The sequence below is a fragment of the Carettochelys insculpta genome, chromosome 1 (genome assembly GCF_033958435.1).
Source record: "Carettochelys insculpta isolate YL-2023 chromosome 1, ASM3395843v1, whole genome shotgun sequence".
Taxonomy (NCBI): domain Eukaryota; kingdom Metazoa; phylum Chordata; order Testudines; family Carettochelyidae; genus Carettochelys; species Carettochelys insculpta.
The window spans coordinates 123,767,664-124,056,021 of record NC_134137.1 but is presented as its reverse complement, the minus strand read 5'-3'; the positions used below and the strand labels follow the sequence as shown (position 1 = coordinate 124,056,021).

The 288,358-nt window shown below is 45.4% G+C and overlaps 2 protein-coding genes across 3 annotated transcripts; one reads left to right on the top strand and one right to left on the bottom strand.

Moving 5' to 3' along the window:
* Nucleotides 1-48,920: 48,920 nt before the first annotated feature.
* LOC142006585 (parapinopsin-like) lies at nt 48,921-175,300 on the top strand. Its single transcript, XM_074983253.1, has 5 exons — nt 48,921-48,998; nt 63,010-63,768; nt 110,649-110,974; nt 149,574-149,807; nt 174,511-175,300. Exons 2-5 carry the CDS (start codon nt 63,423-63,425, stop codon nt 174,751-174,753), a joined length of 1,149 nt encoding a protein of 382 aa, XP_074839354.1. The 5' UTR covers nt 48,921-48,998; nt 63,010-63,422; the 3' UTR covers nt 174,754-175,300.
* Nucleotides 169,037-246,938, bottom strand: ST6GAL2 (ST6 beta-galactoside alpha-2,6-sialyltransferase 2). Of its 2 annotated transcripts, XM_074983251.1 has the most exons (6): nt 246,720-246,938; nt 200,278-201,280; nt 194,593-194,690; nt 189,939-190,040; nt 188,742-188,916; nt 169,037-170,889 (listed from the first exon to the last, which is right to left on the bottom strand). In XM_074983251.1, the coding sequence occupies exons 2-6, from the start codon at nt 201,221-201,223 to the stop codon at nt 170,621-170,623; spliced, it is 1,590 nt and encodes a 529-aa protein (XP_074839352.1). In that variant the 5' UTR covers nt 201,224-201,280; nt 246,720-246,938; the 3' UTR covers nt 169,037-170,620. The 2 variants fall into 2 exon arrangements, with proteins under 2 accessions (XP_074839352.1, XP_074839353.1); XM_074983252.1 differs by lacking the exon at nt 189,939-190,040.
* Between the last annotated feature and the right edge of the window lie 41,420 nt (nt 246,939-288,358).

The window sequence follows — 288,358 nt, the reverse complement described above, 5'->3', positions numbered from 1 at the left end:
ATCCAGGGATGCCAAAAAACAGTGTTTTTCATTTTAGTGCACATTTTTTGACTGTGAGAAAGTACAGTTGGTAAGTTTCACCACAACCCTGTCTGCTTCCTCTTAATTTGGGGGTACTCTGCAGCCCCAGGACAATAGGGGCTAGCATGCCTAGTGCTCACAGAGCTCCAGGGTTATAATTCTACCTATTACACAGACCTCGCAAAGGGGGAGCACAGGAGAGAATCCTTATGCCACTCCTCACATCCACAGCAAAGACTCCAGTTTTGATTTCACAAAGTTCCATCTACTGCTAAAGTAGTAGTCCCAAAATACCAGGTAAATTGTGTAGCCTGCATGAAGATGGGAGGTCCGTCTAAAAGTGCTCTCCACCGTATGTGCCACTCCACACTTCTGCAATGTACCACTCCAGAGTTCCACAAATAATTTCTTGGGAAGAAACGATTTCTCTGAAATTGATTTGGTGAGTGAACAGGCCATGGAAACAAATTTATTTAGATATCAGGCAACCCATAAGAGCTCTAAGTGTTACCCTGTGGCATCAGTCCTCAATTCAGTATTTCTCTGGACCTTTGACCACCACTGGTGGCTGATTACAATTTGCCAACATTTTCAGGACAGGAACCCAGATGTCATCCCCGTGTATCAGAAGGCTTCATCCGTCAGTTTTCTTCATCTCATTTGATATAGTTTAAGGCAAAATATGTGCTGTAATGAATGCATCCCCGACACTAGTTCCGTTAATCAAACAAATAAGCAAACATACACAAACAATCCCTAGCAGATATTTATTTCACATTGGGAAATAAATTGGGATAAATAAATAAATTGGGATACTCAGCCTGTATCCTGTCATGTTGCATCAATTTATGTCGGTCTGCAAGACACTAAAACAGCATGAGACAGGATTTGAGCTACCTTGATGGAAATTGATGACTCCTACTTTAAAGCAAAAAAGCCTACTTTTTACCGGGTCTAGCTGCAAGCTGAAGTCAGTGAGCTGAAGTAAACAGCCACCTTGTCTCTTTGAATATTTTAAGCATACTTTGGCACAATCCTAAACCAACCCTTTAAGTTGGCTAGATCTGTTTTCCACATGGCCTCACATTTTCATAACACTTTTAATTCTTTTTATGAGTGACCTCTATAACAGCCTCTTTCCTACATAGTTCTGAATTAATTTATCCTTTTATCTTTATGATCCATGATGTGCACGTCCTCAATTCCCTTGTATTAGTCATATTCATTTATATTAATGTATATTTCGAAAAATACTGCATGTTTCTAGCAGAATAATAATCTCTTCATATCGGATCTGACACATTTCAGGCAAATGAGCAACCCCACTCCAAAATCTTTAATTCTGGCATTTTCAAAATGAAACATGTCAATTTTTCAATTTAAAATTAGTATGTTTAACTAATTAGTATGTTTATAAAAATGCAAATACAAATATTTTAAAGTGTTTAAATTGAAACAAAACATTGGTTCAATTCGAAATCTGCATGATTTGACTCATATCTTTTAGTTTCTTGAGCAACCCAAAATTATTTGTTTTTTTATTTTTTAGACTTGCTATAAAATCAGTTCTTCATACAGCTCTACTTACTTCACAGAAATAAAGCATGCAGCCCAATTAACCACCCAACAATTTAAGAGGCTTTACAAAAGAAAACTTAGCTCCCAAATTGGATATTGCTTTTTTACATCATTTTATTTTTCCCGGCTAGAGATGTCAAAACAATGAGGAGTCCTGTGGCACCTGAAAGACTAACAAATTTATTTGGGCGTAAACTTTCATGGTCTGGAGCCCACTTTGCCGGGTGCATTAAATGGAGACTTCAGTTTGTCAGGGATATATAAATATACATGCACATTTCCAACAGTTGATAAGGAAGTGAGAATACCAAAAGAGAAAATATTATTTTTTAGTGAGCTAGCCATTCCCAGTCTCTATTCAGACCCAGTCTCACAGTGTAAAAATTGCATATGAATTCCAGCTCTGCGGTTTTACACTGAAGTCTGGTTTGGGAATTTTTTTGATGACGTTTGGCAACTTTCAAGTCAGTTACTGAGTGTCCATGGAAACTGAAGTGTTTTCTTAGGCCTGGTCTACACTAGGGATCAAAGTCAATCCCAGATATGCAATTCTAGCCACGCCATTTGCATAACTAGAATCAATGTATCAGGATCGACTTTCTTCCCTGGTGTAGATCAGGGATCTTTGGGCTCATGCCAATGTCCCTTACTCTACGCACCAGACAGGAGTACCAGGGTTGACAACCAAGCCCAGAGAGATTGATTTTGCTGTGTCTTCACACATACAGCAAAATCAATTCCCAGAAGATCGATCGTGGGACACCGACCCCCCGCTACCAAAATTATAGACATACCCTTACTGATTTTTGAATGCTACATTTCTTGCTGTCTGATTGGTGTCCATTTATTCTTTTTCATAGAGACAGTCCAGTTTAGCCATCCTTGCTTGTGTACATATTCCTGCAAACTGACATTTCCATTTCATGCATCTGACAAAGGGAGTTGCAGCACATGAAGACTTACACCCAAATAATTCTGTTAGTCTTTAAGGTACCACAGGACTGTTAGTCTTTAAGGTACCTCATTGCTTTTGCTGAAATAGACTAGCACGGCTATCCTGCTGAATACAGAGATATCAAAAACTTTTATCTTTTAGAATAACTTCTGTCAACACTTGTGGCACTGTCAGAGGTCCCAGTCTTTTTCATGAGAGAAAAGATTAATGGTATTCCTTGAATTTTGCCTTGGATGGGAACGACTTGTATCTCAGTCTCTGATGTGGTCAAATGCTTGGCTGCATGTGTGTGTTCTCCCTACATGCTGCCCCAGCTCTGCACAGAGTTGGCACCTCAGACCTTGGGCTAATTGTCCAATGACTGCAACATCTGTTAAGGTACTAAAGCACCCAGCCATGTTGATGAAGCATGATAATAACACCTGGCATACTTTATGAGGATACTAAGACATGGATGCCCAGGATAATGGATGCAGCTTAGTCAGTGGCCCCATAAGCTAGCCAAAGATACTTCCTCATCTTTATACCCTGCTGTAAAGAAAGTCATACTGACCTTATCTTTTAAGAGGGGCCAGTGTGTTTCAGTTAGCCTCAAGGAATGTTTTTGTACTATCCTTGATATTGGGATGTGCTGGTATTACCTGATAATGGAATGAGTTTGCAGGAGTATTCTGTACTTACTACTTTTGAGAAATGTGTAACTTTGTAATATCAGCCCTGTACTTGCCAGATTCTTTGAGCAAGTCCTACATCATACCAGGCCTCTGATACAAGGCTCAGACTCTCTTCCTGTCTTCCTTCCATGCACCAGATACATGGTTTTTGGATGTCCCAATTATTTTTTCCAGGGCTGTAGGCTCCACAGGTTGCAGCACTTTACATTGACCAGAAATATGCCTTCATGGGTGGACACAGAGATTTGAGGAGTTACAGATGGCAAGTAACTAATTTTTAAAAGATCTGTCCTGGGTAGCTTTAATAGCTATGCCCTGTCCAAATCAACCTTTTTCTTAAGTACTTCTGCCTATTTCTCCTTAGTTATTCTCCTCTATTTCACTATGCAGAAGACCCCTGAGTCCTTGAACTGTGTCTTCAAGCTGGAAGGTAAGGGTCTGGGGATTTTATTACCTGATGCCACGGCTGGCAACAGACTTTGACGGGCCCTCGGCAATGGCAGGGGGAGCTCAGTTCTGTCCTCGTCCCCTCCCACCCCCAGTGAACGGGAAGCTGTTGTGTGGAAGAGGCATAGCTCCTGAAGGCTGCCAACCACCTCCAATCCCAGCCCTCAGTGGTGTTGAGAACATGCCATGCAGGGCTCAACTGGCATTTTAAAGGGCCCAGGACTCCATCCACTGTTACTAATATGGTAGCAGGGATGGCAGATGGGAGCCCTCCCACTCCACTGTGGCCCAGCCTAAGCCTCCACCAGAGGTAGAGTCATCTGCCACTGGGGTCACTGGGAATCCAAACTACAATATGCTGACTCAGCTGTCCCTGGGTCATTTCCAAATTCCCTTTCAGGGCATACCTCACTGGGCAGCAGGTTAGGTTCTTCTGTGTCTGGGTAGAGCAGGATATTCATCCCAGTTTGTGGCAACTCCTCAGTGAGGGCCCAGTAGTCCACGCCAGTCTTCAACCTCTTGCAGGGCTGAGTCAACCTCCCAGCTTGAGAGTGCAGGACCAATATCTGACTCCTCCCATGGCTGAGGCTCACCTGAGCTCCTGGGCTCAGCTTTTATGGCTTCCAGTGAGGTGACAGGCAGGTGTGAGGCTCTGCCCACCATGGCTGCCAAGGAGGACTGGAGCCACAACAAGGCAGCCCAGCTCCCTGAGGTCCCTGGTGGGCTGGGATCCTGTGTGTCTGGGCTCCTGGAGGGAGGAGGGGAAGAAAGGAAGGTTGAAGAAGGGGGGGGCCTGGTGGCAGAAGGGGTGTAGATTCAGGGCAGAAGGAGCAGGGCTGGAGCTTGGCTTCCCTAACTGTGCCCTCACCTGCCGCCCATAAGGTAGTTCTTCCCCTATGGTCTTTTTACAGATGCTAAGTGCACAGCTTCCCCTATCTGTGGATTCAATCTCCAAATTGAACAGGTACTGATGGATTCCCCCAGATGCATTAAATAATCATTTTAAGGTAGAGAAATGGCTCCTTCTGACTTAGCAGGTAATTCTGCCTGTCACTAACGCATTGTTCTGTCACTCTTCAGCTTCTGCTGAAGAAGGTCTTGGAGGAAGTTAAACCTCCAACCTAGGCTTTCACCCTGAATATGCTTTGTAGTTACATACTGGCTAGTCCAGTTTCCTGTCATTTTCAAGTGCACTTTTTCTCTGTCTCCTTTTACTTCTAGGAATTGAGTCCTAGCTGTTACTTTTACTAAAACCCTGCTGTCTTTAGTGACCTTGAAACTACATCGTGTCCCCTTTCACACCAAACATTACAATAGTCAAGACAAGTGCCTTGCGTGTTGAATAGTACCAGAGAGGCGGCCGTGTTAATCTGTGTTCTATCAAAACAAAAAAGCAGTCATGTAGCACTTCAAAGACTAACAAATTAATTTATTAGGCTAGACCTATTTCTTCAGATCTATAGCCTTACCAGAATAGACTCAATATATAAAGCACTGAAGTCCAAAAGTTGTTGTCAAGGTTGACAAATCAGGAAAATTGTTAGCATTGTTGACAAATCAGTTAGAAGAGCAGAGAGTGTGGGGTGTGGAGTAGGGAAAGCAAGGGAAGTAAGTGTTACATTAAAAATCAAAGTATGTAAAAATCCTTATAATGGGTCAGGTAATTGCTGTCCCTGTTCAAACCACATGTTAATGTGGCAAATTTGAATATGAATGTTAGTTCTGAACATTCTCTCTGTAGATGGTTGCTAAAGTCTCTTTTCTGCAGAACACAAACTCTAAGGTCTATAACAGAATGGCCCACTCCATTAACGTGCTGGCTGACAGGTTTGTGCATTTGGAGATTTGTGATGTCTGCTCTATGTCCATTCATTCATTGGCAAAGAGTGTTTGCAGACTGCCCTATATACAAAGTGTGTGGGCATTGCTGGCACATGATGGCATATATGATGTTAGATGAGGAACAGGAGAATGTGCCCATGATTCTGTAATTAATATGGTTAGGTCCAGTGATAGTATCTCCACAACAGATATGTGGACAAAGCTGGCAACGGGGATTGTTGCAAGGAAAAGTTCCAGGATTAGTATAAATGTGGTATAACCTGTGGTTGCTAGTACAGAGGCTCTCTACACTAATATTCTACATGAAGATGGACTACAAGCGATCAGAAATACCATCCCTGATGTTACCACAGCCAACTGGTATCTGACCCATGTGACTTTGTTCTCACACACAATTATTTCTGATTTGGGGACAAATTATACCTCCAGATTAGTGGCACTGCTATGGGCACTCGTGTGGCCCCACAATATGCTAATATATTTATGGCTGACTTGAAAGGATTCCTCAGCTCTTGTCTCCTATTACGTCTCCTTTACTTATGATACATCAATGACATCTTTATCCCTTGGACCCATGGTAAAGAGCCCCTAGAAGAATTCCACAGAGACTTTAACAATCTGCACCCCACCATCAACTTCAGCCTTGACCTCTCCACACAAGAGACACATTTCCTGGACACTGCACTACAAATCACTGATGGCCAGATCAATACCACTCTCTGCTGGAAACCTACTGACTGCTACACTTACCTATATGCTTCTAGCTTCCATCCTACATACACCACATGGTCCATTGTTTACATCCTGAGATACAATCACATCTACTCTGATCCTACTGACAGAGATCGAAAACTACAAGATCTCTACCAAATATTCATCAGCCTTAATCACCCACTGAGAGAAGAAAAAAACAAAACAAATTGAAAGGGCCAAATGAATACCCAGAAACCAAGTACTCCAAGATAGTCCCAAAAAAACTAATAACAGAACATCTCTTGTCATTACCTACAGCCCCCAACTCAAACCACTGGAATGCATCATTAAAGACCTACAACCTATTCTAAATCATGATGCCAGGCTCCAGAAGGCCCTAGGTGACAGGCCTGTTCCCTCCTGTAGACAACCTCCCAACCTTATGAGGATTCTCACTAGCAACCACAGGCTATGCCATAATATTAATCCTGGAACTCTTCCTTGCAACAAACTCTGTTGCCAACTTTTTCCACATACCCATTCAGTTGATACCATCACTAGACCTAACCATGTTAATTACAGAATCTTAGACACATTCTCTTGTTCCACAACTGACATAATCTATGCCATCATGTGCCATCAATGTCCACACACTATGTGTATAGGGCAGACTGAAACACTCTTCACCAAAGAATGAACGGACATAGAGCAGACATCAAAAACTGCTAAATACACAACCCTGTGTCAGCCAGCACTTTATTGGAGTGGGCCATTCTATTAAATACCTGAGAGTTTGTGTTCTGCAGGAAAGAGACTTTAACAACCATCTACAGAGAGAATGTTTGGAACTAACATTCGTATTCAAAGTCGACACATTAACATGTAGTTTGAACAGGAACAGCAATTACCTGACCCATTATAAGGACTCTTTCACATACTTAGACTTTTAATGTAACACTTACTTCCCCTCCCTTTCCCACCTCACACCCCACTCTCTCTGCTCTTCTAACTGATTTGCCAACACTGATCATTTTTCTGATTTGTCAACCTTGACAACAATTTTTGGACTTCCATGCTTTATATATTTAGTCTGTCCTGGTAACCCTATAGATCTGAAGAAGTGGGTCTGTCCCATGAAAGCTCATCACCTATTAAATTATTTTGTTAGTCTTTAAAGTGCTACTTGACCACTTTTTTGTTTTAGTAGTCAAGACAGAGAAGGATCAAGCCTCCTTTTTTGTGAGTGGGAAAACATCAAATGCCTTTGTTTTATGTATGCATTTTCTGCTCTGTTTACACCATTCTGTCCCGGAGCCCCACTTCTCCAAGACAAGCACATACTCCTTCTCTAGTAACAACATGTTCAATTGAAATCCAAGGTCAAAGCAATTCCAGTTAAGACAGTTAAAATTGTTCCTCATTACTCATTTCCCAGTTTTAACTTGTCCGGCCATGTCTACATTTCAGTCTGCTTTACTGTCCATGAAGGTTTAATGAATCACACAACTGTCTAACTGTGCAGCAGTGCAACTCAAATAAACTCTGCATAATAATGGTTACTAAAATATTGGATTTGTTATGTTGCATCCTAGCCATTTGACTCTGGAGAGCACCTTCCATTTAGCACTATGGCCTCCATTACTGATGCTTCTTTCTATATTTGGGAAAAGAACCAGCTGCAGAGTGACTTCACTTGCAGTCTTCCCAGTCCCTCGTGTTGTCAGATATTTGGCTGTGTGTGTGTTCTTCCCGCATGCTCTCCCAGCTCTGCACAGGTAGCGGAGTTAGTAGGCTACAATCAAACAACCCAATAAATCTACAGACTCAACTCATATTGAAGGAACGGGGTCAGGTTTATAGTCAATGAAGCATGGTCAAAATGCCCCAGCTCAATGATTACAGATACACTAAAACATGCATGCCTGTTGCAATGGACTAGCTTAGTTAATGGTGGGTCTTTCCATTATCTCTTATGCCAAATACAGCATCTTTATACACAGATACAAACAAGCTCCGCCTTATGCCTGATGTATCCAGGTACCACTCTCTAACATATTTGGGTGCCACTTTATACATCAAAACATCTCTATCCATCATGCTGTCACCCTGACCTGACCTCATCTTTTTGATGGGTCAGTGTGTTCCTGTTATCTCAGGGGAATGTGTTTGATATGGGCTATGTCTACACGAGACTGATCTGTCAACAGTAAATCCCCAGAATGCGGCACTTTTGTTGACAGACTTCTGCTGTTCCCCCATGAGGCAGAATGCCTTTCTCCGCAGACTCTGTTGACAGGAGGGCAGCATGGATACTCCGAGGTGGGGGGGCAGGGGGCTTCTGTCGACAGATAAATCCTCCATGGCTCCAGGCAGCTGCCCCCGGGAGATGCCCTGTCCACTGCAATCACAGCTGTATCCTCCCTGCCCCCAGCCATACCTAAAGCTGCAGGGAGACCCGGAAACCCCGTGCCAGGAAGCTGAGAGCGGGGAAGCAGCACAGCAACACCCCACTTCTCCCCATGCTCCACAGCCACTCGTTTTGCCTGAGGTGAATGACATGGCATTGAGCCAGCCATCTGCAATCTCCTGGGGCCCACCAGGGAGCCACAGGAGAGGTCCCAGGAGTACCACATCCCCGGCACAAAATGGCAGGTCCCCTCTTGGACTGAGATAGAGATCGGGGACCTCCTCAGTCTTAGGGCTGAGGATGACATTCTGCTGGACCCCTCAGTGAAAAGGAGCAAGATCCTGATGTACGCCTAGCTAGCCACCAGCCTTGTGGATGGGGCCACCATACCCACACCATGGAGCAGGTGCAGGAGAAAATAAAAGAGTCCTGCAGGAGTACACACAGGCCTGGGACAATCGCATTTGTATTGTGGATGCTCCGCTAGCTTTGTCAACAAAACGCTGGTTTTGGCAACAAAACTCTCTCGTGTAGACATGGCCATGGTGTTCTGATAGCACCTTTTTGGAATGCAATTGCATGAGTGCTCTGTGTTTACCAACATTTAGGAATATGTGTTTTTGTGAGCCCTTTACTTGCTAAGTTCTGCGAGCAGGGACTGCCTCTTGCTCACAGCTTCACTTTGCTTTATATCAGACAAGTTTTGACTATTTTATCCCAGGCCTTAGGCCTCACACCAGGCCTCTGGTACAAGGCCTTATGTTTCAGGCCCTCTTCCTATTACACTGTTTCACCACCTGGTGATTATCAAACACGGGCCCACAAATAGCTATAAAGGGTGAATTTCTTGTAGGCTTGGCATTTGATGGAAACAGTGGTGATTTTTATTATTTAGAGGCGAAAGCTTCAGGTTAGAATACTTCACACTCTGGCTGTGAATGACATTCCGACTGAAGAATAGTACCTAAATGTATTCAGGGAAACTCGGGGCTGGATCTTCAACTAGAATAACAACTTTGGTTTATGCTAGCTGAAAATGTAGTCTATATGACTTTCAAACCCTTTCTCTGGGGGAGGAGACACCCCTTCACTACAAGTGGTTTTGTGGGAAGAAGGACAACACTTAGGCTGGAATGAAACCAACCTCAAAATCACCCGCACCACTTTAACTTGCCAATATAAAGATATTAGAACTACCCTTTTAAAATAAACAGAGTTGTTAAAAAGTAAATGTCAGGTTAAAGATGAGATCTATAAATCTAAGTACATACAAGGTTGCTTTGCTTTTTTGTGGTATTTTACTGGTGGGTTTGACCCTCTATTTGTTTATATGAAAGAAATGAGTCTTTAGAAGAACTTGAAAAGCTTATTCTGTTAGAAGGAGATTTTTACCTCTGCATGCAGCTCAAGTGCCTTCAGGCAGGGTGCTTCAAATCAAATCAGTAGAAACTAAAGAGCATATGTGAACGCAACAGCTGTGCAACTCACGTCAGCAGTGTCACATGATGAGGACATCATCATCCTTATAGGATGTCTTGTAGGCAAGGCTTGCTGGGAGCTGGATTGACTGACTAAATTCTGATCTAGGAAGGAGCTGTAGCATAGAATCATTCTATGATTCTATGCCCACCCTGAAGAGAGTTGGCAATTTTTCAAAGGAACATTATTAAAGGCCCAAAAGCAAGCTATTCCATAGTGTAGGGAAGATAGGAAGTATGGCAAAAGACCACCTTGGCTTAACCAGGAAATCTTGCATGATCACAAAACAAAAAAAAGTCTCATAAAAATGGAAACTAGGACAAATTGCCAAGAATGAATATAAGCAAACAATACAGATATGTAGGGGCAAGATTAGAAAGAGCAAATCATGCCAAACTAGTCCAACAGCTTTCTTTGATAGGACAACAAGTCTTGCGGATAAGGGAGAAGCAGTGGATGTGGCATACCTAGACTTTAGTAAGGCATTTGATATGGTATCACATAATCTTCTTATCAAGAAACTAGGCAAATACAACTTAGATGGGGCTACTATAAGGTGGGTGCATAACTGGCTGGACAAGTGTCCTCAGAGGGTAGTTATTAATGGTTTGCAATCATTCTGGAGGGGCATAACAAGTGGGGTTACGCAGGGGCCAGTTTTGGGAGTGGTTATGTTTAATATCTTCATCAATGATTTAGGTGTTGGCACAGAGAATATGCTAAGTAAATCTGAAGATGATACCAAGCTGGGAGGGGCTGCAAGTGCTTTGGAGGATAGGGTAATGATTCAAAATGATCTGGACAAATTGGAGAAATGGTCTGAGGTAAATAGGATAAAGTTTAATAAGGACAAATCCAAAGTACTCCACTGAGGAAAGAACAATCAGTTTCACACATGCAAAATTCTGTAGGTATATGAGGCCAGGTGTCTGGGAATTTGAAGGCATTCGCTCATTGTCTTTTGACTACCTTAAAATTAGTTGTCAAGGTTCACTGTCATTTAAAATCTTTCTTGTGGAAGATAGATTCCAGGTCAGTGAGTTTAATACGGCTCCTAGAACTTTATAATGTAAATTGGAATTTTGGATCTTAGAACATGTTGTGGGGAAGGAAAGACATACACCTGCATTATCCTTCTTGTGTGTAAACTAGGAGGACATACAGCAGCAAAGGATAAGCGGGGGTCTTGGAAAATGTGGGGAGGGAGGGAAAGACCTTCACCCTTGTGTGCAAATAGCACAGTATCAGCAACATAAAAGTCAGGTATTGGAAAATGAGCAGGGAGGGACAGGATGACAGCTATGTCATGATCCCCAGCTATCACTCTGTTCATAGCCAGGGGGAGGTGTTGAATTGCTAGGGTACTGCATGAGGTGGGGGAATTAGCATTATGCCCGGGGGGAGGCGGGAGGGTCATGGCAGCAGAATTATGCTGTTGCTTGCGGGAAAGCCTTAGTAAGTAAATGCACTCATTGTTCTGAGCCACCAGAGTCCACATGATGTTGTTCTGCTCACCAAGAACAAGCAAAAGATGGGCTGTGGACTCCTGGTCCTGTCTATCTTCAGTCCACCTATCTCTAGTCATTTAGTTAGTGCTGTTCACAAGGTCCTTGAGGAAGTCCTCTCTGGACTCCTTCCTATGTCTCCTTAAATTGGCCAGCGGACTGCCAAGGTTGTCAGAGAGATATCTGATGAGCAGCAGCTGATCCTGAATTGTGATGGTCCTCTTGTGCACTGTGTGTGGATGTTTCTTCTGTCAGCTCCAGGCTGGACTGCTGTGAGCTACTTTCCTCCTGTGAAATGAACATCTCCTGAATCTCTGATTCTGAGGTCCAGGGAGCTTTAAGGTTACTTGGATTCAATGGGTTACCTGTTGAAGTGATCTTCCTGGTTCAGTCAGTGGCTCTTCACCTCTTAGATGAGCTGCCACAACTGCCAATCACTTGTTGCTGTGTTAAAATAAAAGAACAAGACCTTGCATTACTTGAAACCTGAGAACTCATGTAGGCTGGATTAAGGGATATATGAAAACAATCATCTTGCAAGCTGAGAGCTGCAAAGCAGTCTAGATAATTTAATGGTGGAATTATGAAAACCAGAGACACCATCATGAACTTGAAATGATACTGAATTCATTGAGATATTTAAGGTCCAGAATAAGATACCAGTACCAGGTCTGCCACCCCAAAGAAACAGTGCAACCCCGCTTGTCTGACCAACCTCAGGACCAGCTCCCAGAGGATCACAACACTGAGGTAGGTTGATAGTGAAAAGAATCCTGAGTTTTATTACCAAAGGTTGAGGTGAAATGGACAGTGGGTGAAGATGGAGGAACCAGAAGGGTTATGTGATCCCTTCCCCTCTCACCTCCTGGAGCTCAGATCTCAAGCAGCCAGGACTTTGGCAAGTGGCCTGGAAGAGCATGGAGCCCTCCCACCAATGGTTATACGCCCTTTGAGGGCAGAGATGGCTTTTGTTCTGTGTGGTCAACCCCTGACACTGAGCTGTGTCCTTGATCCTCTGACACAACTACAACATTAGCAAGTGCATTGTCTGTAATTCAGCCTCATTCCAGCTTTCGGCTTTGTGGTGTCTAACCAGACTCCCAGCACAGCTAGACAAACAGGTGGTGAAAGGCCCAATCCCCAGCTGCATTTACACCTACATTATAAGCTCTGCAGGGCCGGGATCACTCCCTGGTACTGGGGGCACTGCAGGGGGTCAGTGATGTACAAGACCAGGAGCTGGTATGATTTAAACACCACTGACTTTGATGCAGCAGCTTCATGCTCCAGACTCAGGCTGCAAGCAAATGAACGGCAGAGGGCTCAGGGCTGGCAGTGCTGCTGGTGCTCAGATCCCAGCGTTTGTGGGAGAAGGCACTTGCAAGCTCCAAAAGCAGCAAATTCAGCAAGTGTGTCAGTAGTCGCTGTCCTGCCCAGCGCAGCCACTTAGGAATTTCTGGTAACATCATCCATTGAATTTAGACACTTGACTCTAAAATTCCCAGGTGTCTTCAACACAGGCTAAAGGAGACTCTCCAGTTGTTGGTTCCGGTCTGAGGTCTGGGACACACAGCCAAGCATTTCCAACTGCATCCTGTAGAGGGCAGTGGGCAGCTAAGATCTGCTTCAGTGGTCCTGGAAAAACACTCAGGTCACATCTACACTTGCAAGTTCTTCCAGACTAGCAGGGACTCTTCTGGGAAAACATGTGGAGTGTCCACACACAAAATGCACTCTTCTGAATTCCTTGTGGAAGAAAGCAGCTCCTCTTGTGGAGGCCCTATTCTGCTCCTGAACCAGGAGGAGCAACTTCTTCCAGAAGAAAGTGTGTATAGACACCCTCTGGCTCCTTCTTTAAGTGAGCTGTCCACCATGGCACCAGTCAGCTGGAGCACAGAGACAACTCCCGCTGCCCCCTGGCTGAGACAGCCACCTCCTGCCTAGCCCATGGTCCCCAACCTTACCTCTCTATGCTCCCAGCCCCCTCCATGCCCTGATGAGGACCCTGCACCCAGCGCAGGAGGGGCTCCTGTGGCTGCCAAGGATCACGGACCTCCACCCCTTCCTGGAATAATGCCCCCCTGGCCATGTCCCTCCCCCACATCCAGGTTGAGAGCCCTCTCTTCTAAACGCCCCCCATGAATAGTTACCCCCCTCATGTATATAGATAGTTGAAATCAGTTTTATATTTCCACAAAACACACTGTTATGGCTTTGCTTATTGCTTAAGTAAAGGTTAACGTTTGCAACACCCTTTTGATCCCCATTGGGGTGGATGAGTGGGAAGGGCCTGCGTGGAGTGCCTGGGTGAAGGTCATTCTGGCCCATGGGCAAAAGCCTCCTGGAGGACCTCCAGGACCCAGAGTCTGTTGAGGTGGACCTGTTGGTTGGGGGCTATGGCCAGCTGCTCAAATCCAGGGCCAGTGTTGGCCATCCAGCTGGGGGTGGGGAGATCTCCTCCCTGGCCTTGATCAGGTTGTGGAGGACACAGCAGGACCCCATGACCTGGGAAACGTTCTGCACTCCAACGTAGAGGTGTCAAGAGGCACCTAAATCTTGCCTTCAAGTGGCTGAAAGTGTACTCTGGGTAGCATGCTTGAGTGATCCACCCATTGAAGACCTCCTGGGACAGGACGAGGTGGCCTGTGTACGGCCATGAGCCAGGGCTGCAGGGGGTAGGCTGGGTTGCTCACCATGCAAAGGGGCATGGTGTCATTCCCCAATGGCGCACTGTCAGTGGGGGATGTAAGTCCTGGCCTCCATCCTCTGGTACAGGACAGAGTTCCTGAAGACACAAACATAGTGTGCAAGGCCTGGCCAACCCACATAAATGTTCATGAAGCAGCCACGATGGTCCACCATGGCCTGGAGTATGATGGAATGGTATCCCTTCCTGTTCACACAGCAGCTGGCACTATGGTCCAGGGCCCTGATGGTGATATGCATCCCGCTGATCTCCCTGAAGCAATGGAAAAGCTGAGGGCAGCAAACCCCATGACGGCCACATCCAGGTCCCCGACATGCAAGAGCCTCTGGAGTAGCACTCACGACCTGCAGGGAACAGAGAGCAGGTTCCCCGCCCAAGCCCTCTGGGTAGGGGGGTTGTGTACAGTTGGGGTGTCATGGTTCCCCTCGGGCTGGGTTTCCTCAATCCCCTCGCACCCCTGGTCCCAGCCCCCAGGGTTCCCCTTGCCTGGCAGACTCCTCCCCACTCTCCCTGCTGGGCCAGCAAGCAGCAAATGCCTCATCTCAAGGATGACAGCCTTGCTGGTGGACTTGCTCACTCCAGACTGCTGTCCAACAGAGGAGTAGCAGTCCAAGGTGGCGAATTTCCAAATGGCAATGGCCATGCACTTCTCCACTGAGAGGGCTGGGTGTCCTGGTGTTGGAGGACAGGGGCAAGCCACCTGCAGAGCTCCATGAAGGTGTCCCTCTTCATTCTGAAGTTCTGCAGCCAGTGCACATTGTCCCACTTGGTCAGGACCCCCCACTCCCACCAGTCAGTTTGTGGGATGGATCCCGACATACTGAATGGCCCTGGGTGGTGGGTCATGGCTGGGGCCGTAGTGGGAGATGCCCCAGGGGCCAGGTCTCCAGCACCTCAGGAGATGGAGGATGGCTACCAGCAGGCAGGCCAGGGTGCTCCGGTGGGTCTGAAGCTGTTGTGGGTCCATGGCTCTCGCAAGCAAGGGTTGGAACCAGGCACAGGCTTGGCTTTGCTGTAAACAGCTTGGCAGGCCTCAGCAGCATGTATAGGAAGGGGCTGTTTGGGAGGGGTCCTTTAAGGCATGGCATGGACGGCGCTCCCAGAAAAGCTTTCTGGCCACGTGACCCCATCAGTGGCATTTCCTGGCCCATTCTTTCGAAAGAGCACACGTGGCTGTGTGAACGCGCTCTTCTAAAAGAATGAAGAGCTCTTTTGGTCTGCTTTTGATGTGTACGAACAGTCTTCCGGAAGACTATGTTTCAGAAGAGATTTTCCAGAGGCTCATCTTCTGGAAGATGGATGTAGTGTAGACACAGCCACATTGACAGTGAACATTGTGTCCTAGTGTTCAGAGCTCAGGACTTAAACAGATCAGGAGCCAGGCACTGGGGCAAGCCAGACTTAAGGGTATGTTGTGACAGAGATAACAGCTACATTAAATAGCAGCCCTACCAGTAGCACACTCTGAAGAGCTTTTAATCTATTGGCTGTGTGCCATGTAATGTTTTTCTTTCTAGATTTTTAATAAAAAAGCCTCACAGAAGCTGAAGGGTATTACATCAACACGATTTCCTTTACCAATTGAACTTGCAACCTCACCAACAAAGGTATCAACAGTCTGACAGGATCTATTTCCATGAACCTATGTTTCCAGGACATGCCAGGGTCCCTCTGTGAAGTCACCACAACCCCACCACTGTCCTCCAATAGGCTGAGGTTCTGCAACAGGCCTTTGTGATGTCATTGCTATCCCACCCTTGCATGACAGTTGTCCTGACCCTGGCCAGCGGCTCTGGATGTTTGAGTGACTTCCCTCTAGATCATCCCCCTTAAAGGTAGCTGAGTCTGAGGGTCAAGCTGGCTGCACAGTAAAGCCCCAGAGGCTGCTCCCTATGCCCCACTCAGGTTTTCATTAACTGGCAGACTTTAATGCCAGAAGGGACTCGTAGCTCATCGAATATGATGCCTGCATATCCAAGCGCTCCTGCATATCACCGGTAGCTAAGTTTTTCTCCATGCACACCCCAGAAAGATATCGAATCTTCATTGAAAGACATCAAGAAATGGAAAATCCATCACTTCCTTTGGCAGTTTGTTCCAATGATGAATCATCCTCACTGTGAAATATTTGTGCTTTATTTCTAATATCAAGTTGTCTGTTTTCACTTTCCAGCCACTGGCCTTGTTCTGCAATATTGAACAGCTCTTTAACACCTGACATTTTCTCTCCAGGAAGTGTTAGTGAGAGAGTTCCATGGTCACCCCACGGGAGAGAGACAGCTGGTGAAAATAAGTCCCTAGGCAGCAACATTCCAGGAAGGGACCCTACAGGGAGGGGAATTGGACTACAGTTACGGGCGATTGACATGATTCTTTCACTAACTTGTGCTTTGATCCTGCATTGAGTGCTTGCTTTGATTCTGTAGCAATAACATGAATGGTCATGTCCGTGTGAAGATGCCAGACAAGACATCGGCATATTACAGACGAGATTTCACCGCTTTACACTTCGGTGTGGATGACTGCACTCTTCAAACGACTTGTTGTTTATAGATAAAATGTTCTGCAAACTGCGCACGGACACTCTTGGTAACTCCCAGATTGTTTGTTCATTCATCTGGTCATTTATTGGTCATTGATTATACTCATTCCCTTACTGTCTGCTCCTATTCTTTCCTCTGCCTATCAGCTCTCTATATAACCACTCATAACTTGATGCTTGTCAGTGCATTCTGAAAATCAACCAAGTTCAGAATCACTCCGCCAGCTAGTTGTAATAAACCTTTGTTGCTTCACACACAGTATCCAGACTTTATTCCAACAGCATTCTGCTTCCAAAGACGGAATGTAGTGTAGACATAGCTTCTGAGTCTCAATGCTGATTGGCCAAACAGCTGGTTGTTGACAGGCAAGAATTAGGTCCTTTTGTTGTGTCTTTTAAGACCAGACAAATAAGTCACAATCATGTATTCGATCATGTGGCTTCTCTCCAGATACTGTCTCTGTGCAGTTGCTGATTCTCTCGAATGGGCCAGTCCTCCGCAAATACTCACAGTATAATGACTATGAACAACTGTTGGTCTATAACTCCTTTCTGACCAATCAACAAGTCCAAAGGGACTGGCTGGGCTCATGCCATCAGCCTTGCAGGGGAAGGATGGGTGAAGCAGTGACATCACAAAGGCCTGTTGCAGGACCTCAGCCTATTGGGAAAAGGAGGTGGTGACCTCACAGAGAGACCCTGACATCAGCCAGACAGGACAGAGGTGCAAAGCTGCAGCAACCTCAGAGACACCCAACTTTCTGCTTTGTGTGAAACCCTCACAAAGAGGTAGGACTGTAACTGCTCTGAGACTGATCCCCCTGGTTGTGACCTGGGCCATCCTCTGGGACAGTTGCTGAGACCTCACAGCCTTCCGCTTCTCAGAGTCTCGATGCTGATTGGCTAAGCAGGGCAGCTATTGACAGGGAGGAGACGTTTCCTCAATCTCTCAGCTGTGATCCATGGCTGTCTCTTCCCTTGAAGGCCCTGGACAAGGTCTTGTCTGACTTCAAGCAAGCCATGCTGGGAACCCACTGGCAATGGCCCCCAGACAAGCTCGAATATATCTTGGAGGTGAGCACAGTCAGGAAGGGCAGAGCATAGATGTTGTTTGGTCCTGCCAAGAGGGCAAGGAGCTGGACTTGATGACCTCCTGAAGTCCCTTCCACTTCTAGTGTTCTATGATTCTAGTCTTGATTTAGCACCTGGGAGAACTGGAAAGCAGAGACTGGAAATCCATTTGTCATTCTGTCCCCCCCAGTGGGCCATCCGACGTCAGGGCAGTGCTATGTTGGGCCCTTCCTCCTTCAGGGGCAGGCCAGGACACGGAGCCCTAGCAGGCCACAGGTGGGCAGTCGGTGGTGGCACATGGCACAGAACCCTGCCTGGATGATGGCAGTCAGCCACTGGCAACATGGTCACAGAGCTTCGGCCAGCCACAGGTGGGCAGACAGCAGTGGCATGGGGCTTGGAATTCTGCTCAGACATAGGCAGGCAGTCACTGGTGACCATGAGTGCAGAGCAGCAGCCAGTCATGGGTGTGCAGCCTCTGGTGGCCATGGGTGCCAGTCCTTGGTCAACCTCAGACAGGCAGCCACTGCCCAGTGGTGGGCAGTCATCAGTGGCACAGGATGTGAAGCAGCAGCCAGCCCCAGGCAAACAGCCACCAGGGTGAAGCCACAGATGGCCCTGAGCTGGCAGCCACCAGCCGTCATGGGGGTGCAGCTGATGCTGGCCGTGGACAGGCAGCCATCAGCAGCGATGGGTGCCAAGCCCCAGCCCACCTCAGGCAGGTAGCTGCTGGTGGCCAGAGGTGTGGAGCCCCAGCTGGATGACAGCGGGCAGTGGCTGGCAACACAGGTGCTTCAGCTGGCCATGGGTGGGCAGACAGCACGTAGCCTGCACTGAGCTTAATTTAGCTGTAGTATATGGTCTAGCTTAGACATTAAGAAACCATAAAAGTGTGGCTAACTGAGGCCTTGAAGGATCTATGCCCATCTATCTTTCCTGTCAGCAGTAACGCAAGGGGCCTGCCCGTTAAACAGGGCATGAGAGGGGAAGCTTGGGCAAAATAACTTTCCGTATGTAAATTTAAGGTCAGGTTAGTCATGGGGTGTCATATCAGTCTGTGCCATCTAAAAATACCTCTCTGTCATCAAAATATGCCCAAACTTTTCCTCACTTAAAGGAAATAACATAAGATCATCACATAAATTCAGGTAAAAGGGCCCGAGTGGAAATTTCCCTTCAAGCTTTTTCTTGGAACAACAAGATGGATGGAATAAGGTCATCAAAAACATGGGAGTCTCAGCAGGTATTCAAGATTCGATGAGGTCAGACCCTAATTTAGTCAACATGAAGGAAAAGAGTATAAAAACAGAAGGTAGTGTAGAAGAATGCTCAATGTGACGTGTGTTAAGCTGTGCCAGACGGATCCGCACGAGCGGGGTGCCTATCACCCCAACTCTCTCTCTCTCTCTTCTTTGTTATTTCCTACTCTTGCTACTTCCTAGAATGCTCTGCTAACTTCCTCCTTTTCTGAACCACCGCAATAACTCCTTTCTGACAGGTGGAAGCAAGTTGGTCTCAGCTTCTAAAGAGCTTAAAAGGAGTCAGTGAGTATTGCATCCTGTTTACCCAGCATAAGTTTAAACCATAAGTGCAGTTAGTAAAACAATAGGTATTGTTTAGAAATATTGTTAAGTAAGATCTTTTTATTGTAATCCAAGTGCTAACCATGATATATATATAATATATATATAATATGTAATTTAAAGACTAGCAAAATGGTTTATTAGGTGAGCTTTCGTCGGACAGACCCACTTCTTCAGACCATAGCCAGACCAGAACAGACTCAATATTTAAGACACAGAGAACCAAAAACAGTAAGCAAGGAGGACAAATCAGAAAAAGATAATCAAGGTGAGCAAATCAGAGAGTGGAGGGGTGGGGGGGGAAGGTCAAGAATTAGATTGAGCCAAGTATGCAGACAAGCCCCTATAGTGACTCAGAAAGTTCCCATCACTATTTAAACCATGTGTTAATGTGCCGAATTTGAATATAAAAGCCAGCTTGGCCGTTTCTCTTTCCAAAACGGTGCGATAATTCTTCTTCAGTAACACACATACCTTTAGGTCATTGACAGAATGCCCCATTCTATTAAAATGTTGACTAACTGGTTTGTGGATCTGGAGTGTTTTGATGTCTGTTTTGTGCCCATTGATCCTTTGTCTAAGGGAGTTAGAAGTCTGTCCAATATACAAAGCATCTGGGCATTGTTGGCACACGATGTCATATATGATGTTAGTAGAGGAGCATGAGAAAGTGCCTGTGATTCTGTGAGTAACCTGGTTAGGTCCAGTGATGGTATTTCCAGAGAAGATATGTGGACAAAGCTGGCAGCGGGCTTTGTTGCATGGAAAGGTTCCAAGACCGGTATTCCTGGGGTATAGACTGTGGCTGTTAGTGAGGATCCTCATGAGGTTGGGAGGTTGTCTGTGGGAGAGAACAGGCATGTCACCCAGGGCCTTCTGGAGTGTGGCATCCTGATTAAGGATAGGTTGTAGGTCTTTAATAATATTTATTAATATATTATATTAAATTTATTTATAGTTTGTATATATAATATATATTATATATTAAATTTATTTATTCATAAAATTAACTTATTAAATATATTAATATTTAATAATTGTAGTATGTATTGGTTAAGTGCTGCATATATACCATTGTGCTGTTAAAGAAACAAACCATAAGTGCTGCTAACATCATTGTCTGTGTACTTACTGGGAATCCTGAAAACTCACCTCCGGCCTGAGGTTCAGCCTCAGACTTTACTGTTAACTCAGGGGAGGTGCGAACCTATAATCTTCAGATTTAAGTCAGATTGGCGAGCCTTCCCCAATTTATATATCCATACATCTTGCTCCCTTTCACCCAGGTCAACAAGCACTGGCACAGGATGCAGGGGCAGCTGCTGGTGACAAGGGGGCAGAATGTCAGCTGGCCATGGGTGGGCAAATGGCAATGGCATGGGGCTTGGAATCCCAGTCAGCTACGGGCGGACAGCCACTGGTGGCAAGTAGCACAGAGCCACCAGTGACCGGGGCACCTACTTCCAAGTGGCCCCAGGCAGGCTGCCGCTGGTGGCCAGGTGCACAGAATCCCGACTGGCCATGGGTTGGATGCTGGTGGCAGCATGTGATGTGGAACCCTGGATGGCCACTGGTGGGCAACTGGTGGCCAGGAGCATGGAGCACCAAGGCAGCCACTGGTGGCATGTTGCACGGAGACCCAGCTAGTCACAGATGGGCAGCCAGTGGTGGAATGAACCCTGGAAACCGTGGGTGGGCAGCCATTGGTGGCAAGTGGCATGGAGCCACCCGTGGCCATGGGTGTGGAGTCCCAGGCAGTGCCAGGGGTTAGCCACCGGCTCAGGGGCATGAAGCCCCCGCCAGCCCTCAGGGGGGCATCTGCATGCAGAATGTATTGCAGTGCCCTGGTTGGCCGTGGGCAGGCAGCCGCCAGCAGCAACGGTGCTGAGCTCTGGTGAGCTCCGGGCGTGCAGCCACTGGCAGCCTGGTGCGCAGAGCCCCAGCGGGTCTGGGGCGCAGAGTCCCAGTTGGGTGCGTAGCTGGCAGCAGAGTGCAGCTTGGAATCCCAGTTGGCCACAGGCAGGGGGAGCTGGTCCTGGTCCTGATTGGGCAGTCATTGTCAGAAATGGGTGTGGAGCCCTGGATGGCCCCTGGCAGACAGCCGCCAGTGGCCAGGGCTGTGGAGCCCCTGCCAGCCCCCCGTGGGCAGCTGATGGCCACATGTGGTACAGTCCCCAGATAGGATGTTGAGTCCGTGTTGGCCCTGGAGAAGCAGTCGCCAGTGGCACACTCTGTGCAGCCCTGGACACTCAGGGGTGCAAAGTCTCGGTTGGCCCTGGGCAGACAGCTGGCAGCAGTATGGGGTTTGGAATCCCGGCTCGCCTTGTGTGGGAAGCTGCCAGCTACAAATGGGAGAGCCGCTGACCTGGCTACCACCTTTCATGGAGGTGCATTAACTACAGTGACAGGAGAGCTCTTTCCTGCCACGATAGCGCATCTCCAAAAAAATGCTGAAGTGGCACGTCTGCACCCATGCAGCACTTTAAAGTGTAGACACGTCCCCAGTGCATCACAGCTAAATGCAAGGCGGTGCCGATTGTTTGGCAGAAGCAGTGAGTGCATATTTCATTTAAAGGTGAAGTGGCCTGCTAAAAATTGTATCTCACCCATCCTCTTTCTCTAGGAACCGGGGACTGACATGGCCACACGAAGGCTATACCAGAACAGCGGCTACAGACCAGTGAGCATTTTTCAGTGGTATGTGTATGAAATTCTGTCTAGAAAGAGGGTGGACACCTGGACCAAACGAAAGGTAATTGAAAATATGCTAAACTTCCTATTTCTCTACTCGCTGAAAGGAAGAAGAGGGAAATGGTCTTGGTAGTAAGAGCTGAGACTCAAAAGAGAGGAGTTTTAAGTTTGAGGCGTCCAGGCTTTGCTATCCAAATCTGAGAGAAGGGTCCCTGCTCTTTTCACAGCCACTGCAGCACTTATTTATCTACGCTGCAATTACGCACTATGACTTCCTTATGCCACCTGGCTTGGGCTCTCAATCTGCAGCATGAGCTCTGGGCCCCACCCATTTCACAGGGTTCTTAAGCAGCCGGAGCCCAAGTATCTTCACTGCCTGAGCCAACCGGCACAGGCCAGTGACAAATGTCTTATTTGCGGCATGAACATTATGCACAACACAATTTACCAGACAGGACTCTTATTTTAAGCTCCAGAACTCAGGAGATGCATCTCTATATGGCATTATGCAGAGAGGGGGACCCTGTCACCCCAACACACCTCAGGCAACTGCCTGTGAGCTGTCTCTCTAACAATGTCGGGTACCTTCCCATATGAAATCTATGGCTACTGGTACAGATTTTTAGCATTTTCATTGTACCTCAGCACTAGTTTTCACTTACTAAGGTTAACTTGAGTAGTTGCTTACATCTGTGGCACCTCCTTATCTATTCACACTTTGGCCCCTACTGTTTTTCATAGTTTAGAGAGAGAACATTGTGACACAGTTTGGGAAGTCTGAGGCTATGCAAATTATATTAAGCTGTCTAATGGTGGTTGAAATCCCCTTGATTGCTGCTGTCTTTTGTACATCAGTCAATCTTTTCTAAATTTTGCCCAGCTCAAGATTATGGGATTCTGATGTTTGTTTCTTTTCTTTGACCTAACATTAAGATGCATTCCATTATTTGATATTTAGGCAACTAATTTTGATTTCCATTATTAGGGCTAAGTGCTTCTCCCCCCATCCTTCTGCAAATCAAAGTTCATAAGCAAAGGGCTGTCTGTTCTGCATGGACATGGAAAAACCCCAGGATTTATTTTACATGAGAGCCTTTGCCAAGTAGCTGTAGCCAAAACTTTCCTTCCTCAGATTGATACAGAGTATGAGGGGTATCAGAAAACTGATGCCCTTCCACTCCTATAGAGCTCCTTTTCAATGGTGTATTTTTACAATCTGGAAACTCTTAAAAATCATTTGACATAAAATGTACTTTAGAAATGTAACGTAATTCTTATACTCGCCAGAGTGAGGTCACCTGTGAAAATAATCGGAGGGTTTTAATGTAATCCCCAGTGAATACTTATCTGTATCACAAAGCCATTCGACAGTTGGACACAATTGGCAATTTTTCTGCAGGTGGGGGTTCTGGACTGGCACTGCGAAGATCCAGTTATGATTATGATTGTCAGAATGTTATGAAGGAAGCTACACAAATTGTGCTTGTAGTGTACTTTTTAGCAACCATATTCACACAAAAGCATTAGAGAACAGGTCTGATTTATTTATAGAAAATTCATCTTATTAAAGATGTGACATAAATGTACAACTCTAATTGAGTTGAGCACGCACAAACTTCCTATAATGTTAATGAAATTATTGGGAATAATCCCATAGCCAGAGAGGTAGAAATATAATCTCCTCTTAATCAGATGAGATGCAAAGGTCAGTTCAGTCCTAAAGGCCTTCACCAAAATATCTCCTGCAGTAATTGACACTAGCTGCAATTTGCTAGCTGAATAACATGAACCTTTCACTTTTAATTGGACATGCACAACTGCTTGGTGATGTGTTCCTCTTGCAGAGTCCAGGAGAAAGCAATTGCTCTTCATTATAAATGCATGTCTTCTTCTCAAAGCTGCTAATGTTTGGGCAAAATCTTCAGTGATTTACATGATGGTCTAAGAAAGTCAGAAGGTGCACGGAGTCAGGAAATGGGTGCAAACAGCAAAGTAATTAAACTAATTTCACTCTGTGGCACACAATTATCACTGCTATGAGAGATGCCATGATAACCAATTTTGTTACATGGATCAAATCAAGCAGGAACGAAAGGTGTAGTGGGTTCCAACCACCCACTGTTCTACTTTTAATTGTAAACCCTTTTAGCTACACATGAACTTTTGAATCTCCTGTTCAGTTTTCCGCTGTAGCTCGCAGGCTATTCAGAGAAGTACGAGTGTCTCCCTGAATTCTTCATAGAGACTGCCCTAGTGAAACACTACAAAGTCATGGGAACCAGAACAACTTCTGCATGGAGCAGATTCTTCTTCAGGATGCTGGACACATTCGACCAGGTTTGGGCAATATTCTGGGCCACACTATGAATTTTGGTACTGGTTGCGGGCCAGATGTGCCCCCTCCCCCCAGAAGGGGTGGGACCTTGGACAGAAGGGTTCGGGCTGGGGGCTACAGAGAGAAACAAAGGGTGTGTGAGTATGATAGAGAAACACTTTAGCTATGTCTACACTAAAGTGAACTGTCGACAGACGTTACTGTCGGAAAACTTCTGTTGACAGACTGCGGCTACACATGAAAGCAGATTGCTCTGTTGACAGAGAGTGACTGGACTGCCCAGCTGCTCACTTGACAGAACAGCCAACTGGAAGCACAGCAGACAGGGCTTGCTCGGTGACCCGGAAACTTTGCCTGTCGACAGAGAGCCCCCCCGGAACGTCCACGTGGCTTTTTTGTCAACAGATGGTGTCGAAAAAGGTGTCCTGCCTTGTGGGAGAGAGGCAGAAGGCTGTCGACAAAAGTGATGTGTTCTGTCGAAATATTGTCAACAGAATGCACTTTACTGTGGATGCTCCGCCAATTTGGCAGACAAAACTGGGGTTTTGTCAACAAAATTCTGTATTGTAGACATAGCTTTTGTGTGTGACAAACTTTGTGACACAGATTGAATGTGTGCACAGTGTATATGTGACAGTAACTGTGTGTGTGGCACAGACTGGGTCTGTTTGACAGGGACACACAGTGTGTGTGCTGGTTGCTGCTGAGTAAGTTTCTGCGAGAAGCCGCCCTCTGTCTCTTTAAGGGAAATCTGTCCTACTCATCGTCCCCTCTGTCCCTGTTCTGCACTCCTGAGCAAGTCACTTACCAACCACCCTTCAGGCTGGAGCAGCTCCACTGTGTGTCTCCCTCTCCCCAATCCCTGCTCTGCAGAAATCGGGTAAGGGGCAGGGGAACACCCTGACTTCAGCACTAACCCCTGCCTATGCCCCCGTCTCCCTCAGCACAGCTAGCAGGAGAATCCCAGGAGCAGCTCAGCTGCAGAAGGAACAAGGTGGAGGAGGGGCACCTGAAAACATAGTGCTGGCTGAAAGTATGAACGTTCTGCTAATCAGCTGTGTGGGCTGGAAAGCAATGCTTGGCAAGCCAGATCTGGCCCCTGGGGCTGATTTTGCCCACTACTGCAATAGATTCTCAAATTAACTTCTGTGAGTAACACAGTGTGCATGGAAGTTAATTTATTTCATTGTTGTTTTTGGTGACAAGTATCAGAGAGGCAGCCATGTTGGTCTGTATCTTCAAAAGCAACAAGAAGTCCTACAGCACCTTATAGACTAACAGATATTTTGAAGCACAAGCTTTGGTGAACAAAGACCTGCTTCGTCAGAAGCATGAGTTGGGGTGGGGGGTGTTTCAGAGGAGGATTTAAAGAGGGGGTCTCAATAAAGGGGAGGGCCAGGGCTGACAAGGTCTACTCTGTCTGGGTGGATATGGCCCACTATCAGCAGTTAATGTGTAGTTGTGAACATCAAGAGCGGGAAAAACAAGTCAGTTCAGCAAGCAGGAATGTGACCCCTTGTTAGATGCTAATGTGGAGGTGTGAACATCAAGCGCAAAGAAACTACTTTTGTAATGGGCCAACCGCTCCCAGTCTCTGTTCAATCCTTGGTTGATGGAGTCAAATTTGCAAATGAATTGTAGCTCTGAAATTTCTCTTTCCATTTTATTTTTGAAATATCTTTGTTTTAGGACTGCTACTTTTAAATCTGTTACTGAGTGCCCAGGGAGACTGAAGTGATCTCCTACAGGTTTTTGTATGTTACCGTTCCTGATGTCTGATTTATGTCCATTTATTCTGTTACATAGAGATTGTCCAATTTGGCCAATGTAAATTGCAGTGGGGCATTGCTGGCATATGATGGCATATATTATATTACTAGATGTGCAGGTGAAAGAGCCCCTGATGGTATGGTTGATGTTAGCTCCTGTGATGATATCGCTGGTGTAGACCATTGCTCCTCGTTCTGTCATCTGCCACCACTGAGAACAGCCTCTCTCCATCCTCTTTGGAAACCCCCTTCAGGTAGCTGAAGGCTGCTATCAAATCCCCAACCCCCAACCCAAGGGTCTTCTCTTCTGTAGACTATATAATAAGCCAAAATCCCTCAGCCTCCCCTGATAAGTCATGTGTCCCAAACCCCTAATCATTTTTCCTGCCTTCCACTAGATTCTCTCCAATGCATCCATATCCCTTCTGTGATGGGAGGCTCAGAATTGGATGGAATACTCAGATGTGGCCTCACCAGTGTTGAACAAAGGGGATAATCACTCCCCTAGATCTGCTCGCAATCCTCCTACTAATGCCCATAGCATGCTGTTAGCCTTCTTGGCTACAAGGGCACACTGTTGGCTCATATCCAGCATCTCATCCACTGTAATCCCCTGGTCCTTTTCTGCAGAACTGCAGCCTGTTGCAGTGCTTGAGATTCCTCCCCCATAAGTGCAGGATGCTGCACTTGTCCTTACTAAACATCATCAGATTTCTTTGGCTCAATCTCCAATTTGTCTAGGTCTCCCTGGACCCTATCCCTACCCTCCAGCATATCAACTTCTCCCACTAGTTTAACGTTATCTGCAAATTTGCTGAGGGTGCAATCCATCCCCTCACCCAGGTCATTAATAAAGATGTTGAACAAACCCGGCCTCACAACAGACCCTTGGGGTACTCTGCTTGATACTGGCTGCCAACCAGACATAGAGCTGTTGATCACTACCCACTGAACCCAATGATCTAGCCAGCTTTCTATCCACTTACAGTTCATTTATGCAATTCATACTTCTTTAACTTGCTGGAAAGGGTACTGTGGGAGACCGTATGACAAGCTTGCTAAAGTCAGGGTACATTACATATATTATGGCAGCAGGTCTTGCAGGACCATCAGGATTCCAGTTCTGCTGCAGGGCTCTACACTAGTCCTAAGCAGGACTCTATTAGAAAGGAACAGTGATCCCATCCAGTTGTACTGCCTATTTGTTAAAGCTTCAGCGAGCCATGCCAAACAATGCTGGAGACTGACAGCTTGCAGAGATATAACGGATGATCAAAGAGGAAAAGTTCAGTCTGCTCACTGTAAATACACAAGACCTGGCCCACATTCTGATGGGGGTCAGAACATGGGGGAGAACATATTGGGATTAACAGCCTGGCAGTCCTTTGAAAGAGCAATGCATGTTCCTCCCCACCTCACAAAACACACACATAAAGCCAGCTCTGCAGAGAAGGACAGAGGGCCACGCACATTTTCTACCTGGCTGTCCCTTGTTTTTTTGACAGACTACCACAAACAGCACTTCCCTTCCCAGTGGAAATTGTTGCTGTCGCCTGCAGAGGCACAAGGTGCCATGCATTCTTTCTCTCGCACACCTGTGCAGGACTGATCAGGCACAAATCAATAGGAAACACACTCCACGCTGAGAACGAGTTTCAAACATGCTCACTGATTGTAGGTACCCCACTTGAGAGCCAGGTTCTCATTTTCAGAAGTGGTGAGTTCAATGAAAGTAATAAGCTCAGAGCTCTGAAAGTCAGTGCTAGGAATTTTGTGCAGACATTCAAAATATTGGATAGCTTGAAAAACTCAAACCATAAAATAATATAGACATGACAACTTTTAATCTCTCCAGAGCCTCTGGATTTGGTTCTATTGTTTCTAGAACTTCCTTAAAGCAGCCTACATGCTTTAAAATTAAATATCAACTCAATAATTCTGTCTCACAGGTAAGATGCCATTTAATTCAGTGGGGTCACTCAGAATTTGGATAAATGTAAATGAAAGGCTGTAGTACCTGAGGCTATGTCTACATGACAACCTAAACTCGAAATAAACTGCACAAATTGTGCAGCTTTTTTCAAGTGTAGTTTGAAATAGGCTATTTCAGCATTTGGCACTGTCTAAACAGCACCAAATGTCAAGATAATATGCAACTTTCAGACATCTCTTACTTCTCTTGCAACGACTACTAGCTTATTTCGATCACAGTTTGAAATAGGCTATTTTGGCATGTGGCCGTTTCAAAGACAGATTCGCTATTTTGGGATACCAAGGTATCCCGAAATAGATCTGCCGTGTAGACATCGTCTGATTGCCCTATCTAGACTGAGAACCTAATTATCTCATGTCTGGCTGTGAAGCCAAAGGCTGGGGCCCTTAGTTTCATTTACACAGTTCTAATGGCTCTGGAAACACTACTGGCACTGAATACCAAAAAACAGTTCAGTAGGTTTCTACCAAGGGACTTAACTTGCACAAGTGAACGTTGTGAAGGTCCACAGAGGAAATAGCTCTCCTTATCTTCACCTCCATTGTTGAACTGTGCAGCTTTGAAGACTTCCAGCTCAATTTCATTTCATCCGCCCTGTGCAGAGAAGTTCTGATGTCACCAGTACCCACTGACGTGGGGGCTGTTATCTCCACTGGTCTCTCTTTGCCCTGAATAGACTTGGAAAGGATACATGGGGCTATGCCCATTTCATGATGTGTATATCCTGGACCAAACAAAATTTTTATAGGTAAATTTTTAATTAGTACAATAAAGAATTAGATTATAGCTAATCAAGAGTTTAATGATTAGCTGTATTTAAAATTTGAAATGTTAGAACTGGATGCAAAAGGGGGTCAGCTGTTTTTAAGCACCAAGAAATGGTTTCACTGGCTGTGTCTACATGAGCCCCAAACTTCAAAATGGCCACGCAAATGGCCATTTCGAAATTTAGTAATGAAGCACTGAAATGCATATTCAGCGCTTCATTAGCATGCGGGCGGCCGCGGCACTTCGAAGTCCCCTTATTCCAATGAGCTGATGGGACACTGAGCTAAATAGGAGGATCGGAAAAGCGGCCTCAACTCTGTCCAGACTCAGCAAGAGAGTGTGGAATAACAACAACCTGTACACTCACACCAAAATGCAAGTCTACAGAGCCTGCATCCTCAGCACCCTCCTTTATGGCAGCGAGACTTGGACCCTGTATGCCCGCCAGGAAAAGAGGCTGAACGTCTTTCACTTGCGTTGCCTCAGGCGCATCCTTGGAATATCATGGAAGGACAGAGTGACCAGCACCGCCGTCCTCGAGCAAGCTGGAATCCCAACCATGCACAGCCTCCTCAGGCAGCGTAGGCTCCGCTGGCTTGGCCACGTCCACAGGATGAATGATGGAAGGATTCCAAAAGACATCCTGTATGGTGAGCTAGCCTCTGGCAAAAGACCTCCCGGACGCCCCCAGTTGCGCTACAAAGATGTCTGCAAGAGAGACCTCAGAGAGGTAGACATCGAGCTGGACAACTGGGAAGAGCTAGCAGACGACCGCAGCAGATGGAGGCAGGGGTTACACAAGGGCCTTCAGAAGGGTGAGATGAGGATCAGACAGCTAGCAGAGGAGAAGCGAGCGCACAGAAAGCACACTAAGGACTTGCCAGACACCCACCACATCTGCAAGAGATGCAGCAAGGACTGTCACTCTCGTGTGGGTCTTCATAGTCACCGTAGACGCTGTAAATGAAGTCCTCAATTGAAATTATAAAGGGCGCGATCCATAGTCTATGCAGACTGAAGGATGCCTACTACTACTTAAAATTGGAGTTTTCACCCCCTCTAATTACACTGATAAACTTCAGAATATAAACTAGCTTACAGTAGGCTTTTTGAGCCAGATACACAGTAGCATCAACAAAATATGATCTCTTAATAACCCACTTAAGTTAAGGGACAGTCACAACAGAATTTAAAATTAAGTGTCAATATTATTAAGGTTTTCACATTGCTCAGTGGATCAGTAAGAGCCTGCTAATGAGTTTACACTGAGCCACGTGGGAGGACTTTAATATTTTGGTATCCTAGTCATTTATTTCATAAAGTGCTGTTTAAGAACAAGGCTGCATTTTGGTATGCACATACCTCAGCATTTATCACTTTCAAAACCGAACATATTTTCTATCCTTCAAAATAAAGTTAAAATATAATGTATTTAGTAGTGTCAGCTACACCAAGTTGACCTTTCATGAAGACATTTGCAAGATTGTGAGAATTCCCTCACACCCACTACAGCTGAGAAGTCAGTACATGTGTATAAGCAGCACTGCACAAGTCAGCTAGGGATGTATTTGTAGATATTTAGGTATCTAAAGATACAGATATAGATAGGCATCGAGTTGGACTTTCAAAAGTAGACACTTCACTCTTTAACATCAGTGGGAGTTAAGCACTTTTCTGGGAATTTTCAAAAGTACCTACCTGTATTGTGTGTCTATATACCTGTAAAAATCTCTCCCGTATTCTGCCTCAGTTTCTCCATTTAACATGACAATGATATTTACCTACCTCATATTGGTGTTGAGAGTTCATATTTGTAAAACTCTCTGAAAGCGAAAAAATCCCTTCCAAAATCCCAGTTTTTAGTAGGAACACGCCCACTGCCACACACATTTCAGATTTGTCAGTTTCCCTCCACATCTTTTCTGCTCCCCCTCCCCCACTTTTTTTTAACCCTGTCTGGCAATTAACTAAATTGAGTTTTCAGAATATCAAGTCCAGCTGACATTCATTATAACAATAAATTGACAGAGACATGATCAAAGTAAGTCTGAAATCACTCAAAAGTTCCCTATTCACATAAAAGGTAGGCAATTTCAGTAAAGTTTCATGAGAAAAAGCACATTCATGGGATAATCATTATTCTTAATCCCCTAATATAAACTGTGGTATAACAAGAATTATGATGAAAGCCTGAAAAGCACAATTAGAATTGCAGGTTGTGCTTCATCTTGGAGAGTTTGAACAATTGCATCTTGTGCACAGTTTTATGGCATGCCTAGCAGTGCCAAATGGAATGCTGCCATCTTTTGGTTTAGTTAGATACAGATCTGTTGAAGATTTTTCCTTTCTTTCGAAGGCAGACAACTGTTCTGGATAACAGAAACACAATTTTTTTGCAATTCTCAGGTTGTGTTGCTTGAGCATCATTCCTATCCCCTAACAATGGGTATTATTATTTTCCTTGAAACTCTCTTTCTCACCTCCACTCTTTTTAATCCATTCAAGCAATGAGAAAAGCAGCAATGCATTTTTTACCACCTTTAAGAAAGAAGTTCCAATTTAACGGACTCATTTGGGATCCAATATAAATTCCCACAACTCCACTGATTTCAGCATAGTTGAATCAGTTGCACAAGGTTTCAGTTTTCTATTCTATTCCAGTCCTCATCACTGAAGATGTAGAATTAGAGCCTTCCAGCAATACTTTAAGCAACATGACTAACATCTTTAGCCTTGGGCTAGGGCAGCGTGGACAGAAAGGAGAATCGTGAGTAATGACAATTTACAATGGGAAGCCTCAACCAAATGTTTGGAATCAATCTCTTCAAGTTAAAACATGGCATGCATAAGACATGGTCACAAATTGAAACCAAATATTTAAGTAGAGGAGCAATGAATGCCAGTATCATGGTTGGGAGGAGGAAACAAACATACTGGATGGCTGCCAATATCAAGGAAGGTATATTGGTCAAATCCAGACCTGTTTAGTAGGGACCAAGGCCAGATTTTCAAAAGAACGTAGCCTCCTAACTTCCAATATACTCATGACAAAATACTGAGGAGTGAGCAGGTCAGAAATCAGTTAGTCCAATCATGATTACAACCCTACATATCCTTGAGAATATGGGCCCAACGGACTTATCTTCTGTTGGCTGTTCAACAAACTCTTAGTTGATGGGGAGAGCATATACCATGTGTTACTTGCCAAGGAGAGAACTGCCCGACTTCTGATTTGCTTGCTCCTCAATATTTTGGACAAGCAACAAGGTTGCCATAAAAGATTAAATGAATTGCCAGGATAGAATCTGAAGTAAATGATAGATCCCCATTTACAAAATGGTAACAGCTCTCACGCCAGCTGCATCATAGTCATTGAATGCTGCAGATTCACTTCTTTAGCTCTTTGCCTTCAAGAGATGCCAGACAGGGAGAATGGTCAGTGTTACATCACTGACACAAAGTCTCATATGCCACACTCAGATAATGTGTCACAAAGAACCAACCAACCAAAAAAAAAAAAAACCCCCAAACTCGCCATTGAAATGAACAAGCTTATAGATGCAACCATCTCTTTGGAAATTTAAAAAAAAAAAAAACAAAAAAAAACAGACTGGACAAATGCAATGAGAAAGAAGACAGCCTGGTAAACTGACCTGGAAGAAACAACATTTTATATTAGAAACGTGAGCAAAGAGAGGTGGTGTTGGTTTTCTTCAGAAGTTATTCTTTGGCACACTGAAACTGAAACCTCATATTCCCACTTTTTACATATAAAGGCCTCAGAGTGAGAGATCCAAAACTGGTGGGGCAGAGGGGCAGAAGTAAGACAAGCTCCTCAGGTCTGCCTATCCCTAAAACATTTGAAATCGAATGAGGTAACAAATGCTGCCAAGAATGAAGGGAAAATATATGATAATGACATGAACACTGAAATGTTGCTTTATATTGTCTACTGAAGAGACCAAGTCCCCTACCCCCAAAATAGAAGAAAAGAAGAAAGGGGTGGAGGGAGGAACAGATGAAGGGGTTGCAATTAAGGAAACTGACAATACACAGACATCAACTTCTGAGCCAATAGCAACAAGGTTTTACAAGGCACCAGCTGAAGTTTGTCCTAGACACTTCAAGGACTAGGACCAAATTTTGCTTAAATGCTTGTCCAAGATCGAAGGTTCATGCACAGCACTCGACAGCTTGAGAGAAACCATTTCCATTACAACTATGCTCAGTTCTGCAGTTTCACTGTGGTATAAAATCAAAAGAAAAAAGCAGTCAGGTAGCACTTTAAAGACTAACAAAATAACGTGTTAGGTGATGAGCTTTCCTAGGACAGACCCACTTCTTCACATCACAGCCTTACCAGAACAGACTCAATATATAAAGCACAGAGGTCCAAAAATTGTTATCAGGGTTGACAAATAAGAAAAATTGTTACCAAGGTTGGCAAATCAGAAGAGCAGAGGGAAGGCAGGGTGTGGGGTTTGTGGAGGGCGGAGTTAAGAGTTAGGTCAAACATCAAAGTATGTAAGAGTCCTTATAATGGGTGAGGTAATTGCTGTCCCTGTTCAAACAACTTGTTAATGTGTTAAATTTGAATATGAATGTTAGTTCTGAGCATTCTCTCTGTAGATGATTATTAAAGGGCCTTTTCAGTAGAACACAAATTCTCAGGTCTAACAGAATACCCACTCCATTAAAGTGCTGGCTGACAGGTTTGTGTATTTGGAGATTTTTGATGTCTGCTCTATGCCCATTAATTCTTTGTTGAAGAGTGTTTGCAGTTTGTCCAATATACATAATGTGTGGGCATTATTGACACATGATGGCATATATGATTTTAGTTGAGGAACAGGAAAATGTGCCTGGGATTCTGTAATTAACGTGTTTAGGTCCAGTGATGGTATCTCCAGAATAGATATGTGGACAAAGTTGGCAGTGGGGCTTGTTGCAAGGAAAAGTTCCAGGACTCTTTTACATACTTTGATGTCTGACCTAACTCTTAACTTCTCCTCCCAACCCCGCACACACTCCCTACCCCCCACTTTCAGTTCTTCTGATTTGCCAACCTTGATAGCAATTTTTGGACCTCTGTGCTTATATTGAGTCTGTTCTGGTAAGACTATGATCTGAAGAAATGGGTCTGTCCCACGAAAGCTCATCACCTAATAAATTATCTAGTTAGTCTTTAAAGTACTACCTGACTGCTTTTTTATTCTGATAGAATACAGACTAACATGGTTATCTCTCTGTGGTATAAGAGTTAATCCCTTTTCCTGTAGCCTTGGAATTTCACTGTTCCAGTTCAAAAATGCCACTTGTTATTTAAAAGTGCACTGGAGGTCACTGCTAGAAATATCACAAGTGAAATGCTGACAGAGTAAAGTAATCCAAATGGATGGAAATTTGGTTATGTTCATATATTTAAAAAAAAACAAAACCTTTTGGCATGTGTAAGAAAGTAAGTAAACAGAATGTAAAAACTTCATTAGTTGGTATGTAAATGTGAATACACACACACAAAAAACAGTAACATAGTACAACAATTTTAATGAAATGGATGAGCCTGACACCCAGCAGCCGAACATGCTGTGTCCCACTTAGGAAATTTCATGGCCTTCTCCCACTCCCCCTTTGCACACCCTGACCTAAGTAGTGCTACTGCATTGAATTATACTATTGGTTATGTGGAATATCCAGATTCATTGTACTTTCTAGGGACTTTGGAAGAAATAAAAATAGAATTTGCCCAGTTGAGTCCAACGGGAAAACTTAACTGCATAATGCTACTCCTGGCTGAACGTTTTCAGGTTTGAGGCCTGGTTTTTAACTATATGATTTATTTAAGAGTTCATTGTTGTTCATACTTGAAAGAGGTTGCCAATATTCTTCACCCACAAAGAGATGGGCATAGCTGAAGGAAGGGTTACATATCATATCATAATTAGTTTTCTGCTTTCAGCTCCTTTCTTCTTTATTTCTTTAACACCTTGTTAAAGGAAGATGACTAACCCCTCTTCTAGTTAAATGTTTGCTGTTCTTTTATGCACTGCACACCTAACAACTGTAACTCAGAAGTAGACGGGCATGCTATACTGGGAAACTTCCGTCGCTGTAAGAGCTGTCTAATAACTAAATGGGGGGGAAAAATCTATAGGATGATTTTGCATTCCCACATTTTGTAATTCAGAAGATCAGTCGTTTATCTGAAGTCAGGCTGCACTGCTGTGAGAGGGTGGTCCTATTGAGTAATGCGATGTGGGCAGGCACAAGCCCATCCACAGCTGAAAGTCTCTCCCCCAACTCAGGGAGGAGCTGAGCCCAGAACTCAACTAAGTTTGGAGACAACAGAGGCAAAAATCAGGCAGGAACAGGCCTAGGGATCACCAGGCCCAAACTAGGGAACTGGAAGAGGACACCAAAAAGAGAACCCTAGACAGTGCTCATTGCTCCCTAAAGGTATCTAGGGAGCAAACGGACGTGGCGCTGAGGCACTTTGCTCAGGTACACGAGTCGATGAAAGAATGAAAATAGGCCCCAGAGCCCCAGCAGACCCCTCAGCCAACCTTCTTTTCCTGGTGTTATAAATGGCCGTCTTGGCCATAGCTAGGAGAAGGTTGTTGAAGAGGTCTTGCAACTTTGTGGGGCTGTGGATAGGATGTGCATAAACAAACAGGTGCAGGGACAGAATTGAAACCAGAACCTTAGTAAGAGGTTCTGGAGGAGCTGGAAGAGGGGCTGCAACTGGCACACTGAAGGTATATATGAATCCCAAAAAGGAGAAGGTTGAACCAAGCCAGGTACATGCCCATGTTCATGGCTCCATGAAGGAGTCACCAACTGATATCTCAGGGGCGGGGGCAGGTGGCACAGGACGGGGTATAACACAAGCTGGCTCAGTGGGATTCCCCACCCTCCACTGCTGCTAAAAAGTCCTACCACTTGGTATCTGGTCAGGACACGAGGGCGGATAAATGAAGCACAAGTGTGTACAGGTGGTGTCTCGGCAGAGTGTGAAAATGAACCAGATAAAAAGTGCACAGCTGGCTTGGGACACAAGGAAGAGGAGACCAGGAAGCCCATCAGGGCAGGGGTCTGGTGGGCCTAGGATGAGAGGTGGATGGAAACACCCTCTCGCAGGACCCACTTGAGGTAAACCTGAGCAGCAGGGGTGTAAGGCTTCCTCCACCTCTTGCACTATGTGCTGAGGGGTTCAAAGGGCGGAGAACCCCATGCACCAGGAGAGCCACTCAACCTCCATGTCACAGTTCAGGAGTTTTCTGATCCTGGTGGCTGCAGCCAGGGCCAATCTCTGACACACCCTGGGGGACTCCATTGCCTGCACACCAAAATGATGGGTTGTGTAAGGGGGCTCTGGGAGGAGATCTAGCCCCAGGTGGTAGCCCCTGTGAATTTGGGTCTTGTAACCAGAGCCCAGGTTCAGGGGAGGTCCTGATAAAAGACCAGCAACTCAGAGAGGTCTCACAGAAGACCTCTCGGATGGAGATGAAAGAGCTTCTGGTCACACTGGAGCCCTCGGAGGCACCAGTGGGAGACAGACACCAACATGCTCCATGACGAACTATACAGCAGTCTCAGCAGGGCCTGGACCCAGGAAACATGGACCTGCATGTGCAAGCATGTCAGGCCATGTCCTCCCTCCTCCAGGGGAAGAGGGAGAACCCCACAGAGACCTAAAAAACCCACCACATCTAACTTTTGGAGATGGGCCAGGAAACTGGGGGTAAGGCACAGGCTGTTGAGCTGGTGCCAGAGCAGGGACAGGACAGGTTAGTTGAACCCTCACACTCTCCCTTATGGGGAGAGGCACCGGAGTGATCCTCTCCACCTCCACTCAGCTACTGGGCCTCTAACCTTGCCAGTTCTCTGGTGGAGATGGATGTACAGCAGGAAGATGAAAGCCACGAGTGAGCAGCAGACGACCTAATGACCTGAAGTGCAGGAGGGAGGAACCTTACCTGCCTCCTGAACATTCCCTAGCTGGGCTCCCTTACCAGCCCCATGGCCAACTGGGAGAGGCATGTGGGGGCCAACCCCTGCTGCAGAGCCCATTCCACTGGTGCCAACCTTCTGCCTCACGCTCTGGCACTGGAGACAGTGGCAGAAGGAGAAAAGCAGCCCCAGATAGGCCCAGAGAGGGAAACACAAAATCTGCCTCCAAGGTTCACGGTAAAAGGAAAATGAGGTAATCCTGGGGGCAGCAGCAACAGGGAAGGGAGAGGAAAGAAGGGTAGAGACAGCTACGGGGACAGGGATGGAAACGGGATCAGAGACATGACAGGAATTGAGGACAGGAGCGGAACACAGGGCACATATGAGATCAGAGACAGGATTGGGCCCCAGTGGCAAAGGCAGGCACCACCCCCTAAAAGAGCATGGAGGCCAAAAGGGCAGCAAGGCAAAGGGGTGCTCCCACAGTTCTGGGACCCAGACAAACCGCCCACAGTCACACCACTTGGGGCGGGGTGTACAGCTGACAACAGAAGCTGCTTCTTCATCTCAACAGCAGAATCATCCATGACCTAAGGGCTCTGTCACTCTGTGTTGGCCATCACCTGGCTGAGCTCAGCGACCTCAACCAAATTGTCCATTGTGGGTGGGCAGGTGGTCAAGCTGTGGGGCGTCACCGAAGCAAGAGCAAGGGCAGCAACCTGAGGAGAGAAAGGGAAAGGGGAGCAAATTACAACCACCCTGCCTGAGGCCGTCTAACAGGCGGGCCTCTGCTCCCGGTATTTGGGGCTCAATCTCCTCAAAAATACTTCCCTTGGCAGAAGCTGGGGCAGCAGCCAGCTTGTTGCCTACAGGGGTCTCGCATTGCCAAGGGGCAGGGAGGATGCTTATGGGAGTCTCTTCAGGAAGAATCTTGGGAGGGGAGGGGTGGTACTACCCCCACCGCTGCTAGTAACCTTGGCCAGCTCCTGTGGTTGAACATCAGCAGGAGAGGTGGCCGAAGATTCAGCACCAGCCACCTCCTTCATGGTTTTACAGGGGTTCCCTTCCTTGCTGGCCACTGGGTCTTTTCTATGGAGTAGTGTACCCAGTGCAGGACCCCTTGATGGGACACCAGAAAGGATTCCTTGAGAGTCTCCCGGCCGCACACCAGCAGTGGCACTTGGATCTGTACGTGCTGACAGGATGATAGAAATTGGTGAAGGATGGGGTTCTTACAGCCCAATGGAAGGAGGCTGAGGCCAGACAAGGGCTTCCCCAGGGTGGAGAGGAATGGCAGAAGTGCGGCATTTGGGAGGAAGTGAGGAAAATACTACACTTATGCCCAGGCCCTCCCAAGGCTCAAGGGGCACATGAACATCTCCCCATCACTAGATCTCCCGGACAATGGCTTCTAATCACCAGGAAAAAAATCACCTCCGCAAACACCTCCGTAGGCTGCCAGCATGGTCATTGGTCCCTCTGCCTATGCTACTGCCCACACATAGGCCTCCATGCGGGGCAAGGCCAAGAGGCATTACACCCTGTACTTCCTGGTGAGGGTGGGAAAGGGAAAGTTCCCAGGAATGGTATTGTGGGAGGTGGCTGGATCAGATGGCGGGGGAGTGAGCTCACAGCTATCTGGGTGTATACACTAGAGAATGAACACCTCCAGATAGTGGAAGGGACAACCAGAGAGGAAAGAGGAAGGCCATAGCCACTTGCAGGGCTGTGGGAAGAGGGAGAGCCTCTGCCACAGGCTTTGCCTTTTTCAAGGGGTGGGGGCATGCTTGCCCGTCCCCATCCCCAGGCCCTACCTGCTGGCCAAGGCAGCACTCTCAGAGGTCACAGCAGCATTGGAGTTCCGTTCTGTGCCATTGGTACCTCAACAGCAGTGATGGTGTTTGCCTGACAGTGATGGTTGTCACAGCCAGTACAGAAATGGATGGGCCAGGAGGGGGTGGCCGAGTAACCAGGGAGGGTGGGAGGTCCATCCCACCCTCAGCAACACCCGCCATGGAAGAGGATAAGGAGGAATGGGAACAACCAAGAGGGAGGGAAGCAAGAGGGGAGGAAGGAGAAAGAGAAAGGAAGGCCACCACTTCTCCCTGCTCGGATGGAAGCAGGGCACCCCCAAAAGGGGACTCAGGACACCTAGAACCACAAACTTGGGCACAAGATAGCTCCCCCCACTGCACTGGGAAAGGATGGAAGTTAAACTAGCATGTAAGAATAGTAACAGAGAGGGAGCCGTGCTAGTCTATATACTATCAAAACGAAAAAGCAGTCAAGTAGCACTTTAAAGACTAGCAAAATAATTTATTAGGTGAGCTTTCGTGGGACAGACCCACTTTTGTCCCACGAAAGCTCACCTAATAAATTATTTTGCTAGTCTTTAAAGTGCTACTTGACTGCTTTTTGTTTTGATAGCATGTAAGAATAGCATGTGACGCAGGGAGGGGAAATCAGAAGTGCTAAAAAAGGGCACATCAAGTTAAATGAAGGGGGGCAAACCACAAGGGGCAGGAAGGAAGGGAAAGGACGCACACTGCTAGCTAGGGAACGAAAACCAGGAATGGCTCTAAAGCATCCAAACTAGGGAAGGAAGGATGGGGCTAGCAGTAACGCCAGCACCATGGGACTAAGGCAGGGCAAACAAACTAACAAAGGACTCAGAAAGAAAGGGGTCCCTTAGAAAACAGCAGGGCAAATGGGAGCGAATTGAGCAGCTAGATGGGGCTGGATGGGGCAGGCAGCAAGGAGACAGGGGACAAACTGCTGCAGATGCAGAGAGCTGGTGGGCAAGACCGAGGGAAATGGAGTCCACCAGCCACATGCAGCCAGGGGAAAGAGGCACGGCCTCATTTGCTGCTGTGAAATCCAGCAGAGGGAGGAGGTGAGTAGCTGGGTCAAAGAACAGAAAATGCCCCTAGCAGGGAAAGGGGCAGGGGAGGGATTGGCAGCAGCTGTGGTAGCTGGGGTCATGAGCCATCCATCCTCCCCATGTGATGGGAAAGGTTGGGGCTCCCCACTCCCCACTCCCCATGCACTAGAAAAGGCTGGGCCCCATTCTGCCTGCCCTTTTTCATTTGCCTTTTTTTTTAAATTCATTTTAGATTTTCCTTGAAATAGTTTATTTTTCAAGACTGAACTGAATATTCACCCAGCTTTACACGACACTAGTATGATTCTTTATCTATTAATGTTTGCAAAACTCTTGGCCTTTCTATAGCACTCACCCTCAGCAGATCTCAAAGCATTATTGCTTTATCATCCAAAACTGCTGCTAATCACATCAGTGTTTGACGCTAGGTGTTACAGTTGCCTTTGAAGCGTTACAATCATGTGTGTTGTGCACAACTAAAGAATTATGAGCAGTTTCCACCTTGAGCTCAAGCCCACCATTCTCTCTCCAAACCTCTGAAAATGGGCTATGGGTACCGTTCAAATCATAGTTAAATGTGTAGTCCAAGCCAAGGAATGCACTGTAAAGAAGTATCAGAGAACCACTATCTTTCCACATGATCTTGCAAACCAAGGAGGATACAGTCCAAATCACAGGTCACAGCAGTTTCCCCAGCACTCCAGCCAGAAGAAAACCCAGACAGAGATAATCTTACATATACTGTGTGTGTCCCCTCCACTGTCACAGATCTGCCATGACAGAGGCTTCCGATTTGATAAATAGATGGACTCTCATGGCAGCAAGATGGAGATTGTTAATTGTTTAGTAAAAGGTTTTTGCAGGTGCATCCTGCTTTGAAAACTTATCCTTATGTTTCCTGTGGCTTGTTATTTAGAATTGAACCAGACCTGACTTGGTTTCATCGGACAGTAACTTTAGGGACAGGAACAGCTCACTTTTCTGCAGATGAAAGGACATTAGTGCATGTGAGTTTGGTAATTGCATATCAGCTTGCACACTGATGCACTCAGCTGAGGGGAAGGGAGGCACGTGCCTTCTGATTCACATTGGAAAAAAATGTCCCTTCAATTTTTTCCACATTTTCAGAGATGTCCCATCCATAGGACAAGTGTGGCGAGTGCCTGATGCCCCGCACTTTTGGGATCTTCACGGTGGCCGCCCCACCTGTCCTGTGGATGGGAGGAGGAGGATTACCTGGGCATGGCGCAGTCAGCAGAGGCAGGCAGCAGCAGCACCGTGTGGTGAGCGTGGAGGAGATGGGACAGAAAGGCTGTGGGGGGGAGGCAATCTCCTGTGGCTGCTGCTGCTGGCCGCTGCCCAACCCCAGCCAAGATAATCCCCATCCAGGCTGGTTGGGGAGGGGGCCAAGGTGGAGGGCAGAGTGGGGGGAAGGGGCAGGGCCTGCAGCTCAAGGGGGTGGTTGCCCGGGGCCCTATGCCTGAGGCACTGGGTGAGGGTTGTGCCAGGACCCCTCCCCCACACCTCAGAATGGCCCTGCCCATTTTGATTTGTCCCCCACAAAGTGGATACATTCAGACTCATCGTAAGGGAGCCTTGAACAGCCAAAAGCTCCTTAGGGACACCCGATTCTTTTTTAACTTACCTGCAAGGGAAATTCCAATCAGCAAGTAGTGGAAGTGGGGTACTGAGTCTGCTCTCACAGAACTGGCAGGCTTGGGTTAGGTTCCCCTGAGGCAGGCATATTGCATAGCAGCTTTGTTTCAAAACTCTGTTAGCAAAACGTTATTACTATCTGTATTGTCAGGATGACAGTCATAGAAGAATAAGGCCCCATTGTGCTAAACAAAGTTAAAAAAACAAATTCAAGCTTGTTTCAATGGTTTTTGCTTGAATCTCTGAGCTAACCTCTCTTCCCAAACTGGAAGAAACAGAGCGAGCAAAGGTTGTCTTGAGAAAGGCAGATCTCAGCCTAATTTTCGCTAGAAGGGTTTCATCTACAGATGCACACCTCAGAGTATTTTCCCCTCATAGAAGGAATTATTAAATGAACAAGTTTTTGAAAGTTAAATACATATTGTATTTTTTCTTTTTTTGCACAATATATTCTTCAGCATAGTGTAACACTTACAGATGGGAATGGTCTGCCTTACCCCCAGCCATAAAAGTTCAAACATAGACAAAATTGCACATGGAAAACATGGATAAATCTACAAATAGATTAGTGCATGCAAAATACACCTTTGAGGGCTAGATTCACAAAAGAACTTAGGCTTAGTGATGCTCAGCATAAACTGCATAACTTTTAAGTGCCCAGGAAATCATGGGAAGAACAATGGGATTTACAAAGCCTGAGTTAGGTGCTTGGAGTCCCTATGTGATGAAAGGATATAAAGAAGTGCTTTCAAATGGAATTCACAAAAGCCAGCATGCTAGGGAGAGAGCCACCTAGTCAATGAGGTACATAAGTCAGAGCTGAAGGGAGGTGCCTGCCTTCGCTTGAGATTCATGACCTAGGAGTCCCTCTACAGGAGCAGGATGGGTGTTTCTTAGGAGAATGACTTAGGTAAGTTGCTAAATCCATAGAAGTGGCAGCAGAAGGAGGTGGAAATGGTGCCCATTTTATAAGCTGTGGGCCAATATTAGAGTGCTGCCTAGGTATGTAAGAAACTCATCTTCACTTTCCCCTCCCCAACCAGAAGGGAAAAATGCTGAGGGAGACCCATCCGGCAAATCATCAGGACTCTGCCCTAAGCACTGACTTTAGGATATGCTGATATGGGACTCCCTCAGTGTCAGCTGATGGCCGGGTACGGGTGCCCAAGAGTCTGCTCCGTGGAGGCAGCCCGACTCAGCACCCAGCTTTTACTACACCTTACCACTGACCAGGCTGAATATAGCCAAACCGGCTAAGGTTCTTTGTTTGTGTTTGGCCAAGTTACAGCAACTAGGAGGAGTCAGGCTGAAGCTTAAACGTGGTTATTATTTATTACAAAGCAGAAATGAAAATCTTAATGGTTACAGAATTATATAAAGTCTTAATGGTTACAGTTGCAGGAAAAGTTAGATAAAATCTTAATGGTTACACTGTTATTGCTCTATCTGCTTAGCTACTGTAGTAGGATGATACAAATGACATGTTAATTCAAGCAAGTTATCCATTTGAGGACCAGACACCTCAGACTAGAGAGCTCTTACTATTAACTGTGCACAAAAAAAAAAAAAAAATATTTGCAGGTATAGTTCTCACCCCTGCGTCCTCTGACTCTGGCGTAGCCAAGGTCATTCACTGAATCCCTCAGGAAGAACTGTATGAGGAAGGGGTTCCCCTAGATCCTCAGGAGGCAATAACCTTACCCGACCGGCAGGACCAGGAAACTGGAGCTCAGTTAGAGTAGTCTGCCAGGCCCCTCTTTATACCCCTTGGGGCACGTAGGTTCTTCCTTGTCTCAAGGTACCAATTGTACTGGTTCGTCTTTGTGATGCCAGCGCTTACCAGGCAGTTACACTTGTAAGGACAGAGATAACTAAATTTATCTGCGAATAAATAAATCTGCGAATGGCTGGCTAAATACAAAAGCAGCTTCCCCTCCCTTGGTGTTCACACCTCCAGATCAACTGCTGGTAGTAAGCCTCACCCTTGCTGTCTGAGCTAACCTTGTTTTCCCCACCATTGCTCTGGCTTATTTATACCTGGCCCTGCAGATTTCCGAGACCAGCATCTGATGAAGTGAGTCTGTGCTCACGAAAGCTCATGCTCAAAACTTTTCTGTTAGTCTATAAGGTGCCACAGGACCCTTCGTTGCTGTTATAAATTTATAGAAATGGGGCAAACTTCCACACGGGCAGTAAAATTCCCCTCCTGGGACCAAGTGTGGGTGGATCAACTATTGATGCCAGCCAAGGGCCGCTTGAAGCCCTCGGCCGACAGCTAGGCTGTTAGCCCTCCTGTCCGTATTCTTCAGTCCAGGGTCATGCTGACATAGCACATCTGCGTTTGTGAGGCACCAACAGACAGTGCCCTCTCAACACATTCCAAGACTGTGCTGTCTCTTTGTGCTGTGTGCTCTGAGGCACCTACGAGGGGCAGGCAAGATGGAGTAGAGCCGAGGGGGGGAATTCTGTCTGGCTACACTCAGTCTCACCTGGTGAACGTTCCATTGTGGTTAAAATCTTCGGCCTGGTCTACATTGGGGATACATTTGAATTTAAGGGACTTAAGTCAATTCTATAAAGCATCAGCCCTCACCACAGGGCTCCTTAGGTTGATTTTAGGGAGCTCTAAGGTCGACTTTTGCAAACCTTTTCACCAGGAGTAATGCCAGAATTGATTTTTCAATGTCGACCTTATCCTAGTGCAGGTGGTAGCATTATTACAACTATTTTATTAGCCTCTGGAAGTCCCCCACAATGCCTCCAATCTGTCCCTTCTGTCGTCGCTTTCTCTTCTGCTGCTCTCCAGGTGAGCAGGAAGTAGGTGACAGGAAGCAGAGATCATCAGCCCGGAAAGTTTGAATTCCTTTCCCTTCCAGCCAGCGCGGCTAGCAGAGCTCAGGAGCACACTTCAGCTGCACACTTACTCCACAGGACTCAAGGCACTTCCCCACATCCCTGGGCTGGCAGGTGATTGGCCCCATGGCACATCTCCCCCATGTCCTCCCTAGGCTGGCAGGTGATCAGACCCTGCCCTAGCTCACATGTACCTGCAGTGACTTTTAATGATTCTTCCCCTGTGACCCAGTGCTGAGCAAAACTCCTGCAGCCTGCCTGTGGCTTTAAGTAATAGTGCAGGTTAAAGCGCTGCCCAGTGCTCAGTGGCATGCTCCACTCCGACAGGGGCTGCAGCACTTCTACGTTATTTTTCTTCCTGATATACAGTGAAAAGCCACCTGTTATACACAAGCACCTTGCCGTGTCTGCAAGGCAAATGTCAGCTGCAGAAGATGTTCAATCCTTCTGTTTCAATTCAATTGATTCATTCTCAGGCTTAAGAGTCCAAGAGTGGCCTTGTTGTGGACATATGTTGTTCCATAGTGACAGACAGGCATTCATTCTATCAGTATGTTCATTGTTCCAAGTAAAGATAAAAATGTTGCTAATGACAAGCTACTCAGTATTTCAACTTTACTGTCTCTCATAACCAATGTCCTTGGAAGGAGGAGAGTAAGGAATGGTTGGCCACACTCCGCTGAAGTGAGAGTTTTACATATACGGAGGAGGAAAAAGACAAGACAGGAGCTCATTGCTGAGTACTTGGACAAGGCATGCAAAAAACGTGTGCAAGCCTCCTTGGACAGACAGCACGTACAAGAATGGAGCAACAAAATGTTGGAAAATCATGCATGAATGCTGTCCCTAATAATAAAGCAGCCAGAGCTCATGCAGCCAATAACTATAGATCCCCTGTGCTAGTCATGCTCAATTTCAGACCTCCCTCCCCATATTCAGTTCCCTTCCCCTCATTGGGGCCCCAGAACAAGAGAGGGAAGGTCACAAGCACTCATGGAGTCCACTCCCACAGAATCACTGTACAGCAGAAGGCTCATGTTCCACCACATGTGAGATCATTATCCCCTAGCTTTCCCTATACCTGCCCCTCTGTCACTAGGGCCCCCTTAATAAAAACAATGTCTGTCAAAAAAGGAAAGTTTTGTTTTTTAGTTAACTTATTTCGGGGTCTATGCTTCGGAGCTGGGTGTGGTGGTACAGGGTGGCATGTGGTTTCAAAAGGGGCAAGCACATATCATGGGTGTGGGAGCAAGGTACCTGCCCACTCATTCTTAAACCTGGTTTTAAAGACATCCCTGATTTGCTTTGCATTTCTTTGCATTCTCCTGACTGCCCTTGTACCTGCCGGCTCATAATTTGTGGCCAGGAGATCTGACTCTGCCCTCCACGCTGGCATGAAGTTCTCCCCTCTGTTCGCCTCACAAATGTTATATAGAATAAAGCAGGTCCCTATGACAAGGGGAATGTTGTCTTCACTGAGATCTAAGTGGGTCAGAAGGTACCTGAACCTGACTCTTAAATGGCCAAAGGCACATTCTAACACTATTCTGCACCTGCTCAGCCTGTAGTTGACTAGCTCCTTACTGTGGTCCAGGGTTCCTGTGTATGGCTTCATGAGCCAAGGAAGCAAGGGGTAAGCAGGGTCATCAAAAATCACCATGGGCATTTCCACATCCCTAATGGTGATTTTCTGGTCTGGGAAGAAAGTACCATTCTGGAGCTTGCTAAACAGATCAGAATTCTTACAGATATGCAAGTCATGCATGTTTTCCAATCATCCCACAATTATGTCTGTGAAACCACCTTTGTGATCCACCAATGCCTGCAACACCATGTAGAAGCACCCCTTGCAGGTGGTCCAGTGCCAGGATGGGGATTTAAGTTCTATTTATGGCCCCACTGCAGTTAGGGAACCCCATGGCAGCAAAACTGTCCACTAAGTCCTGCACAGTCCCCAGAATCTTTCGCAGGAGAAGGTTATTGATTGCCTTGGCTACCTGGATGACAACAGCCCCACTGTAGAGTTGTCCACTCCAGATTGATTTCCCACTGACTGGTAGCTGTCTGGCATTGCAAACTTTCACAGAGGAATTGCCACATGCTTGTGCTTGTGAACAGTCAAAGCAGGTCTCATTCTGGTATCACAGTGCTTCAGGACAGGAGACAGCAATTCACAAAGTTCCATGGAAGTGGCATTACGCATGCAGAAGTTTTGCAGTCACTGCTGATTGTCCCATGCCTGCAAACCGATGAGGTCCCACTAGTCTGAGCTGTTTTCACAGGACCAGAACCTGCACTCCACAGTGTACAATGTATCCAGTGCTGCCACCAACTCTGCATTCCTCCTTTCTGCCTTTTGACATGTGGAAATGCCACTCTGCCTCAACGTACTCATTCTCTAGGGTCACTAAGTTCAGAAGATACTGCAGCGCAGTGTGGGAAGTCATCATAAACACTCCACAAAAGACTGAAGCATCTCTGGATCCATGTTATCTTTCTAATGGCAAGTGGCAGGCAATGCAAAAGTGACGTGAAACCTCTCTCAGTCATTTTTTTCCATCTGGTAGCAGGAAGTAAGGAAAATGCATTCTGGGATGATGACATCAGACACCCTGAACCCCTTGTGGCTACTTTTTTCCCCACAAGACACTGGCACAAAAACCCATCATGCAATGGGGCTGCAGGAACTCTGGGATAGGTGCTCACAATGCACTGCTGCCAAAGTCAAACTCACGTAATTTCATGGGGACACACTAAGTCGACTCTGTGAGTAGATGTGGACACTCAGCTTTGATGTTATAAAATCTAGCATTAAAAAGTCAACTTTAATAAATTTGACTTTATTCATAAGCATAGATATACCTTTAAGTAGCCATTGGGTCAGAGAGAGAGCGAGCACCTGACAGAATGCTCTGTAACCTGGTGGTTAGGTGGGCAGTCTCAAGGTCCAGTCCCCCTGCTCCAATTATGATTTAATTTGCCTACAGCCAATACTACTGTTTTCCCAGTGTAGACAACCATTTCCCCCTTCTCCCTGCAGGTCTATTACGTGGCAACAAGAAAGGAAGAAAAGGGAAAGCCCCTTTACTTGCTGGTCTAAATTGCTGAAGTCCAAAACCCCAGAGTTAACTCTTGTAATTATAGTTAGAGAGCTATCAGGGATTAGAAGCAAATATTGAAAATTCAGTTTCTCATCTAACTGTGAGAGATTTTAGAGACTTGCATTTGTTATCACACAAACTTGAATAAAATTGTATTGCTTTTTAATGATGCTACCGACTCTCTTTCCCAATTCAGTCATTCACAAGGAAGCTCAAAGAGCACTGTGAGGTCAAATTGGCAGCATGGGAATTGGTGGTGCTTCATTAAGGGAATAACATGAGATTCAGAAAGTCTGTTTTGGTCAATTCATCCCCCCCATCCCCCATTGAAGATACACAACTTCAGCTATGCAAATAGTGTAGCTTAAGCTGACAAACTGAGACCTACTTACCACAGCCTCTTCCATGGAGAAAAATTGGTGGCAGCTGCTCCCCGATTGCCCTTGACTCTGCCTACTCTTCTCAGGCTGCGTCTACGCTATGCAGAAGATCGACCTGCTCAGGGTTGATCTTCCAGGGTTTGATTTTGCACGTCTAGTATAGATAAAGGACATCGAACTTTCAGAGGTCACAGCTGAGGCCTGTGCTCCTCTGGAGTTGCAAGGAGTGAGGGAGTTCAGCAGGAGACACTCTCCCCCACTATGGACAACCAAGTTAGCCAAGGGCAGATATGTTGATTTTAGCTATGCAATTGCTATACCTAGAATTGCCTATCTGTGGTCTTCTGACATCGCCTAGTGTAGGTGAAGCCTTATTCTGCTGGTGTGCTGGAGCCAAGGGAAGAGCGCTGGGAAGCCGATTTAAGCTGACACGGCCAATTTCTCTATCGTGGCTGGACCGCTGCAGCCTGGCTGCACCTGTGGGGTGCACCTCTTCCCTTAAGGACAGAGTCCAGTTCTCCTCCTGCCCCTCTGGCTTCCATGTACGTTGGGAACAAGTCGCTTAGCAGCTTTCCTGGGCGGCGCTCTAGGTGTCTCAGTGCAAACCTTGAAGCCCTGGAGACTACAGGACGGTGGGGGGAAGGGGAGGGTTGGCTGCCCCAGCAGCAGGGGAGACTGAAAGGCACCGCACCGCCGAGCTACCCCAGCTGTTGCACGGGGTGGGGGGGAATAAGGCTCCCAGAGGCCCAGCCCTAGGGCGGCCCCCAGGAGCCAGGCGCTCAGGAAGGGGCAGCAGCCCCCCGGTAGCACACACATGCGCGGGCCCGGCAAGTCGGAGCGGTCTGGCGGTCACAGCTTGATCCCTGGCAGCGGCGCCTCTCGCAAAGAAGCAGCAGCTGCCCCGTCCCCCGGGGGCCGTGTGGGCCACGTGGCTGGGGGCGCGGCGCGGGGCGGGGCTGAGCCGAGCCCGCCGCCCAGTGGGCAGAGAGCGGGGCGCTGAGCGCGTCCTCATTAGCGCCCGCCAGGCGGGCTAGGGCTTGCGGGCGGCAGAGTTTGCTGGGAGCTGCTGTTGCCGCTTTCCCCGTCTCCAGCCGGGCGGCCCGCCTCGTCTCGGGACGTAAGTACCTTTCCCCGGCCGTGCCCGGCGCGGCAGGGCGAGACACCCTCCCCCCGCCCCCCCAGTCCCGGGCCGGCGGCGTGGGAGCAAGGGCAGGAGCCGGGGCCGCCGTCCTTCGGCGCCCGCCAGAGGGGGGGTGCTGGAGCCGTCTGTACAGCGGTGGTGCTGCGGCCGGGCGCCCCAGGCTGGACCCCTCCCCCCCGTGTGGTGGAAACATCGTCGAGCCAGGGGGTGCCGCACCCCTAGTTCCAGAGCCGCTGCTTAGAGGTCATGAGCTGTCAGGGTGGGGGACCCCCACTCTGTCATCTGGAAGGGCGGTTACCCCCGGAAGCTCATTTCCTAATAAATGCGTTAGTCTCTAAGGTGCCACGGGACGGCTTGTTCCTTGTGAAGCTGCAGCCCAACTCGGAGGGTGTTAGCGAGACAGCAGCAGACAGAGATCCCTGTTAGTTTGTACCCTAACAAAACAAACCCGCCGTCCTGTCGCACTTCAAAGACTAGCGCAACGATTGATTAGGTGATGAGCTTTCATGGGACAGACCCACTTTTTCAGGTCTGGGAATTCTGATGGAAGTAAACTGGCACAATGAGAATTTAACCAGGATTTCCATATCTGAAGAAGAGGGTCTGTCCCACCAGAGTTAATCACCTAATAAAATCATTTCGTTGGTCTTTAAAGTGCTTTAGTTTTGTTAGCAAGACAGTCAGTGATGTAGGGGCCCTGCTGGTGGTGACAAGCCCATTGGGTGCTGGGCATATTTCATTCACAGTTAAATTTGCACTTCCAGTTTCTTCTGCTTCACTCCTCACCGTCATTCCAAAACCTGCCTGCAACTTTCAGACGGTTGTTTTGTAATGGGCTGGGGTAGGCAACTCTCACTGAATTGCAGAGGATTACATCTCTACATCCCAGAGAAGAATCATGGTGCTGTTTTGTTTTAATCCTGACTTCTTAACAGATGTCACTGTATCTTTTTTTTTTCCCCCATGCCAGAGTAAAATTATTTTGGGGAGGGAGGAAGTCTATACATTTTTTTAAAAAGAAATTAGGTTTTGTCAGAAAGGTCTGTCCAGTGTTGTACCTTCCCCCTGCATTTGGGTGTATGCATGTATTCTGCAGATAGGTGTGAAGGAGTTGCAAGGGCAGTTTTAAGGTTCTTGGTAAAGATGCTGTCTGTTAATCAGTTGAATAGTCACTCCATTGCAGCTGGTAAATCCTACAGTAGTATCCTAGAGTGACTCCTCAATTCCAAAAAAATTGTACCTCTTCATCACTTGTTCAGTGTTCAATCTTAACTTATATTGTTTAGCAGTAGTCGGTTAGAATTGAACTACACTACTGCTTTCTTGTGATTCAAGAAGGAAAATCAAAGAATTCTGTGATGTAATTGTGACTCTTCTTTTAAAGCCTTAAAACAAACTCAGACAGTAGCTCAGAGTTTTCCTGCAAACCATTTCCCACCCTTCCATCCATTGCTTTAATATTTAAAAAAAAAAAAAAAATCCTTGACCACTTCCACAAGTAGTATATTTTCCCCTAAGTGTGGATGGTTATATAGGTTTTTGTATTTTGTAATGTGTTTTTTACTACACTGATATATAGGTAGGGTGGAGTGAAAGCAGTATATTAATTTGGTTTGCCATATGGAAACTAAAAAAAAAAAAAAAAGCAAGATCTGATCATGCTTTATTTACTGTTTCAAATTTCAAAATAAAATTTAGCCTTTTATTCAACAGATTAAGGTAAGTGGTGGTTATTTATTAATCCATCATAAATTCTGGGAATTGGTGGTTTTTCATCTTTTTAAGAGACTTTCAGAGTAGATTTTGGCTGAAATATCAAAACTGCTTTAAATGTTAAAAATATGTTGGATAAATGTATTTAGTTCCTTTTTTTGGCAATATCCCCAACAAGCCACATATATGTTATGCTGTTTTGATATGTGTCAACAGGATATTATTTTCCCAAGAGGTTTTGGACATCTGAATGTGTAGTCTACAATTTTATCAACAGTAAATTTGGGAAGTGAATTAAGGACCTCTTGCTAGCATAGTTGACAGCTTAGCGGGATAATGTACATTGAGGATACCTCACTGGAAATAAAAATAGTTTCAAAAATTATAAGCAAGCTTGATAATTTTGAAGACACAAGCTAGGCAAATTTGGGGGACCTTTAATCAATGCAAAGCAAGGATCATACTCACTCTCTTCTTTCCCACAAAATAGCTTCAGAAGAAGCTTCCAGCAGTTGTGGGAGTCCCTGCATGCTGCATTCTGTTGGCTAGTATTTAGCACCTAAAAGCTTGTAATTTTAGATAAAATTTAAAAAAACAAGGTCTGTTGAGGCTCATGGTTGACTTACTCTGAGGTCTATGCCACATCACGTGTCCAAATGTTACCGATCATTTTCAGTGTCTTCCTTCCCACCCAAAAGGCAGTTGTTAGAGACCTGGCAATGGGGTTTGAATGCTATGCGATCTATGTATTAGTGTCCTTTTTTTTTTTTTTTTTTTCCTGAAGTTAGAAAGCCACTTAGAGTTAACATGTTTTTTTAAAAAAAAAAAAATGGGATTGACTGTTCAGTTAAGAATTTGCAAATCAGAAGAGTGAAAATCCTGCTGCTCTAGGGCTTAATCCCACATCTTGGTGAAGTAAATTCTCAATGAGTACTCCAGCATCTTCAAGAAGAACTGAGCACCTGGGAGTCTGATCATATCCATATTACTCAGTTATATGCTGATAGGATAAATCTATTTATGTGATATCCTCAGTTGAAGGCCAGTAGCTTTCTTAACACTGTCATTTTTTATGTGGTTTATCTAAATCTGTAAAGAACTTTAGGCTGTGCTTTTTTTTTTTTTGGGTGGGGGGGTGTTAATATTGGAGCTATTATTGTCCAGCACAAAACTTCAGAATTTCTCCATTAGGAGGTACCCTTATGTCTGCTTGGGAACTTAAGCAAACCTGGCAGCCAAACAAAATAGAAAATGGGCTGAGTATCAGTAGACATGTCCAGTGTGTGTGAATTTAAAAAAAAAAACAAAAAAAAAAAAAACTACTTCTCTAGGAGCACATGCATGAGTCCTCTGTTTTTTACATAGGAGTTGAGTGGTGGTTTTTGTACACAGTATATGAAAAGTCAGTGGCACTTTACAATGATGATAAAAACATATCCTGGTTTATGGAGTTATTTGATGAACTGAGGTCTCTGACTTTAAGGCATATTTCTTTGTGCACCAAGGGTTTATTTATGAATTAGTAGAGGTTTTCATGTATATAAACTCACTCACATGCTTGTTATAATTTTGTAACCTAAGGCTTTGTCTGTATGTGTGCGCCAGTACAATAAAAGTGACATGGTGTTCCTTGTTTAGTTGCTATTATATTGGTACAAAAATACCTGTACTGATATAGCTTGTTTCCATGCTAGAAAAGAAATAATCTATACTGGAATACAGGTGTATTTGCACTGCAGTAGTCGATTCCATGCCACAGATTGTACTGGTATAACTATTTTGGTTTTAAATGTGCCACACCCTAATTGGAACAGTTGTAACAGTACAAAATTTTTATGTGGACCAACTTTGAAGCCAAATTCTGCATTGCAATTGATTGCATATAAACAAGGAAGAGTTGTGGGCTGACAGACTACTTTTTTCTTTTTTAAAAATCTAATATAATTTACTGTTTGAGTACTTCTCATAATTTGTCAAACTTTCAGATTACAGTGCTGGTTATTGGTTCCCCTATACTTGTAAATTCTCCTCGAATTCATTCTTGGGGCAGTGTGCCTGGTTTTTTCTCATCACTGATTTGCATCTAATAGTCCAAACTAGTTTGATTCTTTGCCTTAATGTCTCGCATTTTCTGTAGTGAGAACTTTTTTTTTTTTTTTTTTTAAAGTGACAAGTTGTAGCAATTGTCCCAGTGTGAGGTCTCAATAGAAGAGGTGTTACACAAAGCATCCCCTGTTTGGTCTATTAAGTGTTGACCTAAGAGTTGTGAAGGAACTCAACTGTGAAACTGGAGAACTACAGTCTTCCCCCGCCTTACGAGGGTAATTTGTTCCTGAAAAACTCCTCGTTAGGGTGAATTCTTGTAAGTTGAAGTGTAATTACCATTAATTTCAATGGGAAAAAATCTTATGCATTCCTGAGCTCCAAAACTAACACCCACTTACACTTACTTGGCAGAGGGCACAGCTGCGGAGAGCAGGTGGCGGCAGCCCCCTAGCTGCCTGGGGAGCAAGCGGCAGGGGCAGGGCCAGCATGGACTGTGCCTAGCATCCATGTCTCCCAGGAGCACCTGGAAGCGGCTGCCAGTTGCTGCAGCACCGAGGCGGGCTGCAGCCCAGCCCCAGGTAAAGGCTGGGCTAGGGGCTCTGGGAAGCTGTTGTCAGGCGGCAAGTGGTGCCTGAGGGACAGCTGTGCAGGGTGGGCAGAGGCAGGCCCCTAGATGCCCGAGGAGCGAGTGGCAGGGGTGGGACCAGGATGGGCTGACTTTCTCCAGCTGCAGGGTGTCCGTGTCCCACTGAGACACTCATAGACTTGAGTAAATGCCTCATAAGGCAAAGTAGTGGTCCTTAATCAAACTGCTTGTAAACTTGAATTCTCATAGCCCGAATGGGTGCATCTTGGGGTATGACTGTACTAAGAATGGTATGGAACCTGTCACTTAAATTAGGCTCTCTAACAGATAACTGGCAGATAGCTAATGTAACTTTTGTTTTTAAAAGGACACAAAGTGATCTTGGCAATTATGGGCTGTTAAACCTAACTTCAGTACCAGGTGAAACAGTTGAAACTGTAGTAAAGAATAGAATAGGAAAGTGTGGCTATGTCAACACGGCAGTTAAATAGCTGTAGCCGGCCCCTGGCAGTTCACAGGGCTTGGTCTGCAGGGCTGTTTAATTCAAGTGTAGACTTCTCAACTTAGGGTAGATACCACTTCAGGACACTCTGACATGGGTGTCAGAGCTTGGACTGCAGCCTAAGCCTGGAAGTCTAAGCAGCAGTTAAATAGCCCTGCAGCCCTGAGCTTGAGTCAGCTGGCATGGGCCAGCTGGGGAGGTTTAATTTAGTTCAGACCTACCCTTAGGTGAACTCCATATGTTGCGAATGAGTTAGCATGGGTGTTTGTGTGTGGTTTTTTTTAAAAGGAAATCATGCCTCACCAATATATCAGATTTTTTTGAAGGGTTCAACAGACATGGACAAGAGTAGATACGGGAGACTTGAACTCTAAGCCTTGGTCTACACAAGGGGGGTTATTTCAAAATAACGGGTTGTCAGTGCACACTAGGCAATTGGCTAGTTCAAAAGAACTGGGAATTATTTTGAAATACTGTAGCCCTGGTTTTGAGAGGTGTAAGTGCCTCTTGTAATAGTGCTAGAGTGTGTGGGCAAGGGCTGTTATTTCAAAGTGCCCCAATTTACGTGAGGGTTCCATTCCCATGCACCCTCAATAACTGAAATTTTATGTAGGTCGGGAGGGCCACGCTTTTTCTCCTGTGGAAGGCACATTCTGCAGCGAGGAAAACAGCAGGAGCAGCTAGAGCTGCTTTTGGAAGGCAAATCTTGGGGTTGGGGAGGGTTAAGCCTGGTGTTGGTTGGGGGCCTGGGGGGGCAGTGTTAAGCCTGGGGTGAGTTAGGGCAGCAGGAGGGTGAGGGGTAAGCTGGAGTCATGGGTGGGGTGGGGAGGGGTGTTGGAGCTAGAGCCATGCGTGGGGGTACTGTGTTGGAGTCAGGCCACATGGGGGGGGGCGGGGGGGGGGTGTTAAGCTGGAGCCAGAGCTGGGTGTAAGGGTGTGGGGTGACCCAGAGCTGTGAGCAGGGCTGCGGGGGAGTGGGATTTTGAGTTGCACTGAGCTTGCATTAATGTGTTAAGCACAACTTGCGTTGTGCATTTCGAGGGCTTACTGTAATTGTTCTCCTGGGACTTGGCACAGCTGCAGACCTGACCACTCTAGGCATGCCAGTGGCCAACTCTACTGCTCGCCCCCCTAGACCCTTAAAGGAGCTGGCCACAGGCATATGGTCTGGCTAACGGTGGCCTGCCCTGAAGCCCTGAGCTGCGACACAGGACAGTCAGAGGGACCCATGAGCAGGCCAGGGCTCCGAGCAAGCTCTTGTGGGTGCCAGAGCTGCTCCTACTGCACCTTGGGCTCTGGGACTTGGGTGAGTGCCATCCTGGACCTCAGAGGGCTCTGTGGGGAGCAGAGCACTCTCCAGCATCTCCTCGCCAGGCAGTGAAATACCGAGGTCTGTGGCTGGATTGCTGCTGGCCTGGTGGAGAAGGGGCACACCCAGCCCCTGAAGCAGAGCTGGCTCAATCAAGGAGCTGCGCTAAGGCTGTCGCAGGCTGGGAGGAGTACAGCCATGATTATGACAGTTGGATGCCATCCTGGGAGGTGGCAAGAGGTACATCACTGCCCCTCCCTGCAGCTGTGGAGTCCAGCCAGGACATGCCCAACATCCACCTCAAGGCGCCTGAGGATGAAGATGGCAAGGCAGAATGGGAGGAGGCCAGCTACTCCCCCATGCCTGCTAGCCAGGAGGTCCTGCTGATCCTGGAGCCAGTCTCCAGCTCCCAGGACATCTCTCCCCCCCCCCCCCCCCCCCGCCAGGATCCTGGTGAGGGCACTTCAGATGAGTTAGAAACCTTTCCCTGTCACCTAGAAGGCAGCTGGCCATTGGGGGCGGTGTGCATGCCTCTCGCAGCCCGCCCAGCCTGGGGCGTTGCAGAACAGGCCGGTCACCTTTCTGCATGTAGTCTGCCAGCATGCAGCAATCGGCTCCAGGTTGCTCTTTGGGGGGCGGGGGGTGGATCCTGCTGCTCCTCTCATGAGGCTCCTGCAGAGCTGTGCCTTATTCTGGCCTCCGTGTTAGGACATCTTCTGGCACCAAGTCCCCACTAAGTTGTCTGGGGTCAATGACCCACACAGTAGTGTCGTTCGTGGCCCAGGGTCAGACTGCAGTCAGGCAGCAAGCGCTCCCACTGTAGCATGGTTCTGCAGGGAAGATTGATGTCCTGCAGGGGAACCAGCTGGCAGTGGGGGAGGGAGCAGAGGAGGGGAACCTTGTGGCCCCATCCTCAGCAAGTGGTGTCTGACACTCTCTCACTCCTCCCTCAACACCTTCCCCCCCGCCCTCAGGTGGCATGGCTGGGAGTCCTCCCTGGGGGGGCATACTGCCAGTCCCAGACCTGGGGTGTGCAGGACTCGGGCAGGAGCCGAGCTTCCCAGTGCCCCCCCTCCCATGAGCAGGCCAAGGTCTGGCTGCCATGTTCCCATGCCTTCTCATCCCTGGGCAGTGGATGTCGGAAGTGCTCCCTTGGGACGTTTGTGCACCTGCTGGGCAGTGCCTGCTGTCTGAGAAACGTATGGCCGTGCCGAAAGGACATCAGCGGTGTCCAAAGCGAGATGTTTGGGGTTGGGGCTGGGTGTCCCTACGTGGAGTCTCCCGTGATGACGGCCATCATAACTTCTCTACACAGCAGGGCCTGCTGTGAGCATGGGGTGTTTCCCACCACCCAGGCCAGACACCCGCTTGCCTGGGATCCACAGTAGGAAGTGTTCCTGGAATGACCTGCTCTGGGAGCAGACAGGCTGCCTGTGGACCAGCGTGGAGGGCTGGGAGGAGGAGTGGGCAGCGGGCCGAGAGCACTGCTGGGCTGCCTGGCACCTCCTGCTGCACCAGCAGGACACTGTGGTTCAGGCTGTGGAGCGCCTGGTGTCTTGCATGGAGAGGGCCACCGGGCACGTCTCAGCCCCTCCTAGTCTCTACAGGGGGCCCTTGGGACCCCATAACACAGGGCAGTGGGACCCCCACCTGGAGGCAGGTAGTGCTTACAGCCCTGTAGCTGAGCTTCCACTGCTTCCTCTCTCCTTCCCTCTGCTGCTGTATACCCCTCCCTCCCATAAACATTCTGTTTTGTTCCCAAGTGTGTGGTGTTTGTTCTGGGGGGAAGGTGGGAAAAGAGGAAGGGAGGAACGGGGTGTGAAATGCTCACGTGGGAAAGCAGGGGCCCATTGTGAAGAGACATGGGGGAGAGTCTTGGCAGTGGCGCTGAAGAAAACTATCCATCAAGGCCTCCCTGATGAACACTGCCCCTTGGTGTGCTCTGCATGTCACCGGTGCCTGGCCCTTCATAGACCTTGTGTAGACTTTCTGCTTCTGTCTCTCGCACTGGGAGGAAGACCTCCCCCTTGCCCTCGCTTAAACTGTGGAGCAAACAGGCTGTGACTACAAAGAAGATGTTGCCCTTGAGGAGGTCCAGGTGGGTGCAGAGACCCCAGAACCTCCCCTTGAGGTGGTTGAATATGGATTCCACCACCATGTGGCACCTGCTCAGCATGGCATTGAAGTCCTCTTTGCCAGGGTCCAGACTGCCCATGTAGGACTTTATGAGCCAGGGGAGAAAAGGGTTGGGCCAGTTTGCCCCCAAGAATGATGGGCACGTTCACCTCTCCAACTCTGATGGTGCAGTGGGGGAAGAAGTTGTCAGCGTGCATCTTTTGGAAGGTGCGTGCGTCTTGAGGCTTTCCTGGCCAACCCACATTGATGTCCGTGAAGCTGCCCTTGTGGTCCACGAGGGCCTGCAGCTCCATGGAGAAATAGCCCTTGCAGCTGTTGTCGTCTGCAGCTGGTGGGCGGGGAGTAGGATGGGGATGTGCTGCCATCCCCGCTCTGCACCTGGGGAAGCCCATGGCAGCAAAGCCATCCATGATGGTGCCCATGTTTCCCAGAGTGACTGTGCACAGCAGCACCTCGTTGATGGTGTGGACAACCTGTAGGAGCAGGGTCCTGATGGTGGATGTTCCCCATGCCAAACTGGTTCCCAACAGAGTGGTAGCTGTCCAGCCTGGCTAGCTTCCACTGGGTGATGGCGACACCCTTCTGCAGGGAGATGGTGGGTGTCTTGTTTCCTGAGGGCAGGGGCAAGCCACTTGCAGAGCTCCTGGGAGGTGGCCGCCTTCATGCAAAAGTTCTGGGGCCATTGCTGCTCATCCCATCCCTGCACGATGACAGTCTCCTACCAGTTGGAGCTGGTGTCAAGCCGCCAAAAGCAGTGCTCCATGGCGTGCAGGGAATTGCGGAGACTGTGCTGCTGCAGCAGCAGCACCAGGTCCTGGGTGAGGGAGTCTGGTTAGTTCTTGTCATCCTGCTGGAGCACCAGGCAGATGGCTTGGAGGAAGCGTGCCATGCGATGCAGCACGAAGCCTGTGAGCCTAACAGTGGGCTGCAGCCACCCTGGCTCCATGCTGTGGTGCCTTCAAGGGCAACCAGAGCACAAGGCTTCATGTACCCAGTGTGTCCCCCTTTATGTCCCACGATAGGGGAGGCAGTGGTGGCATGACTTGTGAGATGGCCATTCAGAGTAGCTTCCCTGACAAAGCAGCCACTGGAAGTACCTGTCCTGGTGCCTTCCCAGGAGCGCTTTAGGGGTTCTAACCTGAAATAGCATGTCCGCACCCACACTAGAACCTATTTCAGAATTCCAGGGCTTCCCTGTAGTGTGGATGTGTTATTGCAGAATAGCTTATTTTAGAATAACAGCTCTAGAATAAGCTATTCCAGAATAACTCAGTGGTGTAGACATGCCCTAAGAAAGCTCTTGATAAAGTCCTTCACTATAGACTCTTAAACAAAGTAAGGAGTTACGGGATAAGAGGTAGAAGACTTTAATAGATCAGTAATTGTTTAAAAGCTTGGGAAACAAAATGGAGGAATACATGGCCAGGTTTCACAAAGTAGAGAGGTAGATAGTGGGGTCACCAAAGGCAGAGGTAGGGAACCTTTTTTTGGGTTGGGGGGGCCACTGACCTGTAGACCAATCAGTCTGGGGCTACACAAGTGAGAGGCAGAAAAACAAACTCCTCAGCTAAGAGTTATAGGTGGGAGGGTGCAGGAGCAGGCTGGGAATTGGAGGGATGTTCTGGGCAGGAGGGGTGCAGGAGCAGGCTGGGTGTATCTAGGTGGGAGGAAAGTTGCAGGAGAGTTTGGGGTGTGGATCTAGAAAGTGAGGTTAGGCTGGGGATGAGGGTCTGGGAGGGAGGGGGCGGGAGCAGGGTGTGGGAAGGCTATTGTGTAGGAAGGAGTGAATGGGGGTCTGGATGGGAGGGGGTGCAGGAGCTGTTGGAGAGAATTGGGGGGGGGCGTCTGGCCAGTGAAGTTGCACTCTACATTTGCAGCACCCCACTCCCTGCTACTCCCAGGCACTGTCCTCCACTGCTCTGATTGGCTGGAATTCTGGCCAATCAGAGCAGCAGTATGAAGCTTCCCGGCATGCTGAAGCTGCTGGTGCTCCCTCTTCTGTCCCCTGGTTGACAGAACAGCAGTGAGTGGCAGTGGAGCCCAGAGCCATTTCCTGGCCCCCAACTCCCAGCAGAGCCTGTGGTTTGGATTTGGATCTGTCCCGTGAGGCTCAGGTCTCTAAACCATGCCCCCTGCCACAGGCCAAACGCGATGGAGGGGAGCCCTGAGCTCCAGGGTTCAGAGCTGGCCCCCTGTGCAAAGGAGCTATACTGAGATCAATGCGGTCAACATACTTGTAAATCGCCTGTAAAAAGAAGTCAACGGGGAGATACAAAATTATTCTGGATAGTTCAATCCAAAGTGTACTGTGTGGCATTATAAAGAGGTCTCATAAAACTGGGTGGCAAGGCAACAAAATAAATGCAAAATTATGTATACTGGAAAACATTGCAACCATACATACCAAAATGATGAGGACTAAATTAGCTTTCACCTCTCAATCAGCAGTCCTTGTGGATTATTCTCCGAAAACATCTTTTCTGTGTGCAGAAGCAGTCACGCTAACAAAAATGTAAGGCACTGTTGGGAAAGGGATAGCTAGTAAGACAGAAAATATAATTCTGCTATATAAATCCATGCTATGCCCACATCTTGAATACTGCATGCAGTTGGGACTTTCCTGTCTGTAAATAATGTAGTTAAAGGATAAAAGTACAGCTTCTGTGTGAGGTGGTTGGAACTGTTCTGCTTTTTTTTAAAAAAAAAAAAAAAAAAAAAAAAAAAAACCAAAACAAAAAAAAAAAAAGGACAACTGAGTTGGGTATAATAGAGGTCTAACTGATCACAAAAAGTGTGGAAAAAGCAAATCGGGAAGTATTATTTACCCCTTCACAAACTTAAGAACCAGAAGTCAAACCATGAAATCCATAGGCAGCAGTTTTAAAACAAACAAAAGTACTACTTTACATGGGCTATTTATACACTACAGAGATCTTTCAAAAGAGTGCATCCGCACACAAAAAAGCAGATCAAAAGAGTGATCTGCTTTTTCCGAAAGAGACTGCCCACACAGTCCCCGCTCTTTCCAGAGATGGTCCAGGGATTGAAAAATCAGGCTGCATGAAGACTACCCTTTTGAAGAAGGGCCCTGTGGAGCATCTATACATTTTCTTTCTAAAGAAGTTCTTCCTGAAATGGGAGTGGAAGAACGCTTTTGAAAGGACTACTACATTCTTCTGTCTGACTTTGGCAAGAACACCTTTTGTGTGTAGACACTCCATGGGATCTTTTGAAAAAATCTTTCAGAAGAACTTGCTAAGGTAGATGCTGCCATAATGAACAACAAACCAGAGTTATTGCATGAAACAGCTAACCTGAATTTTCAGTGTAATCTCTTTAGCTGTTTTGTGCCATACCTTTCTGGTGCTGATACAATGTTCTAGCCATTACTTTTCAGAGAAACTGCTTCTTAGGAGCAATGGAAGGGATAACTTCTCATTTATGAAGAAAGATTAAATCTTTCTGTGAACATGTGGCTTCAAACAGAAATTTTTAAAAAAGGGATTACATTTTCTTTCTTGTTCAGGAAGCTAAAGATTGTGCGCACTTTTCAATTGAGAATGGAAATCTCTACCACAATAATGAAAAGTCCTGTTGCCCACAATTTGCTCAAAAAATGTTAGTCTATAAGGTGCAAAGACCCACTTTGTCAGGTGCATGTTCTGCAGCTTATATGTACCACCTGCATCTGATGTGAGATTTTTGCCCATGAAAGCTTATGCTCCCAAAAATTTTGTGTAGTCTATAAGGTGTCATAGGATTTCTTGTTGTTTTTGTGGATACAGACTAACACGGCTACCTCGCTGATACTAATCTCTACAACGTTTCTTAAACTCTTTGAGGCCGCGGAACATCAAACCATAATTTTTTTAAGCAGAACACCTGTGGAATATTTACTCGTTGATGGTACTTGCTCCTCAGTGGTAGTATTTTTCACTCACTACTGGCTTTTTTAAAAAGAAACATTGCTTCCTCATATCGATGGAAGTAATAAAGTTAAGTCAATAAATCGTGTGCCATGCATGCCTGCTGACCGACAGCATCGCTGACGTGTTGGCATAGCGCATGCGCTGCATGTTGTTGCTACTCTGCTGTATGAATAGTAGAAGAAGATAAAAGAAGAGAGGGAGCTGGCCCAATGTTAGTCAGCCTTACTCTGTTGTCAGACCACTACCACTTTTGCAAGATGTAGAAATAAAATTTTCAGTATTTTCCTTGCTGTTATTGTAAAATGGTTACTTACTGTAAAACTCTGAATGATTTTTCCAAACACTCATGGCACATCTGCAAGTTCATGGAACGCCAGTGTTCCGCGGAAGATTAGTTTAAAAAACACTGCCTTAGAACACCCTAATTTGTCCTTTTTTTTGTTCTTTTTTTAACAGAGGTCTATGTAAAATGAGAATATACACTAGTTTGTTTTCAGCAACCTGTTCCAAAAACTGTGGTTAAAGAGTTAATACCATTTTCCAGTATTATTCTTTACTTGTTTCTTTCTCTTTATATACATCTGTGGGATCAATCAGTTACAACTTAATCAAATACACTATATCCGGATATAATGAACATTTGATATACACTCGTCCCTCGTTAAATGAATACTTTACTTACGAGTACTCACTAAAACGAGGGACATACATACCTACCTTTGCTCACTAGAAGAGTGAACCCCCCCACTGATATGAGCCTCACCACTCACCCCACCACAGCCTGGCCCCGCCCCCCCCCCCCCATGGCTCCAACCCACTGCAGCCTGAAACCCTGCCGGCCTCACAGACCCAACTTGCTGAAGCCTGAACCACCCACCCTCCCCATGGAGTCAACTTGCCGCAGCCTTAACCTCCCCTCCTGCCCCCCAGACCCAACCTGCCACCAGGTCTTAACCCTCCCTTCTGCTCATGGTCCCAAACTGCCCCCTGCCTTTAGCCCTCTCCAGCCTGCCCCCAACCCAAAGTTCACTTACCTTTCAAAAGCAGAGCCAGAAAAGTACCTAAACTCACCTGGTTTATGTCAAGTTACAAGTCCTTGGAATGAATTGGAGACTTCTACATGTATTTTTATGGAAATTTAGTGTCCCTCTTACGAGTTTTCGCCTGCCAGCAGAAAGTTGGGAACTAATTGTGCTCGTATAATGAGGAATGAGTAGACATTTTTAAGTCTGTGATTGTGGAAAAAATGCTGACAAGCTGATTGGAGTCTATAACAACATCTGGTAGCCAGTGAATATGGTAGAAATGAAATGGATTTCATAGGTCTATCACACTTGTAACATGTTTTACTTTCTTTTCAGATTATTAGTAATCATGAATAGTATGGTTGCTACCCCCATGATCCCGATCAGGACTGAGACTTTGGTTTTGGGAGCTGTACAAACACAGCAGGCGAGACAATTTTTTTGCACTGGAGAACTTAAATAAAACCATATTCTTTATAAATGATTTCCTCACACTAGTCCCTGACTGGTCATTGCATCATAGATCGTTGGCAAGAAGGAAACCTTCTAGAATAGTTTTCATAAGTACAAGAAGTACTCGGACTTTGAATAACTGATTTTAGTTATACAGAGAGAAAACAAGACTGAGTTTTAACAAAAGTTCTTCTTGACAAAGGAGAACTAATAACAGACAAGGTAGTCTTCTGGTGGTAACATGAGAATAATTGCCTTAGATGTAATACTTGTTTTCTTTCCACGTAGGCAGGATGTTTGTGCCATGAAGAAATTATTTGGAACTGAAGGTTGTTACTAGAACTTGCATTCCTCTGAAGAAAGAGAGCATATTTAGGCAGCTTTTCCAGATGTTTTCTGCCTTCGGCCTAAAATAATAATCTGAAATGAAGGTACCCTGGAGACTACCAGTCTCTCTCTTCTTGTTCAGCCTACAAACTCCATAGACAAATGACTACAGAACAAGCTATGCAATAAACGTTTCTATATTCGGACACTATTTTCTGTTGTACTTAAGTCAAGAAGCAGTTAGCTGGCTGACCGAAGACAACAGGAATCGAGTGGTGATTTGCATTGTGATGGAATGATACTTCTGTAAAGTATCTGGACGATCTGGGACTAGAATGTTTGTTTAATTTTTCTGCACTCTCCAATCTGCTCTAATGTCAGAAATGAATACCAACTGGACAGCCAACCTGAGCCTTGGAGCAGCTACAGATCCTCATGAGCCAAGAACTGGACTCTCTAGAACAGGGCACACCATCGTGGCTGTTTTTCTTGGATTTATCTTGGTTTTTGGCTTCGTGAATAACTTGATTGTTCTGATACTCTTCTGCAAGTTTAAAGCCCTGCGCAACCCTGTGAACATGCTACTGCTGAACATCAGTGCCAGTGATATGCTAGTGTGCATTTCGGGCACCACGCTCAGTTTTGTATCCAACATCCATGGCAGATGGATTGGAGGGGAGTATGGGTGTATGTGGTATGGCTTTGTCAATTCCTGCTTTGGTAAGAGTCCTACGATGATTTTTTGTTTTACACTGTTATTTCTAACATGGTGGATGTGGAGTGTGTGCGTGTGCCATCAGTGTGATTAGCACAGTCAGGAAGACCAACTCTTGTAAGATGTCCAGGTTTCTAAGACCATACATACAGCAGGAGTGTGTAATCCAAAGTGGTATTTGATGTTTTTAGTCACGCTCCCATGCAGCATTATATCCCCAAATGAAACTTCCCGAGCCCCAAACTGCTGCTCTCCTGATGGTAAGCATTCGCGACAGCTACCTTCCACTGGGCAATTGTCATTTTACCACCATGAGCACCCAATAGTAAAATGTCAGTGTATAATGAAAGTGTATCTTCAGATTATCTGACACAGATTCTCAGCACTTAAACTGCCTTTTTTCCCCCTAAACATATGTCCAGATCAGCTTATCCTCTTGTTCTGCCTGTCAGCTCTGTTCTTGTGAGCCACTGATGTATTTAAATGTGCAAGGTGTCGTCTCCTCTGTGGATTATTTGGAAAGCAGGTGTGCTGTAGAGTTGAGTACTTAGTCTGCTCACACAAATATCCTTATGTTTGAGCATTGTGCTACTTAATTTCATCATGCAAACGCGCACACACCCATTGTGAGTGTGCAGAATTCAGTTGGATAGTTTTCCATTGGGGTTTAGAATATTTCTGGGGAAGCAGACAATGTGTATGGGGGATTAGATTGACTCAGATTCAGTTTGTTCTGCAACTTTGCCTACCTTACTTGCATTCTGCCCACTGCCCCCCCCACCAGCTGCTGGGACAATTTCTCACATCAATCTGGTGGGCAGCTTCAAGCAATAAATAGGAACTGTATGCCACTGGAAAGACACAATTTTTTCTACCTCGTCGAACACAGCACTGGAACCTAGACCTGGAAAGAGCTGAGATACTGGACTCTGAAATGAAGACAGTATTGTACAGAGAAAGGCTTTTTGACTTGCTTTTAGAGATGTTTACAAATTAGCTTTTAATTTCCCTTTCTGAACTCTGAAGTGATCAAAAAGGGTAGTATTTGAGCAGTTAAGCAAAGCCCTCCAAATATTTCCAAAGTAGTTTCTTTTTCCCCCCCGCCCCATGACGGGTTTGGCAGTATAGTACATGCACAATAGTATGGTATACAGGCTACAGCTGCACACAGGAGACATAAGAATTGCCATACTGGATCAGACTTATGCTATATCAACTCATACCTTCTAGTCTAGTGTTTCTTAAGTTGTGTTCTGTGGAACGCTGGTGTGCTGCAAACAATGGGCAGGTGCGCTGTGGTGTCGACACTTTTTTGATATCGCACACTGAAGGTGTATATTTTCTGTTCTTAAAACCAGATACAATGTTACGCCATTGCTGTGATACCTTATTAAATCATTTCATTTTGCTTTTGGTGTATATAGTGCTGTGTTTTTTAAATTTGTTCTGATTGATTTTTGAATACAACTTTCATAGCTGTTCTGTATTAAAAAATTGTTTCATATTCCATGATCTCAAAAAGATTAAGAAACACTGAGCTAGTCTGCTATCCTGTCCTTGGCCCATATTCAAAAAAGCACATAAACACATGCTTAAATCCATCCTATTAAAGTCTAAGCTAAGCATGTGCTTTAGTGCTTTCCGAAGTGGGGATTCAGCGCTCTATGAGAAATACCAGTTATGGAATAATCTACTTGTAGGTGTGTTTCTTTTTAATTGCATCAGGTTACTGATTGGTTTAGGCCCTGATGTCGGGGTGCTGCATGGAAAGCTAGATTTGTGATTGACAGGTGGACTGACTCTGGAGCACTGAATTCTATTGCTGGGGTCCACAGCAGATATTCCTTTGTGACTTGGGGCAAGTAATTTTTGTTTCTTGATCACGTAAGCTCTTCTGCACTTTAGTTTTGTGCACTTCATATGTATAAAGCTAAGGAGGTATACTTAATTTCTCAGCCTTTTGTCTCTGATCTAACAAAGTACTAAACCTTCATTTAGTGTAAGAAAAAAGGGCTTAATTACCCGTGTCCTGGTGTAAAAATTTGTACTACAGATGCATTCAGAAACTAAGAACAATTCTTTATTTTGGTTTTTTTGTTTGGTTGGGGGTGGGGAGATAAGTTATTTAACCAATTGAAAGAACCGGCAGAAGTCGTCTTCAATGACAGTCTGTATGTAACTGTCACATAACAGTATCAATGTGGTGTGATCAGTGCATGCAAATTCACAGAAGTAATCACGTTGTTTCATTTCTTTGGTTGTGGCTCCTCAGTCAGCTGACTAATGTCAGTAACTGCAGGCATGTTCAAGAAAAAGCCACTGACCTCCTGCTTATTGTGTGCCTGCAGTTGTATGTTCTCACAAGATGGTCCATATTTATTGACACCGTTTTTAGTGTCATTAGTGTAGAATTGTGAGCATTTCTTTATCTTCGTTAAACCTTGTCACTTCGTTATCAATATCATCATTACCAACTTGCTCTGTTTGTGGAACGCTGGAAACCATGGTTTATGGCCGAGCAAACATGAACTCTGATGACCGTTGTTTTTAGGAGCTGCACCTCTCTAGATTGTGTCAAAAGCTTCTCTGAGGAGGAAGACCACATTTCTACTGAGTCATTTTCAAGTCTGTGCTCAGACAGTAAGGAGCTCATGTTGCACTTTGGTACAAGACCAGAAAAAACGTAGTTACTGATGACCTGAATGCTAATGAAGAGGTTTTGAATTAGTTCCACCTGAACAAAATCTTAACCTATATTGGAACAATTTGGCATGAAATCACTATCATCTAATACATTGCCATCACCTGAGCCCTCACTTTCAGAGTTGCAGATTGTTCTAAGGTGACAAGCAAAATATTGTGCCACTTCCCCATCTTGCACTATGTGGCAGTGTTTCTAGATACTATCTCTTTACTTTGTGCCCCACTCTCTCGGGTCACCAAGGTCCTCCCTTTCCAGACCAGCTGTCCGTCTGCCATCTTCAACGTCCCGTGCCCCTTCCCAGAGGCTGGTAGGGGAACACAAGCTCACTGTTTAGGTTTCCAGCCCGGAGAGAGGCTCTAACAATCAGCCAAGGTAGGTATGGTCCTACCCCTTGCTGTTGTGTCTCTTGACGTCTTCCTGCCTGTCTGTCTTCCCCCTCTTTTCGGACTTTGCCAGCCTAAGCTCTCAGGAAGTGACTGTGGACTGTCCTTATAGCCACTTGCTGCTCACAGATCCCGGCTTTTATGTCGCTCTCTCCTGTTTCTGCCCATCTAAGTCCCTTCCCAATTAATGGCCTGCTCCCTCCCTTTCTTCTTCAAGTGCAGCCTGGACAGTTAAAAAGGCTACAAAAGCCAATTAACCCTGCCAGGTCTTGAGGGGTTGGAGGAGGTGGGACTGGGCACCCCATCTCAAAAGTGTTAAATCCTGTAAGGCCCTGGACACCCTCGGTTCCCACTGAAGTCAGTTGAAATCTCATAGCAGCTTGTTGGCTGGCGTTCAGACTGTAGTTTAGAGGATACTTGTTGTAAACAAGTCTGAAATGAAGCATAACCACTCTTACATTTCAGAAGCCTTAGGTCCATGTCTAGCCTAAAAACTCTCTTCCAAGTGAAGTAAACTTGACTCCCTCCTGCACTGGTGCCTGTAGTCATCAGCATGACCTCAATGAGGTTTAATGGGTGGTAGTGTCTCATTAAAAAATACACTGCTGTGTTAAACAAATGAAGGAAAACTACCCGTGGGAATGTACTCAGATGCTTACAAAACCATTATTTTTTTGCAATGCCATCTTCCTTCTGCCCTTACCAATAATAACAGCAGTAGGGGAGGATGCTCTTCTTAAAATTGCAAGAAAACAATGTTAAAAGTATCAGAGAGAGCTGTGTTAGTCTGCATCTTTGAGAACAACAACAATTCCTGTGGCACTTTGTAGAATAACAGATATTTCGGAGCATAAGCTTTTGTGGGCGAAGACCTGCTTTGTCAGATGCATGTGTCCGATCAAGCAGGCCTTAGCCATGTTAGTTTGCATCTTCGAGAACAAACACGGCTAAGACCTGCTTGATCAGACATATGCATCTGACAAAGCAGGTCTTTGCCCATGAAAGCTTGTGCTCCAAAATATGTTAGTCTGTAAGGTGCACAAGTCCAGTGCAGGTTTCTGCCTGTGCAGAGAAACAGGCAAGTCTAGGGCTTATATTAGTATGAGGGTTCTCAGTGGTGGTCTCTGTAAGCTGGGTGCTTGTATGGCTGCTCAGGAGTGATTCCAATGCCACCCAGCTGATTAGCAGAGCGCCCACAGTTGGTCTTTTATTTCTACTGGTGGTGCATGTTCGCACGTGTCTCCATGCGCATAAACTTATTCTGCACATGGATGGGAAAAATCAACACCGAGATGGAAAAGATTGGAGGGAACTCTGGTTTCTAGAACACATAATTTGGTGGCCTCAGAGCAGCCAACTCTTGCTGGTGGCCACTCTCACACTTCTTCTAAATATCATCCTCCTCCTCCTCAATAACCGTGGGCTCAGCGCCCATTGGTGTCTGATGCCTCTCTATTTCCTTTCATTGTTCTCTGTCCAGTGCAGAGTGGCTTAGTTTCTGTAGACTAGCTCTGCCCCGATGTACTATATCATCTGCCCGTTCTCTGTGGGGTCTGCCTCTCCTAGTCGAATCATCCATTATGCCGAATACCAGGGTCTTGGGGGGGGGGTGTGTGTGTGTGTGTGTGTGTGTGTGTGTTTTGGTTCGCCGTTCATTCTGCAAATATGCCCAAATATTTGTAGCTTCCATTTTATAACCTTCTGCAGCAGGTTCTCTTTCAGCTGTATCTTCCTATATAAACTCCTTTTGAACACCAATATTCTTCTCTTCAAATCTTTCGTTAACACCCATGTCTCGCATCCATACAACATGCTGCTGAAAACACACGTTTTCAAGATGCTCAGCTTCATTCCTAAGTTAATTGCTTTGCTTTTCCAGATCTTATCCATCGCCTTCAAACTTGCTCTTGCTTTCGCTATTCTAGTCTCTCTTTCCTTCTTACAGTCTAGATCATACATTATGTTGTTCCCCGATCTGTGAACGTCTCTACATTTTCTAGTTCAATGCCATCACCACTGATCTTCCTTCCTGTTTCATCTCCAAATGCCACTGTTTTTGTTTTATCGATGTTCATAATCAGTCTGCACCTCTTCCCTTCTTTTAACACCTGCACCGTTTTCACTAGCTTCTCATCTTCCTCAATGATAACTATATCATCTGCAAACCTCAAGTTAATTCTTTTCCCATGCACAGATATCCCTTCTACCTCTTCCTTGATCTCGTCTGTCGCTCTCTCCAGATGTGTGATTAACATACTTGGCAATTATTGGATCTCCTTGTCTCGTACCTCTACTTGTTTGAAACCAACTCCCCACATCTTCTCACCCTTACCTCTGCATTGTTGTTGATATCCTTCAACAACCGTGTCGGTCTGCTATCCACTCCGTATGACTCCAACACTGCCCAAGTCACTTTCTGATCTATACTGTCAAACACCTTCTGCAACTCGACGAAGCAAGTATATACGTTCTTGATCTTTCGTCGAGCTTTCTCCGCTATCAGTCTTAGTGCCAATATCTGCTGTATGGTACTTCTATCTTTTCTGAACCCCCGCTTGCTCATCTGCTGTATGTTCTTCTATCTGTGATCTTAGTCTCTCCGTCAGTCATCATCAGCACCTTGCCTAGATGACTCGTCAGGGCAGTCAGTCTAGTGAAAATAAATATGCTTAAGTGCCCATCCAAATAACTGTAATGCATTCATTGCTCGCTAATAAGCCTGTTGTGAAAAATGCTATTCACAAACATACAAGTATTGTTTTCCCCAGCAGCAGATTTACTTAACCCTGGAGACAAATTAGCAGAGGCGGAAAAAGTACCCAAGCAGTTCACTTGAGTGAAAGTACAGCTGCTTGAGTAACTTTTTGGGTACTTTTTCTACCTCTGAAAATTAGGCCCTGGATGGAGGGGAGCAGGACTAAGAGATTCAGCGGGGGGCTGCAGCTACAGGCCTGTGGCCAGAGGGTGGAGCCTGAAACTTCACAGCAGGAGCCCAGGGCTGGAGCTTGAAGCCAGTGTAGCCAGAGCCTGCTGCCCCCTACCCCAACACCCTAGTGTGTCTTTTTTTTTTTTTTTTTTTTAAAAGTCTGAGACCCATTGTTCCTCAGAGTGGGGGACTCACCAGCTTCCTGCTTCTCCAACTCTTTCTGGCAGCCTGAGCAGCCAAGACCAAGGTGGCCCATCTAGGAGACCTAGGGAGGGGGACAACCACTGCTCTGCTTTGGCCCCCACAGCAGCTTAGGAGTCTGTGGTTGCAAGAAAAGCCCAGGGTGGCTGCATTTGAGAAGCGCTGTCTTACTATGGCCTGACCACTTTTTGCATGCTAATGCTATTTTCACATCTAAGTGTGAAGCTCTGGTCCATGATTAAGACCTGGTGTCGTTTGACTTTCTCCTCTTAAGCTTTTCCTGTTCTTTCCCAACTTTTCCCTTTCATCATGTACTTCACTGTTCCAGGATATTGATTGCTATTACAATATCAACTCTGGCTCCCACTGACAGCTTAAAAAATGGAATATTTGAGTGATAATGTTCAGGAAACTTAACATTTACTGTTTCCATGAGATGATCACTCAAACCTGCTTTAAGGCCTGCTCGCACATCCATTGCTCCCTTTGGCTTTATTCAGAGAGTGCTGGGACTTCACTTTGTACCATGGATGGGGCATGTACTTACGCCTGGGACCAGGAGCAGTCCGTGTCCTTGTAGTGCCTTGTGTAAGCTTTTAAGTCATGGGCTATAGGAATGGGACAAAACGTAGTAGCCTGCATTAGTTGTATTGCACTATTAATGTTACATTCACAAATAGGGGAGGGAACTGAGGGGGAAAGTAAAATTTGCTCATGTTAGGATATATCAGGGGTCAGCAATCTTTCCAAGACGTGTGTCAAAATTTAATCTTTTGTCCCCTATGTATGGTCCTAGTATTAGTGATGCTTTTTACAGTCACTGAGGCTATGTCTCCACTAGCCAAAAACTTCGAAATTGCCATGCAAATGGAAAAAGACCGCCTTGGCTTAACCAGGAGATCTTGCACGATCTCAAAATAAAAAAGGAATTTGTATAAAAAATGGAAACAAGGAAAAATTACAAAGGATGAATATAGGCAAACAACACAAGAATGCAGGAGAAAGATTAGAAAGGCTAAGGCACAAAATGAGCTCAAACTAGCTACAGGCATAAAGGGAAACAAGGAGGCTTTTTATAAATATATTAGAAACAAGAGGAAGACCAGGGACAGGGTAGGGCCATTGCTCAGTGAAAAGGGAGAAACAGTAACGGGGAACTTGGAAATGGCAGAGATGCTCAATGACTTCTTTTGTTTCGGCCTTCACTGAGAAGTCTGAAAGAGTGCCCAACATAGTGAATGCTAGTGGGAAGGGGGTAGGGTTAGAAGTTGAAATAAAAAAACACAAGCTAAAAATCACTTAGGAAAATTAGATGTCTGCAACTCACCAGGGCCTGACGAAATGCACCCTACAATACTCAAGAAGCTGATAGAGGAGGTGTCTGAGCCTTTATCATCTTTGGAAAATCATGGGAGACAGGATTGATTCCAGAAGACTGGAAAAGGGCAAATATAGTGCCCATCTATAAAAATGGAAATAAGAATAACCCAGGAAACTACAGGCCAGTCAGCTTAACTTCAGTGCCAGGAAAGATAATGGAGCAGGTAATTAAAGAAATCATCTGCAAGCATTTGGAAGGTGGTAAGGCAATAGGAAACAGCCAGCATGGGTTTGCAAAGAATAAATCTTGTCAAACTAATCTGATAGCTTTCTTTGATAGGATAACAAGCCTTGTGGGTGGGGGAGAAGCGGTAGATGTGGTCTACCTAGACTTCAGTAAAGCATTTGATACGGTCTCTCATGATGATCATTTTTTTTTTATTTATTTATTTATTTATTTAAAATAACAACTAGGCAAATACAATTTAGATGAGGCTACTATAAGGTGGGTGCATAACTGGCTGGATAACCATACCCAGAGAGTAGTTCTTCATGGTTCTTAATCCTGCTGGAAGAGTATAACAAGTGGGGTACCGCAGGGGTCTGAGTTAGGACCGGTTCTGTTCAATGTCTTCATCAATGATTTAGATATTGGCATAGAAAGTACGCTTATTAAGTTTGCAGATGATACCAAGTTGGGAGGGGTTGCGACTACTTTGGAGGATAGGGTCATAATTCAAAATGATCTGGATAAATTGGAGAAATGGCCTGAGGTAAACAGGATGAAGCTTAATAAGGACAAATGCAAAGTGCTCCACTTAGGAAGGAACAATCAGTGTCACACATACAGAATGGGGAGAGACTGTCTAGGAACAACTACAGCAGAAAGGGATGTAGGGATTATAGTGGACCACAAGCTAAATATGAGTCAACAGTGTGATGCTGTTGCAAACAAAAGCAAACATGATTCTGGGATGCATTAACAGGTGTGTTGTGAACAAGACACAAGGAGTCATTCTTCTGCTCTGCGCTGGTTAGGCCTCAGCTGGAGTATTGTGTCCAGTTCTGGGCACCGCACTTCAAAAAAGATGTGGAGAAACTAGAGAGTCCAGAAAAGAGCAACAAGAATGATTAAAGGTCTAGAGAATGTGACCTATGAAAAAAGGTTGAAAGAATTGGGCTTGCTTAGTTTGGAAAGGAGAAGATTGAGGGGAGACATGATAGCGATTTTTCAGGTATCTAAAAGGGAGTCACAAGGAGGAAGGAGAGAACTTGTTCTTCTTGGCCTCTGAGGATAGAACAAGAGGCAACAGGCTTAAACTGCAGCAAGGGAGGTTTAGGTTGGACATTAGGAAAAGGTTCCTAACTGTCAGGGCAGTCAAGCAGTGGAATAAATTGCCAAGGGAGGTTGTGGAATCTCCATCGCTGGAGATATTTAAGAACAGGTTAGATAGACAGACATCTATCAGGGATGGTTTAGATAGTACTTGGTCCTGCCATTGGGGCAGGGGGCTGGACTCGATGGCCTCTCGAGGTCCCTTCCAGTCCTAGTGTTCCATGAAATGGCCATTTTGAAGTTTACTAATGAAGCGCTGAAATACATATTCAGCGCCTCATTAGCATGCGGGTGGCCGCAGCATTTTGAAATTGACGCGACTTGTCCAGATGGGGTTCCTTTTTGAAAGGACCCCAGCTACTTCGAAGTCCCCTTCATCCTATGAGCAGATGAGAATAAGGGGACTTCAAAGTAGCTGGGGTCCTTTTAGAAAAGGAGCCCCATTTGGACGAGCCGCGTCAATTTCGAAGTGCTGCATCTGCCCGCATGCTAATGAGGTGCTGAATATGTATTTCAGCGCTTCATTAGTAAACTTCAAAATGGCCATTTGCATGGCCATTTCGGAGTTTTTGGCTACTGTAGACATAGCCTTGGTGACCCCGGGCTATGTGATCGTCTGCCCTGTTGCTATCTTTCAGATGATGATGTCTATCCACTTGAGGCTTTGGGGTGTGGACTTTCCTGGTACTTTCATTATGTTCAGTGTGCCTCAAGCTCAATGGTTAGGTCTCTGCTCGTTGTTAGGCAGCTCTTGTGAGCACTGGTTCACAGCCTTTGGGGATTATGAAAACAGTCGTCCTCGTTTAGACAGTGGGAAGTTTGGTGCACACGTGACCTATCCACTGTCTATCAGTATGCGGACATCCTGACAGTTCAGGGTGACATGCATTGGTGAATTAGCACTGGGACAATGCCCAGGGACATTGCCCAATTAGGGGCCACTTCTGTGCACTCCAATTCTACTCCACCTGCTTGCTCAGTCACCCAGTGCTTTTGCCTGGGAGTGGGAGAAGCCCCCAAAACCTGGCAGGAGTGGTGGGTGAGCAGGGCAAGCCTGGAGTCCCACCTGAAGGCCTCCTCCTGCTGAGGGAGTGGGATGGAAGTGGTGGGGAGGGACCCCCACTTCCTCTGGCCCTGGGCCTCATGGTGCCCTAATCCCTCTTTAGTGGCATTCTGTCTTTTTGACTGTGCAAGAGAAATGATAGAAACAGAGAAGCACAGATCAAGTGAATAGGGTGGCTGTGCTCAGTCTGCAATGTAGGTAAGGCTTCCTGTCTCCTTGGTAGTGGTGGTTTATGTGGTGCTGATGGTCATGTTCTGTAAAAAGCATTCAGTCCATGCCCAGTTTGACTTGGGGTATGTCTGCACGACAGAGTCCATACCAGCATAACCACGTAATCCCCATGGTAGATGCAGCCTACACCTCTGATTATTCTGTTGCCATAACTGTGTCTACACTGGAGTGGTGGGGGTGGTGATGTCAGTCAGGGATATAGATTTCAGACACCCCGGACTGATGTAGCTGTGACGATTTAACTCTCTCAAATGCAGACCAGGTTTGCGTTCTCATCTGCAAGCAACAGATCACAAAACCCTGCCTGCACTTGAGACTCCCTGAAATGGAGACATTCATGGTATTGTTGCACGAATTACGTTCCATTACTAGGTCGTATGTGATGGCCGTTCTTGGTGGATCAATTGCAGCTACCGGCACACTTAAGCTATTCTGTGTAGAGAAAAGATGTCAACAACATATCCAGTCACAACAGGCTGAAAGAAGCTTAGACCAAGACAATGACAATCTAGGATTTCTCTCGCAAAGTTTAAAAACATGCATTTAACAATGTGAGTCAAGCTTAAAAGGTTGTGGTTATCAGATCTCTTTTGAAAAGATGGAATGGGATTTTTATTGAAGTTAGGTTTCATCAGTTGCATTGGAAACATCTCCATGTTCCTTAATTTTAGTGCACAGACTTAATGCAGGAAATGCTGTACTTCATGTCATACGTACTGTATTAATGGGTTAATGTTGAGGCAATAAAATGCCAGGCCAGCAATATATTTATTCATTTAAATTATTTGTGAATTCCTATATTTATTAAGCCAAATCCTGTCTTTAGTTATAACTCTGCTTCTACATTCATATCCAGGGGAGTGGATGGATGTAACTGAAGCCAGAAACTGGATGGTAAACTGTATTCTATATAACCAGGAGAAAACCAAAGACAAACCCAAAAAAAAAAAAATATTGGAGAGCTGTCAACTGCTTAGGGCATGAAAAACTATCAATTTTCTTTGACTTTAGTAACGTCGGATATTCTTCCACCTGCTCTAGCACCTCCTAATTGAGGGTAATTAAAATCACTTTCTTAAATTTTCCCAAAGTTAATAACATTTTCATGCAACAATCTTTGAAATTTGCCAATGGGGAGAGACATTGCCTTTTTTCTGTCTCTTAAATTACAATTAATTAGGCAAATGGCTTCTTCATAACTGAGACATTTATTTTCCATTACAGTTTTTTAGGAAATATTTAATTAGGACATAGGCATTTTCCAGACCATTAGCAAAATGAATGTTTAGAGAATGCTCATAGACAACCATTGTTTCAATGATTACAACTGGTTACATGACCATAGGTGGTAATTATGTTATTTCAGATTGCCCAGCTTCTATCCATAAGATGTTTCTCATGTGGAGCTATTGCAGAGTTGCCTGTTAATGTCTGCCAGTGTCCTCAGTAAGACTAGTTCCTTAAATGAAAAAAATCCTTTGCAAATTTTGGTAAATAAGGATATTGCTGCCCCCCCGCCCCAGAAAAAAGTGGGGACTTCTGGATGATATACCCAAGTTGTTTAGATTTGTATTTTCCTATACATTGAAAAGGGATTTTAGAAGGGAAATATCTTCTAAACATACTCATTAAGTAAATGGCTTGTGAATCCAATAAACCACAGGTTCTATTGATTCACAAGCCATTCATCTTTGTATATTTCCCAGACAAAGGAAGCATTACTTAAATAATCTATACCCCAGCCTGGAAACTAGAAATTTTCTGGATTGTTAAACTGAAGTGACCTCTTGTTCATGTAATCTTTTCCGTAATAGCATACCATCTGTATCAATCAATAGACTAGAAATGCTAGGTAGTCATTCTTGGGGCAGCTGCAATAAATTGATATCCTTAGCCCTGTTTTTATTTTTACATGGTCATATGCCATTTAACTTTTAGGGACCATAGGTGATTTGGGTTCTGGTTACTCCAGGCATGGCCACTTTTACTGTGTCACACAACCCCAGATGAGATCAATGAATGTACCTGAGCTAGAGGTCCTTTGATATAAATGAGAGGGCTCTGCAGTAAGGTTAATTGCCATGACTGGTCCTTGACTTTGCAATATGAACTGACAGAACAGATTTGTTGGTTACCCATAACCATCCCCAAGCCCATCCTTACTCGCCGCCACTGCCTCAAGGATTTGGATGAGATCTGGGTCAGCAGATGTATTATTCTTGTGGGCTCTATCCTGCAAGGTGCTAAATTCTTTCAACGTCAGCTGAGTTCAATAGAAGCACAGGATGCTGAACATCTTGCAAGTTCAAGACTTATATTTAATACTGATGTCAAATTAGATGACTAGTCTCTTTATCAGAGATGGCACAGGTAGTGCTGCTAATAGTTGAGGTAGTGCAACCTTTCCTGTGTTAATCTGTGATTTCAGTTGCTTATAACTTTGCCAAACTTGGACTGGTTGGGTAGAAGTTTTCCATGATAGCTGCTTGCCTCAGGCTGAATACATAATTTGTGAAAGTTTTAACAAAAGCAACAGTAAAGCTCTATTTTCCTTGAATGAGGTTGTTAAAAATTACATTGTTTGCCACTTAAATAAATTATTTCATCCATATCCCAGAGAAGCTCTAACACCTACGTGCTTTGAAGTAGGAACATCATCTTGGCTGTAAACTTCTGAAAAGAAATCAGTTTGCACATGCTTGGAGGTTTGTTAGAGGCTGCTCTTTACTGTTTATCATGTCCTGGTCCAAAAAATTTCAGCAATATGGTCAGGAGCAGGGACAACATGTAAGTAATGGATCAATCACACCATAGGCAGAGTAATTAGACAAAGTGACAAATCTTCAATAAATCAATAGTCTGAAATTTGTTTGCATAAAGTGGTCAGACAATTAAATGTATTTATAAAGGCAGAACCTAATTCATGAACAGAAAAAGAAGAGCAAAGATGACAGCATAACTTTTTCAGAATGAATAATTAAACCATCTTTTAAAATTGGCACCAGCTCACTTCCCTGCTTAAAATATGTACATAATTATTTATAAGGTTCAAAACCATCAGTTATTTCTACACTTCTAGGGTTTGCTTGAGCCTGAAGCAGAAATACTGAAATGCCACTAAGGAGATCCTACTATACTTTTAATGTATTTGGAACTAGAAAATAGTGTGCTTTTATAAGAAGTCAAGAACAAGCAGCCATGGGTTGATGTTGACTTTGCATAACACAGTTCTGTGACACCTTAGAGACTAACAAATTTATCAGGTGAGCTTTCCTGGGTAAAACCCACTTCATCAGATGAAAATTTCATGACTTAAATTTCAAAAAAATGCATGACCTAATAAGACTGTTAATCTCTAAGGTGCCACAGTATTGCTTGTTGTTTATGAAGCTACAGACTATTACATGGCTACCCCTCTGAGACTACTGGCTTAGATGTGCATGAAAACTGTTACTTAAACTGAAACTCTGAGTTTCAGGCCCCATGATTATATACAGAATTGATAAAGTGTGCATCAGTGGCCTTCTGAGTTCTGCCTACTGTGTTAACAGGGGACCTCATTAAATCCACCTAAGTAATAATCCTAAGGAAGTTTAAATAATTCATAGGAGGCCCACATGTCAACAAATGTAGTCCAAACTAGAAAATAGCCTAGCAAATCTGACAGATTACATATAAACCCTCTCTGAATTCTGCATATGAGTGAAGAGACACAAGTGGTTTCATTCATTTTCTCTACGGCTTTAATGTCCACATAATGAAAAAATCATTTGTAGTGAACAAATTCTCTAATTCAGTTGCAATTAAAAGTTTTTCTTTTTGGTCTGTGCAGGCCATTGGTAACAGCTGTCTAGCACTCAGCCTTTAATTCACAAAAAGATTTGCAGACTGAGGTGAAACAGTCACAGCTGCAGCTGGAGCAAGAGTAGGTAGAGCATCGTACAGTAGAACTTTGAGTTACAATGGAATATTGACTTAATACAGCTTAGAAAATATACTGGGCAGAAAAACATTTTTCCTTTTATTGTCTTAGTATTTAACATTGAACATACTACTGTACTGCATTTGCTTTATTTATGTCTCTGCTACAGCCTGATTGTGTATTTCCAGTTCAAAAGGTGTATAATTGAGCGGCCAGTTTGTAACTCCATTCTTAGTAACTTTTGGGGTGGTTCTTAGAGTGCTGCTCTTCTGCATTCCAATTTGGGTGTGTGCCGGCACGTGCCCAGTTTCTGGAAGCTTTCTGCCCTAGCTGATAGCCCTAGGGTCAGTGTGGCACCCCCTGGAGTGGTGCCCACATGGCAGCCCATATATGCACCATCCGACCTGCTGCAGCTCAGTTCCTTCTTGCTGCGCTGTCGGTTGGTGGAGCTAGCTCATCATTGAGTTTTCGCTGGTAATCTTTACTTTTAAATTAGTGATAGTTAGTTAGTGAAAACAGTTGTAAATAATTTAGATAGTTGTCATTCATTTGTAAATAGTTCCACTTAGGACTTAGTGAGCCGAGGTGGGACTTTAACCCCCTTTGGCACCTCGGTGCCAGGGGACGCCTGGCTCCCCAGGGTTTAAAACCTGCTCAAAATGTGGCAAAGGAACGCCCAAAAGCTACCTGCATAGGGCTTGCCTGAGATGCCTTGGTGAGGCTCACCTCTGGGAATGCTGCTCTATACGCAAGGCCTTCCAGCCTAGGACTTGGAAAGACAGAGCTCAACAGCTGAAGGTTCTGCTAATGGAAACAGCCTTGCACCTGGACATTTCCCCAGCAGGAGCTCAGACCGGTGCTTCGTCAGTGCAGAGTGCTCTGGCACTGTTGGTGCCGTTGGAAAGCTCCCGACGATGAGAGCAGGACTCGGAGCCTAGTGCCTCCAGTGCCATAAGAGCCAGTCCCTGGTATCTCATGAGAAGAGGAGGTGGGACCGAGGCTGATCCCAGGAGAGGAGGAGGCGCCGACAATCCTCGGGAGAGGCTGTTAGATTGCACCGTGACCAGAGTCATGAAGTGCAGGTGTCGACTCCAGCGTGAGGCAGGAGCCCGCACTCTGACTGTCCTTGACACCGGAGGCCTGTAGTGCAGCACAAGGCATCCTGCAGATAACAATGCCACTACAGATGCTGCACTGGGAGCCTTCATCGCCCCAGATACAGGCGTTGGAACAGTTTATAGGGGCCCTGGCATGGTTCCTGACACCGGTGAGACCCCCGCAAACATTCACCTCCCTCGGTGCCTCACATCAGACAGTGCAGGGCACACAGGAGCTGGTAGGTGTCATGGGAGCCTCGGCGCTGCTGTGGTCATTGGCATCCGAGTTTGGTCTCGGAATCAGACTCTTTTTACTCCAGCTCAGCTCAGAGCGGGACACAAGATCATCCCGGCGTAGTGGACATTGACACTGGCCCCAACACCCTTTGGATGGGGAGTGGCAAATGCCCCCCCCCCCCCCCACGGTGCCCCACAATGGCCTTTCTGGACTCCGCAGGTGATCCATGAGGCACAGGGGTGCGCTGTGGGACTCCTGGCTAGGGCGCCTGGCACTCCCCAGGTGCCAAGATCGGCACCAACTGCTTCATTGGGAGCACCGCCAGAGAGCAAGTGGAGTCATTGGCACCGATTGACGGTTCAGGCACCAGGACCTGTGGTGCAGTGGGCACTGGCGCTGACAAAGCCGGTGCTGTCCCAGGTGTTGAGTGGCCCCGTCGTCGCAGCACCACACCATAAGCCTCTAGGGGACGTTTCACCCCAGGCACCGAGCATGGCACTGTGCACCACGATGCCGGGGACTCAAATGGAGGTACCAGAACCCCCCGCACTTATGGGCTTGGAGGGCTCCATGCCCTTGTCCTCCCCAGATAAGGCATTGGCTGGATCCTCTGCATCCTCAGTAATGGAGGATGGTGGAACGTACCACCAGTTATGGAGAAGGGTGGCCCAGAGTCTGGGGGTGCAGGTGGAAGAGGTCAGGGACGAAACAGACCCTGTTACAAACATTCTCTCAACATCTGGACTTACCAGGCTGGCACTGCCTGCTTATAAAGACAATTGCCAACACACACAAAGACAGTTTGGCAGACCCTGGTCTCAGCCTTACCCACGGCTAGAAAGAGTGAGCACTGGTATTTCGTCCCAGCCCACGACAATGAGCATCTGTTCACCCACCCTCCCCCTGACTCCCTGGTCATAGATGTTGTGAACAACAGGGAGAGGCAGCAGGTCCAACACCCCTCCCTTAAAAACAGAGGCCAAATGCTTAGACCTATATCACAGAAAAGTTTTTATTCTACAGGTGGCCTCCAGTTGAGAATTGCTAACCAGCAAGCCATGGTTAGCAGGCATGCTTATAATACGACCAGCTCCATGGACCGTTTTGCTTACCTGCTCCCTCCAGAGACCAAGTCAGACTTTACGGCCCTGGTGGAGGAACAGAGACTCATCTAGAGCAGCGCTACAGGTCGCGCTAGCCGCAGTGGATGCGGCCACCAGGTCATGGCCTCGGGTATAGCCATGAGAAGGGGAGCATGGCTACGGGTCTTAGGTCTCTCGTATGAAGTGCAACAGTCCATACAGGACCTCCTCTTTGAGGGTCCCTCCCTATTTTCAGAAAAGACTGATAAGAGACTTCATAGCATGAAGGACTCAAGGGCCACCTTTACGCTTGCTGGGTCTACAAACACTGGCGATCCAGTGGATACGCTTTACCCTGAGACCCCAGTTCAGACAATTCCCACAACAGCACTGGGATGGTAACAGGAGAAGGGGCTGCCATAATAGAGATGTCGGGGCCGCCAGACGCAGGATCAGAGCCACCAAAAACCTCCACCGGGGTCGAAGCATCAGTTTTGATGGGGCAGTCGGGAGCAACACACTGGCCACCCCCACAGTTCTATCTCAGTGTTTATTTTCATCCCACCTATCCCCATTCTACCATGCATGGTGCAGCATAAAGTCGGATCAGTGGGTCCTCTGCACGGTAGAAAAGGGATATGCCATCCAATTTTCTCCTACCCCCACTCCCTGTCCCTCTTCAGGGACCCCTCTCACGAGACATTTCTCAGGCAGGATGTAAAGGCCCTCCTTCAAAAGGGGGCTATAGAGGAAGTTCCCCAAGAATTCTGGGGGCAGGGGTTTTATTCCCGTTTATTTCCTAAATCTGAAAGCAAAAGGTGGATTACGGCCAATCTTGGAACTGCGAAACCTGAACAAATTTGTGGAAAAAGATAGTTTCGTATGATATACCTGGGCATAATTATCCCAATGCTGGAACGAGGGAACTGGTTTGCCGCTCTTGGCTTACAGGACGCGTATTTTCACATAGCAATCCACCCACCTTACAGGAGGCTCCTCTGGTTTGTGCTAGGGAAGGACTATTACCAGTTCACAGTCCTGTTCGGCCTCTACTTGGCCCCGAGAGTCTTTACCAAATGTGTGTCAGCAGTGGCGGCCTTCCTACACAGGCAGGGGGTACACCTCTTCCCATACCTGGACGACTGGCTGATCCGAGGTCGATCGCAGCAACAGGTGCCGTGACGTGCAGCTGATGCGACAGACATTCAACACACTAGGCCTCCTAGTGTACAAGGCAAAGTCCATACTAGCCCCAACTCAGGTCATGGAGTTTGTGAGCGCCTGACTAGATGCAGAGCAAGCCAGGGCCTTCCTACCCCAGAGCAGGGTCCAAGCTATAGCATCCTGCATCCACGAACTAATCAGGTTCCCAACTGCAATGGCCAGGGGATGCCTCAGACTGTTGGGCCACATGGCAGAATGCTCGTTCGTAGTCCAGCATGCCAGGTTGCGAATGCGCCTCTTCCAGCTGTGGCTCACTTCAGTATACAGACCTGTCAGGGACAATACAGACAAGCTTAGTGACGGTCCCACCCTACGAGGGTTAACAGCATTACACCAGAGGCTAGAGGCCCGGTCAGTCTGCATGGGAGTGCCCTTCAATCCCCCACAACCCTCCCTCTCCATAGTCAGATGCCTCAGACCTGGGCTGGGGAGCGCACTTGGGGGATCGCAAGGCTCAGGCCCTGTGGGGCAAGACTGACGCTCAGCTCCATGTAAACGTGCGGGAGTTCAGAGCAGTGTGACTGGCATGCAAAGTGTTTCAGAGCGACCCGAAGGGGCAGCGTGTTGCAGTCAGCACAGAGAATACTGCAGCAATGTACTATATATACAAATGAGGGAGCGCACTCTCGTCACCCCTGTGTCTCGTGGCCCTTGTTCTCTGGGACTCCTGCATCCAGCACCAGAGTCTCCTGAGGACGTTTTACCTACCTGGGGCTCACAACTCCCTAGTGGACCATCTCAGCAGGTCCTTCATGGACCACGAGTGATCACTACACACGGAAGTACGGAGTTCAATTTTCCAGAGATGGGGATGTCCCCAGGTAGACCTCTCCACCACTCATCTCAATGCAAAGTGCCGGACGTTCTGCCCTTACCAGAACCAAAGCCCGGACTCTTGGGCAGATGCCTTCAGCATTCGTTGGTCAGGACCCATTGCTTTATGTCTTCCCACCGATACTGCCCATCCACTGAACACTGCTGAAAATTCGGTCAGACCGAGCATCAGTTATCCTGGTGGCCCCAGCTTGGGCTCAACTACTCTGGTACTTGACCCTCCTGCAGATGTCTGTCCACGACCCAGAGGTGCTTCTGCTATGCCCGGATCTGCTGACACAGGAGGAGGGGAGACTGCTGCACCCCAATCTCCAGTGCTACATCTCACAACATGGAGGCTCCATGGCTGAGACCGATCGAGCTGGCCTGCTCCGAACCTGTCAGGGAAGTATTGTTAAACAGCAGGAAGCCCTCCACAAGGGCAACGTATGTAGCCAAATGGAAGAGGTTTACTATATGGACCACCCAAAGGGGATTATCCCTGGGGGAGGCCTCAGTACCGTGTATCCTAGACTACTTGCTGGGCTTGAGCCAGGCAGGGCTGTCACTATCCTCCCTGAAAGTGCACTTGGCAGCTATTTCGGTGTTTTCACCTGAGGCCCGAGAGGTCATCAGTCTTCTCAGACCCTGTGGGGAAAATGTTCATGAAAGGAATGGAAAGGGTCCAACTGCAGGTTCGGGCCCCCTTACCAACCTGAGACCTCAATTTGGTATAGTCTAAGCTTATGGTTCCCCCATTTGAACCACTCGCCTCCTGTTCCATGTTATTCCTTTGTAACAAGACAGCATTCCTGGTGGCCATTACCTCGGCCAGAAGGGTGTCTGAGCTCAGGGCCCTGAGGGTGGACCCACTTTATGCGGTGTTCCACAAGGATAAGGTCAGGCTGAAACCCCACCTGGCGTGTCTGCCGAAGGTGGTCTCCCCCTTCCACATTAGCCAAGACATAACCTTACCGGTGTTCTATCCAAAGCCCCATGCCTCCCCTGGGGAGCAGAGCTTACACACTTTGGATATCTGGAGGGTGCTGGACTTCTATATGGACAGGACCAAACCCTTCCGAAAGTCTCAACAGTTGTTTGCTGCAGTGGCAGAGAGGATGAAGGGGCACCCAGTCTCCTCTCAGCAGATCTCCTCCTCCTGGATAGACGCCTGTACCAGAGCGCGCTACAAACTGGCAGGGGTTCCCCCTCCCCGGATCAGGGCTCACTCCGCCAGGGCACAGACGTCCTCTGCGGCATACTTGGCCAGTGTCCCTATCCAGGACATCTGCAGGGCAGCCACTTGGTCCTCCATTCACACGTTTTCAGCACATTACATATTACCGCAGCGCAGGAAGACGCTGCAGTGGGCAGGGCTGTTCTACACTCCTTCTGGCACTCTGACCCCGCCTCCTAGGCATTGGCTGGCATTCACCCCAAATGGAATGTACCTGAGCAATCACTCAAAGAAGAAAAGACAGTGACCTGTTCTGTAACTGGTGTTCTTCAAGACGTGGTGCTTATGTCCATCCTAAAACCCTCCTGCCTTCCCTGCTGTTGGAGTAGCTGGCAAGAAGGAACTGAGTGGGGGGTGGGGTGAGCAGTACATATATGGGCTGCCATACAGGCACCACTCCAGGGCTACTGGCTAGGGCAAAAAGCTTCCAGCAACTGGGCATGTGCCGGCGCACACCTGAATTGGATGGACATGAGCATCTCGAAGAACACAAGTTACAGAACAGGTAGCTAACTGTCTTTTCTACTTGCTTTGCATATTCTTGCAAATGTAGGAGTACTGCTTTCTCACGGCCCTGTGAGATGGGAACACTGCATTAGAGGAATAGGATGATGGCATGCCAAGAAAAAAACAAATGTCAGCCCAGATTTACATAGGCTTTTGGTAATGCACTGTTGTGTACAAGCACTTTTGACACCAGAAATAAAGCTAAGGATTAAACAATATTCATGGTGCAAGGGTGACAGTGGAAGTGCTTTATGAAACTTTGCCTGCATTGGACAGAGCCCAGTGGATAGCTAAAAACTGAATTTTGAGAATGAGCGTCAATAGAACTTTGTAACCTTTGGGACTGGAACTGTCATTACAAGACCTTTTGAGATATAAGGATTAATGGTAGTCATTGGACGCAGGTCATGGTTCCTTGCTGTCCCACCTTTCCTGTTATCATTTTAAAGGTTCAATATATTGCTCATTATGAGGGAGCATGGCATCTGTGTGTGTTCATACTACACGTTTCCCACCCCTTCAAAACAGACCACCTGAAGCTGCACAGTTGCATGCAACTCATAAAATGATAAAGTTAAGGTTCCAGTAATCTGCAGCTGTCATATATAGCAGACCTCTGCACCCATACTCCTCCCATTATTTCATCTCTTTGGGACTATTCACATTCCAGGCCTCTGAGCAACTTTCACGAGACATGCATCTGATGAAGTGGGCCTTTGCCCACGAAAGCTTATGCTCCAAAATATCTGTTAGTCTAGGGCTACGTCTACACTAAGAGAAATCTGCGAAATAGCCATGCAAATGGCCATTTCAGAGATTACTAATGAGGTGCTCAAATGCATATTCAGTGCCTCATTAGCATGCCGCCAGGTGTGGCACTTCAAAATTGCCACATATTGCTCCTGCGCAGCTTGTGCAGAGGGGCGTCCTTTTCGAAAGGACCCTGCCAGCTTCAAAATCCCCTTATTCCTATTTGCATGGCCGTTTTCATAGTTTTGTGTTAGTGTAGACACGGCCTATAAGGTGCCACAGGACCGCTTGTTGTTGAAGATACAGCCTAACGCAGCTACCCCTCTGATACGTTTCATGAGACAGTATTTTTGCTTAAACCAACAACCTTCTCAAGGCACATTTTCTTCTCTCTTCTTGTAGAGAAGACTCCTCTGTTTTTGCTAGGCAGTTCCAAGCTCCTATAGAAGGCAGGAACTTGTATAAGAATCACACTAATGCTCAGTGCTTAAGTTGTAATGGAAGAGGTGCCAGGCTCAGCAATTCTTTTGACAGTCGCAACTGATGCAGCAAGCCTAGAGGTTCTGGGGCTATGAACTGCCAAGCCTAGAGGTGTCAAGGCTAAGCCTAGGCAAGCTCTGGCACAAATGAAGCACTTCCAATGCCCAGTTGTAGCCCAGTGCCGATGTTAGTGTATGCAGAAATCGCAACATAATGGCAAAGAAGAGCCAACGTTCATATGACATAAATCCAAAAGGGACACTGTATGTATCAATCAGTTACAAACAGTCTCTAGTATCACAGAGGTAGCTGTGTTAGTCTGTATCTTCAAAAACACCAAGAAGTGCTGTGGCACCTTATAGACTAAAAGATATTTTGGAGCATAAGCTTTCCTGGACAAAGACCTGCTTCATCAGTCTCTAAAGACCCTCCAGTCTCAGCTCCTTAGCCATGGGGGGAAAAAGGCATATCCTTCTCTTTGTCACTTTTCAATCTTGTACACAGAAAGCTTGCCGAGGAGATCACCTGCTCTCACTACTCCCTGAGCTTGTTCCCTGCTCAACCTCCGTTGGCTGCTGCTATGTTGCTGAGGCCACAGCCCCTACGTTCTCTCAAAGCCCAAGCCCTCCCTTCTCAAATGGTATCTCCTACTCTAATCAGCAATTTCTAAAAGGTTGTGAAAGAACCTTATTTCAGGGAATGAACTTGAGTAACGTTAACACCATGGCCAGGTCTACACTAGGCATTCAAGTCAATTTTAGATATGCAATTCTAGCTCTGGCAATTGCATAGCTAGAAGCAACTTGACCTACCTGGCCATCCACACAGAGGGAGGAGGTCTGGAGAAATTCTCCCGTCGACCTCCCTTGTTCCTCGTGATATTGAGGAGTATAGAGGGTTGATAGTCAACCCCAGTTTGATTTTGCACATCCCTACCAGGCGCACAAAACTAAAGCCTAGAATATTGACCTTGATCAGGTCGATCTTCCGTGTAATGTAAAGATACCCGATGTCAGAAGCATGGTCCTGGCATAGTGAAGTGGCACTATCACTACAGAAATAATTTATAATTTGTGAATGCCTTTCCCTAGCAATTGAGAGAGGTGTTACATGCAGGCCTGGGAGGATTAGAATTTTAACCAGTATGTGGCAGGAAGTATCTTTCACCAGATTTACACAAGCCAACAAAAATATTTCCATTAATAATCAAAATGTGTAGATAGGCAAATAAAGAAAAATGCTGCTTGAGAACTTATTAGGGATTATTTGAAGGATATATGAGGTTTTTGAGATGTAGCATTTGTGGTTTTTAATCTCAACTTCTACTGCCATTAAACAATGGGCAACTGTGAAAATTAGTCAAATAAAAAAAAAAAGCTTAAATGGAAACAGTACTTAAAAATATTCAATTATCCAATTGAAGTATAAAAATAAAAGTCTGCTAAGCCTAAACACACAGTATAAAGCTACTTATGTACTGTGATAAATGGTATGAGAGGTAGCCTTGTTAGTCTGTATCTTTGCAAAACAAGAAAGCAGTCCTATAGCACCTTAAAGACTAACTATTATTTATTAGGTAATGAGTTTCCATTGGAAAGACCCACTTCTTCAGTGCTGCAGAATCAGTGCTTTTGTTTTAGGTACTATGAGAGGATCATCTAACATTTGCAATGTTACTTTACATATTCCGTAGCCCGAAGACATCTGGATAGTAGAAGGACCAGGATGGTGGCATGCTGAGAGTTCAGAAGGCTTCATGTTCCCACACGGGCTTTGTATTTCATGGTGGAGCTGGATACTCAATATAAAATTAATCTTGTTTGTTCCCTGTGAGTGCTAATGAAAATAGTGTAAACAGAAGTCTACAGGTGATGTTTTATGCCTGTGTTAATATCATTTAGACACAAGAGGGAACTCTCTTCTACAGTAAGACATTTTTTAAAGAAAGTGTGTGTGTGTGTGTGTGTGCGCGCGCGCGCAATTAGTTTAAAACATTTTTAAAATGGTGTTCTGTATTAGTAAATGTCAGATCACCAAGCAGGAATAACAGTTAGAATAATCGTTAATGCAAACCAGAAAAACCTTCTATTAAAGCCATTTACAGAAAAAAGATAAGGAAAAAATGGTCTAATTTTTTTTTAAAGCTGTAATTTACATAGTGTTTTACAATTAGACTAAGGCAAGGGTGGCCAGCCTTTTTGCAGTGGGGACCACATAGCAATTTTTTACATGTTCTGGGGGCCGAACACAAAATAGCCCCAAACTGCAGCTTAACCCTTCCTAGCTCCAAACCTGCCCCCTCACCCCCAGGATTAATCTGCCTCAGACAATGAGTTCCGCACGCTTCTGCAGCACCTCCTTACACCCTCCTCAGAGCAGCTGTGTGGCTCCAGCAGGGGCCAACTTGACTGCCCCTCCACCAGCTCTCCTGCTCAAGTTCCCCTGCCCTGCTTCATTGAAATAAACCTATTCAGTTTAGTTCCATTAACAGCCAGATCCCTCCCAGTATCCTGCCATCTGTTAAACCAATTCAGTTTAGTTCCATTATTTCAGTGGTGGCAGGGCAGAGAGCCACAAGTGGCTCCTTAAGGAGCTGCAGGTTGCTGACTCTGCTCCAGCCTGACTATACTGCCTGTTCCACGCTCACTTTGTCCAGCTTGGGTAAAATGGCACCACTGCCACAGGAAAAGGCTTTACAAGCCTGATAGAAAGGCTTTGTGGGCCCGATTCTGGGCCATGGGACATGGGTTAACTACCCCTGGACTAAGACCTATTCTGAATCCCAAAGACCTTGCCAGATAAAAGAGAAGTAAAGCAAGAGCAGAATTTCAGGTAAGGGAAGTTGAAGAGAAATGACAGATAAGCTAGAATAAATTATTGAATGAGGTTGGTACTTTGTGCTTTCAGCCTTGTCTTAGAAGGTCTGACTGTGGGATGAGTTCCTTATTAATTTTGTTTAAATATAGTCAAAATTCAAATGATCCTATGCCTGTTAGGTTCAAGTAGAGAAGAACTATGCTTTTAAAAAAATTGCAGCAATATACAGAGAGAAGAAAGCGGGGGGAAAAATACGAAACAAACACACACACAACAAAGTCTGGTCTCTCAAGAAGTAGCCTCTACTTTTCCTGAATACATTTAAAAAATTCTTAATAGCTGAAGTTGGCTCCGTTCTGAAAGACTAATCTAGAGACATTAAAAAGCTGGGGTTTAGAATCAATGGACCATGATTCTGTATAAAATGTGTTTCCAACTTTAAGTGATTGGAAGAACTTTTAAGACATAAAGGAAATGCTAATCTCACCATTAAAATCTCTGAGTGTCACACAGTAATAAAAGGATCTAAAGATAAAGATATTTTGTGGTTTTGACTGATATTTAAGTTTATTAGACACGCTCCCTAGAGAGGCGCTATATATTGCAATTCAGGAACTTGTTCAGCTCTCATGCAACCCCATAGATTAGTAGAGCATTCAGCATGTTGCATGGTCCTTACAGGAAATTTCCATGGTGATATATGGAAATATTGTTAGGAGTGGACAGACTGAGTTTCATTGTAGAAAAAGCTTAGCAAGAGAGATTTCCTAATCTGGTTTTTATTGAAGGTTAGCTACTTAGTAGCCTGCAACTTACAGAGGTTGCTTTGGTAAAGTTTAGTTATTCATGAAAATGGTGCCTGTTTGAGAGTCTATGCACCTCACTTCTGAGAAGTTTTCAGTTTTTGTAGAGGTAGGCTCGGTAATATTGTAATAATCAAGTGACATTCTTTTACCCCTGTGTGGGAAAAGTCTTTCAAATGTGCCAGAATACTTCAGGAATTTTTGCCTTGCAGAATTCTGTCAGTTGGAGTGGTCTTGCAGACAAACCACATTGATCTCACATCTTTTTGGGGTTTTGTAAGGACATAAGGCCATCTGCTGGAGTTCTTTTGCTCTGCACTGATTTTGGGCTTTCAGAATGATTCATGTTCTGATGCATGCTCCTAAGTTTGTGCTTCTAGAGCCCTACCTCGATATTTTTGTGCCTGGTTCAAAATATCATTTGTGCACCCCTTTCTTCTCCAAATTAAAACATATCTCTAGTTGACTAATTTTTGTTATCTTCAAGAAAAATCCACAACAATTATTGTTGAGTATACAAATATGACAACAATGTGCTTTCAGTAATATTAGGAACATATTTTACATAGATAATTGAAAACAACAATAAATAACGTGATTCTTAAACAATAATATCAATAAAGGAACATATAATAAATATACTTTATGCGCCTTTAATGCAGCAAATTTGTTATAAAATAATGAGCTTTAAAAGACTCCAGAGATCTTATTTCCCCTATATGAGCACACACCAAACTACCAAAGGGTTTGGGACTGGCCTGATGCATATGGGGGCAACAGCAGTGTGGGACTGGGAAGCCCAGCCCTCGCCCCCTCCTGCAGCAGGGGACAGAGCCCTGCACCACCGGGGAGGAGGTTAACTCTTTTTAGCTGCTGTAAGTTGACTGCCCAGCCCAGGGAAGGGGCCAGCAGAGACAATCTAGAGAGAGAGAGAGGGGAGAAGGGCCTTGCAACTTACTGGAGCTGTGCCCAGGGCAAGCACCCCACGGGCTGTGCCCTCGTTACAGTTCATTCTGTGTGGTTCTGTCCTAAAACAAGTGGCTGTTTTTTTGTTTTTGTTTTTTAAAAGGGCTTCTGTATTCACTCATGTCCATATCAAATTTGCTGTGCATATATTTTCTTCTGTCTGCCCCACAAACTCAATCTGTGCTCTAACAATCAAGCTAAACCTCTTTTCATCCTGTGCGCCATCTCCAGTAAGAGATTTTGAAGACAGTATAGTAAACCCTTGATTTAACTGACCCCAATATAATGCACTTCGAAATAATGAATCCTGTCTGCCAGCACTCCCCTAAATAAATGCCAGAAACTCACCAGAGGTGCCACTGGGGCGGAAGGACCTGCCAAAATGTCTGGTGCTGGAGGGCCACTGCAGCAGCTGAGGCCCCCAGAGCCAGAGGAGCTGGGGGTGGGGGCTGTGGCAGGGTGCAGGAGCTCTCCTCCCTCAGCCCCATGTGTGTGGAGCATGTCAGTGCCCAGCCTTCGCTGCCTGCAGGAGGTGGAAGGAGCCAGGCCGGCATTCGCCTCCTCTGCTGGTAATTGGGAAAGAGAGATGGAGGTGTGAGGGGAAGAATGGGGCAGAAGAGGGAAAGGGAAGGAGGGTCAGGACAGGAATGAGTGATGGGCTAGGACGGTCAGTGCATCATCATACAGTATAACCATTCAGATATAACAGACTTTCAGCACCTTCCCTGCTTTTAGTCTGTTAAATCGAGGGTTTACTGTATGCTGTCATCTCTGTGCAAGTGTATGGTCTGCACAGAGGTTGCAGAGAGCATAATCTGTAAACTCTCTAAATGCTGATGGGGTTACGCAGTTATACCTGAGGATATGATTTAATTTGCAGCACGTATTACTGGTGGTTGTGTATATGGCGGGGGAAAAAGACTGTCACAACTCAGAGAGTTTGCAGGTTTCAGAGTTAGAATACAACATTTTACCTGTACACTGAGGAAGTTTTGTTGTTCCTCCAAGTTTAGTATTATGTTTTGCAACAATAATTTCTTGTTTCCACAAACATGCTCTTATTTGCTATAAGGAATTCAACTGCTAGGTTATCATACTTCCCAGCATCCCCTCTTCTAGACAGTATGTTAGCTTTTGAGCATTTCTTCTTTTGCTGTTATACTATTCCTACATCAGTCCCCACAAGAAAAATGCTGGCAGCATCAGCTGTTTTAGGTTTGGAAACAACTGTGTAGTTGTGTTCTAAGTGCTTTGATTGATTATAATAAACATGATGAAAGAGTTTTGCTCAGTACAATAACTAATCAGTTGCACAAGAAAGGATCCCAAGGCCCAAAAGGTGCCTGGATTTTTCTTTGCACACTCCTGTGGGTCTCCACCAGCAGGTGGGAGTCAAATTGCATCTGGATATGATGTCAATTTGAAAATAACATCTTCTTCATGCCATTTGCATTTTCCTTCAAACCTACTTTGATACTCTTCACGTAAAGCTTCTCTTGCTTGTATTTCATACACCCTTGAATAAGGGAATATGTGATTAAAAAGGTTTTCAAAAAATAAACTGAAGCATGAGTGCAGTGGAAAGGTAATCTTTTTTGCTTTTGAATTGCTTAAACTATGTATTTCATTCATGCAATGCATTATTCCCAGGGGAGACAATAATAAAATGAACTCCAGCTACAGTAGCAAAACTATTTCCTCTGAAAGCCAGCCCCAGGCCCCCTCAAACTGGATCAGAGCAAATTGGTTACGTAACTGAATCAGATATTCAAAAACCACCACTTAACAGTGTGGAATTAAGCTGAAATCTTAAAATGGAGCCTCAGTGTACAGGGTTATGTTATCAGTGCTGGAGCTGCTCTACAAATTGTTTTTCCAGAAGCAGATACTTTGTTTTTCTCTGGGTGCGTGACTTTGTCCTTTCCCGTGTAGGTATGTGCACACCGGGCACAGCTGTCAAAATTTTTCCTCTAGTGACATCTGTTGGATCAGCTCTGGCACCCTCTAGAGCTGCGTGCTCATAGCGGTAAGGTAAAAGGCCTTGTTGATTCCACTCCTCTTCCCTCTTACTGCCCGTGAAGATTGCTTAACCCCCTCATTGCTCCAGCAGTTCATCTCCCATGTTTTTCTCCAGCGGTTAGTATAAATGGCTGTTGAAGTTTAGTTGTTAGGAGTTCATTGTGGACCCCTCCAAGCTTTGTTGGGGGGACCGTTCACTACCCTAGTGACAGGATATGCCTTGGTCACCAGGCGAGAAGCCCAGCATGTCCTGTGGTAGGTCTGTGTCTTTGAGCACCTGTGTCTGGGATGTCTCAAGCACTGGGGAAAGCTCATAGGAAAGACCACTGCCATATCGGTGGGCACTTTAGACCCCAGACTACGAACGACCAAACTGCAAAACTGTGGGCCTTCCTCATGAAGGCAGCCATAAGACCTGCATTCGGACTTGGCACCGACTACCTTCAGCCTTGGTGCAGAGTGCTCCTCTGAGGACTCGTGAAACTCAGCATTGATCCTCTTCCCCGGTGCTGAGAAGGAAACACCAAGAGAAGAGCCGGTGCCACTGGGGAAAGGAAATAAGAGTAGAGTGAGACGCGTTGCAGTGCTCTTCACCCCTGGCGCTGCATTGTGAGGTGTCTGCAACTCTGGTGCTGCCACAAGCAGCTTTGTCACCTGCACAGGAGCCGCCGCCTCAGGGAAGACCACACGTGAGCCAGTGTGTGGTGGTGTTGAACTTTGGGTCTTGCAGTGGCTGGGAATGTTCTCATGCTACTGGCACCAGTTTCCTTGGAGGGTCAAGATTTGACACCAATAGTGCAGCTGAGCAGTAGGGAGTTAACACCAGGACTTGCCTGGTACTGAGGCCACTGTTTAGGGGAATATCCCCATTGACGGCCTCAAAATCTCCCCCCAGTGACCTTCTCCTTACCAACGGGTGCGGCAACGCCTTTGTCTACATGCTGCAGCTCCTTGGAATTGGTGGTGGGATCCTTTTCCTCTTTGTCAGCACAGCCAATCTCACTGTTCCCCAGGCCATTTGTATTCCACCATGGCTCTGAGTTCTGCAGTACCATCAGATATTTGGCCAACAGGTTCATGGGCATTGGCAGCTATGGAATGGTCCTTTTGGAACCCTTGGGGTTCCCCCACTGCAGGGCATCTCCTCAAGGCACACATACTCTGTTGCCTCAGAGGTTATGTCACACCCAGTACTGTACCGAGACGCCATATCCAGACTCCAGGACTGAGCCTGGCACCAAGCTTCAAGAGGAAGCCAGAGCAGGTTCTTGCAGGTGCTGGGGGAACCAATGGAGGATCCTCAACCAATTTTAGCCTCCTCATCCTCCTCTCTGGATGAGAAGATAGTGGCATCAGAGGTCTCCGAGCCACGAGATGACTGCAAGGCATACCATGATCTGTTAATGCAAGTAGTCTCAAACTTGGGGATACAAGCGGAAGTGGTCAAAGAGGCTACACCCAGTCCCTTAGAACTTCTGGCACCAGTGGGCTCCTCTGGAGTGGCTCTGCTATTTAATGAAGCCATCATAGATCCAGTCAAGGCCCTGTGGCAGATCCTGCCTCCCTCCCTCCCCCTGAAAGCAAATCTCACAGATCACAAGTATTTTACACGCCCCCCCCCAAAGGGTATGAGTTCATCCTCTCACATCCCCTGGGGCCCCGGTTGTAGTGGCCACCAATGAAAGGGATTTCCAAGGACAGGCAGGTCCTATGCCCAAGGTGAAGGATCCAAAGAACTGGACCTGTTTGGTTGAAAAGAGTATTCCACGGGGGCCCCTCAGCTCCACGTAGCAACCCAGCAGGCCTTGCTGAGTCACTATGATTTTAATATGTGGGAGTCTATGTCAAAATTCAAGAGCCTGCTCCTCTGGGACTCCATTCAGGAATTTTCCTCCCTAATCTAGGAGATTAAGGTGGTGGCACACGCTTCCCTTCAGGTGCTTCTGGATGCCACTGATTCCATGGCTAGATCAATGCTGTGGCAGTAACAATGTGTTGCTGTCCTTGGAGCTCCCTAATGAGGTGCAGCAAACAGTACAGAGCCTCCCTCTGAAGGATCATCATTCTTTTTGGAGCAACTGGTTGCTAGACTGCACGATATCAGGGAAGGGAGAACCTTGAAATCCCAGGGCCTGTACATGCCAGCAGGGTCAAGGAAGCAGTATGGGTATAGTATGGTCTGTTACTTTTCACAGCTGTTCAGACAGGATCAGCAGAAGGGAAAGAGAAGGAGGCAGCTCAGATGCAGATTCCCTCACCTGTTTTCCTCAGCAGGGCCTGCACGGTCTGACCCTAGACATTAAGGATTTTTAAGGCAGTTCTTCTGATGAGACTCTGGAGGTCAGCATTGCAGTTGCCCCTTCATCAGATCCAGGAACACTTTTTTTTTTTTTCCTTTAACCACCTTTCCCATTCCCTGGGTGTCTGGACTCGGGTCACTGGATTCTCAGCACAGTAGAACTCGGTTAACACCATCCGGCTTCTGACTACCCCACCTTCTCATCCCCTCTCCCTGTCCCTCCTCAGGAACCCTTCCCATGAGCACCAGTTGGAGCGAGACGTCCACTGCCTGCTTTGGAAGAGTTTCCATTTCACCTGAGAAGAAAAGGGTTCTTTCTATTCCTGCCACTTCCTAATTGCAGAAGCCAAAGATGGTCTCTGACCAATTTTAAACAGCATTACCTCAACCGCTGTCTCAGGAGCTGAAGGTTCTGCATGGCTTCCTTGGCATCAGTCTTTTCGTTGTTGGACACAGGGGACTGGTATGCTGCCCTTCAACCCAAAGGACATTTACTTCCACAGCTCAGACTTTCATGGTCACAGATATTTCCTTAGATGTGTAGGGAACTGAGGACACAAGCATCTGGCAGAGCTTTCATTTGGCTTGTCAGCCTCCCTGTGAGTCTGAATAGCGATAGTAGCTGCCTTTTTCAGAAGAAAGAGAGTCCATATATGTACTTGGATGACTGGCTAGAGCTCAAGGGGAAGCTGGCATCCGTCTCATTCAAATTCAGTGCATTAAATTTTGTGCTCAGTGTTCATAAGTCCACCCTTATCTTGGTCCAAAGGATAGAGTTTATCAATGTGGTACTGGACTCAGTGCAAGTGAGAGCTGTACTTTTGGATTATTAGTTTTGTTCAATTACATCTCGGATAAGGTCCCGCCAATCTGATCTGATCACGACTGTATGAAAACATTCAAGCTGCCTGGGCCACATGGTCTCATGCACAAATGTAGTGCGACATGCAAGGTTATGTCTCAGACCTCTCCAGGCCTGGCTAGTCATGGTATACTCACCCCCTTGTCATCACATGGGCCCAGTGCTCTTGGTACCTGCCCTGATCCTCCACTCAGTGACAGGACAGCTGAATGGCCACATGGTATATTCCGCATTGCTCTTCCCATAAACCTGGGGGCACCCAATCTCCCAGGAGAACAGAGCCAGCTAGTAGGTTTTCTCCTCTCACCATAAGTGATCTCTTTGGCTAGGCACTGTGAAGATCATCATCAAAAGTAGGGAACTCCCCTTATAGACCTGTTTTTACCCACAACAATAGAAAATGAACTCATTTTGCTCCATGTGAGGTCATGGTCCTAGGGCTCTTACGGATGCATTCCTGGTACCAGCAACAACCCACCTGTATTACACATTTTCCCCGCCACCCCAATCCATAAGATTCTGATGAACAGCAAGGTCATTTTCATAGCCCCGCTGTAACCCAGGCAGCTTTGGCTCATCACCCACTTCATCTTATCAGTAAGACTTCTGCTACACCTAGACAGCCAATTTGTCTTCTCACTTGAGATGGTGATTCTGTCTTCTCACAGACTGGGAGTAGGTGTTCTCCCAGGTTAGAGAGCCCATCTCCCTGGGATCTGAATTTCAGCCTATCAAAGCCTGCCCCCTCCCCCAGCCCAGTACTGTTCTCTGTAACTTTTTCTGTCTAATTTTTAACATATTTATTTTCAGAAAAAAAAACGTACATCAGTGCATTTGTGGATTTGCACCACCAGTAGCAACAAATGCTGCCAATTGTGGAGGCTCTGCTATTCAGCTGGGAAGCATTTGCATATCTCCTGGATGGTTCCCCAAGTACTCAGTTTACAGGGAAACCTGTGCTGGGCAGGCCTAACCAACCCACATCATGGCTGCCCGAACTCTAGCCACAGAATGCCTCCCTAAAGAGGAGTAGCCTGATGGGCTGGGCCCAAGGGGGAAGGACAAGCAGAGAGGCAGTTTTGGGGTGTGGGGAAACGCACTGGGCTGTCTGGGGAGGCACTGTCTTCTCCAGCCTATATAATGCACTGTTCGGGGGCCCTGGCTTTCTATATCCAATGGATGAAATCATTCCACAGATCTACTCAGCTGTTCCATACTGAGAGCAGAAAGAATGAAGCATCTCCCCATCTCTTCACACAGAATCTCATCGTGGTTACTTCTTGCGTCCAGGTGTGTTATGAACTTGCAACCATCTCACCCTTGGCCAACTGAATATCTGATTCCACAAGGTTTCAAGCCTCCTCCAATGCTTTCCTAGCACAAATTCTGATTCAGAACACCTGCAGAGCAGCAGCCCATTCCTCAGTTCACAACACACCATGCCATGCTCATGCTGTCTTTCATTCATCTGTTTTTGAGCTACAAACCCACATCATCTACAGCTGCTTGGGAGTCACATACATTGGAATGGACAAGTACAAGTACTCAAAGAAGAAAAAATGGTTATTAATCTTTCCATAAATGTTTTTTTCTTCAAGATGTGTTGCACATGTCTGTTCCAAAACCCACCTTCGGACCCCTTTTCAACAGTGGTCAGTAAGATGAAAGTGAAGAGAAGCAAGGTAGGCAGGGGCCATTATACCAGTGCTGTGAGTATGCACTACCAGACAGTGCTGGCACCAACACAGTGAATCCCACTAGGAGAAACATTTTCAGCAACGGTGCTCAGGGCACGCATCCCTACATTGAAATGGACACGTCAACTAATCCTGAAGGACAACATTTACGGAAAGGCTAGTAACCATTTTATTTTGGAACTCTCAACTAAATGACCAAGCACCTAGACTGGAGGTGGTGGTAGTTATGAATTACTCATTACGGAGTAGTCTTATACCATACAGACCTTCTTTCCTCCGAAATGGGATCACCTGGATCATCCTCTTTTCCCACTCCCCTAGTTTTATATTCCATCCCTCATTCCGCAATCACACAAGTACCAAGAACATCCCCTTCCAATCATGATCACATTCTGGCTAATGAAGCAGTAGTTCAGGTAATATTAATAAGTAATATTAGGGAATTTTGGCTTTCTCTTAATGCAATTTATTAGATGAAAATGAGGAGACTCAGCACCATGTGACAAGCCAGCTCTCTGCAGACTAGTTAAACTGAGGACCTAGACTGACCTGAACGTGTTCTTTTTGAGAAGGGAACATCTCCCAGTGCAAAGGGAGTCAGCACACAACCATAGTACATGAGTGCTAAAAGGCCTAGTACTGATAGGATGTAGTAGCCCTTCGAAAGCAACCTGCCATCTTCACCGTCAATCAGTTGCTTGCTCTTAACTAATGAACGCATTGTGCCCCTAATTTCCACAAAATCAGTCAACAGTCCTATTAACCTGTCATACAATGTTGAGATTTTCTGGTTTAAGGCAGAACCTCCACACAAATTAGAGCACTCTAGAAGGCCCAGTGAAGGCCTAAAACTCAGCATTATTATCGATCACACGGGGTTAAAAGTAAAGACTGTTTTCCTCTGTTACAAAGTTAGGGTTACTGTATAAAAAAGTGGTCACCCCTGAAAGGGTGTGGATCAGTATCCACCAACACGTTTTATTAATGTGTTATAGGGTATATAGTACATTAATACAATGTGAGTTGGTAGAGACTGGTTGGGTATCCTCTTTTTTGAAAGGTGGAATATGGTAACCCTGTACAAAGTATACAAAAAGCTCCACAATCAGTCAAACCTTCATTCCTCCTGAAGCAGAACCAGCCCTTAGCCATGGCTTGAGAGCGTCTGGAATGGCCTGAGGTAATCCACAAATTTAGATCGATGAAAGTAGGTCAGAGAGTCTGGTGGCCCCTTCCTGGCACTGGGGAGCAGTGGTATGGACAGGACCCAGGACTGCCAGCTGACAGCTGATTCCTGGCCTTGATGCTCACTCTCCTGCCAGGCTCCAGGCCCAGCACCAGTGTGTGTGTGTGTTTGTTTGTTTATTTGTTTTAAAACAGCATGCTGGCCACAGACCATTTGGGCACACAGAAGAGGGAGCCTCTGGACACCTCCTTTCTCAGCTCATCTGGGACTTCCCTTCATTTTTATTGTACATTCATACCAAGACTATGTAGGAGGCTAAAGCCAGGTGTCACAGAACTCTGCCCTGTGCTGCAGGAGTCCAGTCAGAATCAGGGAGGTTTGAGGAAAGAGGATATACATCAGTTGGCAGCCTAATTCCATATCAAATATATGTTGGAGATTTGGGCTGTGACTACTCTTCATAATCCCAAGAAGATGCAGCCATCTGCATCCAAATTGCAGTCAGCTCATAGAGTGAGCAAATCTGAATGGCAAAAGGAAAATCAAAGTGTAAGGCTCAACCCGGCGTCTCAAAAGCCTGGTGGTGTGCTGTTCCCCTCCACTAGCACACTACTGTCTACTGCACCTTTTCTGGGAATAAATATATATTTTGAGCAGCGATAATAGATCATAGAAAGTAGTAGTGGAAGGACCTGGAAGTCATCAGTTCAGCCCCCTGTGCTGAGGCTGGACCAAGGAAACCCAGACCTTTACTGAAAAGGGTTTGTTTAGCCTATTCTTAGAAACAATGGAGATTCCACAACTCCCCTTGGAAGCCTATTGCAGATTGTTCTTTTCAGTTAGAAAGTTTGCTTTAATATCTGTCTTGAACCTTGCTTGCTGCAGATTAAGCCCCTTACAACCACTTCAGCCTTCAGTGGACGTGGAGAACAATTGATCACCATATTCTTTTCTATAGCTCTTTACATATTTGAAGTCTTATCAGATCCCTTCCTCAGTCTTATTTCTCAGGACTAAACATGACCAGTTGTGCTTTTTTTTTTAACTGTTGCTCATAGGTCGTCATCAGTTATCGATCAGTCGTGTTATTCTCTTCTGGACTCTTTCTGGTTTTTCTACATCTTTCCTAAAGCATGGCACCCAGCATTGGACACAGGATTTCTGTTGAGGCTTCGTCAATGCCAAGCAGAGTGTTAATTACTTCCCATGTCTTACATATTGTCCTATTTATATAGCCCGGCAGTATATTAGCCTTTTTTGCAACTGGATCACATTGTTGGGTCATATTCAATATGTCATCTGCTATAACCCCCACGTCCTTTTCAGCAATACTACCACTTAACCATTTATTCCCCATTTATTGTTGTGCATATGATTTTTTCCCCTTCCTAAGTGAAGAACTTCCTCTATATTGAACATCATCTCGTTAATTTCAGACCCAGTTTTCCAGTGTGTCAAAGTCATTTTCAGTTCTCATCCTGTCTTCTAAGGTGCTTGCAACCCTTCCAAGCTTGGTGTCATCTGCACACTTCTGAAGGATGTTCTTCTCCCATTATCCAAGTCGTCAAAGAAAATACTGAATAATACCAGTTGCAGGACTCCACTAGATACATCCTGTTGGTTTGATGGCAAATCATTGATAACTAATGTTTGAGCCTAGTCATTTAACTAGTTGTGTGCCCTTCTTACCTATAATGTATAATTAAGTCTCAGAGAATAGTCCAAATCAGACTCAAGAATAGTTCTGTAAATGGATGAATATCTTAGTTTGTGATATTAACTTGAATTTCTTACATCTGTTCCCTGCAACTAATCATCACATAGGACACTCCCTGTGCCCAAGACACGATGTAGCTATTGGGCTTCTATGCCAGTGCTTGATGCCAAAAGGTGCTAGTAAGCCCAGCACACCAGTAAGAAAGTGACTGACTGGGGATGGAGCTTTGAGCCAGCCCCTTTATCTCTGTTCATCCCCCCACCCCGAGATGAGGCTGAGAGTCCGGGTCTGCTGCACTCCTACTTCCCACACTGGAGGCTGCTGCCTTCATAGCTTCCATTTGGTGGGGAACAGGAACAGTGCAGGGCAGTGTCACCAACTGAGACTGTCTCAGCCCTGAGGGCCCCCCTGCCTTTTCTCTGCACTCCCTCCTATGTACACCCCAACCCCTGACCTATCGCCTGCATTTCCCCCACATCCACTACCCCTGCCTGGAGTCCCCCACATCCACACACTCTCCAAGCCCCTGCCCCGAGCCCCCAACACTCCACACAGCACGTAAATTTCTTATAGGTACTGTCATACTGTAACTCCTCCAGCCCAGCCCCTTGCCCTGTACGACCTCACCCCAGGAAGGCAGGGGTTGAGATATGACTGTAGCTGTGAGAAATTTAAGTTGCTTTCCCCCTGGCTTGACCTTTCATTTAGAGATAATTCTGTCCAATGCTTGTTTGTTATACTGAGAAATGGGGATTAGGGAGTTCTGTCTGAGACCTGCTTGTTCTATTTGTAGGTGCTTTTCAGGGTATATAGGACAGCGTTATGAAAGCCAGCTGTCCAATTAGAACCTACACCCAGGCTGATCAAACTTCTGCACTAGCTAACAAAACCGTGATTGCAGTCAGCTCACTTTTGAATAGCAGTGTGACCAGTGCATGTACAAGTAAGCTAGCTTTTGGAAAACAATAGCCAAGACAAGGATATGTATCTATGTGAGAAAAAATAAAATGCGCTCAGCAGAGTCTATGAATAATACTGTATGTATACCTGTCTGAAAATTACCATTTTTTTGGTAATTAGTGTAGACTGAGGCTAAGCAATGTGGGAGCAGGATCTGCCACTCCCTGTGTGCTAGTACAGTGGTGTCCTGATGCTGATTAGAATCTCTGGAAACAACCATGATATGGGGAATAAATAATACCACATGTAAATCTACATTAAAATAGCTTTATTAAGCTTCAAAGCCAAACACTGAAAGGTTAGAAAATGCCAGATTTGAGGCTGCCCATACAGTGCTTATTTGTTTATATGCACTCTAATAATCTTTAATTATGTTATCACAGGCAACCTTAATCCTGGCATTTCTGAGGAATTTTTTTAGACTTTGCAAACTTAATTATGCTCTTTTAACAATAGATTTCTGTGATATAGGTACGTGCAAAGTAATGAAAATTTTAAAACATAATCTCAACTATATATAAAATGATGAGGTCTAAATTAGCTGTTAGTACTCAAGAAAAAGATCTTGGAGTAGTACAAGATAGTTCTCTCAAATCATCCACTCAGGCGGTGTCTAGACGGCGGGGAACTGTCAGCAAAAGATACACAAATTATGGTGTGCACGCAATTGTGGTGTGCAATTTGTGTATCTTTTGCAGACCGTTCTGCTGGGAGAGGCTTTCTTGACATTTGGCCGATCCACACAGGGCCAAATGTTGGGAAGAGCCCCGCAGCCAGTACATCCTTTCTGTCTCATGGCACGAGGTATACCGGGATGTTGGCAGAATGCATCCGCTTTTCCAAGAGTGGTCTCAGAAAAGCAGCCACATTATTTGGATACAGACGACCTCTTCCGAGAGACCAGAAGTCTCTCAGAAGAAGTCTGCCATCTAGACATAGCTTCAGTGTGCAGCATCAGTCAAAAAAGCTAACAGAATGTTAGGAAAGGGATAGTGCGACAGAAAATATATTGGCTTCCTATATATCCATGGTATGCCCACATCTTGACTATTATGTGCACGTATGGTTGCCTCATCTCAAACAAGAGCTACTGGAATTGGAAAAGGTACAGAGAAGGACAAAAAATTATTAGGGGTATGGAGCACTTCCCTAGGGTGAGAGATTAATAAAACTGGGACTTTCCAACTTGCAAAGGAGATGGCTGGGGAAGGGTGTGGGGGAATATGACAGAGGTTTATACATGTAATGGTGGGGTTGGAGAAAGTAAATAAGGAAGTGCTATTTACTTTTTTTCATAACAGAAGAACTAGGGTTCACCATGTGAAATTAATAGACATCAACTATAAAACCAAATGCTTGGAAGTATTTTTTCCACCCAATGCACAGTTAACCTGTGGAACTCTTAGCCAAAGGCTGTTTTGAAAGCCAGGACTATAACAGCCTTCAAAAAGGAGCTAGATAAATTCCTGAAATAAAGGACTATCAATAGCTATTAGCCAGGATCGGCATCAATACTGTCCATAGCCTCCGTTTGCCAGAAGCTGAGAATGGGTAACATACTGGGCTAGATGGACCTTTCACCTGATCTAGTATGGCTGTTCTTATGTATTAGTGCAGATATTCTCTGCTCCTTGTCTAAGGCCTATTCTTATTGCCTGCACAGTCTCACTATGTACTCCTGAAGCTTTTGAGATGAGTTCCGGTCTTCCCCTCCTCCCTGCTCTTCATCCTGTCTCAATATTGTGTACACAGGTTTTTCTAAAGCCTTGTATATACTAGAAAAAATAGTACTTTTATTGCAAGCAACTTTCAGCTGTGGTCACACTGCACAAGTAGCTGAAGCAGAAGTCCTAGACCTGCAGCTGAAATTGCAAGAAGAGCCATTTTTTCAAATTCAGTTACAAAATCAATCCTTCAAGAGCCGCAGTGCATGTGAATAGGAGACAGTCCTTAATAAACAACGTCAAAGTGTGTTTTTTATCACTCCTATGTTAACAGCACAGGCGTGCACACAATTATTCTTACCAGTTAGGAAGTTCTTACCCCCATCTCCAGGCTTTACGTGCCTCAGCCACCAAATCCACCTCCAATCTCCAGGCTTTACCCCCATTTCACAAACCCCTCCACCCCCAGGCTTAGCTCCTCTGAGTCCCAACCTCCCTGCTATAACCCCAGGCTTAATCCCTCTGAGCTCCAACCTCCCTCCCCCACCCCCAGCTTCCAGAATTACTCATTTAAGTGCACAGTTCTGCCACAGCTGCGGCCTTCCCTCGCTGCTCCCTGCCACTGCCACTGCCGCCACCTCCTCTTTCTCAGCAGGCTGCAAGGCTGTGTGGCTCCAGCAGAGGCAGCCTTGGCCGTCTCCCCCCCAGCTCTCCTGACAGCTGACTTCTATCCATGTGGGGCAGCTCCCTGCCTGGCCGGCTTTCACTTTTGGACTCCCTGCCCTGCCGCCCCTGACTGCGGCCACTTAAAGAGAATTTATTTTTAAATTCTAATTTAATTTAAAATCTAATTTTAAATTATTAAACTCCAGAGCCATAAGAGGAGTCAGTGGTGGCAGCTCTCGGAGCTGCAAGTAGCTCCTTAAGGAGCCTTATGCAGCTCTGGAGCCACGGGCTGCCGACCCCTGTCCTAGCACGTGCCACTTTGACCTATGAGCAGATTTTCAGGATATGGGAGCCAAAAAAATGCTTGAGTCCTATTTAGACTAGCTCTGTCACACAAGTGTTAGATGTAAGTGTAATAACAGGCACTAATTATTTTAATGTAGGTTTACTTCAGTTACCAACTATCCTATTCACCTGCATTTTTTCTTCAGTGTATTCATAGGTTACCCTCACTAAGATAAGATTACAGGCATGTGCAACAGCTAATGCACTCATTAAAAGGTCTTTTTCCATTTATGTCATGTTCTGTAGGTCTTACAAAGGCAGTATGAGCAATATGTTCCGAAAAATGCCTGCATTGAAAAGATGTCATCAACTTTAGGGCCAGTATATAAAAATGCATGTGCTTCAAGTAGCAACTGTTTGCTAATAGCATGGGTCCAATTCTCCCACATCTCCTCTCAGTAGGTGAATTTAATGGGATAGTGACATGAGTAAGTGCTATTCAGTGAGAGCAGGGGTTGAAGGATCAACCACTACTGGGTGCTTAGTGCTATAAAAGATACAAAAGGAGGTATGGTTTTTGCCCTGGTGAACTGAAATCAGTCTACATCAGTCCTTAATTTGCGCCACAGCTGAGCCCCAACAACCTGTAGGCTCAGCTGTTTATAGGGGGGGATAGCTCAGTGGTTTGAGCATTGACCTTCTAAACCTGCAGTTGTGCGCTCAATCCTTGAGGAGGCTGTTTAGCAGTCTAGGGCCAGTAGATTTAAAAAAGAAAAAAAAATCTGTTAGGGATGGTGTGTGGCCCTGCCAAGAGGGAAGGGGACTGGACTCAATGACCTCCTAAGGTCCCCTCCAGCTCTATAAGATGTGTACCTTGGGATTTGCAGCATCAGCTACAGTTGTAAAAAAATGGATTGAGCCCAGGCACCTCTTGCATTAGACTACCTTGATGTACTGTCAAGGTATAACAACCAAACCTCCAGACCCAGGCATAATATGGGCATGGCAGATAACAGCTTTTACCTCCTACAGTCTTTTGGTCAGACAAACTTACAACATACATGACTGGCTAACCCCACCCCTCCCACCGCACACACACACACACACACACACACACACACACACACACTTTACGTCAGACAAAGCAATGACCTTAATCTTACTGGTGTCAGTGATGGTCTTTTTACTGACTTCAGTGGGCTTTGCATCAGGTCCTGGATCTTTCATCAAATAGACCCAACCCTGTCTCAGATTCATTCGTACACCATAAAGCCAGAAGGCACCACTGCATTCACGTAGTCTGGCTCCTGTGTAATAGCACTGACCACTTAGAACTTCCCTGAGCTAAGGCCAATACCAGACTTGTAATCTAATCCAAAGAGAGATGAGATGAATTTTTCAAGATTTATTTGCCCTAACGCTAGGTTGACTGACATTAATTGTATTACCTTGCTTTTAATTCTTCATTGAGTCCCATATCAGCTGCTCCATTGTTTCATCCCCAGAGTGATGTAAGGCTGACAAGCCTACGTCATTGCCATTTGACTTTTTTTGAATGGTGTCACAGTAGCTTTCTCCAAGTCCTCTGGAATTTTACCAGCATTACAAGCTTTACTGCAAATCACCTTTAGTAGTCCACAAAGCTCTTCAGCCAGCTCTTTTAAACATAAGTTATCCAGATCTGCTGATTTAAATATGTCTAGATTTAGTCGCTGTTGTTTACCGACCTCCTAAGTTACTGTAGGAATGGACAGTATCCCATCGTTATATGATCTCACTGCTTTTTACCTAAATACTGAATAGAAGTATTTATTGAAAACTTCTGTCTTTTCTACATTATTGACATTTCTACCATTTTCACCCAGTAATGGACCTGTAGCGTTGTTAGGATTCCTTTCAGTCCTTAAGCTGATATTTATTTAACTTGATGGTCATAGGTTGTTCCGTATATCCTTTGGTTTGCCTTATTTTCCACCATTACCAATTTTTATTTATTAATATCAACTTCCCCTTTCTTCCTCCAGTGTTATAGTGTTTGTGTTTTTAGTACTATCCTGTAGCTGCTTACACTTCTGAGCCAGGTTCGTTCATTTGTTTTTAAACCAGTGTGGTCCTTTCTCTTATCTGTGGCTTTTTATCATCTAGTAAAGTGTTCTCAGGTAGTTCTCATTTATCATTCATGTTTTTTTATTTAAAAATGCTCCCAACTGATTTGGTTCATAACTTTTTTCATCTTTGCGAAGCTGGCCCTTTCATAGCACCATAGAGGTATTTTATTGGTTTGTAATCTAATCATATGATCACATGCAGCAGCTGCCCTTAATGATTTTAAAAATAAAATTGAATGTTTCAACCATTATCTTAAGCCATATTATGCTGTGGTAGAGTCAGCCTCGTTCCTGGGTTCCAGACCTATTCAATGTCCTACTCAAATGTCCCATAGATAGCCTGTGCCCCACATACTCTCACTGCAGTTTGCCCCATGGTTCTTGGGCTGAAGGGACTGAAAGGGCTGAGGGGTAGGCCCCCACCCTGCCCTGGTTGCCTGGGGAGAGGGAGGTCTCAAACTCTCCTTGTTAGGGACTCTTCCCTTCCTCTGCTATCTCTGAAGTTCTTCCTCTGCTCTCTAACTCACTCCATCCTTCTCTGTTCTCACCACTCCAACCTCCTCTTCCCCTGGTCCCAGGGAGGCCTTTTGAACTGTCCTAGGACATCCTCAAGTGGGCTCAGCTGGCTCTAATTGATTTGTAGAAGCCCCTCCTTGGCTGCTTCCCCAGATCAGCTGTTCCTTGCAGCCCTGAGGTTCCTTTACCTGGTGTTGCCTCTCTCACCAAGCTAGCTTTCTGGCCTACCAGCTTTCTGGTCTATTAGCTTTCACAATGCACTACTAATGGCAAGTAATACAATAAACTAATATAAACTTTAAAAAAAAATTGAAACAGAAATTTCCTAAATAATTTTCAGAACTTCCACTTTACAGGAATTTTGAAAGTGTGTTTGTGCTCAGATTCAGAATGAAAACAATTTTTGAAAAGTTACAATTTCTCACATTTCAACCAACTCTAGTTACGAACTGCAGGGCCTCAGTTCTGATTTTTCCTTCCTCTCTTTCTTCCTTGAATCTGAGGTTCTTCCCAAATGTGATTGTCCAATATCTCCTCAGTCTATCTGATGCTCTGTAGCATCTGTACTTATCCCTCTTATCCATAAGTTGTCTCTTCTAATTCAGTGACCAGCTCATACTCAGGAAACCCTTTCTGGCTTCAGGCAAGAATGAAAACATGGCGTGCCTATGGGAAGTCCCAAACACTAGTCAACTGATGCCCATCATAGTTTTGAGATTTGAATTGTAGCTGGAAAGCAGGCCTCTCACACACCCTCTCTAAAGTCCTCCTAAAAACTCATTCACTTCTTTTCATCCTCTTGGAAATTTATCAGGCACAAATGGGAATAGTCCATAATGTGCAGTCAGCAACTAACAAGAGCTGAATATGCAAATGAATAGAGAGGTCTTGTCTATACAAGAAACAGATTTAATTAATTTCATACAACTTTCTTATGGGGGTAATCTGTTGATAAATATACAATCTCTATTAGCATTAATGAGGCCTATGTAGAATATATCAAGGAAGAATACAATATGTTCAAGTCAAGTTTGTAGCAGGATGGGCATAGAAAAGCTTGCAATTTATTAATTAGTTTTTTTGTTCATTACTGGCCACGTCTTGTTGCTAATAAAAATTGCAGTTCATAATGAATGCCTTAGTTCAGAAAGGCAGCACAAATAGAGCTCGTAATTGGTAGATCCGAACATGCTTATTTTTATTCTGATGCTGAGGTTGCTGTGAGGTTAAGTCATTCATACCTCTTGGAGTTGCAGAGCCGGGCTATAAATCTTGTACTATCCCTCCCAATATTTCAGCATTTCCGTTGCTGAAGGCTGAGAAGTAAAGAGGCATAAAAAAGTGAAAACAAGTTAGGGGGAAATAAAGATGTGAAAAAAAAATCTACTAAACTTTTAATGAACTTTTATTAATGCTTTGGACAAAGTTTTGGGTCATTTCTTAATTAATCCAAATTAATTAGTCTGTTCTTTTGCAATATCTTGTAAATTAGCAAGGGATAATTAAACTGAAAATATTTGATGTAAGTATTAGAAAAAGCCAGGTAATTTAATTATTTGTACTAAGCACACATTTATAGCTTGACTGGTAGTGTTCAGAAAATTTTTTTTAATTTCAATGAAATGTATTTTAATTTCAGAAGGAAATTGCATGAAAGTGCAATATCTTTATCAAAGACTTCACAGTGGTTCCCTCCAATCTTCATTGCTTTCATGTGGCTTTGATACTACCCAGACAATCAGGAAATGAACATGAAGTCCTCCTAGGTCCCTTGTCACATACCAAAATGTGGAGAGAGTAAAAAGCATGAGGCGCATAAGTCGCTTCACTCTCCCTTTATGTGTGTAGGGAAAATATAGAAAGGTTGGTAAGTGTGTTTTAACACGTAGCCAATAGTACTGCATCAAGCACTTTGAGGTGCTAGTAACACAAGGTAGATGAGGTAATATTTTTTTATTTGCACAACTTCAGCTGATGGAGAATCTTGTGCACCAGACAGCCTTAAAGAATAGCTCCAGTAAAAGATAATACTTGACCCATCTTGACTGTCTCATAGAGCAGGATCAACATGGCTAAACAATAACTCAAGCAGTTATGGCTGTGACAGGCTAGCGTATGTAAGAATCTACAACAAAATATTTTCATGTACAATATCAATTTATGCTAACTAAGCTGTAACATTTATCAGGAACATCAAGATAATTTAACTTAAAGAAAGGAAAAGGGATAACAGCATTTTAGAATTCAAAAGAGATCTAAAAGAATTATCTGAGATCTGGAAAACTTGTTTTACTGGGAAAGATACGTAGTTTAGTTCAGGATAAGAGTTGTCTTTACCAGAGTATATAAGTAATGGCACAGGAAAAAAGATTTCTGAAAGTACATTACTAAAAGCTGAAGCTAAATAAATATGAGCTAGAAATATGGTTCCAATTTTTAATAGTAAGTATAATTGGCAACATCAAGAGGTGTGGTAGATTCTCTATCTGGAGTCTTTAAATCAAGATGTGATGTCTTTCTCTGATAAGATATGGGCTTGACATAGGAATTCCCATGCTGAAATTCTACGGCCTACGCTATACTGATAGACCACAGTAGTTACTGAAGGCTAAGGCTACACTGGGGTTTCTATTTTGGGATACAGTTGTATCCCAGAATAGAAACTCTATGGCCAAACACCATACTTGAAATAGCAGCGCTATTTCAAGCACAGTATTTTGCTCCCACCACTGTTATTGTGAGAGAGATAGGAGGAACTTTGAAATAGACACTTATTTAAAACTTCAGTGCTGTGTAGCTGGCACTGAGTTTGAAATCGGTTAGCTTGAAACTATGCAAGTAGTGTAAGTTATTTCGAGATAGGGCTACAGTGTAGCCCTAGTCTCAGGCTTTAAAATCTGTAGCTCAGACCCTCAAATTATGTAAATTGTTGTAGCTCAAATGAAGTCAGTGTAGCTATGACAATTTTCATTTGTGGGTGTACGTATACTGTTGGCCTGACTTTCCACTGTCTTCCTTTCTACGTATATCAGAAGGGTAGCCATGTTAGTCTGTATGTTCAAAAACAGCAAGAAGTCCTGTGGCACCTTCTAGACTAACAGATATTTTGGAGCATAAGCTTTCATGGGCAAAGACCTGCTTCGTCGGATGCATGAGTCTGATGAAGTGGGTCTTTGCCCATGAAAGCTTATGCTCCAAAATATCTGTTAGTCTAGAAGGTGCCACAGGATTTCTTGTTGCCTTCCTACATAGTCATATATGCCTGTGCAGCTTGAGTGCAAAATGTTACCAAATCAGAATGGCAGCAGGGGTGCCGCGGTTACCTACTTTCCTCTAGCTTTGCACAGAGGTGAAACAACTACAGAAGGTGCAAGACAAGGACAACCAGTCTCTCACAATAGGAAGAAAATATAATTCCTACTGGAGTGATAGCAGAAATTTTTACACCTCCAGCTCTTCCAGTCCACAATTTATGCTGTTTGCATTACTGACTGGCAGTTTGCTATTTAAAAATGCTCTGGATCTTGAAGTAATACACCTTAGAAAGGCAATATTTTCAAAATATTAATTGCTTCATGTAGAAAATATTTTTTTCTATTGGGAAACACTAAAATGTTTAGGGTTTCAGAGACTTATCTTGAATATTAATAGTTCTAAACGAGGAGTGTCTTTAAAGAACAGATTAGTCAGGAAGAATTTGACATGCTGTATAGAGCTACTGGCTCCAGTGTGGATTTCAATGCAGATTAACAAAGGGCATTTCCACCAATACATCAGATGGTCTAATAATGCAGAAGAGGGTATTTAGTTTTCTGCTGCCAATCGTTGTCCAATCCACCTACACCTGTATTCTCCCCCTCATTTATAGTCCTTGAAAGATGCCCAGTGGGCAGGCTTCCAGCTCTGGAGCTTTCTTTGGCAGAGGTTTGTATCTCTTCCTCTTCTGAGTGAGGTATTTCCAGGCTGCACAGTTCCCTGATTATATTGTGACCTACCCAGCAAAAGATAGACTATCAAAGCAGATCTGCTTCACTTTCCTCCTCAGAGATGGCAATACTGTACTTGCTACAGTTATCAAATGGTCCTTTATAAGCTAGCATACTTATAAGCTTTATAAGCATTCATTGATAAAGTGAAATCATGCCAAGAAAATGTATTAAAAACAATGAAAGAACCTCCACGCATGCTAATCAGTTAATTAAGCACCATTCCAAGACTCCAGCAAGGGCTCAGGCTGGTGATTAGGCCTTCAAACTGTACTTTGGTCACAAATTCATCAGAGCTTAAGCTCAGAACTAGCTCCTAAATATTATGGAGCTTCAGTGAACTAGAAACCTTCCAACCCTCCCTATGGATCACACCCCCCAGGGACAGAAGAGCCTGTCTGTTTATTGGGTCAGAAAAAAGGCCCAGAGTCAATTTTATCTCAGGCTATTTAACCAAAATTCTTTTTTTTTTCCACTATTGTCTTGGGAGAATCCAGTTTGAACCAGTGCGTGTGAGGTTCTCAGTAGTTGGAGGCACCTCTCTGGAGGTGTTGAAACCTGACTGAATTTGCCTTAGCACCCTCCCACGGCTCTTAATTCCCAGAGAACTATGGTCCCCCTCTGCCACGGTAATTTATAGAGTCCTCAACAGCACCTAAAAATTTGCACTTTCAATACAACCTGCTCCTAAAATACGTAAAGGTAATTCAGTAAGGTTTAAATGTAATTCAGTGATGTGTCCAGGTTATTGTCATGTCTATCACACTGGTGCCATACAAAACAGTGATACTAAATCCCTAACTTGTTTGGTTTGTTGCAGGCATTGTGTCCCTAATCTCCTTGGCTATCCTGTCTTACGAACGCTATACTACCCTCACTCTCTGTAACAAACATGGCTCTGACTATCAGAAGGCTCTGCTAGCAGTTTGTGGCTCCTGGCTTTATTCCCTGATCTGGACAGTACCACCACTCGTTGGCTGGAGCAGTTATGGGATTGAGGGAGCCGGCACAAGCTGTTCAGTACGTTGGACCTCTGAATCAGCTGAATCTGTGTCCTATATCGTCTGTCTCTTCATATTCTGCTTGGTCATCCCTGTAATGGTTATGATCTACTGTTACGGGCGTCTCCTTTATGCTGTGAAACAGGTAAGCTACAGTATGCTAAATATCGGTGGGTATAAATGATCTGAGAGAGATTGCCTCTAGGAAACATCATCATTTTTTTTTACGTGTATGGCCTTATGCTGCGGTATTAATAAGAATGAAAAAAGGCAGAAAAAGCCATGAAGGAGGAAAATGAACATCACTGTTTTCTTATTTTTCTCTAATTGAGACAGAAGTCTGAGGGAGCCAGGGAGCCTCCAACAGTGCATACTGGATCTCAGGTTCACAAAACAGAACAGCAAAATGTTACATGTTAAACTGATGCATTTGGATGAGCTCCACAGTCAGATCAATGAGGCCTTGAAGTTCACCTTTCTTCCCCATTTCAGCGCTACATAAATGGCATTCTAATATGCTCTGCCTCTTAAAACACCATATCCCAGTTCAATACACATGTAACTCCTCTGCAGGCAGTGAAATTATAGTGAAGACAAGTGTGACCTTTCAGCGCTATCAGACAGTTAAAAAACCCCTTATTTAAAATAAAAAGACTCCATGCGCAGCCCCCTCATTACTTTAAAGAGAAGCATGGATCATCAGGCACTCCAAATTTTATCTTCAGACACAGCTGGCCAGAAGATAGGGTACGGTGATGTTTGATACCATTGGGACAGGTGTGCAGCTTAGTGATGAATGAAGAAAAAAGGAGTGAATGCTTAGGTTTTGTCTATATGGGGACACTGGAAAATTAAGATGGATTAACTAAAGGCATGACATTAAAATGAATTAATTCTGTGTGTGGATGCTGTCATTCAAACATAAAAAACCTTAGTTCTTGCTTTAGCTGAATCTTTGAGGAATGATTTTTTACCTTCAGTTTATTAGTTTTAAATAACTTATTGTCCCTGTGTATAAAAGGTCCCAGAACAGAGTGTATACTTCTTGTGGTGATAACAAAAGCATCGCTTTCTTGCTCTGCTTCTCCAAGTCCTTGGTACTGTCACCCATCATGATAGCAGACAAATGCCCTGTATAAAGTGTGAAGGGTTCTCAACCTTTTCCATTACAAGATCTCCCTACAACACGCTATAAAAACTCCATGACCCATCTAAGCCGTGGCAACTGTTTTGCTGCATATAAAAGCCAGGACTCATGTAAGAGGGCAGCAAGGAAAGCAGTTGCCTGGGACCTGCACTGTGGGGGTCAGCACAAAGTTAAGTTGCTCAGGCTTTGGGGCTTTAGCCCCAGGTTGTCAGGCTCAGCCATGGGCTGCAGTCTGTATAGCAGGACTTCAGCCCTTTGTCCTGGGCTCTAGTGAGTCTAATCCAGCCGTGCTTAATTAACTCCCTGAAATCTGTTCACTGCCCCCTCAGGGCCCAGACCCTTAGATGAGAACCATTGTCATATGCCTCATTTTATAAGTACTGCTGTAAATATCAGTGTCACTTTACTCACAGTTCTATTTTAAAATAGGAGTAATATTCCTTTCTCACGGATGCATGATTGGCCTCAACTTGCAATAACAAGCACTTGAAAGGGCAGAATGCTGGGGACAAGGCTTGGGTGCAATCATAGCAACACTGTAATTTAGACCCAAAGGGATTTCCACAGCATGTGGTATAGAAAAACTACTTGCTTTCATCAGTATTTGACCATAACAGAGCAATAAGCAGTGAGAAAGGTGTAAGGCCTCTCCTGAGGCTTTTTGAAAGATTGGTTTCTGGTCAAGTCAGAAACTACTTAGTCTTGCCATGAGGGCAGGGGACTGGAGTAGATGACCTCTTGAGGTCCATTCCAATCCTTTGATTCTATGATAACTGGAAATACTGGGGCATTTAGGTTAGAGACGCAAAGGATACGGTTACACTAGCAAGTTTTGCTGACAAAACTGCTGGGACGTCCACGCACAAAATGCATTTTGTCAACAGTTTGCTGACAAAACTCTGCACTTTTTCCAGCAGCATTCTGGCACACTGCTGATAACAGATTCTGTCGACAAAAAAACTGCATGGACGCTCTGCTGGGGGGTCCTTCTCTCGACAGACGGCATGCAGAACAACGGGCAGCCCTGTCTGCTGTGTTTCCAGGTGCCTGTTTTGCCTGGAGAGTGACTGGGCAGTTCGGCTGCTCTCTTGACAAAGCAGAGCTCTCTTCAGATTGGCTTTTGTGTGTGGCTGCGCTCCATCAACAGAAGTTTTGTAGGGAAATCTCTTCCAACAGTGACTTCTGTCAACAGAGCACGGTGGTGTAACTGTAGCCATTGATTTATAGGAAATGATGTGTGTGGAAAGGAGTCAAACTAGAACCTTCCATGTTTTTTCAGCAGAGGCAGGGAGAGCACACATTAATTCAGAATTACCACATCAATAGATATCAATACATAAAAGATCTATGGATCCAGAAGTGCTTTGATTACTAAGACCCATGTATTGGATAAACACTGAACTGTCAGACATAGCATCCAATTTACTTCCTGTCACTATTTTAAAAATCTTCTAAATAAGACTCCTTTTGCTGAAAACTAATATAGCAAAATCCTGATTGCATTCATAATGTCCAAGGGTAGGATATACCACATTATGTAAGATGACTTTTTGGAAAATTTGCATTATTTCCAGAAGTTTCTATCATAACTTCTATATAATTTTCAAAAATTTTCTATAGAAAGGCTACTTAGAAAACAGGTTTATTTCTCAAGCTTCATGTCATCTAACTATTCATTATCTTGCTCTATATAATTATTGTCTGTAGAATGCTAGGAAACATTATGGTTTAATGTATAGATGAGCTGAGGGGTAATGAGAAATTAGCTCTTTTCTATACTGAAATAGAGGAAGTATTTTTGGTAATAGAAAAATACTTGTTACTATATGCATATTAATTTTGTTACTATTTTAAGTGAGCAAAAGCATCCATTATCAGAAAGCAGAACCATATTCGTGTTTGTGAGTCTTTTTGTAACAATACCAGTAATATATTAGAAGTAATGCAGGTCTGCAGCACATCATAATAAACACAATAGCTATGCTGTAGCTGCTGGCAAGTTTTCTAAGATATGCATTATTACATTTTTATAAGCTATGAAAGAGGTCTGTACATTATAAAATTACATGCATAAATTATATTATGCCCTGAGATAAGGAACACAAGAGTTATGCCGCTATTAATCTTGTCATGTAAATTCATTGAAGCAGAAGAAATATCTTAATAGGAATAGATAATAGATAGGAATAGATAATGCAAGGACTGGCATGGTGCCTACGTTTTATTTTTAGGGAATGTAATTGTGGGTGTGCTTTACTCGTTTCCTTTTCACAACATAACAGGATATTATCATTTTCTGGGATAAAAGGTATTAGTACTGTATAGTCATCTGCAGGTAATTCATTGGTAGAATTTTGGAAGAATTTTATTAACACATAGGTGTTGTAAATGATAACTTTTTTTGCAGAGAATGTAATAAACTTATAGAAATTTATATATCAGTAGAATTTTGTATGAATATTGAAAAGCACCTTTTTGAAGTCAATACCTTTACACCTAACTAAAAAATGACTGATCTATTATCAGAATACCTATGGTTTAAGAGTCTCAGAAGACTTGGGGCATTTTTTCAAATATGTTACCTTATTATAGGTTTTTCTGCAAGAGGATTTATCCTGGATGGTTGGGATTGATTAGTTTGACTGTGTGTTGCCAATTTTTTGGGATGCAGGGGGGAAACAGGTGTTCACCCCAATAAGTGTTGGGCTGCAAAAGGGTCATGGGAAAGTGATGGCGAAACAAAAAAAAAATATGGAAAGTCCATATTGTGAGAGCATTACCAGAGAACTTAAGCAGAGAATACATGGAGAGCTATAAAATAAATCATGGCTTGAGAAGCTGTTAGGGTTCTCAAGGGTACATTAAGTCTTTTAAACTAGACACACACTTCATCTGACTTTTCTTCAAAGTCCCTGTTTACTCTCTTGTTAAGCTTGTGTAAAGTTTATATCATGAATTTACGAGGACCACTTTTCCCTGTGCAGATGTTGAATGTTTCATTTATACTTTAAGATCTTTGTTGCTGAGCAAGATTCAGTAGAGAAGCTTGGACCGAGGAGCTGTTGGAAGGGAGAGGGGGCAGAGAAACTATTACCATTATTAAGTACACTATTAACATGCATTCTGATCACATTTTGCACCTTATACAGCAGAGGGAGAGGGAATAGGGATTAGTTTATTTATTAAACTGCATTGTGGGTTTTTGTTTTGGTCCTTGGGATATGATACCTCTAAATAATTGTTTACCCGTGTGAAAAAATATCAAAGTAACCTGAATTGTTTTATACTTTTGAAACCTGACTCCCAAATGGTTTAGTGCTGAGAGCGCTGAATCATAGATTATGAGGTACGCTTAGCTCATCAGTGGAAAGACCCAGAGCGATCTCACAAATGAAATACAATGTGTTCAGTAATGAAAATTAGTAATTCATAAGAAATGTCTTCAGCTTCCAATATTTCCTCCTTGTATATCAAGAGACCATACAAAAGGTCAAATGACAAGCCAGAAGAGTTATCTATTAACAAAGAGATTCCACACAAACCCTGTCTGGAATTGATCTCCAGATATATTTCATCAGGAGACACAATCTCATCAAGGCTCAAAAATGCCTTACAAATTGTAACTAGAAAACTTCATATAGTCAAGGGGAGTGTGAGGCTACCTCTACGCTATGAGACAAACTTGAATTTATGACATTCTAATTTGTAACGCTGGGTTTTATAAATTCAAATTTGAGTATCCTCCCCCCCCACCAAATTCGAGTTAGTGCTGCCACACTAAATCGCCAAAAATTGACTGTTGCAGCAGTGCATTGTGGGAACCTATCCCACAGTTCCCTTTGCTCCATAGCATTCTGTTTTTTTCCCTCTGGTGCAGTATGGGAAAAAAATGCCCTGCAAGTGATTGTGGGTATGTGATATCATCTTCCCACATTGCAGCTCCTGAAATCTTTGCCATGGGGGGGTCTTCCCCCAGCCCCAGTGACAGGCAGCCCCCAAAATCTTTGCTGCAGGGGTGAGGGGGAGAAATGGGTCAGAAAGAAAATGAAATTGCATTCCTGATAACATTCATATTTGCAGGCTTTGTGTTACCTGCACTTCTAGGCTACGTCTACACGTGCCCCAAACTTCGAAATGGCCATGCAAATGACCATTTCGAAGTTTACTAATGAAGCGCTGACATGCATATTCAGCGCTTCATTAGCATGCGGGCGGCAGCGGCGCTTCGAAATTGACGAGCCTTGCCGCCGCGCGGCGCGTCCAGACGGGGCTCCTTTTCGAAAGCATGCCACCTACTTCGAAGTCCCCTTATTCCCGTGAGCTCATGGGAATAAGGGGACTTCGAAGAAGGTGGCGTCCTTTCGAAAAGGAGCCCCGTCTGGACGCGCCGCGCGGCTGCAAGGCTCGTCAATTTCAAAGCGCCGCTGCCGCCCGCATGCTAATGAAGCGCTGAATATGCATGTCAGCGCTTCATTAGTAAACTTCGAAATGGCTATTTGCATGGCCATTTCGAAGTTTGGGGCACGTGTAGACACAGCCCTAGAGAGCATCAGAAAGGCAGCTGGCCAGAATGGACAACTGTGGGATATATGTGTGATTCCTCTGGAGGCCAATAAAACCAGTTTATATGGAAGCTGTTTCCACACTACCATTAATCCGAAGGTTTACATTCGAATTTCCCATTAATCCCATTCGGTTTGTCGGAGTACCAGTATTGGCTGTCGTGCTTCGTAAATTCGAAATAATGGTATTGGATGTGTGAACAGTCACAATTTAAAATCGAGCTAAGTGCCTTAGATTCAAATTTGTGTTGTAATGTAGGCATAGCCTGAGCAGTAGTTCAATCACACAAGCCGTCTGAGCCTGCAGTTCTCGTACAACAGATCTTAAGTGAACAGTCCCATTGAGGTACATGAACAAAACTAACAAGCTACTTGTCAGACTGATTGCTTTTCGAGCAGGTTGGGGGGAAAAATTAGTTCCTCCCCCACAACATTTCTTTTCAAGAAAAATTAGAATTTTCATTTAGTTTTGATTTTTGTTTGTTTTTTTTGTAGCATTTTTTCTATCATTTTTGATTTTAAGACCTTCCCATTTCTCTCCATTTTTTCTGCCCTTTTCCACTGGAAAAGTGAGGTCTATGTTGGGCAGGTGAGGAGGGGGAAACCTGTTTTCTTCCTCTGTTTTCCATTTTTCACTGCTTCCTCTTCCAGTGTAACCAGGGGAAGGGGAGTAGAGATCCCCAAATATAAAGAGTCACACCTGAATTTCCTTAGAAAACAGAAACAAAATGAAACTTGCCATGTGAAACAATAATATGAAAAATGTTTATTTTGATTTTTAGAGTAATTTTGAAATGAGCTGTTTTTACATACATTTTGATTTTGACAAAACTGTATTTTCCTATGGAAAAAGACAATGGAACAGGTTCAATTAGGAGGAATATAATCCAAAATAAAACAGCAAGACTGACTGACTGACAGAAGAACCCTGGCAGGATGTAAAAAGACGTGCTCTTTGGAGCCTTGGAGGTTGTGGGGTGGGGACTGGAGTCCGAAGAAACTCAGAAACACAGTAGGAGTGTCTGGGAAAGCTATGCCTGCCAACATTACCAGCATGGAGGGTAGGTCTTAGGTCTGAGATGAGCATGATGGACTGATCGTTTTAAAGCTTTTTCTCTCTAGTGCTTTGTCCCTACAACTAACGATACATTATTTTATTTTAAAAAGGCTGTTAGGCACCCCGTGGTCTTCTCTCCTTTGCTTGGTGCTATAGTGACTAATGCCAGTCATAGCTGCTCAGCAATAAGCAGTTGGTCCTTACAGGTTAGTGTCCCTAGACCCCAGTCTAAGGGTATATCTCTGCACAGCAAAGAAAATCCTACAGCTTGCCTGTCCTAGCCAGATCAGGCTGAGGCTGCAGGGCTGCTTCATTTCTTTGTAGACTTTTGTGCTCGGGTGGAGCCTGGGCCCTAGGACCCTGAAGGTGGGAGTTTCAGAGCTTAGGCTCCAGCTCAAATCTGCACAGTAATAGAGCAGCCCTGGAGCCTAAGCACTGTGAACCTGAGTCAGCTGGTAGGAGCCAGCCCTGCGCTTCGCCTTGCTGTATAGTCATACCCTAAGAGTGGACAAAGTGCGTGATTTTATGCTGAGACCGGTAAAGTAAGAGGCTCAAGGCCTGAGCTGGGTACTCTCCAAAGCTATGTCTACACTAGACCCAGAACTTCGAAAGGGGCATGGTAATGAACCTCATCAAAAGATGCTAATGAGGCACTGTCGTGAATGCGCAGTGCCTCATTAGCATAATGGTGACCACAGCACTTTGAAAGTGCCGCTTTCGTTCATGCGCAGCTTGTGTACACAGGGCCCTTTTTGAAAGGACCCCGCACACTTCGAAATGCCCTTTTCCCTATAACCACATAGGTTATTCCTATAACCAAACAGGAATAAGGGGACTTCCAAGTGTGCAGGGTCTTTTCAAAAGGACCCCGTGTAGATGAGCTGTGCGTGATTGAAAGCAGCACTTTCGAAGCGCCACAGCTGCCATTATGCTAATGAGGCACTGCATATTCATGGAGCGCCTCATTAACATCTTTTGATTAGGTTCATTATCATGCCGCTTTCAAAGTTTTGGAGCTCGTGTAGACATAGCCAAAGAGACCCAAAGACGGGAGAGATCCGAGTCGCTCTGTAGCCGTGGCACAGTGCTGACCATTGATAATCTATGCTGCTATGTTCTGGAATTTGCATTCAGAGTCAACCTAGAGGAATGCTGAGAGGACATAGGATGCTGTAAAAGGCTCCTGAGAATTGTTTGAAAGTGATCACATTCTGGGAGGCAGAGTAGGAATGTATTTCATAGTCGGGGGGCCAACATATGTACATGCATCTTTGTGTGTATATATAGGAACTTCTGTATGCCTGTGTATTGGTACACTAACTGACACACTGCATCTGGAAAACATTCTGTAAATGTCACACTATCTATTTTAGGGGAAAGCAAGCAATCCTGTAGCACCTTAAAGACCAACAATTTTATTTATTAGGTAATGAACTTTGGTGGGTGAGGCGCAGGTCCCCCGCCTGCCTTGTGCAGAGCCAGGGCTGGGCAGGGGAGCCTGCTGCACCAACAAGTCACATGTGCAGGACCATGGAGCTGCATCCAGCCAGCAGGAGAGGCCAGGGACTAGGGGAGCATTAACCTCCTGTGGCATTATTAGATTTTTACAATAAGAGTAAAGCCATTTCTCTAACCATCATATATAGTGGAACCAAATCTTGTGCCAAGTGGGCTGGGTGAGGTGTCTAATGAAAGCTGGCAATGCCCTGAAACCATTTATGCTGCTTGTATCTGTGCCATATTTGTATGTGAAGTTATAGATATTGGCTCTATAGCTGTATTAGAAATCTTTTAGAGCCAAGGGTACACAATAGGAGGTGCGATCTCCTCCCCAGCCAGGATGACGGACTATACAAAGACTCAGATGTCGAATACACATCACAGGAATTTGGGACTTGTCATCTGGAATGCAGCCAATGGCAAAGTCCCACAGCAGCCCATCTGGTCAAGTGACCTGGGCTGAGCAATGGGATTGAGATCAGATGACTAGATATCCATTCCACATGCCATGTAGATGGACTGGGATGTGCTGGCAAAACCAGTGACCAGTGGCAGTTTGCCACAATGGCCCATGTGGTCAGGTGGCTCCATGATCTATGGGAGGAAGAAAGGACTTTTTCCCTCCACATATAAAACTATCAGATGGCTCTGGCAGTGACCATCTTGGTCCCAGTCTTCAGTTCTCCAGTCTCCAAGAACTAAACTATGTGACTCTCAAGAAATCAGCATACAGCATTGCTGGCCTGCATCAATAACTGTAATTGATATATGTAATATATCACTTTAACAATTTTCCTCTTTCTTGCTTAATAAACCTTTAGATTTTAGATTCTAAAGGATTGGCACAGCGTGCTGTTTTGGGTAAGATCTGAGTGAACATTGACCTGGGACTGTGGGTGGACCCTTTGGGGCCTGGAAGAACTTTGTGGATTTGGTGAAATAGGTTTAATAACCTCCCACCTGAGGAAAGGGGGCTGCTGGTCTGAGTGGTCAGAGTAGCTGGAGAATCTGCGGGTTTGTTTGTGTGGCTCTGGTTGGCTAGTGGGGCTGGCAGACATCCGTGTCTGTTTTGATTTGTCTTAGTAAGAAGTAAATCCTAGCCTGGGCTGTAAGTGGCCTGGTTATCAGCAAATATCCCCAGGATTGGTTCCCACAGCTGTGCTCAGATGCCCCGTCATATTACACCTCCACGGTCCAGCAAAATCCTTCATTCGGGACCACTGAGGTATCGAGGGTGCCAGAGCAGGGAGGTGCAACCTGTGGTATGTTTTCTACTACCAAAGTTATCTCCAGCATATGACAATGTACCTGTCTCCCCTGCTCACTGTTCTCTTTTTGGAATGGTCAAGGAGTCTGTGGCAAGGGACTTTGGGAGCTGGGTGGTCTGGCATTTAGCACACTTGACCAACCCATTGTCTGTCTACTGGGGGACAGTAGCAGTGCTTGGTTCTTGGATGTGATATGCCTGGAATTTAGCAAAGCTTTTGATACTGTCTCTCACAGTATTCTTGCCAGCAAGTTAAAGAAGTATGGATTGGATAAATGGACTGCAAGATGGATGGAAAGAAAGCTGGTTAGATCATGTGGCTCAATGGGTTGTGATCAATGGCTTGATGTATGGTTGGTGGTCAGTGTCAAGCAGAATCCCCCAAGGGATCCTGGCACTGGTTTTGTTCAACATCTTCATGAATGATATGGATGATGGGATGGATTACACCCTCAGCAAGTTTGATGATGACATAAAGTTAGGGGGAGAGGTAGATATTACTCGAGGGTAGGGATAGGGTCCTGAGTGATCTAGACAAATAGGAAGACTGGGCCAAGAGAAATCAGATGAAGTTTAACAAGTGCAGAGTCTTGTACTTTGGACATTAGAATCCCAAAACACTGCTGCAGGTGGAGGAGCGACTAGCTAATCAACAGTTCTGCAGAAAAACACCTGAATGAGAAGCTGGACATGAGTCAACAAAATGCTCTTGTAGCCAAGGAGGCTGATGGCATATTGGGATGCATTAGCAGGAGCATTGCCAGCAGATACAGGGAAGTGATTATTCCCCTTTATTGTACACTGGTGAGGCCATACCTGGAATATTATGTTCGATTCTGGGCCTCCCATTACAGAAAGATTGTGGATACATTGGGGAGAGTCCAGCATAGGGCAAGAAAAATGATTAGGGGGCTGGAGAATATGATTTATGAGGAGAGGCTGAGAGATCTAGACTTATTATTTATTCTACAGAAGAGAAGAGTATGTGTATGTGTGTGTGGGGCGGGGGGGAAGGGGTGGGGATTTGATTGCAGCCTATAACTACCTGAAGGGGGATTACAAAGAGGATAGAGAGAGACTGTTTTCAGTGGTGACAGATGACCGAATGAGGAGCGATGCTCTCAAGTTGCAGTGGGAGAGGTCTAGGTTGGATATTAGGAAAAACTATATCACTAGGAGGGTTGTGAAGCAGTGGAACAGGTTACTTAGGAAAGTGATGGAATCTCCATCCCTAGGGGTGGAATGGTGATGGAATCTCCATCCCTAGACAAAAGCCCTGACTGAGATGATTTGGTTGGGATTGGTCCTGTTTTGAGCAGGGGGGTTGGAATTGATGGACCTCCTGAGGTTTCTCCCAACCCTGCGAATCTATGATTCTTAACCTCAAGATAGAAGTGTTTGGGCCTCCCTTCTGCAATTGGACCTTTACCCTTACGTAGGGTGCAACAGGCTGACCCATCCTATGGTTCTGTAGAAAGTAGCATTGTCAGGATCCTCCCTCCACAGAATCTAAAACCACATCCTTAGGCTGTTTCCTGCCTACGTGCTCCTTCGGTTTGGGGCACAGCTCCTATAATCTAAACAGTCAGTAGCTTCACACACAAAATCCTAAGCCTGGCAAGACCTCCCGGTTCTCAGAATGGGTGGTGGTTGGAGAAGGCTCTACCTGGCTGGGAAGTGTCCTTACCTTCTCTGTGCCCCTCACTCAGGCAACACCTTCTGTCTGACTTCTTCACTCCTGGAGCCTGTCCACCACCTCCTGACTCAGTTGTTGAGCTCTTTTTAATTTGCTTCTCTGGAGCATGTTCAGCAGGCCCACAGGGGCAGGGCTTACATAGGCATTGCTTTGCCTTTTGGCCCTCTTTTAGGCCACAGGTTCATTATGCCATTAGTCATGCATACCTGACATACTTTAATGTAAAACTGAATGGATTTAGTTTGAGCTCTGGCCCTTGACAAATCAATTTAGGATGTTAATTCAGTCTAAAGGCCAAGTTAAAAGATGCATGTTTTCAACCTGTAGAATCATCTGGTTATCTCAGCATTATTTTTGACTTTGACCTTTCCTCAGGGAGGAATTGCTTGGATAAGTCTTTATATCCAAATTACAGAATTTGTAAGATTAGCTGTGGGCTGTTGAGATTCTGGTTTCATATGGTGTTTGAGTTTTAGCCATTACAAGTCATTCCTTGCACACTGAAGGAATTTCTTAAAATTGAGCTGCATCTGTAAAGTCACATTACTTGTTTCTGAGTTAGTGGTTCTGGCTCATGCCTTATTGAAAGAAATCCCCTTAATTCGTCTGACCTGAAATAGCTTGTATCATTGGACCTCTTTTCCCAATCATTTGGTGGATATGTTGAAATGGTCATTGGTGCAGTTGTGTTTTACCTGAGGGTAGAATACTTGAACACGGGGAGCTGCAAAATGGCAAGACACGAGCCGAAACTTCCATTTCTACTTGTTGGCAGACATTGGTGGTGTCATGAATGAATGCAGGGAAAAGGCTAACCTTAGAGAAGCAATTCTCTGCAGGGAGTTGGTCAGGTAAGCCAATGGGAGAAAGAAAAATTATTTTAAACTGAGAACAATTGCAATCTGAGAGGTCTTTGTCTATGTGGCTGATGCAGAGGAGACAGAGAGAAATGATTGTTTCTAAACAGCTGAAATGAATCCAGTAAATCTCCTGGCCATCTCAAAATCAGCCATAGATATGTAAGTTTAGTTATTTTAGTTAGATATGTATGTTTAGTTAGATGCGATCTGGTTATGGTTATTTTGAAATTGTTTTGGATTTTTTCAGGTTCTGTGGTAAATGGTATGATTCTTTCTCTTGTATTCTGTAACTTCTAAGCTGAATCCCGGGAAAGTAATTCTTTGTGCTGAAACCAGAATGTTTGAGTTGTTTTCTCTCGTTTTGTGAATAAATTAATTTTTTTAAGGCAATGATTTAATTCCTGTGTCCTTGAGAAGAGTCTGTGTATATTCATGCCCCAGACTGCAAGGTCAGTTATCAGATTACAGCTCTTTGTTTCCAAGCTCTCTCCTGAGGGAGGGTTAAGAGCTTGAGGTTTACCCATAGTGAGACATCCCAAGTGTGTCTTCTTGGGCTAAAGGTGTTTTTTCTAACTTGAGTGGTGACAGCAACTACCCCCCTGTGTCAGGGAATCTGTGACCTTCAGGAGCTTCTTAAAGCAGAGCCTGTAGAGGAAAGGTAATTTTAAGGTGAGTGTGCATGTGGGGTTTTTTTGTGTGTCCCCACTTTCTGCATTTGGTGTGTCAGAGTGGGGAGGCAGCCCTAACAGCTGGTGTGTGGGTTTTCTCTGACTGCTGTGCTGCCTCTGGCCAGGAAGCCAATGCAGCACACATTAGTCAAACTGCCCATAATGACCACAGAATCAGTTCAGTGTTCAGCTTTTCCTTTTTCTCATGATTCTGTTAATTTCTTCCCATTCATCGGCATTTCACAGAACTGTTTTAGAGGCTGAACGCAGGAAGGCTACAGGGAGTTTTGGGCCTGCCTCTTTGTAGGCCCAGGTTTGCAAATTCAGTTTATCTCGGTGCAAATCTTGCTAATGGGCCAGCAGGCCCCTCCCCCCGGCAGGGGAGGCCTGGGAGAGGGCGTCAGAGTGGAGCAGACTACTGTATCACTCTGCTTCTCTGTGGCTCCTACCACCATGGTGAGTGTAGGGAGCCAACCCCTGCTGCTGCCTGTGTCAGGCTTCCCAGTAATCCCAAAGCTGCATTCCTAGGGAGCGGGTTGCTGGAAGGGATGCCATGGGGTGGGGAGAGTGCAGAGCAGGGGCAAGAAGTGGGATGGGAGCAGAGCTGGGGCTGGACTTGGGGGAAGGGTATGGAAATCCTCCTGCCTTGGGCTGCAGGGAATCATGCGTCGGCAGTCACACATGGGCCGGATAGTGGAACTGCTTAGGATGTGGACGGCCTGTGGGCTTTGAGTTTGAGACCCTCTGGTGTCGAGTGCTTTTATAGGGCTTTGCAAGAGAGAGCTGTGACCCTTTTTCCTTCCATCTCTTTTCTTTATTTTGTTTCCAGATAGATGCATTGTAGCTTGAGTGAAAAGAGAGTTTGCTGACAACAGCTGTTTTTATATTCATTCACAAGTGTGCTAAGGTGCAGATGTGACTGTGTTGCATTTTTGCTGAATGGAAGCATATTTCTGACTCCTGTCTTAGATTGCGCCTATATTTCTCCTGACCAAAAGCTGCCAGTGTGAGCAAGTACTGCATTGTCCCTGTCACAGATGGTCTTACTAGTGAAAGACAACGAAGATAACTGCAGTTATAACCTATTAAATAGTAGATACAAAAAACTCAGTAAGGTAACATTGTGGTCTGATTTTAACTCATCAGCTATGTCTACACTAGTACAAATCTTCGAAATGGCCGTCCAAATAGCAGATAGGAATAAGGGGATTTCGAAGCTGGCGGGGTCGTTTCAAAAAGGATCCCCATCTATGCAAGCCGTGTGGCAGTGAAACGCAGTAATTTTGAAGAGCTGCGGCCGCCAGCATGCTAATGAGGTGCTGAATATGTATTTCAGCACCTCATTAGTAATCTTTGAAATGGCCATTTGCATGGCCATTTTGAGGATTTGTGCTAGTGTAGACACGACCAGCAGAGCACAAAAATCCATAGCTAAGACTGCCTGGTAGACCACCAAGCCTTTACTTTTACAATGATTTTTCTGTCTGTGTCAAAGCTCCAGGGCACAAATGACTGTGACACCCTCACAGACAATCATGGCCAGCTGCAACAAATTCCCAAAACATTGGGCTCAGTGAACCTGACTGCCTAGACCAGCGGTTCCCAACCTTTTCCAGATGGGGACCCATTTTGACAATTCAGGAAGACTTGGTGACCCAAGGCCATTCAAAAATGAGGCATGGCGGCGGGAGGGAAGCAGTGTCATAAGTAGCTAATTTTGCGCCTGAGGCAAGAATATAAAATTGTGCCCCCTCACATTTATATATTAATATTTATTCCATAAGAAAGGGAAAATACATCAATAAAATAATAACACTTTATTTATTATAGTTTATTATTTTATTATTATACTTAATCTGCGGGGGGCAGGGAAAGACTCTTCCTCAAACCGTTCCCTCCCATCCCCGACTTAAACCCCACACTCAGAGGCTGGAGGGCCTGGCCGGGGCAAGGGTAGGGGAGTCACAAACAAAAAAACGAACACTGAGAAATCGGCTACATAGAAGAGAACAGGGGGCAAAAGGGGGGAAGAGAAAAGTGGGAGGTGAAAGTTACTGCCAGGCTATTAAGTGGCTTGCCTGGGATCACTATGAATAGCAAAGACACGGAAGCAGTCTTTCTAATGCAGAAGTCGGCAGGGGCATCCAACATTTTTTTTCACTGGGGGCCACATGGCAATTTTTTGAATGTTCCGGGGGCAGAACACAAAACAGCCCCAAGCCACCATCACCCCCCCACCCCCGACCCCAGCCTTAAACACCCTCCCACAGCTCCAAACTGCCCCCAAGCCTTAGACCCCCTAGCAGACCTAAACCAACACCACTGTTAGAACCCCCCCTGCAGCCACAAACTGCCCCTAGCCTTAGACCCCCACCCCCATAGCTCCAAACCACCCTCACCCTTGGAGGGAGGGATAGCTTAGTGGTTTGACCTTTGCGCTGCTAAATCCAGTGCTGTGAGTTCAACCCTTAACGGGGCCATTTAGAAGTCTGGAGCAAATAGATTAAAAAACATGTCAGGGATGATGCTTGGTCCTCCCAAGTAGGCAGGGAACTGGACTTAATGAACACCTGAGGTCCCTTCCAGCTCTATGAGTCATGTACCTCCATATTTTATTTTATTTTATTTTTTTAGCCTTAGACTCCCCACCTTCAGCCACAAACTGCCCCCAGGCTTAAACCCCCCTGTAGCCCCAAACCACCCCCAGCTTTACACCCCTCCCCCCACAGCCCTAACCAGCTCCTAGCCTTAGACCCTCCGCCGCAGCCCTAAATGACCCCCAGCCTTAGGACCCCCCCTTGTGCAGCCCTAAACAGCCCTAGCCTTACACCCCACCCTCCCACAGCCTCCTCACCGGAGCTAATAGGCTGGGCAGCTCCCCCAGCCCTCCTGCTCCCAGCAGGTAAATCGTTAAAACCAATTAACGCAAGTTGTAAATCATTAAAACCAATTAACTCAAGTGTTAAGCTTTCAGCACCTAGGCTTAAGGTAATTGCTATCTCTAGTGATAGAGAGAGCTGCTGGATTCTGCAGCTATCTCTGTTGATAGATAGTTGCCAGAGGCGGCAGCATTAAGAAACTGCAAATGGCTTCTTTGAGAGACACACACAGCTCAGATCTGCCCATCTGGCAACCCTTTAGCAAATCTAATCCTGACCCATGTTTGGCTCATGACCCATAGCTTGGGAATCCCTGGCCTAGGGATTTGTGATTGTCGTCCCACCTATCTTGTTTAGCATATACACATCCATCATCAGTGTATGCAAATTGGCCTGGTACAAAAATATAACTATTGCATATTGTGATAGACTGCAATGCCACGCTGCAACTGACAAACCAATCAGGATGAACTCTTCTGTTCCTACTCGTAGTGGTGTCTGGAATAATTCATAGCCAAAGGTTCTCTCTGTTAGTGATCTGGCGTTCCTTATAAACCTACTGTTGGCCAGCTCCATGTCTGCTCCAGAGCTCCAGCAACTCACGGGAGAAAATAGTGCGTGCTCAGAACCCATGAGACAGAGTATGAGTGCCGGGCTGCCAATTTGAGGGTAGGAGGAACGCAAAGGGGGCAGTTGCACCAGGCGCAGCATTTTGAAGGGGCCCGGAGCTCTGGCCACTGCTGGGCTGACTCAGCCCCAAGGCTGCCAGGGTTAACCCAGTCCTGGCCAGGTCCCTGGGGCTGGAGCTGCTGTTGGGGCTTCACGACCCAGCTGGCTCCCAGCACCAGGGGCACAAAAAAATTCAATAGAGGCTGTATGTTTGAGGGATCTCACAAAACTGGATGATTTATCAACAAAATGGCAGATGAAATTCAGTATTAGATACAAAGTAGTCCACATGGCCAAATGTAATCCCAGCTAGGCATGCAAAATGATGGTCCCTAAATTAGCCATTAGCCATCAAGAAAGAGATCTTGGAGACATTTTCAGTACTGTGGAAGCATTGTGCTTATGTTTCCTTACAAGGAACCTGCTCACTCTGCCGGGAATGAGATGTAAATAAGATTGCTGTAGTGAGACAATTACGTTTTTTTATACTGGGCCAAGAGTGAGGACAGCTTTATAAGTGATTGCAATGATTTGAGGAGTGATTTGCAATGATTTTCATGTACTGTCATTCATGATAATGTAACTATGTCATTCATAATGATTTGCTTATTATTAAAACAGCAAAGGTGCCAATGATGGTCACACTCAACAGTTAGAATATGAAAGACATTTAAAATATGCTGAAAATAGTCTCCCCCTAAAACTGGCAGGTTGCCCCTTCCCCAACATCTAAGACACACACAGTCCTTCTGAAGTACCCACCAGCGCCTATGAACTGTGGCTGCCAAGTATTTGACTATTTGAGCAAGGCCTTTCTAGTGATGCAGACAATCAATATGTTCACAGGGTAGCTGGCAGTCACCCAAACTGGCCTGGACGCCTTCCCATGCAATTCTGAAAATAGATTGCAGACCTCTGTAGAGTCAGAATTTAAGGCCAGAAGGGACCAACTGATCATCTGTTTTCACTTCCTGTGTATCATAAGCCACCGGCAGCCATAGCCAGAACTGAACTATGTAGAATAAAGGCCCAGCTATGTCCATGAACCTGTCCAGAAATTGGATCAGTAGCATGTGTATGTTTTCTAAGACACCCAGCCATCTTGTTTAAAAAAAAAAAAAAGTACATACTGCTATCCTACTGGTACCTAGAATTAAATGCACATGTGGAGAGTTAGACATGCCCGATCTTCTAAAAATTTAGCCTCTAAATCCTTCCCGGACATTTTTGCATGTAGGTCAAATTCTGAAGATTTCTTGACCTCTAACTGAGGGATTTGGCAGGAGGATTACACAGTATTTAGCATAGGCTTTGGTTTTGTTTAGTTGTGGATTATTTGTATGTTCAATCATGGCTTTTTGCAAGCTGAAATAATGCTGCAGTCAATGTTTGCTTACAGGATAATTTATCAGACTGATAAAAACAATAATTTTGTCAGAAGGCTAAAAAAGTGGAGACAGTAGAGAGAATCTACAAAACTATAAATCTTTGTTACAAAAGCAAATGTATTCCCAAACTGGATGGTTTTAAATTATATCTAATTCTTAAAAGATTGTCTTCAGTACCCAAGTCCTGGGAAGTACTTAATTCTAGCTAGGAGAAAATCATGATGTTATTGTACATCCATTTTATAAACACTCAGGTTGAATATAATTCATTGAGCTAATTTCAGTATATTCACCATTTCTGATTTTCTCAAGCAGAAGTTAGATGTTAGGATGTAATTATTTTTTTCAAGCATTAAATGGGCCCGAATAGATAATCTCACTATTAAAATGAATAAACACGTACAGATTGAACTTCTCGTCTGGCACCTTTGAGACCTGAGCGGTGCAGAATGAGAGAATTTGCTTGACCTCAGGAGGGCAATACTGCCTACTACATTATACAGCACTTCTTATGCTTATTGGGCTCTTAGAAGTCATTTAGGAGTATATTACAACTCAATAACAGCACAAAACACCGAGAGTCAGGACTTGTGGTTGGAAATAAACTTTATGGGACCAAAGGAAACTTGGTCACAACCATGATAAGTGGGTGTCCAACTAACTAAAATCATGCTGGATTATGGATATTGCCAGACAAAAGAGTGCTGGACTAGAGAGGTTCGACCTGTACGTGACATGTATATTTGAGAGAGATTTTTATCTCCTTCAGGTTTACAATGAAACCTTCTTTCCTTTACAATCAGCGAGGAAGTAAAGGAATGGTGGAGAATTGTGGGAAGGCATTGGAGTACTGTTGGCACTCGAGTGTTATAAAATGCATCATCACAAGCTGGGTGGGTAAAAGCAGAACCCATGCTTTAACCAGTGGTGTAAGCAACCTGGTACTGTCAGCTATGCTGTGTCATTAAGGCATATATTGCTTTTATGCTGTACTAGAGAGGCACATTTTCAGAACTGCAGGGCTCTTCCGGAAACCATAGTGACAAAGAGCAGAGTGGGGCCACCACTCCTAGGAGCAAGAGCCCCATGCCGGCAGCTCCTCTGGCAAGGCTGTACCGCCTGCAACCCCACCCCTCTCTGAGGCACCCAGGAGTGGTGTTAAATTTTCCTAGATAACTGGGTAGGTACTTGAGCTGCTTCTGTGTTGTATTGTTAAGAGGAACACCCCCTTGATTTTGAATCTAGGCCTTACTGCTGCCAACTCCACTTGGAGGAAGAATAGTAGATATCTGTCTTGTTAGAATGAGTGCTGTGTAACTTGAGCATTGCAGCCTGCATTAAACTAAAACACACACACACATGCGCCAATGGGCAAACGCTCCCTCCCCACCATCTTTTGTTGGTGCAGAGAAAAGTCAAATACATGAATCACAGAGGGTTCAGCACCAGGAGGCAAATTATAATATTTATAACTATTAAACCGTTTCAGAGCTCTGAAACCCGCCCACTCATACATCTGAGGAAGTGGGGCTCTGCCCACGAAAGCTTATGCTCCAAAATATCTATTAGTCTATAAGGTGCCACAGGACTTCTTGTTATTTTTGAAGGTACAGACTAACTTGGCTACCTCTCTGATACTTGTCCTCCATGTATGACTCAGGCCAATCTGGCCCTATGAAAATATTCCCTCTGAGGTACTGATGAACTGATGATCATAAAGGAAACAGTATCAAATACAAGGAAAAAGAGAAAAGCAGACAATGAAGTGTGAAAGTCTGGAGGGTAGTGGTGGGCAGTAAGCCTTCTAAGGTGAAATAGGATCAGCCTAAAAGTTAAGTTCCTGAAACATTTTTGTCTTATTTCCTATCCAGATATATTGTGTGTGGCAATATTCACTACTTTGAAGTGTTATTTTTACATCCGATATTGGTAGAGGAGTATGTTTGGTGTAAACCAGGGCGATAGAGACCACTAGCTGACATTTGCAGCAACATTTCTACATCATTTGTCTGAAAAAAAACCATGTAAAATAAAAACAATAGGAAAATAAAATATGAAGAAAAGAAGACATGGTGAATGGAGACTTAAAAGGATTATGAAGTGTGTTTGATATTCAGAATAGAGCAGCTTGCCAGAAAAACCTGAAAGCATATTAATTCTTATATGTTATGACCAAGGTTATTTACATACAAATTGTTTTTCTACCAGCAGTGATCAGTAGAAACAATATACTATAACACAAATAAAAGGTCATTTCTCTTTGTGCATGGAATACACCCACTTCCCTTCTTCTTAAGAGTCCCTATTTTCTCTGGATTGGATGGTTTGGGAAATTAATAAAATAGTCTGCTTTTCACTTTGAGACCACCAACCCTAGTCTGTCCCAGACAGGTAGCCAGTATTCTCTGTAATCTGAGCACTTGGGCAGCCAGCCAATAGAGATTCAGAGAGAGCAGAGCATCCACAGCTGACAACATCCAGCAGTGCAGTAAACCCTCTTCCGGCTTTCACGATTTTGACATATGCGTTAATCGTATTAACGTGAATGTCGATATTGCGGGCTCAAGCCGCTCACTTCCCCCAGCTGGGGGAAGCCAGGGGGACACCACTCCTGTTATGCGGGAGGGAGGGAAGCCCCTCAGCCCCAGGGAGCTGGGAGCCAGGTGCAACAGCACCTGGCCAGTTTCCTGGCTCCGGCAAGCAGAAAGCATCTTGAAAACTGCCTGGCTCCCAGCTCCCCAGGGCTGAGTGACCAGCTGCTTCTGCACCTGGATCCAGGCTCCCAGGAATTCAGAGGAGGAGGGAGGGGTCTCCCCTGACTTACACAAAATTTGAGTTCTGTGGGGGGCGTGAGGAGTGCGACCCCTGTGTACCTCGGGGATGTACGCTATGCATTCCTCTGGGTGGTACACGTCTGTAGTACTGGAGGTTTTTCTGGGCACGGCTGAGAGGGCCAAATCAGGGCTACTCGCAGCCCAAGACTGGGGGTCCTCCCCTGTGAGGTGCACCAAACCAGCCACAAAGAGCTCTTCTGTTGCCAGGATGGCTAGTAAGAAGTCACACAAGCAATTCCCTTGCTCCTCTTGTGTCACAACCAGTATCTGACCATCCACAAAGCAGGTTTTGTTTGATTCCTTATTTCTAGGTGGATCTTACGTATCTTTGGCATTCGCATGTGTTTTGAACACAGCCATTCGAAGTTCAACCCCTTTTTTATCAACAATCCCATGGTAATTTGCCTGTAGTGAACAGCACTACTTTTTACATACCTTGGTATTCGTGAAGTGCCAATTACTATGTTACTAGCTCTGACAGCTATGCCGAGGCAGCCTGTACTTAATGTTTTTGAGATTGGTGACCAGACTGTGGAGACAAATGCAAGGTCGGCAACCGTTGACAATGTATGAATCGCTGTCAATCTTGGGAGATGCCTGGGCTTTTACAGGAAGCGTGGGAAGCATTTAAGATAGATAAAAGACTGTTAGAAGAGAACAATGGGTTAGTCTCTAAGGTGCCTCAGGACGGCTTGTTATTTTTGAAGTTACAGACTAACATGGCTACGTCTCTGAGACTGTTCGTTTTACTCAGCTAGTTGTTGAAGGAAGAAAAATGCCCCTCACATGGGAGGTGGGCATTGCCTTCCCAAACTGCCTCACCTGGTGCCACCCATGCTTTGCCAGAGGCCCTCAGGCTCCCTGCCCCAACCTATGTTTGTGGTGGCAGAGGTTGGGGAAGGCAGGCTGGGGGCTGGGTATCTGTGCTGCCCACCAGCTCCCCAGAGCTCTGGGGAAAGCAGCCCCATTGTGTGTGTGAGAGAGAAAAGTTGATCTGTGCCCACAGTGGGGGGTGGAGCCTCAGGTAGAAGGGGCGTGGCTGGTGGCGCTTGCCTGCTCAAGCCATGGGGTCCCCCACTGCCCATCTGTTCCCCAGTCTCATTTTCTTCTATTGTGACTTTCCCATTAAAAAGTCTAGCTCCCTTCTGTTTTTGTTTTGTTTTGTTTTGTTTCTTATAGTTTTAACTGAGTAGCTAATTGAGGACTGACATTTGATTATGATTATTACATTATGGCTATGTCAGCACTAGCCTGCCTCTTTCCTAATGAGACACTTCAGGATATCCAAATAAGATGAATATGCAGTGCCTCATTAGCATAATGGGAGCTGCGGCATTTGAAAGTACCACTTTTAATCGCTCGCAGCTCGTCTACATGGGGTCCTTTTCAAAAGGACCCCGCACACTTTGAAATCCCCCCCATTCCTATTTGGTCCTTGTTCACATATCCCAAAGTGTCTTATTAGCATCCCCCTTTCAAAAGTGTGCGGGGGGGCCTAGTGTAGACATAGCCTATGTCTCTATTTTTGGTAGTGTAGTTAAATATTTGGTCATGTCACCAGCATTTGGGAGGTTTTACTGGAACTGAGAGCAGGGAGCCAGTGTGCTCCCACTGACTCTGTGGAGGAAGAAGTTGCCTGACTGGAATGCAAAGGGGAATCAAATGCAGAAATGGAATGGGGCATGGGGAGGGAAAGGAGGAGATGGGCACAAGCAGTCCAGTAACACTGGAACTAGAGGCAGAGAGAGAGAGAAGCTATGCCTAGGAGTTGAAGTGGGAGGTCGGGAAAGGAGACAAGGACTGGGAACTGTGGGAGAGACTGGTACTCAGAGCTAGTGATGGAAATTGGAGAGAGGACTGGGAGCCAATTGGTTGGGGGCAGAGAACACTGAGATTGGATGAAGATCTGTTTTGCAGGCTGGTGAAGACAGGGAAGAGCTGGACAAGCAGACTGGGAATAGGAAGCACTGGGGGAAGGAAAGGGTGGAAGGAGACCACATCTGAGAAGGAGTTGTATTGAATGAAAGATGGTGTAGCCAGCCAGGCTCGGGTTCCCCAGAAACAAGGCTGCACCCAGAAGGCAAGTGCTATATTTGGTTTATTGAAAGCGCGTGACACCCGCGACGGGAGCCCCGGAGACGCCGCAGTCACCAGTGGGGGAAAACCCGACGTGTCGGAGCTTCGTTTGGGAAGAGGCTCTGTAACAGGCCTCCTAACACTAGCTGATAAAGGTGAACTCATTAACATAAGATTGCCTAAAATTGCCTATGCATTTCTTATCACTGTCTCTTGTGGCCTACTGCCAGCGTAGCCTTGAAGTCTTGGCAAGCAAGCCTTGTATGCAGTTGTTGCCATGGCAGGGTTACTTGTTTTGCAGCTTTTCACCTTGCACAGACTGGTCTGTTTAGATTCTCCTGAGGATTCACAGAGGGGTCGGACTGCACTCTCGACCGTTACAATGTCTTCTCGCACCCTACACTCCTCCCCGCAACCCCTTTGTGAATTCCAAGGCTAGTAGGAATCAAGTGAGGTGGTTGATGCTCTTCTGGCAACACAGCGTGCACCTGTGGAACAGACTTGACAACAGCATATGAGAGCATTGAAAGCAAAGCTACACAAAAGGGTATAGTTCTTCTTCGAGTGTCCCCGTGGGTGCTCCACATTAGGTGTCGGGCTCGCCCGGCGCCGCAGATCGGATCTTCCAAGCAGTTTCTGCCGGACTGCGCATGCGCCGGTGCGCGCCGCTCCCCCGCGCGCTCCCGGCCATGTGCGCGATCCGGTCCCCGCCAGTTCCTCTTAACCGCCGTCGGCTGCAGACGGAATCCAACTAGGCTAAGGCCAAGTAGTGTATTCAACGACTTTATCTGTTTTTTCTTAAAGTTTTTTTCAGGCACTTAGGCTACTATAAGCTAGCCGGTTGTTATTTTGTAAAAAAAAAAAAAAAAAAAAAAAAAAACAACAATGAACAAGCTAGGAGAGGGACAGCTCAGCCAGTCCCAGTAACAAGCGCCGGAGGCCAGGAGCTAGGGCTATCAGCCCTCCTGCTAAGGCAGGCCATCGGACGGGGAAAACGGCACAAAGAAGGTGCTAAGTACCCACTTAAAAACTCAAAGACTCACCAACAATGTCCTCTTCAGGCTTTAAAAAAAAAAAAAAAAAAAAAAAATGCTGCTTCTTGATAAGGCCCTCCAGCCAGAAGCGCCGGAGCGGCCGCAGCAGGAGGGACCCTCCGGGGCCCTTAAAAGGAAAGCTGCCTCCCTCACTCCATCAGCGCAGAAACGGAGGAAAGTATCTCCAGCCCGATCCCTGCCGGCAGCAACAGCGAGCGGGACGGGAGGAGCAAGCAGCCCCCAGCCGCAGCAACAGCTAATCGGCGGCGGCACGGAGAGCCACGTGGAAACGGCTCAGCCTCCAATACTCAGCCAGCCGCCCCGCACCGCAGGCAGGGCGGCGGCTAAGCAAACGCCGGTACCGGCGGCACCGCAGGCAGCGGCACCGACCCCCGGGGAACCGGCGGTGCAGAGCGCGCAGGCACGCAGCCTGCCGGCACCGGAGGACACCGCACATGCGGCATCGCCCTCGAGCGTGCCGAGCTCGGTGTGGACGGGGCCGGAATCCCCTGTATGCTCCCCAGCCCGATCCCTGCCAGCAGCAACAGCGAGCGGGATGGGGGGAGCGAGCAGCCCCCAGCCGCAGCAACAGCTGATCGGCGGCGGCACGGAGAGCCACGTGGAAGCAGCTCAGCCTCCGATAATCAGCCAGCCGCCCCGCACCGCAGGCAGGGCGGCGGCTAAACAAGCGCTGGTACCAGCGGCACCGCGGGCAGCGGCACCGACCCCTGGGGAACCGGCGGTGCAGAGCGCGCAGGCACGTAGCCTGCCGGCACTGGAGGACACCGCACGTGCGGCACCGCCCTTGAGCGTGCCGAGCTCGGTGCGGACGCCGGAATGCCCTGTATGCCCCCCAGCCCAATCCCTGCCGGCAGCAACAACGAGCGGGACGGGAGGAGCGAGCAGCCCCCAGCCGCAGCAACAGCTGATCGGCGGCGGCACGGAGAGCCACGTGCAAGCGGCTCACCCTTCGATAATCAGCCAGCCGCCCCGCACCGCGGGCAGGGCGGCGGCTAAACAAGTGCCGGTACCACCGACCCCCGGAAAACCGGCGGTGCAGAGCGCGCAGGCACGCAGCCTGCCGGCACCGAAGGACACCGCACATGCGGCACCGACTTCGAGTGTGCCGAGCTCGGTGCGGACGGGACCGGGATCCCCTGTATGTCAGGGGCGGAGTTACCTCCTCAAGGGAGGGGGAAGACTGCACACAAGAGGAGGCATTGCAGCCCCTCTCCGCACAGGGCTGTGTAGTTGCTTTCTCACAGCCCTCCGCTATGTTGCAGACTCCAACTAGAAGGCAGGGGTCCCCCCCCTCCTTGGCCTACCCGGAGCCCCCTTCTCCATTTCTGCAACCAGCCTCACCCTGGCTGGGACCACCTCCACCCTTCCTGGGATTTGAACCGCTGGACTATTAGGCAAAGTCGCTCTCTCCAGGGTCTCGACGGTCTCCCTCCCCCAGACGCAAAGGGTATGCACCAAGGGAGTGGTCTAGGTCACCTTCCCAAGACCAGTGCTTATACTGCCGTGGTCGCCCCTACCACGCAGGGCATAGACACCATCGGCAATCTACTAGGGAAAGATCCCTACGAACGATCTCGTACCCCCGAGGGCAATTGTGACCGGGGACAGAGACTTAAGCATCTCAGGGGGGACTGGTTATGGAACCCCGAGATTTTTCCTCGCACACCTCTAGTGAGAGGGTGTACCATCATCAGCAGGAACCGGAAGGGTCCAGAAAGACGTACCCCAGCGGTTCCTCGCTTTCCTCCCCGGATGAGGCTACGGCCCCGGGGGGCGTCCATCCTCCGGACGATCTCAAACAGTTCCAAGAGCTGTTTTACGAGGGTGGCCTTCACGCAAGGCTTCCAGACAGCAAAGGTGCAAGAGCAACACCATAAGCTCCTCAAAAATCTGAGACCTCCGGCCTCCTCCAAAATAGCAATACCGCTGATGACGCAATCTTGGAGTCTGCCACTATGATATGGCAGACTCCTGCGACTATTCCGCCTGTCCACAAAAGAGAAAAAAAAAAAAATACTTCGTGCCCACGAAGGGCATGGAGTTCCTGTTCAGCCACCCACAACCAAATTCTTTGGTGGTGGAGTCGTCGCAACGTGGGGGAATAAACAAACATGCCAAAAAGCTAGAGCTGTTGGGCAGAAAGGTCTACTCCTCCTCCACGCTACTGTTGCCAATGGCAAATTACGCAGCGCATCTAGCGAACCATAATTTCAACAACCACATTAGGTTGACCTCCCTCATGGACTCGCTTCCACAGGGCACGAAACCAGTGCTCAAGGCCATCATCCGACCATTTTATAACCAGTGGCAAAGGATCACCACAGACACATGGGTGCTGGAGATCATAGCCACGGGGTACGCCATCCCCTCCCAGTTGCTCCCACTGCCATGACCTCCACCCGGGGCCCCACCTCCAGGAGACCTCCCATGTAGCGAGGCTCAAGCAGGAGGTAGACCATCTCATGCTCGTAGGGGCAGTGGAAAGAGTGCTGGAGCAACTGCAAGGGAGAGGGTTCTACTCGAGGTACTTCCTCACGGGGAGGTCCATCTTAGATTTTCGAGGCCTCACCGGTACCTGCGCAAGCAACGTTTTCGGATGATCACAAACGCCTCCATCCTTACGGCACTAGACGATGGAGATTGGTTCGCAGCCCTCGACTTACAAGGTCCTACCGTTTGGGCTCTCCTCAGCCCCCAGAGTCTTCACCAAGACCTTGGCAGTGGTGTCAGCCTACCTGCACAGACAGGGGGTATTTATATTCCAGTATCTGAATGATTGCCTACTCAAAGGGGCCTCAAAGGAGGAGGTACTACGCATAATATGTGTCACAGCAGGCACGTTCTCTTCGCTCGGCCTGCTTATCAATCTGACAAGATCAAAGACAGACCCCACACAGGACATAGAGTTCGTAGGGGCACGCATAAATTCTATTACAGCGAGGGCGTATCTACCAGAGACTCGCTTTCGGGCCATCGGCTCCCTCGCGCAAGGCTTCACCTTCAGCCCTATGGTGCTGGTTCTGACGTGCTTACAGCCGCTGGGCCACATGGCAGCAGCAACGTTTCGTAGAACAGAACGCCAGGTTACACATGCGCAGCATGCAGCATTGGCTGGCGAGCGTATACAAACCGGCAGCACACACTGTTCACAGGATGGCGTCGCCCACAACGGAGGTGCGCAAATCCCTGCAATGGTGGGTAAACCCCGAGAACCTGCTAACAAGGGTACCCTTCCACCAACCACACGTATTGGTTGTTCTTACTACAGATGCCCCCCTCATAGGGTGGGGAGCACACATGGGCGAAGAGGTGACGCAAGGGCTGTGGTCCTCTATGGAGCAGTCACTGCACACAAATATACTGGAGCTCAAAGCAGTGTTCAACGCCTGCAGACACTTTCGAGACCAACTGAAAGGCAAGGTAGTCGGGATCAGTACAGACGATACCTCCACCATGTTTTATATAAATCGGCAAGGAGGAGCTCGGTCCCGTGCCTTATGTGTAGAAGCAGTCCGGTTGTGGAACTGCTGCATCGCCAACAATGTAACCTTGAAAGCCTCGTACTTACCAGGCGCTCGCAATGTGAAGGCAGACCAGCTGAGCAGGCGTTTCGCACTCACGCACGAGTGGCAGATCCATCCCGATCTGCTGCAACCGATTTTTCCACGCATGGGGTTTTTCCCCAGATAGACCCTGTTTGCTACTCAGCACAACAAGAAGTGCCCACGATTCTGCTCCAGGGCAGGACTGGGACGGGGGTCCCTGAGGGATGCCTTCGCGATCTCATGGAGGGGCCCCCTGCTTTACGCTTTCCCTCCCACAGTGCTCATCCACAAAGTGTTGCAGAAAGCCAGGAGGGAAGGAACCTGAATGATCCCGATAGTCCCAACGTGGGATCGACAGCAATGGTTCCCCCTATTCCTGCGCATGTCGGACCGGCCACCGATGTCCCCTCCGGTGGCGCGGGATCTGCTCACGCAAGCCCAGGGGTCCATAGTGCATCCGCACCCCCAAAGCCTGCGACTACAAACGTGGTTAATCCATGGCTCAGCTCCCTAGAGAGCACATGTACGGAGGAAGTGCAGCAAGTCCTAGAAAGTAGCAGGAGGACTTCCACCAGGAAGACCTTCAAGCAGAAATGGACTCGCTTTACGGCATGGTGTTCTACCAAACAGCTAGCCCCCTTTCGGTGCCTATGGCTGTGATATTAGAGTATTTACTGGACCTCAAGAGAGGAGGACTCTCGCTATCCTCGTTTCAGGTCCACCTGGCCGCCATTTTGGTGTTCAGACACGAAGAGGAAGGGCACACGGTGTTCGCCCATCCCATGGTTACCAGGTTCTTCAAAGGGCTGGTAAGCCTATACCCCCCTCAGAAACCGCTTCCACCTCTGTGGAACTCGGACCTGGTGCTTAATGCGAAAAGGGGACCACCGTTTGAGCCTTTGGCCACGGTTTCCCTCCGCCTCCTTATGATGAAGACGACCTTTCTTCTCGCAATCACGTCAGCTCGCAGGGTGAGCGAGCTTGAGGCAGTTATGGCAACGCCGCCCTGCGCTGTTTTTCCAAGGAGGCGGTAACCATACGGCTGCATCCAGCCTTTGTTCCTAAAGTTTCTTTCTGAGTTTCATACTAACGAACCTATTGTTTACCCTTGTTTATCCAAAGCCTCATAACTCTAACAAAGAGGTGCGCCTACACCTCCTGGACGTGAGCAGGCGCTAGCTTTCTATATGGACAGGACCAAGTCCTTCCGGAGAACGGATAGGCTCCTAGTCTCTATCGCTCCCAAATCAAAAGGAGAATGTCTCTCTTCGCAGAGAATCTCTAAGCACATCGTATCTTGCATAAAAATGTGCTACAAACTCAAAAAGACTCCTTTACTGGCCACACGCAGGGCTCATTCCACTAGGGCGGTGGCAGCATCAACAGCCTTTTTTCAAGGGCGTTGCGCTAAAAGACATTTGCAGAGTGGCGACCTGGTCATCCTGTGACACCTTCGCCAAACATTACGCCCTTCACAGGGTATTCCAAGAGGATACCCGTCTCTTGGCAGCGGTCCTCTCGGGGACAAGCTGCACATAATCCGATTACCCACCTCCTATCTTGGGTTACTGCTGGGTAGTCACCTAATGTGGAGCACCCACGGGGACACTCGAAGAAGAAAGAAAGGTTACTCACCGTAGTAACGGTGGTTCTTCGAGATGTGTCCCCGTGGGTGCTCCACTACCCGCCCATCCTCCCCGCTCCGGATCTCTGTTTAGTGTTTTGCAGGAGCATCCGAGGCGGTTGGTCAAGGAACTGGCGGGGACCGGATCGCGCACGTGGCCGGGAGCGCGCGGGGGAGCAGCGCGCACCGGCGCATGCGCGGTCCGGCAGAAACTGCTTGGAAGATCCGATCTGCGGCGCCGGGCGAGCCCGACACCTAATGTGGAGCACCCACGGGGACACATCTCGAAGAACCACCGTTACTACGGTGAGTAACCTTTCTTTTTGCAAAAGAGCAGGAGTAGCACTGACGCCTATAAAGCATGTGTCCATGAGCTGTCCCATGGCCATACTGTGGGGCAGACAAAAGGCAGATGCGTTGATGGCAGTTTGTGCCAACGTCACCCATACGTTGGAGCTGTTACTGCTACATGGGCCCCACTCTGAGGCCGTTGCTACAGCAGTTTAGAGGTACCCATGACCCACCCCATTAAGGGGATTGGGGTTCATACAGTAACAGGGGCGATGCCCGTGACCAGCTCAGTGTTCTGCAAAGCCCACACCACTGCTAGGATTTGCTTTTCCAGGGGGGGTGTACCCGCTTTCAGCTCCGCGGAGGGTTCGTGACCAGAAGCCGATAGGTTTTTTTTGCTGGGTTCCTACCTGCTGCCACAGACCCCAAGATGCCACGTCGCTGACAATTGTTACCTCCAGTTCAAACGGTTGGCCCTGCAGCGGTGCAGTGAGGCGGGCGTGTGCCACCACCGCCTCTTTGCAGAGATTAAAGGCTCGTTGGTGCTTCTCTGTCCAGTTCCACTGGGTGGCCTTGCGCACAAGCTCCTGTAAAGGACACATAAGGAAAGCAAGGTGCGGAATAAAAGCACGCCAGAAACCGAGAAGGCCCAGAAAGGTTTGCAACTGCTGTTTAGACGAGGGTGTGGGGAACGCCTGGATGGTACACCGCACTTTCAGCAGAATGCATTTGTCTGTACCCATCCACAGTACACCCAAGTAGACCACACTGGTGGCTGGCCCCTGCACTTTCTTGGGGTTAATAGCCCACCCCCGTTCCTGCAAACCTGTTACAACGGTGTCTAGGGCAGCTTGAACAGTCGGTTCATCTGGTCCCGAGATCATAACGTCGTCGATGTAGTGGTAGCAGGCCGTCTGGTCAGGAAGGTCCAGACGCTCCAGATTGGCCTGCACTAGCTGATGGCAGATCTTCAGGGAGTGCTTAAAGCCCTGTGGTAACACGGTAAATGCGTACTGCTTTGTTAGCCACGTGAAGGCAAACTGCTCTTGACTCTTGGGATGAATGTCAATAGAGAAAAACGCATTGGCCAGGTCTATGACGGCATGCCACGGCAAGGCTGCCACGGTGATGCACTCCAGGATGGTAACCATGTCCGGAACTACGGCCGTTAGCTCTGGGGTTACCTTATTGAGTTCCCGATAGTCCACTGTCATGCGCCACGATCCATCCGGCTTCTTCACTGGCCAGATGGGCCTGTTGCAGGCGCTCAGCGCAGGGCGAATAATCTCCGCCTGTAGCAATGCAGCAATAGTGTCACTGATCTCGTGCTCTCCACCAGGAATGCGGTACTGCTTGACTGACACCAGGGTCTGGGGGACCGGCAGGCGCACAGGGTCCCATTTGGGATGTCCCCGCAGTAGGGGCTACACAGTTCTGATTGCCTGAATGTTTCGGGGGTGCCCAAAGGCAAACAGCTCATACTGCGTATCCACACATTGGCCACTCAAAACATCCATGCCAATGATGTATTCACCTAAGGGTGCAGCCAGCACAGTCGCCTGGAAGGGACGGGCTTTCCCCAGCGTGAGGGTGACCTCCACTGAATAAGCGGTGGTCTCTGCTCCTCCGAGGCCCTGCACGACCACCGCGTGACCCGCAGTCTGGGTAGAATGCAGAATGGTCACCTTGGCTCCAGTGTCTAACAGAGCTAACACATGCTGCTCCCCTCCCTGGGGCCACTTGATGGTTAACGGGACGAATGGGCGCCGGTCCCCTGCTAACTGTTGCACAGCCACAGCCCATACCACAGGGGACCTGCCTCCCCGTCACTTCCTAGGGGGAAGGGTCCAGTCGACCGGGGCTCTGGGCTCAGTCCTCCCCCCAGCTCCTGTACCTTTCTGTGGTGCCTGAGTCTTGCCAGCCCTCTTGGAGGCACCCACATCCTCACTCCACTGAGTAGGTGGCAGTTGTAACCAACGCTTGTACAAGTCTGGTGTTGGCAAACCAAGATCTCTTCACGGGGCACTCCTGCCTTCAACAAGTCCATCCACATGGTTCTCTGGGTCACCCGAGTGTGCCCTTTCTCCTGTCCAGGGGCTCCCGCCCGACCACCTTTTCCTTTTGCGGCGCGGACTGCTTTCGCGCCTGTGACAGCCTCTAACTGCATCAACATTCCCACCAAGTCACCTACAGTCCTGCTGCTGCCATGACCATGGCCATAAGGGAGGCCTTCAGCTTGAGAGGGGCAAGGCGTAACAGAGTGGCCTTGATGGATTTCTGGACCACTATATCGTCCGGTCCCATGTCGATGAAGGCCACAGCCCATGCCATGCCCAGCTGCCGCAGCGCACTCACCCCTCCTCGGATCGTACGCCAGGGCCTCACCAGTGCTTCCAGTTCCCCCGAGGAGGGGTAGACCTGGTCCACCGCCGCAGTCAACCAGCAGTACAGGGACGGCGCTTCCACGGCGTGTCCCTGTGCATCATTCAGACCTTGCATAGTCTGCAGCGCCTGTCTGACCTGTGAATCCTGGGACAACATGCCCATCTGGTGGAGTTCCGCAAGCAGCAGCAACACAGTGTTACCGGCGTTGTCCCACACACGTACCAGCCAGGTCAACAGGCCTTCCCCTGGCTCCTGCTTAAAACTCTTCACCATCTCCTGCAACTCACTTGTCTTAAACGTCCGCCAGACCTCATTGCAGTGACCTCCTTCTGCCCTCAACTCCCAAATGGGGCGTGCCTGTCTCGGGTCGGTTTGCACAGCCTCCCCGTTCACCACCACCTCCTCTTCAGATGAGGAAGAGCTCCAGATGTTCCCATCCCAGGTCTCAGGGTCCCAAGTGGCTAGCGCAAGGACCGCACGCACTTGGGCCGTCGGTACCGGTTCTTTCCCTAGTTTCACGCGCCGCCGATTCGCCACTCTCACTGCCAACACCTCACAACAGTGGGTTAACACTTACGTCCTTTCGGACTGCGAGGTAACCACCTCCTGGGCTATTGCCCGCGCATCCGCCAAATTGCGACATTCCTGCTCCTTCCCCGCCAGCGTCTTCTGCAAGTGGAGAAGCTCATCATCCAGGGCCCGGAGGGCAGTTAGGAAAAGCCATGCTACCTCTCCCACTGCCCTTTTTTCCATCCCTGGCTGACGGCTCAGCCGCAGCCAACGCAACGCCCCTTCTACTTGTACCAGCATCACGCCTGCCGCCTCCTGCAACTCCAGCCAGTCTGCCGGGGCTGCCCAACAGGCCACCATCTGCGCTACCAGCCCCCATCACTCCGTCGAGGGCCATCCTGGTACGAGCTGCAGGGACAGTGCTGGCTTCCCTGCCTCCCCCGCTTTCGACCAAAAAGGCATCGTACCTGGAGAACCCTGCTCGCTGCGCCAATTGTAACCAACCAGGCTTGGGTTCTGCAGAAACGAGGCTGCACCCAGAAGGCGAGTGCTATATTTGGTTTATTGAAAGTGCGTGACACACGCGACGGGAGCCCCAGAGATGCCGCAGTCACCAGTGGGGCAAAACCCGATGAGTCGGAGCTTCGCTCGGGGAGAGGCTCTGTAACAAGCCTCCTAACACTAGCTGATAAAGCTGAACTCATTAACATAAGATTGACTAAAATTGCCTATGCATTTCTTATCACTATCTCTTGTGGCCTACTGCCAGCGTAGCCTTGAAGTCTTGGCAAGCAAGCCTTGTATGCAGTTGTTGCCATGGCAGGGTTAGTTGCTTTGCAGCTTTTCACCTTGCACAGACCGGTCTGTTTGGAATTCTCCTGAGGATTCACAGAGGGGTCGGACTGCATTCTCGACCATTACAATGTCTTCTCGCACTCTACAGATGGGTTGTGTGGAAAAAATCATATGTGATCATGTAATTAATGATTTTGCTATAGGGCATCTGAACATGGAAGCTGAAATAAGGTGGCACAAGAAACATTAGTAGTGGCCTTTTCTGACATTTGAGAGGTTGACTTCAAAACCTGATTATAACTATGTTAAAAGAACGTTGTGTATAATATAGGAGTTTGCAGTAGCCTGATATTGATATCTGATTTAGAAATTCATCCTGAGCCCATGTAGTTTAGGATCTAGAGCAGGGATGGCCAATGAATTAGGGACGAAGTGCCAGATAGAGTTCAAAGAGTCTTTCTTTCTTTCTATAGATAGATAAATAAATATATATGTGGCTCAATGCCTTCCTCCTCCTCCAGAGCCAGGCACCCCCAGCCCTCCCTCTCCCTCTCCTGCTCTAACTCAATGCCCTCCCCTCCCCCAGAGCCAGGCACCCCGAGTCCCCGCCATTGTAATTCAATGCCGGTGACTCACCAGAGCCACTGCCACTACGTACTACTTCCACCAAGTGCTGGGATGCATGCACAGAGCAGCGGATGGCACACTCAGTGCATGGAGGGTTAGCCAGGAGGAGGATTAGCCATCCCTGGTTTAGAGGGACCCCAGGAAGTATAAATGTCATTATGATGACAATCAAACAGGCTACCACATGCCTGTTTTCAGACACTCGAGTCTTTTCTGGGGTTGCTATAGCTGTAACTTGTCTTCTAAGATCAATTGTCATAAAGTGGACATGTAAATTTGGCCCAGGATAGGTCAATCTACAGGCCTACTCCCTTATTTTCAAAACAAATGGTTGTTCCCCACACTAGGAATTCAGCCAGAGGCATAGCTGAACTGATGCGAATCCCTAGTGTACTTCATGGTTTGCACCAACGTAGCAGGGTTTGGAGAAGCAAACCCTTCTTAACCCAGGATAAAAGCCAGGCAAATAAACTGCACTGCTACAAATCATACTTAAGAACAAACTTGTGAGGGCCAAAAAGATTCTATGGATTCTTTAATAAGATTTAAAGTTGCCTGTACTGATTAATATTTTAAGTTACATTTCTTTACTATGTATTTAGTATTGTTTATTTACACACATAGAATCATAGAATTGTAGGACTGGAAGGGACCTTGGAAGGTCATCTAGCCCAATCCCCAGCGCTCGTGGCAGGACTCAGTATTATATAACCCATTCTGGCTAGGTGCTTGTCTACCTTGCTCTTAAAAATCTCTGGTGATGGAGGTTGCACAACCTCCCTAGGCAATTTATTCTGATGCTTAACCACCTTGAAGGAAGTTTTTCCTAATGTTCAACCAATCTGTCCTTGTTGCAGTTTAAGCCCGTTGCTTGTTGTCTTACCTTCAGAGGTTAAGCACAGTTTTTCTCCCTCCTGCTGTTAGGTACTTAAAAATTGTAATCATGCCCATCTCTGTCTTCTCTTATCCAGATTAAACACACTTAACTTTTTCAACCTTGCATCATAGATGATGATTTCTAGACCTCAAATAATTTTTGTTGTTATCGATTGACTTTCTTCAATTTGTACACAGCTTTTATGAAATGCAGTGTGCAGAACTGGGCACAGTATTCCACTTGAAACCTAATCACCATGGAGAAGAGTGGAAGATTACTACTTGTATCTTATTTACAACACTCCAGTTAATGCTCCCAGAATGATACTTGCTTTTTTGCAGCAGTGTTACTCTGTTAGCTTGTGATCAGCTATGACCTCTGATTCCTTTCTTCAGTACTCCTTTCTAGATAGTGTTTGCCTGCTTTTATGTGTGTTACTGATCCTTCCTAAATGAAGTATTTTATATTTATCCTTCTTTAATTTCATCTTATTTACTTCAGACCATTTTTCTAGTTTGTCCAGACCATTCTGAATTTTAATCTATCCTCCAAAGCACTTGCACTCCCTCCCAGCTTGGTATCATCTGCAAGTTTTATAAGTGTACCCTCTATGTCATTATCTATATCATTGATGAAGATATTGAACAAAACAAGATCCAAACCTGATCCTAACGGAACCACATTCATTCTGCCCTAGCAGAATGGGAATGGTTTTCTAACCAGCTATATACCCACTTTATAGTAGGTCCATCTAGGTTGTGTTTTCCTGGTTTGTTTTTGAGATGGTAACATGAGGCAGTCTCAAGAGACTTACGAAATTCAAGCTATATCACATCTTCCTCCACCCCAATTTTCACAAGGCTCGTTACTGTCTCAAATGGCTATTTAAGCTATTAAAATTTACTCGTGTAAACTAAAAATATGTGAACAGGACAACAAAATGCAAATGAATGGGCCCTGGTATACTGGTTCTGAAGCAGGCCATGGGCTTTATGAAAGGCTCTGGTGGGCTGTGCATAGCCTGGTGGCTGTAGGTTGGACACCTTTGCAGAACACAATCTTCATTTTATGTCTCCATTTACATGTTCCAGAACTTCCAATAAAAAATGCATCAGACCAACTCCAAACTGCTGTACCCTCTATCCACCATGACTAAGAGCAGCAGACCCTGGGCTTAAGCAGCTTTGAGAAATGACATGGAGGTGCTGAAGGTGAGGCCAGCACCCTCAGCCCCAACTCTAGGGCAGCGAGCTTTCAGATTCTTATGTGAGGATTATCTGATTGTGTGTGATTGATGGGTTGATTTAAATGAAGTGAAACTGACGCCAGCATCTCAAATGTAAATGTGAGATCAAGGTTTGTGATAAGGACAGACTGAAGCAAGAGGAGATGGGAGACTGATGACAAGGGAGGGGGCATATGGACAGGCTAAGGCAAGAGAGCACTGGAGTGGGACTCAGTAGACCTCGGCTTAATTCTCTGCATCTGCCACTGGCCTTGGGCAAGTCACATGCCCCTCCATGCCTCAGTTTCTCTATCTGTAAAATGCGACTAATGCTACTGACCTCATTTGTACACTACTTTGAGATGGATGGATGAAAAGTGCTGTATAAGAGCTAGTTGTTGTTATTATTAATAAGTATTATTATTAAGAAGGAAGGGTAAGGAAGAGAATGATATTAACTTCAGGATACAGGTAAGAGTTTACCAAATGTATATGATCACATACAAACATAACAGCAGAGCTGTCATGTTCGTATGATGAATCAAGAGATCCATCCCAGACCCTGCTCTTTTCGAGGGCCCAGGGTGGCTTCCCCCAATTTTCCTATGGTTGGGAGATACAGGTACCTTTAAAAATGGGATTCTCTGGTCCAGCAACATCTGTGTTCCAGCAGGTCGAGCTGGCATCCGGCTGGAGGACCAGGGTCATGGCCAGAGCCCACAACAGTGGGACTAGAGCTGTGGCCAGGACCAGAGCCCACAGCATGGAGAACACCCCGCCCCACCCCAACCCCCGGGACACCCTTGCATACCTCCAAACATTCAAAAATCCTGGATCAGGCATGTTAAAACTAATGAGATTTTTAAAATATAAACCTGGCCATTTTTATTTGCCTTCTGCCTTGAGCCTTTCAGGTGTAGTTGAGTCACATTTCCAAGATTTTTTCTACAGCCATTTCCTTTTTAATGACTGTTGAGAGGCTCACATAATCACTTGTCTCCAGAAGCTAGGGCTTTAACTAAAACATCTACTAGTGGGAGACTCACAGTGAAATCACAAGCATTGGCATCATCAGTAAAAAATAAGCCCGTAAGAATATAGAGCTAGCAAGACACATGGCTGCATGAGCACTTTGATTTTTCATGGCATCCCTCCCTTTATCACTCATCTATTTTATCTAGTTTTGTCTCTGCCTTCACTGGCAATCTTTAACTCTGGCTAACATGACTGAGCTGGGGACTTAGCCTGTCTCTGTTAATATTAAGTCCTTAATGTTATTCCATCTCCCACAGGAGCTAGACCTGTTTTCTATAACAAGACACAATTGCCATTGTAGCCAATGGGAGTTTTAGGTGAACAAGCAGTGTGTGATTATATAAGCAGCTTTGTTCATATTAAATGTTTTTTTCCTTATATTTGCAGAGATGCCAGATTTCTTTTTTTCCTGCTTCCAGAGAGAATTGGTGCTAGCAGGTCCTCGGATATTTGACAGAATCCTTTTGTGTCACGTAATGTTGTGTTTGTTTTATGTACACACCTGAGATTAAAATGTATTTGTGGTACCAGACAAATGCCTCATCAATAGGACTGATGTTACACCATGTTACTCTGCCTTCCCTCTGACTTCACATGAGCCACAGTACACAATAATAGTGGTTCATAACTTGCAGATAAGTGTGAGCATACAAATGTTGTTAGAATTTGCATGGTTTGTGTGCTGCATATTGCAATGGAAGATCCTATACCTCTCAGATTGTCAATAGTTTCCCACCTTCCTCTCAAATGACTTTGTGTACATGTTTTTTCCTGAAACAGAGCCTTCATTATGTGCATTTCTGCAGTCTATTGCAGAATCTGTCCCAAATCGGTACACTTTGAATTCTTATCAGTTTTGTGTTTGACATGTTTATATTAATGTGATCCTTGGTGTCTTCCTCTCATTTTCACCAAGGCCTCTCCATCCTCCTCCACCAGGGTAAAGAGGCCTTACAGAGAATGTCTTTTAGAGTGACACTTCTTAATGTGTTAATGAGGGGATCATTGTTTGAAATATTGTGGGACGAGCTGGGTTGTACATGGGTGAGGGGATGAAGGAGAAAGGAGGTTGCATGGCACAGATGATCAGGAAGAATATTCCATGTGTAGAGACCATCTGGAGAGACAAAAAGGGGTCATATTCACAAAATGCAGTCTATTCCTCTTCCGTAGCGAGTGAGGTTTCTGTGTAAAGGGTGTGTGTGTTTTCTGTGCACTCATTAATATTAACAGTCTGTCAGGGGTTTAGGTATTGTAACACTGCAGTCTCTCTCTCAGCAGTCCCTCAGTAATGAGTAGGATGTCTTCATGTCACCCTCCTATTTGTGAGTCTGTTGATGGCTGATCAGCCCAGTTCTGTAGCTGCAGATACTATCACAGAAGGGACAGGTGCTGGTAGCTGTTGGAGAGGCTCAGGGCAGTTTTTTACTCACTTTTCTTCTTCACTTCTCCTCATCTGCACTGTGGCAGGACCTCTCAAATTGTGCCGCCCTCTCACAGATTACTGTTCTCCACTGGGACTGTCTTGGGCAAGGTTCTCCCAAGTGTTGACACGGAGGCTGCACTTTTTCACGTTTGCCTTCAGCTGGCCCTCCACTGCTTCTCTCACCTTCCTCCAACTCAGAGAACTGAATCTGTTTTGGGAGGCGCTGATCAGACATCTGAACCATGTGACCAGTCCAATGAAGTTGCTGATGAATGATAATGGCTTCAATGCTGGTCCTGTTTGACTTTTCCAGGACACTAGTGTTCGTGTGCCTATGCTCCCAAGAGATATTTAGGATTCTCCTGAGGTGACATGGGTGATATTGTTCAGGTGCCTTCAAATGTGTGTTGTCCCAGTTTCACGTCCGTACAGTAGCGTTGGAACAACCACAGCAGTAATGGTTTATAACTCTCAGGGTATTTGTTAATAATGTTTTGGTCATTTCTGTATTTCAACCAGATAAGCTTGCAGTTGGCTTGTGTAAACATCGTGAAGTTGCATCCATTGCAGTCAAGTCCTGTATATGAGAAAAAACGGAGTTAAATGATTGTACATCTTTTATAGAACACCCAGGGATGTTTTATGTGATACTTTGAAGTGTAGTCCAAGATTTATAAGTTGCTTGAGAGATAAAATAACTTTTATAGCTTCTTAATAATGAGATATTATTGTTTACCTCTCACTAGGTTGGAAAAATCCGTAAGAACGCTGCCCGTAAAAGGGAATACCATGTCCTCTTTATGGTGATTACTACAGTAATCTGCTATTTAATATGCTGGATGCCTTATGGAGTTATAGCACTACTTGCAACATTTGGACGTCCAGGTGCAGTTTCTCCAGTAGCATACATCATCCCTTCCATCCTGGCAAAAAGCAGCACTGTATGCAATCCGATTATCTACATACTTATGAACAGGCAGGTAAGGAACACAGCTTTAATTACTTATTCACTATTGATTAGTGGTCTTCTTCAATGGCTCATCTTTTACTACCTGATCGAAACCAAAAGGACACTTCATGCCCTGTTGGCCTCAGGGTTTAAAGTAGGTTGGACTCATTGAAAGGGATTCATGCTCAATAACTGTGCGGGTTAAACCTCTCTAGTCCAGCACTCTCTCTTCTGGTAATACCTGTAACCTGGCCCAATGTTAGTTGGCTGGCCAACCACTATCATGGTGTGGTCAAGTTTCACGTAGTCCCACAAAGTTTGTTTACAGTCACCAGTCCAGGCTCTGTGCTGTTTTTTAGTTCTAATTTATCCCTAATGTCTTCTAGGAGTCCAGTGAGCAGTGGAAGTAGTGGTAATATGTTAGCCAATATTGACCTCCTGTGGTCCAGCACATTCTCCCCTTCAGCACTGGTCAGGTCCTGAGGGTGCCAGACTATAGAGGTTCAACCCATGGTAAAGTAATTTACTGCTTTTTTGTTTTGATAGTATGTAGACTAGCACGGCTTTCTCTGTGTTACTAATTGTCTTTAAATTGAGCTTGTATGATTATCATTGTCCTCTCCTCTTTCCAATATCCTCTGTGGATCTGACAGTGTTCTACATCACAGCTATCATGTTATTCCACATCTTCCAATGCGGCTAACTCATATCCAACTCTGTAATGTAATCCTTATATTAAAAGGGCAACATATTATTATTTTGGCATCTCATAGCCAGAGCAACAAAGAGAAAAAATAGTAAAGTGTTTTGGGTGCTTTAGTAAATAAAGTACTCGACTAGCCCTTTTATTGAAAGAGCTATGTCACTGTGGTGATACCAGTTTACTGCCTCGTGGAAACAGATGGGCTATATACGTGATGTCTAACACATCTTTTTTAATTGGGGATTATTGTTGAGATCCCTGTAGAAGCTTGGCAGAACTAAGTGTACAAGAGGAATTGCATCACACACTGAGAGAAGACCTGGAGTAGACAGTCAACTGAGACATACATTTTCCTTGAGGATACAGGAGTTTAGGTTTTAGTGCATCTGTTTTATTAAACCTTCAGGCACCAGCCACAGACAACACATACATCTCTGGATAATACAGTTTGTTGCAAAATCTTTGAGCAAGCTCCTACTTAAGATATAGAGTGTGTTTGATATTTAGTACATCACCTCCCACCGCTGACCTTTTCTGCCAGCAGCTGTGCAGGCAGAGCATGTAGGTCACTTCCCTGAGCCTTGTAGAAGTGTGGGGAGTGTGGGTGGCTGCCACATCCCTGCCGCTCACCTGGGGCTCCCAGGGAAGGCGAGCAGCTGCTGCTTCCCCAGGGCTCAGGAAACTCAGTGGGCTGCTGCTTCCCTGGGGCTTGGGGAGGACCGGCTACTGTGTCTCCTTCTCGGCTCCCTGGGGCTTGGTGGAGCCAGGAGGAGCCACCCTTCCTCCCAGTCTCCCTGTCCTGTACTTGGACAGGGAATTATGATCGCCCTACACAAAATCTGTTGAAGTCTATGAAGCTATGCCTCATTACATAGTTCAAGAGCTGTTCCTCTCTATTTACTGCTTCAAGTTCTACTCCTGAAACTACATCCACCAGTAGTATACATGGCCAATATTGTAATGTGAACACAGCCACACTGAGATTATCAGTGGACTTTTCCTGACGCTGAAAAAGTGCTTCAGAGCATAACAGAGGAGAGCATGCAAGAGAGAGGTCAGATTAGGTGTGAATGGAAAGTTCCTGATTAGGGACAGACCATTCAAAACATCTGACATAACAGAGGAGGGACAATATCTTGGGAAAATAGGAGTGAACTCATCAAACTGCAAAGACTCCTATGGACTTCAATGGATGTAGGAACAGGCCCATAACACATTAGAAATTGCCTCTGGACAAGACCCAGATCTAAATTTGTGCAAGCCTTATGCTGGTGAGCACCAGTTCATGCAAAGACTCCCATGGCTTGCAACGGGACTGCTGACAGAAATAATTAGCTCACTGAAGACTCTCAGCTTGTGTATGCTTCAAAGTGGTCGGCGGTTAATTTGACTCATTTCATGATGAAGGGCTTTACCACATGTGCTGTGAATCGTCTGGCATTTCAACCTGCATTAATAATAAACTCAATGTGGGAGCAGATTTACTGAAATGTGGATGGTGTTTATCTGAAACCAAATGGATGCAGATGCATCCCCATCCTGAAACAACTGTTCCACACCTATATGGCAGGCTTCCCGTTGGTATCCTACACTGAGTTGTGGGCTACCACACTTGTTTTCAGGAAGCTTCTTTTAGGTAGTACAGCATGGGTTTAAAAACAAGATGCACTAAACAGAAGCCATGCTTAGTGTAGTGGAAGATTCATTCATTAATACAGGTTCAACCTCCCTGGTCCAGCAACCTCAGGACCCGAGCGGTCCCAGACTAGGGATCTTGGCAGACTGGGGTGGTCAGTTCTGCCCCCCCGACTCCTGTCTCAGCCCCCTCCTGGGCTCCCCCCCCCCGACTATTGCCATGGCTTCCTGACTCCCTATCCTATCCCACCCACACAGGCTACCCAGCCAATGGCTCTGCCCCCAGCTACTCCTCCCTGGGCTGCAGCATCCTGCCCAGCCTCAGCTTCCCAGGGCTGTGGCTTTTTGTACAATCCCAGCTGCGGCTTCCTGCCTGGCCCCAGGGATAGGCCACCATGAGCTGCAGCTCCCTGGCCAGGGGCTTTACACACAGCCCCGAGAGTGGCTGCCATGGGCTACAGCTTCCTGTCTGGCCCCTTATCAGCCCGGGACACTGCTCCCTGTTGCTGCTCCCTGGCTGCTCCTTCGCCCTTTTGCAGCCAGACCAACTATCGCTGCCCTGGTTTCCTGCCACTGGTCTGGCTGGGCCACTCCTCCTCTCAACCTCAAGACCCTTTAGTTCTGCAGAACCCACGGTCCTGCTGGGGAACTGAAGTTGCCAGACAAGAGAATGCCGTATTTGGGAATTTTAACCTGCACTCTCAATTTTGAGCAGAGTGGAGTTGTTCTGAGGTAAATTGCTTGACTCCTGCTGCACAGACACTGCAAGAGCAAAGAGATTTTAAGGCCTTTTTATGGCATTCCCCACCTCCCCTTTTGGATTACAGCAGACTGTTTATTTTGCAGCACATTGCAGACCCGCGAGCCTTAACAAAGAGAACTTACACCAAAAATCGTGCTCTCATAGCACAAAGATTGCATGGCCATGCTGCCCTCTCAGCAGTCTCCGTATAGCCTGAGGTCCCCTTCCATTGCTCTACCAGTTCTAGGGTCCCCATCCTGCAAAACAGCCACACGGGATATCTTCCTGGTTTGCCCACAGTTGTCCTGAAGAGAATCCTCCTCAAGCTAAAGGCCAACACAAGGCCAGCCTGCATATGTGCATGTGTAATGATTAGCCTGCCTTTTTGGTAGGTCCTTCCTTCAACATTCCCTGCCACAAGCCAACAAGGGGACCAGTCCATACTGGGAAACCCCCTTTTAATTGAATCGCCCATTGGGACAGGCCCTTCTGTAACCACACCACACCACACTCCAGGGGTGCTTGACCCAGAGGTGCAGGGGGCCCTGGCTTAGAGCAGTTTCCATCATATACAGGGCATGCGATTTGCAGAGAAGATTTTTGTCACCACCACCATACACAGCCTGCCTGGTGACCATGGAAAGCCCATATTTGAGTGCATTGTAAAAATGGCAACAAGCTGGACGATGGGATGAAAAGGAGAGAATCATGGGACTTGTTGACTCCAAATGCCATTTGGTAGATATCCCACAATGTGCACTAAGAAAAATCCCAAAATGCTTAGAGCCTGACAGTGAAGCAATACGACGTGGGACGTCTCCCCAGTGTGCTGAGCACTTACTTTGAAACAGTACAGTGCTGTATGGATGCAGTACTGTATTCCCCAAAGGAAATCGCTTGATGAGGGATTAACATAGGGGCATGGATTCACTGTTCATGCAACTGTTGCTTCAATTGGCTTACTGCAGGTGCACATACACAAAAGCAGCAAAAATTTTTCAATAGTGACTGACAGTAGTTTCCTAAAAGTGCAGGTGTCACTGGCACCTGAACCAGGGCCTCACCCCTGTGGAAGCCATCTTGTATAGAAGCCATTTCACATCCCTTACTTCTGCACGCACACAGGAGCCTGTCCTTTCCTTGACCTGTTTGGGAATGGCCAGGAGGATGAGCTCTATGGAATGCGTTAACGGACTGTTTGGAGTTGGGGATCCAGCTCCCTGGTACCTGTTTTTCCTTGCTGATAACGGTTTCTCTTTGGAAAGTGATTTACGATCCTCTAACTAATTGCCTCTGACACTGGGCTTGTTTGTGTAAGGGTATAAAATACCAGAGTTAGCTGCATCAAGCAGCCTTGCTGGAGCTGGTTTTGCTAGTGTCCAGTTTGGCTCATCTGTTGCCTTATTGAATTCAATAAAGCTGAATGTTAACCACCTAAACTCAGAGAGGTCTTGTGCTTCAACACCCCCCACACCACTTCTGCCCCCCAAGTCCCTGTCCCCGAAGCCCCACCCTGTGATGCCTCTCGCCTGCAAGACCCCATTGTGGCCCCTGACCCAACTATTCTGGCACCGCGGTTTCCAGCCTTTGAATAGACAGAACAGCAATTCCTATTGTGTCAGCAGACAAGTGGAGTTAGTAAATAAGTTAGTCCCATTGAATCAGTGGGGTGTTTTTTAAAACCTGTCAGAGAGACTTAATCACAATTTGAATGAAGGAAAATGCTGTTTTTCTACATTAGGATGTGCTATAGCTAATTGTTTGGGGAACTGGATAAACTGAACAGGGCAATTCAGACAGATTATTCTTTTGCCAAACCACAATAGAAATAGAAGAGCTGTGATTTCATAAATCTAGCTTCATATATTATCATGCAGATTGCAATACTTTCCACAAAAGTAATGCCTGATTTTGAAAGCTGTGGCAACGTGTGTATAAATTACTGTTGTAAAAAAAAAATTCCATGGATCTAGGTTCTATTTTGGGGTTAGATCAAACTAACTACGTCACATAGGGCATGACATTTTTTTTTACAGCCCTGAGCAATATAGATAGGTTGGTCAGATTTTTAGGAGTAAACCAGACTACAGTTGCACTTATCTGCAGTCACTATTTGTAAAGAGACAGGCAGTGTTTGAAATGGGACAATTCCATTTTTTTCTTTGTACATAATATGATATTCTAGTTCACTGTATTTCAGTGCAGTTAAAAGACATTTCTATAGTTTTCTCACAACTGTCTGTATCTGTAGCTTTCTAGAGGTGGCAGATAAACAGAATAGAAGAGAGCTGACTGACTTCCATATCCCGAAGAAGTTGTAGAATTGTTCTAGGGACACAAACAGGATATTGTAAAAAAGTTGTTATAACAATAGTCATCATGAAGCCCTAAAGTAAAAGCAGTGTGCAGACAACCAGGCTCTCACGCAAGGAAAATGCTAAATCAAACTGCATAGAAATACATAAGACACATACACACTTTTTGAATTGTACCAAACTTTGGAACCTACATCCAATACATGAGGACATTAATAATAGAAATCCTGTCTTCACATAATTTTTTTTTCCAGTGGAGCTAGAAAACCAAGGACAAAAGCTGGAAAACCAAACCAAAAACCAAACCAAAATACACTCCCTCATTCCCCTCACACACCAGTCCCAGAGCCTGGGGACCCAGAGTTTTGTGGGCTCCCCGAGGCTCTGGGTTGGGGCCAAAAATGAGGCCTTCATTGTGGGAGGGGGGCTGCCAGGAAGTGAGTATTGAGGGGTGGGGTGGGGTGGGAGGGAGGGTGCAGGAGCAGACTGAGGGTCGGTGGGGGTGGGTCTTGGAGGGTGGGAGGGTGCAGGAGCATGCTGGGAGTTGGTGATCTGTGTGCCAGTGGGATGTAGGAATGGGCTGGGGTGTGGGATCTGGGCAGGAGGGGGTGCAGGAGTGGACTGGGGGTGGGAGCTCTTGGCAGAAGTGGGTTGCAGCAGCAGGTGGTGGGGTCTGAGTGGGAGATGGGTGCAGGAGTGGTCTGGTGTGTGGCATCTGGGCAACGTGGGCCAGAGCTGGCATAGCTCCCCTGCCACTCCCAGGCACCATCCTCTGGCTGCTCAGATTGGCCAGAATTGCGACCAGTCAGAATGGCAAAAGAAAAGCTCTTCAGGCAGCACTGTGCTGACATTCCACCCAGCCTGGGGCAGGAGCGGTGACAGATCAGTTTTCTGACCCTTGCCAGCAAGAGCCCAAGTGCGGATCCAGGCCCGGCTTGCCTGACTCTGGCCCACAAAGCACAGACCTCCCCACCTCCGCCCCGCAGTGAGCTGGATGCTGGGGATGGGAGCCCCGTGCCTCAGGGGCCAGATCCAGGCAAGCTGCAGGCCCCATCTGGACCATGGGTTCCCCATTCCTGATGTAAAGAAATGTGAAATGTGTTCTTGTCTCTTTCTGTTTTGTTGCGTAATATTCACATCTGACTATGTCTGCCTGGGGCTCCCCAGAATTAAGAAGAGAGAGCCTCTCCCCCAAAGAGCAATGCACTGCAAAACAGCCAAAGGAAGTGATTACATCTGACTAACTCAGCAGGAAGGAAAATACCGTTATGACAAATACAGATACGATTTCAATGATATTACACATGTGCCTTGGAAATGGTGGGATGAGGGGGAGGGTTCTCCAAAAAGAAGGTAGGGAAAGAGAGAAGAACCTGAAGGCTCAGGAGTGGATGCCATCGGTCAAAAGCTATGGAAAGGAGTTGGTATCAACGAGGGATTTGGGGTGAGCATCGAGGATGGTCTTGTGATTTAAAGTACTCCAGGTGAAGAGAGAGACATTTTGTTCCTGGTTCTTACGCCAACTCTGCCTCCTTCAGAGAAGCCAACATTTTCAAAAGCTCAGTGAGACATGAATGGGTATTTGTGCATACAGCCGCACTGACTAGTCCGACATTCGGGAATGAGCTGAAATGAAAAAATGGGTACTGATACAGATGTGGTGTGTCACATTTATTCATTCACTTCCATTAATTCAGAAAGTTAATGGTGTTCTATTTAAAAGAACTGCATGGGATCTTTTGCAGGGCAGAGGGTGATAAGGCAAAACAGCACATTTACTGGTAATATAGATCAGTCAACACTGTATCATATTCATATATTATACTCATGCACTCTGTCACACATAGGAATACACTCCATCTTGTTGTTGTTGCCAGCTAGTTGTTCCCCCTAGTTGATCAGGTGAGTTACATGCGGTCGCAGTGGAGCCAGGCTTCTGCCGATCTGGATCGATGCTCCAATGTTGATGAGACTCTGGGTCCTGCTGCAAGACACCTTAGGCACCTATCTCGTGCAAAACTATACCAGTCAGTCATCCCATGCAAATGCGAAAACCCAGGCACTCTTAGCTGTATTAGTCAGTCATCCCTGGTGCCTTGCTCTGGGTTCTGCCTCAGTGCTGCCACATTCTTCTTCAAAGAGACCTTCGAAATCTGCTTTCAAAAGAAGGCACTTGCTTTTGATTCCCAAGGTCCTCACTGTGTCTGATCTTCCCCACTTGACAGGTCTTCACTGTCCTTGGATCTGGGTCTGTTCCCCTCTCCAACTGTTGCACCTATTCAGAAGTGCTAGCCTTCCACACATCTTTTGTGCCTCATTCAATTAAGTAAAAGACAAGAGCTCTACTACCAAAGACTTAATATAGTCCTGTCTGTTTCTAGAAAAAGACTTGATAGAGAATTCTATAGGAAGAAAATGATACAGCAATTACACAGTTCCTTTGTGTGTATCCAGAGTCATAACAGCTTGTTTAAATTAAGTTCTTGCTAGGTTTCATTCTCTAAGAGAGTGCCTACACCACAGAAGTTACAGCCAACAGCCTCCTTCCATTGCTGCTACACCTTCACTGGCTCCAGGGCAGTGTGGGTTTGATCAAAGTGTAAGGAATGTGCCAGCAGGAGCTCCATGCTGCTGAAGGAGTTGGGGAATGTGTTCTGCAGAGATCATTTGCTTGAAAATACAAAGGTGTGCATATGTAATGCCTTGTAAACAAAGCCTCATGGGAAAAGGCAAAGCAAGGGGGTTTTTGGCTATTATAAACAACATGTTATTGTAAAGTCACAATTTGTGTTATCACCCAGTGGAGTTTGGATCAGGCACTATGTGAAGTATTGAAGCAGATGTAGGTTGCCAGGTTGTAGTGCTGACTTAAAAAAATCCAAGATATATTTAAGAACATAAGAATGGCCATACTAGGTCAGACCAACAGTCCATCTAGCCCCAGTATCCTGTCTTCTGACAATGGCCAATACCAGATGCCCCAGAGAGAGTGAACAGAACAGGTAATCATCAAGTGATAAATCATATATGGAGATACACATCTCTCAGAGCTGGAAGGGACCTTGGAAGGTCATTGACTCCAGTCCCCTGCCCTCTTGGCAGGACAAAGCGCCATCCCCCGACCCCCACTCCTTTTTTCCCCCCTAAATAAGTCTATTTGCCCCATATCCCTAAATGGCCCCCTCAAGGATTGAGCTGAGGACCCTGTGTTTAACAAGTTAATGCTCAAACCACTGAATTATCTCTTTCCTGTTATGTACTTCCAGCCTCTGACAAACAGAAGCAAGGGATGCCATTCCTACCCATCCTGGCTAATAGCCATTGATGGACCCAACCTCTATGAATGAATCTAGCTCTTTTTTGAACCCTGTTGAAATCCTGGTCATCACAACATCCTCTAGCAAGAAGTTTCACAGACCTACTACATGCTGCAGGAAGAAAATTCCCTTTGTTAGTTTTAAACCTGCTAAACAGTAAGTTGATTTGGTGGGGAAAAAACATGAAAGTATTTCCACTATTATGTTTTGAACTCTCCAAGAAACAGGAACTAATAAAATAATCTGAAATTGTTCCTTGCGTGTCATGGCAGTAATAGACCCTTTATTTTTCATCTTTAAGTCAAAGATTGCTGTAGTTGCTGGCAGATTTGCCTCTGGCTCTGTCAGTTGATATCCATCCATCAGGTTTCACCATTCTAAATGAGTCTGACTTAGACCTGTGAACAGGAACTAGATGCAATGGCCTCTTTAGTGCTATTCTGTTCAGCGTTCGTTCTGTAGATCTTGGATGGATAGCCACGTTAGACTGCATCTGCAAAACCAACAAGGAGTCCTGTGGCACCTTAAAGACAAATTTATTTGGGCATAAGCTTTTGTGGGTGAAGCAAAAATATTTGGGTCAACTAAGATGAGTGAATGGATCAGTAAGCTAAGAGACAATGTCTGAGCTAGCCAGGACAAGAGGGAGAACATCCAGGGAAACCATTTACTATGAGCAAAATAAAAATGAATAAAGTCATAAACATAAAAATGAGGTAAAAAGCATGCTAAGCATGGACACTACATAAACAGAGCATGCCACACACCATGTAAAGAAGCCAATTCCCACATTGCCCATTATATATAATGTATATAAATGCAATTTAATGTCAGTGTTTATGAAGGAAGAGGTTTGCTGTGTTAATTTTAATGTCCTACTCTCATTTGCTATGCTTGAGTCTGATCAGTGCAGCATAGATTATCTCTCTGCCAAACAAGAGAACCTAAGCGATGAGACTGGAGCTGAACTGAGTTCTTGGGGAACTGAATGGAAGTGGTCTTGAGAAAACCCCAAAAGAAGACAGCAAGTTGGACCTGTAACGTCAATATAAACATAGGCTCTAAGAGTTGTGTGGACTAGGGACAGTGAATCAGGGAATCTGATAACCGTGAATCATATACATAAGTCATTCATACTTTCTCCCCACTTCCAGAGAAATCTATACAACCATAGGGTTGGAAGGCACCTCAGGAGGTCATCGAATTCAGTCCCCTGCCTAAAGCAGGATCAACCCTAACTAAATCATCCCAGCCAGGATATTAAAGTTGGATTCCAATCTTTTAATTAATTAGATTAACATTTCCATCAACCTTGATAAGCATTTAATTGAGAGCTGATATATTTTTGGCAAAAGAAATTTACCTTCTTGATAGTAGGTACTAAAGAGAGCCATCATTGCCACTCCAGTGAATGAAGCAAATCAGCTAGTCCTCCATAGATTTTAATCTCAGAAGATCCTGGAATAGAAAACCACCCAGTCAAAAGATTAACGTGTTGAAGAAGAACACTGCACCTAGCCTTTTATCAAAACCATTGACAAAGCATCCCCCATTAACCCCATCCCTCACATCACTGCCACAGGGACCATGAGTCTCAGAAAACTTGAGTAAGAGTGGTAGAGTGCCCATGTCACAAGATTTGCTCATCCATAACTCATTAATAACTCAAGAAGTCCTTGCAGCTGTAAAAGAAAATATAGTCATCTGCCTTACCTCAGCCAAATCACAACCAGCAGATCTGTTCCCTGCAATAAACTTCTCTGTAGATTCCAAAGCCCAGAAGAGACCATTGAGATCATCTAGGGTGAGCTACATAATACAAGCCAAAAGAACTTCCCAGAAATATTTCCTAGTGCAGATCTTTTGAAAGAAGGACAAATCTTGAATTAAATATCATCAGTGTTGGAGAATCCAGCATCATCTTCAGTACATTTTTCCAGTGGTTAGAATTTGATGTTATATTTCCAGCCTGAATTTGTCTAAATTCAGCTTTTCAGCAGTGGATCATAGTACGCCTTTCTCTGCTGTTTTGAATAGCCCATTGTTTAATATTTGTTCCCCTTATAGACTGTAATCAAGTCACCCATTAACCTTCCCTTTTTTAGTCTAAACAGATTGAGTTTTTGAGTCTGTCACTGTAAGGCATGTTTTCTAATCCTTCAGTCATTCCCAGGGTCTTCTCTGAACCTTCCCCAACATATCAATACTTGAATTGCTGGCACCAGCAGTGAACACTGTTCCAGCAGTGGCTATATCACTGCAAAATACAGTGGTAAAATAACCTCTTTACTTCTACTTGATTCCCCTCCTCATGCATCCAAAGATCACATTAGATCTATTGATTACAGCATCATAGTGGCATCTCAGGATCAGCTGATTGTCCATCAAGAGCACCAAATCTTTTTTCAGAGCCACTGCTTCACAGGATGGTCCCCTGTCCTGTAGTATGACCTACATTCTCTGTTCCCAGATCTATACACTTAGCCATATTAAAATGGATATTGTTTGCTTGCTCCCAATTTGCAAAGTGATCCACATCACTCAGAATCAGTGCTGTCTTCATTATTTACCACCCCCATAATTTAGTGTTATCTGCTACATTTGTCAACAATTATTTTATGTTTTCTTTCAACTCATTGACTAATATGTTAAGTACCATGAAGCCAAGAACCAATCTCTCATGCCATGTTAATTTTATAGTGTTCTAGTTGTTTAATCAAGATGTTGTGCAGAAGCAGGTTTAATGTCTTACAGAAGTCTATATATACTATATTAACACTAATATATTTATCAACCAAACTTCTAGTCTCATCAAAAAAACTATAAAGTAAGTTTAACAGATTCTCTTTCATTAAAGCCATATTGATTTGCATTAATTATATAATACTCAGACTTAATTCCTTATTAATCAGTGCCTGTATTGGATGCTCATTATCTTGCCCAAATAGGGATGTCAGGTTGAAAGGCCTATAATTACTTGGATCATCCCATTTACTTCTTTAAAAACTGGCATAACACTAACTTTCTTCTGCCTTCTGGAATTTCTGCAGTGCTCCATAACTTATTGAAAATAATCATTAACAGTCCAGCTCGCTACTCAGCCAGTGTTTTAAAATAACTCTTGGATTATTGATGCTAAATATCTACACGTGACTCCAGAGCCAAATGTTACTGACCCCCAGACATTTTTGAACTACTGCATAGACAAAACATATCAAATCCAGACAGGCCTCTGCTTGGATAAAAGTAATTACTCCTGTATCAGAAACATCTGCTACACATCTGTTGTAATGCCATTTATAATAAGAGGTTCTAGACATTTTGTGGGATGCCCAACTTCATCTCATGTAAAAGAAAACTATGCTCTTCATGGCTGAGACAAGCCATCATACAGCAAATTGTAGTTCAGTTGTTTCTGAAGAAATCTACATAGGATACCTATACCAGTTACCTCTGTTTCCTTTCTACATCATCAGAAAAGTAATGGCTCACCCTTTCAGCTATCGTCACTGAGCAAAGAGCAGATTAAGACATCATCTTTTTTTAATGGCTCTCATCCTTCTTCTGAAATGCTGGACAGCTCCCCCATGGAAAAGGTCCATTTACTTTGGTCTGCCTGATTAAAGCATAGAGCATGTAAGAGACACCAAGCACTGTTGGGCCAAGCATGTGAGGGGTGGAGGATCTTCAGTTCCCAGTGAAGTCAATGTGAGTGAAGACTGTTCAGCACCTCGCAGGAGGCTGTCAGCCCACCATGCAGACAACTGATTAGTGCAAGTTCCCTACAGAGTAAGGGAAATTGAATTCTCACCTATGAGCAAAAGGACCTACTCTGTGACCTGTGCAAAGCTGAAGAAATTTACAAGGTTTTCCACTCTCAGTATGTAACTGTGATGTTCGCACTTAAAGTTCCACACAGTAGGATTGCCAATTTTCACCTTATAAAATGGTGGAATTTAAATAAGGCTGGACAGGGTATATGTTTGTTTAAGTCATCATTGACAGCTGTTTGTCTGTTTTTAAAAACTTCCCTTGATGGCGATGCCACAGCCTCTTTGGGAAATTTATTCCAGTTTTTAAGAACCTTCACAGTTAAAGTACTTCCTAATATCTAACCTACATCTTCCTTGCTGCAATTTTAGTCCATTTCTTCTTGTCATTACCTCAGCAGTTAGGAGAACACTTTGTTACCCTCCTCTTTACAGCAACATTTCAAATACTTAAAGACTTCTATTCCACCTCAGCCTTCTGTTACCTAGACTAAATAAACCCATTTTTTCCAGTCTTTCCTTTGTCATGTTATCTAGACCTTTAATCACCTCTGTTGTCCTCTGAACTGTCTCTGACTTGTTCAGCTCTTTCTAGAAGTGTGATGCCCAGAACTGGACACAATATTCCAACTGAATAGAGTGGAAGAATTACATCTTGTGTCTTGCTGCTTACAAAATTTCTGAAAATATATCGCAGAATAACAGTCACTTTTTTGCAAATGTTAAATCATTTTCTCATATTTAATTTGCAATCCATTATAGGTTCCAGATCCTTTTCTGCACTACTCCTTCTACTTTTTTCCCCAGTTTGCATGTGTGCTGTTGATTGTTCCTTCTTAAATGAAACATTTTGCAGTTGTTCTTTCTGAATTTCGTCCTGTTTATTTCAGACCATTTTTCTCGTTTGTCAAGACCTTTTTGAATTCCAATCCTGTTCTACCAAAGCTTTTGCAACCTGTTACAACTTGGCAGATTTTATAAGCATGCTGTTCTCTTTGCCACTGTCCAAACAACAATTGTTCTTATTAAGTTTTTTGAAAGGACACCAGAGAAATATAGAGTACACAAATCTATTGTAAGGGAGGTGCACAACTATGTGGAGAAGCATAGTCAAAGTCTAGTTATCACTGGCTCACAATCAAGCTGGAAAGTTGTATACAGTGGGGTCCTGCAGAGATCTGCCCTAGGTCAGGTTCTGCTTCATATCTTCATAAAATTCTGTTAACACTCCTCGTGGATGTGATTTCCAGAGCAGACAAAACATTCATGTCAACAGAAGTTTATCTACATTCTCAACACCACGTCAAGTCACTAGAGTGCTGCCTTTTCTTTCAGACTTTTCTGAGAAGAGAAATTGACCAGTATAGCCATAGTGAAATAAACTATTGTACTAAAGCTATGTCAGAATAACTGCAAATGTGGACACTAATCTGGAATAGAAGTGACTTGGTTCTGAAATAATTTCATCACTATGGATATGCTAATCAATTTCCCTGTGTACAAAAGGCTCTGAGTGTCTGGTTTTTTCCCATTATTCTTGTCAGTGAAACAAAGGTTGTCTTCAGTCACCCCAGTTCCTTTTATTGACCAGTGGTTTATAGCAACCATTTCGTCCATACTCACTTTTACCGCTCTATATCCCAGTCCACATATTTTGTATGTTTTCTACTTTTAATTCAATACAGTACTTTAGCTTCTACCTCTGGTTCAGTTCAAGATCTTGTTCTCCTCACTATGTAGAATAGACCAGTAACATCCCCATTTCATGTCATGTGCAATTTCATCCATTCAGGGTAACAGCCAACACAGCTAAATAAATGAAAACAAAAGTTTTATTTACAGCAAAAATCTGTACATTGTGCATACATAAAAATATACAAAATCAAAATAGAAAAGTGTTAAAATGTATACAAACACTGTTTAAAAATGTGACTCCTGTAAAATCATCAAGCTTTAAGTTGTTGAAGAGTACACATTCATTTAAAAAAATCATCATACAAAATAATCGTCCGAGCTATTAAAAAAGTACACAGTCTTACATATCTGAATAGTTCAATGACTACATTTCACAAAGGATGAGATGATATGAGATACATGTGAGGCTTTTACATAGCTGATATTCCAAGAACAAAACTCTGAACTTGCCAAGTTGAAGAGAAAAAATTCATTGTGTCAAAATTCATTTAATTAAATAAGCCTCTGAGAGGCATGCCCAGACATGGGCTACTTTAAAGTTCAAACAGTTAAATCAGGTATCCTCTTTGCCCTGGAGAGGATAACTTTCAGGAAAATTTGCATTATTCTCTCTAATGACGTTTCCTAGTCTGCCTCAAAGAACACTCTAACATATTTAAGGAATGTCGATGAAGGGGAAAGAGCACAAAATGACACTTTCACGGGCAACGCATTTTAATGCTAATTTCATCATCTTTGTCTGTGTCTTAATAGCATTTCTCCATTTTTGAGAGCATTACTGATGAGGAAGACCAACACAAAAGTAACCATGTATGGCCTTGTCTACATACTACTTGGGTTTCTAAATATATTGAGTTAAATCTTTTCAACATCCTAAGGCAGCAATTGATTCTGGTTAAAAATGAAGTATTTCAGTTTTGCCTCATTTGGCAAAAAATTGGTGTGAACAGAATCAAGTAGAAATTCTTCATCTGAAACAAAAGAATCTCATCACTAGGTTGCATTGATGAAGCTAAGTATTTGCGCTCAGTGTATAGGCCAATATAATTATACATTAATCTCTCTCTCTCTTTACCACCCCCAATCTGTTACATTGGTGTAACTTCATGGACTTATAATTACGTGGGCATTAAACATTATAATAACATGAAGAATAATGAGAGCCAGGTAACCCTTCTGCCTTGAATACCTCAGAAGGAACGGAACATCAGAAGTATTTTTCCTTTCAGAAATGAGTGGCTCGAAATGAGTCAAAACTTTCATGATTTCTCTGGAATTAACAGAATACCTTGATTTAACCATCTAAAGGCTTCATGCAAAAAGCAACAGGACTGTGCTGAAAAAGCTGCATAATTCACAGTGGAAAGCACAGCAGAACAAAACTTTAAATCCAGCACATTTACTCAAGCTTTGTAGGTGTGGTTTTAAGTGCAACTGTCTCACCTCTTAATCTTACATCATCAGTGCACAGAAATGAGGCTTTTGTAATTCTAGAGACATACAAGGGGGATGAGTCTAACCTGGGCATTTGCCTCATGCGCTTCAGGAGGCATGTTTGTGCAGGCCTTGCCCAGGCAGTCCCCAGCTCACTTCAAGTGGGAATTACATCCATACCAAGGCTACAGGAGCACACCCTGAAATATTGATGAACAGTCTGGATGGGAAAATGTGTTACACATCACTTGTGTATGTACAGTAAACCCTCGATTTACTGGGCTAATGGGGGGAAGGGGTGTCTCTTAATGCCATAAGTCTTTTATATCTGAATGGTTATACTGCATGACCTTCCCAGCCCATCACTCACTCCTGTCCTCTGCCCTGCCTTCCCTTCCCCTGTCCTACCCCATTCTTCCCCTCACACCTCCATCTCCCTCTCCCAATTACCAGGAGAGGAGCTGAATGCTGGCCTGGCTCCTTCCAACTCCTGCAGCTCTCAGCACTGCGGCTTCTCCAGCCCCTGGCTCTGAGCCGCCCGTGTGAAGGCGGAGCATGGTCGCCACCAGCCTGCCAGCGGGCAGAAGCCTCCAACACCATGGCTGCTGCTCAGCGCCATCACAGGCAGCGGTGGGTGGGTGCCGACATGTTCCATGCACAGAAGGCTAGGGGAGGAGCGCTCCTGTGCCCTGCTACAGCCCCCACACCGGCTCCTCTGGCCCTGGTGTCTCCAGCCACACCAGCATTTATTTGGGAGGGGTGGGGGGCAGGGGACTGGCAGACAGCATCCATTATTTCCGAAGTCGGTTATGTTGGGGGCCATTAAATCGAGGGTTTCCTGTATAAACACACAAGTCACAAGTTACCATTATTAAAAAGCTATCCAGACATCTACTGAACACCTCATACATGTTCATTCACTCTTTTAAATGCAACTGATTTGTATGGATTTTTAATAAATGATTTTCTGCTCTCAAAGTTTAAAAACGGACCAACACCAAAAAGCCACCTCAGTGGCCTCCCGTGAAAGCAAAAAGTACCCAAGCTGAGGAGGGAGGCACCATAAATGGAGGGAAGACTGATGAGAGTAACAGGTCTATAGTTGCCCTTTTCTTCTGCCTAGTGTCCTGTGGCTCAGAAGTATAACTGAACTTGAATTCTCAGTTAGCAACTCAGGGTCAGCTGATACAGGTACTGATAGATGGAAGGAGCAGGAGGGAAAAAGCTGAAATTGTCAAGATGCCCGAGTTGGTAGAACGCTGAACTATTACAGGGGAAACTAGGGTTTGGAAGTCACCTCAGGACCCTCCCTCATTGGGATGACTGAGATCCTGTGATTCACAGGTCATTGGGCCTCCATTTTGGGAAGAGGCTGGTGACTTAACTCTAAAGCACATACTGGGTGTGAAGATGTTATAAACACCCATCTAGTTGGTAAATTTTAACATGCTCTGGGATAGAATTAGGATAGATGAAGTGCTGTATGAAAGATCCACACCAATTTAAATAAATTATACCATCTAGGAGAAGGCAAAGGTTTCTTGGAATTTGCTCTTGGCCTGGGAGATTTTCCACTCCAGGTCTCCAGTGCACACTAGAACTACACAATAAAGGATGTGCGTGGGAATGTAAGAGGAAAGTGGCAAATACATTTCCTGAATGAGTGGCCAGCTTTGTGAGAGAACTTTAAAAAGTAGCACTTAGTTTTAACAGGAGTGCAAAGTATGCTGCCTCACATTTTTCTTTACAGGAATCTTTACAGTCCATAGGGCTGTATACAATCTGCACATGACGACACACTACCTAGAGTGTAACAAAGCACTGTCTTATTGTTGTGCACCCTGAGGGCATGTCTACACTAGCCCTCTCCTTTTGGAAGGAGCATGTTAATGAGGTATTTTGGCAGATGCTAATTTGGCGCTGCCATGAATATGCAGTGCCTCATTAGGGTAATGGTGGCCATGCACAATTCGAAAGTGCCGCTTTCGAAATGCGTGCCACCCGTGTAGATGGGGGCCTTTCTAAAGAAACCCCCAGACTTCAATACCCGCTTCTTCCCAAAACCAAATGAGAAGAAGGAGATTTCAAAGTCAGGGGTCCTTTCGAAAGGCCCCTGCCTACATGGGTGGCATGCATTTCAAAAGCGGCACTTCCCAATTGCGCGCAGCCACCATTATGCTAATGAGGCGCTACATATTCATTGCAGCGCCTCATTAGCATCTGCCGAAATACCTCATTAACATGCTCCTTCTGAAAGGAGAGGGCTAGTGCAGACACAGCCTTAAGAGTACTGCTGGCTAGTATTTTTAATTCCTGATAGAAACAAGAGTTTCAGTTTAGAATGGGCAACTGCATGGGAAAATTGGCATGCTATTTTATGGAGTCTGAGAGACTCCTCCATACGGCACAGTGGCTTACTCCTTTGTTACGTGAAAGATGATCAGCGTCATTTATTGAAAAGTGTGGAAGCTAATCCAATATAAACTTGGCACATAGGAAATGGAAACCCTGATCAGATACTAAGATCACTGAATGACAAAGTGCCACTCTGCCCAGGCAGCAAAATCCCATGTAAGAGGTTTCACAGAAGATGAAGTAAAATATATGGGGAAAGTATATTTTTTCCATCGAGGTTTTCTAGTACTACCAAGACTGGATACTACTAAAGAATAAAACTGAACATAAAATATTATTACAATATAACGTTTCCCCCCACCCCCAAAATCAGTATGTAACATCCAGATACTAAGGCTGAAATTAATGAAAGCTGTCCATTTCACAGGATGAAAAATGCTTTACGAACATACCTATCTAATCAATGCAAGGCATACGTGGATCCCATGGACACACTTTTTAGCAGCTAGAAAGAATTTTAGAAGAATCCCAACGCCCAAGATTATGACAACTTGAAAAAAGGCAGCAAAGTGCATGCAATAAACTCATTCTGCTCTTACAGGGGGGAAACAACAGGAAAGGTTGAGCTGGGGGAAGATTACGAAGTTCTTCTGATTTATATTTATAAAAGTGGTTTTTAACCTGTGGTCACAGATCCGTGGAGTCCACAGACTATGTCAAAGATTTTTCGAAAGGGTACATACTCCATCTGAAAATTTTTAGGGGTCCACAAATGAAAAAAGTTTGAAAACCACAGTTTATAAACAGAGGACAGAAAATACATCAACATAGTTTTCTCCATCACAAGCTCGTTCACAATAGCCAAAAGCTCAGTATGGCCGTGTCTACACATGCCCCAAACTTCGAAATGGCCATGCAAATGGCCATTTCGAAGTTTACTAATGAAGCGCTGAAATGCATATTCAGCGCTTCATTTGCATGCAGGCGGCAGCGGCGCTTCGAAATTGATGCGCCTTGCCGCCGCGCGGCACGTCTAGACGGGGCTCCTTTTCAAAAGGACGCCACCTTCTTTGAAGTCCCCTTATTCCCATGAGCTCATGGGAATAAGGGGACTTCGAAGTAGGCGGGGCCCTTTTGAAAAGGAGCCCCGTCTGGACGCGCCACGCGGTGGCAAGGCACGTCAATTTCGAAGCACCGCTGCCGCCCGCATGCTAATGAAGCGCTGAATATGCATTTCAGCGCTTCATTAGTAAACTTCGAAATGGCCATTTCGAAGTTTGGGGCACGTGTAGACGTAGCCTATGTGAAATAAGTTGTTCCTGTCGACCATTTTTAAGAACAGTGTCTCTATGAACAATGATCTTTTTGCTGAATGGCTATGGATAGGATACATATGGGGTTTTTGTACATAATCACACCTACTGAATTTTTCTTACTGCAAAACCAAATATTAAAAAGCAAAAAGAACATTAACCCATTTCCAGCCTGAAACTGAATTCTGTCAAGTAAAATATTTTAAATGCATTGAAGCCAGGTGGATTTCAGAAGTGGTTTTGAGAATACCTGTGCTGTGTTTTTACAATGAAATTATGAGAAGGTCTCAGGGTGCAAGCCGTAGTCAGTTTTCTAAAGGTTTTACAATGTTTGCAGAATACAGACTCTATAATTCTCAATTAAAAATGCTGACAACTTGTTCTTGTCTCATGAAAAAAAAACACCCTCCCCCCCAGCCACACTTTAAAAAAAGCAGTAATAAACACATTTAATGAGGGGGGAGGGGTACCGAAACAGAAGAGCCAAATAATTCAGGAACTCTCCCCATCCAAAATGCTTATGTACTTTGAAAAGGCTGGCCTATATTTTTGAATAATCTTCTTGCAAGAAATCTTTTTTTTACAACTTACTTCCAAATTTACGCAGGCAAGCAAAGCACCTTGTCTCCATTCTCCCTGAGTGTACACGTACATATGTGCACAGAGGGGAAAACTGCTCCCGGGCCGACAATCCATGCACCCTTTTGTTCTCACTTGTGCCCCTTGCCAGCCACCTGTGGGAGCTGAATGAGGGCAGATTGAGTATGTTCTGAAGAACTGAGGAGATCCTCGTCTCTTCACCCTGTGCCTGAATGCAGCATCTGCATGGACCATGACAGATATGTGCAGTAGTACTGTAGTTATTTAAACTACCTGGCTGCGTGTAGAGTAATAACCATTTAAAAGGGAGTAAACATCACTTGTAACTTTCTGGTTGCAGAATCCACCTGAATACAATGACTAGCTCTTGGGCCTGATTGTCATTTAAGAAGGTCCCATTACACTCCCTTTAAGGCGCATTTACCCTAACAGAGAGGAGTAAGAGCACCTTGTGTAAATAAGAACTAGTCCCATTATAGTCATAGCATGCCCAGTTCAAAACCATGATTTGGGAGGCAGGGTGGGGATGGGGGCAAAAATCCTGTAGTAAGATAATAAATCATGTCTCAGCAGATAGTTCCACGTATGATTATACAGGCTGTTCCACAGTGTCCGATTTAACCGTTAACTTTTGTCCTTTTAAGTTTGGCATCTAGTAAATGAGGCATAAGTAGCCTCTAATGATGATTTCTGACAGGTCAAGCCCAAAACAATACGTTGCATTTCTGTCTAACTGTGCCTCTGCACCTTTCGTAAGCAAAGCCTTTTTTTTTTTTAAGCTATTTGCAAAGCAGTTATAAATACTCAGGCTTAGGAAGGAACAAACTTTCATGTCTGCTACTTAATTACAATTACAGTTTATAGACTCAAGACTAGGTTGGTCTAAGATACATTTCAAGTATTCCTTTGTTGTTTATAGTACGACAGTAGTACCTTATTGCACATTATTTTTGAATGATTCACTTTTACAGGTGCAGGAAGTGATCCTGTCCAGGGCACTTCATAGACCTGAACCCTGGCAAGATTACTTTCCCCTTCCGATACAGATCATCCTGCAAACCTTTGTTCATCCTCTGTACCAGCAGTTTCTCATACAGTAGTGGATGATAAGCCCCTAAGGTACAAGCTGCATCATAGTATAGTTCATGGTAGTGACAAAGGTCAGTTTGTCGGACTGAAGGAATGTATTCATACACGTGCACTTCGTTGCACATGGACATCATGATGAGGATCCCTGAAATGAAATTTAAGAACAAAAATAAAGCTAGATTACCTTCTGAGAATTTTTCTGCAACCCCATCCTCTGCTTTCTTTCACCATGCATCTCAAAGTGCTTTATTGTATTTAGTTGCAAAATATTCAAAAGTAATACACAATTGCCACATCACACTGTTATGTCAGACCATGTGTTGACAATAACAGGACAATAGACCTAAGAAACCTATACTAGGTTTATAAAACCCCGTAGTACCATCTCCTTCTCAGCTCACTGAAGAGATTACATCCAAAAATTGCATGACAAGATCACGGAACTAATCCAGGCATATGCTAAACCTTACAATTCAAATCCCATTGATTTTTATCATTAGTCCTTATTTGTGTACAGGTTGTACCTCTGAAATTCGGTGCTCTCTGGTCTGCTATGACCATGGATGTTGCTGGACTAGAGAGCCTGGTGGCCAGAGCAGGGGCTGGGGAGCCACAGCCAAGAATGGTGGCCCAGCAGCGGCGGGAAAGCCGCACCTAGGGAGAAGCGGTCTGACTCCCAACCTTACTGCAGCTGCCCCAGCTCCCAGATCTGGGGCTGCAGCAGGGCTGGGAGCTGGGGCCACCATGGGGGACTGGAGCAGCCTGTTGCAGGGATGGGAGCCAAGCCACCATGGCAGAGGTGGGAGCCAGGGCCAGGGCAGCCAAGCAGGGGCCAGCTGCAGCATACTGGCCAGTTCTGGAACTGCTCAGGGCTGGCAGCAGGAGACCATTGTTTGCCTATGCAGACCATATTTCTATATACTTCTGACACACCTAGCACACTAGATGCTGTGTAAGTTATATCAATATACACTAAGATATTTTTGGATACCATCATCTTCATACCTAAACACTGAACAAAATTATGTAGAAACATAGAAACTTGCGAGAGTTCTGCCTTCCCTTGCCCCGGTTTCAGATGTTTATCTATGCCCTGATCCTGTAAACATTTGCATACATGCTCAACTTCAAAGACGTGAACAAGTTCCATCAACATTTAGTTATAGGAAGTCATTGATGGGGGTAAGACTACACTGAAAAGGCCAGCATTTCCACTAGAAGGCTTCTAGGTTTGGGCACAGTTTGAGCCCCACTGGCGAGCCACAGGGAACTTCTGGGTTCATATTTATAAAGGAACAGCATGCTCGCCACAGGGGAAGCAAAGCACGTCCTGCCAGCCTAGCCATATGAGCACCCAGCTGTAGCAAGGAGCCCAGCATTCACCCAGATTCCTCCCACCACTTCCACAGCCTCGTGTCTGGACGTTATTCTTCACGGGGGTTAGGTTAGAGTATTTCTGAGTTCCTCAAAGTATTTCCGACTTCCTGTTATCATAACTGGTGACTTTCTTAGAGTGGGGGTTGAGCGAGGTGCTCTTCATCCATCCACTGGCTTCTTTTGAGGCATGGAGACATTTTGGACCCAGGGGAATTTCATAGGGAGGTAGAGAAATATAGGGAGCTGAGTCTCATCCATGCACTGGCAGCACTAGAGTCTGCAGCCTCTCAGACTGTGCTAAAGAAGGTGATATAGATGCGCAGGAGGTTGCAGTTCTACGGTTGGGACACTTTAGATGAGGACAAGTGCCCATGGTGACACCCTTGGATTTGACTGAGGAACAGGTGCATCCAGCATAACGCAGAACCATTTACTCTCGTTCAGCTTCACGTTTTCAACTGCATCTAGGGCTATGTCTACACTATGAAATTAATTCAAATTTAATGCAGTTAGCTCGATTGTACCAAGTGACCGTCTTCACGGTAAACACCATGAGCTGGATTTTGGGAGCACTAATACCGACAGCGTATCATCAGTGGAACTGGGTGGATATAGCATCAAGTTCAAATTCAATAGTTGGAATGAAGGCTGGTGTGGAAGCGCTACGTCTTTGAATTGAATCCATTTGCCTCCAGAGGCTGACTGACATTGTTGCACCTGGCTCCCAGCTGCCTGCTACAGGAGCCCAGAAACTGATCAGCACAGCAGCCTTGGTTAGTTTCCTGGCTCCTGCAAGTGACAGGGAGCTGAGAAACTGGAAGCACTGCTGCATCTGGCTCCTGCTTGCCTGCCACTCACAGGAGCCAGGAAACTCACCAGTGCAGCACCTGGCTCCCCTGAGGCAGGTGCAGCGGTGCTGGTCAGTTTCCCAGGTCACCCAAGCTGTGGGGACCTGGGAACCAGACAGCAGGGTGAGTGCTGCCAGCGATGGGGGTGCAGCAGGGCTTGGGTGGAGGGTGCAGAATGCAGGGCTGAGGAAACTCCTCCCACAATGCCTTGCTGCAACAGTCTGTGTTTGGCCACTCTAGTGTGGCAGCACTAACTCGACTTTGTGGGAAGTGAGGATACTCAAAATTGAATTTATAAAACCCAGCATTATAAAATCGATTTAATAAAATCAAATTTATCTGGTAGTGCAGACGTAGCCAGCAATTCCTAAGACATCCACCAGGATCAGCAGAGATTTGCTTCCTACTTAAAGCAAGTAAAAAATTACTTCTACAGTGCTGGGGATTGTCATCTTTACCGCACGTCCATGCATGGAACCTCTGTATGAATAACGCAGGGGGTTTGGGAGCCAGGGGGATGTAGATTCTGCAGGACCTAGGAAAGCCCTAGGAAAGCCCTGTCTTCTCAGTGGCCCCAATAATAGGATGATAAATTTGTACTAAGAAAGGGATTCTGTATTTTTGAAAAGGGAGATCAATGAATTGGCTCACCTTTTTTATGCTCCTTAAGAAAGGATTAGTATGAAAATATTGGCAGCCTAAACTACCCTAGTGATTTACTAGTTACGGGCTGTGCTTCAGCTTTACATAAGCCTGTCAAAACTACTGACTGACTAACACCTGAGACGGCAGTTCTTTATTTAATGTCATTTAAAAAAAAACACCACTGTTCATAGAAACTCCAGTTACAATATGTCAGCTCATCGAGAGGAAATGTGTTTCAAAGCAAGGCTACAGGTGGAATACTACTGTTTAACTTTTGGTGTTGAAAATCAGAACTCAGATAATTGGCTTTTCTATAAGAAAGGTTTGGAATTAAAAAACCACAAGGATATTGTGAGCTAAATCTTGTGATTTAAAATCAATCACCATTAAAAGGGAGTTAGTTTATTACTCAAATTAAGCAAAAAATTGGTTTAAAATGAAGTTGGCATCATGAATGTTCAGATTTATAATGCTTATTTAAGTGAAGGCACATTCTTTTAATCCTGCCCTGCAGTATTAGTTATGTACGTTTCCTTTCTGATCTTTTCTAAGTAACTTTGTAACAACTCACTTATGATTACCTCTCCCTTTGTGACTTCATGAAGTGATTAGAACGTTTCAGCCCATACTGAAGCATTCCTTTCACATAAGATGATGTTTATGATCTTAAAAGAGCAAAATTACTAATCCAAAAAGGAAAGATGCCCAAACATGCAAAACGTAACTGTTTAACCTACAAGCGACAAGGAATGTGGATCTAGAGTGAGAAATGTTTAATTACAAATTGACGAGCCTAATAATTCAGTGCGAATCCCTGTCTGCAACTGCAACTAGAGATGTACTGATTTTTAAATTTGTCTAGAAGCAATGTTTAAAAACATTTTTCTTTTTTTCAGTTTTACAAATGCTTTCTTCTACTTTTCCACTGCCACCTGCCTTCATCTGCTGATGGAAAATCTACGTGTCACTCTAAGGTAAACATTTTTCAGCTGAATGAGAAAGTTAAAAGCGCAACTGCATGTAACAATCAAATACTTCCTGAAACGGATGAAAAAGTGACTCATCTTCTGAGCCCAGAGTCAAGCCTGGAGCCAGCTTCAGAAGACACACCAGAGATGTTTAAGGACAGTTCTCTCTGACAAACTGGCAAAAGCCTGAACCGGTTTATATTGTTTTATTGGCATGCTACCCAGTTTACCTGTAGCTTCCTAAAGGACATTCCTGTTTGTGGAAAAGGAAAAAAATATGACAAGAGCAAAATTGGGCATCTGTTGTTATTTCTCAATAGCAACCAAGTTGGAAAATCACTGCATAAATAGTTTGATGTGGTAGTTTTTTTAAAACATATAGGGGACCTTACACATATAAGTAAATTATTTAAAGGAGAGTTGAAAAGCAGTGAAGTTTCAATCTTTATAATCTGATTGACTCTTGGAGACATTGTTAATCTATATGAAGGATGCATGCATCATCTAGTTTATTCCCTTTCCACTGCTGGATTGTGCCCTGCTAGTATTTTGGTCTCCTGTACATATAAAAATGAGTGATGGAGATTCGACCCCTTCCTTAATGCACAGCCTAAAAAAACTCCAAGATTTTTCTGATAGTCATTCTGATTTCTCTTTCTTAATTTCACACAATTTTTTCTAATTATACCCCCTTACCTTGCAACAGTTATCTCCTTGAGCACTTATTGCATGTAGCTATTTATTGCTGTTCTGCACCCTGGCTGGCTAATACTTATTTCTTTCCAGGTGTAGTTCAGTCAATTTAGGTGGGTGATAACACAGATCTCTTACTTTCAATGCTTGTTGCATCTGTTACACAGTCTGGCAGGGCATACTGCCTATCTGTTCTTGCAGCTGATCTCTCCACAACAAGCAGCCAGACATTTACTACAGGGCGTAAGGTAGATTTGAGGGAGGTGGTGGTGGGGGAGGAGGTAGCGGGGAAGTGCTCCCTGCACCAGCCAAAGAATAAAAGACACAGTGCTGACTAACCAAGCCATTGTGTGGGGGCAAGAAGGGGTTTTTAGCAAAGGAGTAGGAGGTACACTTGGCCCTTCCGCTGCTTGCCCTACTATTTATGCTACAGGTACCTTTTTCCTCGTCTGCCAGAGCCTGAATTTTGAAAGATTTACGTGAACATCGGTAAATATTGTACTGAATTCACATTTATTAATTCACTTCTGCCCCAAACAGTAATCAACGTTGTCAAATTTATTTATTTTGTAACCTATGCTACTTACTAATCACGTAATTATTTCCATTATCCTTCATTGGCCAAATTTGCAGAATGTGATCCTGTAAATGAACATTATCACTTGTGTAAGCAAGTAATCAAATTTACACATGCAAATGATTTCTTGCATTGGCCATATATAAATCTCTTCTATATTTGATCAATATCTCATTTGTTCACACAGAGTGGCGGGGTATGAAAAATGTCTCCTGTAAATGACTGCATGCAAAACTGCATGTACTCAAATACAAACCATATCATCAACCACCTAAACTGACTGAATTACATCCAGAAAAAAATGAGTATTAGCCAGCCAGCATGCAGAACAGCAATAAATAGCCACATTCAATAAGTACTAAGGGAGATTAATGTTGCAGGACAAGGGGTATAACTAGGAAAAGTTGAGGAAAATAGGAAAGGGAAATCACAGTGACTATCAGAAAAATGTTGGAGTTTGTCATTTTAATGACTCGAGGGCATTTCAATGTGTAACATACATCTTTTCCATAATACAACTGGGCTTTGTGGTTAGCAAATTAATTTTTAAAAACATTTTCCCTTGTTTGTAAGTACATAGAATATAATTTAATATAACTCAGTATAACAGCTGATATTTTAAAGCATCTGAATTAAGGAATCTAATTCAAATATTAACCAAAACTTCAGCTCAGCTTTTGACTTAGCAAAACTCTTTACTTAGTTATTTACAGTGCAGAAGTACAGATACAGGATTTGATTTTTCAGAAGTGCTGGTACCCACAAGTTTTGTTAAAAGTTGTGATGTTCACTAACTCTGAAAATGAGACCCACAGGTGTTCGTTTAAGAATTCAGCATAAAAGAAATCTTTAAAAGCTATCTGCTTATGTGAGAGACTGAACAAAGTCACGCTTACAATCTACTAATCAGATACATGTAATCTGATTATCCCACCACTCTGTACATGTAATGTTTTCCCATGCATCACAGTAGCAGTCACACAACTAAGTTTAACAATTTAACTATTTTTCAACTACTTCGTTTAATAGAGTACATTAATTTCAGGATTTATGATCAAACACAGCATAACGAATGCTACAAAACTAATGTACATGTGAACATTCTTGTTGGTGTTCAGGTAACTGGATTCAGGAGAAGTTGCTCATGTTTGTAACAGGGGGCAGCATGATGCCACCACGATATACTTTGTTTCGTCCACGTGCGTAACTTTCAGTTCTGTGGCTTTAATAGAATTTTTTTTAAATGAAGAAAAATGCTGTGTTCATTTTCAAGAAAAGACAATTTCATGCCTGTTTGCTCAGTCAAAGGTGACAAATATTAACCAGAAGAGAACACTACTACTATTTTCAGAAAAATCAACACTAATTAAATGTCACCAAATGGCTTTTGTGTCTAGACATAAGCAGTAATATACTTGTGTTTGCTGTAGCTTTTTGCATTGTGTCGTTTAATTAGAAATCAATATATTTTACTGTAAACACAGAAAGTTGCACCATCTATCAATTATACTGTATTCTGTAAAGTCAGATATGAATCTGCTAACCAATATTACTGTGTGCTGTTAAGTGTTTCATTCAAGGTGAGATGATATACCGGAGCACTAGGGAAACCCACCACACAGAATGAAAAGATGAAATGTGACAGAAAAATGCCTGGAATGCTATATAAAATAAGTTTACTCATCTGTGTATGCAGGTTATGCCTCTCTAGTCCAGCACCCTTGGGACCTGGCCAGGGCCAAATCAGAAAATATGCCCGACCATGGGAGGTCAAAATAGTCTGCTAGCATTACCTATACTTCCACAGCTTACTGGAGTCTTAGAAGACATTTATGAGTGAATTACAGCTAAATAACAGCACAGAACACGAACAGCCACGATTAGGGGCTGTAAACAAACTTTATGGGACCACGGCAAACTTGGCCACACCAGTGATAAGTGGGCATCCACCTAACTGAAATCATGTTGGATTATGAATGTTGCTGGTTGAGAGCATGCCAGACTAGAAAGGTTCAACCTGTATCAGGAAGCTGAAGCTTCTTAAATATTTGAATGTTTTCTTACTGCATGATATTTAAGCAAAACTTATCTGAAGAGTAACCGCTACACCCATCTAATTTCGTTTTCAGTAACTAGTTAACAGATTGCTAGCTAAATCAAGGTAACAGTAACAAAGGTGAATGGTTTTAAAATAACGAATGGGTTTTAACAATGTCATCATTTCTTTTTGACTTATGCAAGCGTTCTTTTTAAGCCTAGGTAGAGCTCAGCAGCAGTCTTCTCGTTAACATGCCATTTGAAGTGGTTTTATGTCCGTGTCTTGAATGAAAACCAGTTGCTAACGTACAGCAAACCCTTGATTTAATGGATTAATAGGGTGAGAGTGGTGTCCATTAATGCTGTAAAGTCTGTTTACTGTAACTAAGAAACAACATTTTCTATTCTAAAGAGATGGCATAAAGCACCCACTCACAGCAGGCTCCTGCCACCCCAGTCCCTCACAAGAGCAACCGCCTCTGGAGCTGGCGTTGCCACTGGAGGAACTGAAGCTGGACACTCTGCTACGGCTGTGGCTTGGAGCCCGGCTGTGGCTGCAGGAGCCCCGCCGCAGCTGAGAACCCCACCGTGGCTGGAGACTCCGCTGCCTCCATGGCTGCAGGAGCTCCGCTGCAGCTGGAGTCTCCCCCATGGCCGCAGCTTGGAGCCCCTCCACGGCAGCCGGAGTCTTGCTACTGCCATGGCTGGAGATGATGATGATGACGCAGCAGCGGGAGCCACCATATCTTGAAGCCTCACTGTCACTGCAGCCTGGAGGAGCCGCCACTGCCACTGGAGCCACCATGCACTCCTCCCACCAGGGATGAAGCCTGTACACAATTAAGTGCCATCTGCCTATGTACGTACCCCACCCCTGGTGAGAAGAACGCGTGGTGGCTCCAGCGGCTGTCAGCTAACTGAAATCATGTTGGATTATGAATGTTGCTGGTTGAGAGCATCCCAGACTAGAAAGGTTCGACCTGTATCAGGAAGCTGAAGCAGTGGCGGCTCCAGAGGCTCTGGTAAGTTGCCTTAGACCACTTTTTTGGGGAGGCAGGAGGGCTAGTAGGTTTAGGATTTTACAGACCTCAGCAGACTTCGGGAACATGGGGGGCGTAGGGGTACTGGTGGACATCTGTTGCTCATGAAGTCCGCTGAACCAGGGCCTATTCAATTGAGGGTTTACTCTACCTGTGTAACAATTCTCTTGGTCATATTTTCTTGATTTACGCATGCACAGGAAGTTGAAGACAGAGTAATCAATAATCAATGCCTACCTGTGGTTTTGAACTCTAGTGTAACTGTAAATTCTGAAACAAGTATTTATTTTTCAATAAAATATGTACTTAATTACTGCTTATATTTTCTCAAAACCAAGCTCTCTTGGAATGTTGCCATATCCTACTTTATTTCTTATATTACCTACTTGGGGTAAGTCGTCTGAACTAGCAGCTGTGATACTGCTTAATATGTGAATCAAGTGTTCTGTGTACTCCACGTAGCCCAAGTGATTCAAACACTCAAAGGCCTTTTGCCAAATATTACCGTGAAAGCTAGTATCAGCAACTAAACACAACGTGTGCGCAGAAGATGGGCAAAAGCAAGTTCCTGAATTGAAGGAAAGAGACCATTACAGCATTAGCCAACTAAATGTCAGCTCCAATGGCTGAGGCAGCTTGTCTCCATCCCTTAGGCAAATAGTGACCAGAGCACACCAGCTGACACAAGACCCCTTTAATCCTGGGCAGCTGCTGAAGAAAATTACCACCAGCGAAAGGCACATCCTCTCAATGTTCAAAGCTGGAAGGTGGCCCAACAACTACCTTTAGCACCTCAGCGAGGGACCACAGAAAGGCAACTGCCTGTTGTACAGTGGCTTAATGAGAACTATAATGACAATATCAAAAGATTCATGGGACAGGAAAGGGGCTGAAGTCACAGCAAACTATGGCTTAAGGCATGTTACTCCAGGATGGTGCTGGAAGTAACTTGTGGCTTTGGATACTGGCTGCACACACCGCATACCAACAGCCCATTTCTTCTGCCACTTCAGCAGTTGTAGAGGGGAGCCCATTCTTATAAGGTACTGTCAGGATGTAATACTCTAGACACCACAAAATGTCCCTCTTCCTCCTGAGCCCTTCTGATTCTGGTGTATGGGAGATGGAGGAGTCGGGGTAGCTAGAAGTGTTTATTACTTGATGCAAAACTGGAATTGTGACCCTGAAGTACTGTGCAGTGGCCCAGTTTAGACTGCAATCTCTCTGTGACTAGGATGGTGTGTTTGTTAGCACTACAAGGCCTCTCTCCTGATTGCCACCCCGGCCACCACAGTTGTATAAATACATATGTACATTAATATTTTGGAGAACCATACCTGCCACTGCATATTTCAGTACCCAACCAGGCCTGTGCGATGCAGTAACAGGTACCACTAGTCACACAGAGGGGGAAGTTCAGCATAGGTTTCCAAATACCCTGTTTGCTCTAATTAGTTTCCTTATACTTTGGCATCACCTTGAAAGAAAATACCCAGCTTGCTTACCAAGTCTGCAATTCCATCCACACCTCTTTCAACAGTTGATAACATCCCTTAAGCTCAAAAGTAAGAGTAAACAAAACTGGCCTGTTCCATTCATGTTCAGGTGAGGATGTTGTTGGGGTTACATGTCATTAAAAAAAATAAATAAATAAAAACCTAGCAGTGGGTTCTACTCTAATTAAGCTTCCTGTCTGGATCTCTGGCTCCTAGCAGTGCTTCAAGAAATTAACACACCTGCAGTATTCATTCCAAACACCACCTACCCCACTCAAAACAATAATGAATCTCCCCACCTCATCTGTTCAGGGCCCTTTTAGTTCGGGGGAGGACAAAGTTGTGTGCTGTGCCTCAAACACACACTATGTCTGAAAAAAGGTGCTGCGTCTCACTCCTCTGTACTTCCATTTGCTCACTTCTCTCTTCTGTTACACTTCTACTTACTCGTTCCTCTGCTACCTTCTCTCCTTCTTGTGTTCTACCATTTTTTAAGTCTCTAGTGATGCAGCTGTCATGATGGCATGTCTTCACCACCCAAAATGGGCATCCCTGCCTGCTTGCGTGTTGTTATCTCATGCTCTGTGTTCTCTCTTTAGCGCAGCAGTTCCCAGCCTTTTCCAGATGGGGACCCATTTTGACAATTCAGGAAGACTTGGTGACCCAAGGCCATTCAAAAATTGGGGTGGGGTGGGGAGCAGTGCCGTAACTAGCGAATTTTGTGCCTGAGATAAGAATATAAAATTGCACGCCCTCATATTTATATATTCATAGTAGTTATTTCAAAGTAAAAGGGAAATACATTCATAATAATAAAATAACACTATGTTGATTATAGTTTTTTAATATTTTATTATAGTTGATCTCAGTTGTGGTTGGGGAAAGAAAAACAAATGAAAACTGACAAATCAGCTACATAGAACAGAAGAGGGCAAATGGGGGGAGAAGGGAGGAGGGGCGCAAAATTACTTACTACAAGAGTCTATTCAGTGGCTTGCCCGGGATGACTGAATATCAAAGGCAGAGAAGCTATCTTTGTAATTCATAATTGCTTCTCTATTGCTAGAGAGATCTGCTGGCTGCCATGTTAAGGAGCTGCAAATGGCTCCTTTAACAGCCACACGCAACTCCAAGCTTCTGGTGATCCTTAAATCTAAACGTTAGTTTACATTTAAACTTTAGTTTTAAACTTTGAAGTATCAGCACATGTCTAGCCGCAGCTCACCCGCCGGTACTTCAAAGTGCAGGGGCAACTTCCAAGTCCCTTTACTCCTCAAAATTTTGCTTAACTCAGGCTCTGTGAATCTCAGTATTGTTCCTGGGAGTTTATCTTTTAGACACTGAAGTGCTGAGCATTACAATGCCTAGGTCCTTTTGTGAATCTGGACCAAGATACATCCCTGTGCACATGCATTCCCTGTGCCTGAAAGAAGCTCCACTCCTGCGGCCTGCAGTAGGTTTGATCCCCTATTGGACTGACTGCTGCAAGACTAGTTACTCAAGGCACAAAATTTATGCTGCCTTTTGAGGCTTACCAATTTCACACTGGCATAGAAACTATGCAAGCTTATGCCCTATGCCTGTATGCAATGGCACATACTTCATCCATCAGTGAGTGGTAACACACACTAAGTGATTGTCATCAGACTGGATGAGGATGAATTTTACACAGTTCACATGTTTAAAAAGGACTCCGTACAAAGATTGCTATGTCTGTAATCATGATGATAAAACATGATTTCAGCACTATTCTAGTAGAGTCTTTTAGTTTTCAGCCCAATGAGACATATTGTTGGGATGAAATTTGCATTTCTTGGCTACTGTAGATTATAAGAACCACAAAAGATGAAAATGTTCTGAGCGAAAAGTGAGGCCCTAAAGTAGGGATTCCCAACCTATGGGTTAGGACCCAAACATAGGACGCCATTAGATTTAAACTCCAGATTTGCCTATGCACAGCAACACTTCATTAGCAAACTTCCAACACCTTAATTATGATCCTTCCTTTGAAGGAAGGGTGGTACGGTAGACAAGCCCAAGGTGAAGTAAAGCACCTATCTCTGCTAAGCAATCCATGAACTAGGGGAAAGATAGGTGCTCCTCTGCCTAACTTGCACACCCAGGCCAATCCAGCAAGTCTGCTCAAAGATATACTAGATTTCCTTCATTCGGTCCCCCCACGGCTGTTTTTGACAAGGGGAGGAAGAGCTTCTGCGGGAATGCCCTCATGCATTATGAAAAATGGATTATGAATGAAAATATGCATAACTCTGAGATGCTTTGGACAAAATACTTCTCATAACTTAATATTTTCAATGGTATAATGTGCTGAAAATGTATATCCTATTTTTGTGCATGTATCATTTTCTATGTTATGAGTATTGTCTATGTATTGTAAACTCTTTCACATCCATCCGGCAGCCTCGGGACCAGGAAGTTGCCAGATATTCAAATATTCCAGGTAACAGAGAAGTAACCTAGCAATGCATAACACTGGAGAAAAACAAGGTTAGATATTAAGAAACAAATATGTATGCAGATTACTTTACTCACTAACAGTAGTATTGTACACTGTAAACTTACACTGTATTATTTGTATTTACTTTCACTATATTGTAGTTTTGGAAAACGTAACTAAAATTTACTTAAGGTTAAAATGCCAGTTATTTGAGAATTCCAGGTAATAGAATGCCGGATATGAAAGAGTTTGCTGTATTTGAATTCCAAATGTTCACTTCTGTCATTTGGGAGAATATGTAAGTGACAAGGGTTATGCATCAGTTTTAACTGCAGAGCTGCCAATCTTGATTTAGATAAAAGTCATTCTAGTAAACTGTTTTTAATGCATGTTTACTTTGGTCCAAGTTACAAGTGCAGGCTTATATTATAAGGCAATAAGTCCCTCTACCTCTGGAAATTCATAGTTGCAATTTAGTCTGCTATAACAAACAGGATCTTTCTTAGGCTATGTCTAGAACGCAGGGTTTTGTCGGCAAAGGTTCACGTCGGAAGATATCTTGCAACAAAACTTCTGCCGACAGAGTGCATCTAGACAGCAAGGTGCATTGACAGAGTGATCCACTCTGTCGACAGAAAGTGGCCAAAAAGCCCAGCCACTCTATTGACAAAACCACCATCTGGAACAATGTCAGCCACAGCTCCGCGGAGATGGCCACTTAAAAGGACCCCTCCATATAGCCATTCCTTAGCCCTGCTGCGGGCTTGCCTACCCCTGTGATGGACAGCAGAGCTCTCACTGTGCTTGCCCTACTTTTGGGGGAGGTGGGCGGGGGCACACACAGACAGTCCCTGGGTGCTATGTTGCTGGAGCTGCCCCGGGCTTCCAATGGCCCCACAAGGCTGTGCTGCGGCTGGGGCTGAACTTTCTGGCAGCTGTCTTCCTCTATCCCATCAAGAGTGAGCCTGAGAGCACCTTGAGGGATGGCACCCTGGGTGCAGGTCTTGCACAACTGCACCCATCCCACCCAGTGCACAAACAGCCCTGCAGGCACCACACCAGTTCGGACTAGTGGGACTGGCTGGTCATGGGGCAGTGGGAAGACCAGCAGTGGCTCCAAAACTTATGCATACAGAAGGACACCTTGGAGCACTGTGCCTGGCTCACCCCTGCCCTCCGGAGACGTGCCACCCAGCTGCAGCCCTCCATCCCTGTGGAGAAGTGGGTAACAATCATCCTCTGGAAGCTCGATGCCCCCTGAAAGTTACCAGTTGGTGGGCAACCAGTTCAGTGTGGGGGAAGTCCGCTGTCAGGGGCCTCCTCATGGAGGTAACACTCCGAGGCAGCCATCTCTGCCTGCAGGGTGGGAGGGCATCCATTGATGAGACCCACATTGCGATCTGTGCTGCGGAGCAGAGCATGGCCAAATACATCAACTGCAAGGGATACTTCATGGTGTTGCAGGCCCAGCTGCACCACCACAGACGGTTTAGGAACAATTATGTTTGGTGGGTGGGCCAGGCACACAATACGCATGTGTTCCACAACTCCAGTCTGTGCCGGAGGCTGGAGGAACGTAACATTCATCCCCTGCCATGAACTCATGGTTGGGGACATGCAGATTCCAGTCTGCATCATAGGGGATGCAGGTTACCCCCTCATGCCATGGCTGGTGAAGCCCTTCATCGGTAAGCTAGAACCCAGACGGGAACTAGTCAATGCCTGCCTGAACAATGCCAGGATGCAGGCCAAGTGCGCCTTCAGCCGCCTCAAGGCATGCTTCGGGTGTCCACACACCTGCCTCAACATGGGGGAGCACAACACCCAACACGTTGTGGAGACTTGTTTTGTCCTTCACTACATTACGGAGGGGAAAGGGAAAACCTTCCTCCCAAAACGGGTGGTGGATACTGTCTGTGAGGGGCATGCCTATGAGCAGCTGGGCACAGCTGCCATCCGCCAGGCCCATCAGCACAGGCTGCGTATCTGGGAAGCCTGGAGGAAGAGTTTATTTCAAGGCCCACAGCCCTTCCCCATCCCCACCATGACCCCTCCCTTGACTATCACCCGTCCCCCACCTCCACACATTAATGATGGATGCATGTGTGGTGAACAATTAAGTGGGTTTTACTGAACAAAAGAATTGTGCAAAACAAAAGCAGTGCTATTGAAACTATTTACAAGAAACACAGATGTACAAAACATACCAGGGCAATTCCAAACTATTTACAAAGAAATGATGTGCAACCATAACTATTTAGAGTGTGTGAGCGTGTGTGGGTGGTTGTGGTGGTGGGTGCAGCATTCGATGGAGGAAGGGCTCAGAACATGGGAGGGTGGAGGGCTGTGAACTGGAGGGGGAGTGGAACCATAAGTGGCCTTAGCCTCAGGATCCCCTCCCACTGCAGGTTTGGGGCCCCCGTTGGGAGGCACGGATGGAGAGGGGTTGCGGCAGGGTAAAAGGGAGCCCTGAGGCTGGAGAAGGGCCATGGCCATTGTCCATTGGCGCAGACAAGGGTCCAGGGCACTGCACTAGAGGGCAGGTGTGTGCAGGGCCATGGGCAGCTGGAATAGTACACCATATGGTGGTGATAGCATCACAGCAGAGCATGAACTGGTCACAGGCCCATGTCCCCCACTCCACTTCCACCCAGAGATGGCGCTCCTTGGTCGTCCCACAGCACTGCAATATGTCACCACAACTGGTCATTGTGGAGCCACTAACAACTCCTCCATACCTGAGGAGGTGGCCTGGTGGGAGTGACCCAACCTTTGGCCAGTGTAGGTCCAGCTGTAAGGAAGACAAGAAGAAACAGAGAGTCATTAATGCAATGCAGCCCCTAAAGCCCTGCCCCCCACTGTTAGCAGCAATCAACACTCCTAGGCCCAAGGGACAGTGTTGTCTGGGGGGGAGGGCAGGACACGTGTTGCCTGAACAGTGGACCCTGCCACGCGGTGCCTCCAGGACCATGCTGACCACTGCCTGTCCCATCGATGGGCTAACAGCCAAGGGGGCGGTGTCCGGTCACAGAGTGGTCCCCTTGTGGGTGGCAAGTGAGCCAGGACCAGTCTAGCCTTTCCTGGGGCTGACTCATACACCTGCAGTTTGCCAGGCGCTGCACTCCTCAGCATATCTGGGGTCAGGCCAGCATCCTTGTGACTAGCCCACTTCCAGCCATGGCAGGTGTTAGGAGGGCTCCCCACCCCCGGGGCCTGAGGCTTATCCAGCCTCCCATGATCCTGGCAGCAGGGTGCTGCCCATGCCCAGGGTTGTCTGCTGCGTCCATGTGACACACACTACTGCTGCACATGGTTCCACGTGCTGGGACAGCAGCGCCAGGTCCCGCCAGTGCCACCCGAGCAACTCTCGCAGCACGCCCTGTCTGCGCCCGCCTCCCATGCCCTGGAGTGTGTGACACATGGGGTACTCACCGGGGGAACTCTTGCTGAGCTCAGAGGATGCCTGGGATGTGGCCTGGCTGCCGGGGACCAGGTCCAGCATCAGGACAAGGCTGCTGGCCTCGTCATATGGTTTCTGCAGCGGTTGAGCCTCTGCTGGTTTCTCCTCCTCATCCTCCAGGGGCTTCTGCTTGGCTGGGGGTGACGTGAGCCTCGTGTCAAGGCTCAGGCAAGGGGATGAGATGGTCCCCCACCCCCAGGATGCAGTTAAGCTCCCTGTAGTAGGGGAAGGAGGGAGATTCTGCCCCCAGGGCTTCTTGCATCATCCTCAACCCCCACCATACTCCTTCCACAACTTCTTTACTTTGGCCCCACCTGTTCAAGAGGGTGGCGGGGTAGCCCTGTACCGCCAGGGCTGCAGCCGTTCAGCTGTAGATTTCAGTATTTTGGCGCCTGGCACGGGAGTCTTGGAGGGCTTCCTCCCTGGCCCAGAGATCTCAGAGGGCCTTGATCTCTGGGCCAGACCAGGAGGGAGCCCACCTCTTGGAGCCGTGAGCCTGCTCTCTCCAGGGCCCAGGGGTTTCACAGGCTCCCTCCTGCTCAGCCATGGGGGCAATGCTCTTGGAAAGGTGCAACTGTAAGGGCGTTTAAGCAGCAGAAGGTAACTCTGCTGCTTCCATGCTTTCAGCTTCCTGCCACAGGCTTCCTTGGGTTCCCTACGGCTTTAAGAAGGGTCAGAGGCAGGAATCAGAGTGCTGATTGCTGTGCACCTGTGCAGCATCCTGGAGGCCTTTCCTGTTGACAGAAGGCCCCCTGGAACATCCAGACCTGTATTTCTTTTACTCAACAGTGGCGTTCTTCCTCAAGGTGAGCAGGGTATGGCTGTCAACAAAAGCACTGCGTTCTGTTGACTTACTGTCGATGGAATGCGCTTCGCAATCTCGACACTCCATTGGTTTTTCTTGACAAAACGGCCATTTTGTCAACAAAAGCCACAAATCTAGGCATAGCCTTAATATAAATGTTATTAATAAAATTGTTCTACGGTCATTTAATAAATCATTTCCTAGATGTCCTCTTTAAAATAAATTACTTTTATAATTTGTGACAACTTTCACTTACCCATTCCCTTTATTCAATCTGTATTATATTTGCTAGGTATATTCATCCCTCCCTCTATCTTTTTTTTTAGATTTGCAAAGAAACAAGAAGCACTGTGCAATGTAGATGACCTGGCTACCTGACAGTCCCTCTCATTTGTGTTTGTCAGCTTTAGTTCCAAACAGATATGTCAACTGAGTTGCTGATAAGATATCAAATCTGAACAGTAACATGTCCCATCAAATTTCTGACAAATTGAACTATATTATTTATCCATTATCCTACCATTTACATGTCTACCTCTGTCAATGCATAGTTGATGTAGTGTGCCCTCTTTTGGTTTAAGCTACATTGCACCCACACTGCATAGATAAATATTCAATATGCTCTTAAATGCGAAAGACCTATTGAAGAGTTTTCAAATGCGCCTAACACAAGAGTAGCCAAAAAAGGCAGCTCACAGCAAGTTTGTCCAGTTATCTTTCTTAGGGTTTTATTCTGCTGCTCAGAGTTGGGTTAGGTTGCGTTTGGTTTTTTTGTGGGTGTGTTTGAATTTTTTTGGGACTGGGGAGGAAAGGGTTAGCAGGAGTTTACAGGGTGGTTTTTTTTAACTGTTAAAAAAAGAAATTCTGGCTTGCTTTGTGCTGAGAAACAGCGGAGCAGTTTTGGCTAGAAGTTTCCCATCCCTTTTAGCCTGTTATGGAAAATGTCTCAATGTTGTCTGACAGTGCAAAGGTCTTCTCAGAGAGGAATTTTTTGCAGATTTTGCAAATTTTGGATTGACAACTGGATTCATCTGCTTAACAAGTGCTGAATTTGGGAAGGGTGACTTATTTTATTAAAACCTCTCATTATTCTCGGAAAGAAACTGCTGAACAGAAGGCATTGAACAGTGCCCTGATTTCATTCCCAGAATTCTTTGGCTCCATCTTCCAAAACCTGCATGCTGGGAAAGGGCAGCTTCAACATTCCTGATGAACTCTTCTGGTGGATCGTGACTGGAGAGATGATCTGATACAGCTGGATCATGTTCCACTGAAAGCCTAAAAACTTTCACTAACACACTGAATTAGCTCTGGAATCCAATGAGAAACCAGCAAAAGATGCAAATATCTCCCTGCAAAGGTCCATACAGTTGGGCATTCCATACACTACTGTTTAAAGGTTAGGAACCCATAAAACATTTATGGCAGGTCACCCTGTTATTTTATTCTGCTTCCCATGTGTATTTCAAATGATCATTGTCATTAACACTATCAAAATAATTAATGCATGAAAACAGGCCTGATTATGACAACTGTACATATTTAACCACCTTAGATAGCATGTCTTTGGGGTGCGCTGCTAGATACACCTACCAATAAAACCTGATGAAGGAGGGTTGGGCTGTATCTTCTCTTTAGTGTTCTCCTGAATGATGTCCCAGAGTTGCCATATAAACTTGGGATGGAGAATGTAAAATGGCTGGTTTGGATTCCTCCTGCGATGTTGTACGTAAGGCGTGAACAGGTTATAGTCTGGCTTCTTATACCACTGGGATCAGAGGGAAAACAACCACAAGTGAGAAGAAGCTCATCAGTCCTAAGGTGCTGCTCAACACTCACTAAGTAATATATAAAATACAACACCAACAGCTCTGTATTGGCACCGAAGTGTAAAAGCATAGGCAGCAAGCCACCAGGGGCTGCTGGACATTTTCTTAGGGAGCAGCCCTGAGCTTGGGCCATTCTGCTCCCTGCTATATGCGTGTGCTCTCAATATGAAATTCACTCCAGTGCATGGGATCCGCACAGGGCTTGTGCACACTTACAGATCCACATTAAGTAATTAATTAGGGATTAAACATGCTTAATGCAGGACATTGGCACTGGGGTGAATTTCAACCACAGCCTGACAGCACCTCTCTGCGCCCACCAGCTCACAAAGGAGGCAGAAAGCACTGTATCAGCTATACAACAGGCAGAATGGGCGCACTTAGCTCCAGCTGCAGTGTGTTCACCTCTGCTCTGCTGTCTTCCAGGGTTCCCACTTCTGCTTCCTTCTCTACAAAGTCCTCCAAGTGACTGCAGGATGGATTTGGTTTGGTTTTGTTTCTTTGGGGGTGGGGGGGCAGTGACTGGGAACAAAGGGATTTGGGCTGGATGGTACCAGCAAATTAATTTGAAAGCTGGGGCACTTAAGTAAATATAAATTATGGTGTGTTCAAGGGTGGATGGATTAGGAAAAGACTAAGGGGAGAGCACTTTGTGTATATGTATTTGTATTTATGTATTGGTTTGTTGTGGCGGGGCATAAAGGGAAGATGGAAAATAAGGAAGCGATTTTCTACTGTCTCTCACAACTCTCCACAAAAATCCAGTATTCTCCCTACTTGCCACACACAACAATTTCTCCCACATATATTATTTAAGTCTTATCTTTAATACACAAAACAGTAAAACCTCACCCCAACTCCCTACCAATCCCTCTGGCCTCAGGGCTATACAACCAAACTGCTCATTGCAGGTCCGCCGTTTTCAGCCAGTTAGGAGGAAATGAGCAAACTGAGGGCTTACCACATTCAGATTTGCAGAGTAAGGAGCAGGATCCCAGGCCACTAAAACAACATCTTTATACAACGAGTTGTCAATGAAGTGATGGTTTGGATTGGTGAGAATCTGCAAGCACACACACACACTAATGTTTTCAATGAAACCTAAGCAACGTGAATCCTCTCTCTACTACAGAGCATGCAAAAAGAGGAGCAATAAATAAATGCAAATGTGTACCAGGGTAAACCGTGCACACCAAGCTATTTGAAACATGGCACATCAATGGCAACACAGATTCATAGCCATGCTTTTGTTGGATGCTTAACAAGCCAACAAAAATGGCAGTTATCATTAACCTTTTCTTCCTAAGGGTAACTGCAAGGGGGTTTGGGTTTCTGTAAATAAGTAACAAGGCCTTCACCCCCAAAAAAACCAAAACCAAAACCAAAAAACCAGCCAACATTCCAAAGAGGTTCTCTGCAGATGTTCCTAGTTGCCTGGTGGGCCTGTGACCACACACAGCATCTGTACAACTGCTGTGTGCCCAGGAAGCTGCTGTGTGCCAAGGAAACACTCAGGAGTTCCCCCACTGAAATAAAGCTTCTTTCAGACACTTGTAAATAGATAAAAGTTAACTGAAAGTTCAAACAGTACATGTTAAAAGTTTTGCCATAAGCAGCACTCATGCTTGCTTGAAGGTACAGATCCCTGAATTACAACTGTGTCCACAAAACACAAGCAGTCCTTTAGCACCTTAAAGACTAATAATTTTAGTCTGTAAAGGTGCTACAGGAATGCTTGTGTTTTGTGAAGCTACAGACGAACAGTTAACCTTCTGAAACTGTGTCCAAAGATCGTCAGTAAGGAACACCCACCCAGAAGCCCACCAGTTGTGCGTGGTCACATGTGTATTTTGGAAATGTAAAAATATGTTAGTTCAAACTGCACATCAAAACCTTTTCTAGGGGAGCCAGCAACATTCACAGGAGGGCTTCAGATCCCAGATATCGTTTTTTGTAGCTTAAATAAGAGAGACCCCTCAATTAAAGTAGTTCCAAAAAAGGCAAATTCAGCCCTTCAATGTAAAAGACCCATCTACTTTAACAGAAGATAGGTACAAAGTAATTCCATTTTAGCAAAATCAGAAATGAAACTCAGATCCACCACTGTAAATTTCCCTTCTGTATGGCCTCAGTACGTCATCCCTCCCTCATTTGTCCAACCCACTGCAGCTTTCTTTTTCATTCTTCCTGCCCTCCCCACTCTTTGCGTGGCTATTCCTTTAGCTCCAAATCAGGCCTCACTGATCCCTGGGGCACCCAAACCCAGGAAGAACAAGGAAGAATGACTTCAGTGTTTGTAACCACATTCATTTGGTCTCCAGATGTTTTATTAATCTGCATTCCAGACAAATGAATTTATACTAATTTTCATTCCCTTTTAAATTTCAGTGAGCCATGTTTCCTCGAGAAAAAATATTTTGCTGTCATAATTAAAAAATTTCCCTACTGCACACTCTGAGCTTACGTGCACAGTAAGAAAAGCAAATATGGTAGGCAACCAGCTTGGCTTACAAAGGAAATCCTTGGTGAGCTTAAACTCAAAAAGGATGAGTGTAAGAAGTGGAAACTTGGACAGATGACTAAGGAGTATAAATGTATGGCTAGAGAATGCTGGGGGCATAATCAGGAAAGCAAAAGCACAATCACAATTGGAACTGCAGCTAGCAAGTAATGTGAAGGGCAACAAGAAGGGTTTCTACAGGCATGTTAACAATAAGAGGGTTATCAGGGAGGGTGTGGGGCCATTACCTGGATGAGGGAGGTAAACTGGTGACAGATGATGTGGGAAAGGCTGAAGTAGTCAATGCTTTTCTTGCCTCAGGCTTCATGGACAAGGTCAGCTCCCCAACTACAGCACTAGGAAATGCAGTATTGGAAGGAGCTGAGCAGCCCTCGGTGGGGAAAGAAGAGGTGAAGAGCTATTTAGAAAAGCTAGACGCACACAAACCCATGGGTCCGGACTTAATGCATCCAAGGGTACTGAGGAAATTTGCAGATGTCATTGCAGAGCCTTTGGCTATTATCTTTGAAAACTCATGGAGATTGGGAGAGGTCCCTGATGATTGGAAAAAGGAAAATGTAGTGCCCCTCTTTAAAAAAAGGAAAGGACGACAATCCAGGGAACTATACACTGGTCACCCTCACCTCAATCCCCGGAAAAATCATGGAGGGAATCCTCAAGGAATCCATTTTGGAGCCCTTGGAAGAGGGGAAAGTGACTGACTAGTCAACATGGATTCACCAAGGGCAAGTCATGCCTGACCAATCTGATTAGCTTCTATGATGAGGTAACTGGCTCTGTGGACATGGGGAAGTCAATGTCAAAGCTTTTGATACTGTCTCACAAAATATTCTTGCCCATAAGTTAAGGAAGTATGGATGGGTTACATTAAATGTAAGATGGATAGAAAATTAGCTTGACAGATGGGCCCAGTGTGTAGTGTTCAATGGCTCAGTGTCTGGTTGGCGGTTGGTTTCAAGTGGAGTACCCCAAGGATCGGTTCTAGGGCCAGTACTGTTCAACATCTTTATTAATACCACGGATGAGGGGATGGATTGCACCCTCAGCAAATTTGCAGACGACACTAAGGTAGGGGGGTCAGGTACACATATTGGAAGGTAGGTATAGAGTCCAGCGTGACCTAGACAAATTGGAGTATTGGGCTGAAAGAAATCTGCTGAGGTTCAACAAGGACAAGTTCAGAGTCCTGCACTTGGGACGGAAGAATCTCAAGCACTGTTACAGGCTGGAGACCACCTGGTTAAGTAGCAGTGCAGCAGAAAAGAAGATTACAGTGGATGAGAGGCTGGATATGAGTCAACAGTGCACCCTTGTTGCCAAGAAAGCTAATGGCATATTGGGGTACATTAGGAGAGCATTTCCAGCAGCTCTAGAGAAGTTATTATTCCTCTCTACTTGGGTCTGGTGCGGCCTCATTTGGAGTACTGCATCCAGTTCTGCCCCCCCCCCGCCCCCCCCGTAGAAAGAATGTGGATGCATTGGAGAGGGTTCAGCAGAGGGCAACAACATTGATTAGGGGTCTAAAGCACATGACCTATCAGGAGAGGCTGAGAGATTTGGGCCTTATTTAGTTTGCAGAAGAGAAAACTGAAGGGTGATTTGATAGAAGTCTTCAACTTTCCAAAAGGGGGCTCTAAAGAGGATGGAGAGAGACTGTTCTCAGTGGTGACAGATGGCAGAACAAGGAGTAATGGTCTGAAGTTAGAGGGAGAGGCGTAGTTGGATATTAGGAAAAACTATTTCATCAGGAGGGTGGTGAAGGACTGAAATGTGTTACCCAGAGAGGTGGTGGAATCTCCTTCCTTAGAAGTTTTTAAGTCCCAGCTTGACACAGTTATGGCTGGGATGATTTAGTTGGGGTTGATCATGCTTGAAGCAGGGGGCTGGACTAGATGACCTCCTGAGGCCCCTTCCAGCCCTAGAATTCTATGACTTTTTAAATCAACTTTTTAAGACACCCAAAGAACCAGTCCAACCGGCATCCCTAACCTCCCAGCTCTATGGGTAGCGATTTTTTAAAGAACGTGAGCTTTCATCTTCAGAGTAAGATTGTCAACCCTCCACGATTAGTCTGGATTCCCCAGGAATTAAAGATTATGTCATATGATCAAACCTCCAGGAATACATCCAACCCCAACTGGTAACCTTACTTCAAAGTGTAAGCTCATTAAGGCAGGGCTAATGCCTTCTTTTAAGTTTGCTCAGCACCTATCACACTGGGTGCACTGTCAAAAACAAACAGTTAAAAGAGTAATTTAACAATAATGCTACTAAATGGAGTTATGAGGGGTCTGTTAGGACACAATTTTGAAAATACAGTAAATACAATAATTAGAATGTATATACCATGTATTATGCTCACAACACCCTAAGGACAATAACTAATTAAACCCTCCAAAGTGCAGATGGGAGAATTGCAAGCAGGAAAGCAAGGCCAGAACTTGGGGACCCAGTTTTAGAAAACTGAAAAACCTACTTCCACCATAAGATGTCACTACAGCTCAACCAACAACATTATCTGTAGAAGAAAACTACTTAGTTTGTGGAAGTTCAGCTCAGAGACATCATCTAGTTTTTGAGGAGGTCTCTGTATTTTGTATACAGTTCCAACTGGACTTACGAAGAGGTGCCTAGGTGATGCTCCAAGACAGCTAACTCCTCGGATGAGATGAGGCAGGGGTTTGTAATGCATAAGGATGCTCTTGTGGCTTTGTTCCTACAGGATCACAGGGAAGCTGTATGGAGGCACAAATCCTCTGCAGTGAGGACTACGGCCCTAAGTATTAAGATTATGGCCTGAGATCAAAAGGCTTCATTCAAAACTCTGCAAGCCCATCTGTGATAACTCATGGGAATGCTGACTCCAAACTCATCAATTTTCCTGCTACCATATAAGAATACCCTGTAGGGGAGAACTGCCCCTGAATATTTCATCAGTTCTACATTGTGGTTACATCACCTGTGTGAATCATTAGTTGCTCACCAGATTATCCTAACATCTTTGTCCTTAAAATGTTTGATTTCTAAGATGCTAATTAACCAGTGTTATATTCCACAGAAAAAAGAAACACAAGAATTCACAAAGGACTCTGACCTGGGAGTTAATGATGCGCATAGTCGTTTTATTTCCAACATCTTTTTCATAGCCACGTGTAGGAGCAGAATTAAATCTCAGAACTGCATCGTGAGAATCTAAGGGTACAAAAGCGCTACATTTATATATTTCTTGGTAAGACAAAATCTTATTTCAAGGAAAATGGATTTGTAATTTTTTCTAATCCTGGTATTCAGAGGATAGATATTCTACCACAAGGCAAAGACAAAATCCTCTTTATCTGTCATATGTTACAGCAATTGTTCAAATCCTCTGGAAAAAAATTCAAAACAACCCAATATTAACTTAACTTGCAACGTATATGCAGTGTAGCTACAGCCACGGCCCACCTCACCCACCTTGTCACTCAGAATGCATGCAGAATAGTAACAGAGAGTAAGCCGTGCTAGTCTATACACTGTCAAAACAAAAAGCAGTCAAGTAGCACTTTAAAGACTAGCAAAATAGTTTATTAGGTGAGCTTTCGTGGGACAGACCCACTTCTTCAGACCATATCCAGACCAGAACAGACTCAATATTTAAGACACAGAGAACCAAAAACAGTAAGCAAGGAGGACAAATCAGAAAAAGATAATCAAGGTGAGCAAATCAGAGAGTTAAGTATGCAGAAAAGCCCCTATAGTGACTCAGAAAGTTCACATCCCGATTTAAACCATGTGTTAATGTTCCGAATTTGAATATAAACGTCAATTCGTCCGTTTCCCTTTCTACAGAGGAGCGATCATTTCTTTTCAGTAACACACATACCTTGAGGTCACTGACAGAATGGCCCATTCCATTAAAATGTTGACTAACTGGTTTGTGGATCTGAAGTGTTTTAATGTCTGTTTTGTGCCCGTTGACCCTTTGTCTAAGGGAGTTAGAAGTCTGTCCAATATACAAAGCATCTGGGCATTGTTGACACATGATGGCATATATGATGTTAGTAGAGGAGCATGAGAAAGTGCCCGTGATTCTGTGAGTAACCTGGTTAGGTCCAGTGATGGTATTTCCAGAGAAGATATGTGGACAAAGCTGGCAGCGGGCTTTGTTGCAGGGAAAGGTTCCAGGACTGGTGTTCCTGGGGTATAGACTGTGGACTAAACCTTCAGGGCTAACAGCCACAGTCCACATATCTTCTCTGGAAATACCATCACTGGACCTAACCAGGTTACTCACAGAATCACGGGCACTTTCTCATGCTCCTCTACTAACATCATATATGCCATCATGTGTCAACAATGCCCAGATGCTTTGTATATTGGACAGACTTCTAACTCCCTTAGACAAAGGGTCAACGGGCACAAAACAGACATTAAAACACTTCAGATCCACAAACCAGTTAGTCAACATTTTAATGGAATGGGCCATTCTGTCAGTGACCTCAAGGTATGTGTGTTACTGAAAAGAAATTATCGCTCCTCTGTAGAAAGGGAAACGGACGAATTGACGTTTATATTCAAATTCGGAACATTAACACATGGTTTAAATCGGGATGTGAACTTTCTGAGTCACTATAGGGGCTTTTCTGCATACTTAACTCTCTGATTTGCTCACCTTGATTATCTTTGTCTGATTTGTCCTCCTTGCTTACTGTTTTTGGTTCTCTGTGTCTTAAATATTGAGTCTGTTCTGGTCTGGATATGGTCTAAAGAAGTGGGTCTGTCCCACGAAAGCTCACCTAATAAACTATTTTGCTAGACTTTAAAGTGCTACTTGACTGCTTTTTGTTTTGAGAATGCATGCAGTTACCCTAGCAGCATAAAATGGAAAGGTTATTAGTTTGCACAATGTTGCATATTATTTCTACTGCAATATATTAAAACAAATACTTCATGCAAAGATGTATTAAACCAGTGCACTATGCAGCAGTGCGATGACCATCACACTGCTTAGATACAGAGCTCTATAATAGGCTTATATTTTAGAGCAGAATTCTGTTCCTCCAACCTCATCCGCGAGATCAGTCCACCTCCGGTGGAATCTGTCAGAGGTCAAATCTGTCAGTCCACAGCTCTCTCTCGCCATAGTAACTTTAAGCCCCTCTTGGGCTTCCTGGCAGCTGGGCACCAACAGAGCTGCACTGTGAGGGCTTTTCCACGACCAACAGTCATACAGTTAGGAAGAGGAGCTCCGTATAAGAAACAGCTGAATTGGGCCCCAATTCAGGAAACTGGTCAATCACATGCTGCTTATCTTTAAGCACATGCTTATGTCCTACTTAAGTCAGTTTAAACTGAACTGAAGCTTCCATCAGCATTGTCCGTATGAGCAGTCTCTGTTGGATGAGAAATGCTCACGTGCATCCTCTCTGCATATATGTTGCTTGCAGAAGAGATTGGGAGCAGGTGCAGAGGAACGGGCAGAAAGGGTTCCGCAGAGGTCAGTGAAAATGGTTCCCACACCACAGACAGGCATCTCTTCCTTTCACACCTGGGGCGGGGACCCCCACAGGTTTTGTCCCTTCTGCCTATGGAGAGGAGATGATCTAGGCCAACATAAACTACCCACCTTATCTCATGTGACCTTTAAACTGAAGAGTTACTATAACAGCTATTGGTTTAACTATATTTAAAATGCACCCATCCATAGCTTTGGGCACAGCTACAACATCAAAGTCACTCAAAATGGAGCCCAGTGTTCATTATGCTGGTCCTGCTCAAACTAACTTTGCCCTATTCACCTAGGCCGCCTGTTTGGAAAACTATTGGCAAACTACTACAATGCAGTGCAACCTGAAGATCAACATATCCCAACTCAGAGGTCAATGGAACTACATGTGTGAATGTGAGATTTGGGACTAAACCCTCAGGGCTCAAACCTACAAGGTGCTGAGCACATCAGCTCCTTCTGGTACCAGCCAGGTAAGAGAGGCTTCCTGTTCATCCCTATGCCCCGTGCAGTGACCTCATGTAATTTGCCTCGAAAGCTCCTTTCCACCTAAACATAAGTGGGACCCGATTTCCTGCTCTCCACTCAAAGAGCGTCCAGCAGGATGTCAGCAGGTGCTCTGGGCTCAGCACCCCTGAAAATGATGCCCCTTATATTTAAGTGACTGAATATGGATTTTTGGTCCCTAACTTTAGGTGTATGTGTTTGAAAATTCTGTCCAGAATCCTGTGACCAAGGGGAGTTCTGCAGTTCACTTGCTATGGACTTGCGAACACTAGCACACCACATTAAAGCTTCCAGCATCCACTAGTGCTGTCTTTTACATCACAAGCAAAAACCCCTTGTTTTAAGAGAGTAAGCTGGGGTCCTGTTTGACACTTACAATAGTGGCTTTGAAGAGGAGTTGAGTGATTTTACACCTTGGCCGTTTCTACACAGGCCACTTTCTTCGAAAGTGGCATGGTAATACACAACCCAAAATATGCTAATGAGGCACGGATGCAAATTCTCCGTGCCTCATTAGCATATGGTCATGTGATTTGGAGTCCAGAAGACTGTTCTTCCGGACTCCAAAATGCTGTTTAGAAGCGCGGCCCCTGGGCGGTCTTCCGGAAGGAAGTCCTTCTTCCGGAGGCCCCTTCTTCCCAAAAATTTTCAGGAAGAAGGGGCCTCCGGAAGAAGGACTTCCTTCCAGAAGCTCCCCCGGGGCTGCGCTTCTGCACGGCGTGGAATCTGGAGGAACAGTCTTCCGGACTCCAAATCACGTGACCATATGCTAATGAGGCATGGGGAATTTGCATCCACACCTCATTAGCATATTTTGGGCCATGTATTACCAGGCCACTTTCGAAGAAAGTGGCCTGTGTAGAATCAGCCCTTGTGAAGTATTTTGAGCTATCCCGGCTAAAGCTAAAAAAAATGGATTACTGTTTTCATGTGAAGGGGAAAATAAAACCGCCCCATGACTTCACAATACATTGTGATGCTGCCAAAACACCTGTGTGCACCATTAAACAACATGATCTACAATGAAGTTCCCTCATCTATCGTCTTTCTAAAAAAGTTACAAAGAGAAGCCAAAAAATAATGATCAGACTGGTCTGTGACAGCATTTCTAGTAGGAACACAGAAGAGGGAGCTAAAGGGCTGCTAATAAAGTCCCTGTTTTCAGCTTTTATCTATTTTTTGCCTTCTGTAAAAAGACATTTAGTTACGTGCAACAATATCACAACTACAAGAAGGAGTGTGCACCTGGAGCTGCACCGCCGTATGCGATCATCAGCAGATCTTGACCCTTCTAGTTGGTCTCTCCTTGGGACTGAAAATCTGTGCTTCGAGAAGGGGCAGCAGGGGGAAGATGGCAGGGCTGGCACCATAGTTCCATCACGCTGCATGCGGTATGCTATATGCCACGCCCTGACTCCAGCCAAGCACTTCCAAAGAGCAGAGTGGGCATTAAAGCCAATGCTGCAAAACAGGGCCATCCCATGGGCTGCTCTGGCATTCACCGGATTCCCAAAGATGGACAGGTTCTGTGATCAAGCACTTTGCTAAGCTCTGATGGCCTGAGACAAAGTTCTGGAACGGGTCAGAAAGAAACCGTACATTTTCATTCCCTGTTCCTTTCCCACGGGCTTTTCTGAGGCAAGGGTTTGAAAAGCTGGACAAAGGCCTTATTAAATGGTGGCATTTCGAACTGATAACTTGTACTGGGAGTCTTCTATTCAGGAGAGACACATCAGGTGATCATCTCCAATTAAACTGAAGGCTCCACAAGTAGCTGAGTGAGTGGCATGAGGTGACCATGACCAGGATAGTTATGGGGGAATGCTTACAGAGTCCAGTGGCTACTGAAGATACCCATAACATCAGGACAACCACCCAATACCACACCAAAAATACCTGTACTGGGATTGAGACTCTGACGTGAAAGGATTTTGCTCCATTTCAGTGACAGCACACAGTTGGAAGAAGGAATTGTTGAGCTATTTCGCCCTCAGAGGTTTCTAAATCAGTGGGACTTCTCACAAAATTGGGGGTTACTCAGTTTTGATTTTAGTTAAAGGCTGGTAGGGCACTTGTGCTGTGCTGGAAGGCCGTTAGAGTAGTTTGATAATGACAGCAGTTCTAATAGATAGAGTTTTAAGAGTCAAAGAGACTAAGCAGTAAAATGAAGCTGGTCTGTCGATGTGAAAATCTTGGATGATGGGAGGAATTACAAGTGCACATCCAAAGATTTCTATGGAAAGCTGTGATAGATTCTTGGTGTTCAAGAAGCAAATGGAGGAAATTTGATGCACATATGTCTTCCTTTTCTTCACCTTTTTAAGCTTACTATGACTGTGTCATATCAATAAAGAACGCCTAGGACAACAAACAAAACAAAAGCTTTTCTTCACACAGTACTTATGTAAAACACAAATACAGTGAAGCTTTTAAAAATTAAAGCCTGAAATTAAATCTAACCTATTAAAGACAAACATTCATCGCACCAATGTGTAAAACCATCACTGTTCTATAAAACTCAATGCATTCCTTGTGCCCCAACCCACAATAAAATAAATAAAGCGTCACGCTCTCCAAATGAATGACTACCATGGGCCTGATTTTTTTCTCAGCTATACAGTTATCATACAGGACTACTCATTCCACTGAAGTCTTTGGAGTTAAATGGATGAAAGGCTGGGGAGAGAGAGACATAAGGATCATCAGACCTACCCCTGAAAAAGGATGAACCCTTTGAAAGAGGAACACACACACGCACACTTAGGAGTGAGAAGCGTTTTCACCCACCTATTTCATCTCCTAGAGAAGAGTTCAGTATTGCACCAGCAGACATAACCACGGCACAGCTTCCAAAGCCATGCGGATACAGACTGCCCAGCGGAATTTGAGGAACATGCTTTTCCCATCCAAGAGCTGAAAAGGGGGCCTCCTTGCCATCTATTGTTTTCACATTCACCCTATCCTTGAGCTCACAGATGAGCTGGTCTCCTGTCAGTCGGGAATTTCTTTTGCCTTTGAACCGCACCCCATGTTTATTGGCATTCAGGTAGTCTTTCATAGCCTTCTGCAGGCGAGGGTTCAGCATCTTGGAGGAGACATCCCCTTTCCAAAGCCTGTAGAGGAAGGATTTTGACATAGTGGAATACAACCCATCCCAGTCATCAGGCTCATCCAACACCTGGCTTCTCCTGCGTGTCAGGTTTCTTTTCCTTGTTCTTTTTTCATGGGTCCATTTTTCCTGTAATACATTTCCCTTTTGATCATTCTCATTGGCAGAGATGAATTTCACTAGTTCTTGAACGTTGCTGTGTTGCTGAGGCTGGCCTGCAGCAAATAAATAGCTGTCATCCCCTCGATAGAAAGCACTTTTTGATTTTCTCCCTATTTGTGAAGGAAAAAACTCTTCTTCCTTTTCAAAACCATCCTCTAGATCAATCCACTTTTTCATGCTCCCAGTCCCCAATTTAAAGGAACCTAAGAGATCTTCATTAAGAAGCACCTCATTCCTATCTATGGTTTCAGAGAAGGATGGATCATGTAATGCTCCCATAATAACTCTCTGCTTTCCCTGAATGGGCAGGAGCCTCTTGGTCTCAATGTAAGAGAAGGAACTTGGAATTGGCTCAGCACTGTTACTATCTGTAAAATAGATGAAGATTACGAAAAAAAGGAGACCCCATGCAAATAGCCCAAACAGCATTAGTTGTTTCCATTGCTTCAAGTTAGGTTTCATGGCAATGCCTGTACCAGGTCCTCTGTGCCTTGAGGTATTGGTGAAGGGGAATGAAACCTGGAAAAAAATGAAATATGAAATCAAGAACTGTCCTTCAGACAGAGACCATTGAGAAATATACTAACAAGGTCTGGAACACACAGATACAGTGCATACACAGCAGCATTGGAGACAGAGGGGAAGGAACAAACATAGGACTTCAGACACCAGACAGAAAGTACTTTGGCTCCATCCACATGGTGACAGCTGCTAGCTACGGAAGCACTCTAGTGCATAGAGCAACATGAGAACCTGCCTTGAAGGTCATTTACCTGTCTGCTTCTGCTGTACCCAACACGCAAACTTGATTTAAAAAAAAAAAAAACAACAACAACAACTTGATCACATGCATAATGGAGAAAATCCACTTCCCTCCTTGGTGGCTAGGGATGGCCCCACTGCAGCTCAACCACTGTGGTTCTTCCACACAAATGGAGATACTTAGGGCATGCACACGGCCTCTGCATGGTACAGAACCTTCCCGCGCATATAGGTGAGTGAGAGGAGGCTTTCAGGCAGACTAGGATGGGACCTTGTTCATTTACATGGAATACCCCCATTTTCATATGGATTAAATTATGCAAATGGATATACACACCAGCTGCAACTTGTTATACAAACTACTCAGCAGCATACAAACCTCAGGCGGTGCTACAGATAACGGTGTAATCTAGGTGAGAATTTCAAACACAGAAGAGACAATGCAGATTGGGAACCCAGTTCTTTCACATTGGCATAAATCAGAGTTAACTCATTTTTGAAGTCAATGGCAACAGAAGCGAGAGGAGAATTAGGCTCACATCCTAGAGAAACAGAAGTATACTGCATGAAGCAGTGTGCTGGCCCACACTTGCATACTGAAGGACGAGGTTTATTTGACACAGAATACCACCGAGTCCACTGTCGTATGTCTATTTCAGCAGTGTCAGTTCATGCTTCTACTACTATTACTTCTATGGCCCAATTACCCCACCTGGCACCAGTCCTACATTGATGTAACACCACTGAAAATTTCTTCTCCCGTCGATTTGTATACTACTCCCACACCCCGAGAAGTGTACAGGAAAGTCAATGGGAAACACTCTCCTGTCAACTCAGTGCAGTAGAGCCACCTCAGTACATGGATCTAACAACATTGACTTCAGTTATATAGTTAAATTAAGTTGTGTAAATTAGATCGATTTACCACAGAAGCATAGACCAGCCCTCAGATCTGCACCAAATTACTCTAACCTGCCCACTCAGCATTCAGATGATTTGCATTTGTTACTCAGCACTCTTTGCCTGTCTGAACCACTTTCATTCCTGATCATCGTTTTCTCTGCTGGTTTCCATCCACCCTCAGCTTTCTAAAGTCTGCCTTCAAGACAGCACACAGGATAAATTACCTGTGGCTCACTCAGGTGCTCCTCTGGCTGAGCATGTGTTCCATGTTAGCAGTGTTGGTCCCAGGATGTTAGAGAGATGAACTGTGGGGAAATAATGTCTTTTATTGGTCCAGCTTTGGTGAAAATGACAATTTTTGAAGTTTACAAACCACTTTTCTTCAGGTCTGAGAGCTCGTTTAACATCAAATATTTGTCTCTTTCATCAGGAGAAATTGGTCCAATGAAATTGGTCTAACTTATCCACTGTGTGTCTATACAAGTCAGATAAGTTTCACAAAGAAAGCAATTTTCCACAACTTTTGTAACGATCACAGTCACATCTACGCAGGCAGAAGTCACTGAGGCAGAGAGCATTAACATTCTCTACTAATTTGTGAAACACAGCTTTCTGAAAATAATTAACATGAAATTTTATATATTTCTCATTTTCACATTTATGACCAGAAGACCATACGAGGCAGAACAGTCTTGGTATGTTTTGGCTTGTTTGTTTGTTTTTTTTTGGTCATACAGTGATTTTTTTTTAAAAAAGCAAAAGTATATTTATGCTGCTGTGTAGGCGTTAACATTGCAAATAGAAGTAATGACACATCAAGGTTAAGTCATAAAACTTAGTGAAACACTGACAAATCACAGAACAACCTTTTAAAGTATGAGATCCTTTGCAAAGTTTTGTCCCAAAACAGCAGGGGGGCCCAGCCCCATCCATAAAGAATACCCAGTCCCTGGGATCTCCCGGAGACCTGGGCCATCCAGGTGAGCCTCTGTGCTTCTTCACCTGTTCTGATCTTGCAACAAGTTTACATATGCCCCTTATTCTCCCCAGGTAGCAGAGACTCTGGAACACACACACACACACACACACACACACACTCTCTCTCTCTCTCTCTCTCCCCCCCCCCCCACGCCCTCCTGCAACAGCGGAAGGGGTGGAACAGCCACACCTGGAGGGGTCTCTCCTGTGAGCAGATCAGAGGCATTTAATTGGGCCCCAATGACATCTTATTTTATTCCTCTTTCTTGAAAATGAACATGTCAATTGTACAGAAGAAAAAATACTGGATGGGAAACAGGCAACAATAAACAGTGCTCAGTAAAGACAGAAAAGTAACATCAAGCTCACGTTGTACAAGTTAGTCTAAGGGGTCCAGTGGATTTCTAGTACTTCTGGGAGGGCAGCTAGCTCATTATGCAAATTTCAGACAACAAAAGCAAGTCTAGACCAGTCTCCGTGTCTTCTCTTTGCTCCCATAAAGTTCTAATTGTGCCACCCCAGACTCACACCCCTCTTCATGTGCATACAATAGCGAGACTACCCACATTGAGCAAGGCTGGCACAATGAAGGTGCTTCTTCTTCAGCAAAGGTAATAGTGTCCCTTTATGTGTGCCCCCTCGGCCCGCCCGCCCTTTAACTCAACATTTTATCTTGCTGCATCATTCCCCAGTGGTCGGGTCAGTGCTTCAATCTGAGCAAAGTGCGGGGGGAGGAGTGTTAAGCCCCATTAGGGGGCATGAAATTTCAAAAGGGGGGGCGCAGGCTTATCCACCTCCTTAAATTGTTGAAATATGTTACCGTTGTTGTGTGTGTGTATTCACAGTTATATACAAAGTAATGAAGTTTTTACATTCTACACCTTATTTTCTTATGTGAGGTGAAAGGATTGTTTGTTTTCATATGACCATAGCTGACCATAGCTGAAACTTTTGTCCGTTTGGATTACATTAGACAGGCTTTTTTTTGTTTTGGTTTGGTTTTGTTTTTTTTTTTTGGGGGGGGGGGGGGGGCACCAGGGGCTGGTAATTGCAGGGACAAAAAGTGGGACCCGACACAAGAAGCTTGCTCACCCCCTGATCTAAGCATAGTGGATGTGTAAGCTCCACCTACCATCTGGAAAGTGTTTTGTCTTCAGCTACTTTGTTTGCAGGAAAGCTGGTTGAAACTCTCCCTCAGATCAAGAGGTCATTTATTTAATACCGTACTGACCATATACAAAGAGCAAAAGACTGAGCCATGAACATTTTTTTTAAAATTTCCCCAAAACAAGCGTAATTCTCAGTCAAAATAAAAATCAGGCACAATTTTTCCAGGGAAAGCATCGGTCTATGGGAGGTGGAACTTAGTTCTGACAATACTCAAATTACTTGTGTGCTGCCTCTCTGCTTTAAGTGCAATTGTTTATTCACAAGCAGCACTTTCATATTTTCAAAGCCAGGCTGCCTGACTATTTATTAAGCAAGAAGAGAGGGGTGAAGGACATCCCTTTGGTGCATTCCTTCCTTTCAAGGCTGCCTTTTGTTAAATTAATTTGCACAGCCCCCAGCAGCTCAGAGGTCAGCATGGTTCAAGTTGATGTTCTAAGTTTTGCAGTGTTATGTTAAAAAGGGGTTTTCTTGGATGCACTTGTACAAAGAGTAGGTCACCTGGGGGTTATTTGGGATACTGAATGTTAGTCACAGGCAGACATTCCCAGGGTGCTCAAAATCCGACTACAGTTTATTTCAAGGAAAGCTTACATGGCCTGAGTAGACAGGCCAGGCTTCTTTAGTCAGCTAATTCCATGGTATTAAGAAACCTCAGGCATGAGGCAAGACAGCTGGAGGCTGCATTTCTAGGTTACAAAACTACAGATGCATACACACACTCACCCTTTTGGGAGGGAGATGCCACGTTATTTTTAGCATTAATCACTGTTGATACACAGGGCTCTACAGTAGGCAGTAAAACTGAGACACCCCTGAGGATGGAGTCTGCCAGATACATATTAGTTTGTGTATGGCATAGGAATTTGTCTACTGGCTATAATTAGGCCTTCTAATTAACGAATCACACTTGGACAGCTCTCATTAGCTTCATTTATCATTATTTGCTGGAGAAGTCAGCTGTATTTAGTTTTTCTTGTGCCAAGGTACAGTAGTTCCTTTTTGTTTTTGTAGGGTCATCTAAATAATGCAATGCTAACATATCTCTAATATTACTTTTTGTCTTTGGTCCAGACTGCCCCCTCCCTGGGAACATCTCTCAGAGGAACAGAGTTTCAGTAGAAACAACTGCAAGATTTCAATAATCAAGAATTGAAATCCCAAAAATTATTCGACTGACTTAAACAGGAAAAAATAATACATTTAGGATTCTTATTTGCCTACTGGTTATGGATCATATAAAAATTCATGTTTTTAAACTATTCACTGACTGTGGCAGCTAAGACTGTAAGAAAGTCAACAAATATTGAGGGAATTGCAGTAAAGTCACTAGAGATGGTAATGCAACACACTGGAGAAAACCACAGCGATGTTTCTGTTGTGGACATTTCTCTACTTTATTCTGCAGAATATGGGGAGGGGTACTTAGCTGTATATGTCTCACAGTTTCAGTGGAGACCAGATTTATCCATGTGGAGGCTCCAAGCTGCTGATATTGGCTCACAATTTGCCACCTCCCTTTCTGCTACTTGGCATTGGAGCCAAGATACCAGCAACCTCTCTCCCACCACTGTTCCTGGAGCTTCATCAAATGGATTCCACAGCCTGGAGAACACTCCGTTTAGAAGATAATGCAGCCTCGTCTGGCAGGCGGAAATTATGCATCACCCTCCCTGCCCTTCATCCCACCTGTGGGCCTCCAGCCATATTGAATGTTCTTCAGAAGATCCAGGAACACTGACCCCATCTACCTGTTAAGATGGCAAGCAGCCTGATCTATCACGACCACCCCACCCACACTCACTCAGCTCCACAACAGCCACACCTGCTTCTCACTCCTAGTAAACAGCCTGGGTGAAACTCTGGCCTCCTGTTGAAATAAAAGGAAAGACTCCCACTGAAGTCAATGGAGCCAAAATTTCATCTTAAGTTTCCTTTTAGAACTGTGGATTCAGCCCATCAGAGGCAACCTCTCTCTCTTTCATGAACTATTCACAGTCCCACTGAGGTCTTAGGGACATAATGGAGAGACTTCTGTCAAGTATGCCAGAGCTCTAAAGGCTCATCTATGGATAAAAGAACAAAGGTGATTAGTACACAACCTTTGCACACATGCCACCCAGGAAAGAGCAGCAGAAAGCCCAACAGCCCTGGTGCAGCTTGGTAGAGCTTAGAGCATGGCTTCACAGTCCTTTAAGTTCCACCAGCTGGTAGAGATTCTCTTCCTGAGGTTGCTCTCAGACATGGGGTGGCCATCGCATAATATGTCTTAGCCACATCCACAATATGCCTTCTATGCTGAGCAGGGCAGAACAGAACAGCTTTATACCACCCATGGGTTCCACAGGGAGAATCCCCAGTTGGTAACTTAAACAGTCTTTCCATCCCCTTTCTACCAGAGAAATACAAACTGGCCAAAAATGAGCCAATATATTGTACAGATGATCCTCATTTCAAACAAGTTTTCTGGAAAACCTAAGATAGCACATAATGTTACAGTTAATATAACATGACATGTAGAGTTAATACAGTATATACTCGTGTTGCTAGGTCACAGCATGTTATTATTTAAGAAACAGAGAGACTATCAGCACCTCTCGGTATCAATATAAAATTGCTGAAAGTGCCAGATCACTCTAGAGAAGTACAAAATGACCTTCACCATTACCACATTGTGTTGCATATTCCTAAAAGAGATCCATTTCTCAGCCTGTCACAAGGGTACCTGGTAAGCACCCAAACCTGAAACTCACTCACACACGCAATCTTTATAATAATCTAGTCACACTTCTCTCAGGCATTAATGCAGTAGTTTCCCCCCCCTCGATTTGCTCTAGTCAGACATTTTTACTTTCCCCTCACCTCTTGTCCACTGAAATAGAAATGGTTATTTTTGATATTTTATAGTGTAATAGCACCCAACAGCTCTGACCAGCATCAGAGATCCACTGACCTGGGAGATGTACATATAAAAGTATCTACATTCACTCTCAGTCCCTGCCACAGAGGTCATACAGCTAAATTAAACAAACGATGGGGACAAGGGCCAATCATCCAAACAAAGCAATCATGCTGACGAGCATCTGCTTTGTTAGCTTTTCTTCTACTTATTCAGTTATACTATTATTTTTATAGTAACAGAGAGGGATCCATGCTAGTCTATATACTATCAAAACAAAAAAGCAGTCAAGTAGCACTTAAAAGACGAACAAAATCATTTATTAGGTGAGCTTTTGTAGGACAGACCCACTTCGTCAGACCATACCCATCTGTTCTGGTATGGCTGTGGTCTGAAGAAGTGGGTCTGTCCCACGAAAGCTCATCACCTAGTGAATTATTTTGTTAGTCTTTAAAGTGCTACTTGACTGCTTTTTTGTTTTGATATTATTTTTTATTGTGGGGTCAGTGCAAAGTGAGACGTAAGGGCAGGAAGGAGGGAACAGATGGAAAGGAGTGGGAAAAATGGGAAGGAAAGGGGATATTGCGGGACAGAGAGACGACAGAAGGAAAGAAGGGCTAAAGAATTAGCACAGAGGATGGGGATGGTGGAGAAATGGGAAGCTGGCAGCAGAGAGACTGACAGTGGAGGGCAGGACAAAGGCAGCCAGTTAAAGTCCACAGTTTCATTTGGGGAGGGGGAGAAGCCATCTTGCCAAATTTCCAGAACTATGATGACTGGGGACTGGTGATGAGAGAGGGACATGGACACAAAAGGTCTGCTCTGAGCTTCCTCCTGTCCCGGCACCATCACCGGTTGCACTGGGGGAGTCCCTGCTGTTGGGAGCAGGCTTAGCTCCACGCCTTGTACACTCTACTTTGCTTTCCTTCAGCTCACGTCACTTGGGAGAAAGATGCCACTGATGTCTTAGGCCCACAGAAGATTAATTCCCACATTAGTCTGGTTGAATTGCAGACCCCCAGCTGGGTGCCTCCCTGCCACTCCAAAAGGCTGGCTTATTCCAAGGAGAGGCTGCTCTGGTCCCCAGTGCCCATGTGAATGAGAAAGGGAAAAATCACTGGGCCTGGTATGCCCCCTTTTATTTCATTTAGTCTATGAAACCAGATTTCCTCCTGGCTCTGAGCTCTGTGACAGACCCCTTGGTCTGTACGTGAAACAGAATGCATACTTTTTTCATAACAAGCCTCCACAGGGGTGTTATTAGACATACAGTAGGAACTGTTGATGAGAGCAAAGTCTAAAATACAAGTGCATTGGCATAGCGTGACCAATCATTTAGAGCACAAGCAGGAAATTGTACCCATTTCCAAACCTCTCTGATTATCTGTGGAACCGATTCCCACTGCCCACACCTTTCAATTTAGAGAAGTCAACCGATTTCTTTTCTCCTGCAAAACCACAGTTCAGAGCAGCATGTCCTCTATTCTGACATCAGGTTTAACCAAACATGACTGCAGGACTCTTCTGTGGCCTTGCAGCTAGAAATACAGGAGGGAGATGAATGGCCCATTCAGTATGAAGGAAAGTACTCAAGCAGTATATTTTATTTTAGGGATAGCTTTAGGTATGTGTTTCTGCTGAAACGAACAACTTAACAAAAGGAAGGAAGTGTTTTAAGTTTGTTTTAAGCTTGACAGGATGAACAATTTGCAGTCTCATCCAGTCATACAACACAAAGCGACACCTCACAAGGAAAGAATGTTTCAAGTCTTTGTGCGGTTCTACACCGTAAGCAACAGCTCATTTTACTTTTGCTTTCAGCAAGGTTAAAATAAAAGGCTTCCTTACTTTGCTCTACAAAGCTTTGCAGCCCCTGTATTATTCTAACTGAACACCACCATTATCGCAGGAGAAAACAGAACTCTAAATTGCTTCCTGGAAGAAGGAAATGTTTATCTTATAATGACCTGAGCACAGCAATCATAGTCCCAAAAGTTATTTAAACATTATTACAAAAACTGAGCCCAAACTCACAACCGATAGCTACGCAAGGATGGTTTGATTATCCATTTGAAACCTATAATGCTTGTGACATTTTTCCCTCCTTTACTATGTCAGAACAGAATGATAAATTCTACACCTACAGAATAAATCTTTAGTGCATACTCTGTTAATGTGTGAACTGTAGCACTTTAAAACAAAACAAAACAAAAAAGCCACTATCTTGGATTTCAATTACATTAACATTTAACTTGCCATTTCCCAATGGTATTAGAAAGGAAGCAAGACCATGTTTTAAAATGAACTTTATGAAGTGTGGTAAACATAAGTGATTTCTTTGTCCTACCTTCTGGCTAAATAATGTTTGCCTCAAACAAGCACATCTTTAGCAGTATAAGGGAATACTCACATAAGAAGTAAATTCAATTAGTCCTTTAAGTGTATAATCTGATTTTTGGAATTAGAATACTGGACAGCATTAGAGTCTTCACCGTTATAATGAATGCTTTATTTATAAACACACACACACACACACACACACACACACACTGGGGCAGACAAGATATGGCCCATGTGCTGGATCTGGCATGCCAAGCCTTTTAATCCAGCCCGAGCCCAGCCTCTACTGCTGCACACAAGGGTACAACCTTGGGTACTCCTCCCTTCTGAAACCAGCCAATAGGCACTGCAAGATTTTTGCTTTGGGTAGGGGTAGTGAAGCACAGTTTCTCAGGTCCCATTGGTGTACAGAGCTACGTGGAACAGCCAATGGGCTGGGCCTGCTGGCAGGCAGGGAAGCTTGCCTGAGAGTGCTGGTGGCCAGGAGCTGCTTAGATAAGCATCTCCTGGCCAGAGCCTGCTTCTAGCACTGCACTTCAACTTCCTCCCGGACTCCGAACCCCCTCCTATGCCCCTGTACGAAGCCAAAGTCCTCTCATGCAGCCATATACCCTCCCAGACCCTGCACCCCGATACTCCGCCCCAGCTCACAACCCCCTCCTTCACCCACACTCCCACCCTCAGACTCCACAGCCTCTCCTGCACCCCAGGGCCCTACCCCGAGCTTCCTTCTGCACCAAACCTCCATCCCAGACCTCACACCTCCTCCACAGAACAGTGCTGCCCTCGAGCACTTACCAACATCTTGGGTTGCCCCTGCCCTTCAAAAATTATTGCCCACCCTGACATATGCACTTACACAGAGCCAACCTGTCCATAGGATTGTTTGGGGTGGCTGCCCCATGATTTGGGAGGCCCTGCAGGGGCCTAGGGCTGTCTGGAGGATTACTGGGGGGTCAAGCACCAGCAGCAGGAGTTAGGCTCTCCCCCACACTGACCATCGGTGACGGGAGCTGCAGAAAGCAACCTGGCCACAGCTCACTCTGCTCCCCTAAGCGATGCAGCTGAGAGATGGGTTCAGAGAAGCACAACAGGTTGGGGTGACATTGCTCTGCTTTCCACCACCGCAGTGAGTGAGTGAGTGTGTGTGTGTAGGAAGACCTGTGTTGCTCTGGGGCTGGGGGCCAGGGGCAGAGAAAGAGCTTGGGATGAATGGGAGGGGGTTGTCCTGGGCCCTGCACCTCAAAGGGGTGGCCCTACATATACAGTCTTTCCTACCTACCAATTTGGTTTGTCTGGGCTGAAAGTTGGAATGAAAATTTTCATCTTGGGAGAAAGATTGCCAAACTAAATAATAAAATGAGTTTCACCCCTTTCAGATAACAATAATCAAAAACTGAAGTTTTCTGAAATGACACACTAATTTTTCTTTTGCATACTTAAAAAACACTACAATATTTAACATACCAAAATTGCTGATGACAAGCCAACCATCACTAGCTAGGTATTTCATTTGGCTTTATGAAACAAATAAAGCTCTATTAATGTTTACGCTGTCCCCTTTCTGGCACTGTGGTGTGCATGGCTCAGTGATTTACTACTTTAGACCAACTTCAGATCAACAGATCTTTTCTGCTGTATGTAATCTGATGCTGACCACTGGAACAGGTCATGAATTTTACCTGTTTGGAAACTTTGCAGTTACGCAGGAGGTCTAAGAATTACCACTATTCAAACTGTGTGAGGAATTAAATGAAGACTGAGTCTGATTCCCCAGTGCCTTGGAATTTGTTCAGTCATATACACCTGCAGGCAGGGGATATAAAACACTGCTAATCTGAACTGCTAGCACTTCATTCGCTTTGCATACATGTGAATATGCCCTATGCAAGGCAGTGGAAAAACAGGCCCTTTGAAAACAACGTCATTGTATCGGTGAAAAACCAGACTAAGCAAGTATGTCTGGGTGTTAAAATTAGCCTGGTTGGTAATTTTAGCTATGAAATTTAAAAGAAGAGACCTGACTGTTCTCACACTAGTAATTCTAGAATTTACACTAGTCTAACTCAGACTGGAATCAGGTCCAAAATCTATCACATTTGTTGAACAGAAAATACACTCATCCCTTGCTGTATGAGCACAATTGGTTCCCAACTTTCTGCTTGTAGGCGAAAACTCGTAAGAGCGACACTAAATTCCCATTAAAATGCCTGTAAAAGTCTCTGATTGGTTCCTAGAGCTCGGCAAAGGAGCGGCAGCAGGTGGTGCTGCTTTTGAAAGATAAGTGAACCTTGCGTTTGGGGGTTGGAAAAGGTTAAAGGCTGGGGACAGTTTGGGGCCATGAGTGGGAGGGAGGGTTAAAACCTGGTGGCTGGTTGGGTCTGTGGAGTGGGTGTGGGGTTCAGGCTGCTGAAGGTTGGGTGTGTGGTCTGGTGGGGGGCTTGTCAGGCTGTGGCAGGTTAGGTCCACCGGACTGGCAGGAAGGAGAGGAGGGTCAGGCTGCTATCGGGCTGGTCTGCAGGGCCAGTGGGGGGCTTAAGGCTACTGCGGGTTGGAGCCACGGAGCTACCACCGGCCTGGTGGAGTGGGGGGTAAGACTGGTGCGGAGTTGGTCTGTGAGGCCAGCATTGGGGGTGGGGGGGTCAGGCTGCCACGGGGTCAGTCTGCAGGCCAGCATGGGGGTGGGGGGGGGGGTCAAGGCTGCTGCAGGTTGGGGCCAGGGCAGGGGGTCAAGCTGCTGCAGGACCAACAGTGGGGGGCGGGGGGGAGAGAATTTGAGTCAGGCTGTCATGGGTTGGGGCTGCAGGGTCAGGGAGGGATCAGGCTGCTGCAGGTTGGGGCCATGGGGCTGGCGGGGGGTCAGACTAGGGCAGGTTGGAACCACGGAGAGGGGATTAGTCTCGTATTAGCCGGTGCAGTTCACTCAGAGTGAACTAAGGAAGTATGTGTGTCCCTCATTTAAGCGAGTGCTCGTTAGTAAAGTACTCATGTAACAAGAGATGAGTGTGTATGACTTCTGAAGCTTTAAACTGCGATCTCTTCGCCGGACTGTCAGCTGTCTGGTTTTCATCTGGAACATCCAGTAGAAAAGGGACCCTGGCGGCCCTGGCCGCCCCGTGCACCGACTGTACAGCATCCACTAGCTGTGAAGAGGCAGGACGTATTGCACAGAGCAGCGTGCTGCGCATGTGCCTCACAGCACATGGATGTGCCGCCACCTCCTGGGTGCCCCCAACATGAGCGGGGCTTAGATGTTGCTCCATACACCCCCTCCCTCACTGCCACGTCCTGCCCCAGCTTAGGACCCCCTCCAGCACTCAAACTCCCTCCTGGAGCCCACACCTCAACCCCCTTCCCATACCCAGATGCCTTCCCCACACCCATATCTTGCCCCCTAACTTCCTGCCCCAGCCCAGAACTCTCCCCCACACCCTGAACCCCCTCCCATAACCCAACCCCCCTCTCAGCCCAAAGCTCCCTCCCATACTCCCAATCCCTTGGCTCTCTGTGACCCCAGATCTTGGAACCCCCTCCTGCACCCTAAATGCTCCACCCCAGCCCCACCCTAGAGTCCACACTCCACCTTCCCGCCCCAGAGGCTCCTCTCATACCCTGAGTCCCTCATTTCTGGCCCCACGCCAGAGCCAGCACCTACAGCCAGAGCCCTCACTCACTTCTGCTCTCCAATCCCCTGTACCAGCGCAGTGACTGAGGGAGGGTGGGGAAAAAAGCAAGCATAAGGGGGAGCAGGGATTGTGTGAGTAGGGACAGGGACTCAGAAAACAGGTACAGAGCAAGAGGGTTCAGTTCTGTGCAATGAGAAAGTTGGCAAAACTAAGACAGAGACTGCCTTTTTGTTCTGTGTTTGTGCAGCACCTGACACACTGGGCCTGTGATCTAGGGGTCTCACGAAGTACATGATAATAAACAAGAACCCTGAAGAGAGGTCATCTGTGTTACTTTACCACTATACAAAAGCCTCAATTTAAATAATGACATGTAAGTCTGATGCAGTCAGTTCACTTAAAAGATATTCACCTTCTCCCATTACCCAACAGGTAAAATTCTCCAGTTTCCCACAACATTTCTTTTAAATGCTGCACTCTTTTGGTTTTCAGCCAATAAGCAAATCTATGAAATGCCATTCACTTCACTTAAAGGTAATTAGAGAGGAGTGTTCAAGTAACAAGGATAAGCAAGTTCTGCATAAGGCACCATCCTCATGAGGGGAAGGGGAAGCAAAGAGTAATAAGCATTTTGCCTCAAGACCCAAGGACAACCCCTAATCCCAGATGCTCCCCACAGGCCCTGCCTGGGATTCTATCCTTCATATCACCTATGAAACACCCTTCACCGCCCCCCCCACCCGCCTCACAATCACTTAGACTCCTGTGAACAGATTACTCGGAGTAGGCTCCTTGAGTTTTTATGTGAACCGTACCTGGGAAATCATCCCCACCCAAAACCTCTGAACAAAATTTAGGTATGGTCCATCATGGGGTGGTATGACAAATACACTGCAGGAGAAAGTTGGGGGTAGGAGTGTGTGACGCTGTGGTAAAAGGTCATTTAATGGTAGCCAATAAAACTGATTGTCAACCCCCACCCCGCAACACACAAAAAACAGGGCTTTAATTAAACTGGAATGAATTGAACAGGATTCCATCTACTGACAATAACATTAGATAAAAATATGTATAATTAAAATTAATGGCTCAAATATAAACACCAATGCTGTCCTTTATACTAAGAGTACTCAACTAAATATAATCCTCTAATTAAATATCACTTTCTCTATATATGCAGACGTGATTAGCTTACAGGGCTTCATTTTGTTCAAGGTTCTTTTCACCCCCAACTCTCTCACTAGATGTGAGCAACCTTCAAACGCCTTGTGACTTCCTGAAGAGATGGATTCAACTCAAACAATGCCTGCTTCTGGGAGAGAGGAGTGCAAATTAGACAGTTCCATTGAATCTGGAAGGCTTGTGGTTCTCCTGTTGGGTGTCTGACACAACGTATAGCAGTGATAGGAGATGACCAGAACCAAAGCTCAGGAACGCAGCATCAAACATGGATGGTCTTGACCAGTCAGTCTTAAAGCCCCAATGCAATGCGCCATTTGGGAGAAGTCAGACATTCTTCTGCCTACCTCCAGGGCATAGTCCAGAAAGTGTGTTCAGACCACATCTACCTCCATACAAAACAGAACGAGTCTGCCCTAAAGCCTTAGCTACCAGACAGCTGGCTTTTAGCGCATGTTCTCAGCTCCAGAGGTACCAGGGTTCATTCGGTCTGTTGACATTACATTTGCATTATTTTCTTTGACATCTGACCTGTTTATCTTCTGCCACATCCACCACTGGAAGTTTTGATTGCAGCCAATCCCGTCCTACTCGCCTAACTTCATTTGTTTTAAAATTACTTCACTTACTGACTCTCTCTCAAAGACAGTTAATGCTCATAGCTTTCTTAACTCTTACATCTGTAATACTCATAGCTTTCACAGGAGAGTGAAACTGAACAGTTCTGCCTATTATACCATTTGTAAGTGACTCTGAGCAGCAACAGAGGTCCTGGGGCTAACTGTCTGCTGAAGCAGGAAGAAGGCTCTTTGGGGTCGGGGGGCCATCTTTTTGTTATGCTTGTATAGCATCTAACACAGCAAGGTCCCAATACTGGTCCATGAGCACATCTCCGAGCTGCTAGAATAATACAAATAAACAACACAGAACTTCACTGCTTTACAGGCAGTTACATTTGGAAAGTTCTCCTTGAAAACACCAAGACCAGAAAAATTGCTTTAAAGGAAAACTGATGTTACAAATACAGATTCCTTGGCTATTCCCCACCACAATGCACACTTTCTTGGAAAAAATATTCTACCTCCCAGGAGAAACAGGCAAATACATTTACCAAGTTACTATTTGCTCACTTCATAACAAGGAAAGGAGTAAAGAATCATCTATTATCTAGACTTGTTGCTCAGTTTTCGTGTACTTCTCAGTAAGTCTTTTTAAAAGCCTCAAACTCATGATGATTAGCATTATTTGGCAGCTTGTCCACACATGAAAGATATTCCAGAATAAGACAGGCTGTGAATTTAACGTGGAATACTCTGTGTTCACACTCTCATTGTGGAATAAAATATGCCTTTTTATTCCTGAATGGCTCCATGTGCAGACAAACCCTTAGCTGGAACGTGAGAAAGCATGAAGATTCAACTGCCCTCTGGCTTCTAATGGTGATCCTTCATGGATACAGTTAAAATGCATTGACAGAGCAAAATGATGGGAGGCTTGCCCTCCCCTACCACTGGTTGTATTGTATCGGTTCTGGTAAGTGAAGAACGTATCTTCTTAAGTGCCCAACTACCTTCAAAATGTGTCGTCCACTGCACGGATTTGAAATGGTTCTTTTAGAGCAAAATAATGCACACAAACCTGTAAAATTGTCTTTAATCCTGTGTAAAAGACAGACTGCCACAGGCAGTGACAGAGTTCCTCCAACAGAGATGCACAAGCCATCCCCACCCAAACCCCCACCCTTTCTTTATTTGTGCCTATAAAGTCTAACTTCATATAAGCACAATCAACATGACTGGACAGAGGATCTGGCAGAAGAGGTCCTGGATCTATCTTCTGTTTATGATATGCAGTGATTTTGAAAAAATTGTCTTGAATAACTCAGTTTTTGTAGCCTTAATTTGTCAGAATAAATGTCCATTAGGCAATTTTAGTCCCAGGCAAGGAGGATACACTTATGGAACCTATGTTCGGCATTGATATATAAACTACAGACTACATTTAGCCATAGATTTTGGATGAACAATGACCAGATATCTAAGCAGTGTAAGTCCACCGAAGTCTGAAATGCCCCATCACTGTAAAATCAGCTGACAACTAACAAGAGCACCAAACCAGTCCATGTTCACTATTTGACTCATCTTTCTGACTGGAAGAGTAAAGTCATCCCAAATGCTGTGCAAAGCATGAGAGAATTTCACAGTGTTGATCTAGTATACACAATCAGTACTCACTTGCAACAGTTTTTGATTTTCACAGTTGTATGCAGTGTGTTTGTAGCCGTGCTGGTTCCAGTACATTTGAGACATAAGGCAGGTGAGGAAACATTTTTTTACTGGATTTTTTTAAATGAATTTCTGCGGTGAGAAAGACAAGCTCTGTGTAAGCTTGAAACACTTATCTTTCTCACCACTGAAGCTAGTCCAATAAAATAAAATATTTCCTCACCCACTTTGTCCTTTCAAATTTTCACCTAGTTTAGGTCCTTATATTGCAAAGCACAGAGTCCCCATGACTTCAGCAAAGGGCTCAAACTGTGCCTATGAACTAAATTTCCCCATCACAAGGGAGAAATCTGGCTCCCAGTCAGTTCAATTGGAGCTGTGCAAGGGTATTAGCATTAATGTAAAGCTCCCCGATGAAGCACTATGAAATTTATTCATACAGCAGGAGGAGCTCAAGAATGTTCTGAGCAGTGCAATTTATAAGACCAAGTTTACAGAAAATAAACACACTTATTTTTATGAATATGTGGAATGAATAGATTCATAGAGTTTAAGACCAGAAGGAGCCATTAGATCACCTAGCCTGACTTCCTTTATATCACAGGCCATTAAATTTCACCTAGTTACCTATTTATTGAACCCATTAATTTGCATTGGCTAAAGCAGATATTTAAAAAAAAATAAAAGCAGAGAGTTTGTCCTTCATGGCAACCTACTCTTATCTTCTCCTGGAATCCTTCAGTAATTATATACACAAAATATTCTGTACATACAGAAGCACTGTTGGCAAACTGTGGGCCAGATTTTCATGCTCACCTAAAACTGCAATTGGCAGAAGATCTAAGGAGTTGAGAGGAGACAGAATTATAGCTACTCTACTCTTCCATCTCTCTTGGACTGGAGGTTAGCCAGGACCCAATTAAGCCCCTGGTGCAAGTTAACTGCAGCCTCAGAGCAGCTTGAATTGCGCCAGCTGGTAGGGACGCCAAGAGGTATTCTGCCAATCTAGGATAAGGCATTTTAGCCTGAACATAGCCACCAAGATACTCTTTGCTCTGGAATGCTTAACTTTTACCAGGATCTTGTGAATCAATGTTATCTTCAAGAAGGTGTAGATCAGTATGTCCAACCATGGAAGGCATCCATCAGGGAATCTCTGTTTATTCCCTGGGTCAGAGAACATTTGCTGTTCTACCTGGATGTGAACTGTTCCATCTGAGGTGTCCCCCACCTCTGGGGATTATGTTGACCACTCTGGGATGGAGCAACTATTCATACTGAGACAAGAAGGTTCTCCTGAGGTGATCACCAAAATGTTCTTGTTGCCAGGTACGTGGGTGACTACCAGACCAATGGCATGTCATGCATCAGAGTCCCAAATGCTGAGCACCTCCTGACAAAGGGTGGAAGACCTGGTGCCACCCAGCCTGTTGATGTAATCCAGCACAGCAATGCTGTCCATCAGAACCTGCACCATCTTGCCCTTCACATGGAGCAAGAATGTCTGGCAGACCAGGTGAGCCACTGACCTCCCTGACTTCAGTATAGAAGGACAGAGCATCTCCCAGCCAGCAACCTTGGGTACTGAGCTTCCCCAGATGGGCTCCCCAGCCCAGTGGCGTTGGGCACCAGGCTCAGTGATAAGGTGGGGTCACCAAGGGGGCATTTCCTCAGGATACAACCACCAATCCAGGGACAAGAGGAAGTGGTTCAGCACCTGACCACTCAGCCCAGTCCTTGCCTATTGGGCAGGTAAACATTCACAAACTGCAGATAAAGGCTGATTGTTTATGTGCACACGGCACATTTGGCCCATCTGTTACAGCCAAATGAGGGTCTTAGGGATCGGGCAGTTCTTTAAATGGAATATCTGGTCCAACAGGGCCTAAAATGCACCTCCAGAATGAAGGCTATTGTTAACCGTTGTTGAGAACCACTCTGAAGAACTCTATATTCTGGACTGGTATTAAGGTGGATTTTTTTTTCCTGTTTATTAAAAGGCCCAGGTCAGATGGAGTGCACCAGACCAAGGTCTCCTCTGCACTTGCTTGTGATGAGCCAGTTGTTGATATCCAGTAAAATATGGACCCCTCAACATCTAAGGTAAGCCAACACCATTGACACACATTTAGTGAACACCGTAGGGGCCGATAACTGAAAATGGTGCCGGCCTACTATGAAACAGGGGAAATGCCTGTGACCTGGGAATACGGAAACAGGTGTCCTTTAAGATGATGACAGCACACCTATCTCCAGGGAAGGGATGATGGAGGCTACCAAAACCACATGGAAGTTCAATTTCTTGAGCAACTTGTTGAGCAGTGCAGGTCCACGAGAGGTCTGATACCTTCTTTTGTACTTGCTATGAGAAAGCAGCAGGAGTAGACCCCCTTTCCTCTCATATACCCCCAGGAAGAGAAGGTTCTTAGCGTCCTGAATGATGAGCTATTTGTGAGACGGGTCCCTGAAGAGGACTGAGAAAAGGTGAGTAAGAGGGAAGAGCAGCCAAAAATTTTGCGTATAGCTCCAAGAAACTACATCCGTGTACGCACTGTTCCCTGGTGAGTGGAGACTAGGCCAAACGGTAGGGACAACAGCGTATGACAGAATATGATGGATCCGGAGAATTGACTAGAGCAGTGGTTCCCAAACTTTCAGCATCACGCTCCCCCCCATTTAATTTTTGGGAAACCCTCATGACCCCCACCCTCTTCTTTGCTATCATCCAACCCCACTTTTAACAAAAACTTCAATTCGCAATTTAAAATATACACAAGAAGTTGATATAAAAATGTTATTTAAAATTAAAAATAAGCACCAATAGTTTTTCTTGGCCCCTTGCGCGTGCCTGGTGCAGCCCCAGCTGGCCAGCTGCCTGAGCCCCGTGCCAGCCCCCCATTGCTGCCCACGCCAACTGCCTGCCTGAGCCCTGAACTGCCAGAGCCACTCACCAAGCTGCCAGGGCCCCGGCCCCACACCGAGGCCCTTCCCTCCCCTGTAGCCAGGCACCACCAGCCCCCTGCTATTATCCCATCCTCCTGCCTGGAGCCAAGCACCCACGGCCCCTCATCTAACCCCAGCCTCCTCCTCCTCCTCCCCCTCCCCCCCCCCCCACAAACCACACTCAGTCCCCTTTGCAGGAGGCAACTAGCTCCACATGGGTCTTCACTGGCTGTGCCAGGTAACTGACGTAAAATGGCAGAGGCTGAGAGCCAGAAGCAAAGGCCAGCTCTTTCTTGGGGTGAGGGGAATGACTGGGGTGGGGGGGGCTGGGTCGCCTCGCACACCCCCAGGAATTTCTTCATGCCCCCTCAGGGGGGCGCGCCCCTCAGTTTGGGAAACCATGGACTAGAGCATCTCTCTTGAGTGTGCCATAAAAATGAGTGCTTCCAGCCGCCAGAGCGCTTTGGTGGCCAGGGGGTGCATGTGAGCGGGTGGCAGAAGCACACTGAACACCAAACCCAATGTCTCCTACCCCTTCTCACAGACCCCAGACGAGGCTAAGAAGGCCCCCGCAGCCAGAACTACTACACAACCTTAAGGCTCAAAATCAGAAGATGAAAACAACTCGCCCTTGCTAAGCAAGAAAAGTCACTCCAACTACCACCACGGGCGGGAAGAATGAACTGAGAGGATGCAGGGCAGGGGGCATCTGGTATACCAGTGTGTGAATGCAGCACTCAGGAGGACACAACAGCTGGCCCTATAGATACCAGTAAAGCAAAAATCTCCAATGACTGCACACATGAACAGACACACACCTAGAACGGAATCAACGTAAGCAAGCACTAGAAGAAACCACCTCAATCCAGGACCTATTTTTAAATGTAGAAAATCTTTGCTGAAGAACAGGAAAAGGTTTGGAGATCACCACGGGCAATTTTCCAGATGAGGGACTGCTTCTTACTTTGTGTTTATATGTCTCAGCACACGTTGGGTGCTACTGCCATACCGTAACAAAGAGAAAAAGAAGGGAAGATAATATCTTTTATTGGACCAACTTCTTCCACTGAGGGAAACAAGCCTTTGCGCTTACATAAGCTAGGTCTATACTACAGAGAGTTCTGTAGACAGAAGAGCCCTTCTGTCGACAAAACCAGAGAGCGCCACCCTACAAGGCTACGTCTACGCTAGCACGCTATGTCGAAGTAGCCTATTTCAACGTAAGAACATCGAAATAGGCTACTTCGACACGTATCATCTATACATCAACCACGGCTGGTGCCATCGACATTCAATGTCGAAACAGCAACGGAGAATGTTGAAAGGAGCCACCCCAGAAGGAAATGAGGAGTGTCCACACACACAAGCGCTCCCCGTCAAAATAAGGGGCCAGCAAGGCCCCAAGCCACTCCCTTAAAGGGCCCCTCCCAGACACACTCGGCTTGCACAGCATGAGATCCACAGAGCCGACAACCGGTTGCAGACCCCGTGCACGCAGCGTGGACCCCCAGCTGCAGCAGCCGCCGCCACCAGAAGCCCTGGACTAAGGGCTGCTGCACATGGTGACCATAGAGCCCCGCAGGGGCTGGACAGAACGTCTCTCAACCCTTCTGCTGATGGCCGTTATGGAGGACCCCGCTATTTTGACATAGTGGGACACGGCTCATCTACACACGCCCTACTTCAGTGTTCAACATTGAAGTAGGGTGCTATTCCCATTTTTGGATAGGAATAGCGATTTTGACATCTCGCTGCCTAACGTCGATTTCAACATTGAAATAGCTCATGGCACGTGTAGATGCAACACGTGCTATTTCGACGTTGTGCCAGCTACTTCGAAGTAGCCGGCTAGTGTAGACACACCCCAAATCTGAGAATCTCTCAACATAATGCAGCAGTTTCCCAGTTCCGTCTTGACTGTATGAGGCATAGCACCTTTGTCGACAGATTCTGTCAACAAAACATTAGCGTAGAAGCTCCGGGGCGGGGGGGGCCTCTATCCACAGAGACGGCTTCCGGTTCACCAGGCTGCGCTGTTTGCAGAGCTTCTGATTGGTTGTTCTGTCAACAGAGGGCTGGGTAGTCTGGCTGCTCTCCGCTGACAGAGGGCGTTGACTGGGGAGCCTGTATTAGGTTTGGACATGTTCTGTAGACAGATATTTCTGGACAGAACCTCTGTTGACAGTGACTTCTGTCAAGAGAACTCTGTAGTGTAGACCCAGCTTCAGAGCTCTTGTCAGGTCAATATGGTATTACAGCAATATAGCAATGCAGTAAGACCTCAAATATTTGTCAGTACTTTTATTGACTAATTGGTGGGGTTCCACCATATATTCTTAGCGTGACTAGTATGCAGGGAACAGACTTGAGCAGGAACAAAGACAAGAACTGTACATCAAACTGGTTGTCAGATTGCTCATATTTTGCTTCAGTTCAACATTTAATTCAGGTAAATAATAAAGGGCTCAGCTTTGCAAACTTTACTTTAAGTCAATACTTACTCATATGTCTACGTAGTTCCATTAACTTCAGGGTAAGGAAATGACAACACAGCTCTGTTTCTATTAAAATATATCATCTATTTAACAAGCACACACTTAAGTCCTGTATTTTTATCAGGCTCTAAAACAACATTATTTAACGGAAGAGAATTAATTTTATCACACACTTCCATCCGGAGCCTGCTTCTGCAGTTTTTCTTCACACAGAAGTCCCATTAGCTTCATCCAGATTTGCATGCAAAAAAATGACTAGTGTGAAATTAAACTCTCGAGGCTGAGGGACTAGATATGTAAGATCAAAGTGGTCATTATTGAAGGTCTCATTTTAAAGACTTTCCCCTCTACTCCAACACATGTACTGGTTTTCCGGATTTGAAAAATCAATTTAAAGGTTACCTAGAAAGAGGCAGATAGTAGTAACAGTGAACTAATTTATACTGAAATGGACTTATCACACCAACTCCTGACAATTTTTGAATCTTTAAATATGAGGCTTCGATAAAGCTTTTTATGTATCCTGTCCAATGTGCTTTTACGTTTCTCAACGAACAGTGTGCATGTGGCTTATTTACTAATTCGTTACCAATTACAAGTGTCCCTCGGGTCTGAATCATTTTTGACAGAAAGAATGAGAAGACAGGCACAGTCATAATACATGTAAAGAAAAACTAAAGTGTTTCTATGGATTAGGCCAAGCAAACACAAACGCTTACTATTTCTGGGAAGTGGAAAGGTAGAAATTCTAACATTTCCAACACACACAGGTAACAGCTTGTGTGTATGTCAAACCTTTCATGCCACTACCACTCCCAGATTTCTCCTTAAAGTTTTCAGAAACAAAACAGAGATAACCATTAAAAGCTAGAGCAAAAGAAACACTCCAGCCTGCAGATACTATAAATGTCACTGTCTCCATAAGGATATAGAATCTGGACAAGCACATGAAGCATAATCACATATTTTCAAGCCACTTAAATAGAACATGCCCAAGGGCATGCTGTAGAGAAGCCGGCATTTTCAGCAGCAGGTAACAGATGCAGTTTCCTTTCCAGGAATCACAGAATCCATGCTTATGTGAATTCCAATACAGTCTTCCCCTGCCTTATGAGGGTAATTAGTTCCTGAAAAACTCTTCTTCGAGCAAATTCTTGTAAGTCAAAAATGTAATTACCATTAATTTCAATGGAAAAAATTGTATGTATTCCTGAGCCCCAAAATTTACACCCATTTACACTAAACCACCACCAAATCCCATTAAAATGAACACAACTACTTCAACAGTTAACATTAGTTATCATAACACAACCTAACAAGGCATTTTCCCTTCATTAATTACTCTATAATGTGGCTGTTTCCTGCTCTCGTTAAGCTCTTTCGCAGCTATTACACACCATACACTTAAGAACTAGTAGGAAGTGCGGCCTGGGGAGCAGAGCCCAGGGCCGGGGGTGGGGGGGGGCTGTCCCAGGTGCAGAGACAGAGCAACAGAAATCGAAGAGCACCGGGGGGGGGGGGGGGGGGCGGGCAAAAACCCGGGTAGCTGCCTGCAGCTCCAGAAGCAGGGCCGGTGCAAGGGGGCGGGCAGGCCAGAGCAGGGCACAGGGAGACAGCCCAGCCTGAGCTCAGCTTAGGTTAAGCGGGGAGGGGACGGTGCCAGAGGCTGCCTGCGTGGGGAGCTAGGCAGACAAAGGCAGCAAGTGGTGCCCAAGGCACAGATGCGCAGGGTGGGCAGCAGCGGCCCCCTAGCCACCCAGGGGACGAGTGACGGGGCGAGGCCAGGATGGGCTGCGTGCCCAGCAGCCATGTCTCGCGGGAGCACCTGAGAGCCCACAGCTGCCAGCTGGGCCAGGGTGCGCTGCTGCAGTGCTGAGGCGGAGACCCCCAGACCAGCCACAGGTAAAGGCTGGGCTGGGGGCTCCAGCAAACCGCCATTGGGCGCTGCGGAGAGACGCGTCGGTCCTCATAAATCCTGGGGGCTCCAGGAAACTGCCATTGGGCACTGCAGAGAGATGCATCGGTCCTCATAAATTCAAGGAAATGCCGAAGTAGGGGTTTTAAAAATCAAACTCCTCATAAGTTTGAATTCTTGTAACCCAAATGGGCATATCTCGCGGTATGGCTGTATACCAGTTTGCTGCCAAGCACATTGCTTTCTTTCATTTAAAAGGCAATTTTGCATGGCTTGGTAGGGGATCGAAGCATTTTGAGGAGACTCTTAGCATACTGACTTCACAAGTGTTGTTTTGGGAGGCTCCAACCCTGGCAAATTGGCAAAATCATTCACACTTAATTTTGTTTTTTGCTTTGCACTCCATTTCTACTCCCACTTTAGGCTATGTCTGGATTAGAGGAATTTGTCGGCAGACGTTTTTGTCCAAAGATATCTTGTGATAAAACTTCTTTTGATGGAGCATGTCAAGACCACAGAGCGGATAAAAAGAGCGATCCACTCTGTTGGCAGAGATTTGCTGGATGGCCCAGCTGGTCTACAGGCAAAACAGCTACCCGGAACCACAGCAGACAGGGTTCACAGGTCAACATTTCCTTTCGGGAGCTCCAGCAAGACACACCCTTGAAAGGACCCCCCCAGACACCCACTCCCTGCCTATGCTGCAAGTGTGCCTACCTTCTCAAGGGACAGCACAGCTTGAGCAGGGCTTCACATCTTTCTGGGAGACAAAGCTCATTCCAGTGAGCCATGCTGCCAGAGCAGCCCCAAGGCTTGTGCTGGCCCCATACAGAAGTGCTTCAGCACCTGCTGCACTTCCTGACAGCCGTCCTCTTCCTCACAGAGGAGGAGACCAACACCATCTTCCAGGAGGTCGCTCTTGCTGCAGACGGTCACACCTACACCCACCTCTGCTTGGTGCACAGGCGGATCTGGAGGCACCACAACAGTTCCAAATGGTGGATCTGTCTGGTCATGGGACAGTGGGACGACCACCACAGGCATCCAGAACTTCTACATGTGGAAGGTCACCTGTCTGCAGTTTCGTTTCTGGCTCATCCCGACCCTCCAGAGACAGGACCACCATCCCTGTGGAGAAGCAGGTCACAGTTGTCCTCTGGAAGCTCACTACCCCCAACAGCTACTGCTCTGCAGGAAATCAGTTTGGTATGGGGAAGTCCACTGTCAGGGCCTTCCTCATGGAGGTCAGGCATGCTCGGGCTGCAGTCTCTCCATGGTGGGGGAGGAGAGGGGAGGCAGGGTTTGTCCCACTCAAGGAAAGTGGGGTAAAAGGGATGGGGTTGGGGGAGGAAGCCCAGTCCCTGGGGGGACCATGCCATCCCACCCTGGCACAGGCCTGCTGCTTGGGGTGTGGGCCTCATAGGTGGTGCTCCTGGAAAGCTTGGGGGGCATGGAGCCCCATGGGGCCAAGGATAACTCCCCTCAGTCCCAGATATGTGTTCAGTTCCATCCCTCTACAGGTTTTGACAGCCATCAGCATCATCCTGCTGCAGAGCATCATCCATACGGGAGATGTGGATGCAGTCGTGGCCAGATTCGCCACTCGGGGGTTCCTGAACAGCGTCGGGGATACTGATGGGACCTACGTCTTGATCCATGGATAGCGTGACCACATATATCAACCACAAGAGCTACTTTTCAATGGTACTGCAGGCCCTGTTTAATCACTGTGGACAGTTCACAGACATTTACCTCTGGTGGCAGGGCTGGGCATGCAATGTCTGTGTGTTCTGCAACTCTGTCCTGTGCCAGAGGCTCGAGGTGGGCACATTCATCCTCCACCATGAATTGGCAGTCAGGGATGTGCACATGCCTCTTTGCATCGTTGGAGATGTGGCCTCATGCCCTGGCTAATGAAGCTACATACTGCCCAGCTGGACCCCAGCCAGGAACTTTTCAATGTCCACCTGAACCAGGCCACTATGCAAGCTGAGTGTTCCTTTGGCCTCCTCAAGGCATGCTTTAGGTGTCTGCCCACCTGCTTAAAGTGGGGAAGCAACATCCACCAAGTTGTGACAGCTTATTATGTCTTGCACATCATTGTGGAGGAAAGGGAGAGGCCTTTCTCCTGGGGTAGAGGACAGCCAGCAGCCACAAGGGACATGCATATGAGCAGCTGGGCACAGCTACCATCCGCTAGGCTTTTTGGGACGGGCTGCAGAACCACGAGGTTCTGAGGGAGAGCTTCTCCCACAGCCCCACCCCATCCTCACCACGAGCCCTCCCTTTGCCCCCTCATACCTCCCTGAACCACACACAATGACAGACACGTGCAGTAAACAATTAAGTGGGTTTTACGAACAAAAAAAAGCCATAGTGCAGTGAACTATTTACAGTGTCGGTGGGTTTGTACAGGGGGTGCGCACATCAGACTTGGATGGTGGGGCTTGGGACGGGGCTGGAGGGCCTGAAAACACAGACATGGTGGAGGACTTCAAACCTGAGGTGGAGCAGGACCCCAAGCGTCATCAGCCTTGGGATCCCCTTCCACCCTGGTTTAGGGCCCCTGTCAGGGCTGGAGTGGGGTTGGCACTGGGCTGGAGCCAGGACCAGGGGAAGGTACAGAGGAGGGGGGGGCTGCTGCAGGGCCTGCGTGGAAGGGGGAAGACATGGACCTCAGCCACTGGAGAAGATCCAATCTGCCCTGCAGGATGGCCAGCGGGGGTGACAGCCACAGGCTGCTGGGCCATCAGGGCCCTGTGGTGGTGTCAAAATGACACAAGTTGGTCTCAAGCCTGCAACTGCCACTCTGTCAGCCCACAGCTGCCAATCCACGATGCACATCATCGTCCAGAAGGCAGCACTGTTGTCCCAGTGGATGTTGTTATAAATGCAACATGTTGGTGAGGTTTGGGTGGTTCTACCCTCCGTCGGTGCGGGTCCACCTGTAAGGAAGACAAGAAGAAGAGAGAGTGAATCATTCATGCAACATAACCCCTGAGGCCATATCCTCCACCATGAGCAACAACCAACAACCCTCAGGCCAAGGGATGGGGATGTCCCAGGAACAAATCCATGTGTGGCCTGTACAGCAGGCCCTTCTGCATAGGGGTTCCATGGTGCCTCTGACACTTCACTGACTGCTGTGTCCCCCGCCTCCCCCCGCACTCAACATACTAGCAGCCAAGAGGGCTGTACCGCCATATAGGGATCCCCTCTTGGGTGGCAGGTGAGCCGGGAGCAGCCTGGCCCTCCCCGGGGTCCACTAACACACCTGTAGCTCACAGCACTGACTGCGGGAGTGGATGCTGCCTCCTGCCTGCAGGTATGCCTGCGTGCCAGGTTCAGCCTTCCTCGATGTGTCTGGGGTCAGGCTGATACCCTTGTAGCTGGCCCACTTCCGGCCATGGTTGGTGCTGGGAGTGGTCCCCCCTGACTATCCGAGGCCTGGGGCTCGTCTGGCCTCCCGTGAGGCTGGAAGCAAGATGCCATCCATGCTCAAGGTCTGCCTGCTGGGTCCGGGTGGTGCACGCCACCTTGCACCAGGTTCCACATGCTAGGACTGCAGCACAAGGTCCCCCTGAGCTGGCCATGTGATGCTCAGAACACACCCCTTCTGCACCTCACCCCCCACTCCCTGGGTTGGGTGACACACAGGTTACTCACTGGAGGGACCCTCGCCCAGCTCTGATGCCACCCTGGATGTGGCCTAACTGCCAGGAACAGAGTCCAGGATGATATACAAGCTGCCACTCGCTCTGATTCTGGCAGAGATTGGGGCTCAGAGGCCTCCTCCTCCGCAGGCTCCCACTGCACTAGGAGGGCCTCGGACGCCATGTCTATGCTGCACTGCAGCAGGGCTGCGTTCACCCCCCACACCCAGGATGCCGTGCAGCTCCCCGTAGTAGGTCCTGCCCCCCCGAGCATCAGGCAGTGTCCTGGGCCCAGATATAGCCCTTGTGCAGTTCTTTTACCTTTGCTTCATGGTTGTGGGGGTGGCCTCATTCTGCCAGGGTGGCGGCCATCCTCATATATATATGGAGGCGTTGCGGCGCTTCACTTTGGGTCTCAGAGAGTCTCCTCCTCCACCCACAAGTTCAACAAGGCCTGGACCAGGAGGGACCTGCCTCTTGCCGCCCCAGGGTGGCTCCTGGGACCCCTCAGGCTGTTCCCTCAAGAGCCCGGGGTAGGGCAGGGGCTCCCTGCTGGTCAGTCATGGAGGAACACCAGCTGGAAAGGAGTGTGTGCAAGGGTGTTTGCACAGAAGATGCTGCTCTGCTGTTTGCATACCACATCTCCCTGCCATAGGGTTTCCCAGGCTCCCTGCTGCTTTACAAATGGCCGGATGCAGGAACCATAGAGCATTGCTTGCTGTGGACGGGAGGCCTTTTCTGTCGACAGAGGGCCCCCTGGAATGTCCAGACTGGTGTTTTGTCAACAGATCTCTATCAGAGGTGTTCTTCCTCATGGTGAGCTGCTGACAGAAGCGTTGTGTTCTGTTGACTTACTGTCGACAGAAAGACCTTGGGAATATGGATGCTCCCCAGGTTTTGTCCACCAAGCAGCCCTTTTGTTGAGAGGAAAAAAAAAAAAAAAAAAAAAAGCACTCTAATCTAGACAAAGCCCTAGTGTTTTGCTCATTAAAAAAACCCCACAAAAACGAACAAAACACAACCAAAAACACACCACAGAGGTGGAAAGCTTAAACCTGCATGATCACAAAAACGCCCCACCCTCAATTTTTAAACACCTAAGCGGCAGCATTCCTAACCAGGCCCGTCCCAGGAAGACGACCTGTGAACTAGTTACTATAATGATAAGCCTTGACCCAAAACGTCTCTGCCATGATGAAATTTTCATTCTGTTTTTTTCCAAGCCATTTGAAGTGCCCGTGACGACAGTGATTTTTCCCCTACGGTCTCAGCCACAGATAAATCAAAAGTGACAAGCGTATTTTGATTAGAGAAGGTACTACATTTCAAAGAGACCTCAATTCTGTTTGACAGACATGAATTAGAAATTGAGTCTCAGATTATGCCTTGAAGGGCAGCAGCTCACTTGGGGGATGAAGAGGAATGACACAAGCAGAGGGTTGAAATGTTGGAGTGGCGACCTCCCCTGCGTGCAAGCGCATCTCTGCTATGCAGTTCAGAGGGGAGGGGAGAAAAGCCACGTACTACCTCTGCTTTCGGGCAGGTCATGAGCACTCTAGGCAGAAGACTCGCTGCTTACAGAAGTTATTTGAACTACTGTGCCTGACCTTAGCACAGGGGGTGGGGTACACTATGGAAAGCACCTCACACTTTCACATACAAAAAACAAACAAGTTAGGCAGATAAGCCAGGGATAGGCACAGTCTCACCCAGCAGTATAAAGAAGTCTCAGGGTCTACTGAATGTATTAGTGTTTGTTCTATAGCTGATTGCACCCTGGCTGTTAATCACTGATTTGCGAGATATTAGATTAGATAAAATTTACAGAAATAATCACAAAGTTCATGAGGCTTAATTTGTTGAGTTTCTGAGGTTCAGAACATTTAACGGTGCTGGTATAAACAGGCAAGCCGTTCTAGACACATAGCAGAAAAAAAACCCAATGGTTAAACACAGCACTTCAAAAAAAACAGTACTGATCTTTCCTGAGCTTTCTCTTGGCAGTTTTAAACCTGGTCCAGATAGCCCTGTTAGCCCTACTGACTCAGCAGCTTACATACGATTTACTAAGAGTTTTTCCACTGACTAAAAAAATGTGACAGTTATTTCTGGGGCTTCCCTTCAGTCCCAAGCAGCAGGGGGGGCTGACAGCTATTGCAGGCCCTGAGGCAAGGTGGGCGGGGGGACTGGCTCCATGCTTTCTGGAAGGGTAAGGCCTAGAGAGGAAGGGGCAGGGCGTCACGTGGTCAGCTCTTAGCACTGCTCAGACCCTGGCACTGCCCCCTAACCCTTCCTCGTAGCTGCGAGGAGCAGCAGAACAGCACTATCTCAGCACTTCAAAGGGGCCCAGAGCTCCACCTGCTGCTGCTGATACAGCAGTGGTGGGCAGAGCTCTGGGCCTTGAGCAAACTGCCCCTTTGCAACTTCCCCACACCTATCAGAGGGCCTTGTCCCAAGAAGATAGTCAATTGCTGGCTGTGGATACTAATGTCATTAACCTCGTCACTACTATCTGATTTGCAGTACACCTCAATTTATTCTCACTCTCTCTCTCTCTCTCTCCTGTTGTTCAAGGCATCTTGGGGCTTTTTATTGAAAACTTCATCTCTAAACAAACAGATCGAGTGTCACTTGCATAATACTAGTCAATTTAAAACATCCTAGTTTTTAGCCCCAGGGACCTTTCTAGACAGGTTTCAGCCGTGAAGGAATAAATGCAAGCTGAATGTGAGTCTCTAGGACTCACTTCTGAGGAAACAACTCATTAACATGAGTGAATCCCCCTTCCATTCTGACTCTGCTTACTGAAGGAGAGGTACTGAGCCAACTGAAAAACCCTGTTGCATTTGGCCACAACTTTTATAAGGCCCATATGTCAGACATGGTACAAAATTGGAGAGGGAAGGGGGGGAGAAAAAAAAAATGTATCACCACCAATTACATAATTTGCTCTGGCTGCGATTTTATTTAGCTGTTGCAAGGGTTCATGAGCAACATATATCGAAGTGCAGCAAGACTTAATTCCTTGGTACCAGAGATTCCAGCAGCACGTCTCTTTGCCTCTTGAAGCTTTTTTGCAGAATGCAGCAGGATATCTGCTCCCTGATTTAAGTAACTGATCACATTACACCCACCCTGCATTCTTTACATTGGCTGCCTACAAAGGGGCAGATTGATTTTTAGATTGCCCTGTTGACCCATGTAAAGCCCAGAATAATACAGATCTGGCTATGTATGAAAGTTGCTGATAGTTATTTCATGCAAAGACTAGTCTTGCACGGATTCAGCTTGGCACACCTCCCCCCACTTTGTGACAACTCTCTTATGAGTACAAACACACATAATTCAAAGAAACGTTGTGGAAAACAGATCATGCAGCATGTCATTTTAAAAGTTCCAATCCACTGAATCTGTATATTGTGTGTGGGGGGGGGATGTATCTGAAGTTAGAAATATTAAGTGGGAACCTGTTTTATTAGTCCAGGCATTATAGTAAAAGCAGTTAGTGAGACTTCAGGAGCATTTATGGATGGGTGATCAAGTCAATGATTTGTGAACAGTTTTGCTTGTTCCTGTGAACTCAAACTGTGTCTGGTCCTACATGGTCATGTGGTCAGGCCACCTGGTACCAGAACCCATTTTGGACCTGGAACTTTTCCACTCAACCCGAGAAAAAATTTGAAGTGAGCACAAAGAATTCCCACCTTGGGCAAAATGGGTAAAAAGGAGAGAAACAAACAATAGGGGAGTAGCCAGATGCAAGAGACCTCCCCACTCCCCACCACGTCATGACCAAGATGCTTGCTGGAAACATCTAAATCTGAACTGGAGGAAGCATTGGGCCCAAGCTATGAAGATGCCTAACTTGAGAATAACCGTCAGGTTAAGAATTTGCATGTAACAAGCCTTAGTGTAGTAAGATTAGCTGGTGTGTTTTGTTTCTTTTGGCTCCATAACTTACTTTGATATGTATGTCTGCCTTCACTTGCAATCACTTAAATCCTACTTTTTATAATTAATATAATCACTTGTTTATTATGAAGCCCAGTGTAAATGATTGTTATCAGGGTGGGGATTGAAGCAACCACTGTACAGCTCTCCTTCAGTGACAGAGAGTAAGTCTGCAAGCCTTCTCTGTGTAAAACTTTCAGAGCAAGACAGATTTGGGGGTTTGTACCTCTCTGGGGCCTATACACATTATAACTGAGCCCTCCCAGAGCTAAGCTGGTTCAGAATCTGTGTTGCTCTGCTGTGGGGCGGTGACCTTAACTCTGTGCATTGGCTGGGGGAAACTAGCACAGCTGGCCCAGCAGAACAGGGGGGTGGAATGCCCAAGGGGGCAGTAGGTGGGCTCAGCGGTGTGACCAGCGCATATGACGACAATCCTAACAGGACCCCTGTAATCCAGGCCCTCACACACCCATCATCACATCCGAGCTGGTGTCCCTTAGGCTGTGGCACTCATTCTGCCATGATATCCATATCTTCAGTCCTACCCTCTCCATCTTTAAAGGAGCACTGTCAAGTAAAACATTTTAAAATAGCGATTTTATCAAAAGCACCTGTCCCATGACTATATTTTGTTCTCATAAATTCGTGGAACTAACATCTCAGGTTAGTTCTGCAGATACCTTATAAAGCACAACCCAAAAGTGTACCTGGAAAGAAAAAAATTCCAAGCCTATGCTACTCTGTTCTCTCTAAACTGGATGAAGATTATTTGAGAGAAAATAGTCAGTCAATCTTAACAAGAAACAGCAGAGAGCAATTAGACCTAAAAATATAAAAATTATCTGTTAAAGTGAAAAAGTAGCTGAATACAAGCATGTGGGAATTATTAAACACAAAGATTAGGAAAGCTTCAGTATTACAACCTCTAATTTTGAGATTCCTAATTTCAAAGTGAAACACATACACATGAAGTTTTATAGGCATGATTTTTTGACAGGGTACAAACTTTCCAAAAAAAAAAAAATCTGAAGTCAGTGACATTGAGGATATTAGTGTTCCAAAAAAGCTGTTTTTGTTTCCTGGACAGTTTCCTATCCCCTCCCCTCCCCCCCCATAACTTAATAACAATCTGCTTAGAAATCTGAAATGGTTTTAATATAGCTTAGTGAGGACTGGTGCCTTTTAACAGCTTCAGGCTATTTTCTTATTAAAAGCGGATTCTGTGCAAGCTACGAGCTCCACACTGCTGTTAACGCCACACGCTGGCTCATGCACTGCAGGGAAGCTATCCTGGCCCACAGCAAGCTACTCAATTCAACTCACCACTTCCTTGTGCTGTTTGGAAGGCACAGGAGCAAAACACCGGGTGCTCTCGAGCTATGTGAGCTTCAGGTGGTCCTCTGGAATTTTAGTTCCACAGGCAACACACTGCTCCTCAAGGCAGACAAACGCTCCTGTGGTGCCCACAAGCTTTGCAGTGACTGAATTGCTTTTCTCGCAAATATTTCCAGCACTCCAGGGATGGCAGACTTGTTCCCCACCTCACTATCCACTCAGCTCCTTCAATCACATGGACTGAGCTTCTGGAGCACCTGAAAGTTCAACTCAAACTCCACATGGTGTGAAGTTCACAAGTATCCCATTAGCCCAATGCACTACTTCAGTGTTGTTTATGAGCATCACCAGGGCAAAGAGCTCCTTGCTACCTGAATGCACAGCACTTCATTGTCACAGCCCCTGTTCCCTTTCCCTAACACTTCCTTTCTCTCTAGTCTTTCAAACTCCAACTTCCCTGTACCAGTTCTGGTTGCCCCTTCTACATACCCTCTGGCTGCTAAGCTATGCCCTCCATCTTAGTTACACTGGTAAATCCATACAGCCCACAGGAGCAAGCCCACCAGGATCAACAGACATTAAGTCAGCCAGCCTTGTGTGAATGCTCGAAAAAGAGCAATGTGGACAGTGTTTTGAAGTTGTATTGGGTTCCGAAGGCGAGGGCTTGTGCCTGAGCTCTAGCCCAACATGACTTCAAAGCACTGGCCACACAGCTTTTTTTTTTAGTACTAGCGTAAAGCCCCACCAGGCCAAGTCCGGCAACCTACTCTGCCCAGCGCCACAATTACTCCCATCATTGACCGGAACTCTACACACATTCTAAAATTCTCAGATAAACAATTGCAACTGTTTTCACTGGTTCTGAAGCTGAATGAAGTTTTAGACCTCAAGATTCAATTTCCTCTCCACCAACTGGGAGTCTGGATGAGACCAGGAAAGCACAGGAGTCTAGAACTTCCTTCCCATCAGGACTGCCTTGTAAGTAAAGCTTCCCCGGACATTTTGATTTTGATAAAGGATCGTCAGAGAGCCTCATACATTTACTGACATGGCCTTCTATCTATGCAAGTGTCTTCTTCAGTAATTCCCACCTTCCCCTGCTTGTGTTTGTCATTCTCTTTGACAACCATCACCAGCTAAGCTGTCTGGAAAATGTAAGAGTGCACTGGCAGAAGACTGTAGAAATGTATTCTTGCAGTAAAAATGCTTCTCCGTGAAGAACATTTCAGCACACCAGACACCTCAGCTACAAAGGGGCCTATTCTTTCTGAGATGCACACATGCATGAATCCCACTGACAGGAGTTATGAGGGTACATCAGTAGGAGAACAAGCTTCAAAGTATCTACCGTTACCAAACAATGATCCATCCTAGAAGCAATTTTTAAGGATGACACATTCTTTCCCCTACTACACTTTCCTCTCTGCTCTTCAGAAACCACTCGATTGCAATAGCTGACTAGACTCAGTCCATAAAATACCTCTCAAATGTAAACACCATTAAAGCTATGGCACAAAACCTCAAAAGCCACAAAATTCATGTTATTTTTCTAGTAGACAAGAGTAGCACAACGAGTTTCCACATCTTTTGGTCAAGTGTGCATTTACCAAGGCTGTTTTCTTTGCTGTGAGATGGAGAACAAGGCATTCTACTGGGTTTCTTTTTTTTTTTTTTCTTTTCCTCCTTTTTGCTGTTGGTTTTCTTTTGTTTGTTTGTTTCTTTTTTTTAAACGCACACACACTTTTCTCAGGTAAACTGTCCACATTTAGAACACAATGCAGACTTTCTTGAGACTCACTTGACTGAGCCCGGATTGTGATTCTGAGACAAGCAATACAGGCACGGTCACAGGTTGGAGCACTACAAATCCCTACTGCCCTTACAGGAGGCTACACACGACAGGCTTCACCTCCCGCTAACCCCAGAGCCTTATCACAGTGCACAAGAACAGCATTTCTGCTACTGTATCTCTGAAGAAGGCACAACATACTTTCCCTGCTATGTTGGGCCCACTCAGTAGTTTGGTGCGAAAAATCACACCCTCTTTGGAGTCATGCAAATCACCAGCAGACGCTCAGGGACAACATTCTGATAAGCCAGCAAGCAGAGCATGCAAGGACTGGGGTGCCTCCTTATGTAATGGTCACCCCCTACAAATCCACAGAAGGCTCAATACAGTCTTAGCCCAGATTAACACTTGAATAAGGATGTACTTCTTCCAATGAATGGATGGCTGCATTTGGCTCTTAGGACACTTCTTTAAAAAGCAGATTGTGGCTTTCAGTAAACATACATATTTCAGCACGTAATATAAATTCTTAAGAACTATTTTGCAAAATGTAATCATTCCGCTTGCACAGAAGGCACTTTTAAAGGTTTGTCAAAAGAATGACAACTGGTACCTAAGAGACTAGTGGCCATGAGATGGCTTTTGGTTGCTACTGACTGGATTCAAAGCAGCAGTGTAAAGCTGAAAGGCTCCACGAATCTCATTATCAGTTACCTGAGCCATTTAAGACCCACTTTGCATCATGAAATCTATAATACCTGTGATACTTATTAAACTATTGTGACATAATGTACCTCAAAGTAGCACACCCCTGCCCCCATTCACATCTGTATATGGTTGTGATGTTTCACACAAATCATGCCATGTAAGATGCCGTAAAATAGGTCATGACCTGCTGAAAGTCATTGCTCTCCCAAAATATGTATTGTTACTATGTATGAAGTTAGGTGATTTTGCTACATGGTTATTGAAATATGTTGAGAGTTTGGGAGATGCTCTCTGCTAGCTCTCCTGTGATGGTGAGTCACACCCAAATGGACATTAAGGGACCATCAGAAGTACTGAGCAGAAGAACTGTAACAAGAGCTATACAAATCTGTAAGAGGCAGTTGTGAAGCACCACACAATGGGGACTGCTCAACTCTACTCAGCAAAGCCCACTGAGGCACACCTTGGACAGTATCTTCCCTGAGTCATGAAGTGTGACTATAAAATAAGGGACAGTGGCATCTGCAAACTACTCTTCTTCTCCCTCATCTTTGTAGAAGACAACAAGAATGCTGGGGGACAAAGACTTTGAACTGGGGAAACGGGTCCCAGACCAAAAAGGGACTTCAGTGTGTGAGCTGACAGAACATAGAGCCGCCTATATCATATGCCAGGACAGGAAACTGCTTGATCCATATCTTGATTAATATGAAAGTTTAGGGTTTTTTTTTTTTTAATACAGTAAACTTTTATATTTGACATTTTACCATCGGGAACTCTCAAATAACTGGCACTTTCAACCATAAGTAAATGTTAGTTACGTTTTCCTTAAGTACAGGACAGTGAAAGTAAATACAAATAAATTCAGCAAACACAGTGTAAGTCTACAGTATATAATGCTACTGTTGGTAACTGAAGTACTCTGCATACACTGTTTCTTAATATTAATCTTGTTTTTCTTTAATGCATTGCTAGGTATACCTCTCCATTATCCAGAATATTTTAATATCTGGCAAACTCCTGGTCGCAGGGCTTAACCCTCTCCAACTGCCCCCCCAAACCAAGGACTTACCTTTCTGCTGCTTCCCTGACTGTAGAACATGTGTTCTGCTGAGGAAAAAGTCAGATCTCCACTTATGTGAAATCCAGGTTTACGCAAGGGCACATGGAATGTAACCCTCAAGTACTCTGAGACCTTACTGTACTGTATTTTCTTAGTTAATCACAATCTTTCTGTACTCCAACATACTTCAGACAAATTCATTGGTGCAGATGAAATGTTAAAGCGCTTGGGGTATCTGGTTGTGCATGTACACTATTCTTTGATGGTGAGGCAAACTTGCACTGGTCAAGATAAGGTCTTGAGCAGTGTAAAATGTGACATTTCTGAGTGCAAGGTTGGGAGCTGGAGGGATTTGCTGACGTCTCCTCTTTTTATAGTTCATGAGTGGCATAGAGTGCATTCAACTTAACTGGGTGAGTCTCCAGATGCTAGTGACTGAGGGATAGCAGCACCTGGAGGGGTTTGTTGCTTGTCACCAACAAAGCATTGTGAGAAAGCACCCAGGGCTGGGGAGTTAAGGGAGCACAGCAGTTACACTGTTTGAGGTTGTACCCTGGGGATCCTATCACACTCATCCACTGAATTCAGCACAACCCTAAGTAAATGCTGTGCAATTTCACAATCTTTATAAAGTAAGTTTGAGTTGCTTGTATATCAATTTATATACATAGTTGTGTGTGCACATTTTAAAAGCATGGAGACTCAAACCCTCCAATTCATACTCAGCCAAAGCTTCCAAGAGAAGCAGGCATGGGTTGATTTAAAAAAAACAGGGCTTTTTAACCACTGAATGTAAATAAGAAACTGTAAGCATCTTGATTAAACTATGGGTATAAAGTGCTTATTTCAGTAAACCCTCGAGTTACACAGGGGTTGCGTTTCTGCAACCCCCATGTAACTCAAGTTTTGCACAAGTCGGCAGGGAGATGAGAAACAGGCTGCTGCTTGGTTCCCAACTCCCCTCCGCTTGCAGATCCAGGACACCGACCAGCCTACAAGTGCCTTCCACATACTACGCCTTGAAGGCCTCATCCAGGCACTCTTGTATTTTTCTCCCCCCACGAGATACTTGGGCAGGCCTGACTTGTTGCATCTTCCACAATAGCACACCTTGCCAGGCCAGGCAATGAGATAGTGATCTCGTGTCATGGTGCCACACAGCATTTTAGCAAATTTTCCAGGCTTTGGGTCACTCAGCAGGAGTAGCTGTTCTTTCTCCATATCTGTTAGTTTTAGGAGATGGTGTTGTCTTTCACAACCTGCAGAAGCACAGCAATTCACTTTTCCATTTTCTTCAAACCCTGCTTCTGCTCCCTTTACACTGGCCTGCAGCAGCCAGAGGGTGCTCCATTGCCCACTCCACAACACGGTTTCCAACCAGCATTTCTTCTCATTTTTCATGCCCCCTCTCCCCCACGCCATGCTGCTGGACGTTTCCCCTCGCAGTACTCCTGCCCCCACCATTTCTTTTGAGTTTGCAGGACTCCCAGGTTCCGTGCAGCTGCTGGGCTCTGCTGGGCATTTCTCCTCCAATGTCCCTTTCCAGGCACCATTTGTTTTCAGTTCTCAGGAATCCCCCTTTGCCACACAGGGTGTTCCTCTACTATGCTTTTTCTCTCTCACGTTGCTTTAGATCCAGACTTTCTTTGGATTTTTTTTTTCCCCTTTACCTTATTTTTTTTTGTGCACCAAAGCCCCACCCTCACACAGCCGTTACTGAACGGATAGAGATCCTGAGCTCCCTGCTTCAGTTGCAGAGGGACTCCCAAACCAGCAGGGCATCAGCTGATACCTGCTGGCCAGAGTCCCCTGAGAGGGTCCCCACCCACCCCCTGTAGTCAGGGTCCCCACACATGGGGAAGAAGGGCAAGGCTACCCTGCCGCTCCAGCCCCAAGGGTCACTGCAAAAGGCTATTCAAGCACCCTTGAGAAAGCTCCGTTGGTCGGACACTTAAACCTCTCCTCCCCTCAAAATAAAATCATTCCTTTGAGCTCAGGGTGATTTCTTGCCCTGCAGGAGTTGGGGCGGGCGGGGGGGGGGGGGGGAGAAGAATGCTGCAGCAGGAAATGGCATAATCTCCACGGTTTTTTTGCGTGGTTAATGATGCACTGAATTCTGGGATTCCAACATGAAACACCCATAAGCAACCCGGGCTAAGGCACTGTGAGATGGGCACCCACAATGAGGTGCTCACGCTGTCGACCTTTCATGGGGCAATGGGGATGTGGAGATTTGACACAGAGAAAAGGTGAGTTCAATTGCAAGAAGCTCTGGGGACACTTTATTCGAACTCATAATATTGAGATTAAGAATTCAAATTTTATATATCACTTATCTTGTAGTGTAGATGCAGCCTAGGTGAACAAGAAGTAGGAAACAAGAAGCAGGAATCACGCTGGCCCTCTGCAACCGCCAGGCTCCCCAGCTGCCCCCTGAACTACATGGCTGCCAGGTCAAAATGAAATGAATCTAAATAACACTATCAAAATGAAGCATTTCAAAACAGAAGACAACTTGTCAATAGCTCCAAACTGAAACTTTTCAGATTTTTATTTCTGCATTTTACATTCTCAAGATCGGCCCACTAGACCTCTAATGGCGTGTGCCAGGACAGGCAGTGGAAAAGTGGCACGAAAATGTAGAGGTGTTCAAAACAACATAAGTAGTAACCTGAAGAGTCAGTAATGGTACCACAGCTCCTTAGGAGCACAGTGGTATCACTAGGGACTGTGTGACCACTCACTGGACTTGTTGGAGTTGCCACTGTATGAGTGTCCCACGGCTGGAGCTACACCACACGAGCCATACCACCCCATGGCTGAAGTCACCGCTGCACAGAGCCGCAGGAGTCCCACTGCTCAGAGCTGCCTTCGCCACCAAGCTCTTGTCCCACCAAGTGGTGGTACGTATGCACAGAGCAGTGCCCCATGTGTGCGGCTCTCCTGAGCCACATTTGCCACATCCTGCTGTCCTGTTCACCACATGCGGTGAACAGGGAGCATATTAGACACCATGGGTCCATACTAACTGCTAACTAGCAGCAAGGGCTGCATACCTCCTTTCTGAAAGGCATAAAGACTACCTCAATGAAGGTCACAAGTTCTAACAGAGCTACAGAAGCAAGTAAAGTGCATCAGACAAGTAAAAAATGCCCAACTCACTCCTCAGAAAGAAGTCTTGAGGGTTAAGGAAAATGAGAAACACTTTAACATGACTCGATCAGAACTCACGTGAGACAAGAAGTTTCACCACAAAATACACACTAAAGCACAAGAGACACCACCTAGGCAAAGAAAATATCTTAGTGGAAATAAACTGGGGAGGTGAAATCAACAGAAAAGACATGGCCACCTTGTCTGAAGAAGCTGGCAACGTTCCTGTACCATATATGATAACAATTGCAAGAGAGCAAACAAGATCATCACATGACACTGGGGGCTTGTCTATGCTTGCCCCCAACTTTGAAGGGGGCATGGTAATCAGGGCCAGGGGAAATTACTAATCAAGTGCTGCAGTGAATATGTAGCACTTCATTAGGCTAATTCTTCCCCGCAGCAACTTTCAAGTGTCAAACTTCTAAGTGACAGCATGTGTGTAGCTGCGGGCACTTTGAAGTATCCACAGTACTTCAAAGCCCCTTTACTCCTCAAAGTTTCGAAGTTGCCATGGGGGAGAATTAACCTAATAAGCGCTGCATATTCACCACAGCACTTCATTAGTAATCTCCTGTTGCCCTGATTACCATGCCCCCTTTGAAGTTGGGGGCAAGCGTGGACCCAGCCTTGGTGTATTAGTCTTGTACAATTATCTTAAAACAAAGCCAAAGATCTTTAGTGACTATGGAAGCCATGGTCAGAGATCTGAAAACGATATCAATGCTACTACATAGCCACAGCAGAACATTACACCAGAACTGTCAGCTATCCCTGCAATCTCAGGTTAAAATACAGTACAGGTTGAACCTCTCTAGTCCAGCACCCTTGGGACCTGACTTGTGCCACACAAGAAAATTTGCCAGACCACAGGAGGTCAATATTGCCTAGCAGCATTACCAACACTTCCCCTGCTTATTGGGCTCTTAGCAGACATTTAAGGATAAGTAACAGCTAAATAACAGCACAGAACACTGAGAGCCAGGACAGGTGGCTGTAATCAAACTTTATGGGATCATAGGAAACTTGGCCTGTAGCTTAATTTTGGACTTGGCAAATGCACTGAGTGGAAGATTCAGTGAGCTGAATACTCCCTTCCCTCTGCTGGGTCATATCACTGCCTGATGTCATTGAACAGGAGACTAAATTCATGGCTGCATGCTACACTGTCAAATTATGACAACACGTTGGAAGTACAGATGACAAAGGCAACCAAAACTGGCAAGTTACCACAAACAAAATTTCAGCTCCTTACCGCCACCAACTGAGCATTTAGAAAAATCTAAAATAAGCCAGTTTTCAAAGATGTATACAAAAAGTGCTTTGGGCCCAGATGCAGCACCGCTTGGTCTACTAGATCATTATGGATGAATACGTGATGCCGCTTTCAAGTGATGCACACTATAAGTTTATGGCACTATTACATCCACATTTCAAAGTGCCATATATCGTATCCTTTGCATGCCAGGGAGGATTTAGCACATGGCTATGGTCTGACAAAATCACCATTAACAATTGTAGATGAAAACAACAACTGACCCATGTTACTCATAGTAGAGCACTCAACTGATGCATGAATAGGAAAAACACTAGCAATTATTTGTAATGGCTCTAAAATGAAAAATTTGGTTAAAACTTTATAATAAAGTTTGTTGACTATTTCTTCACATTAGAGTGGTCATTCCACCAAATAAAGGTAGAAGTCCAGGCTATGCATCAACCCCTTTCCTCATATGCTTACTATTCAAATACAAATTACTGATGGATATAAAAATCCATACACTTTATATATTATAAAAAAAATCAAGGCAAAAAGAGTTCTATGCCCCAAAAAATGCTAACGCTGATTGATTATGGACTGGAAGAGTGGTATTCAAAGTGGGATGAAATGTCAGTATTTCAAAATGGTCAACAATGATAAAATGTCATGAGGCAGATTTTTAAAAGATCTAGTTTTCAGATATAGAATAAATAAGAAAACATTATGCGGGCTCTAAAGCCAGGTTGTACACTGTGACTTGGAACACAGGGTTCCTCATCAAGATCACACTTAAAAGCTTCCCTACATTCACCTGCAACAGCAGTCGTTCACAACGCGTATCTGTCTATATAAATTAAATCTCAGTTTTTACAAACGATCTCCATAATTATGGTAATCTTAAGCCTCATGGCTGATGCTTGTCCATTCACCTATTTTAAACAAGTCTGTTTTTAAAGACATGCAATTGAGCTAAAAAACTGATTTTTCTGAATAAAAAAAGAAATTTATTGTAAAAAGTGTTATTAATATGGATAACAAAAGCTCACTGAAGTTTTGCATGACTAACAGTTTTAGGGATGGATCAAAATATAATTTAAGGTTTAGGAAAAAAAAAGTTTTTGATTGGATGTCGTAACTCTAGAGTGCCCCAATTCCGTGACCACTCATATGTTTAGTAAGTAGACCACAAAGGCTATGTTTACAATACACTGATCTTTCAAAAGAAGTCTTTCTGGAAGCTTTCTTCTGAAAAAGCTTCTTTCAAATGAGTGATCTGACTTGTTTTTGGAAAGAGTGTCCACACAGCCCCAACTCTTTCAAAAGAATGATCCAGGACCAAAATATACCAGGCTATGAGGACTGCTCATTTGACAAAAAGGGGCCCACAGAGCATCTACACACATTTGCTTTCAAAAGAAGGCACTCTTCCTGAAATGGGAGCGGAAGAGCGCTTTCAAAAGGAGTGCCGCATTCTTTTGATTTAATTTTGAAAGAATGCTTTGTGTGCGCATCTGTGTAGATGCTCCACTGGATATTTAAAAAAAAAAAACCCTTCTTTCAAAAAATATTTTAAAATAACTGGCTAGTGCAGACGCAGACGAACAGGTCAATTGTGAGGAAATAAAATCCATTATCGAACTGGAGCACATGCGTAACTGTTTACAAGACTGGGGCCTTTGACTGTAAGCTCTTCAGTGCACAAAATGGATCTTCCCATAAGTTTGTACAGCATCTAACTTAACTTCAAGGCTATATCTACACTAGAAGCATCTGTCGACAGGGTAATCTGGACAGAACCCCTGTCAACAAATTGCATCTACAGACAACTTGCTGTCGACAGAGAACTGCCAGACATCACTGCCCTCTGGTGCCAGAAACAGAATGGCAGCTCTGCAAAGAGGCCTGCCCAGCAACCAGAAGCCCTCTCTGTCGACAGAAGAGGTTATACTGCACTTCCGTCGACAGTACTCTGTTGAGCGCTTGTTTATCCCTCAAAAATTTGAGGGATAATACTATCGAGGAAAATGCAGAGTTCTGTCAAGACTTTGTTGACAGAATGCTTTAAGTATATAGATGCTCCCTGAGTTATGTTGATAGAAGGCCCCTTCTGTCAACAAAACTGTAGTGTAGACCCAGCTCAAGTGTTTTTGAAAGCTATTTTCAAAATAGTTAATGTTTGGAATGACATAATCACTCAAAAGAACCTTTGAGTTTCGGACCCTGAATATTTTAAGTTTCCACACTTTGAGGGGTAAATACATGAACATATTTGTGTAAATCGGTGTCCACATTTTAAGATACATGCATCCAACTTCAACGTACCCCAAAATATACAACATAGTACAGAATATTGATTGGAGTCAGTACAACTAAGAACATCATATTAGAAGGCTATGTTTTTTAGTTATGTAAAGTGTGAAAAGCAAGTAGCATATTTACAGAACAAAGCCCTGAGGATACAAAGTTCAGGGTAGAATCATGCATGCAGCTGCTCTGAAAATAAGCATGCTTAGATAAAATATGAAAGCAATTATTTTTGTTGGATACTGTGTACCTAGATCGCTGCACTAAGCTTACATAATTAAACAAGACAAAAGGTCAGAAGGTACCTAACCAACCATTTACAACAGTAATTATAACTGAGCTGTAGCAGTCTAGTACTTCATAACTATCTGTGTAATAAATGGAGGAAAATCTCCTGTTTTAAGTTTCTTTTGTTTTCTACCAACACCTAGCTTTTCAAATAATCTTTTGTTACACAAAAAAGGGCTGCGGTGTCAGAAAATGCTATCTAATGGCTTGATCCTGAAAATCTTTACTGAACTGTGCTGGACAAGAGAAAGCAAACTTTTTCATATGGTGCACCATATCACAGAAATTGTCTTGTGGATCACCTCCAATCCATTTGTATCCTGGTTAACACTCACATACTGTTTACAAAAACCACAAGAAAAACTACATCAATTGTAAAAACAAAAAGCAGTCAAGTAGCACATTAAAGACTAGCAAAATAGTTTCTACATCAATTGTAGCATGGCTGTGGTCTGAAGAAGTGGGTCTATCCCACGAAAGCTCACCTAATAAATTATTTTGTTAGTCTTTAAAGTGCTACTTGACTGCTTTTTTGTTTTGATAGTATAAAGACTAACACGGCTCCTCCTCTGTTACTACATCAATTGCCTACCCAGAAAAGTAACATTAATGATGTTAATACATGTTAGCATCTCTTAATCCCATTAAGTTCCAGCACCACATGCTAACCAGCTCTACAAACGTCACCAGCACAAGCACTGTAAATCCACAATGGTCCCCAAACCACAGACTAAAAATTACTGCTGCAGCAGAGGAGTGTGCTCCTACTGAGAGTTCTGTGTACAGTTCCTGACTGGATCAGCAGATATGCCAGCACCCTGGCATAAACTGGTGCGAATCTAGAGTATTTCAGTACCAGAAACCTTCATAACCCCACCACCACCTAACTGAACATAGTCAGTCTGGTGCTTTGTTTTATTTTTGAGAACTCTCACAAAATTTAAGTCAGGTATCAGATAGCACAAAACAAAACTTAGGATAGTGTAAGGTTTGCATGGGAGAACACTCGAATCAGGAAAAGGATATGCAAATTTTGTTAAACAACCTTAATTCTTCCCCCAAACACACTGTGATATTATATTATATAATAAAAGAAAAAACACATAAACCCTATAGTAATACACATGGCTAAGACTAAGATTTAAGGTTTGGTGCTTAACTTTCATTTGGCATTTCCTTACCTGAGCACTTAAATGGGCAACCCAAGATCATTTTATAATGAAATATCCTAGTTGTGCCGTTTTGTAGTTATTCTTTAACACAGGAGAAAGCAAACGCATAAGGAGTGGCACTTTACAGGTCACAGTCCTGCCATCCTCCAATAGTTTGTGTATATGCCAAATCTGGAATTGCCAGGCTTGCCGAGATAACCCTTGCCTATGCACAGGTAAGGCCACTTCACAAAACACCTTGTATTACTCAGATCCGGCTGCTCAGATCCTAAAGTAAACAACAGTAGGCTTCCTCCTACAAGCCTTGTCAAGCACAACGCAGCCTTTACTGAAGTCCCTATAACATACAAGCCACAGGCAACTGCTGAGCCTACACACAGCCTCTCTGATTTGAATGGATTCTTTAGTCAACCTACTCAACTTGCAGAATCGGGGCCTAATTTCTTGCTTATTAATGGGTGCACGGGATTTAGTCCATGCACAGCTTGATGATGTACTAAGAAACATACCCAAGTAGCTCTTTGAACATGCACAGACTTTCTTAGCTGTACAATGTGTGATGGTTTAAAAATAAAAGCAGATGCAAAAAGATAGTGAATTTGCCACGCTTATGATTTTCAGTCAAATCTAAGCCATTTAGAAAAACACTTTTCCTGAAATAAGGTCTATTTCCAAGTTAAATTCAAAATCACAGCTGTTCAGAGTAGAGTGGTGATTAACCAAAAATTGCAAAAAACATTTTTAAAATGTAATACATGTCATCTCCCCACCTTATCAAAACCTGCTGAATTATTTGTCATTAAGATTTCAAAATTAAATCTTCAGGTTCACACCAAATTGGGAGGGTTTCATCCCAGAAGATGAAAACTCAAAGTTCTGAGCAAGAACATAAGAATGGCCCAAGTGACTAAAAACCAAAGATCAGACTAAAAACTATTACCCAGCCCTGACTCTAATAATTGTTCCTGGCACTACTAAATCACCACTGCTTATTTAACATCTTCATATCTGAAAACAAATTATTCTTAATATTCCATAAGTGACAAAATAAATCATTCATATCCTGGTAATCAAAGTATATTTTCCATCCATTGACACCAATTATAATTAGAATATTACTGAGTCTAAAATGCCCGATAGAAATATAATTATTTTACAGAAAGGACCAAATTGCATACTACAAATGCATTAGTAAGGATCCTTCTCCCAGATTCTTAGGCTATAAAACAGTTGCATCCCTGTTCCAAGTTCAAGCTGAAAAAACAAAAGACGCTAGTAGAACAGCCTTGGAAAGCAGCAGCACAAAAAGGTCTCATTTAAATTCCTGGAAAGCGCAGCTTCTCTAAATATATCTATTCAGTGCTCTGAAGAGGCAAGTCCTTCTCTCTCTCTCTCTCTCTCTCTCTCTCTCACACGCACACAGCCTGCTAGAACCCGTACAGCCCGAGGCTGAGCCATGCCCCCGAGAAGCCACACGGCTTCCGCGCACAGGGGGCGAAGCACCCCACAGGGAGCACCTATTGCTAGGGTGCCTCTCCAGCCCGCCCAACGCCTGGGCAACCCTGGGCTTTTCCCCCAGCTCTGCACACTAGCGCTGCAACCGGGGGCGATGCCCCAGCATCGCAGCACGGCGCTTTCGGGCTGTAATCCGGGCTGGCACGAGCACCGCAAGGGCGGTCAGACCCCGCGGGGAACCCCCTCCCGAGCCCCCTTCAACGTCGGGGGCATCTTGCCCGGGCTGAGCCGAGCCTGCAGGGCGATGCGGGAAAGCACCGCCCCTGCCAAGGAGCTTCGCGCCCAGCCTGTCCCGGGGCCGCCTCGACCCGCTCCCCCGGCTCCCCGCACTCACCCCCGCGCCGCTCCTCCCGCCGGGGGACGCGACTATTGTCTCCCCGCAGAGCCGGGGCTGCTTCGCCCCCTCCCGCGGCTGGCGGGGCGAGCCCGGCCGGCGTTTACTAGCGGAGCCGCGGGGCTCTGGGGCGCGGTGGCGGCGGCGGCTGCAGGGCGGGGAGCGCGGCTCGCTGCTGCGGGGCGGACATGCTGAGGCTGCCGCGCCTGTGCTGCCGCCGCCGCCGCCGCCAGCGGACCGGACTGAGCGCGGGGCGCCTCGGCTCTGCCTGGCTCATTGTTCGGGGAAGGGCAGCGGCGGGCGGGGGCGGGGTCAGCGCCACCCGCCTGGGGCCCCGCCTCGAGCTCCCGCCGCCGGAGGGGGGGGGGCGGCATGTGCGCCTGCCCGGACGGGGCGGGGCTCGGGGCTGCAGCGCTTCCCGCCCTCCGGCCGCGCGGAGCGTAGATGGGTGAAGGCCCTGGAGCACGTGCGCGCGCGGGCTGCGTGCGGGACCCGGGAGCGGGCGCCGTCGACCCCACCTCGAGCCTGCAGTTGGCACCCCCGCGAGGCAGGGTCCCGCCGCCCACTTGTTGCGAGCCGCGCTCATTGCTCCCAGGTGACCCTGGCGCATCCCCGGCTGGGCTGTCTGGGGCTTACTGCCCTGGGGCCCCTTCTGCAGCACGGACCCCCCAGCGGGCCGTTTTGGAGGCGCTAGGCGGATGATCAGGCAAAGCAGAAGGGGTGGGGACCTATTTTTGCACACATAGGAAAGTTTTTTAGGTCCAATGCAGTGTGATGTGGCGTGCTCCAACACCAGGAAGGGGCTTGATTTGACAGCTGCACCCACGTAGGCGGGCGAGAAGCACAGGCAGGAGGCAGTGTAAAAGGCTGGGCTTTTAAGATAACACTCCATTCATTAGGGAAACCTTTTAAGTTTGTAATGGCTTGGTTGAATGTATTATTATCTGCATGGCTACAAACTGTTTAAAGGACTCAGCCATAATGCACTGAACCCTGTAAGATCAGCCCCGGCAAAGCAAATGAAAAATAAAGCAATGTTAAAAGGTACAAATGTGCTTTTTGACTTATGAATTTTTAAATAACCAACACAGACTGATTGGGGTTTTTCCTTTTTGCTGGCTTCTCAGTTAGCTCCCACAACCAGATGTATCAGAAGGAAAGTTATGTGCAATCTAATCCTTGCTAGGCGAGTTTTTGGAAAGCCACTGATTTTAATTTTAGGGCTAGCTTCTGCTATTCTTACGCAGACTTAATGGTAGCTTACCACAGCAAAGTTTAGTGGTTTCTTTGTTTTAGAAATAGATAGGTGGATGCTTTGGTCACACTTGAACTATTTGCCTGCTTAAAGTGAAGTGTCTACATCCTGGGTGTCCCATACATTTGCCATTCTCCAAATGTGGTGAATAAGACAGTGCACTTTGGTGAATATGGCTGCACATGGGGAGCGCCACCCGTTGCGTGCACACACCCCACTGGTTGGTGGGAGAAGCATGTGGCAGCAGCGGCCCTGGCAGCTCTGATGAGTCACCAGCATTGAATTAGAATGGAGGGGGCTGTGGCTGCCTGGCTGTGGAGGAAGGTATTCAGTTCTGGTGGGGGACTTGGGGTGCCTGGCTCTGAGGGAGAGGGAAGGCATTTATTTAGTGGGGAGGGGGTGCTGGGCTTGCCTGGCTCTGGGCGAGCCTGACTCTAACAGAGGGGGAGGGCATTTGTTTAGAGGGGAGCTGGGAGTGTCTGGCTTTATAAAGTTTTGTGTAATATAATGTGGCAAATATGGAAAGATGACAACCACAAGTGTGGTGCTCTTTTAATTCCTGTTAGGCACCGCTGATCTACATAAGCCTTGCAAGAACAGATTTTTACTGTCTCTATATCTGTTGTAGCTAATGTAAGAGAAAACACAATCAAAACATGATCATTAAAATTAAGTAGGAGACAACAGGCTAAGACAGAAAAAATACATCAAGTTAAATCTGTACAAATAAAAAAAGTCTTAAAGCAAAATATGATAATGAATCTGTGGGTTAAAAATAAAAAGTCCAACTGTTGAACTAACCTTCTGTACAAAAAGCAAAGTGCTTAAGGATTTATGATCATTAGTGATTATTCACTTAGCATATTTACTGTATTTGAAGAAAGAAATGTGTGAAGAAAGTAAATGTGATTAATAAAACAAAATAGCTTTTTTCTTCAAGATAGGAGAGTATGAAATCAGGCTTTGGAAAAGAAATTACTTTAACTGAACTAAAGTAGTAAGTTGTAGGTATAGACATGAAATAAATAGTGTGACTCATGCATTATAGATAACTGTACAGCAAAAGCAGTCCTAATAAAAGGGTTCTCACCAGAAATGTGCTAAAGAGTGTGGAAATGGTGGGTTATCATTCTAAGGCTTTATTACTATCTGAAAATTAATCCCGTAGTCATTGAACACTCTAAAAAAATTTAATTTAATGCCAATTTTATTTTATGTATGTTTTGCCCACCAAGTAACTTTTTTTTTTCTTTTTCAGATTTGTTGCATCACTCGACAAAGATACCTGCTGGCTGATAAAATTAATCATAAATGTGTCAAACAAAAATGCAGTACAAGATACATATTCTGAAACCAATTTTATTTCTTAAGTTGGAATTCGTCTATACAGAAATGCAGCTCCTGATATGTGTATAATAATTCTAAACCATGCTGTTCTTTATAGTCATTCCACTTTTAATAATCTGGGTGAAAATTAATTTCAGTTTAGAAGCAGAACAGATTAATAGTATAAGGTATAATATTACGAGAAAGTAGTAGCACAAAGATATTCTGCATGTGACATAAGGACAGCACCTCACCTGGAAATGTTTCTCCCTGTCAGAAGAAAAAATCATCAATAGGCAGTTAAGCTATTTGAGGCCAACTCTCAAAGGTAGCTGCTACTGATATTAAAGTCTGTCAAAATGTAAAATTTATCTGTGGGAAAGCAGTTGGAGGTTGTCTGCACTGAGGTATGGTTTGATTTTGCCTCCAACTTCAGCACATTTTGCTTTTGGCTCAGCCAGTGAATGCCGAAGAATAAACCACAGTTCCTGCAATTGGCCTGAGTTTGATTTCACTTATGTTGCAGTAAATAAAGAACGACTCAGTGGAGGTACATTGGAGTAAAGACTGTGTGAGATTATCGTCAGGCCCCCAGTGATTTCAAAGTCCCCAGGGAAAAGGTTTGAAGTTCAGAGGAAAGTAATTGTTGGAAAGTCCAACTTTCTAAAGAATTTACTTCTACTTCTTGGTGGTGGTCACTCAATAATGAGCAGGATGGCTTCACGTCACCCACCCATGTCACCATTCATTGCTGATCGACCTAATTCTGTATCCTCAGGTCTTATCACAGAAGGGGCAGGTGTTGGTACTTGGTGGAGGGGTGTGGTGTGGTTTTTGAGGCTCTTCTCTGTCTCTCCTCATCTGCACTGTGACAGGGCTTCTCAAATTGTGCCACCCCCTCACAGACTACCATTCTCCACTGGGCAAGGTTCTCCCACGTGTCTACACTGATGCTGCACTTTTTCATGTGTGCCTTCGGCATGTCCCTAAATTGTTTCCTCTGTCCTCCCTCGAACTCAGACAATAATCTGTTTTGGAAGGCACTGATCAGACATCCGAACCATATGAGCAGTCCAATAAAGTTGTTGATGAGTGATAATAGCTTCTGTGATGCTCATGTTCAACTCTTCCGGGACACAAGTCTTTGTGCGCCTATCCTCCCAAGAGATTTAGGATTCCCCTGAGGCAGCAGAGATGATATTGTTCAGGTGCCTTCAAATTGCACTTATACGTTGTCCAGGTTTCACATGTATACTGTAGCGTTGGAACAACCACCGCATGGTATACAAGGAGCTTTGTCTTGGAACAGATGCCCTGGTTCTTCAGGACCCTTTGTCTCAGGTGGGCAAAAGCAGAACTTGAACAGCTCAGACAATGCTTGATTGCCATATCAATGTCAACTTTAGTGGAAAGATGACTCTAAAGAATCTACATGCATGTGCTTATGTATGAATGAGTGATAAAGTTTCAGATACTATATACACAGATATGGCTTCTGTTTTTCTGTTACTGAATTTAAATACTGTTATGCATCTGTTATTTTGTTGCTTAGTGGCACATTTATAAAGAGAACACATAACCTAGTTTAGCCTGGTCTTGAGAAATAGGCCCTTAAAGTTATAACAGATCAGTGGTACAGTTTGTTTTGAAAGCCTCCAAAGCCCGATAGCAAATCCATCACTTCCAGGACATGTCCATAGCGTTATAACAGGTAAAATCCCAGCTTCATTAAAGTCTAAGGGGGGTTGCCATTGACTTTAGTAGGGCCAGGATTTCACCCACATGAATATATTAGAATTAGTCTAGCTTTGAACATAAGGTCCAATGGTATAATAATATATGAGTCGAGGGGATACAAAGGGAGCTCTGATTTCACATTTGCATGGTTTTGGGGCACTGCTACTCCTACCAATAATGTTTACCATCCCATGAGAACACATGCCTGTGGATTAGACCCCACTCCTTGGACTGTAAGTCTACAATGGGGAAAGTACACAACACACTTGTTTGTCCTATAGGTAGGGTGCCCACTTTGTCCTATGCCAAATATGGGACACCAGCCTCTGCTGTCTCATGTCAGGGTTCTTTGGTGATGGGGGCTGCTGCTTCAGGGTGGGGCACCAGGGATGGGGTGCTACAGCTTCCCAGGGGGAGGCACCAGGGATGAAGGGGAGTGGAGGATAGGGGCTCCAGAACCCCCTGGTAGGGGAGGTGTTCCAAAGCCTCCCAGCGGGGCAGGGAACAAAGCAGGAGCTGCCTCCCTGAGGGGTGGGAGGCTGGGGAATGAGGCAGCTGCCCTGTTGTGTTCATCGGCAGTTGGGGCTGCCACCATAAGGTGCCAGGGAATGGTGCAGCTGCCCCACAGAGGAGTTCCCCTGCAGCAGGAGCTGCTGCCACAAGGTGAAGAGCTCCAGGGAGCAGGGTAGACACCTGTTGGAGGAGCTCCCTGGCAGGAGAGGCTGCCACCCCAAGACACAGGGTGCCAGGGAACAGGACCCCACAAAGTATAGGGCAGTTTGTCTATTTTCTTAAAAAAGTCAGGATGCCTGTGAGATAGCTTAAATAAGGGACTGTCCTGTTAAAAATGGGATGGATGGTCACCTTGCCTATAGGTATGATGTACCTATGTCACCTGGTAAACATGCTTTCTCCAGTACCTCTGGAGGTGCCATACCTGATGCTATTTTTCAAAAGCACTATTTCCAGCTACTTTTTGCCCACAAAAGCTTATGTTCCAAAATATCTATTAGTCTATAAGGTGCCACAGGACTTCTTGTTGTTCTCAAAGATACAGGCTGACACAGCTACCTCCCTGATATTTGCCTCCATCAGTGCACTTCTTCCCTATTCCACCTATGAAGAAAACCAGACAGAAGAAAACCTGAAGGTTTTATATATTGTGTGCCTCATAAATGCTGTACCCAGTTTTTTTCCAATTGTGAAGTGGATTTTTAATAAAGTTAAAGTAATTGATTTCCCATCACTTCAAAAGTCTAGCAGGTATTCTGTTGTTTGCATTCATAAGTGGACTTAGGAACTGAACCCACCAGGAATTCATAGCCTACTTTCAGAGAGGCTGTGTCCCAGTTTTCTTCTTCCATATTTTCTGGAAGGTGATCAGTGGAATGGATTTCTCTCTTAAGGGAAGCTATCTCTCTGCCCTTCGAAAGCACCATGATTACAGTACGTAGGTAAGGGAAGTTTTGGGCTCAGTGACTACAACATTCTGGCTCAAAAGAATTTGGGGGAAGGGGTCGGGCAGGACGAGAGAAGTGATGCGGAAACTCATTTAGCATGAATAAGAGTTAGATGTGAAGAAAGTGCTCTTCACTGTGAATATGTTGTAAAAAATCTGGCATAAAAATGTAAGGGTCACCACTCTAGGTGTAGGCCTGGGATACACTGTAACTCCCTAACACACTGCTGAGTCATAATTCCTTTCCCACTTCTTCCTTGTTCTTCAGAAAAAGAACTAAATAATTCATGAAGGTTGGGTCCATCACTGGCTGCTAGCCAGGATGGATAAGAAACTGTTTCCCTAGCCTCTGTTTGTCAGAGGCTGGAAATGGATGACAGGGGAGGGATCACAAGATGATTACTTTTCTGTTCACTGCCTCTAGGCATCTGGTATTGGCCACTGTCAGAAGACAGGATACTGGGCTAAACAGACCTTTGGTCTGACCCCATATGGCTGTTCTAAGTGCCATATTTCACTGCTGACCTATCCCAGTAATGAATTCCTAACCCTCAGCAATGGCTTAGCTGTATGTGCCAGCACGTAAAGTCAAGGCCCTGCTCCATACCCATTTCAATACCTGTGCCAAGGAAGAAGTAGGTATGTACCCTCAAGTGCTGCTATGTATACAGACCTAGGTTACCTGCCCTAATGGTGTATGGGCTTTCTTATGCCCTTGCATTAGCATGTAGCACAAGGTACAATCTTGTTCTGTTACTTCTTCCAGAAGGCAAACCAGACTAAGAAAATTTTAAACATCTTGAAAACACAGTAACATTTGATCATGTTTTATAACTTCGTACTATCATACCTTGAGATGGCCAATAAGCCATCATGTACCTGCAGCAAACAGACTTTAAAAGAAGTAATCAACAAAGTGTTGAAGATTTCAGCAAGAGCACAGCAGAAACCTGCATCTATTCTGCTTTGAGGTTCAGATTCCAGAAATCGCTGTCCGATCAGTTTTTCACAATACCACTGGGAGATTGTGCCTAACTAATCATTAGGTGGCTAAGGATACAAACTCCATGCTCATGAGATTGGAAATGCTAAAATAAAGAGTTGATAGCATACAAAAGAAATGTGCAGTAAAAGCTTTTTATAATTGCTAATTTTAAGGAATTCAACCAAAGGCCTCTTACCATTTTCCTCTGAAGCTATAGAGACCTGATCCTAGAAGCTTCTATGTGTTAAAAATTTATTAGTAGCAGTACCACTGATAAGCTCTCCACATCAGCAGTTCTCATTGATTTCAATAGAAGTTGAGGTGCTACACCTAATGCAGCATTTATATGCTTCTCTGTGACTTAGGGAGGCATTATTGATGAGCTGCAATGGGTCATTTCGTCTGTTGTAAAGGTTAACTGAAAATAATTTTTCATGTAACAGGTTTCTAAAGAAAAAAAAAGCCATGTCTGCTGACTCATCAAGAAATGAGAATGAAAAGATGATTGGATTTGGAATGACAGTTTTCACAAAATAAAGCAGCGTGCATAATTCAGAATGGGAAATGCATCTGTGCTGCTGAGCGCATTGATGCAAAAATGTGTGCATTTTCATACATTCATTTGTAGAATAATAACTGGCTAATCTTTTAGGGCTTGTCTCCTTTTTGGGGTTCAGTCCTGACCTGTGAGAGATTGTGTCATTTCCTGCCCTATTACTTTGTCTGCCTTAAATGTGCTGCTTCTGTGGCTCACAACATGGACACCACCATCAGCAGACAAGCATGCAGGTCAGTGTTTGTACTGCATAGTTCTGATTCAGCAATCTGACCTCAGCAGCCTGCTTGCAGTACAAAAGCTCCACACTGGTCTTTTCCAGCCTCGGTTACTGTTTGCAGGGTGATGTAAACGCATGCCCCAGTTCCAAATTTCCCCATAAGCATCTTTTCTTGAAGCATCCTGTCCTCTCCTGGACAGTCGAGAGAAATAATAAGGCTTGTTACACCTTTAAACAAAGAGAAGTGTGGTTTATTATTTTAAGTATAGTTAATAATCACTTCAATTCAAACATGGCACTGTGTTGCTTTAGATTAAAAGTAAAGTAAGTTTGAGATTTTAAATGAGTTCAAACACAGAATGAAAGGCAGAATGGTAACAAGCAAATAGTAAAAGACCTTCTACCAGGTGAGTCTTAGCAAACTACATTCTTATGTAAAGGTAGCTTTCCTGCTAAATTTTCTTGTTTGCAACCATGGCTGTCTTCCTCTCAATCAAGACTTTCCACTTAAGTATAGGATATTGGTTTCCCTTCTTTTTCCTCTTGAAAGATCTTTGCCTAAGCTAAAGGTCTGTGACCTGTGGCTCCAGGGCCGCATGCAGCTCTTTAAGGACTTCACTGTGGCTCCCAACACTATAATTGCAAAGTTAAAAAAAAAGTTCTGATTATTTTTGATAAATGGTAAACATCTAAAAGCCCCAAAATGAACAAGTCTTATCTAAATAGCAAACGATACGTGATCTCAAAATATTGGCTAACTCCCCCTTTAATATGTGCAGTGTGATATGATACTGTATCTGTGTTTTGATTGTGTTGCTAACAAAGTCTTGATTTTGAAAAGGAAAAGGAAACTTGCAGCATTCCTACTGTGAAGGGCAACACACATCATAAGAAAGAAAACTGAAATTAAATATGAAATAAAATTGGCATAATTAAACTAGGGTTGGAATGGCTCCTAAACAGAGGAAAATTGAAGCTGAAAACAAAGAATTTCAAACTGAATGGCCTCAATCCTTCACATTAGTTTGGCTGGGCTCCCTTTGGCCGTGTCTACGCTTGGCCAAAATTCCGAAAGGGCCATGCTAATGGCCAAATCGGACAATACTAATGAGGCATTGAAATGAATATTCAGCACTTCATTAGCATGCTGCCGGCCACAGCACTTCAAAAATGCCGCGTTTCGATCACACGCAGCTCATCTACGTGGGGTCCTTTTTGAAAGGACCCCACAAATGTTGAAATCCCCTGATAGGAAATCAGCTGATAGGAATAAGGGGATTTTGATGTTTGTGGGGTCCTTTCCAAAAGGGCCCCATGTAGACACACCTTACATGATCAGATCATGGCACTTTCGAAGTGTCATGGCTGGCAGCATGCTAATGAGGCCCTGAATATTCATTTCAGCACCTCATTAGTATTCTCTGATTTGGCCATTTGCATGGTCCTTTTGAAATTTTCGCCAAGTTTAGTCGTAGTCTTTATGTATCATTTGCAATGAGAAATTCAGCAACAATAAAAAATGCAACCTCAAGAGAATATGTAAAAAGTTTGTGAACATCCTGCAGTAAACATATCACATTACGAATCACTGTGTACACTATTTTTAAAATAGTGATTACAAAAAAGATGGTTTGACTTTATTTATTAAGGACCATCTCATATTCATATGCATTGTGGCTCTTGAATTGCATTTTTTACTGAATTCAGAAAAACAATGGCTCTTCTTACTCTTGGTCGCCAACCCCTGACCTAAGAAGTTCCCAGAAACTTCAACCCCCAGATCCCATCCTTCTAAGTTGCAAGACCTGTGGTCCCATTTGTATGTTCAACAATCGATGCCAAAATGGCAGTGTAAGCGGTTCTGCCTGATGGCAGAGTGCCTAGCGGCTTGGCCCCTTGCAGAGCCCAGAGGCCCAGGGTGTAGGTCTGCAGCCCACCCCTAAAGGCTGTGGTCTTAGTTTGGGGCGTGGCCCCGAGAGTCTAGCTTCCCCTCTGCAAGGGATTGGTTCTCTGGGGTTCCTCCCCCTCTCTGCCTGGGGAAGGGTTCAGAAGCTCCTTCCTCTGATGGCTAACCTGGTGGCAGCTCTGACTCCACCCCTGCATGTCCCAGAGCCAGTTCCTGCCTCTTAGTTGGTCAGCCCCAAACTGGGCTGGCTTTTCCTCTTTTACACTGCCTCTAAGCCTGACACCAGCTGCAGATGAACCAGGGCAGGGCTGATTGGGCAAACAGGCTCTGTTTCACCCTTGCCTCGCCCAGCCTTCCTCCTACTCCCTTATGGGCTGCCTCTGTCACTTATATGTTCCCAAACTCATTGCTTTGTCCCCAGATTCTGGCTGCTGTTCATTTCCTGCAGACTTCCCTTTCCTCTGCCGATTCATATGTAATCGGGGCCTCCATTGTTTTTTGTCACATGTTGCTTAATTGTACTGGAGACAGGCTGCCTTCTCTATGATAAAACCTTTTTATCCTTGTGTTTGGTTACGAACTTTAAAACATAATATCAATGAATAGCCATAATTCATCATGTAGTGTTAATACACACATAGTTTGACAATGTTTGATCACCAGTCTGTCAACAGCTTTTATAAAATACCTTATTTGATATGCTTTTATAATACTGTAATATTATATACAATTGGTTGATTGAGTTACTTATTATTTGAGGTTCAGACACCTGCTTGCTCTAGGTTGATGGTTTTGTTTACCTTTTTTGTAAATGTACCTTCATTGTCTCTGCCTAAACCAGACGGGTGAGATAAGCAAACACACATTCTTTTGTTTAGGCTAGACTGAGCTTACACAGTTTGCCAGACTCCTTATACGGTGATAATTTTTGCACGTCTGTAACTCTTGGTTCTCATCCCACACGTGTAACATGCAAGGATATTAATGATCAGTGAGTTATCAGTTTTCCAATGATGTATGGAACATGCCACCTTGGGGTACAAGTTGAACCTCTCTTGTCTGGAACCCTCAGGACCTGCCAATGTCAGACAAGAGAATTTACCAGACAATGGGAGGGCAATTTTTTCTACCACATTACCAACACTTGTATTTCTTACTGGGTTCTTTGAAGATGTTTAGGGGTAAATTCCAGATAAATAACATCACAGAACCTGAGAGCCAGGATGGTGGATGTAAACAAATTTTATGGGACCCTGGGAAATCTGGGCACACCTATTATAAGTGGTTGCATGGCTAACTATAACCATGCTAAATTGCAGATGTTGTTGGATGAGAGAATTCTGCATTAGAGTGGTTCAGCTTATAAATATCTGACATAATGAAGCCGTCAACAGGGGACATGCCAGTGTGACCGAGCAGATTTAAATTTCTTCCCCCGTTGTCTGAATGTATAATGTGTCCCTGATGTCACTGCCTTGTATCCAGTGGCCATCAATGACTGCCCTGTGAGTTCAAAGGCAATCACCATTACAGCTGCAATGTATCTGAAAAGATAATATCCCTTTGGAATCAGAAATAGCACTGTGGATGTTTAGACCCAAGGTATGTGTGGCTGCGGTGGTCCAGCAATTGGGAAGGTCATTTTCACCTAGCTAGGACCTACTGAAAAATAGCAGAGTCCTGATCAGCATAACTGTTTGCTTTGAAAATTGACATTTGTTCACATGTATGTTTTACTGAATAGGTGGGAGAGCTTTTTCCACCAATTGAACTGTAACTTATTTACTCACATACTACTTGTTTGTAGCTGGAATGGGAAGGTTAGACTTACTGTCAAAAATAACCCCATCAGATTTTAGCCTCAAACTACTAGTATTAATAATCACTGAAGTCTGGACAGTCACATTGTAACTAAACATTTTTCAACATGCACTGCAAAATGAGAAGGCAAATAATTAAATACAAATTTGTTGTCAGGCCCAGCATTGCAGAAGGGGGATGGGGGAAAGGGAGCAACTGCCCCAGGCCTTTTAAATCCCCAGTGGAGTGACCTGTGCTCCATGCAGCTCTGAGGGCTGCCTTGCGGGAGAGGCAGCAGGTGGCATGGCATGCTCTGGGCAGCACTGAGGCCTGACTGTCCCAGCCTCACCATTTCCAGGAGCATAGAGCCCCCCACTCCCACTTTACCTAGGGCCGAGTAAGTGCTGGCCCTCTGTTGTATGTACATTGCATTAGTCCTCCCTGTGCCCGTGTTGGCGTGCAAGGCCAAAACAGCGCCCTTAAGTTAAGGGGGTTGAAGTCTCTGGGAACTGCTTAGGCCAGGGTTTGGCAACCAAAACAAGGCCCTTACATTCTTCTCTGGCATTTACTGCTTTGTAGTGTTGAGATTGATTGTTTTGATGTTCCCTGCTAAGGATTCTTCTTAAGTTTTCTCCTGGGTGCCCTCATTTCCTCACACCTGTTGGATTCTACTTGACAGCATCATGTGAGAAGTCTGTGTGTTGGTATCTGAAGCACTTGCTCCAAATGTGTCCAGTCTGTGTGTAAATAAGCTGCTGGTTGTGGACTTCTCAGTTTTTTCTTGGTGGTGAAGTCTTTCCTACCAATGCTGAGAATCGTTTTCAGGCACTGATTTTCAAAGGGATCTAGTTTTCTATAGCTACGTCTACACTGGGATGCCACATTGAAATAGCTTATTTCGATGTAGTGAAATCGAAATAAGCTATTTTGACGAGTAGCATCTACACATCCTCCAGGGCTGATGCCGTCAACATTCAACGTCGACGTAGGACAGCACTGCATCAAAATAGGCTCCGCAGGGGAGCGTCTACACACAAAAGTGGCCCAAATCAAAACAAGGGTGCCAGAAAAAGCTGTGGACAGGGTCGCAGGGCGGACTAGCACTTCCAGGGCAACAGCAAGCCACTCCCTTAAAGGGCCCCTCCCAGACACACTCAGCCTGCACAGCACGCAGTCTGCAGAGCCACAAGCACACACACCCCGTGAAAGCACCATGGACCTCCAGCAGCCCACACACCCGCCCCTGGAGCAGTGGCCACCCTGCTCAGTGCCATGGAGGAGGCAGCTCAGCATCTTCTATTCGAGGAAAATGAGCTGTCCTTGGGGGATGAAGAAGCAGCCCCAGACCTTGCTGCCCTCCCAGCCTCCCTCCGCCGGACACGCCGCTGGCTATGGAGGTACCCCGCTAGCACGGACTGGTGGGAGTGGCTGGTGCTTGGCGAGTGGGACAATGACTGCTAGCTCCGGAATTTCTGGATGAGCAGGCAGACATTCCTTGAGCTCTGCCAGTGGCTCACCCCTGCCTTATGGCACCAGGACACCCCCATGCGACGTGCCCTCACTGTTGAGAAATGAGTCGGCATCGCTCTCTGGAAGCTGGCCATTCCAGACTGCTACCAATCCATAGGACAGCAGTTTGGTGTGGGCAAGGCCACCATCGGGATTGTCGTCATGGAAGTAAGGGGACCCCAGGGGGAGGAGGGAGCCCGCGGGAGGGGGTGCCCGGGGGGGAGGGGGAGCTCAGGGGGAGCCCTGGGGGGAGGGGGAGCTCGGGGGGGAGCCCTGGGGGGAGGGGGAGCCCGGGGAGAAGGCCAGACACACCCTGCACACCCCTCACGGGTGCTCTCATGTCCTTCCTCTGCAGGTGGTCCACGCAATCAACGCCCTGCTCCTACACGGGCTCGTGCAGCTTGGGGACCCGGATGCTGCCATCGCGGGGTTTGCCAGCCTGGGCTTCCCTAATTGCTTCGGGGCTCTGGGTGGGACCCATATCCCCATCCATGCCCTGGAGCACAGCAGAGGACGCTTCCTGAATAGGAAGGGCTACCATTCCGTGGTCCTCCAGGCCTTGGTGGACAGCCGGGGTCGTTTCTTGGACATTTATGTTGGCTGGCCTGGCAGCACCCACGATGCCCGGGTGTTTAGGAATTCAGGCCTGTGCCGCTAGCTGGAGGCAGGGACCTACATCCCCCAGCGGGAGATCCCTGTGGGGGACACCACCATGCCCCTCTGCCTCGTCGCAGACGCAGCGTACCCACTCCGGCTCTGGCTCATGCGCCCCTACATGGGCCACGTCAGTGCCACCCAGGAGCAGTTCAACACCCGCTTGAACCATGCACGCCAGGTGGTTGAGAGGACTTTTGGCCGTCTCAAAGGGCACTGGAGGTGTCTCCTCACCCGCCTGGACGCAGGGCTCCCAATCATCCCCCAGGTTGTGGGCACGTGCTGAGCATTCCACAACCTGGTGGAGAGCAAGGGAGAGGCATTTGTCCAGGGCTGGGCTGTGGAGGCTGGCAGGGCCTACGCCCAGCCACCCGCTGCCCCCAGTCACCAGGTTGACCCTGAGGGGATCCGGGTCCAGGAGGCCCTGCGGGCCCATTTTGAGCTGGCTGCGGGGTGAACGCTGCCAGGGCCAGCTGCTGGTGAGCCACCCACCATCCCCCCACACCCCCCACAACACTACCTGCCCCCACGCCCACACCACTGAGCACCAGAGAGCACACACCCACACGTTTCTTTTTTGTAAATAAACCAAAACCTTGTTGAAATCAAACAATGAACTCTTGCATTAATGGGGGAACTATGTACATGGGGGGACAGCTATTAAAGGGGGGTGGGACAAGTCAACTATTTACAATTAATGGGGGAGAATATGTACAAAGGGGGGACCTGGGGGTGCTCAGTCCTTGGCCTCCTTCACCCCTACTGTCCTGTGCCTGGCATGGGGGGGGGCAAGACCCACGTCTGGGTCAGAGGCCCCATCGAGGCTGGGTGGGGGCCAGGAGAACTGGCAGATATGGCCAGGCTGGTTCCTGAGGCCCACGGTCCCCCTCTGCGGCAGGCTCCAGGACAGCTGGTGGAAGGCGGCTTGGAGGGACAGCGGGCGGTGCGGAGAGGGGGGGCCATCTGCTCTGCGATCCACTCGAAGGTCCTCATGAAGGCCCCCTGAGCCTCCTGGCACCAGGCCAGTGCTCCGTCCTGCAGGTGGAGCTGCCACTCCTCCACGTGCAGGCAGCGCTCCGAGACCCCACCTGATGCTGGAGGGTGGCGAGGAGCTGGGGGTCAGCAGACACCCAGGGATGGCTCCGCCGCTGTCGGGCTTGTCCTGGGGCCGGTCCCTGCTCTGCCGCTGGGCTGGCCTGCTGCGATGGCCCCAGTGGGCTGTCCGGCACAACAGACGCAGCGCCTGTGCTCTCAGGGCCCTCAGATGGTGCAGCTGCCGAACAGAGGGGGGAAGAGCGGAGACAGCCGTTATTCTGGGCCCTGACCCGTGGCCCATGTCCCCCCACCCCTCTGCTGCTGGTTCCCCATCCCCATCCCCCAGAGATGCTGATGATGGGTCTTGTATTCCCCCCAGGGGGGACCCTCTGGTTCTGCTCCCCCCCATCCACAGGGATGGGGCATGGTGCTCTCCTGGGGGGCAGGGGCTTATGGACTCTTCTGAGAGACATGCCACTGCTGACCTCAGGGCTGTGGTCAGCTGGGTGTGTGGAGGGCCCTGGTCATGTCCCTTGTCCCTGCCCCTTAACCCAGGGGTGTGCACCGGGGTACATACCTGATGGTCCGCTCCCATGGTCAGGGGACACCCATTGGGCAGCTGCCCTGCTGGAGCTGCGGGAGGGGAGGTCGATGAGCAGCCCCCCATCACTGGAGGCCTCTGTGCAGGGCCGGCCTCTGGGCCGGACTCCGTCTCCGGGGCCTGCTGGGGCTCGTCGGCTGAGGTGTCAAGGGTGGCCAGCGGGGAGGTGGTGTCCCGGGGGCCCAGGATCTCCCTGAGTTCCCTGTAAAAGGGGCAAGCAGCGGGGGCGGCCCCAGATTGGCTGGCTGTGTCCCGGGCCCGGGTGTAACCCTGCCGCAGCTCCTTTACCTTACTCCTGACATGGTCAGGAGTGCGGACAGGGTGACCCTGGGCAGCTGGGCCCTCGGCCAGCTGGGTGAACGCATCTGCGTTCCGCCGCTTGCTCCCCATTACCTGTAGTACCTCCTCCTCGCCCCAGAGCCCCAGCAGGTCCCAGATCTCAGCGTCAGACCAGGAGGGGCCCCACTGCCTCTTCCCCTGCTGGCTGGATGGCTGGGAGCCCTTGGTCCCCTTGGGGGGGGTGCTCTGTGGGTGCTTGGGGGGCTGGCTGGCTGCCGTGGGTGCTGAGTGGTGGACTGGGGCTTTCTGGAGGATGTGCAGGCTGTGCACGTGTCTGTGCTGCTGCCTGCATGCTCTCAGCTTCCTGCCACAGGAAATAAGGGGGCGGGGAGCTTTAAGGGGCTGCTGCACGTGGCGATCAAAGGCTCTGGGGCTGGACAGGGCATCTCTCAACCCCTCAGCTGATGGCCGCCATGGAGGACCCTGCTATTTCGATGTTGTGGGACGCGGATCGTCTACACGTGCCCTACTTCGACGTTGAACGTCGAAGTAGGGCGCTATTCCCATCTCCCGGTAAGGATAGTGATTTCAACATCTCGCCGCCTTACGTCACTTTCAACTTCGAAATAGCGCTCGGCACATATAGATGCGGCGAGTGCTATTTCGAAGTTGGCCTAGCTATTTCAAAATAGCTGGCTAGTGTAGATGCGGCTTATGTGACATTTTTGTGGATCTTCAGCCCTCACAGCCATATGTCAGCACTAAGATTACGTTTGACCTGAACATTTTCCATTTTGTTCTGGTGCTATATATCTTTGATATCCCTACATTGTTGAGTTTGGTAAATGTTGTGGTTGCCTTTGCTGTCATCGATATCACTTTCTTCTGAAGTCTCCATTGGCCAATATGGTGCTGCCCAAGTAGATGAACTGTTTTGTTTTCTTGAATTTTTTTCAGTCTAATGTTATGTCACTGGCTATGTTATTTTATGTTAGACTAGCGTTTATGATGCTAATACACTTCTTCATTATCTAGTCTATGGCCCTGCCAACCAACTACTGAGATCACATACCTCCCTGTTTCATGCCAGTGTCCACGGTGAACCACTGTTATTAACCTTTACAGAGCACTTCATTTCTCTGTATCTGGTTTTAATGATGATGATGCTGATGACTTCAGTTGAGATTTTGTAGCAATAACTTTTCCCACAATGTTTGTTTTACACAAGTTACCAATGCCTTTTGAAGAAAAAAAGTCAATGAACTTAATGAAGGGGCCTTTTCTTTCTGTACATGCTTTTACAGTAGCCCTGAATAAGAATAGCTGAGCTCTACATGATCTCCTGGGCCTGAATCTATCTTGCTTTTCCTTTAAGCTTTTCATCCACTGCATCATTCATCCTGAGGACTATCACAATCCATAATTTCTCGGAGCAGAGGATAATTTAACTTCTCTACAGTTGTTACAGAAAGCAAGATCACCATCTGGTAGGTATTCTGACAATTCTACATTGCTACTGCTCAGGCAGCATCTCTTTTCCAAACTTTATTGAATAGACCTGTCAGTAGTTAGAAAGATGGTATCGAGCTCTTACTATTTTTTGGTGTGCTTTGACCATTTCTCACCATTATCCATACGTCGACACTTTAATGTATTGTCATAAGTAGCATGCGATATAGACCACAAAATGTACTTTGCAGATGCAACTATGCTTTCAGATAATAAAAGAGAAACTTAAGATTTAAAAAAAAAACACCCATTACTATGTGCATTTTGAGCCAACTGCTAGGAACAGTCAGTGACAGCCTTCAGGACTCCAGCAACCTAAGAATCCAGAGAAAAAGCCTGTAAAAACAGCTCCTACCTCCTTTATCAGCACTTTACAGTGTAATCTTTTGCAGTTTGCTTACATAAAGCATGAATGTTCTTCTGAGGCCAAATCAGGAAACACATTTTTATACAATCTCTTACATTGAGTCCTCATGTTGTTAAGGTCACAGAATCAAGTGTTATGGTAGGTTTTGTAACACAAAGTTAAATAAGGTACTATATAAATTGTTAGTTAAATAGTACATTATAATCAGAAGGGCGAAATAAATATAGACAGGAAAGATATGTTTTGAAATGGTGTAAGAGGACTGCTGCCATGAATGGGACAAAAGAGACAATTTGACTCAGAGCCTTTATTTTCCACTATGTTTCACAGTGCAAATATAGGACATAGTAAACAGCATTTCTCACCTTTCCTGTGAGCAAAGCTTAAATTAGTTGGTTTTGGGCAGGGAACAGAGACAAATTCTGCTCTCAGTTATACCCTAGCAGCCCTCTGCAGTACCAACAAGGAAAAATTTGGAGGGCATCTGTAGGGAATGCAGGAAATTACTGTTATTTTTAGGAAAATCAGTGTGACTCAGTTTACCACTCACTTTTACATTGATACCTTCTTGTTTCAACGGTAACTTTCCAGAAATATTGATTGAGAACAGGAGACTAAATAATGAATGGATTGGGTGTAGATCACATACACCTTGGTTTGAACAAACACTCAACAATTATCAATGGTTGCCTAGAGCTACCTGGTAGATACAGTGGAGATCAGTGAGTGCCAGACAAGTTGACTTTGTGGAGAAAGAATGGGTGACTACTTGTCTAATGACAGGGCTTCCAGGAATGTTGCGTTGCTTGAGCTGGCCACAGCATTGCTCAGGCACTTGGAATCTAGCACTGAACAGCCCCTGGCATTTGTTCAGTCCTCCCAACCCAAATCGCATTTGGCCCAGCCATCAATATTCCCTTTAAACCGCAATCATTTGACATTTGGATCCTCCTCTGCCTGCTGGAGCCTCTTGTCAGAATCCCTGGGCATCTCCTCTTGGGGCTGGGGACTAGCCTGAAGCTGAGAGCCAACATAGAGGGGAAAGTGCCGGGTGAGGAGTCAACTCTTTTATGTTGAGGAGTCAACTCTTTTCTCTTATACAGAAATAAGTTCTAATATTTCTTAACAAATCAGTTTTTTAAATTGTTTTGACAGTTCCTGGAACTTTCAATTTAATCAAAATGAATATTCACTGTCTGGGCTATTAAACTACAGTAGAACCCTGAGAAAGCCAGGTGGGAGAGGTAAGGAGCTGTTCAGCTGTAAGGGTCTGGGGTTTTATTTCCCCATTGCATTGCTCTGCACTTCCTGTATTTGTGAGCTGAAAACCTCCATGTTAGGGCTGGATACCGACCTTAGAAGGTCAAATGGTGAGTAAGGGGAGTGTTTGTAAGAATGACTGCTGATCACACAATCTTTCTGCAAAGTAGTAGACAAAGCTTCTTGTTATCTGTAATAATCCTGTCTCTTATATTAGTATTACAGTAGTATGTAGCGTCACCAGTCAGGACTGAGCCCCTACTGTACTAGTCACCGCACAGAAAAAGCATAGAAGAAACCCTTGAAAAATGTACAGACTAAGACTATGTACAATAAGTGGGTGTAACACACAGATGGAGTGAGGAAGACAGTAATAAGGATGTGTGTTTTTCTGGGCCAGTCATCAGAACAAGTTGGTCAATGACCTTTTTACAAGTGATAAGACAAAAAAATGCAAAATATATGGTAAACCTCAGGTGTAACAGTCATTATCTCCCTAGCCTTTAGCACTTGGTGAGCTTCCATAGATACCACAGTAGAAGTTGGTCTTGTGGAAAGATTACAACAGCACTGCCAAACTCAGAGCCTGTGGACCATCAACGGCCAGGGCATTTTGGTGGTCCAGCCCAGGAGTCCAAGTGGTGGGTATCCATCCTCACCCCTCGAGCTCTGCCCCTTCCTGCCACTGCCCTGCCCTTTTCCCCCGGTTGCACCCTTTCCCCTGAGGGATGCAGCCTTCAGGATTACCGGGAGTGATGGCCTGGTGCAGAGTGGCGGCGGGGGTCAGGTCCCTCTGCACTCACCCAGGCAGCAGAAGATGCAGGGAAGTGAAGCAAAGTGAATGCACTCTGCTTCCCCATCACCACAGTGAGTGAGGGGGGCCCAGAACCCTGCTGCTGCCCCATGCTGTTCCCCCCGCCCCGCCAGGTAATCCCCAAGGCCGTGTCCATCAATGGAAGGGGTGCTATAGGGGGGTGAGAGGGCAGGAAGGGGCAGGGCTTGGGGAATGGCCATAGGTACATACACCCCAGGCCACTTGGACTCCCAGGCTTCATTGTGAAAATGCTCCAGCCATAGAGGGCCTGCAGACAGTGAGTTTGAGACCCCTGGGTTAGAAGGACAGGGTCCTGGTAGAACTAATTGGTTCAGAGATGGTTTCCATGTATAAAAAGAACATTAAGTTCCTTGGGGAAGAATCAGACATGTAAATAGCAGAGGGTAGCATCACTGGCAGTTCGCACTGAAATCAGGAAGATAGGTTAAGCTATAAAGAGCCTTAAAGGTGTGGAACAGGAGTTTATATTTGCTTTGGAGCAAAGAATGTCCCCAGAGGGATTCAAAGTAGGGGTGGTCAGAGTGACAGGGTAGAAACTAGTCTGTTCAAAATAGTATACAGAAGCAGAATTTTGAAGGGCTCTGAGGAGAATAAGGTGAGTGTCGGGAAACCCTACAGAGGAAGAAGTTACATAAGGGAAGGGAGGGTCTCACAAGCATTTTAAGTAGTATGGACAGACTGAAAAGTGGACTTTAGAGAGGGTATGGAGGAAAAACTACAAGGTTTGGTTTTATATCGTTAACTACATCAAATCTATCAGCTACAGCCTCTGTGGCAGAGGGTAATTTGCTGGAGAAAGCTGTTCCTTTCCAGAAAGAGAAACTCATGTTCACTTTCCAATTTTTTCATCTTGTGTTGCTAAAGAAATAGTCTTGCATATAAGCAGCAGCATTCAGACGTGCCTGCAAAACGAAACAAGGTATTTAAATTTGCATCCAGAGACTATATCAAGATTCTACAGAAATATAACGTACAAAGTTTCCATTCCGCAGGGAGTAGCTTTGATAGTCTATCCCCTCTTAATCCTGGAATCTCCAAAACCCTTCTCCTTTTTCTGTCCTACTCTTGGAGCACCGATTCCCATTCAAGTATGCACAGAAGCTGAATTCATTTTGCTTATTCAGGATAGTGTAGATAAAACAAGGATGACTTAGCCCTAAGCTGAAAGGAAGTTTTCAAGTTTACAACACTTGAATTAGAATCATTAGGCCAATTTCTTCTTCAGACCACAGTAGGCTGCATCCGCTTGGTCAGTTATGTTGTTAGTTGTCTTCTTTCCTGAGGGAGGACAGGTAGCAGTACTCCTGGGAGGGAAACTGTACATTGCAGCAGGGGTCTATAGGACCCTTCCCAGCAGGCATTTTCCAGAAGATGCTGTGACTCAAATAATTTCCAGCCAGCTTGCCCTTTCCATTTTCCATATGGCCTTGCTTGCTTGTGAATTGCATTAGATGGTTTCTGGTTCTTCTGCAGAGTAGAGTAGCTAGGCCATTTGTGCCACTCTGACTTCTTCTCATGCCCTTGAGGCTCCGTAACTAGATTATTCAGATGTTCCAAGGCCACAGATGGTGATTGTGATCACCTAGTCTGACCTCCAGTATAGCACAGGCCGTAGGACTGCCCCACAATAATTCCTAGATCAGATCTTTTAGAAAAAGATCCAGTCTTGCTTTAAATATGGTCAGTGACCCAGGGTGAGTTGTTCCAATGATTAAGTCCCTCACGATTACAAACTGATGCTTTAGTTGCAGTCTGGAATCCTTCTTTGGTGCACTCCAAAGGTTGAAGTCAGCCCATCATGTTTTGGCTAAAGGGATAACAGCTATATTTCCAAAAACAGCAGAGATGCAGAAAACACACTTTGGCTACGTCTACACGTGAAGCCTACATCGAAGTAGCCTATTTCGATGTGGCGACATCGAAATAGGCTATTTCGATGAATAACGTCTACATGTCCTCCAGGGCTGGCAACGTCGATGTTCAACATCGACGTTGCGCAGCACCACATCGAAATAGGTGCAGCGAGGGAATGTCTACATGCCACAGTAGCACACATCGAAATAAGGGTGCCAGGCACAGCTGCAGACAGGATCACAGGGCGGACTCAACAGCCAGCCGCTCCCTTAAAGGGCCCCTCCCAGACACACTTGCACTAAACAGCACAAGATACACAGAGCCGACAACGAGTTGCAGACCCTGTGCATGCAGCATGAATCCCCCACTGCAGCAGCAGCAGCCTGAAGCCCTGGGCTAAGGGCTGCTGCACACGGTGACCATAGAGCCCTGCACGGGCTGGAGAGACAGCGTCTCTCAACCCCCCAGCTGATGGCTGCCATGGATGACCCCACAATTTCGATGTTGCGGGATGCGGATCATCTACACGGTCCCTACTTCGATGTTGAACGTCGAAGTAGGGCGCTATTCCTATCCCCTCATGAGGTTAGCGACTTCGACGTCTCGCCGCCTAACGTCGAAGTTAACTTCGAAATAGCGCCTGACGCGTGTAGCCGCGACGGGCGCTATTTCGAAGTTAGTGCCGCTACTTCGAAGTAGCGTGCACGTGTAGACACAGCTTTTGATACCCAGAGAGTGTGTGTGTGTGTGTGTGTGTGTGTGTGTGTAATTTGTTTAATTACACTTACAAAAATATTTGAATCAGCAGTTATCCAGATGACTGAAGCTGATGTGCACCTGCATGTACTATATTTTGCAAGCGGTTTTCATTTTTTTAATAAGCCTTAACTGTTTTTATCAATGAAAACAAAACATGTCAGAGAGCAAAAGAAACAAATACCAGTTAAGAAAAGATGAACAATGATAAGATAGTGTTTTATATCTATTTCTAACTTACAGCCCAGTGCCCTTTATTAGTGTAGTGGATTTAGAGTTGTGAGATGTAAGGTCAGCATCTGCTTGGCAAATTTGCTGCATATACAATGACTCTATTCCTCAATTAAAGGGCCTCTGACTTTCAGCAGCCAAGGGTTCTATTTAAACCCACCTGTGAAGGAAAAAAAAATGAGGTTGAGCAATTAATGATTAAACTGGGATGAGAGACGTTAAAGGAGCTTAGCCCCTTGTGTAATGAGACTTCCATACTACTAATGAAATAAAATTCCTTTTTTTTATTTTCAATAATACTGTTTCTGTTACACCTCAATCAAGCAACAGCCACGCTGGGTTAAGCTCCCAGGAATTCATTCTGATATACAGCCACTGGTTTCCTTGGAAGGATCACCCATCAAATGCTATCCACTGCACCAAAGGTTTTTTAAAAATATTATCAGAAATAAGTTCTAATATTTCTTAATAAGCCAGTTTTTTAAATTGTTTTGACAGTTCCTGGAACTTTCCATTTAATCAAAATGAATACTCACTGTCTGGGCTATTAAACTACAGTAGAACCCTGAGATATGCGAATTCAAGTTGCGCAAATCTCAGATTAACGTGAATCTGAGAAGCGGGGAGCTGGTGCCGGGCTCCTGGCTGCCTGCCATTCAGGGGAGCCAGGAAACTGACCAGTGCAGCAGCCCTGGTCATTTTCCCAGCTCCTGTGAGTGGCAGGCTGTCAGAAGCCAGGCACCAGCTGCCAGCCACTCACAGGAGGGGGGAAACTCACTAGGGCTGCTGCGCTGGTCAGTTTCCTGGCTCCCCCAGTTTACGTGAAATTTGACTTACCTAGGGTTGCACAAGAACAACAATAAAACAACTTATAAAGCAAGCTGTGAAAGTCAAAGTCATATTTTCTGCAGCAAAGTTGAATTGTGTCTAGTATAACTCAGTGCCTAATATTTTCATTGCTATTATTGACATCAGGATATTTAACACACACAGTGCCTTACATTAAAAAATCAACATTTACTAATATTTACGATACAAGGATGTTGTAGGTATATCACACATTTCCTGTGGAAGTAGCTATCAAACAGACTAAACTCTGTATGGTATTTCTAGGCCACTTTTATAATTTTATGTATCTATTTCAGATGCTATATGTTTGACTTCTATTGACAAATATCTACTCTTATGAAGACCATTATAACCTTGTAAGTAATGGGCGACAACCAGTTACAGTTAAACAGTTTAGTTGAAAGGGTAAGATCATTTCTCACTCTAATATCAAAGAGGCCAGTTTCTTTCCCATATGGATTTAGTTTAACACAGGTTTTAAAAACTAAACCTCTCCACTGAAATTAAATGAAATTGAGACCTTGATGAGAGCAGATCTTTAAACTGACAAATACACAAGGGGAAAATTTATTATTGTGCCATTGATACATTATTTATGTATTACTAATGTGTGAAGCCTCATGATTACTGTTGCACAAATTTTCAATTAGATAACATTTATTAATTAAGTTTTGGAATATTATGATGACAGGACCCACAAAATGGTTTTGGAGAGTTATGTATGACTGACATCCCAATGAATTTGTATACGGTCCCTGTCCTAAAAAATTAAGTACCATATCACTCAAGCCCAACCCATCTGAATTTGGGTAAGGGAAGAAGAAGGCAGTGCACAGTAAAACAACATGAGTGAGATTGAAACAAAAGACACAAGTGTGAATGTGTCTGTAGTCTCTCTTTGAGGTCATGCAAAGTATTCCCCTTCTAACCAAGCAAGAGGAAGCTGGCCAGTTAGGAGAGAATATGCACTTTTGCTTTTCTTTACCATTTTAACCCAATGTCCCAGAACACTGTACTGCTACTGAAAAGGCTTGTTCCAAAAAAGGCTATGCTGGATCAGAGGAAACCATCAGCTGGGTGCGTGGGTCTCAATAGGGTGAGTCCAAGCTCCTTTGGACCAGCTGAAGGAGGTATGGGGAGACCAAAAGTGATGATATCAAGGACACTGTCTCAAAGTAGTGGAGTTGTAGGGTTTGTCCTTCACCCAATTGGTAGCTCAGACCTTTTCACGAAGAAGGGGACAGTCCCAGAAAATTTTAGAAGGGTCAGCATGCACTGTAATAATGCAGTGGCATCTAAGGGCATTATCCTTGCTGTCTCCCACTAGCAGGGATTTTAAACCACTGAATTCACGTAAGTACAGTTTCCATGGCCAGCAAACCTACCTGATCCCAAATAGCCCTTGGCTTGCTGAGAGTCAGCATATAGACCTCTCTGAAGCATGCAAGTAGTATAGAGAACTACACCCCAGACAATCTGATGGCTACTTTTACTGCTCAGCTTGAAAGGTGCTCAGGCTTTTTGCAACTGGGTGAATTCCACCCTTTGTCTATTTTATAATACTCTCTTGAGGCCTATGGTTGTAATTATTCTCCATTTCTCCAGAAGCTGCCCTTTCTGCGCCACCAGCTTTCTGAAGCTTCCTTGCAGTGCCAGCCCACATTACAGTTTGCTCCTGAGGGAGACACAAATCTCTGTATCCCTCCAAGGAAAAAATATGTTCAAATGTTAATAAGATGTTAGAGACTATTGTTTGAGAAGTATTACTTTTATTTTTCCTGTGTTCCAAAAGAAATTTTGTTACTTCAGGTGGTGGCAGTTTCTGTGGTTACTGTGTAGAAGTCTCCCATCTCTGAAAAGCTTCATTTACTGAAGAAGGGTCAAGTGCCAGAGAAATGGAAAAGGGGATGAATATATAACTAACTTAAAAAAAATGGAAATGCTAAAGAAAAATGGTTGGGTCCAAACTCTTTACGGTTCCAACACAGTGACACTCAGGCCACTGACAGCAGAGTTTGCCTTTTGATTTATCAGAGCACTTGGGCATTTCTGGCAAAGTCTGAGTAGAATTTTATGTCCTTTTTAGCACAGCTGGAATGGCACAGTTTTCTGTTTACTCTTTGGTTTTTCATCTCATCCATCATCCTCAAGTCAGATTTCTACCATGGTTCTACAAAGTTAGTTTACTATACAACTCAAAATGAAAGTGAAGTTAATTTCGCGCTCTGCCCACCTCAGTCTGATTAGCACAAATTACGTTTGTGCTAACAGGACAGTATGTGTGATCACAGAGTGGAAACCCATGGGTTCTCAAAGACAGCCAGGGAAATATATAGTTTTTTGCTATTTGAGTAACATACAAGTAATGTAAAATATTTTTATCACAATAAATGAGAATTTTGCAAGTCATTTTCCACATGTGGTATTAGAGTGGGTTATCTCTGCTCTCCTAAAGTAGTGGAAAGAGAGGGCTCTTTGGGAATTTGAAGCCTACTACTTATTTTAGATGGTAACATATATCAAAATATAGTTCTCCAGTGATTACATATTATGTAAACATCAAAAAAGTAATTTCTTATGATGATCATCTGGGGGCCAAATTTCTCAGCTGCAGCATCATAGCTGTGCAATAAATTTAAATGTAAAATCAGCAAGATTTTATAGCATTCAAGACTATTGCAGCATCTCATTTTGATGACTGTGAGAAGACACACAGATGTCACAATTGTACCGCCCAGCAACAAGCCATTGTCTTTAAATCAAATGGTGGACTCTAATCCTGTTCCTATCAAAGTTAAGCAGAGGTTTATTGTTGGTTTCACTGAAATCAGGATCAGACTAGGCCAAATTCATACCAGGGGAGGTTGGTGCAATACCATTCACAGCAGTGGACCAGATCCTTTGCAAAAGGCATGAGATTAGTTCTGCCTGTCTAAAACTTACCTCTTGGGTTTGTCCCACGTTTCTCTGACAATCATATAAAAATAAACATACAGCAGGGAGGAGGAACAGATTGTATTTGACTTTAACAGCAACACCACCACATTTTGGACTGGAAGCCCTTAAATATTTAAAAAATGCACCATCTGAAAAATGTAAATTAGGCTAAGCACCTACTACAAGGTCCTGATCACAGGTCCTGCACTCAGAATTCATTCTTGGAGCAACACAAAGTGGCAAAGGACTGTGTTTGGGAGTGAATGGTCCTGAGCCTCTTTCCATGCAGTTGGAGCATAATTTAGCTGCCATTACAGTCAACTTAGCTGCAGAAAATATGACTTTGACTTTCAGAGCATGGCTTTATAAGTGGCTTTATTGTTGAGAATAGTTTAATAGCTCAGGCAGTGAGGATTCATATTGATTAAATGGAAGGTTCCAGGAACTGCTGAAACATAAAGAAACCTGGCTTGTTAAAAAATATTAGAACCTATTTCTAATAATATTTTTAAAAAAGTTTTGCTAGAGTGGATAACACTTGTTGGGTAATCAGTCCAAGGAAACCGGTGGCTGTATAGCAGAATGAATTCCTGTGAAGCTTAACTCAGGGTGGCTGTTGCTTGATTGAGATGTAAGGGAAACAGTATTATTGAAAATGAAAAAAGGAATTTTATTTCATCAGTAATATAGAAGTCTCATGTTACACAGGGGCTAAGCTCCTTTAACCCCTCTCATCCCACTTCAATCATTAGCAGCTCAACCCCATTTCCTTTTCCTTCATAGGTGGGTTTAAATAGAACCCTTGACTGCTGAAAGTGAGAGGCCCATTAATTGAGGAGTGGAGTCATTGCATATGCAACAAATTGACCTAATGGTTATGTCCCAATGTTAGCTGAGGGCCTGGGGAGTAAGACTACTGGTCACTTACAAAAGTCTGTTTCTTCAGTTTGAGGTGTGGCCCCAAGAGTCCACTTCCTTTCAGGTTCTCCCCTTTGGCACCTGAAGGAGGGTCTTGCTTCCTCCTGCAGCTGATCTGGTGGGCAGCTCTGGATCAGGTCCTGTGGGCAGCAGTACCAGCTCCTGATTGAGCCAGGTTTTCTCATTCTATTTTCCCTCCAGGCCTGACACTGGTTGCAGGTGCAACAGGGCAGGGCTAATTGGGAAAACAGGCCTTGTTTAGCCCCTGCACTGCCAGGCCTTTCTTTCATTCCCTCACGATGGGTTTTGTGAAGTAAGAGGTGGTAGGGTTGGAAAATGCCGCTCTCTTGATGAATCCTGCCGACATATTGTCCCTGACGAGCAATAATAGGGAACAGTTTTGAGCAGCCATGTCTCAAAAGGTTACTGACTTGTGCCATGGGCTAAAAGAACTGTGATGGCCATGCCCAGACTTGGGAGAGTACAAAGGACATTTTAAATCACTGCCAGATTGTATCTGTATGTTCATCTCTTTTACAAGGTTGTGGGAAATTTTGTACAAAGTATGCTTTGTGAGGTGTCATTTAAAGCTCAGAATCTATTGAAAATTATGGTCTCAGTAAAAAGGGGTGTAGGAAAACTGCAGGTAAAATTATAAGACTTGACTATATGAAATTAGTGAGACCAATTCAGAAAAGCAGTCCCAACCGGTTCCTCAGGGAAAAAAGGCTAGTTGATATCAACATAATCCATTGGATTATTACCAGGTTAAGTGACCTTTTAGGTAGGAAGAAGGGTGTGAGAGACATGTACAGCTTGACAAAGCTGTTGCTCAAACCCCCAGCTGGAGATAGTTCTCAAAGAACAGAAATACTATAAAAACAGGGAGGTCCAGAGAAGAGCAACAAGAATGATTAAAGGTCTAGAGAACATGAGCTATGAGGGAAGACTGAAAGAACTGAGCTTGTTTAGTTTAGAAAAAAGAAGACTTAGAGGGGACGGGATAGAGGTTTTCAAGTACCTCAAAGAGGGTTACAAGGAGGAGGGAGAAAAATTGTTCTCCTTGGACTCTGAGGATAGGACAAGGAGCAAAGGGCTTAAACTTCAGCAAAGCAGGTTTTGATTATTAGACATTAGGAAAAACTTCCTGATTGTCAGGGTGGTTAAACACTGGAATAAGTTACCTAGGGAGGCTGTGGAATCTCCATGGCTGGAGATATTTAAGACCAGGTTAGACAGACACCTATTGGGGATGACCTAGATGGTGTTTGGTGCTGTCAAGAGGGCAGGGAACTGGATTCGATAACCTCTTGAGGTCCCTTCCTATTCTAGTGTTCTATGATTCTATGATTCTAACCAAGGATGCAAAGCATCATCTCTCCCCTCATCTCTACTCATGGCACCAACATGTGAAAGACAAAAGCAGCCTCCTCAAACAGCGGGAGGGAACCTGGCTGAAATATCCAGCCAGACTGCTGTGAGCCTGTGGTAAGAAAACACTTTGTTTTCAAGCTCACTTAGCTTGTTAAGATAGATATTACTTTGCATTTTACCTTTTATTTCATTGTAACCAATTTTGAATTTTATACCTCTGTACTTGTCATCACTAGAAGTCTATCTTACTGAGGTTAATTTATTATATCTAAATCAGGATGTGTTTGCACTGAAGTGTTTATGAAACTCCATTTGAAATAACAGGGTTTGTCCATTTCAATTTCTGTTAATTAAACAATGGACTTTCTGTGAGCTTGAACTGAACAGGAGGAAAGAGCTGGGAAGTGCAAGATGCAAATTTCTGGGGACAAGTTTGGGAGTGAGAATTTATTAGTGTCATTTTACAATATAATCCAGGAATGAATATTAGAGCAGACCCCTTAGAGGGGTGTGAAATTTTGTAAGGCGGGTAGTGATTGACTGCTAGGTCTCAGTCTCATTCATCTCATTAAAATGTTGAGATATGTTACGATAACTGTTGTTGTCTATGTGTACTCACATTTGTATACGATTAATAAAGTTTTTACATTCAACATCCTTATTTTCTTAAACCCGCCGAAAGTTTTTTTTTTAATATGAATGTAGCTGAAATTTCCATTGGTTTGGATTACATTAGATAGGTTGGGGGTGGGACCTGCTCATTGCAGGGACAAAAAGTGGGGGCCCAATGTAAAAAATTTGCTCACCCCTGGGCTAGAGAACTCATGTCATTCAGCTGGGAGAGATGTCGCATAATGGCTGTGTGTGAACAGCCCAGGAGTGGTTACTCTCTCAGCAAAGCAGTGTGAAAAGTGCCCTGGATTGGAGAATTGAAGGGACACAGCTGTTCATCGCTCTAGATTGTACCCTGGGGAATGTCATAGGCACCTTGTTTCACTTTCTTCAAATGCACCAAGCACAGCTATGCTGTACCTGAGCATCCAGTGTCTGAAGTGCTTCATTTGAACACTGAGGGCTGGGTTCTGCGCTCAGTTCACTGGCACATTTCAAAGAGCTCATTTGGTGTTAATAGAGTTATCTGCAAATTTATCCTGGAGTCACTGAGGGAAAAATTTGGCCCTTCATGTGGAAAACAGTGCCAGCTTTATGGCTGTTACCTCTGTTGCTAAAAGTCTAATTTTAGGGTTGTCCATGTGCTGTACATACAGTTGGATGATCAGTTCACAGCATAAAAGAGTGTCTGTTAAGCCATCGAGAACATTATTGTCACTAAGAAACCTGTGAAAGCTTGTGTAATACACACTGTCTAATAACATCCGAGAGTAGTAGCAAGGAGAGTACTACCATCCCAGGCACTGAGCTTTTGTTACATCATCATTAATCAAGGGGGAGGGGGGCTTGCTTTGTGCCCTAGAAGGGGTGGGACTACGGGCAGTTAGGTCTGTGCACTGCCCGAACCGGGGTGCTAGGCCCTCCTCCTCCTTCACAGCCGAGTGCTGCTGGAGCACTTCAAAGGAGCTTGGGCAGTCACTGTTCCCAGTTCCAGGCCCCTTTGAAACAGTGGGCCTGGGGTCAACTGCCTTTGCTCCCCCTCCCCTGTTGGCGGGCTGGCTAGTCACCATCTCTCATTTGGGCATGTATCTTGTGGCTTTCCCTTCATCCTGTCACAAGAGAAGGCTGATAAGACAAAAATACAGTCACATGCCAGATGGTTTTGGTAATCTATTTGCTAATGAACATCGAGCTCCCGTTAAACGTTACAAAGTTGCCTTATACTCAGGAGTAAATGGTGTTTTGACATGAGTAATATCAACTGTTTATCTGGAAGAGGTGAATCAGGCTTCAGCAGCCAAGGAATGGACTGTTACAGCTACCCCTTTTTAAAACGAAAACCACCACAGAAAAAAGTATCCCATTAATTACAGTAGAAGCCTATTTTATGAACAGTTTGGCGATGGAGGAGTTAACAAAAATCAAAGAATTCATAAAATTGAACCTCATCAGGAGTCGTGATATACAGATTGCACTTTCTACTTTGTGTAAACTTCTGCAAAGCAGTTTCCAATGCACTGGAGGCAGCAGTATGTGAAAGGACATTGACTTCTTTATCAATATCACCTTCATGACACAATTTTTCCCCCATTGGGAAAAAAGGTCCATATACTCTGTTTTTCACAAGAGGGCATGAGGTTTTACCCTAATATGGGCTTCAGATTTGCTGTAGATATTTCAGGACACTGGTATTTAACTTCAAGCCACCTATTCAAATATGAACTTCATAACAAACATTTATAGATTCACTTTCAGATGGTGCTAAAACCATAATGAGGCTGAGTAACATACGATCAGCTTTCAGTCTCTTTTTGCCCATGCACATATTGATGGATGCCTTCCTAGCTGAACCTAATTGCATACATCACTTTTTTCCATCTGTTTATGGGTATTTACTGTAGTGCTGGAAGACCTGAATGCATAAACTACCCACTGCTCTACAAACACTAATAGAGTCACAAGTCATTGCCTAAATGCAGCCATTTGCATTTTGTATTTATTTATATCATGCATGCCACTGTCCATGTGCTGACAATTAGTTGCTCTATTTTAATGAAGGTGGATTCTTGCCAGTATCCCACTGAAGCTTGCTCTTCAAAGGATCCTACAAGAGTGCTTCTGCAAGGTATGGTATAAATCTGGTAAGATATCACCATCTCCAATATCCAACTGGAAATTAGGTGTATTTTCTTAAATGGTGAGAATAATTAACCACTGGCACAATTCACCTTGGGTGATGCTGAAATCTCCATCACTGACCATTTTTAAATCCAGAGTGGATGGTTTACTAAAGGATATGCTCTAGGAATTACCTTAGGGAAGTTCTATGGCCTGTGTTAAATAGGAGGGCAGACTAGAGTATCACAGTGGTTACTTCTGGATTAAGAAGCCATGAATCTTTTCTAGTTTAACATACAGTAGTGAACACACAACTTTCTGCCAATTTTTCAATCAGTGGCTTGGATATCCCAACCTGGAAGAAAGTAACGAACCTGCTTTAGTCTGGGCAGTTCCCTTGTGTTTTTCTTAATTTTCTGGAGCATAACACAGATTTGAGCCATGCTGTTCCATGGTTGGCACTAAGAACTATTTACGTCTTCAGAGGTCTTTTGTTTAACCTTTTCTGATGTAGCTGGGGGAGGATGTGTGTGAGTGACAGGCTGAGCAGCTCACACCTGCTAGGGATGACCCCCTGTTTTCTGTAACCTAAGCTGGCGGGTAACACCTCTGTCCCTAAACAAAGAGCAGGGAGGAGCCCAGCTGGTTTGAATCAGAGGTGGCAGTTAGAAGTTGGGAGAAGAGTTGGAAGGCAGCTGGCCTGTGCTGAGGAGAGAGAGGAAACAGGGGCTAGTCCCTAAATGGGACACCCCACAGGCCTCCTGTCCCCAAGATGGACTGGAATGACTGTCTCTGCCTGCTGTACTGACACCTTTGCACTGCACTGTGTCTCTGTCGACTAATACACTTCCTGTTCTACCTGCTGAGTGAGAGTCACTTCTGGCTGTGGATGGAGTGCAGTGCTTGGGGACCCCTAAACCCCATTACACCTTTAGTTAAGGGTATTGTCCAGAGATTTTTGCACACGCAGTTTGCTTACATGGCCAATTTATACAGTCAACAGTCACCTCATAGCTAATCTCTGTTGGGGAGGAGTGGAAACAGGTGAGAATTTTGAGAGCTGCTCATATACATTTGTGAATTTTGCCCTTATTTGTGCACCAATATGCAACTAGAACTTAGGGCAATTTTTCTCCCTCATAGTACCTTCTACCAATATTTAGTCCAGTTGGGACACACCAGTGGAAACTGGTGCTACTTCCATGCTTAGAAAATGATGATAACTTTCACTAAATCTTCATCGGTATTATGCTGTGGTTTCTCATACACCCTATGGATTTGCTAAGATTCACAGAGTTCTGCAAAGTGAGTTCCAGTATAATGTACCATTGTAATGGAACTGTCTCATGGATGGACATCCTCAGGGCCATCCTTACACTTGGGCCGTGTTTACACTAGCAAATTCTTTCAAAATGTTTTTTGAAAGGAGCTGTTTTGAATTTTCCCATGGAGCGTCTACACACAAAAAGTGTTCTTTCAAAATTAAATCAAAAGAAGGTGGGTCTCCTTTTGAAAGCATTCTTCCACTTCTGTTTCAGGAACAGCACCTTCTTTTGAAAGCTTCTTTTGAAAGAAAATGTGTGTAGATGCTCGTGGACCCTTTTTTTTGGAAGAGCAGTCCTCATGGCACCTGATTATTTTTGACCCACCTGTTCTTTCAAAAGAGCGGGGGCTGTGCGGATGCTCTCTTTGGAAAGAGCTGATCACTCTTTTGATCTGCTTTTGTGCATGTGGATGCATGCTTTTGAAAAAGGTTCTTTTGGAAGAGATCTTCTGGAAGGGCTTCTTTCAACAGATCTCTGTAGTCTAGATGTAGCCTTTATGAGGACTTAAGCAAATGATCCCCCCCTCACCTCCGTGCTGTGGTTTCTCCTGTAACTCGGGGCTTCCCTTCCCTGCTTGTGCCCCTTCCCTTTGTGGCTTGTGCTGGGGCCCTGGGGTTTTCCTTTCCCCACCCTTGCCCTGTCCACACAGCTGTTGCCCAGGGGGCTTGAGGCTCAGGGATTCCTCTCCACTCCCCAGACAGATTCTACCTGGACTTGGGAGTTTGCCTGGGGCTGGAGTGGAGTAGCAGAGGCTGATGGCTCCTCTCTGCTCCCAGTCTGGCAGGAAAGAACCCTCGCTAGCAGCCAGCTGCTGGCTGAAGAGCACATGGGGGTGGGGGGAGGGGCAGTGAGAAAGGAGCCCCACTGCTGTGGCAGGAGAGAGCAGCTGGAGCAAAGGGACAGAGAGTAACCAAGAAGGCTGTGATGGAGGTCATACTTAGTCATACAAGTGCACACAGCTGCATAGGGAACTTACAGCTTTACCCAAACCAGGAGTAATACACTCAGATTTTCAGTTGGCATCTAGAAAGCAGTATATAAATCTACCTTTTCCATCCAATCAGATAAACAGATATAATTTTTCTTCTTCATCTGTATATTTTAGTGGGCCCTCAAAGTACTCTGTATGGTGTCTGAAGTTCGTCCACACCTCAGAAAGAGTCATGTCTTCCCTTTCTCTTTCAGCAGCTAGACTCCTTAGTCCTCTATAGAATTATTTCCAAGGACTCATTTTGAACTTATAAGTTATCTAACACTGTAATGTTTTTATACCACTAATAAATTGTGTGTGTGTGCAGGGGGGTGTTGGAGGAAGTTGGGGTTGTGCTGTAGGCAGCTGTTGTGCCCTCAAAAAGGATTTAGTGAGAGAAATAATGCTAGTCAATATGCCTATATGCTCAGCAGTCAACCACAATAGCTAATGGTAATCTTTTCGTGAAACATTAAATAGAACTTGTTGATACTATTGTAAATAGTCTATCTGGTGGCTCCAAAGTATGTTACAAATAGATCATGTCATATATTTCAGTTACTGCCCACCTCTCATTGTAGGTATTCAAATTGCAATCGAAAAACAGAAAAAATGGTTGTTTTCGGCAATTGCTTTTTTTTTTTAAATTGCTATATTTACCTGAGGATTCAGTTTTCAAAAGGGCGTGATTTAGGAGCCTAAGTTACTTCCTTTGAAGGCCTGTGTCTCACTGAAAGCCACTTAAGAGCTTTGGAGAGTGCTATCCGTTGGTCCACATTCTTACCACTAACTGCTCCAAACAGAAGCTCAGGTCCTATTTTGGCCAAGCTCAGCATTTGTGAGGCCTCTCCTCAGCCACTGCTGCTGAGCATGACACCTGGGCACAAACCCCAGTGCATACCCTGCAACACTTAACAGGCACATGCAAGCCTTACCAAATATTTATATTTAACCTTTTGTTGTGCACCAAGGAGCTGACCTGCATTAAGCCTGTTAAAAACAAAAAAGCAGTCAAGTAGCACTTTGAAGACTAACAAAACAATTTACTAGGTGAGCTTTCGTGGGACAGACCCACTTCTTCAGGCCATAGCCATGCCAGAACAGACCCAAAATTTAAGGCATAGCGAACCAAAACAGTAGGTTACAATTGCACCATAAGAGGGCAGTTTTGCTTATTCAGTCTCCTTAGGGAAAGCAGCTGCCCCGGTAAAGGAAGATAATATCCCCATTGTGCTGCCTACACAATTACTGTAATAAGCCTGCTGATGTGTTACTGGGTATTGCCCCTCCCCCAAGATCAGCTGTAGGAAAGGGACTGGTCGTTCTAGAAAAGGCAATGACCCCATTCAGCCTCTAGTCAGCAGAGAGATTTGAGAGGTGTAAGAATCCAGGGATAGTAATAATAAGTAGAAGGGGCCAGGCAGCAGGCTTAGAGAGTGAGCCAGAGGGTGGCCAGCAGCAAAGCAGAGGTGGCAGCCTGAGAGCTGGAACTGGGGGAGGAAGTGGAAGCAGGGCAGGGAAGTCAGTCATTGCAAAGAGGGTGCCAGCAGCACCCTGTCTGTGGGCAAGAATCCACCACTGTGGCTGGATGGCCCCCAAAGTAGCCACAAAGATGAACAGTACTCAGCTCTGACACTTGAGCAGCACAGGCTAATTGGTCGCAGAGGCTGGAGTACAGAGACAATCCAGGTACTAGGCACAGTATGTACCTATGGGGCGTATTTACCCTTAGGCTGTGAGGCCAAGTCCCAGGACTGTGAGTTTAATGACGTGCTAGAATCACAGGAAACCCAGCTTGAATTCTCTATTTTTATTTTGAAGTAGTCTTTCTGGTCCTCCTGGGCCTGGAGAAGAGATTGTAATCCTGGAGCCCTAAAGCCACAGAAACTAAAAGGCCAATTAAAAAAACGTAACATTATTTGATAAAAAGCCTCTCATGATTTTTAAGCCAGTTGTGATTTATGGGGACTCGTGACTTTTAATTCTTGAGGTTGGTAATCCTGCATATACCTTTCTAATGGACTATGCCCAGGGCCTGAGTAACAAGTAATTATCTTTTACAGCAGCTTTGTAAGTCTTGTGGCTGGAGTATTTGTACCTTTTCCTCCCTGCAAGCCTGCCTAATGAATCCTATTCTTTGCCAGAAGCAAGTGTGAGAACAGAGCACGATTAGCAAGGACCCACCAAAGACTAGAATCTGTGGAGCCTAGTGCTTGGAACACCTTAGAGCTCACAGTGCAAAGAACACACAAGCAAGTATCTGGAAGGGACGTGTGTAGTGCAACACTGACACCAAATAGTGAAGGAGCATTACAGTGTGCACTCCCCTTCTTGTGCTGGGATGTAAGGACTCTTCCTCTTTAGTGCCCAGCTGCATCCTGCTTCCACAATGGTCTGTTGCCTCCATGGCCCAGCATTCCAGCCTGGTCAGCTCTCCCTCCACTCCCCTGCTGGGGTTAATGGAAAACTAATGCCTAGCTGGCTATTTTGAAATGAATTTAAGCGTATAGCCTAAATGCACCTCTTTCATAGAGATCCTAGACCCATGTTGTCAGGTTGACTGGGTCAGGTTACTTGAGTTAGGACAGGGGTTGTCTTTCCCTATCCTGGATTTATGCAAGAGAAGCAGCACTCCTCCCTTTTCATCTGGCCTGCTGGGCTCTGATTGGCCTCTGCCTGCTCCTGGCCCTTTTTTGTCCCAGAGGATCAGTTCTCACTCATTCTGCATGCAGCTGATCATGAGAGGCCTCTCCAGGCAACCCCTCGCCTTCAGCTGTTGACTTTTAGAGGGTGGCAAGATACAAGGTCTCCAAAGAGGGGAGAGTGAATGCCTGGCACACCTTGACAGAGACAGTACAAGCACTAATCCTTGTTTGGGATCCTTACTGTCCTAGAAAGAATAAAATTGGGTGTGTGTTTATTATAGAAACAACCCATTTGATTAAAAGCAAAATAAATTCCTTCGCTACTAGGCCCAGATGCACATTTTTGTGCTGCTCTAAATAATTTCACATTAAAATCAATAGAAGTTTCAGGAGATTTCAGTTCTGTGTAGCCAAAGAGGGAATTCTAGTTTCCTGAGCATATAGCCAAGTAGTCGAGCAAAAACGTCTTCATATTCCATTCTGCTTCCAAACTTAGGCTTTGTCTCCATGGAGTGGGGGAAGTTATTTTCCACTAACTTTCATTTGTTCTCGTTAAAATGGTCCATATCCAGACAACAGAGTGCTATGTGGTTGGTTAATACAAATTCCATAATCTGTTTTGAAATTGGATTAAATTAATTGCAGATTGAGTTACTGAGAGCTAACATGCTTGGCACGTGCATCTCCTTTGCAATAGCTTGCCAGTCTTCCAAATGCCATTCCACATTGCATTATAGTAGGACTGACCTGACTGGGTGGCCTGTGGTCATCTTGATCAGATGTCACTTTAAATGCTGGTATAAAGACAGGACTATTTGTTTTTGGATGCACACTCCTATGGTCACATACATCAGCATTACAGTCATACAGAGCCATGCTGAGGGCCCAGATAGCCTTGTCCTCTGCAGAAAGACAGAGGAGGGCAATCCTTTCCAACAATTACCACATTACAGAGGTGAACAAAGCCATTGCTAAGGCAATGCCAGGACCCTATTTAGTGCTGCAATAAAAGTACGCAGCTCAAACTACATGATGAACCTCTTTCCTCTGGCACCCTCCAGAACTGTTCCAGATAAGGGAATTTGCCAGACCACGGGAGGTCAATATTGTCTAGCACATTACCAACACTTTTACTGCTTATTGGGCTCTTAGTAGACATTTAGGGGTAAATAACAGCTAAATAACAGCACAGAACTGTGAGAGCCAGGACAGGTGGCTGTGAACAAACATTATGGGATCACAGGAAACTTAGCTATTCCCATTGTAAGTGGTCACCCAGCTAACTAAAGTCATGCCAGGTCATGGATGTTGCTGGATGAGAGAGTTCTGGATTACAGAGGTTCAACCTGTATTTACAAGAGATCCAAAATAAACACTGAACCTCTGGCAGTTGTTCCTGCCACTGGTCTCTATTCTGAAGAGTGGGACAGGGTTCTTCTGCAGGTCATTATCACCAAACCCAGGTTTTGTGGTGGGCAGCCCTCAGAAATAAGCTCTTGGTATAGGCAGGTCCTTGCAGAGAGCAGAATGTGACCCACAGTTATATGACCAGCAAGGCCAAATGTGACGTCATTAACACAGAGTTCAGATTTCACTGGAGAAATGAGAGGAAAGTGAAGCAGAGTGCAGAGAACTCATTTAAAAATCACAGCTGAAATAATACCAAAACCTTATGAAAAGTTACTGACAAAGTAAATTACTTTCTGTATTAAAATAATTTTGAGTTTGTTCCACTATGAAAGTCACTTTTAATATTAATGGACTACATACTTGAGCTCCCTTTCTTTGATTTAGCCTAGGAATTAGTTACATGACATCAGCTTGAAGAGACAGAACAAAATCAGAACAATCAAAGATATGGGGTATGACAATGTACTCAGAGGCAATACATTTTTCACAATTAAATTTCTCACTAATCCCTGTGATACACATGTGCTTATAAATCTGTGGAAATTGGGTTCAATTAATGCTTTTCTTCTTTTTTTTTCCTTTCTAAATGAAGGAGTTTATTTCTCTAGATTTTCATTAGGAGTTTCTATGTTTGGAGTCAGTTTTACAGAGAAGGTGAATAGCAACTTAGCTGGCTGTGGCTAGGACTTGGGAAATCTTCAGTTATGTATAATCTAGGACTGTGAATCTTTTGTACTAGCATTCATTTGCTCTGTCTGGAGAAAAATTTAGGAACAGCATCTCTAAGGCTATGTCTACATGACAGCCTAACCTTAAAATAAGCTATGCAATTTGTGCTACGCAAGTTGCATAGCTTATTTCAATTCACTTTCAAAATAGGCTTTTTCAGCATGTGATGCTGTCTAAATGGCGCAACATGCCAAAATAGAGCTGTATTTTGAGGCACCCCTGTACTGCAAGGAGGAACCCAGGGGTGCTGGAACAGTGTGCCTGTTATCTCAACAACTGTTTCGAGACAACAGGTGCATTTCTTAGACGTGGGCAGCTGTTTCGGGATATATGCCAAAATAGTGCCCGCTGTGTAGACATAGCCTAAGTAACAAATTATTATTCAGTATATACTAAATTCTGCCCTTACCTATAAATATGCAATCCTATTCAAGCTAATAGGGTATGATCTGCCTCTGGTCTATCTAGAAATTCCATGGAATCCATTGGTTTCCTTAATATATTCAAGTTTTGAACTTAAAATGCAAGTCACAGGGTTGATAAATGTGCTTGACTTCTAAGGGAAAAGAACATTATGAACGTGCATGTCAGCACTGAAGGTGGAGTTTCAAAGCCCATAGAAACTCCAGCTTGACAGAGAAAAATGAAATCTCCATTCTGCTCCATGTGGGCTGATTAACTGCCGGGGAGGGAGCGGGGTTATTATTAATTAGGTGTTTAACCCATAGTGTTCAGACTGCAGCATCTCACATCCTACACTGTTTATTCTTTGCCATGACAGTACATCCTCATGTAGGGGAAACGGCAGGTGTTGGTACAGAAGCAAGCACAGCATGGGGGTGGAGTGCTGATAGTCATGTGGGGAAGGAGGAGAGGAGGCGTTTGACAGAAGAACATTTAGAGGAGCAGTGACTGTGTTTTCCCTCCTTTTAAAAGCCCTTGCCAATATTCAGGAAGCAAACAGGTGAGCCAGAGAAGACTGGAAGGTGTTTGCGTGAGTCTCACGTTAAAGACAACGTCTGTAGGCAGCAGGACAGAGAGCATCTGCTGCCATTCAAAACTACCTCTATAAAGGAAAGTCTCCAGTGCTATCCCTCAAAAAGACCACTTTAAAACAAACAAACAAACGAACAAACAAACAAACAAACAAACCGTATTGACCCATTGCTAAAACAGTGACCAATACGTAGGTGGGCTTGACTTCTGCAGCAGACAGATGGTGTGGGAGCCATGTGTGTGTCCAAATTGGTCAGTCATGTAGCATGTGTCAAAGGAGTCAATGGAGAACTGCTGGAAAATGTGGAGCACTTCTTATACCTTGGAAGTCATCTTTCTGCTAAAATTGACATTGACGCAGAAATCCAGCATTGTCTGAGCCATGCAAGCTCTGCTTCCACCCACCTGAGACAAAGGGTCTTTGAGAACCAGGACATCTATCCCAAAACAAAGCTCCTTGTATACTGTGTGGTGGTTGTTCCAACGCTACTGTATGCATGTGAAACCTGAACAACATACAAGCATCATTTCAAGGCACTTGAACAACATAATCAATGCTGCCTTAGGAGAAACCTAAATATCTCTTGGGAAAATGGGAGTTCAAACACTAGAGTCCTGGAAGAGTCAAATATGACCATCATTGAAGCCATTATCATTCATCAACAACTTTGTGGGACTGGTCACGTGGTTCGGATGTCTGACCAGTATCTCCCGAAACAGCTTTTGTTTTCTGAATTGGAGGCAGGATAGAGGAACATTGGGGGCCAGTGAAAGTGGTAGAAGGATATGCTGAAGGTTGTAGGGGCAGGGCTTCCTCAGCCCACAGCTGTTTCTTGACCTTTACCGTACTCATGAAGTGTTTATACACCTGTCAGCGATGGACAAGGAGAGTTGGTAATGGTGCAGAGCCTCACGGTGGACAGACCTGCTTCCAGACCTTCCCACAACTAAGGGAGATCTACCCATCATGGGAACCAAAGGAGATAACTAGGCCCACCATCACAAGTGGCCCAGTGCCATCCTGTAACAGCCATTCCCTAGCCTTTGGCTAGGGAATGATTTACTTGTCACCATGAGGAACAGTTCCCATGTTGGGAAGCCAGCAAGAAGAGCCTTTGTGAGATCCTGTGAAGGGGCAGGCTGACGGACTAAAAAGTCACCAGACTACAGCCTGAAGGGGTGAAAAAGGAAGTGCATTTTACCCATGGAATGTCACACACATCAGTGAGTGAGATGATACATTTTGGAGAGAGCCCACTGTAAGGTTTGGGCAGCACATCTCTGCAGAAGCATAATGACTCAAATGGGTAATGTCTCCTGAAACCTCTGTCCTCTCCTACCAGTGTAGTAGCGCCTCTTAAAAGGTGCAGGTTTATCCCACGAGTCAGCCATTTAGACATCATGTCCATCTTCTTTTCCAGATGGAGGATTTGACTACTCTAGCTGAAAGTGACTCAAGAAATGGGGCTTCCATGAATTCCTTTAGTAGAATATTAAATGCCCTATTATGAATCAATGTTGCAGGAACACTTTTTTATGGTTCAGTCTAAATTTTCTTTTGATCAGTTTTAACTCCTTTTCTACTACTTATCCCCCCCACATCACCTTAAACAATTCCTCTCACGCCCTAGAATTTATACCCTTCACATGCTTCTGTGGAGGCATTCTACCTCTCTGAGTCCATAGAAAAACCAAGGCAAGCATGTTTAGGTCTTTAAATCTTCTTTATCAATGGATCCCTCAAGTCCTTTAATCGTTTGTTGGTCTTTTAAAATTTCTGACAGTTCATTGGACTCTTTTCCACAGTTATGCTTAAACCTACTGCTCCCAGTGTCACAACTCACTAAGCCAGGCCCATCTTTGGGGCCTCCCATCTCAAATACAGGTAACTGACAGAAGTGAAAATCTTCCACCTTTGGCAAACTGAGTGCTGCCTGGGGCAGAGGCTGCTATCTGCCCTCCAGTCAGTTGTAACCATGCTGTTAGAATTGAATCCTCAGCATTTTGTCTGAGTTAAATAGGGAAACACAGCGTGGCATGTATTGCCAAACTCAACAGAGTGTGATGTTACACAGAGGCTCTTCTGTCATGCTTATTGCTGTCGTATCTGTGCTCAATGTACTGGGGCATTCTGGACTCTCCATTTGCCTTTGAAAGGGGGTGGGGACATGGAGCAGGGGCTGCTCTTGGGCATCCCGGACCCTTCTCAGAGCAGGTAGAGGATCTAGGACTCCCCACAGCAGCCTGGCATGCCTTGGCTGTTATTACCACAGTCCAACTCTTACTTCTAGCCTGTTTCGGAGGCAGGGCCGCAGGGGTAAAGGAGGAGAGGGGTGGGCTGCAGGGGGAAGAGGAGAGATCCTCCAGGAGGTGGGGGAAGGTCTGACTGATGGCTGTCACTGTGACCTAGGTTTGAGGCAGCCACTTGGCTACCATGACAGGGAGCATCATTGCCCCCCCATCTCAAGAATGAGGCTGCAGATACCCTTTCCCCCATCTCCCAGTGAACGCACACACACACTCTGCCTGCACCACCCAGATACTCCTTTCAGTACAGTCCCCCCAGGTACCCCTCCTGGTACGCATACTTCTCCTGCATTCCCCAGGCACCTGTCAGTACAC

Bases quoted from the DNA above. Each gene is read 5' to 3' on its own strand.
- LOC142006585 (XM_074983253.1), top strand. From the start codon at position 63,423: ATGTCAGAAATGAATACCAACTGGACAGCCAACCTGAGCCTTGGAGCA. The intron at 63,769-110,648 runs GTAAGAGTCCTA...GGTTTGTTGCAG, and splicing joins CTTTGTCAATTCCTGCTTTG to GCATTGTGTCCCTAATCTCC. The intron at 110,975-149,573 runs GTAAGCTACAGT...ACCTCTCACTAG, and splicing joins TCCTTTATGCTGTGAAACAG to GTTGGAAAAATCCGTAAGAA.
- ST6GAL2 (XM_074983251.1), bottom strand. From the start codon at position 201,223: ATGAAACCTAACTTGAAGCAATGGAAACAACTAATGCTGTTTGGGCTA. The intron at 194,691-200,277 runs GTGGGTGAAAAC...TTGTACCCTTAG, and splicing joins TTCTCTAGGAGATGAAATAG to ATTCTCACGATGCAGTTCTG. The intron at 188,917-189,938 runs GTAAGCCCTCAG...CTCTGATCCCAG, and splicing joins ACTCTGCAAATCTGAATGTG to TGGTATAAGAAGCCAGACTA.